Consider the following 288,358-nt stretch of genomic DNA (forward strand, 5'->3'; position numbering starts at 1 on the left):
GAAGTGTAGGTTACTGAATGCATTAATAGTACATGAATGTTATTGGATATAGATGGATGGATAGAGAGAGAGAGAGGAGGAGAGAGGAGCTCAGTGCATCATGGAGGTAGGAGTCCCCCGGCAGTCTATGCCTATAGCAGCATAAACTAGGAGCTTGCTAACTATAAGCTCTATCAAAAAGGAAAGTTTTAAGCCTACTCTTAAAAGTAGAGCAGAATCAAGCACAGTAGAGCAACTGTGCTTGATTTTGCTCATTTCTGACTCAGTCCGCCCCCCTGGCCCCTTTTAGCAAGGTTTGGGAAAATCCCCATTTTTGACTTTTTCGACACTACCGGCCCTGTCGTTTTTTTTCAATTTTTGCCCACTTTGGAAAATCCTTCAAAATTTTCACACAACGCCCCAACTGTGCTTGATTTTGCTCCTTTCTCACTCAGCCCGCCCCCCTGGCCCCTTTTAGCAAGGTTTGGGAAAATCCGCATTTTTGACTTTTTCGACACTACCGGCCCTGTCTTTTTTTTCAAATTTTGCCCGGTTTGGAAAATCCTTCACAATTTTCCCAAAACGCCCCAACTGTGCTTGATTTTGCTCGTTTTTCACTCAGCCCGCCCCCTGGCCCCTTTTAGCAAGGTTTGGGAAAATCCCCATTTTTGACTTTTTCGACACTGCCGGCCCTGTCTTTTTTTTCAAATTTTGCCCGGTTTGGAAAATCCTTCACAATTTTCATAAAATGCCCCTACTGTGCTTGATTTTGCTCGTTTTTCACTCAGCCCGCCCCCTGGCCCCTTTTAGCAAGGTTTGGGAAAATCCCCATTTTTGACTTTTTCGACACTACCGGTCCTGTCTTTTTTTTCAAATTTTGCCCGGTTTGGAAAATCCTTCACAATTTTCATAAAATGCCCCTACTGTGCTTGATTTTGCTCGTTTTTCACTCAGCCCGCCCCCTGGCCCCTTTTAGCAAGGTTTGGGAAAATCCCCATTTTTGACTTTTTCGACACTACCGGCCCTGTCTTTTTTTTCAAATTTTGCCCGGTTTGGAAAATCCTTCACAATTTTCACGAAACGCCCCAACTGTGCTTGATTTTGCTCGTTTTTCACTCAGCCCGCCCCCTGGCCCCTTTTAGCAAGGTTTGGGAAAATCCGCATTTTTGACTTTTTCGACACTACCGGACCTGTCGTTTTTTTCAAATTTTGCCCGGTTTGGAAAATCCTTCACAATTTTCTCAAAACGCCCCAACTGTGCTTGATTTTGCTCATTTCTGACTCAGTCCGCCCCCCTGGCCCCTTTTAGCAAGGTTTGGGAAAATCCGCATTTTTGACTTTTTCGACACTACCGGCCCTGTCGTTTTTTTCAATTTTTGCCCACTTTGGAAAATCCTTCAAAATTTTCACACAACGCCCCAACTGTGCTTGATTTTGCTCCTTTTTCACTCAGCCCGCCCCCCTGGCCCCTTTTAGCAAGGATTTGGGAAAATCCCCATTTTTGACTTTTTCGACACTACCGGCCCTGTCGTTTTTTTTCAAATTTTGCCCGGTTTGGAAAATCCTTCACAATTTTCCCAAAACGCCCCAACTGTGCTTGATTTTGCTCCTTTCTGATTCAGTCCGCCCCCCTGGCCCCTTTTAACAAGGTTTGGGAAAATCCCCATTTTTGGCTTTTTCGACACTACCGGCCCTGTCTTTTTTTTCAATTTTTGCCCGGTTTTGAAAATCCTTCACAATTTTCACAAAACGCCCCAACTATGCTTGATTTTGCTCATTTCTGACTCAGTCCGCCCCCCTGGCCCCTTTTAGCAAGGTTTGGGAAAATCCGCATTTTTGACTTTTTCGACACTACCGGCCCTGTCGTTTTTTTCAATTTTTGCTCACGTTGGAAAATCCTTCACAATTTTCCCAAAACGCCCCAACTGTGCTTGATTTTGCTCCTTTCTGACTCAGTCCGCCCCCCTGGCCCCTTTTAGCAAGGTTTGGGAAAATCCCCATTTTTGACTTTTTCGACACTACCGGACGTGTCGTTTTTTTCAAATTTTGCCCGGTTTGGAAAATCCTTCACAATTTTCTCAAAACGCCCCAACTGTGCTTGATTTTGCTCATTTCTGACTCAGTCCCCCCCCCTGGCCCCTTTTAGCAAGGTTTGGGAAAATCCGCATTTTTGACTTTTTCGACACTACCGGCCCTGTCGTTTTTTTCAATTTTTGCCCACTTTGGAAAATCCTTCACAATTTTCCCAAAACGCCCCAACTGTGCTTGATTTTGCTCCTTTCTCACTCAGCCCGCCCCCCTGGCCCCTTTTAGCAAGGATTTGGGAAAATCCCCATTTTTGACTTTTTCGACACTACCGGCCCTGTCGTTTTTTTTCAAATTTTGCCCGGTTTGGAAAATCCTTCACAATTTTCCCAAAACGCCCCAACTGTGCTTGATTTTGCTCCTTTCTGATTCAGTCCGCCCCCCTGGCCCCTTTTAACAAGGTTTGGGAAAATCCCCATTTTTGGCTTTTTCGACACTACCGGCCCTGTCTTTTTTTTCAATTTTTGCCCGGTTTTGAAAATCCTTCACAATTTTCACAAAACGCCCCAACTATGCTTGATTTTGCTCATTTCTAACTCAGCCCGCCCCCCTGGCCCCTTTTAGCAAGGTTTGGGAAAATCCGCATTTTTGACTTTTTCGACACTACCGGCCCTGTCGTTTTCTTTCAAATTTTGCCCGGTTTGGAAAATCCTTCACAATTTTCCCAAAACGCCCCAACTGTGCTTGATTTTGCTCCTTTCTGATTCAGTCCGCCCCCCTGGCCCCTTTTAACAAGGTTTGGGAAAATCCCCATTTTTGGCTTTTTCGACACTACCGGCCCTGTCTTTTTTTTCAATTTTTGCCCGGTTTTGAAAATCCTTCACAATTTTCACAAAACGCCCCTACTGTGCTTGATTTTGCTCGTTTTTCACTCAGCCCGCCCCCTGGCCCCTTTTAGCAAGGTTTGGGAAAATCCCCATTTTTGATTTTTTCGACACTACCGGCCCTGTCGTATTTTTCAAATTTTGCCCAGTTTGGAAAATCCTTCACAATTTTCACGAAACGCCCCAACTGTGCTTGATTTTGCTCGTTTTTCACTCAGCCCGCCCCCTGGCCCCTTTTAGCAAGGTTTGGGAAAATCCGCATTTTTGACTTTTTCGACACTACCGGACCTGTCGTTTTTTTCAAATTTTGCCCGGTTTGGAAAATCCTTCACAATTTTCTCAAAACGCCCCAACTGTGCTTGATTTTGCTCATTTCTGACTCAGTCCGCCCCCCTGGCCCCTTTTAGCAAGGTTTGGGAAAATCCGCATTTTTGACTTTTTCGACACTACCGGCCCTGTCGTTTTTTTCAATTTTTGCCCACTTTGGAAAATCCTTCAAAATTTTCACACAACGCCCCAACTGTGCTTGATTTTGCTCCTTTCTGACTCAGTCCGCCCCCCTGGCCCCTTTTAGCAATGTTTGGGAAAAATCCCCATTTTTGACTTTTTCGACACTACCGGCCCTGTGGTTTTTTTCAATTTTTGCCCGGTTTGGAAAATCCTTCACATTTTTCACATAACGCCCCAACTGTGCTTGATTTTGCTCCTTTCTGACTCAGTCCGCCCCCCTGGCCCCTTTTAGCAAGGTTTGGGAAAATCCTGTATTTTTTTTCAAATTTTGCCCGGTTTGGAAAATCCTTCACAATTTTCACACAACGCCCCAACTGTGCTTGATTTTGCTCATTTCTCACTCAGCCCGCCCCCCTGGCCCCTTTTAGCAAGGATTTGGGAAAATCCCCATTTTTGACTTTTTCGACACTACCGGCCCTGTCGTTTTTTTCAAATTTTGTCCGGTTGGGAAAATCCTTCACAATGTTCCCAAAACGCCCCAACTGTGCTTGATTTTGCTCCTTTCTGACTCAGTCCGCCCCCCTGGCCCCTTTTAGCAAGGTTTGGGAAAATCCCCATTTTTGACTTTTTCGACACTACCGGCCGTGTCGTTTTTTTCAAATTTTGCCCGGTTTGGAAAATACTTCACAATTTTCACACAACGCCCCAACTGTGCTTGATTTTGCTCCTTTCTGACTCAGCCCGCTCCTTTCTGACTCAGCCCGCCCCCCTGGCCCCTTTTAGCAAGGTTTGGGAAAAATCCCCATTTTTGACTTTTAAACACTACCGGCCCTGTCGTTTTTTTCAATTTTTGCCCGGTTTGGAAAATCCTTCACAATTTTCTCAAAACGCCCCAACTGTGCTTGATTTTGCTCATTTCTGACTCAGTCCGCCCCCCTGGCCCCTTTTAGCAAGGTTTGGGAAAATCCCCATTTTTGACTTTTTCGACACTACCGGCCCTGTCGTTTTTTTCAATTTTTGCCCACTTTGGAAAATCCTTCACAATTTTCCCAAAACGCCCCAACTGTGCTTGATTTTGCTCCTTTCTCACTCAGTCCGCCCCCCTGGCCCCTTTTAGCAAGGATTTGGGAAAATCCCCATTTTTGACTTTTTCGACACTACCGGCCCTGTCGTTTTTTTTCAAATTTTGCCCGGTTTGGAAAATCCTTCACAATTTTCCCAAAACGCCCCAACTGTGCTTGATTTTGCTCCTTTCTGATTCAGTCCGCCCCCCTGGCCCCTTTTAACAAGGTTTGGGAAAATCCCCATTTTTGGCTTTTTCGACACTACCGGCCCTGTCTTTTTTTTCAATTTTTGCCCGGTTTTGAAAATCCTTCACAATTTTCACAAAACGCCCCAACTATGCTTGATTTTGCTCATTTCTGACTCAGTCCGCCCCCCTGGCCCCTTTTAGCAAGGTTTGGGAAAATCCGCATTTTTGACTTTTTCGACACTTCCGGCCCTGTCGTTTTTTTCAATTTTTGCCCACTTTGGAAAATCCTTCAAGATTTCCACACAACGCCCCAACTGTGCTTGATTTTGCTCCTTTCTGACTCAGTCCGCCCCCCTGGCCCCTTTTAGCAAGGTTTGGGAAAATCCCCATTTTTGACTTTTTCGACACTACCGGCCCTTTCGTTTTCTTTCAAATTTTGCCCGGTTTGGAAAATCCTTCACAATTTTCCCAAAACGCCCCAACTGTGCTTGATTTTGCTCCTTTCTGATTCAGTCCGCCCCCCTGGCCCCTTTTAACAAGGTTTGGGAAAATCCCCATTTTTGGCTTTTTCGACACTACCGGCCTTGTCTTTTTTTTCAATTTTTGCCCGGTTTTGAAAATCCTTCACAATTTTCACAAAACGCCCCAACTATGCTTGATTTTGCTCATTTCTGACTCAGTCCGCCCCCCTGGCCCCTTTTAGCAAGGTTTGGGAAAATCCGCATTTTTGACTTTTTCGACACTACCGAACCTGTCGTTTTTTTCAATTTTTGCTCACGTTGGAAAATCCTTCACAATTTTCCCAAAACGCCCCAACTGTGCTTGATTTTGCTCCTTTCTGACTAAGTCCGCCCCCCTGGCCCCTTTTAGCAAGGTTTGGGAAAATCCCCATTTTTGACTTTTTCGACACTACCGGACCTGTCGTTTTTTTCAAATTTTGCCCGGTTTGGAAAATCCTTCACAATTTTCTCAAAACGCCCCAACTGTGCTTGATTTTGCTCATTTCTGACTCAGTCCCCCCCCCTGGCCCCTTTTAGCAAGGTTTGGGAAAATCCGCATTTTTGACTTTTTCGACACTACCGGCCCTGTCGCTTTTTTCAATTTTTTCCCACTTTGGAAAATCCTTCAAAATTTTCACACAACGCCCCAACTGTGCTTGATTTTGCTCCTTTCTCACTCAGCCCGCCCCCCTGGCCCCTTTTAGCAAGAATTTGGGAAAATCCGCATTTTTGACTTTTTCGACACTACCGGCCCTGTCGTTTTTTTCAAATTTTGCCCGGTTTGGAAAATCCTTCACAATTTTCCCAAAACGCCCCAACTGTGCTTGATTTTGCTCCTTTCTGACTCAGTCCCCCCCCCTGGCCCCTTTTAGCAAGGTTTGGGAAAATCCGCATTTTTGACTTTTTCGACACTACCGAACCTGTCGTTTTTTTCAATTTTTGCTCACGTTGGAAAATCCTTCACAATTTTCCCAAAACGCCCCAACTGTGCTTGATTTTGCTCGTTTTTCACTCAGCCCGCCCCCTGGCCCCTTTTAGCAAGGTTTGGGAAAATCCGCATTTTTGACTTTTTCGACACTACCGGACCTGTCGTTTTTTTCAAATTTTGCCCGGTTTGGAAAATCCTTCACAATTTTCTCAAAACGCCCCAACTGTGCTTGATTTTGCTCATTTCTGACTCAGTCCGCCCCCCTGGCCCCTTTTAGCAAGGTTTGGGAAAATCCGCATTTTTGACTTTTTCGACACTACCGGCCCTGTCGTTTTTTTCAATTTTTGCCCACTTTGGAAAATCCTTCAAAATTTTCACACAACGCCCCAACTGTGCTTGATTTTGCTCCTTTCTGACTCAGTCCGCCCCCCTGGCCCCTTTTAGCAAGGTTTGGGAAAATCCCCATTTTTGACTTTTTCGACACTACCGGCCCTGTCGTTTTTTTCAAATTTTGCCCACTTTGGAAAATCCTTCACAATTTTCCCAAAACGCCCCAACTGTGCTTGATTTTGCTCCTTTCTGATTCAGTCCGCCCCCCTGGCCCCTTTTAACAAGGTTTGGGAAAATCCCCATTTTTGGCTTTTTCGACACTACCGGCCCTGTCTTTTTTTTCAATTTTTGCCCGGTTTTGAAAATCCTTCACAATTTTCACAAAACGCCCCAACTATGCTTGATTTTGCTCATTTCTGACTCAGCCCTCCCCCTGGCCCCTTTTAGCAAGGTTTGGGAAAATCCGCATTTTTGACTTTTTCGACACTACCGGACCTGTCGTTTTTTTCAAATTTTGCCCGGTTTGGAAAATCCTTCACAATTTTCTCAAAACGCCCCAACTGTGCTTGATTTTGCTCATTTCTGACTCAGTCCGCCCCCCTGGCCCCTTTTAGCAAGGTTTGGGAAAATCCCCATTTTTGACTTTTTCGACACTACCGGCCCTGTCGTTTTTTTCAATTTTTGCCCACTTTGGAGATCCTTCACAATTTTCCCAAAACGCCCCAACTGTGCTTGATTTTGCTCCTTTCTCACTCAGTCCGCCCCCCTGGCCCCTTTTAGCAAGGATTTGGGAAAATCCCCATTTTTGACTTTTTCGACACTACCGGCCCTGTCGTTTTTTTTCAAATTTTGCCCGGTTTGGAAAATCCTTCACAATTTTCCCAAAACGCCCCAACTGTGCTTGATTTTGCTCCTTTCTGATTCAGTCCGCCCCCCTGGCCCCTTTTAACAAGGTTTGGGAAAATCCCCATTTTTGGCTTTTTCGACACTACCGGCCCTGTCTTTTTTTTCAATTTTTGCCCGGTTTTGAAAATCCTTCACAATTTTCACAAAACGCCCCAACTATGCTTGATTTTGCTCATTTCTGACTCAGTCCGCCCCCCTGGCCCCTTTTAGCAAGGTTTGGGAAAATCCGCATTTTTGACTTTTTCGACACTTCCGGCCCTGTCGTTTTTTTCAATTTTTGCCCACTTTGGAAAATCCTTCAAGATTTCCACACAACGCCCCAACTGTGCTTGATTTTGCTCCTTTCTGACTCAGTCCGCCCCCCTGGCCCCTTTTAGCAAGGTTTGGGAAAATCCCCATTTTTGACTTTTTCGACACTACCGGCCCTTTCGTTTTCTTTCAAATTTTGCCCGGTTTGGAAAATCCTTCACAATTTTCCCAAAACGCCCCAACTGTGCTTGATTTTGCTCCTTTCTGATTCAGTCCGCCCCCCTGGCCCCTTTTAACAAGGTTTGGGAAAATCCCCATTTTTGGCTTTTTCGACACTACCGGCCTTGTCTTTTTTTTCAATTTTTGCCCGGTTTTGAAAATCCTTCACAATTTTCACAAAACGCCCCAACTATGCTTGATTTTGCTCATTTCTGACTCAGTCCGCCCCCCTGGCCCCTTTTAGCAAGGTTTGGGAAAATCCGCATTTTTGACTTTTTCGACACTACCGAACCTGTCGTTTTTTTCAATTTTTGCTCACGTTGGAAAATCCTTCACAATTTTCCCAAAACGCCCCAACTGTGCTTGATTTTGCTCCTTTCTGACTAAGTCCGCCCCCCTGGCCCCTTTTAGCAAGGTTTGGGAAAATCCCCATTTTTGACTTTTTCGACACTACCGGACCTGTCGTTTTTTTCAAATTTTGCCCGGTTTGGAAAATCCTTCACAATTTTCTCAAAACGCCCCAACTGTGCTTGATTTTGCTCATTTCTGACTCAGTCCCCCCCCCTGGCCCCTTTTAGCAAGGTTTGGGAAAATCCGCATTTTTGACTTTTTCGACACTACCGGCCCTGTCGCTTTTTTCAATTTTTTCCCACTTTGGAAAATCCTTCAAAATTTTCACACAACGCCCCAACTGTGCTTGATTTTGCTCCTTTCTCACTCAGCCCGCCCCCCTGGCCCCTTTTAGCAAGAATTTGGGAAAATCCGCATTTTTGACTTTTTCGACACTACCGGCCCTGTCGTTTTTTTCAAATTTTGCCCGGTTTGGAAAATCCTTCACAATTTTCCCAAAACGCCCCAACTGTGCTTGATTTTGCTCCTTTCTGACTCAGTCCCCCCCCCTGGCCCCTTTTAGCAAGGTTTGGGAAAATCCGCATTTTTGACTTTTTCGACACTACCGGCCCTGTCGCTTTTTTCAATTTTTTCCCACTTTGGAAAATCCTTCAAAATTTTCACACAACGCCCCAACTGTGCTTGATTTTGCTCCTTTCTCACTCAGCCCGCCCCCCTGGCCCCTTTTAGCAAGAATTTGGGAAAATCCGCATTTTTGACTTTTTCGACACTACCGGCCCTGTCGTTTTTTTCAAATTTTGCCCGGTTTGGAAAATCCTTCACAATTTTCCCAAAACGCCCCTACTGTGCTTGATTTTGCTCGTTTTTCACTCAGCCCGCCCCCTGGCCCCTTTTAGCAAGGTTTGGGAAAATCCGCATTTTTGACTTTTTCGACACTACCGGCCCTGTCGTTTTTTTCAATTTTTGCCCACTTTGGAAAATCCTTCACAATTTTCACACAACGCCCCAACTGTGCTTGATTTTGCTCCTTTCTCACTCAGCCCGCCCCCCTGGCCCCTTTTAGCAAGGATTTGGGAAAATTCCCATTTTTGACTTTTTCGACACTACCGGCCCTGTCGTTTTCTTTCAAATTTTGCCCGGTTTGGAAAATCCTTCACAATTTTCCCAAAACGCCCCAACTGTGCTTGATTTTGCTCCTTTCTGATTCAGTCCGCCCCCCTGGCCCCTTTTAACAAGGTTTGGGAAAATCCCCATTTTTGGCTTTTTCGACACTACCGGCCCTGTCTTTTTTTTCAATTTTTGCCCGGTTTGGAAAATCCTTCACAATTTTCACATAGCGCCCCAACTGTGCTTGATTTTGCTCGTTTTTCACTCATCCCGCCCCCTGGCCCCTTTTAGCAAGGTTTGGGAAAATCCCCATTTTTGACTTTTTCGACACTACCGGGCCTGTCGTTTTATTCAATTTTTGCCCGGTTTGGAAAATCCTTCACAATTTTCACACAACGCCCCAACTGTGCCTGATTTTGGTCCTTTTTCACTCAGCCCGCCTGTCTGGCCCCTCTTAGCAAGGTTTGGGAAAATCCCCATTTTTGACTTTTTCGACACTATCGGCCCTGTCGTTTTTTTCAGTTTTTGCCCGGTTTGGAAAATCCTTCACAATTTTCACATAACGCCCCAACTGTGCTTGATTTTGCTCCTTTCTCACTCAGCCCGCCCCCCTGGCCCCTTTTAGCAAGGTTTGGGAAAAATCCCCATTTTTGACTTTTTCGACACTACCGGCCCTGTCGTTTTTTTCAATTTTTGCCCGCTTTGGAAAATCCTTCACAATTTTCACAAAACGCCCCAACTGTGCTTGATTTTGCTCCTTCTTCAGTCAGCCCGCCCCCCTGGCCCCATTTAGCAAGGTTTGGGAAAATCCCCATTTTTGACTTTTTCGCCAACACTGGCCCTGTCGTTTTTTTCAATTTTTGCCCGGTTTGGAAAATCCTTCACAATTTTCACAAAACGCCCCAACTGTGCCTGATTTTGGTCCTTTTTCACTCAGCCCGCCTGTCTGGCCCCTTTTAGCAAGGTTTGGGAAAATCCTCATTTTTGACTTTTTCGACACTATCGGCCCTGTCGTTTTTTTCAGTTTTTGCCCGGTTTGGAAAATCCTTCACAATTTTCACAAAACTCCCCAAGTGTGCTTGATTTTGCTCCTTTTTCACTCAGCCTTCCTGTTTGGCCCCTTTTAGCAAGGTTTGGGAAAATCCCCCTTTTTGACTTTTTCGACACTACCGGCCCTGTCGTTTTTTTCAATTTTTGCCCACTTTGGAAAATCCTTCATAATTTTCACAAAACGCCCCAACTATACTTAAATTTACTCGTTTTTCACTCAGCCCGCCCCCCTGGCCCCTTTTACCAAGTTTTGGGAAAATCCCATTTTTGACTTTTACGACACTACCGGCCCTGTCGTTTTTTCAATTTTTGCCTGGTTTGGAAAATCTCACAAAACGCCCCAACTGTGCTTGATTTTGCTCCTTTCTATCTCAGCCCGCCCCCCTGGCCCCTTTTAGCAAGGATTTGGGAAAATCCCCATTTTTGACTTTTTCGACACTACCGGCCCTGTCGTTTTTTTCAATTTTTGCCCACTTTGGAAAATCCTTCACAATTTTCACACAACGCCCCAACTGTGCTTGATTTTGCTCCTTTCTGACTCAGCCCGCTCCTTTCTCACTCAGCCCGCCCCCCTGGCCCCTTTTAGCAAGGTTTGGGAAAAATCCCCATTTTTGACTTTTACGACACTACCGGCCCTGTCGTTTTTTTCAATTTTTGCCCGGTTTGGAAAATCCTTCACAATTTTCACATAACGCCACAGTTGTGCTTGATTTTGGTCCTCTCTCACTCAGCCCGCCCCCCTGGCCCCTTTTAGCAAGGTTTGGGAAAAATCCCCATTTTTGACTTTTTCGACACTACCGGCCCTGTCGTTTTTTTCAATTTTTGCCCGGTTTGGAAAATCCTTCACAATTTTCACATAACGCCACAGTTGTGCTTGATTTTGCTCCTTTCTCACTCAGCCCGCCCCCCTGGCCCCTTTTAGCAAGGTTTGGGAAAAATCCCCATTTTTGACTTTTTCGACACCACCGGCCCTGTCGTTTTTTTCAATTTTTGCCCACTTTGGAAAATCCTTCACAATCTTCACACAACGCCCCAACTGTGCTTGATTTTGCTCCTTTCTATCTCAGCCCGCCCCCCTGACCCCTTTTAGCAAGGATTTGGGAAAATCCCCATTTTTGACTTTTTCGACACTACCGGCCCTGTCGTTTTTTTCAAATTTTGCCCGGTTTGGAAAATCCTTTACAATTTTCACAAAACGCCCCAACTGTGCTTGATTTTGCTCCTTTATCACTCAGCCCGACTCTCTTGCTTTTTTTAGCAAGGTTTTGGAAAATCCGCATTTTTGACTTTTTCGACACTACCGTCTGTCTACCGTCTTTCTACCGTCTGTCTACCGTCTGTCTACCATCTGTCTACCGTCTGTCTACCGACTGTCGTTTTCTTAAATTTTTGCCCATTTTGGATAATCCTTCACAATTTTCACAAAACGCCCCAACTGTGCTTGATTTTGCTCCTTTTTCAGTTTGCCTGCCCCCCTTGCCCCTTTTAGCGAGCTTTGGGAAAATCCCTATTTTTGACTTTTTCAACACTACCGGCCCTGTCGTTTTTTTTCAATTTTTGCCCACTTTAGAAAATCCTTCACAATTTTCCCAAAACGCCCCAACTGTGCTTGATTTTGCTCCTTTCTGACTCAGTCCGCCCCCCTGGCCCCTTTTAGCAAGGTTTGGGAAAATCCCCATTTTTGACTTTTTCGACACTACCGGGCCTGTCGTTTTATTCAATTTTTGCCCGGTTTGGAAAATCCTTCACAATTTTCACACAACGCCCCAACTGTGCCTGATTTTGGTCCTTTTTCACTCAGCCCGCCTGTCTGGCCCCTCTTAGCAAGGTTTGGGAAAATCCCCATTTTTGACTTTTTCGACACTATCGGCCCTGTCGTTTTTTTCAGTTTTTGCCCGGTTTGGAAAATCCTTCACAATTTTCACATAACGCCCCAACTGTGCTTGATTTTGCTCCTTCTTCAGTCAGCCCGCCCCCCTGGCCCCATTTAGCAAGGTTTGGGAAAATCCCCATTTTTGACTTTTTCGCCAACACTGGCCCTGTCGTTTTTTTAAATTTTTGTCCACTTTGGAAATTCCTTCACAATTTTCACACAAAGCCCCAACTGTGCTTGATTTTGCTCCTTTCTCACTCAGCCCGCCCCCCTGGCCCCTTTTACCAAGTTTTGGGAAAATCCCATTTTTGACTTTTTCGACACTACCGGCCCTGTCTTTTTTTCAATTTTTGCCCACTTTGGAAAATCCTTCACAATTTTCACACAACGCCCCAACTGTGCTTGATTTTGCTCATTTCTCACTCAGCCCGCCCCCTGGCCCCTTTTAGCAAGGTTTGGGATAAATCCCCATTTTTGACTTTTTCCACACTCCCGGCCGTGTCGTTTTTTTCAATTTTTGCCCGGTCTGGAAAAACCTTCACAATTTTCAAATAGCGCCCCAACTGTGCTTGATTTTGCTCGTTTTTCACTCATCCCGCCCCCTGGCCCCTTTTAGCAAAGATTTGGGAAAATCCCCATTTTTGACTTTTTCGACACTACCGGGCCTGTTGTTTTTTTCAGTTTTTGCCCGGTTTGGAAAATCCTTCACAATTTTCACATAACGCCCCAACTGTGCCTGATTTTGGTCCTTTTTCACTCAGCCCGCCTGTCTGGCCCCTCTTAGCAAGGTTTGGGAAAATCCCCATTTTTGACTTTTTCGACACTACCGGCCCTGTCGTTTTTTTCAATTTTTGCCCGCTTTGGAAAATCCTTCACAATTTTCACAAAACGCCCCAACTGTGCTTGATTTTGCTCCTTCTTCAGTCAGCCCGCCCCCCTGGCCCCATTTAGCAAGGTTTGGGAAAATCCCCATTTTTGACTTTTTCGCCAACACTGGCCCTGTCGTTTTTTTCAATTTTTGTCCACTTTGGAAAATCGTTCACAATTTTCACACAAAGCCCCAACTGTGCTTGATTTTGCTCCTTTCTCACTCAGCCCGCCCCCTGGCCCCTTTTACCAAGTTTTGGGAAAATCCCATTTTTGACTTTTTCGACACTACCGGCCCTGTCTTTTTTTCAATTTTTGCCCACTTTGGAAAATCCTTCACAATTTTCACAAAACACCCCAACTGTGCTTGATTTTGCTCCTTTTTCACTCAGCCCGCCTGTCTGGCCCCTTTTAGCAAGGTTTCGGAAAATCCCCATTTTTGACTTTTTCGACAACACTGGCCCTGTCGTTTTTTTCAATTTTTGCCCACTTTGGATAATCCTTCACAATTTTCACAAAACGCCCCAACTGTGCTTGATTTTGCTCCTTCTTCAGTCAGCCCGCCCCCCTGGCCCCATTTAGCAAGGTTTGGGAAAATCCCCATTTTTGACCTTTTCGACACTACCGGGCCTGTCGTTTTATTCAATTTTTGCCCAGTTTGGAAAATCCTTCACAATTTTCACACAACGCCCCAACTGTGCTTGATTTTGCTCCTTTTTCACTCAGCCCGCCCCTCTGGCCCCTTTTAGCAAGGTTTGGAAAAAATCCCCATTTTTGACTTTTTCGACACTACCGGCACTGTCGTTTTTTAAATTTTTGTCCACTTTGGAAAATCCTTCACAATTTTCACACAACGCCCCAACTGTGCTTGATTTTGCTCCTTTCTCACTCAGCCCGCCCCCCTGGCCCCTTTTAGCAAGGTTTGGATAAATCCCCATTTTTGACTTTTTCGACAACACTGGCCCTGTCGTTTTTTTCAATTTTTGCCCGGTTTGGAAAATCCTTCACAATTTTCACAAAACGCCCCAACTGTGCCTGATTTTGGTCCTTTTTCACTAAGCCCGCCTGTCTGGCCCCTTTTAGCAAGGTTTGGGAAAATCCTCATTTTTGACTTTTTCGACACTATCGGCCCTGTCGTTTTTTTCAGTTTTTGCCCGGTTTGGAAAATCCTTCACAATTTTCACAAAACTCCCCAAGTTTGCTTGATTTTGCTCCTTTTTCACTCAGCCTGCCTGTCTGGCCCCTTTTAGCAAGGTTTGGGAAAATCCCCCTTTTTGACTTTTTCGACACTACCGGCACTGTTGTTTTTTAAAAATGTTTACCCACTTTGCAAAATCCTTCACAATTTTCACAAAACGCCCCAACTGTGTTTGATTTTGCTCATTTCTCACTCAACCCGCCCCCCTGGCCCCTTTTACCAAGTTTTGGGAAAATCCCCATTTTTGACTTTTTCGACACTACCGGCCCTGTCGTTTTTTTCAAATTTTGCCCGGTTTGGAAAATCCTTTACAATTTTCACAAAACGCCCCAACTGTGCTTGATTTTGCTCCTTTATCACTCAGCCCGCCTCTCTTGCTTTTTTTAGCAAGGTTTTGGAAAATCCCCATTTTTGACTTTTTCGACACTACCGTCTGTCTACCGTCTTTCTACCGTCTGTCTACCGTCTGTCTACCATCTGTCTACCGTCTGTCTACCGACTGTCGTTTTCTTAAATTTTTGCCCATTTTGGATAATCCTTCACAATTTTCACAAAACGCCCCAACTGTGCTTGATTTTGCTCCTTTTTCAGTCTGCCTGCCCCCCTTGCCCCTTTTAGCGAGCTTTGGGAAAATCCCTATTTTTGACTTTTTCAACACTACCGGCCCTGTCGTTTTTTTTCAATTTTTGCCCACTTTAGAAAATCCTTCACAATTTTCCCAAAACGCCCCAACTGTGCTTGATTTTGCTCCTTTCTGACTCAGTCCGCCCCCCTGGCCCCTTTTAGCAAGGTTTGGGAAAATCCCCATTTTTGACTTTTTCGACACTACCGGGCCTGTCGTTTTATTCAATTTTTGCCCGGTTTGGAAAATCCTTCACAATTTTCACACAACGCCCCAACTGTGCCTGATTTTGGTCCTTTTTCACTCAGCCCGCCTGTCTGGCCCCTCTTAGCAAGGTTTGGGAAAATCCCCATTTTTGACTTTTTCGACACTATCGGCCCTGTCGTTTTTTTCAGTTTTTGCCCGGTTTGGAAAATCCTTCACAATTTTCACATAACGCCCCAACTGTGCTTGATTTTGCTCCTTCTTCAGTCAGCCCGCCCCCCTGGCCCCATTTAGCAAGGTTTGGGAAAATCCCCATTTTTGACTTTTTCGCCAACACTGGCCCTGTCGTTTTTTTAAATTTTTGTCCACTTTGGAAATTCCTTCACAATTTTCACACAAAGCCCCAACTGTGCTTGATTTTGCTCCTTTCTCACTCAGCCCGCCCCCCTGGCCCCTTTTACCAAGTTTTGGGAAAATCCCATTTTTGACTTTTTCGACACTACCGGCCCTGTCTTTTTTTCAATTTTTGCCCACTTTGGAAAATCCTTCACAATTTTCACACAACGCCCCAACTGTGCTTGATTTTGCTCATTTCTCACTCAGCCCGCCCCCTGGCCCCTTTTAGCAAGGTTTGGGATAAATCCCCATTTTTGACTTTTTCCACACTCCCGGCCGTGTCGTTTTTTTCAATTTTTGCCCGGTCTGGAAAAACCTTCACAATTTTCAAATAGCGCCCCAACTGTGCTTGATTTTGCTCGTTTTTCACTCATCCCGCCCCCTGGCCCCTTTTAGCAAAGATTTGGGAAAATCCCCATTTTTGACTTTTTCGACACTACCGGGCCTGTTGTTTTTTTCAGTTTTTGCCCGGTTTGGAAAATCCTTCACAATTTTCACATAACGCCCCAACTGTGCCTGATTTTGGTCCTTTTTCACTCAGCCCGCCTGTCTGGCCCCTCTTAGCAAGGTTTGGGAAAATCCCCATTTTTGACTTTTTCGACACTACCGGCCCTGTCGTTTTTTTCAATTTTTGCCCGCTTTGGAAAATCCTTCACAATTTTCACAAAACGCCCCAACTGTGCTTGATTTTGCTCCTTCTTCAGTCAGCCCGCCCCCCTGGCCCCATTTAGCAAGGTTTGGGAAAATCCCCATTTTTGACTTTTTCGCCAACACTGGCCCTGTCGTTTTTTTCAATTTTTGTCCACTTTGGAAAATCGTTCACAATTTTCACACAAAGCCCCAACTGTGCTTGATTTTGCTCCTTTCTCACTCAGCCCGCCCCCTGGCCCCTTTTACCAAGTTTTGGGAAAATCCCATTTTTGACTTTTTCGACACTACCGGCCCTGTCTTTTTTTCAATTTTTGCCCACTTTGGAAAATCCTTCACAATTTTCACAAAACACCCCAACTGTGCTTGATTTTGCTCCTTTTTCACTCAGCCCGCCTGTCTGGCCCCTTTTAGCAAGGTTTCGGAAAATCCCCATTTTTGACTTTTTCGACAACACTGGCCCTGTCGTTTTTTTCAATTTTTGCCCACTTTGGATAATCCTTCACAATTTTCACAAAACGCCCCAACTGTGCTTGATTTTGCTCCTTCTTCAGTCAGCCCGCCCCCCTGGCCCCATTTAGCAAGGTTTGGGAAAATCCCCATTTTTGACCTTTTCGACACTACCGGGCCTGTCGTTTTATTCAATTTTTGCCCAGTTTGGAAAATCCTTCACAATTTTCACACAACGCCCCAACTGTGCTTGATTTTGCTCCTTTTTCACTCAGCCCGCCCCTCTGGCCCCTTTTAGCAAGGTTTGGAAAAAATCCCCATTTTTGACTTTTTCGACACTACCGGCACTGTCGTTTTTTAAATTTTTGTCCACTTTGGAAAATCCTTCACAATTTTCACACAACGCCCCAACTGTGCTTGATTTTGCTCCTTTCTCACTCAGCCCGCCCCCCTGGCCCCTTTTAGCAAGGTTTGGATAAATCCCCATTTTTGACTTTTTCGACAACACTGGCCCTGTCGTTTTTTTCAATTTTTGCCCGGTTTGGAAAATCCTTCACAATTTTCACAAAACGCCCCAACTGTGCCTGATTTTGGTCCTTTTTCACTAAGCCCGCCTGTCTGGCCCCTTTTAGCAAGGTTTGGGAAAATCCTCATTTTTGACTTTTTCGACACTATCGGCCCTGTCGTTTTTTTCAGTTTTTGCCCGGTTTGGAAAATCCTTCACAATTTTCACAAAACTCCCCAAGTTTGCTTGATTTTGCTCCTTTTTCACTCAGCCTGCCTGTCTGGCCCCTTTTAGCAAGGTTTGGGAAAATCCCCCTTTTTGACTTTTTCGACACTACCGGCACTGTTGTTTTTTAAAAATGTTTACCCACTTTGCAAAATCCTTCACAATTTTCACAAAACGCCCCAACTGTGTTTGATTTTGCTCATTTCTCACTCAACCCGCCCCCCTGGCCCCTTTTACCAAGTTTTGGGAAAATCCCCATTTTTGACTTTTTCGACACTACCGGCCCTGTCGTTTTTTTCAAATTTTGCCCGGTTTGGAAAATCCTTTACAATTTTCACAAAACGCCCCAACTGTGCTTGATTTTGCTCCTTTATCACTCAGCCCGCCTCTCTTGCTTTTTTTAGCAAGGTTTTGGAAAATCCCCATTTTTGACTTTTTCGACACTACCGTCTGTCTACCGTCTTTCTACCGTCTGTCTACCGTCTGTCTACCATCTGTCTACCGTCTGTCTACCGACTGTCGTTTTCTTAAATTTTTGCCCATTTTGGATAATCCTTCACAATTTTCACAAAACGCCCCAACTGTGCTTGATTTTGCTCCTTTTTCAGTCTGCCTGCCCCCCTTGCCCCTTTTAGCGAGCTTTGGGAAAATCCCTATTTTTGACTTTTTCAACACTACCGGCCCTGTCGTTTTTTTTCAATTTTTGCCCACTTTAGAAAATCCTTCACAATTTTCCCAAAACGCCCCAACTGTGCTTGATTTTGCTCCTTTCTGACTCAGTCCGCCCCCCTGGCCCCTTTTAGCAAGGTTTGGGAAAATCCCCATTTTTGACTTTTTCGACACTACCGGGCCTGTCGTTTTATTCAATTTTTGCCCGGTTTGGAAAATCCTTCACAATTTTCACACAACGCCCCAACTGTGCCTGATTTTGGTCCTTTTTCACTCAGCCCGCCTGTCTCTTTCAAATATTTTTATTAGAGCACATTGTAGCATTGTTATATTATCCACATCATACACACAAGTATAATGTATATCCATATAGAAATATGTGCAATTAGGACATACTGTCCTCTTTTTGTTTTTAGAACACATAACAATGGTAAATGAAGAACAGATACACATGTATTACAGAATACAGAAAAATAAACAAACAAAAACAAAACCTAAATAAATCCCTCCCTCCCTCCCACCCTACCCAGCCTTACCCTTCCGTCTAAATACTACTTTATTATAGTTAGGGGGAAACATTAATTTCCACTACCAGGTGTGAGATAGTGAATGAGAGGTGACCAAATGTTTTCAAAGTGTGGAAGTTTATCCATAAGAGTATATTTTATTCTCTCAAAATGGAGAGTGTTAGTAAGATCACTAAGCCACATCTTTGTGGTGGGTGTTTCTTTCTTTTTCCAATGCATGAGAAGTAGCTTCTTTGCGATGATGAGACTATAGGAGAGGAAACATTGTTGGTAGTTATTTAACCTTTTAGAATCGTCTGAAATTCCCAAAATAATAGTATGTGGATTAGGCTCCAACTGTATGTTAAGTATTTTAGAGACTAAACTGAAGATATTAAACCAAAAGATCTTAACCTTGGGACACAGGGCGAAGCTGTGAAGCAACGTGTCTTCTGCAACAAGGCATCTGTCACAAATAGGGGACGTCTCAGGATATATTCTATGTAACCTCTCCTTAGAATAGTGAAGACGATGTAGAATCTTAAAGTGAATTAGGCAGTGCCTGGCATTATTAGAACAACGATGAGTATGTTCCAAACTCTTTTCCCATAGAGGGTCCGGGATCTCAGTGCCCATTTCTTCCTCCCATTTTGTTTTTATTAAAGTGGAGTTCACTGGATTGATAGACTGCAAAGTGTCATATATATAAGATATCGATTTTTCTGGGCAAGACATGGGCCGGAGGCATCTATCAAGAGAAGAGCCTGAGAAAGTCTCAAAATTATGCAAATATTTTCTTACATAGTCCCTAATTTGCAAGTATCTAAAGAAACTACTACTCGGTATATTATATTTACTCTGTAGTTGTGTAAAGGATGCAAAAATGCCTCTAATGTACAGCTCACCTATTGTATGGATGCCTCTGTTCTTCCAGAGATTAAAAGTATTATCCAGAGTGGATGGAGGAAACGTAGGGTTCCCAGTGATAGGTAAAGCATAAGATATGGGTTTCAACTTAAAGTGGGATTTGATTTGTTTCCAAATACGTACTGTACTGTGGACCATCACATTGCTATTGTACAGAGACTTCTCAATAGTGTAAGGTGCCAGAAGGATGGCCCCTATAGAGTTAGGTTGGCATGTCTCTTGTTCTAATTCAAGCCAGTTGGGTGGGGTAGCTGTGTTATCCAGCCAGTATGCCATAATCTTGATTTGTGAGGCCCAATAATATGATAAAAAATTCGGGAGTGCCAAGCCACCTTCTATTTTAGCTTTACAAAGGTGTTTCTTGCCAATTCTATGGGTTTTGTATTCCCATAAGAAAGGGAGCACAATCGAGTATATTTTTGTAAAGAAAGATTTGGGGAGAAACACTGGAATGTTCTGATATATAGTAATTGGGGCAAGAAAATCATTTTGATAGCATTCACTCTGCCAAGTAATGAAATTGGCAAGGTCTTCCAGAACTGTATATTTGACTGTAATTTAGACAACAGTGGTGGGAAATTCTCCTTAAATAAATGAGAGTGGCACTTTGTGATCTGAATTCCTAAATACGTGAATTTTTCTGAAGATACACTAAAAGGGAGGTTCTGTAACCAGGCAATATTCTGTACGTGCACGGGCATTAGCTCGCTTTTATTCCAATTTATCCTGTAACCAGAGAAGGTCCCAAATGAATTTATTTTATCGAGTATCCGTGAAATCGTGACTTGGGGCTGAGAGATAAATAATAAAACATCATCGGCATATAATGAAATTTTGTTTATAGATTTTTGTGTATTATAACCATGAATTAAAGGGTCTGAGCGGATACTCTCGGCAAGGGGTTCGATTGCTAAAGCAAAAATTAAGGGGGAAAGGGGGCACCCTTGTCTCGTTCCTCGATGCAGTCTAAAACGGGGGGACAATATTTGATTAGTCAGTATCTGTGCACAGGGGTTGTTATAAAGAAGCTTTACCATTGAAATAAATTTTTCTCCAAAATTAAATCTCTTTAAAATTTCAAATAGATAAGGCCACTCGACTTGGTCGAATGCCTTCTCAGCATCGAGTGATAGGATGGCTAGCTCTTCTTTTGGTCTATCAGTAGCATACATGATATTAAATAAACGTCTAAGATTGAAAAAAGAATTTCTACCTGGTATAAAACCAGTTTGGTCAGGATGTACTAATTTATCTAGAAAGGGGCTCAATCTATTAGCCAAAATTTTTGAAAATAATTTCCCATCTAGGTTTAACAGAGAAATAGGGCGAAAAGAGCCAACCTCTTCAGGGTCCTTACCCTTTTTATGTATCACTGTAATAACCGCTTCTGTTAAAGTAGGAGGTAGGACACCAACCGTGTGGGCTTGAGTGAACACCCTATGTAGATATGGGCAGAGGGTGTCATTAAAATTTTTATACAGCTCACCTGGAAGGCCATCAGGGCCTGGAGCTTTATTGCTTTTAAGTGAAGTGATAGCCTTTCTAACTTCTTCAACAGAAATTTCAGAGTTCAGCTGAGCTGCCTCATTTTCATCTAGTTGGGAAAGATTGCACCTATTTAAGAAATCTTGCATAGCTGTATAGTCTGTATCGTTTTTGGAAGTGTACAGATTTTTATAAAATTGGAGAAATCGATCATTAATGTCCTTGGGTTTAATCAGAATCTCACCCTTATCAGATTTAATCTTATGTATTGTGCGATCATTTTCCTGTTTTCTGAGTTGCCGGGCTAAGAGTCTATGTGGCTTGTCATTAAACTCAAAATATTTTTGTTTTGTATATAAAAATGCCTTGCTAATCTTTGCCGAGAGTATCTTGTTATATTCATATTTTAAGGCTGATATCTTTTTATGCAAGTCACTGGAAGGAGTTTTGGCATTTTCTTTATCCAGAAGGTTAATTTGGTTGTCTAATTCAAGTAGTCTAGCTTTGTTCATTTTCCTTCTAGATGCTTCAAATGAAATGATAGAGCCTCTAATAAATGCTTTGAATGCCTCCCATAGAACACAAGGGGTGGTCTCTGAATTATCATTAGTATCAAAATAGAGGGATATCTGAGCTTTTAAATAATCACAGAACTCTTTTTCGGTTAGTAAAAGAGGGTTTAGCCTCCAGTTCGTCTGTGGCTTCACCATATTTTGAATATTCAGAGTACACGTAAGGGGACTGTGATCTGAGATCAAAATATTGTGGTATTTCGTATCTACAGCATATGGCGTTAGTTTTGCATCTATGAGAAAATAATCTATCCTGCTGTAAGAGTTATGTGTTGCAGAGTAGAATGAATAATCTCTACCAGTCGGATTGGCTATTCTCCAAATGTCAGACAGATTAGTATTGTTGATAAATGTATTAAGAAAGACACTTGAATTACTCTTATCTGCTCTGCGAGTGGAAGACCTGTCCAAATACGGATCTAACACGCAATTGAAGTCCCCTGCAATAATCAAATTAGTTTGGGACAAATCTGGTATAAGAGACATCGCCCTCTGAAAGAATGATGGATTGTCTATATTCGGAGCGTATATGTTCATTAAGGTGAGAGGAGTAGAATATATTTCCCCAGTTACAATCAGAAACCGACCTTCCTTATCAGATATTGTATCCTTGTGAATGAAGGGAACACCTTTCCCTATCATAATTGCTGTACCTCTTGCTTTAACATTAAATGATGAGTGGTATACATTATTGATCCATTTACACCTTAATCTGACGTGAGAGTCTTTTTTCAAGTGGGTTTCCTGTAAGAATATCAGATCTGGTGCTAATGATTTAAGATGAGCAAAGATTTTACCTCTTTTTATTGGATTGTTAAGTCCACGCACATTCCAGCTAGCTAAGGTTAGACCCTTCCTTCCTTCTCTTGTATTCAGATCATCTTGTATTGGCATATCAGAAAAAAAGTAGAGTAAATAACAGTTCCAATTAGTTCATCTTTAAATTGTGATTTTATAGTAGTAAGACGGCTAAATCCCATCCCTCCCTTCCCCTTCCTATAAGCTCTTCTAAACCCCCTGGAACAAACTGAGTAAACAAAGAACAAGAACATTTCTAGCCAATACTAAACAAGCGTATGGCACGAAAGTACTTCGGGAAGTATTCAAAAAATGATAATAATGAGAGAAAAAAAAAAAGAATAAAGTCTAACCAAAAACTATTACTTCCCTGAGCTGTTACTGTTAACCTTTGTTAACTTTAGTAACTACTGCTTCTCAAAAAACGATAGCTCGTCAGATTCATTTGAATAAAACAAAAACATTTACACTGTCAGGTATAAAACGATTCTAGTGTAGCCTAACGTACAGTCTCACCATATTTTGATGGATTGAAGCAGTATGTATAACTGCTGGAGCGATCACTCGTTCAGATTCCACACATATTGCCAGCCAGTAGTGTGTGTTACCTTTTGGTGAATAGACAAGCGAGAGGAGAGCGAGAGGGAGAGAGAGAGAGGGGGAGAGAGAGAGGGGGAGAAAGAGAGAGACTCACGCAACTGTCACAGACAGTCCATTTCCTCACGTTGCTCTCCATGGTGCTGTATGCAGCTCGCTATCCACCCAGCTGGGCCACTTGTTGTGTCTATTCCTCTGTTATTGTCTAATGTGGCTGACCAAAGTGTTTCTCGGCGTAATCTTGAGCTTCCCTCGGGTCGGTAAACGACATTTTCACTCCTCCGTGCGTCACCATCAGCCTGGCAGGATAAATCAGTCCGTACCTGACGTCCGATCTTCCTCGTAGCAATTCTCTGACTTTAGTGAACGCAGCTCTCTGTTTGACCACAGAAGGAGGGAAGTCTGGAAATATGTGTATTTTCCGCCCCTGGTATTCCAGCTTATTCTTTTCCATGGCCCTACGTAGTATTTCCTCACGGACGTGGTAGTAGTGAAGTCTTAAGATGAAGGGTCGCGGGGGGTCCTCTGGTTTCGGTTTCTGGCGGTTTATCCTGTGTGCCCGATCTATCAGTGGTTGCTCCGGCAGAGACAGCGCTTCGGTTAGGAGTTGTGAGATGAACTCTCTGGGCCGTGGTCCCTCTTTTCCTTCCGGTATTCCTATAATCCTGATATTGTTCCGTCTGGAGCGCGCCTCGAGGTCCTCACATTTTTCATCCAGGTGTTTAACTTTAGTTGTCAGATGATCCACTGTAGTTTGCAGTGTGGAGAGGATGTCAGAGTGGGTTGAAGCGCTTTCTTCTAGCTCTTTTAGAGCGGTCTCGTGCACTGCTGATATGCCTCTCAGCTCAGAAATAGATTTCTGGACGTTTTCATTAAGTGATGAGATCTCGCCCCTGATGGTAGCAGAAACTTCTGTGATGCGGTTTTCTATGGTGGCACAAACCTCTGATCTGATCCGGTTCACATCTGCGCTTAAAGCAGCGATGGCCGCAAGCACCGTCTTGTTAGAGGGTTCATCCATAGTACTGTCGTCGGTTTCCGGGGCCTCCGAGTAAGGTGTGCTCGGGGCTTCTGGGCCTGTCTCAGGTGACTCGCTCTTCTTGGCCTTCGTTCTAACCATTATGAAAAACGAGCAGAATATTTTGTTCCGGTGATTACCTAAACGTTTATATACTTCACGAAGTGGGTAACATTCAGTAGATTTGCGTTTTTGCTCAGTTTTGAACGGATTTTTGACGAGCTACCTGGAGGTGCGTCTTAGTCTTCCATTGCTCGCTCCTCCGGGTCCCTCAGCCCGCCTGTCTGGCCCCTCTTAGCAAGGTTTGGGAAAATCCCCATTTTTGACTTTTTCGACACTATCGGCCCTGTCGTTTTTTTCAGGTTTTGCCCGGTTTGGAAAATCCTTCACAATTTTCACATAACGCCCCAACTGTGCTTGATTTTGCTCCTTTCTCACTCAGCCCGCCCCCCTGGCCCCTTTTAGCAAGGTTTGGGAAAAATCCCCATTTTTGACTTTTTCGACACTACCGGCCCTGTCGTTTTTTTCAATTTTTGCCCGCTTTGGAAAATCCTTCACAATTTTCACAAAACGCCCCAACTGTGCTTGATTTTGCTCCTTCTTCAGTCAGCCCGCCCCCCTGGCCCCATTTAGCAAGGTTTGGGAAAATCCCCATTTTTGACTTTTTCGCCAACACTGGCCCTGTCGTTTTTTTAAATTTTTGTCCACTTTGGAAAATCCTTCATAATTTTCACACAAAGCCCCAACTGTGCTTGATTTTGCTCCTTTCTCACTCAGCCCGCCCCCCTGGCCCCTTTTACCAAGTTTTGGGAAAATCCCATTTTTGACTTTTTCGACACTACCGGGCCTGTCTTTTTTTCAATTTTTGCCCACTTTGGAAAATCCTTCACAATTTTCACAAAACACCCCAACTGTGCTTGATTTTGCTCCTTTTTCACTCAGCCCGCCCCCTGGCCCCATTTAGCAAGGTTTGGGAAAATCCCCATTTTTGACTTTTTCGACACTACCGGGCCTGTCGTTTTATTCAATTTTTGCCCAGTTTGGAAAATCCTTCACAATTTTCACACAACGCCCCAACTGTGCTTGATTTTGCTCCTTTTTCACTCAGCCCGCCCCTCTGGCCCCTTTTAGCAAGGTTTGGAAAAAATCCCCATTTTTGACTTTTTCGACACTACCGGCACTGTCGTTTTTTAAATTTTTGTCCACTTTGGAAAATCCTTCACAATTTTCACACAACGCCCCAACTGTGCTTGATTTTGCTCCTTTCTCACTCAGCCCGCCCCCCTGGCCCCTTTTAGCAAGGTTTGGGAAAAATCCCCATTTTTGACTTTTTCGACACTACCGGCCCTGTCTTTTTTTTAAATTTTTGCCCACTTTGGAAAATCCTTCACAATTTTCACACAACGCCCCAACTGTGCTTGATTTTGCTCCTTTTTCACTCAGCCCGCCCCTCTGGCCCCTTTTAGAAAGGTTTGGAAAAAATCCCCATTTTTGACTTTTTCGACACTACCGGCACTGTCGTTTTTAAAATTTTTGTCCACTTTGGAAAATCCTTCACAATTTTCACACAACGCCCCAACTTTGCTTGATTTTGCTCCTTTCTCACTCAGCCCGCCCCCTTGGCCCCTTTTAGCAAGGTTTGGATAAATCCCCATTTTTGACTTTTTCGACAACACTGGCCCTGTCGTTTTTTTCAATTTTTGCCCGGTTTGGAAAAACCTTCACAATTTTCACAAAACGCCCCAACTGTGCCTGATTTTGGTCCTTTTTCACTCAGCCCGCCTGTCTGGCCCCTTTTACCAAGGTTTGGGAAAATCCCATTTTTGACTTTTTCGACACTACCGGCACTGTCGTTTTTTAAATTTTTGTCCACTTTGGAAAATCCTTCACAATTTTCACACAACGCCCCAACTGTGCTTGATTTTGCTCCTTTCTCACTCAGCCCGCCCCCCTGGCCCCTTTTAGCAAGGTTTGGGAAAAATCCCCATTTTTGACTTTTTCGACACTACCGGCCCTGTCTTTTTTTCAATTTTTGCCCACTTTGGAAAATCCTTCACAATTTTCACAAAACACCCCAACTGTGCTTGATTTTGCTCCTTTTTCACTCAGCCCGCCCCCTGGCCCCATTTAGCAAGGTTTGGGAAAATCCCCATTTTTGACTTTTTCGACACTACCGGGCCTGTCGTTTTATTCAATTTTTGCCCAGTTTGGAAAATCCTTCACAATTTTCACACAACGCCCCAACTGTGCTTGATTTTGCTCCTTTTTCACTCAGCCCGCCCCTCTGGCCCCTTTTAGCAAGGTTTGGAAAAAATCCCCATTTTTGACTTTTTCGACACTACCGGCACTGTCGTTTTTTAAATTTTTGTCCACTTTGGAAAATCCTTCACAATTTTCACACAACGCCCCAACTGTGCTTGATTTTGCTCCTTTCTCACTCAGCCCGCCCCCCTGGCCCCTTTTAGCAAGGTTTGGGAAAAATCCCCATTTTTGACTTTTTCGACACTACCGGCCCTGTCTTTTTTTTAAATTTTTGCCCACTTTGGAAAATCCTTCACAATTTTCACACAACGCCCCAACTGTGCTTGATTTTGCTCCTTTTTCACTCAGCCCGCCCCTCTGGCCCCTTTTAGAAAGGTTTGGAAAAAATCCCCATTTTTGACTTTTTCGACACTACCGGCACTGTCGTTTTTAAAATTTTTGTCCACTTTGGAAAATCCTTCACAATTTTCACACAACGCCCCAACTTTGCTTGATTTTGCTCCTTTCTCACTCAGCCCGCCCCCTTGGCCCCTTTTAGCAAGGTTTGGATAAATCCCCATTTTTGACTTTTTCGACAACACTGGCCCTGTCGTTTTTTTCAATTTTTGCCCGGTTTGGAAAAACCTTCACAATTTTCACAAAACGCCCCAACTGTGCCTGATTTTGGTCCTTTTTCACTCAGCCCGCCTGTCTGGCCCCTTTTACCAAGGTTTGGGAAAATCCTCATTTTTGACTTTTTCGACAACACTGGCCCTGTCGTTTTTTTCAATTTTTGCCCACTTTGGATAATCCTTCACAATTTTCACAAAACGCCCCAACTGTGCTTGATTTTGGTCCTTTTTCACTCAGCCCGCCTGTCTGGCCCCTTTTACCAAGGTTTGGGAAAATCCCCCTTTTTGACTTTTTCGACACTACCGGCACTGTTGTTTTTTAAAAATTTGTACCCACTTTGCAAAATCCTTCACAATTTTCACAAAACGCCCCAACTGTGTTTGATTTTGCTCATTTCTCACTCAACCCGCCCCCCTGGCCCCTTTTACCAAGTTTTGGGAAAATCCCCATTTTTGACTTTTTCGACACTACCGGCCCTGTCGTTTTTTTCAATTTTTGCCCGGTTTGGAAAATCCTTCATAATTTTCACAAAACGCCCCAACTATGCTTAAATTTGCTCGTTTTTCACTCAGCCCGCCCCCCTGGCCCCTTTTACCAAGTTTCGGGAAAATCCCATTTTTGACTTTTACGACACTACCGGCCCTGTCGTTTTTTCAATTTTTGCCTGGTTTGGAAAATCTCACAAAACGCCCCAACTGTGCTTGATTTTGCTCCTTTCTATCTCAGCCCGCCCCCCTGGCCCCTTTTAGCAAGGATTTGGGAAAATCCCCATTTTTGACTTTTTCGACACTACCGGCCCTGTCGTTTTTTTCAAATTTTGCCCGGTTTGGAAAATCCTTCACAATTTTCCCAAAACGCCCCAACTGTGCTTGATTTTGCTCCTTTTTGACTCAGTCCGCCCCCCTGGCCCCTTTTAACAAGGTTTGGGAAAATCCCCATTTTTGACTTTTTCGACACTACCGGCCCTGTCGTTTTTTTCAATTTTTGCCCGGTTTGGAAAATCCTTCACAATTTTCACATAACGCCATAGTTGTGCTTGATTTTGGTCCTCTCTCACTCAGCCCGCCCCCCTGGCCCCTTTTAGCAAGGTTTGGGAAAAATCCCCATTTTTGACTTTTTCGACACTACCGGCCCTGTCGTTTTTTTCAATTTTTGCCCGGTTTGGAAAATCCTTCACAATTTTCACATAACGTCACAGTCGTGCTTGATTTTGCTCCTTTCTCACTCAGCCCGCCCCCCTGGCCCCTTTTAGCAAGGTTTGGGAAAAATCCCCATTTTTGACTTTTTCGACACCACCGGCCCTGTCGTTTTTTTCAATTTTTGCCCACTTTGGAAAATCCTTCACAATCTTCACACAACGCCCCAACTGTGCTTGATTTTGCTCCTTTCTATCTCAGCCCGCCCCCCTGGCCCCTTTTAGCAAGGATTTGGGAAAATCCCCATTTTTGACTTTTTCGACACTACCGGCCCTGTCGTTTTTTTCAAATTTTGCCCGGTTTGGAAAATCCTTTACAATTTTCACAAAACGCCCCAACTGTGCTTGATTTTGCTCCTTTATCACTCAGCCCGCCTCTCTGGCTTTTTTTAGCAAGGTTTTGGAAAATCCCCATTTTTGACTTTTTCGACACTACCGTCTGTCTACCGTCTGTCTACCGTCTGTCTACCGTCTGTCTACCATCTGTCTACCGTCTGTCTACCGACTGTCGTTTTCTTAAATTTTTGCCCATTTTGGATAATCCTTCACAATTTTCACAAAACGCCCCGACTGTGCTTGATTTTGCTCCTTCTTCAGTCAGCCCGCCCCCCTGGCCCCATTTATCAAGGTTTGGGAAAATCCCCATTTTGACTTTTTCGACACTACCGGGCCTGTCGTTTTTTAAATTTTTGTCCACTTTGGAAAATCCTTCACAATTTTAACACAACGCCCCAACTGTGCTTGATTTTGCTCCTTTTTCAGTCTGCCTGCCCCCCTTGCCCCTTTTAGCGAGCTTTGGGAAAATCCCTATTTTTGACTTTTTCAACACTACCGGCCCTGTCGTTTTTTTTCAATTTTTGCCCACTTTAGAAAATCCTTCACAATTTTCCCAAAACGCCCCAACTGTGCTTGATTTTGCTCCTTTCTGACTCAGTCCGCCCCCCTGGCCCCTTTTAGCAAGGTTTGGGAAAATCCCCATTTTTGACTTTTTCGACACTACCGGGCCTGTCGTTTTATTCAATTTTTGCCCGGTTTGGAAAATCCTTCACAATTTTCACACAACGCCCCAACTGTGCCTGATTTTGGTCCTTTTTCACTCAGTCCGCCTGTCTGGCCCCTCTTAGCAAGGTTTGGGAAAATCCCCATTTTTGAATTTTTCGACACTATCGGCCCTGTCGTTTTTTTCAGTTTTTGCCCGGTTTGGAAAATCCTTCACAATTTTCACATAACGCCCCAACTGTGCTTGATTTTGCTCCTTCTTCAGTCAGCCCGCCCCCCTGGCCCCATTTAGCAAGGTTTGGGAAAATCCCCATTTTTGACTTTTTCGCCAACACTGGCCCTGTCGTTTTTTTCAATTTTTGTCCACTTTGGAAAATCGTTCACAATTTTCACACAAAGCCCCAACTGTGCTTGATTTTGCTCCTTTCTCACTCAGCCCGCCCCCCTGGCCCCTTTTACCAAGTTTTGGGAAAATCCCATTTTTGACTTTTTCGACACTACCGGCCCTGTCTTTTTTTCAATTTTTGCCCACTTTGGAAAATCCTTCACAATTTTCACAAAACACCCCAACTGTGCTTGATTTTGCTCCTTTTTCACTCAGCCCGCCCCCCTGGCCCCTTTTAGCAAGGTTTCGGAAAATCCCCATTTTTGACTTTTTCGACAACACTGGCCCTGTCGTTTTTTTCAATTTTTGCCCACTTTGGATAATCCTTCACAATTTTCACAAAACGCCCCAACTGTGCTTGATTTTGCTCCTTCTTCAGTCAGCCCGCCCCCCTGGCCCCATTTAGCAAGGTTTGGGAAAATCCCCATTTTTGACTTTTTCGACACTACCGGGCCTGTCGTTTTATTCAATTTTTGCCCGGTTTGGAAAATCCTTCACAATTTTCACACAACGCCCCAACTGTGCTTGATTTTGCTCCTTTTTCACTCAGCCCGCCCCTCTGGCCCCTTTTAGCAAGGTTTGGAAAAAATCCCCATTTTTGACTTTTTCGACACTACCGGCACTGTCGTTTTTTCAATTTTTGTCCACTTTGGAAAATCCTTCACAATTTTCACACAACGCCCCAACTGTGCTTGATTTTGCTCCTTTCTCACTCAGCCCGCCTCTCTGGCTTTTTTTAGCAAGGTTTTGGAAAATCCCCATTTTTGACTTTTTCGACACTACCGTCTGTCTACCGTCTGTCTACCGTCTGTCTACCGTCTGTCTACCATCTGTCTACCGTCTGTCTACCGACTGTCGTTTTCTTAAATTTTTGCCCATTTTGGATAATCCTTCACAATTTTCACAAAACGCCCCAACTGTGCTTGATTTTGCTCCTTCTTCAGTCAGCCCGCCCCCCTGGCCCCATTTATCAAGGTTTGGGAAAATCCCCATTTTGACTTTTTCGACACTACCGGGCCTGTCGTTTTTTAAATTTTTGTCCACTTTGGAAAATCCTTCACAATTTTAACACAACGCCCCAACTGTGCTTGATTTTGCTCCTTTTTCAGTCTGCCTGCCCCCCTTGCCCCTTTTAGCGAGCTTTGGGAAAATCCCTATTTTTGACTTTTTCAACACTACCGGCCCTGTCGTTTTTTTTCAATTTTTGCCCACTTTAGAAAATCCTTCACAATTTTCCCAAAACGCCCCAACTGTGCTTGATTTTGCTCCTTTCTGACTCAGTCCGCCCCCCTGGCCCCTTTTAGCAAGGTTTGGGAAAATCCCCATTTTTGACTTTTTCGACACTACCGGGCCTGTCGTTTTATTCAATTTTTGCCCGGTTTGGAAAATCCTTCACAATTTTCACACAACGCCCCAACTGTGCCTGATTTTGGTCCTTTTTCACTCAGTCCGCCTGTCTGGCCCCTCTTAGCAAGGTTTGGGAAAATCCCCATTTTTGACTTTTTCGACACTATCGGCCCTGTCGTTTTTTTCAGTTTTTGCCCGGTTTGGAAAATCCTTCACAATTTTCACATAACGCCCCAACTGTGCTTGATTTTGCTCCTTTCTCACTCAGCCCGCCCCCCTGGCCCCTTTTAGCAAGGTTTGGGAAAAATCCCCATTTTTGACTTTTTCGACACTACCGGCCCTGTCGTTTTTTTCAATTTTTGCCCGCTTTGGAAAATCCTTCACAATTTTCACAAAACGCCCCAACTGTGCTTGATTTTGCTCCTTCTTCAGTCAGCCCGCCCCCCTGGCCCCATTTAGCAAGGTTTGGGAAAATCCCCATTTTTGACTTTTTCGCCAACACTGGCCCTGTCGTTTTTTTCAATTTTTGTCCACTTTGGAAAATCGTTCACAATTTTCACACAAAGCCCCAACTGTGCTTGATTTTGCTCCTTTCTCACTCAGCCCGCCCCCCTGGCCCCTTTTACCAAGTTTTGGGAAAATCCCATTTTTGACTTTTTCGAGACTACCGGCCCTGTCTTTTTTTCAATTTTTGCCCACTTTGGAAAATCCTTCACAATTTTCACAAAACACCCCAACTGTGCTTGATTTTGCTCCTTTTTCACTCAGCCCGCCCCCCTGGCCCCTTTTAGCAAGGTTTCGGAAAATCCCCATTTTTGACTTTTTCGACAACACTGGCCCTGTCGTTTTTTTCAATTTTTGCCCACTTTGGATAATCCTTCACAATTTTCACAAAACGCCCCAACTGTGCTTGATTTTGCTCCTTCTTCAGTCAGCCCGCCCCCCTGGCCCCATTTAGCAAGGTTTGGGAAAATCCCCATTTTTGACTTTTTCGACACTACCGGGCCTGTCGTTTTATTCAATTTTTGCCCGGTTTGGAAAATCCTTCACAATTTTCACACAACGCCCCAACTGTGCTTGATTTTGCTCCTTTCTCACTCAGCCCGCCCCCCTGGCCCCTTTTAGCAAGGTTTGGGAGAAATCCCCATTTTTGACTTTTTCGACACTACCGGCCCTGTCGTTTTTTTCAATTTTTGCCCGCTTTGGAAAATCCTTCACAATTTTCACACAACGCCCCAACTGTGCCTGATTTTGCTCCTTTATCACGCAGCCCGCCTCTCTGGTCCCTTTTAGCAAAGTTTGGGAAAAATCCCCATTTTTGACTTTTTCGCCAACACTGGCCCTGTCGTTTTTTTCAATTTTTGCCCGGTTTGGAAAATCCTTCACAATTTTCCCAAAACGCCCCAACTGTGCTTGATTTTGCTCCTTTTTCACTCAGCCTGCCTGTCTGGCCCCTTTGAGCAAGTTTTGGGAAAATCCCATTTTTGACTTTTTCGACACTACCGGCCCTGTCGTTTTTTTCAATTTTTGCCCACTTTGGAAAATCCTTCATAATTTTCACAAAACGCCCCAACTGTGCTTGATTTTGTTCCTTTCTCACTCAACCCGCCCCCCTTGCCCCTTTTACCAAGTTTTGGGAAAATCCCCATTTTTGACTTTTTCGACACTACCGGCCGTCGTTTTTTTCAATTTTTGCCCACTTTGGAAAATCCTTCACAATTTTCACAAAACGCCCCAACTATGCTTAAATTTGCTTGTTTTTCACTCAGCCCGCCCCCCTGGCCCCTTTTTCCAAGTTTTGGGAAAATCCCATTTTTGACTTTTACGACACTACCGGCCCTGTCGTTTTTTCAATTTTTGCCTGGTTTGGAAAATCCCACACAACGCCCCAACTGTGCTTGATTTTGCTCCTTTTTCACTCAGCCTGCCTGTCTGGCCCCTTTTAGCAAGGATTGGGAAAATCCCCATTTTTGACTTTTTCGACACTACCGGCCCTGTCGTTTTTTCAATTTTTTCAATTTTTGCCCACTTTGGAAAATCCTTCATAATTTTCACAAAACGCCCCAACTGTGCTTGATTTTGCTCCTTTCTCACTCAGCCCGCCCCCCTGGCCCCTTTTACCAAGTTTTGGGAAAATCCCATTTTTGACTTTTTCGATACTACCGGCCCTGTCGTTTTTTTCAATTTTTGCCCACTTTGGAAAATCCTTCACAATTTTCCACGTTTTCACTGCTACCTTACTCCCAGGCAGATACTCACATAGTGCACATACATACATGTGCGATGCTGACGCACAGTTGTCCTTGATGCTCAGACGCCAAGTTAAGGTGGGTCACACAATGAAACATACTGAAAATCAAAGCTTGGCATTTAACTTACATGTTTGTATTTTGTTCACCTGTTGCTCATAGGTTTTTTGTTTTTGTTTCAAATTCTCCAAACAGACACACATCTATACTGGCACACCACCACTTTCACTCACACAGACATGCACAGGCCGTCAAACTCAATAGAATACAATATATTGCGTTTCAAATGAATAGTACATTTACTGTATGTTACAGTACGCTATTTAGTGTTGGAGGTGTTTGTCACATGTGTATGTGTATGTGTGTATGTCTATATATTTGTGCTACACATGTATGCACAACTTCAGAGACAGTACAAATTATATTGTGCTGCGTTCACAAGTCAGAGAATTTGTATCGTCTTGCAAGTCTGCATTAACTCTGCCTTGTCTGTTCCCCTTTCTTCCTCACACATACACATGCACATACTTTCACATTTACATTTAAACATTGCCTGTTTGCCCAACATGAGTTTGTAAATCTGATTAATAAGCAACTTAGTGGAGTTGAGGCAGCAAGAAATATCTGAAATGACAAATGACTGGCCATCTTGATGTACTTCTTAAATCATGTATTTATTTTAACACAAGATTTATTATTTCCATTGGTTTAGTTGAAACATAAATGCACAGCAGGTTACATGACATGATTGGGAAATTAGTCAACAACTCTGTTTGTACATGTGCATGCGCTGGTGTGTGCATATGTGTGTGTGTATAAGTGATTTCTTTCAGCTGCTCCAAGTAAGTCTGAATCCTGAAGGCAAGCTGGCGAACTGGGCTTGGAAAACAATGTAGACTCGATGGGAGGAGGCTGTGAATGGTGCAATGTTGGTTTCCTGAACAAACAACACAGAAAAGACAGAGAAAAGAGTCATATCAAAACATATGGGAGGATGGACTGGCAATCTTATGAATAGCTGATTTCACAAAAACTTGTGTTTTCCTTTCTGTTCCCTTGTGTCCCCTCAGTGAAATTCTGCTTATTTTTCCTGACTTTTACTGGCTCATAGGAGCTCCAGCACAATGTGGTGTGATTGAAGCAGCCAGTAATATTCTTTAGGTGGGACACTATTTCTTTAGACACCTGTTTACATAAATACTGTAGTAAATGAGTTAGAAGTTACAGTCCAACATAACTATATAACAATATAATACAAGATTTTCCCTAAGTCAAACTGCATTTTTTAAATAGTTTTTTGATAGCACAACATTTTTCCAACTACAGCCATTAAACCTATTTACATTTTGCACTGTATTCTTGATTAATTAAAATAATGTTAATGGAAGAAAACACCATTTCAATGTCTAAATGGTATTGAAACTGCCTTCGTATCTACTGGGAAAAATGCAGCATGTAATCCAGTTTTACAGTTTTTAATTTGATCTCTTTGATATCAGCCTCACTTTACTGTTAACTTTCCTATAGCCACTGTAATGGGAATTCTTATTATTCATCTTCACTCTTCAGTGAAATGGAGACATGTTGTGTTCAACAGTTAAACTTGTGAAATTAATAATATTTGCATATTTATAGATTTAGGATTTTTTAATCAGGGAGAATAAGTATTTCAGTATTTTCACAAGGTATTTTGACTTTCTTACAGACTATTTTTGTATGTCTTAAAATATCTCTGGAAGGGACCTTTATCTACTATCTCCTCACATTCAGTCTTCTTCAGGGAGGATAAATGCATACTTGCAGTTCCAAAAATGTCTTTTCTTTATCAAACAATCCTAGTTTAGCAGCAGAAAACATTTTCTTTTCGATTCCATTTCTTTTCAGACACGTGCAACATGTAGCAAAACAGCCTGACACTTCATGCAAATTGAGTGAGCTCATTTAAATCTTCAATTGTGAAAAGTGAATCAAAAAAAGGGAGTGACACAAAATGATGTACGCCTACCACTATCAGTGAATATCCCTCTAAGTCTGCACCATTACAGTTAAAGACAGTTAAAGTAATTATTCTTTTTGGGTTACATACCATTCCACAGTAAGGTCCAACAGGCAGTGAGGAGGTGTCTGTGCCATCATACAGCTTCAAGAAGTTATTGTGACAATCTCCAGGGTCATCCACACTGATTTGGGTAAAGGTGACAGTCACCACACGCCCTCTGGGTGCCATGATGCCCCATTCACAGTGGGTATTATTGGGATAGGTGCCTGGGTAGTTGGGACTTGCAAATGAGCCATGGTCTCCATACAGAGTGCCACCACAACCTAGTAGACGCAAACATATTAAGATGCTTAATCTAAAAAAAAAAGAAGAAGGAAACCATCATCCCTGTTTTGGGTTTTTAGTATTTGTATAGTATTTTACTAACCATGGAAAAAACAGAATCATCTACCACCAAAAGATACATAAAGCACAACCTAGAATATTTAACTGTACACCTGTTCTCTATAACATAGAGCTTCTACAGATCTCCATTCTTGTGGGCATACAATATTCTGTTACGCTTCTAGGCCTGGTCAAGAACGTCAATGACTGTTTGACTAAAAATAAAGATCACAGCTACCACTTATACATCTGCAGGACAAGCTCCATGATCTGGAAAATAACAAGTCATTTGTTAAAGTCTTATTTGGAAACAGTAACAGGTAGTGTATTCATGTATGACACCTTCAAATGTATAGTCACAATGGTTAAGGTGGAATTGTCATTTTATCGAATTTGGAAAAGGCCAGATTTAAATGTGTTTTTACTGTGGGTTCAAACTTTACTTTATACAGTGTAGTTCTTTCTCTTTGCCACAAGAGGGAGTATTCACCAAGGTGAGCGATTGTAGTTGAGCTGCAAGACTTCTGCTCCTCTGACAATGAACATAACTTATATAAATGATCTGTGTCTGCTTTTCCTGTATAAAATTAGTAATGTGTGTTACCTTTTGACAACTTATTCCTAAGAACTCTAAGATCTCTTCTGATGTCATATGGGCAAATGATGCAGTAAATGATCATCACATGTAAATTTCTCATATGTTTTATATTAAAGGGTGAATTGTGCATGTTTTTCATGTGAAGATAATTGTGAAGAAGAAACATTTGATTTAAATGAAAGAGAAATCCCCATCCTATCATAACCTCTGCTGTCATTTTGACCATCTATTTATCTAATAATCTCTCTCTTGTTAATTCTTGACTTTATGGAATTGCAAATTAAATTGTGGTTACTGTAAGTGTAAAAAAACAACAACAAAAACAAACTTAAACCAAACCTAAATCAAAACCTGAAACCACAAACTAAAATCCAAAACCATAAGCAGGAAAAACTGTTCCATAATGTAAAACTATGGTGAAATGGAGTCACAAATATCACTGACAGAGATGTTTTCAGGACTTTCATTCTGAAAAGGCTTTTAGAATTGATAATACTATTTTTTTGTTAAAGTACAATGCGTGGACTTCCTGTGTCCAGTAGGTGGTGCTACGGATATGACAAAGTATTGATGCATAGATGTGTTCAGTGTGGGACCCTCTACATGCGTGATCAATTTGGTGTAGATGGGACAATGTCTGTAGGAGTTTAAAGGACTTTCTGTTTTATGGCAAAGCATCGAAATTGTCAGGTATAAGTAATTAGAAAGATTTTCATAACTTTATCTCGAAGGTCTCAAGATGTTTCTGAGTGAATTTGAAGTAGGTCGGATTTAATCTCTAGGAGGAGCTTGTTAAAGTACAAGGTGTTGAAATGGCAACTGTGAATCAAAATGGCCGACTTCCTGTTGGACTTAACGTATGGGTCCTAGAGACTTTTTTGTGTGTCTTGACATGTTATATATGTGTACCAAATTTAGTTTGTCTACCTCAATCTGGGGCGAGGGGCTTCATTTTTTTCATTGGCCTTGGGGGTGCTGTAGAGCCACTTTGCAACAGCGATTTTCACGAACCATGAAATATCAACATTTTCGCCGGGTGTGGTATGTGTGCAAAGTATCGTGAGTTTTGGGATATGTTTAGGCTGCCAAAAATCCGTTTGTTTTCGGAGAAGAATAAAAAAAATAAACACTACAGATCCAATAGGGCCTTCGCACTAAGGGCCTGATTTACTAAAGGTTTGCGTGTGTAGAAACGTGTGCAAACTTGACATCACGCGCAAAAAATGTGCACGCTAATCTACTAACGCAGCGCACTGAGGTTTGTGTCTTTCAACTGTGCAAGATAGTACACACTGTCCATTTCGTACATTTACCATAATGAATGTGTAATATGAGGTGTTTTAACCCCAGTGTGCAAAATACAGGGAGGAGAAAATGCAAATATGTTATTTAGCACGCGCATTGTGATTTACCAAACCTGAAGGTATTATTTCTGACGCTTTTCTATAAATAACACCCTTGAAGGTCAGGTATTAACCGGATGCGCACTGGGCACAGATGACTTTTGTCACTGTAGAGAGGAGGAGACGGAGGCACAATGACAGAATACACACAGGACGGAGTTTTTTGAACTGTGTTAATATTTTTGGAGTGGAATATTTGTTTTTCAATATCTCTGGTAATGTTTGTTTTTGTTATAACTCATTATATTAGTTAACCTCTTCCACTAGAACCTGATCACATTTCATTTTGTTCTTGCAGCTTTCTGCTCGTCCAAACTCTCCATAAAGACACAAAACCCTCATTTAAATACTGCTGTCTCCACCCTGTTGCACCTGTTTTCATTTACACGATTATTCTTAGTAGATCACCTGCAAAACGCACGCAAACGGCACGCGCAATCTATTGCACCGTGCACGCAATTTAGTACCCACTATTTCACTATCTTAGTAAATCAGGCCCTAAGTGCTCGGGCCCTATTAAAAAAAGTATATGATACATACATTTTCTTTTCTTATATCAAATAAAGATGGCATTTTAAAATAAAGTGCATTACAGAAAACTTTTGATTGTGCTTCTTACATAAAGTGCTTTGTTTTAGAAAAATAAAAAAGAATTCCTTCTTACTTTTAAAGTTAACTTAAATTTAAACCATAAACTTAATTTCACACCTAACAATTTTATGACAAAATGTCTCTCCTCTTTCTTTGTGTGTATCTCACTGACAGTCGAGTCTTCAACCACATAGTTTTGAAACTGCAAAAGTATCACACTATGGTGGAACCTGAGGTTTGAGATTCAGTGTGGGCCTACATTACTGTTCAATCTGAAGTGAAAATATCATTAACACAGTGACTTTAAACACAATGTTTTAGATGTATTAATTAAGCAACTCACACATATAAACAGTTCAGTACTGACCGTGAGGGGAAGATGTCCATGTGGCCTCAAAGCCATCACGGGCATGGGAGAAGTCACTCTTGAAGTGTAAGTAGAGGAGGTTGGATTGGGGGAATATGGGGCTGGGTAGAGTGCTGCCGCAGAATCGACCAATCAGTGGTGAATCTGCGGTACTACCATTACGAATCTGAAAGACAAAATAGAGGGGTTGTGATTTACAGAATCACTGACACATTAAAGAGAGATCACAGGGAGACCACAGACAGGTTGGAGCAGACTGTAGGCAACACACATATCAAATGTAATGGGTTCCAGAGTTCCAATGAGGAGAAATCTACAACATAAAAATATATTTTATACAATAAACAACTTCCAACTTTGTGACTGGGGCTGGGCCTGGGTTGGGGGGGGTGGGAGGTGTGGGCACGCCCGTACCTACAGTATGTTGACCAGCTTTTTTTCTTTAAAAAAATAAAACTGAGTTGAGAGGCATATTTCTGCTGGCATGTGAATTTTTTGTAGGCTATTATATTTAGTTTAATATACACCACATGTTGATTTATTTAACGCTGAGTTAAATCAGTATAATGAGTATCAGTAGTTGCTAAAGCTACTATTTTTAGCTGTAGTACAAACTACATTTCTCCAGGGGTAGTTTGTTCAAACTACTGCCAGGCTGAACTACATGTAGTTTTACAAGCTACGCTTGCAAAGTAGCTTCCCCAACACTGAGGAGAGGAGAGGAAGAGGAGAGGAAGAGCAGAGGAGAGGAAGAGCAAAGGAAAAGGAGAGATCCGGGCGCGGGGGGGCCCATCTAAGATTATCTCGTCCTGGGCCCAGGCAAGAGTGTCAGCTGGCCTGGGTGTGGGGGTAGATAACATCAAAATCACAATTATTTTGACCTGCTCCGTAGCCATCTTGCCTTCATTTAATGTAGTGTAGTGTAGTGTAGTGTGTATTGACAAACACACAACAATTTCCCCTATGTCAGGAGAGTATAAAATTAATAAAGAACTTTGGTGATGAATGTAGAAAATGAAAATGTGTCTCTGTAAGTGGGCTTGATTTGTTACCTCAAGGTAGTCAAATTCACAGTTGCTGTGACTCTCCACATCAAAGTTGTTAAAGAAGAAAGCAATGTAGCTGTTCTGTGGTGCCTTCAGGATAATGGTGCAGTCCATGTTGTGGGGGTACACGTCAGGCCAACCCGGACTCTTCAGGTAGCCATATTCCTGTTCATAGGTTCGACTGCAACCTGGAAACCACCACCACAGTCAAAGCATTAATCTGAAATGATATACCCCCTTTCCCTTCATGTCCTTTAAAAAAAGAAAATGATTATTTTGTCATTTTCTCCCAAGCATAAATAAAATTAAAACATTTTCTGTTATAAACTACTGATTTTCTCCATTGATGACTTTCTAGCAAAATAATCTCAAGTGTCTTTAGAGAGAGCTTTGTACACAATTGCAAAAAAAAAAGAAAAAAAAGAAAGTCAAAGGAATAATCATATTGTCTATGGGAATGTACAGACTTTGCCTTGGTATTGATGATGGTGGTGGAGAGCACTGTTTAACATGTTGTTTCAAACGAGGTGTTCAATTGGGCTGAGATTTAGTGACTGCAAAGGCCATAGCGTATGATTCACATAATTTTCATACTCATCAAACCATCCAGTGACCCCTCATGCCCTACAGATGGGGGCATTGTCATCCTGGAGGACACCACTGCCATCAGGATAAAAATGTTTCATCATAGGATGAAGGTGGTCACTCACAACAACTTTGTATAGATTTGTAGTGACCATTCCCTCTAAAAGGGACAAGTGGACCCAAAACCGCCCAGAGGAGGACTGGGACAATAGTTCAGGCCGGGAATTAGACTCCATTCCAGGCCATTCTTTTCATGCAGATATCAGATATATTATGATAAAAAATATTTTTATTAACAAACTAAATTATTTTTTACAACATATTGCCAATAAAAGTTATTGCAAGAATCCTATATCAGACAAATAGAACAACACTTGTCTAATTTGATATTACAAATCCAGTGGCCCAGTTTTTCCCACACAATTTTGAGAGACTATGGTAGTTGGACCTCAGTCCAACTCTGTAGGGGGTAGTGTTGCTTTCATCAACGAAAATTATGACTAAATATCGTCGTCAACGAACCTTTATCACGTGACGAAAACGAGACGAGACGCAACGTAAATGCTGGTCATGTGACGATAACTATAATTAAATATATAATGCAATATTGTTGACGAATAAAAACGAGACTAGATGTGGTTTACAAAATAAAAACTGCTAAAATGTCTCTTCATTTTCGTTGACTAAAACGAGACGAGACGAAATGTTATAACGTTATTTCGTCTCGTTTAGTCGTGTTGTTACTATTATTTTGCAGTATTTCTGTTTCCTGTGTCTCACTTCGACGTCACTTCCTCAATCCCCACTATTATTTAGAAGATGCAGCTGCGGTAGGTTAGCGTTAACGACAGACAACTGACACAGAGAACGGGACCGATGGCCAGCCAGCCGGGGTTATTCTTGAGTCTATAAGGTAACAATAATATAATAAGACAACCTTGTTTGAATTGTGAAATGGGTTTGGCTAAAAGAAAATGTTGGTTTCGTCTACACTACTAGGTACTTATACTATATTGACTGGGTTAAATAGAATTGCATTACTACAATTTTCATTGACTAAAACTAGACTAAAATGTCATCAGTTTTCGTCAACTAAAACTAGACTAAAATAGTCACAGATAATTTGGACTAAAATAAGACTAAAATGCTCAGACTTTTAGTCGACTGAAACTTAACTAGGCTAAAAAGAGTATGAACGTGACTAAAACTAATAAAAACTAAAATGACAGTTTGACACAAAGACTAGACTAAGACTAAAATTAGGCCGCCAAAAACAACACTAGTAGGGGGTAAGAAAATTTTGTACATTTTTAAGTCAAATGCATCATTCTAGTGCACTCTGAGAGCAACATTAAGAGGTTATGTCTACAAAAAAAAAGTGTGCTTTAGTAATTTAACTGCTGGTTGCATAGATATGAATGATGATGACGTCAACAGAGTAAAGGAAATAAATGTTACCAGTTAATAAATGTTCCAAACAAACCATCAAAAAAAAAAAGTCCATATTTTAACTCTGAAACAAAGAAAGCAGAAGTGATTATCTAAGTTCAACTAGTTAATTATTGAGGAACATATAAAACAGTCGCCCACTTGTTGAAAATAAGGTGGAAGATTACTCATCTTAACTAGGGATGCACAGATCCGGCTTTTTCAGTCCCAATACCGATACCTGGGCTTTGCGTATTGGCTGATACCCAATGCTGATCTGATACCATTGTTGAATTAATAAACTGTATACCTAGCCATGTGGAAAAGACTGAAGGCAGGAGGCTTGACTTAAACATTATTTCCTAACTTTGTTAAACAAAATGTAACAAATTAACACATAGATATAAATGTACTGAATTGTTATTTTTTATTAAAATAATACATTTGTATTATTAAAATAACAAATCCTTCTTTCCTCCTTTTCAGATATTGCAAATAAGTAGCCTCTGATAGATCTTATTTCACTTACAGTAACATAAAGGATCGAGTTGGTCACCTCCAGTTTTCACTTGATTCACTGTCTGTGTGTGAGCAGCACACACTGAGGACGCAGCTCCACCAGAGGTGAAACATACGGCTCTTTAATACAGAGATAATCATCGCTATAAAGAAGATTGCTAATTAAGCCTTTGCTTTTTCATACTGAACCAACCAAAACAGCATAGTGCTGCTGCTGTGTGCTTTTAAACAGCCCACTGGTGTTTCAGATTCAGAGGCTTGAGGCAAAGCTGCAGGGTTGAGTGGAGGTGTGTGGGGAAGTTTATTTGTGCTGTTGAACGTAACCACTGTGAAACAACCAGAAAATAACGTTTTATTGATCTGATTCACCGGCTTTTTTACTGTCGGCGCTCCCTCACTTCATTCACTCTCTAACTCACTAGACCACAGTTAACACAACAGCGTCCTGCAGCCGCTCCCTCTGTTGCCACTTACTGGCGGAGCAACTCTGTCCCCCCCTTCAGTGTCCAGACCTTTTATACAGAACAGCAAGGTGGAATAAAGTAGCAGCATTATTGACATGAACACACTCTCCTGAGAGCAGAGGAGAGCAGTGCGATGACAACAAACTGCAGCAGAGGCTAACGTTAGCTTCTGCTGCAGCTCCGCCCCCTCAGTCTCAGTGGGGGCGGAGCTGAGCCCTCCCTGTGCAGCAGAGACAGACAGATAGCGTTGGAGAGCTATCAAAACTTCACTGCTGCTGACGTCTGATGTAGCATGCGGCGCAAACATAGAATTGAAGTGAATAGATCGGCCCCATGGATCAGCCCCATTATCCGATACTGGATCTATTAAAGTCTATATCCGGCGGATATCCGATATTAATTTCAGATCGGTGCATCCCTTATCTTAACATTTCACTTTTTTCCACGTCTCTGTAGACTGGTGACCATTCATCTTTGTAATGAGGGGTTTATGCACTGCAATCCCCATAATAATGTCCATCTCTATGTAATTGCCAATGGACTGTTCTTGCTAATAAAGTCTGATCACGTCCTGCATTTACATTCTCAGTCACCTGAGGAAGAGTTGCTCTTCTGTTTTTCCTTACATATCACAGAGCATCATGGTCATCAAATGTGTGTTGTCGACCATTTCTGACTCTATTTACTGATGTCTCTCCCATAGATCCATAGAAATATTACAGATCTCACAACCTACAAAATTAAAACCTGAACTAGGCACAGATAAAAGCCCTTTCTGTCAGTGAATCTTTGCTGACTGGACGTGTGGGGTAAATATTCCCTGTACTGGCAGTCAGACCTTTGTGTCACTGTTTCTATAGATGACTGCAAAATTCAAAAGTATATATAAAACTAAACTTACATACATGTAATGGGTGTGCACTTACATTTTGATTCTTAAATTCTTTAATTTATAATAGGTATGTAACGACAATTAATTGCATCTATTTAAAGAGTATATTTTGGCTCAGTTTCTCATCTTGCCACTGGTTTTACTACAGGTACCTACCAGCTATCTGATAGGTGAAACTCAGGCCATTTCCTGTGATGAAGGTGTCAGTTTTGAAATAAACAAGGATGGTTCTGCTGTAGCTGTAGAATTCTGGTGGATGACCATCTGATGCACAGAACTTATGTGATTGTCCATAGTCTCCCTGAAAACACCAGAAATCATTCAGATCAATCATTCAGAAAGGATATTACAATATTATAATTGTGACAGGGTTTTATTAGAACTATAATTAACACCTATAATTACAACCTCTACTCTACTGTGATCAGGGTACTTTCACATTCAACATTTTCAAATTAACTATGTTCAGTTTGTGTAAGCTGGGGAAAAGGTGTCAATCAGACACAGGTGCAGACTAAAGAACCTGGTTGAGACCCACTTTTCTAGGTAGTCTTGGACTCACTTCTAAGCAGACATTTGTATGGTTTGTTTATAGAGTAAAAGCAAAACAGGGTCTAGCAAATTTTATAAGATTTTGCGTTTGTTTACAGTACTGTGCAAAAATTTTAGGCACTTAAGATGTTTAGATTCCAGTCCATAACCATCAGGGAGGTATATGCTTGGTTTATTCTGCAGCATGACAACAACCCCAAACAGAGAGCCAGAGAACTATCTTTAGATTTTCCATCCAACCAATGCAAAACTGATAATCAAACCAATGCAAAACTGATAGTAGTAGATAACTGATAGATTTAGATCTAGAAATCACAGAGCTTTAGATGCTAATGCTATTAGATACTTAAGGAATTGGCTTATTCTGTTCATTATGCTATAATCCTGATTTGGTCTCTCAACGAACAATCACTGCAAGATAATAATCACAATTGCATACAATTACTATTAAAGATGACTCACATGACAAGTTGGTGACAATCAATTCTAAGGTGCTGCGTTTATCTTCTCCCAACACTGTATACATTTTTTTTCCTAAAATTTGTATATCTACATAATACACACACAAATTCCAAATGGCAAAATATCAAATGTGGTAGAATTTGCACATTTATTTTAGCTCAAACTTCATTGTCTACAGAAGAGAACAATGATTTCAGTTCAAATGTTTCAGAAGTTATTGGCCTAATCACAAAACTGCCCTTGTGTCATACTTCCCACAATATTTATTGCTTATGATACTACACTTTCTGGTCAAGTCCATGTCTAAACTCACCACTGGCCAGTCCTTTAACTCCAGGTAGTTTGTAGCGCAGCTCTGGCTTGGCTGTAGGACAAAGGTCTGGACTGACACTTTGATGGTCTCCTGAGCAGAAGCATCCAGGATCCAGCGGCAGGTGGTGTAAGGAGGATAAGCGTTGGGAAAGGATGGTGAGGTCAGTGTCTGGATGGTCGTTGTGGCATTCAGAGTCCCACCACAAACCACTAATAGAAGGCATACACAAGAGATTTAGAAAATGCACAAAATAAAAAGTAGTATATTGATGAGCTTGTAATTAAAATGTCTCAAATAAAAAACACTAGACAGACAGGATTCTGTCTGTCTTGTGAACTGTTATGTTAAAAGCACAGCAAAAACAGGGTGAAAAATGGAACATCATACTTGATTCCACAACATATGGCAATAACTGCTTCCAAAGATTACTCATCCACAGAGGTCTGCTCACTGGTGCAAGAATATTTTGCACTTATGAAAGACAAAGGCTTAACAGATATATCTAAGAAGTGATTGTCCTCTTTTCCCTTTTCTTTGTCCTATATAGTATATGAATCTTAAAATATTGCATTTTCCACATCTCACAATTCTAGAGCCATTACTGTGAAACTAATACGTTTTGAAATGTGGAAAAAACATAGCTATTACATATTTTAATGTAAGACTGGGTTGTTATTTATCAAGTAGAGCACAGATCAGAAGAGATTAGGAAGTGCTTACATGGCACAACTCTGTATGTGGCATTGAATCCTCGTCTCTGTACTGAGCCATCAGTGACAAAGTGAACAGTCAGGAAGTTTCCACTTGATAGAAAATAAGCAGGAATGGAATTTCCACAGAATGTCCCAACCAGAGGGAAGTTAATGTTGTCACCATCATACACCTGACAGAGATACATATACAACACATTAAAAAAAGCAAATTTGATTTTGTCCTCATATTATTGTCAAAGTTGTATTGTCCACTTTTAGGACATTTTAGATACGTCTTTTAAGACATTATTACACTTTATACACAAATTGTAGTGGTGCACCAACATGTGCAGCAAACATGGTAGCCAATTCACAGATAATATGGTCAGAACTCAATTAAATGATGTTAAAATTGAAAAAATAAGTAATAGTTCCCATTAAAATTTCAGAAGGTTTCTTACTTTGATAAAGTCATACTGGCAGGTAGAGGAGCTCTCAAGCTCAAAGGAGCTAAAGGTCAGGTTGATAGCCTTGTTGACTGGCATCTCAATGGTCCATACACAGTCCATCCTGGGCTCATAGCGCCCATCCAGGTTTGGATCTGGGGAACTAAACATGCCCATGGGCATGGACAAATAGCCACCGCACCCCTGTGCCGGACCTGAAGGCCAATTCAGAAACAACTACTTAAATCTTATATTATCATGTTATATCATAGGAAACTGCAGACTAGCTTCTTGAATTAAGAATTCAATAATGTCATGTGAGATTCTCAAAATGTGTAAGTACATGGTACCACAAATACGCTGACAGAAGCAAAATGCCTGTTGTATGAAGACACATTTTTGTTCCCGGAAACATTTATAAATAAAGTTAACATAATATTCTCAATTGAGACTGATCATTGACATTTCCAAAACAAGTCAACAAGTCTCAAGTCAAGACAATTCTATTGGCAATGGCAGCAAAGGAAAATTCTCTTTTAATGGGAAGAAAAAGAAACACTTTAAGTGTAAAATACCCAATACATCAAAAGGCTTTGGACTTCGGTTAGTTATATATGCTTCCTTTAGGAAACATTATTCGGAAACATTGTTTTGCAGACGACACTCAATTATATCTATCAATAAAGCCTAATGCAATCAACCAGTTAACTAAACTACAAACATGTATTAAGGACATAAAGGCCTGGATGACCTGTAACTTCCTGCTATTAAACTCAGAAAAAACTGAAGTTATTGTGCTTGGCCCTAAACACCTCAGAGACACATTATCCAATGATATAACTACTCTGGATGGCATTACTTTGGCCTCCAGTACTACTGTAAGGAACCTAGGAGTTATGTTTGACCAGGATCTGTCCTTTAATTCCCATATAAAACACATTTCAAGGTCTGCCTATTTTCATCTGCGTACTATTTCAAAAATCAGACACATCCTGTCTCAAAATGATGCTGAAAAACTAATCCATGCATTTGTTACTTCTAGGCTGGATTATTGCAATTCATTATTATCTGGCTGTCCTAACAAGTCTCTAAAGACTCTCCAACTGGTCCAGAATGCAGCTGCACGCGTTCTGACAAAAACTAGAAAGAGAGATCATATTACTCCTATTTTAGCTTCACTACATTGGCTTCCCGTAAAATCAAGAATAGAATTTAAAATCCTTCTCCTCACTTTTAAAGCTCTTAATGGTCAGGCTCCATCATATCTTAAAGAGCTTATAATACCTTATGTACCTACTAGAACACTGCGCTACCAGAACGCAGGCCTACTTGTGGTACCTAGTATCTCTAAAAGTAGAATGGGAGGCAGAGCCTTCAGTTATCAGGCTCCTCTCCTATGGAACCATCTCCCAGATTCGGTCCGGAGGGCAGACACCCTCTCTACGTTTAAGAGTAGGCTTAAAACTTTCCTTTTTGATAAAGCTTATAGTTAGCCAGCTCCTAGTTTATGCTGCTATAGGCTTAGACTGCCGGGGGACTCCTACCTCCATGATGCACTGAGCTCCTCTCTCCTCCTCTCTCTCTCTCTATCCATCCATCTATATCCAATAACATTCATGTACTATTAATGCATTCAATAACCTAAACTTCTTCCCCGGAGTTGTCTGTGCTTTCTCGTCTCACAGGTAATCTGGGCCTGTAGACGTCTGGATGACAGGTTCCAGTCCCGGACCTTCTAGCTTCAGTGTTGATTTTTTTATGTGCTTCTCTCTCTCTCCTCTTTACCCCAACCGGTCGAGGCAGATGTTCTCCCACTTTGAGCCTGGTTCTGAGGTTTCTTCCTGTTAAAAAGGAGTTTTTTCTTGCCATTGTCGCTAAGTGCTTGCTCATGTGGGAATGTTGGGTCTCTTTAAAATTAAAACCTGAAGAGTTCGGTTTAGAACCTGCTCTATGTGTAAAGTGCCTTGAGATGACTTTGTTGTGATTTGGCGCTATACAAATAAAGATTGATTGATTGATTAGTTTGAATTCACATGCATATATATACATGCTCATTGTATTCTTGATTATCAGATCAGAAATATGGCTACATACACTAGTGTTAGCTGATTAATAATATATAGGTGTTGGTTGTGTCTCATGCATGTACACTTGGCATTTCAAGTGTCTCACATAAAATCCAGATTGAGCAAACCTTGTCGTCTGTCACATAGTTATAGAAATTACTTACCCTTGCACTAATTTTTTTTGTAGCAATTGTTTTAAAATCTTGGAGCACCACCGCATACTCAGCATACACTTCTGTACAAATTTGCTTCATTTGGTTACCATGGAATAAGAGATACAGCAATTAAGTAGCATGGTGGTTTTGCAAATGGCCACAATGTGGGGCTATTGGTGCCTTGCTTCAATATGTCCTGCACATTCTGTCGTAGAAATTGTGTATCAAGTTTAATTTTCATAGACAACAGAATTGTAGGTCTATCATGTTAAAATATTATAGTAGCACCCCCAGTGGGTAAAGTTGTATAAAATGTGACGAAAATGTATGTACAACATTCCCAAATGTGGTTGCAAATTCAATGCAGTCTTGAAGAGTTATGGCCCGCTAAGCGCATCAGGCCATGCCTACAGAAAAAAGTTTTGTTTGGGGTCCTCTAAGTATGGGATGTACCAAGTTTGGTGAAGATTAGATGAGAAATATCTACCAACAGAAACCAAAAATTAGTTTACTAAAAAATTGTAAATGGTAGAAATAGGTGTGACCTCTATTAATCTAACCAGCATCATCCAAGAAACACACTGGAAACAATATTGCTTTCATAGGACTTACGATTAATGTAAGGGCCTCAATAATTCTGTTTAATTTCCTGTAGTATATACCAAAATTTACATGATGAATATTTCTAAATACATTCGTACACAACCACACTACCATAACCCCCCCCCCCCCAAAATAAAAAGTGATTAAGTGCCCACAACAATTTTTTTCCTTCCTCCCTAGTCAGTCTGGCTATGTACCTGTTTTAGTTTTTTCATGCAATCACTGTACGTGTACTTGCACTGTTTGCAAGTAACAAACAGCTGAGCTTTTGATAATAAATAATGCAAGCACTTTTTCTGCTAAATGGAAAAAGCCACTCCATCCTCACAAACACTGTAACATTGACCTACCGAGTGTCTCGCTGTAAGTAGCCCTCCAGCCGATCCCATTCACAGTGGCATCTGTCCTAAAGACAATGAAGAGCTGGTTCGAAGAGGATCGAAGATTGGGGGGGAGCACTGCACCACAGAATATTCCCAGCAAAGGTGCTAAAGTGTCCTGCCCATCATACACAGCCACATAGTCATAGCGACAGGAAGAAGATGCCTCCAGGTGGAAGGTGTTAAACCTTTGGAAAGAGAAGAACACAAAGGGCTGACACCAAACTAAACTAAACTGCATAAAGGTCTCATAGTTGCAAATTACTGGAAGTACCCAAGTACATCCACCAGATTGTTTTTTTATTGCCCTCCTCCTCCCTCAGATGATCCCCACAGCTGTACCCCATTTTAATCAGCCCCTGTATAAAGGCTCCAGCTTCTCCTATCTCTGTGCCAGTGGGCTATCTGACATTGCAGTGGTTGTTGACTTGCGAGTGATTCTGCAGTATTGTATCAGCTTTTTTTCTTTTAAGTGTAGTCTGTCCTTAGGTGTTTATTGAGCCTGAGTTTTTTGGTTTATTATTGTACTGATTTATTAAATAAATCCTTGGTTTTGCCTTTGTACTTCAGCTGTCTCTTGGTTCTGTTATTGGTAGTACCAGTTGTTACTTCCCTCCTCCCTTAGATGTTTTAGGGTTGTAATAAAAAGTGATACATACAGTAATTAAGACCCAGCTATATCACCTTGACCACTAGGAAAAATATTGATTAACTCAAAGGAAGTACTGTGATCCAAAACGTTCAAATCCCTTTACTCAGTAATTGAAGAGGTATTTTTCCAATACACATTTAATCCCCACAGTCTATTCCTGTAATCTGCAGTCTATTCCAGTCTACCATAGTCTTACTTGAGATCCACCACTCTTTCTGCTTGCACCATGATGTGATAGGTACAATTCATGTTGTGGTGGTAGTTGGTCATGGAGAGTGCCGGACTGCTCACTGTACCCGCTGAACTGTTGAAGAACCCACCACATGCTGTAAATACACAAACACACACAGACACATGCACACAGAGTATTATTACATGTACAATATAGCTATATAAGTATTTGGGCGTATAGGCTTTGGTGGTATCACTGTATTAAGGTATGCCACAATATTAATAAATACAAAAGGTATAATTTTGATTACCATCAAGATGCACTCAGTCTCCACTGCTGGACTCAGTGATAATGCTCAAATTGCAGACAGTAATAAAAAATTACCTGCCAAAATTCCAAATTCCTCGTCTAAAAGCCAGAGGCCTGTATCATGAAACAAGATTAACTAATCTCTCTGTGTGCACTGACTTCACTGAGCCCAAAACTGGCCATCTTGGATAACAGGTATCATGAAGCTGGTTACTTACTAGCTCTGTAAACTCTGGGTTTTTCCCTGGGTTGTGAAAGGAGGTTGTTAATTACAAGCGACATCATCAGAACCATGAACACTTAATATGATATGAAACAATGACACCAAATACCTGCATAGTTCTGTTTCAGTGAAAGCAAAAAGGCATATTAAATTAAGTGAAATGTAAATAATAAAATAATAAATAATAGAACTATAAAACATAATATGTACTGAACTTGAAGATCAGCATGGATCTATATTGAAGATTTCCTTGGTTCGTTCTCGACCATTTGACCTATTTTCCTCTTGCCACCACGTCCAGAGATGTTGGCTATCCATCTGTGACAACATCAGCCTGTCACTTAAATTGGCCATGTTCTAAAATATGCATAACTTCAAGCCTTAAAACTATTTAAACGGGTGATTGTATATAAACATAGCACAAAAAGTAAGGAAATTAGTGTTTGGTAGATTTCTTTGTTGTAACAATGCTTCTTGGCAATAAACCTTATACCGTTGGAAAGCCTGCTTATTTCCATTTTAAATGGTGCCACATTTGTAAGGAACATACATTTGCGGGAAGAGCAGCAGAGCTGATCCAACAAGTGTTCAATGGGGTTGAGGTCAGGACTGCTGGCAGGCAATTCCATCCTCTCCACTCCCAAATTCTAGAGGTAGTCTCTGATAAACCCTGCTATGTGGGGGCGAGCGTTGTCATCTTGGAGGATAGAGTTGGGTCCCAGACTGTGGAGATATGGGATTGCCACTAGTTGAAGAATCTAATCTCGATATCTCTCTGCATTGAGATTGTCTCCAATGATGACAAGCCTTGTTTTTCCAGTGAGGGAGATGCCACCCCACACCACCACACTGCCTCCACCAATGAAAGGCAGAAAAGATTTGCCACATTTTTTCATGGACGCAACCCACATACTCAGCTCTGCTGCTTATCCCACAAATGCATGTTCCTTACAAATGTGGCACCATTTGAAACGGAAATAAACAGGGTTTCCAACGCTATAAGATTTATTGCCAAGAAGCATTGTTACAACAAAGAAATAATCTAATAATGTTTAAATTCAACTCTGTTTGAATTTGAATTGGACTATGAATAACTTTCTGCTGCATTAAATTTGACTATTTGACTATTAATTTGTTTTTGTTTACTACAACTGATCTGTTTTTTGATGGTTTCATTTTGCTCATTGAGATGTAGAAATTGTTCCTCCTTCTCTTTACTTACGTATGGCTCTGTATTCTGCCATGAAGCCACTGTCTGTGATCACAGAGTCAGAGTAGAAGTTGAGTAACATGGGGCCAAAGGTGGAGAATGGACCTGGAATGCTGGTGCCACACAGAGTGGCAATAGGAGGGCCACTATTAGCCAGGTTGTAGATCTTCAGCCCATCATACAGACAGGTGGAGTGTGCTAGAAAACAAAAACACAGGTTAGAGCCACATACTTGTCAAATAACCCAGTGTCAGTAATGAAACAACAAAGGGCCTGATTTACTAAGATCCCAAATAAAGCGTACTAAATTGTGTACACAGTGTTCGTTAAGTTTGCGTGTGTTTTGCGGGTGATCTACAAAGAATACTGCGTGAATGAAAACAGGTGCAACAGGCTGGAGACAGCAGTATTTAAATGAGGATTTTGGTTGTCTTAACAGAGAGTTTGGACGAGCAGAAAGCCTGCAAGTCCAAAATGAAAGAGGTTAACAAATATATTGAGTTATTATAACAAAAACAAAAATTACCAGAAAAACATATGGGAGAGTATTTGTGACAAAGTCAATGCTGTTAGTAAAACCAAAAATATTCCACTCCAAAAATATTAACACAGGTGGAAAAAGTCTGTCCTGTGTGTATTCTGTCATTGTGTCTCTGTCTCCTCGTCTCCATAGTGACAAAAGTCATGAGTGCACAGTGTGCAGCAGGTTAATACCTGTCCTTCAAAGGTATTATTTATAGACGCAGTTACCATCAGCAAAAATACCTTTGAGTTTCTCCTCCCTGTAGTTTGCATACTGGTGTTAAAATGCCCCATATTACATATTAATTATGGTAGACGTACTAAATGGACAGCGCATACTATCTTGCAAATTTGAGACACCCGTTAGTAGATCAGCTTGCATATTTTTTGCGGGTCATGTCAAGTTTGCACACGTTTTTACACACGCAAAGTAAATTGGGCCCAAAGTGTACAAAACCAACTTTTGGATTAATGTCCAAAAGTTCGATAGTGATTATCTTATATTTGTCCATATCTTGCTAATGCTGTAACACTTGCCTTCTATGTGGAAGATCTGAAAGGTGAGGACAACCAAAGTCTGTTCTCCAACATCTATGGTGTAGTTACAGTTGGAGTTGTCAGGGTAGTTGGCTGGGTAGTTTGGAGAAACCACACGGCCGCTGGGAGATGTGAAGTTTGCGCCGCACCCTGATAGGCAGATGACATCAAATTTTTCATATAATTTGTTGGGACAAGCAACTTCATACATCACACCATCACTGAGGTGCCCATCGTCAAGTTAAGACTGAGGCTGGGATTGAAAGATATTTGTTACTGTGATGAAAAAAAAAATGCTCAAGAAAAAAGTACACTTTTTTCACTCACAAAGGATCGTGGTAACATGTCTCCTGCGACAGAAGAGTAATTCTGACCATTAGAGAATACATAAATTAACTACTTCACCATACCACTGCATCTCAGATTCAAACACTGCTACACTCAGTCAGTATGGTCCATTTTTTGCCTGATACTTACTGCTACTGAAGGATGCTGAGAAACCTCTGCCAGGGGCTTCCCTGGCCTGGAAGCGTGTTGTAATGATATTGTACGGAGCAATGATGGGGGCTGGAGCCACTGTGCCACAGCCCGTCGACAGCAGAGCCACAGTATTTTCTGTCTGACCTGACCACACCTGCAGGAAAATACACACTGATTATGAAATTAGTGTAAAATGAAAAACATTTTTAACTAATGTTTATAACTTGCACTGTATGGCCAATTTCTACAATATGTGAGTGGTTTTAGAGGTTTTAGAGGATGCTGAATTCAATTCTGGCACTTTCAGATTTCAAAGAGCTAATTTTATTATAATATTTTGAATTATTCAGGCACATTTTGATTACTTTCAGGCATAATTTTAGGTTACTTTTATGGTAAACACAATAATCTTACATTTCAGAATCTTGAGTGCTCTTGTGAGAGTTGATGCATTGCTTTCAGGGTGTAGTGAATCCCCTCCTGACACTTTTGAAGATTCAAAATAGCTTTTTGGATAACGATGACTCTTTATCCGACCCATACTCACTTAAAAAAGAAGTTTGAAAGATATATGCTGTACACATCATAGGAATTTGCATTCTGCCTGTTACAAACTCCATGCACTCACACGCACACACACACCCCTTTACGCACACCCTTTTTTCTCTCATATGTACACCCATACACACATACTCCGGCCGGGATTCAAACCGGGGTCGGCTGTGTACGTGGCATGCGCTCTAACCTTCGCGCCCACACATACACGTTTGCCTGCCGATTTGTATAGCCTTAATCCTACATAACTGTTGCTATTGTGTGTTATTAGCATAGTGGTAGGACAGTTTATGGCTCAACATTGATTGACTTGTTAATTGATTCTTGTTAATAAATTGTCATAGATTTAAAGAGTGTCCTGTGATTATTGTGTATTTGTTATTGTGATAAGTGGCTGATCAAAATAGTCAGAGCTTGGATTTCACTCCTTCAATTTTCCAAAGTCTATTCTTTATCGAGGCTGGTTTGACTGTTTGGTCGTTGTTTCCGGTCTCCGGTGGTGCCCCAAATTAATAATTAGAAAATTGATAATTCTTCAATTCCAATTAATAATTAATAGCGTTCTTTGTTTTATGATTTACTGTTAAATAATTAAAAATGTTAGTCTTCCAAAAGATATGGAGAGGTGAAATGAAAGAGGATATTCATTAAAAGCAGATTGGGAAATGGCATATTTTAAGACAGCAATTATGGAAGATTTTGTTTGAAAGGCTATCACTCTTCAAGCCAAACACTGTGTTCTAGGAATATACCCTGAATACTTTTATGTAAATCTGCAACAATTATGGAAGAAGATGAAATAACTGTCCATTGGAATGTAGAAAAAGGAACTGGCAGCCAAGGGGAAACTGTAATGTAAAAAGTAAGGACAAGACCTATATCCACTTATGAAGCCCTGATATGAAGTTTTGGAAACTCATAATTTTAAACAATGTTTAATTATCTTTAGACTGTGCACTGCCTTAATTGTCAATTGTCATTTATTTTTGTTTATGTATTTATTTTAAATTTGCACAGGTGGCTGGGGTGTACGGTACATGTACACATATTTGCATTTGTATCATATTGTTGTTCAAGTTAAATGTGGTCAAACTAAAATATATTAAAAATTTAAAATGGAAAAAATGTTGGCCTGAGTGCAGCAGCAGTCACAGTAACAGTTTCTCATTAAACCCGCTGGGTGTGATCATCATAAAGTTAATGCAGTCTCCATTTCTTCTTTCTACCAGAGCATGAACTAACACATTATTTAAATACACTGCACATCAGCTAGAGCTACGTACTGATACCTTGACATAGCTGTTCTGACAGGTCCCGGTGCTGTCTGGAATCTCAAAATCACTGTTGACATTCATCTCCAGGTGGTTTCCCTCATGGGCAATGATCTGCCAGGAACATTCCACATTGGCTGGGAAATTCTGAGGATAGTTTGGAGACTTGATTGTTCCTGTGTCAGCATGGATCACCCCTCCACAGCCTGTGCAAAAATAGACATTTATTGCACATACACTATATACATTTATATTTTTGTTTATAACTGCATTGTGTATATATATATAAAATGATCACACAAATAATATGAATACTTTCTCATGTTACAAATGCGTGACTGGAGCCCTCCACTTTACCTTCACTTTTTGGCATTGGCAGGGATTCACATCTACAAAGTATTCTGTCAGAAAGAAAGTAATGTATACAGCACAGGAAACCTTTTTAAAAAGAAGGAGACTATCATCCCTCCCCACGCAAGTGATTGTTAATGATAGACAGCTTCTTAAGGATTTCTCCCTCTGCAAAGACACTAGCTCCATGCCAACCACCAAGCCTGCTCTCCTAACCTGAGGTCCTTGATGTCACTGATAATCCAGGACTTGTTGTTCAGAAGGCAGTTGGAACAAGAACAATACTGTCTATTTAAAAGTCCATGTAGTTAATTTTCCTTTGTACATGAGGCTTGTAATGGGAGTGTTGGTAGACCGGGTCATTGTCAGATTTCCCAGCATGGACAGGGCTTGGACACTGTATGCATCCTTCACATTAGGAGGAGTTTTAAGAAACTACTTTCTCACATCTATAACATACTGTGTGCTACAAATAAGCAGATTACCATACCAACAAAAAAATGGATAACCAACCTTAATCTTAATCCTAATCAATTATCCTAACAAAAGATAAATGTAATTAAAACTGCAAGCAGCGATGATCGGGCCCTAGCGCACCACGCATGTCGGGCTGTGGTGCTGTTGGAGGGCACGCACACCTAGATATAGTCACACACATGCTTTTATTGGATGTTGCATGAATTGGTGAAATAACACTTCCTGTGTTCACTATGTGGAGCTAGAAAACAGCCACAAAGTAACACACACAGACACTAATCATAAGGGAATGCAGAGGAAAATCACAGCAGTCATGATGATGTGATAAAGGTGTTTAGTTTAAAATAAGAAGAAGCAGGTTATTTATGCATGGATTTAGCTGTTTCAAAGTGTGTTTTGAGATGTAAACCATGTTTCTAATGATCTAGCTATTATGAAAGTTGCCCAAATGTTGTGGAAAAATTGTAACAATTGGCCATAGTGTAACTTGTAATAATGTATATGTATATGTCTATGTTATGTTTAGAGTTTTGTTTAAGGATGTTGTATGTAAATAAATGTGACAGACATAAATGTGCGTGATTGAGAAAAAGTAAGGATGTAATTAAATGTGGGTCTACACACTAACATTTTTAGTATGTAGATGATGATGGCCTTAGTGTGGTGGCTTTGTAAGTTGTTAGTTGGAGTGTGGTCTAAAAACATACTAATAATACAGCCAATAAACATGAACTAGAAACAGAAAACTGAGGCATCTTTTCCCCATCAGGTATCCTGAATCAATACAAGATTTCTTCACTAGATGGCACACTAAGACTACAAATGAGTGGACAGCTTCTTGCTTCATGGCGAATCATGAGAGTTTGGCATGGCCACGGTAAGGGCATTTGATGCAGACTTTAGGTTTGCATAACTTATCATCACAAAGGTCTTAAGATGACACTGAGTGAATTCGGTGACGGATGAGTCAGAAATGTAGGAGGAGTTCATTCAAATATAAGGCCTGGAAATGGCCAAATAAACTTGACCAGTTTTTACAAGATGGCAGAATGTAGCATCACCAAGGTCTTATGTCTTAGATGTGTCAATTTCAGGTGTACCTAATTAAGATTATGGGAGTAATTAGTCAAGGAATGACGCATTTCACTTCCTGTCACCATTAAGTGGCGCTATGACTGTCACTTAATATGACCCTGTACATGTCTTTAGACCGGGACTCTGAACAAGAATATTACATTTGGTCGAAATGCACCAGATCATCACGGCAAACACCTTTTGACACAAAGTCACCAACTTTATAATATACAAATCTCCAAGGTCTTGAGGCTTTTCTGAGTAAGTTAGACATGGATCTGATTAACCTGCTACCCACAGGGTGTCAAAGTGTAAAACATGTAACTTCCTGTTGCCAGTAGGTGTGATATGACTCAGATCCAGTATTGACACATGGATCTGTTCAGGGCTGGACTCTTATCAAGCACAAGAAGTTTGGGCTTCCTAGGATCATGTATGTTGGATTAATGGCCATTTCATTTTTCATGGCGAAGGATCAAAATTCACCGCCTGGCCACGCCCCCCTGGGAATGACGAAAAGTCACCATTTTAATAACTCTTCATCTCCAAGGTCTGTAGATGATACTGACTGAATTTGAAGTCGCTGAGGTCAAATATGAAGGAGGAGTTTGTTAAAGTATGCAAGCTGGAAATGGCCAAAATCGCAACTTTGAACCAAAATGGCCGACTTCCTGTTGGATTTAGGGTATAGGTCCTATACGTTTTTGGTGCGTCTGGTAATGATATATGGGTCAATGATGTATAAGGATTTGCAACAACTCAATTTTAGAATAATAAAAACCAGCATATCTAATGCAGTAGTTCAAACATTCAGAATGTTGTGTACCTGAAGCTCCATATTATACATTTGAAATTAAGTGATTTTAGTGGTTTTTCAAGATTAATTGGCACTGGCCTTAAAAAAAGTAATGTGGTGCGACCATGATTCATCTTGAAATAAATTAATTTACTTAACACGCTTCACATCTTTTTTTACAAGTTTTCGGTAATATAAAGTGTTTGGAAACAAAGTATTTGCATTCTTTTTTTTTTTTGTAAATGATGATCTTTTATTTATATAAGATATTTCAAGATGAATCATGGTCGCACCACATGACTTTTTTTTAAGGCCAGTGCCAATTAATCTTGAAAAACCCACTAAAATCACTTTCAAATTGTAATATGAATTGTCAGGTACACAACATTCTGAATGTTTGAACTACTGCATTAGATATGCTTGTTTTTATTATTCTAAAATTGAGGTGTTGAAAATCCTTATATGTCATTGACCCATATATGCGTACTGAATTTCATACTTCTACGTCGTTCTGGTGCGATTTTAAGTGTGCCTAGGTGGTGCTGTCGAGCCATTTTGCCCCACCTTTTTGCAAGACCATGCATCATCAAAAAAAAAAAAAAAAGGGTGTCCACAGTTGCACCTCTGGAGCACCAGCAAAGGTCATCTTCACCTTGTACACCCCTCTCCCACACACACCCTTCACTCACTCACTCACTCGTACACACTATAGACTATAGCTTTATAGATATATGCAATTTATCATGGTGATGATGACGATGAATAAGTTTGGTTTATTTATTTATTTGTTATTGTTTTTGGTGTGCGTTTTTGTTGTTCTTGTTCCCATCTTTCAAACCTTTCAGCTTTTTTGTTTTTTATTTCATTATTTTCATTACATTGTTGGTTTGAACCTTTTCACTTGCTTTGTATCCAGCTTTTTTCTGCACAGTTAAAAAAAAAATACTAGAAGCTCTTCCCAATTTGTGTGAGAGAGAGACAGAGAGTTCATGACAGAAGTGTATCAAATGTCAATCTGACTAGTGTGAACTCACCCGAGGAATCGGCAAACCAGGAGGCCACAAAGCCTCCTCTGGAAACACTATGGTCAGCCAGGAACACTACAGAGAGCTTGTTGGATCCTGACTGGATGGTTTCTGGAGAGATGGTCCCACAGTACTGACCAATAACAGGTGCGCCAGGGGATCCTCCATTGAAGATGGTGACAGAATCCCAGCCACATGTTGAGTGGGGCTCCAGGTTGAAGTAGCTGAAGGTTAGCTGCAAATACAAAAGGGGACCAGAAGGAAAGTTTAATAACATATGTTGCTACTACGCAGTATCCTGGGACAAAATCTGCAATATCTCAACATCTGAAATAAACCAGGACACTAAATCTTAAAACTTCCACTAGAACTCCACTTCCACTGTACTCCGTACAGCCACGAGGATTACACAAACAACTTCACAGGTTACAACAAACATCAATACCACAGACATATACCCGCCACCAGACATATATCCATTTCCCACAGTTACAATCTCTTCATTCTTTTGTTTAGTTCTGTTATGGCATATGGGATGAAGCTTTTACTGAATTTTATTTTCTTCTAAGCCAGCAACCTGTATCGTTGGCCAGATGGAAGGAGTGTGTAATATGAGTTAGGGGGATGACTGGGATCAAGTGCTATGGAGTGTGCTCTGCGTGAAGTGGCTATGCTATTGAGGTCTGAGAGGTTGGGGGTGCACGCACACACACACACACACACACACATATACTTATATGTATATTTCTTAATTGTGCCTATTCTATTCGTTTGCTGTGCTTTACGACTTTCATTAAGTCTCTAAATCTGCAAGTCGAAACATTTAGATTCAGCCAAAGTTCTTGGTCACATAAAGGTTTAGATTGTTTAATTCCATTACTATATGTATGTAATATAAGCTAATTGAGGTACTGTAGGTGTATTGAGGTAAGGGCATCTAACTAAGACTATGAAAATGGAGGTAACAGTATCATGATTTATTACTTTATTTTCAAAAAACAATGATAGGGACTTCTGAGTCACTGTCTTGATGGACTGTTTTGCCTCACTTGAAAGATGCTTTGGATAAAAACGTCTTCCACATGATTAAATGTGAATGTACACATGATAAATAGAAATATGAGAAATTATGATTTAAACATCACAGCCAGTACATAACCATGAATTCTTTTCAGTTTGAGTTCAGTGTACCAAGCCACAACTCACGGTAATAGTGTGACCAACTGGAGCCTCTAGGAGCCAAGCACAGCGACTAGGGCTGGGGTAAATGTTGGGGTAGTTAGGACTGGATAACACCCCTCCCTCACCTGTCTGCCAGCCTCCGCACTCTAAAACAAAAGAAACATTTATATAAGACAATGGTAACATTATAAGAGATAATGATACAATCTCATTATCTCATATAAGATCATATCATATGAGTGTGCTCTGTGGTACATGAAGTTAATGAAGCGTTCAGTGTTTGACTTACCAGAGAACAAGTAATTGGCCTTAAAGCCTAGGTCTCCCTGGAAAGTATTAGTCTGGAAATGGACCCAGAGTTCTGGAGTAAAGACCACAATGGGAATTCGAGGGGTATTTTGCCCACAAAACCTGGCCAATTGCTCCCCATTTGAGTCACCTGAATAAGAACATAGAAAGTTTAACAAAAATAGATCAATCTGACCAAGTACCCCCTCTGTGATGGCTCCACAGAAATATACACACCCCCTTGATGTTGATCAGTATTGTCACTTTCGTGAGAAGAAAATCAAATCTCATGATTGACTATCATTTCTCATTTTGACAGCTGGGCAAGTGAGGAGGTCACAATGTGCTGTGGTTAGTTTGATTAATTAATTAATTAAAATCACATTGCGGAAAATGGACAGCGCCAGCTCTAACCAAAAGCCCAGTGGGGAAGCCAAAAGAAAGAAAAAAAGGAAGAGAAAGAAGTGTCTGCGAGAAAAAAAAAGTCCTGTGAAAAAAGTCATATTTGCAGTAAAGAGGCTTTCACGGCTCTCCTTGCTTGGAGTTTGAGTTTGTGAAGGAGCACCTGATTGCTGACTTTGCAAAGGAAAAGGCAAGAAAGAAGAACCTCTAATGGTAAGAACCATTATTCTGTGTGTGCATTTAGTTGTGTTATCTGTTGTGATTGACAAGATAATGTTACCTGGTCATCCACTTTTGCTTAACGTGTTGCAATAGGCTATAGCACATGTGTGGAAGTTCGTCAAGTGCATTGCATGTTGGTTTTTGTAGTGTGTGAAGTTTCCTCACTCACTAAGTGACTCTTATTTTGAAACCACTATTCAGCTGTGCTGTGTATATCTCAGGATATCATTGTTGTATACTCAACTGTCACATTTATCAGTAATAAATGTTGTGCTTTCTGCTTGGGTGGTTTCCGTGGACACCATCACCAACACCATTGTCTTGAGCCATACTCTGCCTTGAGATGATTTAATCAATTGTATCCTTGTCTTGTGATTTATGAGTGAAGCAGTATTTCAGCACTTGGTTTATTGAACTGTACAGGCAGACCTGCTCCCAGCTCAGCTGAACTACTTATTCAGCTTTTGACCAACAGGTGTGTGATTTGACATGTCAGCTTGACTGGAAGCTCAAAATAATGAATGTGGATTTTAAAGGCCAGGGTGGGTAACATCGGGTGAACGTGATTTGTGCGGGGAGACGGTGTGGGGGGTCCATGAGTGTCAGTGCCCAGGGGCCCCTGGGGGCACTAATCCAGCCTTGGCCATACATCAGGGCTCATAGGTCAACACATGCTTTATCATGGTTCTAAAGCAGTGGTTCCCAAACTTTCTTAGACCAACCACAGCACCCCTTTTTGTCATAGCACCTCAAGCCACCCATCCCCCAATATAACTTGCATAGCCAATATATACACAGAAGAAGCTTGTCCGTTTTGTAGTTGTAGTTGGTCAGCTCAGATTCAGCTGAGAGCTGAGATGTTTCAGCATTTCTTTGAGCTGTTTTTTGTGTCAAATCTTTCCATTGCTTGTCTGATGCTCACTTTTTTGCTGACTGTTTAGCTCCTGCAAAACTCTGATCCGGAAAGTGTGTTGTGTTATTATGATAACCAGCAACACCCACTTTGGGAACCACAGTTCTAAAGGCTATTTATTGTGGCTACCCCTGCATCATCAACTAGATGTTGCACGCCAAATTAAGTAATGGGAATTGTTTGTTAATTTTGTTCTCAGTGTAAATGTTATGTTCTACTTTACCCATTTCAACCCTAAAGGTCAGAGTGTCACCAAGACTTTATTCTCTGGGCATTATCAATATTCACAGCAATTTAAAATAAATTCATTATCTTGTGTAGTACACTATGAGGTAAGTACTAGTAATGTTTTTAAATCTTGAACTTGTGTAAATCTCTAGAATGTTTGACTCAGGCATGACTCAGTTTGGGCCTCCCATCTAAACTTTTAAGTCTCCAGTCTTGAACAATTTTTTTCAATACATTATAGATGCATGGGTGACTCTGGCCCGAGAACTGAAATAAAATAAAAAACCTAAAAGCTTCAGTCACGTTCTTAGTTCTAGCTCTAAGTTAGTAATTAGCTGAATTTTTTTCTATTGCATGTTGTCGTATTTTGCTTTTCCACCTCAGATGAACTTCATTTTTTAAGTTTTCTGTTTTGTTTGTTGTTTTTTATGCAGGTTGGAAATGTAAATGAAAATGCAACCACTGTTTAACATCATAAAATTGTTATCTACTTGTTATTTTTCAGGACATTTTCAATTTGTACTTTTAAATTGAAAGTGAATATTGAATTTAATTATATTTTAATTTTAATGATACACTTCAGTTCAGTGAGTCATAGTCATAGCACCACCTACTGACAACATTAGTCAGTCCATTTGTCTTATGTGACTTACATAATCTGATTTACATGAAATTTACATAATGTGATCTACACATGGTATACAGAAATGTTATTATTATTAATATTATTATTTACATAGATTAATTAAATTTGGCAAGCAGATTAAAGATTTCTAGACTCACAAAAAAACCTCTTGGATCCATACCCTAAGACCAACAGGAAGTCAGCCACCTTGAATATACTGACATTTTTGCATCGTTTTTGCCATTTGCAGGCACTGTACTACTAATTAACTGCAGTCACTCCAAACTTGCCCAGTCAAAAAAATCTTTTTTTTTTTTTTACACATCATTTTTTTTTAGGTTGTGTTCAGTTATCAAGGAAATTTGTTGTTGTGTTGTGTCATGTTGTGTTGTTGTGTATAAATCAGCATTGCAGTGATGTACAGGCAACTGCTAATAAACACAGATGATGTTGACGCTTTAGTATTCACACAATTTCTAATAATATCAAACTGTTACTAATATTATTATTCATATGAGAAAATGATGAAAGAGGATAATACTTGCCTTTTTGATAATGTAAAAAGAACATCCTTCCAAAATAACTATAATAACTACCCCATTACATGAAAAACATCACACAAAAATGTTTTTTTGACAACAAAAGATTGCATAAACCACCATTTATTGATTCCATCTGATTCTGTACCTCTTCTAAGTAATTTTTCTCAAGAGTATTGTTACCATATTTGATAGATTGGGCTTCTGTTGGTGCCATTTTGCCATTATCTTCTGCTTATTATCTCTCAGAGCTTTAGCTCACTGGTTCTGAGAGGTGTTGCATCTATTTAACCCATTTTTTTTATGCCTTTACTTCTAAGCAATATTTTTTTACTGAAAATCTATGACTAGAAATACAAGTTTTATTTTTTGTTAGGTGGCCTTAACACTGGTTGTCCTATGCAGCTGTCTTGAGTGACGCTACCAGAAGTCACCCAGCGTTCCATTATTCTGACAACCAAGACCCGAAATGAATGTGCTGTACCTTCTCAGCATCCTAGACCAATTTTCTCTGTGTGGGACTCACCTAAGCGAAACTGGAGGTAGTCTGATTCACAAGTCTGGTGGTTTTCCAGGTGCAGGTCTTCTATCAGAACCACAATGGATGAATTGATGTGCTGTGGGTTTTGGATCAGCCACTCACAGTTAAGGTTGTTGCTGTAGTTGGACACCAGGTACCCAGGAGAAGTGAAATTCCCACCCATTGGGTTGTTCAGGACACCACCACATTCTGACAAAGGCAACATAAAAATATAACTTAGGCACAGATAAACTCACAAAAAATTATGCAGACACCACCTTGTTTATGACAGAGAAAGGAGTTAAAAAACCCCATTAAAAACACATTATAAAACAGCAGAATTAAACCATTGTCTGGGCTGCGATGAAAAAAATAGAGGTGGGGGGGGGCAAAAAGCTATTAAATAGGTGGTCATTAACCGTTTGCCAAATTACATTGGGTATATCTCAAGTCTCCTAATTGATGTTTCCTTGCTCTTCGCCTGAACTGGAAGTTGTTCTGAAATGCCATTTTGACTACCGTCCCAAGTCTCTTATTTCGGCTCTGAGGAGGGAGGAGCGCGTTGGGATCTAAGAGCGAGGATACATGAAGGCATCCTCCACGAAAACCGTTTACCAGCCGACACAGCCCCTTATTTATTGATGGCCACTGCAGCTGATCGGAATGATCTAATACATAACTGCAGTTTAACAACTAAATTGAGACAGATTACAGAATAAACTCAAGTGAATGACTCCCAAATTCTGTTTTCTGATTCACCATCTAGTTAAAAATCTGTGAATTGTACGAACCATAAACAACTTTTTTTATTACAAAGATTATGGATGGATATTATATGTGACATTTACATTTTACATCATTTGTCATAGTCTACATGTGAGGCTGAAAATTGTGAGTGTTGGGTGTGTGTGGTTATACTGCAGCAGCCTGGTGTCATCAGCTGATTTAATTAACAGTGAGGCTGTGCGTAATGGCACTGTGCTCTGTGCAGCATCTCAGAGGCTGCAGACTTATCAACATAGCAGTCCTACAGTATAAACAGCTGTAGATAACAGACTCTGTAAGAATCACCCACATTCATTAAAAGATTAATACAGATGTTTTAACCACAGATGTTAAGATGCTTTTCTTGTTGATGAAATCACTATGTGGCAACGAAGCGGCTTTCCTCCAGAAGCAGACGTGGTTCTGTGACCCATTTTTTTCACAAAAACACCAACAACTTGCTTTGTGCTGCATATTGTCACGTCTCCTCCTGTCAGATGCATGCAGCTGCATGCCACAAAACCACACAAGTTTTCTTTAAAATAGTTTTGTTCAGTCATGGAGTAACACGTAAACTCAGCTGTATTTTAATTGATGAGAGCATGTAAACATGATCAAAGTCATCTCAAGAAAAATTGTTTTGTTTTAATCATGTTAACCCCTTATACAGTTGTCAGGACTGTCCACAGCAGTAATCTCCAAGGTGCTGACCCCCCCCCCCCACCTCAAAATAGCAATGCACCAACAATGTGCCTGACCACACCTCATTTTGAGACCAACAAGCACATGGGCGCACAAATGAATGCAAGCACATTTGCTATTTAGACAATGTGGATGCTGGACAGGAAAATGACAACTGCATCGGTCTTAAACTAGCAAGATAGATGCGTATCTGCACCGGGTGTAAGATAGGGCCCATTGTATTATGTTTCTTACATTGAGCAGATTAAAGGCATTGATGATAATTTGTAGCAGTCCGAAGTGAAAAAAACATTTATAAATTATAAATAATAATAAATGTAGCCTTCCATTTTATTTTGTTCTTAACAAATATAAATTATTTTTCATTTTGCACTTTCATTGCAATTAACCATTTGTTAAAAACTTAACATTGAGAAAACTTTGAATGTTGATGAAAGTATATTAATGTTTTGAGATTTGTCAAAAAGAAAAACATTCTTGTGATATGAAACTCTGCTACCCCGCCAAACAACTTTTCTTTACAATTGGGAATTGTCTAACTTCACCTGTATGTGGCTGAACACTGGCTGCACATATTGTACAAGTATTTAGTCATTGTAGTGAAATGTAATGATTGCCTCCAGGCAACACAATAGTACAGTAAAACCTGTCCAGGGTGTACCCTGCTTCTCACCTATTGACAGCTGGGATTGGCTCCACCCTCAATCATAACGTTCTAAAGAGGATAAGCACTTTGGAAAATGAATGATTGAATGAATGTTCATTGCGAGTCTCATGAAAGTTATGAAATACATAGCAGGTAGAGATTATCTGGCTGACAAGGACTTATTTTGACGTGCATGAAAACTCACAAAAAATTGCACACACATCGGCCCCGGCGAAAAAATTTATATTTTATGGTTCGCCAAAATGGCCGCCGTAAAATGGCTCAATAGCGCCCCCCTAACGAATATAAACCATTCGATTCTTCGCCATAAAGCAGGAAGTCCTTATAACTCCTACAGACATCGTCTGATCTACACTAAATTGGTCGCGCATGTAGAGGGTCCCGCCCTGAACACATCTATGCATCAATATTGTGTCAGCTCCATAGCGCCACTTACTGGATATAATAGCGCCTCCCTAGAAAAAAAATAAAAAATTGAGCCCTTCGACTCAGATTGACAACATTCGGTACACGTACATTATGTATCATGTAAAGAAGCACAAAAGTCTCTTGGAACTATACCATAATTCCAACAGGAATTCTGCCATTTTGAATCGTATTTGCGATTTTGGCGTTTTCCACGCATCATATTTGAACTCCTCCTCCTAGAGATTTAATCTGACCAACTTCAAATTCACTCAGAAACATCTTCAGACATTGGAAATGAAAAGTTATCAAAATCGTTTTAATTACTGGTTTACAGTAATACAGTATGTATCATTTAAAGACGCACAAAAACGTCTCTTGGACCCATACCCTCAGTCCAACAGGAAGTCGGCCATTTTGAATCAAATTTGCCATTTCTGCGCTGTTTGATACCATTTTGTACTTTGATGAATTCCTCCAACAGATTTAATCAGACCGACTTCATATTCACTATGTGTCATCTCAAGACCTTGAAGATGCGTTGCGTCAAATTTTGCTGCTTCAGGGCGGGGCGGGGGAGCGAGGGCCCGGTAATCGCTGCTTGCAGCTTTAATTAGGGCCCGAGCGGCGACTGCAAGTCGCCTGGCGAAAGCCCTATTGAAATTCGTTCATGCCCCAACGTGCAAGTGACCCCAAAGTGCAAGTGACCCCAAAGTAATCAAGTAATCAAGTAATCATGTGGTATGGAAGACCCCCGGGGAAAAATGCTATATTGAAATTGTAATGTTTATGATTATTATTATTCTTCCGACATTTCGTGCCCCAATTTCGCCCCTTTCCCAAATGCGAAAATGCTTATACTTTTGCACGGACGTCCGGCCTCATCCGAAATTCGATATTTTTGGGTGGTCGCACATGGTCGACGCAGAATGGCGGAATAGCGCCCCCTACAAAGTCCAAAAATGCCCATAGGGAATTTTGCTAACTTTGTCCTATGCTCACAAAATTCGGTACACATATGTATTATACCGGATAAGGTTATATTTTTGTTTTCTATTTTTAAAGCTGCACATGACAGCTCCAGGACTGTCAGACATTTTCTGGCTTAAATTTTGGTTTGGTTTAGTTTTTCTGTTTTGGAAACGTTATTTTTCCAGGTTATATGTTTCCGGCAGGGCACATAGTTTTAACAATTGGTAACTCAGCGTGGTGTAGACATTATGATCGGATATATTGTGTAACAGTGTTACAGACATGGATAAGGAGGGACTTGAAAAAGTCTGACTAAGAAATGTATTAAGTATATGCTGTATCTTGGAACATAACTTCCACTTGGAAGTGGAAATCCAGCCAAGAGGCATAAGGTGTTGTCATATTTGAAAACTAATAAGGCAGAGATAGCTTTCATACAGGAAACCCACATAAATGAGGGTGAGGCAGCCACATTTAAAACGGGTTGGGTGGGGCATGTGTTCCATAGCTCACTTTCAAGCTCACGCAATGGTGTACTGATTTTGGTTAATAGGAATATACATTTTGTGTTGCTTAAAGAAGTAAAAGATACAGAGGGGGCAGATGATATGCATCTAAGCAGTAAGGCCTACAAGTGATATTATGCAACATTTATGCACCTCACAAAGAAGACCCACACTTCTTTCATGAGGTAAACAAAGTAATAGGGGAGATGGATGGGCAAATAATACTGGCGGGAGACTTTAACCAGGTGATTTATCCTATTCTGGATAATAATACGCTCAAGGGCCCATTGATGGCAAAAGACAGAGAAGCAATTCATATGATAAAAGATATGGCTTTTGTAGATATATGGGGGCCCACCAACCCTTCTGAAAGAGAATATACATCCTTCTCTCATTGTCACAAATCACACTCTAGAATTGACTTCTTTCTAATTGCTAGCCCTTTAATAAATAATGTAGTCAGCTGCAATATAAAGATTATCGCCATCACGGATCATGAAGCAGTGGAATTATGTGTAAATATAGAATTAGATACTTGCAAGAGGACTAGATGGAGAATGAATACATCATTACTAAAAGATAAAGGCTTTAGTACACAGTTAGGAGAGGATTTCAAATCTCTTTTGAACTGAATATTGGCAGCCCATTTAAGGGGGAAATTGATTGCAAATTCTGCTCAGAAGAAGGAGAGCCTAATCAAGGTTACAGAATTGGAATGTGAAATTAAATTAAAGGAAAAGAAATTAGCCAAGCATTATTCCAAGTCACAATATCAGCAACTATGTAAACTTAAAGCGATGGACACCAGGAGTTGATAAAAATAACACTTACCTGATGGCTTTTACTCTGCTGCTACTGCTAAAGCTGTAAACATCGTCGAAATATTGCGCGATCACTGAAATCCCGCGTGGTCGCGCGAGATCCCGCACAGAGCACATCTATCTATATATATATATAGATACAACTGTATGGCATGTTGTCCTATCCTTCTACTCACGTTGATGTCTTCTGCTGTACTCTGCTTCTTGCTCCTTCTTTACTACTACTACTGGTCTCTTCCGGCAATAGATGTGCTCTGTGCGGGATCTCGCGCAACCACACGGGATTTCAGTGATCACACGAGATTTCGACAATGTTTACAGCTTTAGCAGTAGCAGCAAAGTAAAAGCCATTAAGTAAGTGTTATTTTAATAAACTCCTGGTGTACTTACAAACTTTCCAATGCACCGATTTATGAGTAAAGACCATATTTGTACTACTGTAAAAGTTTGATAACAATCCAGGCATTATTAGTGGAGTAATTTACGAGATACACTTTTGGGTCCATTAGCGCCTGTACTAAGCAATTCGGCTGATGGCTCTAACTCCACTAATTTGCGACCAAATGAAAAAAAACCCACTGAGGAGGTGTTTAAAAAGACGTAATGGTGCATATGATGCTAGGTCAAAATTACGCAATTGTGTAATTACGAAAATGTATAACAAAAAAATGGAATATGCTCTATACAGATTAAAGACCAATTTTTATGAAGGGGGGAAAAAACTGGGAAGATTTTTGGCTAGACAGATAAATGAAAAAGATTCCTCAAACATAATCTCTGCAATCAAACAAGGTAATAAATAAATAATAAAACCTCAACAAATTATATAAACAAGACATTTCAACAGTATTATGAGAATGTATACATCAACAGTATCTGGTACAGGAAACCAAAAAGAGCAAGAATCATTCTTCTCTGATATTGATATGCCAATATGAGGGTGAAATAAGGAAAGCTGTCTCATTAATGAACACTGAGAAATCACTGGGTTATGACGGATTCCCTGTGGAACATAATAAAGAGTATATAGACATTCTGGCCCCAGTATTGAGGAAGGTATATCAGAAGATTTTTTTGAAAAGGTCATGTGCCACCAACATTAAATGAAGCTTTAATATCTTTAATTCCTAAGAACGACAGAGATGCAACAGAACCATCTAATTTTAGACCCATTAGACTGCTTAACCTGGACTGTAAAATACTAACAAAAGTGTTGGCTCTGTGTTTACAAACAAATCCTACCCAATATTAAACATGCTAACCAAGTGGGCTTTATGAAGAATAGATCTGCTTCAGACAATATGAGAAGATTGTTAGACCTTATGTTGCCCAGTCCAAAAATGTTGTGTTTCAAAATTAAATACTGTAAATTTACTGCAAAGAGTAACTGATCCTAAAGACTTCTCAATAGTGACTTATGTAACTGAACAACAATGGACCAGATAAGATGGTGATGGTGAAAAAACAAATAAATGAAATGAGAAACATTCATGATGGGAATTTGCAGGATATCTGTATCCTGATTGTAAACCATCACAGATAACAACACTCAACACCAACACAGTTAACTTTTTTGTTGGTAGTTATGAAAATGTAGGTAGGACTTCGGATTTTGGTCTAGGGGAGCATCTAACCTGCAGGGTCGTTCGAGGAGTAAGAAGCCATGAAGCCACCATTGGACACTGAAGCATCAGTGCGGAACACAACGGTCATGGTGTTGCCGGAAGAGTGCACCTGAGTGCCTGCTGGTACTGTACCACAGTATCGCTGCAGGAGAGGTGCATCGACTGCCAAACCGTTCAGTACCTAGAGGACCCAGAGTTTTTGCATGGAGACACAAAGGCATACAGTGTGTAGCAAGGCAGCAACATTCCTGGGATCTGTTAAAGTTTTGCTTTAAATCCAGGTATAATAATCTAAATATAATAATGCTATGTTCAGAGTGTGGGCTTACATGGAGCCTTACAAGACTGTAAAGAAACATAAGATGTCGTGACAAGTTAAACAGTGATCACAAACAATTATAATAGAGTAAGAAACTATGAAATACCCAGTATGGTAAAGATATCACGGAAATTTATCCTCATATTTTTGTCAGTTATTTCATCTCATATTTTTAAAAACAGTCTTTGGTATACCTTACAATATTTTGGTAAATGGTAGATGATACAAATATTTTCAAGGTATGGTAATGCGGTACAAAAATACTGTTAGAGAAGGACTCACATCGACAAAGTCAAATGCACAGGAAGTACCAGATCCTTCCAGCCGTAGATCATTGATGGTGAGAGTAACCCGGCGACCTGGTGATACCACAAGCTCCCAGCGGCACACCCTGCTGTGCGGATACAAGTTGGGGTAATTGGGAGAGGAGATGGTTCCTGAGGGAGCATTCAGTTCTCCTCCACATGCTGAAGAAGAAGGAAAGGAAAAGAAAAACATACATATGTATATTAAAAAAAGAAAAAAAAAAAAATATATATATATATAAATATATATATATTTAAATAAACAAGTATCGTTCAAATCATATTGATATTTCATACATGCTGTTGTTATGGTACAATTATAGAATATAGATTTGATCAACAGCCAGCAGCTTACATTGACTGATGGTTAGAATGCAGTCATTTTGAACTTTAAACAAATGTTACTTGCTCCTTTGTCTGACATTAGAAACAGAAAAACATGCTGAAAGCACAGCACAGCCAGGGCCAATCTGAAGAAAGGTGATGGTCAGCCAAACATGAGCACAAACTCCAGATTGAGGATCACTTTTGGTACAGCACTGGCCCACAGCACATGTGGCAAGGCATACAAACCATCACAGATTACAAAGGAGTTATATTTGATCAGGATCTGTCTTTCAATTCCCACATAAAACAAATTTCAAGGACTGCCTTTTTGGACCACATATCAATGGAAATTACATCGCCTGTCACCCCAGATATCACTCATGACCCTAGCTCCTCTTGGATATAATTTTCCAAATTCATGGACAGGCAAGCATATATGTCTATATGGCCCAAAAGCCCAAACACCAAAATAATAATTATGCTATAACACTATCCCCCCTATTATTCTGTCCGCCCCCCTCCCCCCACAATGCGAGCACGCACGCACACACACAACTTTTTTTTCTTTTTCTTTTTATTCTTTCTCTCTCTATCTCCCTCTCTCAATCCTATTTTTGTCGCCTCCCTCTTTGTTAAAGGTTGTCCCTGTCTAGGTCCTCATATGTACTATATTATCCATATGTTATGTGTCTTCAGTCACTATTTAGGGTAACGGAAATAATGTTGTATGAATTCTTGCATGGGTGTCCTGGTGCCAAGTGCACATATGGACACCCTTATGCTTGAACATGGTGTTCGTTATGGACAATCTGTGACGAGCACAGAAGTCCAATAACAGAACACCGCTCGGGTTCAGATTGGGGGGGGCGTTCCTCCCAATCACACCCTTCCAGGTCTCACTGTCGCTGCAGACGTGAGCGTTGAAGTCCCCCAGCAGAATGATGGAATCCCCAGAGGAAGAACTTTCCAGCACCCCCTCCAAGGAGTCCAGAAAGGGTGGATACTCTGAACTGATGTTTGGGCCATAGGCACAAACAACAGTCAGGATCCGTCCCCCCACCCGAAGGCGGAGGGAGGCTACCCTTTCATCCACTGGGGTATATTCCAACATACAGGCGCCAAGCCGAGGGGCAATAAGTATTGCCACCCCTGCCCGGCGCCTTTCACCAATGGCAACTCCAGAGTGGACGAGAGTCCAACCCCTCTCGAGAAGACTGGTTCCAGAGCCCTTGCTATGCGTCAAGGTGAGGCCGACTATATCTAGCCGGAACTTCTCAACCTCGCGCACCAGCTGAAAAACTAGTCCACGCATTTAGTCTGTTTTGGGCCTGTAGACGTCCGGATGACAGATTCCAGTCCCGGACCTACTAGCTTCAATGTTTATTTTCTATGTGCTTCTCTCTCTCTCTACCCCAACCGGTCGAGGCAGATGGCCGTCCACTTTGAGCCTGGTTCTGCCTGTTAAAAGGAAGTTTTTTCTCTCCACTGTCACCAAGTGCTGCTCATGTGGGAATGTTGGGTCTCTTTAAAATTAAAACTTGAAGAGTACGGTTTAGAACCTGCTCTATGTGTAAAGTGTCTTGAGATAACTTTGTTGTGATTTGGCGCTATACAAATAAAGATTGATTGATTGAGTGTAAAAAATAAATAAAAAAACCTGAAAAATCATTTCCAGGCAGATCATATTCATATTGCTGGAAATGCAGCAATTATGAAATATGACACCTACACTAAATATGACTCTATAATGCATACATAGTAGTCAATCTGGACTGCCTATGGGCATTCTAGGTCAAAATACTCAGACCTCCTGTTTTATAATTTTAATAAAATATCAATGTTAAAATAAAAATAAACATATATTTAGGAAAAGTCAGGGTGCTACAGGTAGATGGGTTTTATTTCAACAAAGTTATGACATAGCAAAATGTAAAAGGGACAGATGAGAAAGAAGGAGCTGCAAGCTGCAGACAGATGTTTTATTTTGCTGTGGTTAAAACCAAGTGACGGTAGCTAAATAATTTCTCAGCTTTTTTGTTCAAGTGATGTGTTGTTCTTGAAGGGGTGTGTCAGAGAAGCTTTGTGATTGTGTTCTTTTTTTGTTTGCTCTGTTAAACGTCTTGCATGGTTCCTATGTTGTTTTTATTGTGCCAATATGAAATGTTACTGACGGTATTACTGCCTGTGGCAGTAATGATTTTGCAGTAACCCTGACATTGATTGCACTGTAGCGCACTTATATGTACAGTGGACCAAGTACAAGTACATGTGACTTGGTAAGTCGTAGTGCACCGGAAAATAGGGGCCCCCTGACAGCCACTGTATTATTATAATTCAGACACTCACAAAAGTAAAAAGTAAAAAAGAAGTTTTACTGTCAATGATACACAATACCTTTTTTGATAACAAAGCAAAATAAAAAAGACAAGTTTTCCTCTTTTGTTAACAACCTGCACAGAATATAAATATTGTAAATATTAGGGCTGTCAGTGTTAATCGCGATGTGATTAAGGGCCAAGCATAACGCGTTCATTTTTTTCGCTCCTCACAAATTCAGTCACTGTCACAGATTGCTGTAATAATGGACCTCTGTAAACTATGCACTGTGCAAGTGAAAATTGAAAAATTGTGTCTATGGACCATATTTTTTTTCTCTCTGACTTATCTTATTTTCTTCCGCTATGTGCCATCTCACCTACCATTCTCCTCCTGGGTGATTTTAATGTCAACTTCCCCACCCACAGCCACAGTCACAACCTCGATTTGTCTATCTCAGCATCAGCTCTTTCAGTCTCTATTGCCAATAAAATGCCTGCCTCGCCTCCCCTGCTGTATGATAATCCATCTGATCTTGCCAACTATTGACTAACTCCATCCACACACATCTGTAACAAAGTCATTTTTGACAACCTCTTCTTTGAATGCCATGTCAATCAAACCATAAAAACTGCCCTTTTCACCTAAAAATATTGTACATTTGTCCCAGTCTCTGCCCATCACTGTTCTTCTCTGCTGCTGAAACTTTAATCCATACCTTCATCATATTCAGAATTGACTACTGCAACAGCCAAATCAAACACATCTGAGACTGCACCAATGTGTCCATGGTCAAACCACTAAACTCACTATTTCAGAACTACTTTTAATGTATGCGTAATGATATGTGTATATTAAATTTAATGTAATGAGATCTAATCGTGAATTTGGCTGTGTTAAAAGTATAGGTGATCAAAGAGCAAGAGGGGCCTTGACAGAGATTTAAAAGATAAGACTCATGACTTTCTGTATTTTCCTTTTTTCTTTCCTAATAATCTTTTGAAAATGATCTTACCTTCAGTGCTGGCTTCAAATGACAGACTGAATCCAGCTGCATTTCCACTGGTGTCACTGACAAACCTTACATAAGCAAAACTGTCAGACGTGTCCATGGAGGCTGCAAGGTTATTGCCACAGTGTCTACCCAGTAGGCGTCCTAAACACACAGTACAAGAGAAGAAATGTACATGATGATTGAATGAATTCATTTTTATTTAAGTGTCCTGCCATATTGTGGCCCATTTCTCATTGGATTACTACCCCATTTACACCTGGCATAAGAATATGATCTCAATCTGGATACGCTATCTGGATAACAAAAAAACACTCAAAAAGGCACTCAGAACAGATCAGATCTCAGCAGCTGTACAGTTAGGTCCATAAATATTTGGACACTGACACAAGTTTGGTTATTTTTGTTATTTTACCTGTTTACCAAAACATATTCAACTCAAGCTATATAATTAATATGGGTTTAAAGTGCAGACTCTCAGTTTTAATTTGAGGGTTTTCACATCCAAATTGGAGAAAGCTCTTTAATATGTAGCACCCCCTTTTTGAGGGGACCATAAATAATTGGACAACTGAAGGCCTGTATGTCCACAGAAGACAGCAGAGGTGGATGATTGCAGGATCCTTTCCATGGTTAAGAAAAACCCCTTCACAACATCCAGGTTTTCAATATCAAATAATATATAATATAGTACAATGAAATTACACAGAAACAGGCAGTATTTTGGAAACTTTGCAAAGCACACATAAAATGCAGGACTAGGGTAATCGTGTTAATTTTACACTCTGGATGTGATTTTTAAGATGATGGAACAGTTATCTTTTTTCTAACCTGAGGCATTGTACTCTCTGATCTCCACATAGTCAGCTGAGCATCCTGGAGTGGCCTGCAGGCTGAAGTTCCTGTAGCTGAGGGTGAGGTAGTGCCCTGTGGGCCCCTCCAAGTACCACTCACAGGTGGAGCTGTCAGGATAGCTTGATGCTGGAAATCCAGGGCTGTAGATCACACCGCTCTGTCCTATGTAGGTACCTCCACATGTAGCTGTGTAGAGTAAAGAGTAAAGCTTTAATGTCCCTAGGTGGCAGTTTGGTCAACAGACAGCAGTCTTTCATAATAAATACACAAAGAATACAACAATGCAAATAACACTTAACATCATTAAACAGAGTACCCTGACGCTTTCATTACCATCACAGGGGATTTTAACCACGCATCACTCTCCTCCCCACTCCCCACCTTCCATCAATTTGTTAAGTGCACAACCAGGGGAAACAAAACTTTAGACCTGTTATATGCATATATATCTATCTATCTATCATTATTATTATTGTCACTTGTCAACAAAACCATCGGAGAAAACAGCACAAGAAAAGAAGCCAGAACCAGACCAAAAAGGTGGCCGCTGATGGAATAAAATACCTTTGTGCATCTGATTTTCATAAGGAGTTGGAAGTACTTGAGAAATGCGAGCATCTGTATTGTCATCAGTTTTCAATTTCTTTAAGAGAAGAAAATGACTATGGCCTAACCAGTTTGTTCTGTGTTTCACATCATCCAATCACAAAGCTGACAATCACATTTCAAGTGACATAAAAAAGAAAAAAAAACAATGCCTGAAATTGACTTTGAGTTACTAAAAGTGTGTGTGTGTCAGTGCACTTTTAAAGAAGATGCTTTTTCCACATTGTAAAACCAAGCCCTGGATTTTCAAAGTGTATTGCCTACCTATGGAGTACTTTGCTTTGAATCCTTTGTGTGTGACGCTGATGTCAGTACGGAATCTGAGCATCATGAAGGACCCTGTTGAATGCTGGGTAGATGGTCGGGTGTTGCCACAGAGCCGGGAAATTAGGTCAGCGTTAGATGTTGCACCATCACGCAGCTCCAAATAGTCGTACACACAACTATGAATTACAGATAAGAATATAGTAACATTATTTCCAAAATTATCACCAAAATTGTTTTAATAAAAACAGAGGTTGTGAAGGTCATTATCCCCAAGGATTTGCTAGATGATGTCAGAATGTGAACATTTTTAGGGGGTCACGGTACATATTGATCATTTTACGGACTTGCCTATTTTAGGATCTCCAACCTTTCATGACCCCATCAACCAGAAGGTTGTTAAGCTGTCACAGTAATTTAAATATAGCTTATTTGTAAGAACATGTAAGTTCAGCTTAAAACAAAATTAATCTTTTAGTTGCTTCAAATTAATTGCATTGCATCTATCAAGAATCATCACAGGGAACTTTTGAAAAGGAATGCAGAGCTCAAGAATGACTAAAAATGTACATTCTAATACAGGAGATTTTCCAAATACTGTGTACTGTATACTGTGTACTGTATACTGTATTTTTCTGTGTGGAGTTTGCATGTTATCCCCGTGCCTGCGTGGGTTCTCTCCGGGTACTCCGGCTTCCTCTAACATGCAGGTTAGGTTAATTGGTGAGTTTAAATTGCCTGTAGGTGTGAATGTGTGCGTGAATGAATGTCCATCTACTCTATGTTAGCCCTGCGATGGACTGGTGACCTGTCCAGGGTGTACCCTGCCTCTCGCCCAGCTGGGACGGCTGGGATTGGCTCAAGCCCCCCCGCAACCCTCTAGAGAGGATAAGCGGTTTGGAAAATGAATGAATGAATGAATAATACTATATACTAAAAACACTAAATCTCAGCAACAATAAGTAGAAACAAATCTAAAAATAATTAAAGAATAATGTACCTGGCTGTGGGCTCAATGTAGAATTCATCCTCAAAGTCAATTTGGACAGCTTCGCCATTAGGCACATTGATGACCCAGATACAGTCAATGTTCTGGGGGTAGTTCTGAGGGAAGTTTGGTGAAGTGATGTACCCTGGAGGGTCATTGTCATTCAGCTCAATGAAGCCTCCACATGCTGCCAAAACAAAGAAATAGCATATTTATACTGGACAACTGCACAACATTGACCAATTTGACTCATTGCATCAAGTCAAAAATCTTCATAGTGTATCCCAGGCTATCAGAGTAGTCATTATGAAAAGTCACTACACTATTCCAGTCGTTATTATGGCGCATTAGTGCTCCTGAATGGTGTAGATCATCAAGGAAGTGAGAATGCTGGTAATTATGTTTTTCCTTTATTTAACCATGATGGTTTCACTTTATTCTGTTGAATTACTGTGTATTTGGAAAATATTAAAATAGTGGTTGGCTGACTTAAATGTAGGCAGGAAATGAATGGCGCTATATACAGTCACCAAGTACTTTCTTAGTAACATCTGTGCAAGGTAACAATTCTATTTTGTTTATTTTTGAGGTTGGCTTCTCTCTTGTTGATGGGTTTTCTTGCTTCGCTACTAAACAAGGTGGCCTTGTTTGGAAGCCATGCCTTCCTGTTTTTTAACTATAAACGTAACTTGTGTTTATGTGTAGTTTATATGTCATGAACAAACAGTGTGTTGCTAGCAGTGGTATTGAAGTGAATATATTCAATATGACCGTCAATATGACCATCCTATAAAAGAATATCACCTTTCTGCATAATGCAATATTTGATTTGCTGTATCCAAATAAGGTAATCTAGGTAATTTATTGGATGAATAACAGAATGGTATTTCATGGAATTAATGCAAAACTCCATCCAAAAATCAAATAATTTAAAATATAAATTTCTTCCTTTTGGTTATGCCCCAAGGAAAAACAGGATGGAAATATGGCATATCTAAACAGACAGATTCCCTTGGGTTAAATTCTCTAGTTTAACCAACTTAAAGCTAGTCATGTTGACAGGTTCAGCAAATTCGTTATATTATCATGAAGCTTAGCGAAAGTTCAGTCAGAAGACTCTAAAACATACAGGCATAACTGGTAACTAATGCCTCCTTCAAGCATGCTCATCTATTACCTAGATTTCTATGTCTAGGGCGTTATCTCAATTGTTGCCAGTCACCTGTCAATCTCAGCAACCAATAGCAAAACACCACACTTCAGCCTTAGCCTATCATCCTGTAGCGGTCCGTTTAAATGTGCCTCTCTCCCTTTGCTTCAGTCCTGTCATACAGCTGTTCCTGCGCCCCACCACCTCCCCATCTCTGCCATTCTCTACAGGATCTGCAGTCTATTCCCATCTGCCATCTTCTCTTCAGTCTCATCAGCAATCACCATCACCAGTGTCTGGACTTCATGGGAGATCTAGATATATATGCAGCCGTTCAGAGATGATTCTCATGGAGTTCAAGCGCCAAAGACTTTGTCATTACTAAGATTTTGTTCATTACATATTTACAATAAATATCTTTCTATTAACTTGTCTCTCCTGATTGAAATATTGTTTCATGCTTACATCAACAGCATGCCTCTGCCCTGTATCAGCCTTGTCAGCTCTGCCTTGCTCCCACTATTTCGGTAGTAGGTATATCGGTTCCCTGTCTGTTCTCTTGTCTCCCCATGAGTACCTTATCTCCCCATTAGGTCAGTTAGTACAATGTCAATTCAGTTCAGTCAATGTCAAGTCATCTGCTCAGTTTTCCTGTTCCTTTGCCAGTTTTTTTTTTTTTCAATAAATAGTTCTGCTTTTGATCCGGTCTTAATGCTGTCCCCTGCGTTTGGGTCCACCTGCTCTGTTCTCTTTATGAAAAGCGGAAGCCTCTGTGGTTTAAGTCACATGCTTCATGCACTTCATGATTTATTCTTCAAGTCTGCTTCCATTGCACTTTGCTGCAATTTTATTTCATCGGCAGACATTTTCACCTAGGCCAAGCATTAATAAGTACTTTTACTAATATATAAAGTCATATAACAGCCAGACTGGAGTTTTCCAAAACTTACATGACAAAGCCAAAATCCTTCTGGGTGAACATAATGTGGACAGATGAGACCAATATAGAGCTAGAGAGAATGAAATGAGGCCTTCAAAGAAAAGAACGTGGTCAAACATGGTGGACGTTCAAAGATGTTTTGGGGTTGTTTTGCTGCTTCTGGCACCGGATGCCTTGACTGTGTGAATGGCATCATGAAATCTGATGACTACTAAAGAATTTTGGGGCGCAATGTAGTGCCCAGTGGGTCTTCCAGCAGGACAATGACCCAAAACACAAATAAAAAAGACATCGTTAAAGACAAAGCGCTGGAGAGATCTGAAATGGACAACAATGAGTCCAGATCTGAATCCCAGAGAACATCTAAGTAGAGATCTGAAATTCCAGTACAGAGGTGTAAGAAACTTGTTCATCGTTACAGGAAACGATTGATGTCAGTTATTTTTTCCACAGGGTGTGCTACCCAATTATAAGCTGAGGGTGCCAATAATTTTGTCAAGTCCATTTTTTGAGTTCTTTGTGGAATTTAATCAGGTTTGACTTTTTTTCTCTGTTTTTTTGTGTTGTTCCAATGTAATGTAAATACCAAAGCATTTGTAATTTCAATAATTTTCTGGGAGACGTGGTGCATTATCTGACAGAAGTGCCAATATTTTTGGCCATAACTTTTGAATTGTGTTTCAACTCACGTTTTCTTATGAACATTTGAAAATGCCAATAAAAACAGGTTGATAACAATGCACCCCTTTGACAGAAACAATGAAAAAATAGTAGTTTTTGTACCCTGACTGTGGGCTTCAAAGGTCATCTTAAAGCCACTGGCCTCATTAGTGGTATCAGACACAAAGTGAATAAAGAGGTTGTTGTCAGTGGTCTGGAGGAGGGACGGGGCACTTGAACCACAGAGACGTCCCCCTAGTAGTGGAGATGAAACATCTGGACCATTCCTGACCTGTGGAAACCGCAGAGGGGGAAAAACAACTATGAGTAATGAAATGAACAATTCCCCAACTGATTATCAATTGCTGATATCAAACCAAAACACATAAAGAGGTAACACCTTCAAGAAAGTTAATTTGCTGTAACTCAGTACCTTTATGTAGTAGAAAATGTTACAAAACTTTAGTACTGAAACGCAATTAGCTCTTTGGTCAAGAACATTTTCATGGTTGTTGAGCTATAGACCTCCAGTTGTACAGTGCAGTGCAGTGCAGTCACTTTTCATTATACTGTAAGTGATCTGTACACAGATGACAAAGATAATTTGAAGCTTAGGTGCTCACCATTTGCTTGCAATGCTAGTTTACGGCAATTGGCTCACCTAATTCAATATGTTTAGAAATGAGATTGAGAGCATAGTATGTCATGTAGAGTTCAAAACTTACATTTATTAGTTATTATGAGTACTGTTGTGTAAAAAAAATAATTTTGGTTTACTAGATATCTGTATATCTGTATGTATTAAGATACGTTATTAATAATAATAACTGTTGACTGATAAAGAGTGTTTTTCTTAACTTCCACTAGATTCCTAAGGACAACATGTTGAGGATAATAGTTGTAAGCTATAGAAATATATTTGTGTTTCTAATTTAGACTATGTTTACTTCTATACTTATTTCTGTGTCATCTTGATGAATGGTTTGTTATAACATTTTAGTTTCAGAATATTGCAGTAGATTATGAAGTCAAGCAGTCATCCAGATTAATTTGTGGTCTGTAGTCATCCACATTCATTTGTGGTCTTAGTGCGCCATCTAGTGGAGACAATGTGTATTGATTCAGGATACCAGATCAGCAAAAAGGTGCCTCAGGTTACTGTGGAACTTCTGGCACATCCAATCGTTGATTTGTTCAATGCACTTACTCAGTGTTTGTATTGGGTTGTTAAGAGTCTGTGGCTTTTATTTTCTGTAGCAAGATGCCATAAGGCTCAGTGTGACTGTCTGCTCTGCCTATGATAGTATGCTGTGTTATCGCTTTATTCAATATTTGATTTGAAGTGATGTACAGAGCAGGTATGTATGCTGTAGTGGACCAAAAATGTTTTATAATGCAATTTAATTGAACCTTCAACTCACATAATATGCAGATTTTGCAATACATATGTTGTTTACCTCCAGGTAGTCTCCTGAGCTGCATCCAGTTCCATAGCCTTGAATCTGGAAAGGGCTCTGGAAGGTGACAGAAACCCTGAAACCAGGTGTAACCATCACATGCCACTGACAGTCCTGAGCAGGTGGATAGTTCTGAGGGTAGTGAGGGCTGCTCAGCACACCCCTGTCTACATGCAAGAGGCCACCACAACCTGAAAAAAAAATTCAATATTTCTTATAATTATTATGTTTATTATTGTTGTAGAAAGTAATCTAGGTGAACATAACAGAACATGTGGAGAAAGAAAGTGATATCATGTCACAGCAACAAAATCATATAATTATGGGTGCAATTATGGGTAGAAATACAGCCTGCACATACATTAAAATTGGAAAAGAGATTTAAAATAAAAAATAAAATAAAAATAATAAAATGATATATTTTGATGTATATTTCATTGGTTTTATTTATTTTTATGTTTTTTCATTTAAGGAGAGATAATTAAAGCGAATGTAAGTTTCTGTTACGGATTCTATGTTCAGTTTTATAAATCAGATCCTAGGAGAGGTTGAATTTTTGAAACGCGTTTTGTGTGATTATTTTATTTACCAATTTTAATTTATTAAGAGGAAAACTAGACTTTAGACTTTATTGTCCCCAAAGAGAAATTCCTTTCCACAGCACTGTACACACAAGACACAGCAATCCACTATAGCAGCAATATAGCAATAACAACATAAAGTGACAGACAGCAGTGCACACTCAGGCCTGTTCAGCGAGATCTGCTGTTTAAGATGGCTATGACTGAGGCAATTAGGCTTTTCTCAAAACAAGCCCTTCTGCAGTGCAATGCTCTGTACCAGCAACCAAAGGGCATTAGAGTAAGGTGGATGATTGAGTGGTGTGATGTCCTGTGCTATTGAGGCTGCAATGCAAGATTGAGTGTGGGGAGAACAATTATACTGGTGCTCGGTATGCGTGTGAGTTTGGCCCAATTAATAACAAATAATATGTTAAAGAAGCAGGTGGAACACTACAATAAATGGCGCTTTTCCACTATACAGTTCTAGCACTACTCGGCTCGACTCGACTCGGTTTGGTACCAGGAACAACCTTTTCCATTACTATAGTACTTACTCAACATGGGAACCTCGGCAGAACAGGTACTAAAAAAGTACCTGATACCACAAAGTATTCCTAATGGAAACACAAAAACACCCGAGTAGAGTTGAGTAGTGCTAGAACTGTATAGTGGAAAAGCCCTAGAACAGGCTAAATAATGCTCTGGCGCAAGAGTAGGAAGAGTTGTGGGCCAACATATAGGGCCCCATCTTGCGGTCGGCGCACAGCGGATGGCGGGCATGGCGCATGTGTCTTTGTTAGTTTCCCCTGGCGCAGTTGTCTTTTTCTCACCCTGCGCCCACGTTGTCTAAATAGCAAATGCACTTGCACCAGTCTGTGCGCGTATGGACGTTTTGGTCTCAAAATGAGGTGTGGTCAGTCTGTGTCTGTTTGAGTGCTACTGCGAGATGGAGATGACATGGATCAGGTTTACATACTTTCAACAATTAAAACCCTGCTGAGTTTACTTGTTACTACATGACTGAACAAGACCATTTTTAAAGAGAACCAAAGTTGTAATTAAATGATAAATAAATGAAAACAAAGCACCACGACGTCTGTGTGGTGCAGCTGCATGCACGCTGACCTGATGGGAGGAGACGTGAATATATGCAGCACAAAGTGAGTTGTTGGTGTTCTTGTGGAGAATGGGTCTCAGAACCAGGTCTGCTTCTGGAGGAAAGACGCTCCGCTGCCACTTAGTGATTTTATCAACAAGAAAATCATCTGAACATCTGAGGTTTAAACCTCTGTATTAATCTGTTAATGAATGTGGGTGATTCTTACAGAGTCTCTTATCCACAGCTGGTTATACTAAAGGACTGATATGTTGATAAGTCTGCAGCCTCTGAGATGCTTCACAGAGCGCAGTGCCATTACACACAGCCTTACTGTTTATTAAATCAGCTGCTGCACACCTCTACACTCATCAGACTGGTTGGTTTTAACTACATATTCTTCCTTTATATGAATTAAATGTGAGGTTAGCAGCTCATCAGCCAACTTTCTTTTCAGCAAAAGTAACTCATGTTTTATTATTGAAACGCATGTTTTATTATTGAAAGTGTCCACTATTTCAACTGTTTGGTTATTGATGATAATAGGATGCTGAGATAAGTTGGAACCAATTATTGTGACAATTTTGTGCTTGTTTGCTATTTTGCATCAGAAAGGGGAAAAAGCTAGTTTATCTGTGCCCAAAGTTAAAAAATGTGCCTGACGTGCCATACTAGCCAACTGGTTAAGATGCATACCACATAACTGCAAAAACTGCAGTTCAATTCATGCAGCACAACTTTGTTGGAAATAATTCCTTATTTCCTCTCTCCTCATTTATTGTCATGTCTCCATGGTAGCTATCTAATAAAATTCATAAAATACCCCAGAAATATTAAAGAAAAATGCGTGCACATATGCACAAAAACCAAGTATAAAAAAAAATAATTGTGTTTTTATGAAAGGGTAAGTGCTAGAACTATTTCTTGGGCAATGTCATTGAGTCCCTGTTGGTGGCCCTGTCATGACAAGCCTCCAGGATTGCACTCAATGAAGCAATGTATTTTTTACTTATGAATCCCTCTTATCTGACCTGAGATGAACAATAGCATGTAGTGTGATTGCATGTCACTGCTGTAGACTATTGAGAGCATTTGCTTGCTTTAACTGAGGCAGAATTTATTTAAACTACTAGTGCCCAAATAAAGGGTACTAATTTGTGTGTGTATCCAACAGATTAGATGAAACAGTTTAGTTAGCGTGTGTTTTGCTGGTGATCTACTAAGAATAACAGCGCAAATGGCAGTGAGGTGACAATGAGGTGCAGACAGCAGTATTTAAATTAGGGTTTTGTGTCTTAATGGAGAGTTTGGACGAGCAGAAAGCCTGCAAGTGCAAAATGAAATCTGATCTCATGGAATTATAGGTTCTTGTGGAAGAAGTTAACACAAATATTGAGATATAGCAAAAAAAATATTACCAGAAAAAACACTATATAGAGAGTATTTGTGACAAAGTCAATGCTGTTAGTAAAACCAAAAATATTCCACTCCAAAAATATTAAAACGGGTGGAAGAAACCTGTTCTCTGTGTATTCTGTCATTGTGCCTCTTTCTCCTCCTATCCAAAGTAACAGCTGGTTAATACCTGCCCTTCAAAGGTATTATTTATAGACGCATTTACCGTCAATTAAATTACCTTACAATCCGTGTGCTAAATAACATATGTACATTTATTACTCGCTGTATTTTGCACACTGGGGTAAAAATGCCCCGTATTACATATTCATTATGGTAGACCTACTAAATGGACAAGCGCATACTATCTTTTACATTTCACATTTAAAAGACCCACGCCTCAGTGCACTGCGTTAGTAGATCAGCTTGCACATTTTTTTGCAAGTGATTTCAAGTTTGCACACGCTTTTACACACGCAAACTTTTAGGAAATAAGGGTAACAAATAAATAATGTTTATTAATTTGCCTCTGGAGTAGGAGGCATTAAAGCCTCGGCCACTGATGCTGCTATCTGAAGAGAAGTGGATGAACATGGAGTCTCCTGTTGAGTGGAGGGAACCTGGAGGATTCCTGCCACACACATTGGCCAACACAGGGGATAGACTGGATGCACCTGGAAACACACACAGACAGAGTTATAAAATAACAGAGGGGAGTTATGAAATGCCTAGAAGAACAAACTGATCTACTTACACCTCAAATTTAGGGTTCGGCCTCATAAATTGGAAATCTAATCACACAACAGGACATACTGCAGCTAGCTTGATTCAGCTGATATGAGATGCAGTGTACAAAGACCCTCATGCTCTGTCCCTCCCTCCCTAGTGCTTGTCTTACTCATATATTGATAAATGAATCAGATCTCTACTTGTCCATTTCAATAATATTAATAATTTCTTCAACATAAGGTAATCATATATGATTATAAAAATGATGAATTAAATTGCATTTTAGTATTACACTTTCATAAGCTTGGGGGACTTGTAAGCCACAAGAAATTGGTCTAAATTGATGCAGTAGACTGCTCCTGACATTTAGTCCCTATGGGTCAAGCTTCAAAACACTGAATCCTATAATTCCTGTAAGGCTCTTGCCTAAACTCGATTAAACTCAAACACCACAGGCCACATTTAGTAAAATATTTACGTAACTATATTGTCATCAATTTTTATGCATAGAATCTCATTTATCAACTACTTGAGATTGACAAAGTTTGCATATTTAGAGCCACTCATTATCATTTGCGGTTTAAGTAATCATAATCATATAGCAACAAGTGAGGTATAGAAATAGTTAAAATGTTACAGAAAACAAGGTATTGTAAGATACAATAACACCAATAACAATGCAGCAACACACATAAAATGACACAATACAGTACATAAATAAGTCTGCTGCCCTGATGCATGCAGAAATACTTCCCTCTTGCTTGCATTAGGGATGTCATTTCTCTATGTCAATGAGCCTGTGCATGCACAAGTAGATGGACATAGATCTGGTGATTTTGAATTAACAGCTGCCTACAGTGCAGAATGTGTGGTTATTATTTAATCACTGTTGAAATTCTATGGAGTTTTAAGGCTTACCATCTTTGATGACGAGACTGTCAAAGTAGCAGTCGGGAAAATCCTCAATGTCCACAGACAACAGGTTAAGCTCTACAGTTGAGTCTGGAGAACGTATCAACCAGGTGCACTCCTGCTCAGCAGGGTAGTTTTCAGGCCAGCCAGGAGAGTAGAGGAAACCAGGAGTCTCCTCTGTCATTAGCATTCCACCACATGCACCTGACACACACACAATAACAGGTTAATTCAGTATACAAGCGATACTTAAAAGGTTAGCTGTAGGAACAAAGTCCATCCATCCAAAAGATAATTCATAAGGACATGTGGCATATTGACTGAATTAATTGTGCTTTTGGTAGATGCCAAAGCCTGCACTCAAGTGTGCAGTAGCATTTAGTATGCATGTTGCGTGGTGTATGTATACAGTCTCAAAGGGACTAACTAGTCTTACCTGGTGTGATGGTGGGGGGTGGTCCAGAGTCCCGAACTGCAGTCCATTCCACGAGGAAGCCTCGTCCTCCCACAACTGAATCTGACTGAAACTGAAGGGTGAGGGTGCTGCCAGAGCTTCTTAGGGGAGAGGGCAGGGCCAGACCACAGATTGTTGCAATGGGGTAATAATGAACACTGGGACCATCAAATATCTAGAGAGGAACAAGGGTTGAAAGCCATCACAGTGATATATTTTTAGAAAATACTGACAAAGACATATGATAGTATACATTACATGACACCACCCCATCCCTGTCAACACTGACTGTTGACAGTCATACCACCAAATCTCGACAAGAGATCACAAGAAATTAAAAGAATTTTAATCTTCAGGATTTTTTAAAGCTACCCTTACCTTTGTTACATTTTTACAAATATTCTGTTTAGGTTAAAATGCTATTAATAAGGTAAAGGCACTCTAAAATGTTAGAGAGATCCACCAGGCATAGAAACTCATCATTATTCCATTCTCATAATATTCTGTGAAAACTCTGACCAATCATATCATTCGGTCCGAATGATATGATTAGCCGAGCGACCTCCCTGTTTTCCCCTTCCGCATTACGTAATCACGCAAACACCCCCACCCGGAAGAGAGTCTGTTGTGTATCCACGGCATTATAATACATCCATGATCCACGGAGATAGTCGTAAACAGACAGTAGAGACTGACAATGACCGACAAAAGCGGGCCACGGCTTCCACCTCCAGCCGCTCCCACGGGGAAAAAGAAAACTATACATATATATATATATATAGTGCGCGTTCGCGGAGGGCAAGGGAGTGCGGGGGTGGAACATAGGAGGGAGGAGGGGTTGTTGCACTTCAAGTTTTTTCAAAGTGCTGTGTGAAAGGTAAGAGTAGCTTCAAATGATTTGTCCATCTCTGACATAAACAACACCTGGCTTCTTCTGACTGCCTTAATGAACGGGCTAACCTGGGCTACAGCCCCAGGCCCTCCACCATTGGGGGTCCTCTAAAAATTGAGAATAATTATGTAGGCTAATGAACACTCGACGCTGCACTACAGTGACATCTGTTGGTAAAAGTGATGGGGATGGTGCGACACCGAGAGGCCCCCCTCCCCTCCTCTCATATCTTTCTTGTTGATACAATGTAACAAAATCACACCATATATATCCATCACGCAGCTTCGTGTGAAAGAAATCACATTTCGCTATATGGTGTGATTTTGTTACAGAAATGGGTTGCCACAGGAGTCTATCCTTGGTCCACTGCTGTTTACATTATACATAAATAACATAAATTTTCCCTAAGACCTAATGTCCAACTCATCTTTAGTATTCCTTTGATGCTTCACTTCTTGACTACAGAAAAGACCAAGTTCATAGTGTTCTCCACCTCCCCTGGTGACTCTGACAATCCAGCCATTACAACTTCAAATGGAATCCATTTGACTCTTGTTGAGTCATACAAATACTTGGAAATTTGGCTGGACAGCAGACTATTATTCAAGATTCATATTCAACATTTGACTCAGAAATTAAAAAACGAAGCAGGCTTTTTGTATAGAATTAAAGATTTTCTGGTTGGTGCAGTTTGGTCTGTAAATACTGGAACATCACAGCAACTCCTGTCCTGAAATACTTGAACCCATCTGGTTTTCTTTTTCTTTCTTTGTACAACAAACAGCAGTAACAGGTCATCAATATCAATCTAACAGCTGGAACATGCAGCACATGCTTGGCGCCACTGTTTACAGAACATTAGTGTTCATAAGTGTGGATGCTCACATTGTTATTGATATTAGGGACCGAGCCGAAAGGCAAGAGCCTATTGTTATATTATTGTTATAATCATCATTCTTGATGTGGAGGTCCCCATGATGTATTGACCAGGCGGCCTGTGTACACAAGGGCAAGCCCACTATTATCATCCCTCAACAATAGTTGTACTGATGAGCATATGATACAGTATGATATGAAAGTCAAAGTAAAAAAAAAAAGATTTAATTCACAGGTGACTAGCAGACTCCCAAAACAATCAGATGAGCCAATTCATCCATTCAAAGTCTGTGATTATGTGCTAATCAAATCTTTGGACAGTGTGTTTATGTATCTAAGGTGGAAAGGACAGTTCCAGGTGTTGATGACAACCAGACTCGGAGATTTTACACCACACATGGAAGGACACTCACTGCAGTGTATCAAGGCTGAACTGGACGAATGAAGGACAGAGAGATCAAGAAAATTGGATGATAATGTGGTAAGAGAACCTGACAGGGCTCAACCAGAAAAGACCAAATCAATTGTCCTCCTACCTCCAATTGTTACAAAGCGAACCACAGAATGCATTATTTTTTGACTGTCCTGTGAACAGATGCATGATAGCAGTTTTTTGCCAATCCAAGTTATTACGCTAATGGTAAGTGGTGGTGGAATATTCTTGAAAATGAAAATTTTGAATAAAAAATTTGGCATATCCAAAAATGTCCTGTACTCAAAAAACAAGGTTTGGAGGGATTCCGCCCACTATTAAACATTTTGGGAGCTGGACAAGGTCTGCTCTGTGCCTAACCCCCAACCACCCCAGTTAATCATTACACACTTGCAGTCTCATACATACATATAATCACGTGATTTTTGCCATGGTGAAACGAGGAGTCGAAAAGTCGGCACTGTGTTAAATAGTCTGATTCAAATATAATATCATTGACATATACAACCTTTACAATGTGATCTAATATAATTGAAAACATAACAATAATATAATAAAATAAACTTAAAGATAATTAAAATCTCTTTGACTCAATCTCAACAAAAAAATGGCTATTGCACCTTTCGTAAATCTAAAATGTATTGCAGGGCTCTTAAATTGTTCAGATATTAGTGTTTTTACATTGAGTGAATCATCAGGAAAGATAGGAGACATTACAGTACAGTATATGATATAAAGTCTTCTGGTATTGCAGCATTGCACTTCCAGAAAAGATAGAATAGGAGTTGGCCTGAGCGGTGGAATTAGAGAATACACTAGCTGGATTATCATCAAGGCTGGTTTGTTACAATGCAAAACAGAGATGTATAGGTGTCTGGCTGTACTTGGAAAAGTAAAAAAAATTAAAACAGAAAATAAAAATACAAAATAACATCAAACTGAGATGATTACGACTGCAACAGAGGTGAAAAGATGGAAGCAAAAGGCATTTTGTCTTTTTGTGTCACATTGTAGGCGAGGAGAATTGAGGGATGAGACAGATGGGTGTCTGAGAAGACCTCACCCTGGTCATCGACGGCTGTCCCACCTCCCCATCTCCCAAAGTGCGGAACCTGGGCGTCATCCTGGACCCCACACTCTCATTCAGTTTCCACATCCAGAGCATCTCCAAATCTGCCTTCTTTCACCTCCGTAACATTTCAAGACTCCGGCCGTCACTCGCCGACTCAGTCACCGAAACCCTCATTCATGCATTTGTCACCTCCCGTCTGGACTACTGCAATGGTGTCCTGTCTGGGCTGCCCAACAAAGCCCTAGACAGATTGCAGTATGTCCAGAACTCAGCTGCCAGGGTGTTAACCCACACCAAGCCCTGGCAGCACATCACCCCCATCCTCAAGAAACTCCACTGGCTGCCAATCAAACAACGCATCAGCTACAAAATCCTCCTCCTCACCTACAAATCACTTCACTCACTGGCACCCAAGTACATCACTGACCTCCTCCACCCGTACACCCAGTCACGGTCCCTGCGCTCCACCAGCAAGGACTTACTCTGCACTCCCCGCACCAGACTCAAGACCTTTGGTGACAGGGCTTTCTGTGCAATTGCCCCTACCCTTTGGAACACCCTGCCCCCTCCTATCCGTTCCGCTACTTCTCTGTCACAGTTCCAAAAGCACCTCAAAACACACCTCTTCTCTCTTGCCTACCCATTTTTAAGTGCAGAAATCTTTATTTATAACTAAGTTAATTATTAATTATTTTCTTCTGTAGTTATTTTTATATCTTTTTATTTCCAAATAGTTCAAGAAAATGCAATGTTCTGCACAGTTACAAAATCAGACACTGATGACACAATGTTTTACGTCTTTTTTTCAACCAAATATGCTTTGCGCTGGTTAGGGGGTACTTGGCTGAGAAAATATTTCACAGGGGTACATCGCTTAAAAGAGGTTGAGAACCACTGCTGTAACTGACATAGTATGTGTGTTATTTCTGCGTCTAACCCTCCCTGCCCCCTGGTGTAATCCCCTGGGTGAAAATGCAGCAGCCCTGTCCATGAGAGTAGAGAGGAACCAGGGACTTCAGAGTTGGGGAATTGATCAACAAGAAACTGTGTCTAGCAATTTGTTTAATAAACAATTGCTGAAGGAAGTTGGTTAAACAGTTCCCATCGCCTACATGGTGAATTTCAGGTCTTACAATAACTCAATAAAACCACTGATCAATTTAGAAGTTATCAATCAGAAGAAGAAAAAAAAAGAACTGCTGAGTTTAAAAAGATGAAAATGAAAATAATAATAATAAATAAATGTTTATGTTTTGATGAACAATTAATGATCTGATGCATCTGGATCCATTTAAAAAAAACACATTAACGAAAATGATTCAGTGGTGCAAATAGTGCAAACATTTTGATTGTAACTATAATAGATTAAATCATGGAGAAAAAGAGATTTCACAGCACACATAATCTTACTTTGAGCTGGTCGTAATAGCAGTCATACAGGTCCTCTATGTCCATGTCCAAGAAGCTGATCTGGATGTAGCTGTCTCCCTCCACATTAATGGTCCAGTGATAGTCAGCATTATTGGGGTATGTTCTGGGATACAGTGGGGATGCTATCTGTCCAAACTCCCCCATCACATCATTACCATACACTGAGAAAACAGTGGGGAAGTCAAAAGTTAGATTTCCAATTAACTCTCTAAGATTGTTCTTTTTTAATTATTTAATTTAAGTACATACAGTTAGACCATAAATATTTGGATGCTGACGCAAGTTTTGTTAGGGTTATATGGGTTTAAAGTGCAGACTCTCAGCTTTAATTAGAGGGTATTGACATCCAAATTGGAGAAAGGGTTTTGGAATTACACCTCTTTAATATGTAGCACCCTCTTTTTGAGGGGACCATAAATAATTGGACAACTGATTTAAAGGCTGTTTCATGGTCAGGTGTGGAAAATTCCTTTGCTATTTCATCATCAATTAAACAGATCAAATGTCTGGAGTTGATTCCAGGTGTGGTCTTTGCATTTGGAATGTGTTCCTGTGAACATGCAATCTAAGGGGCTCTCAATGCAAGTTAAACAGGCCATCCTTAGGCTGCAAAAACAACAAACATTCAGAGAGATCTCAAGAACATTAGGAGTGTCCAAATCAACATTCTGCTACATTCTGAGGGGAAAGAAATGAACTCGGCAACACAAAAAGGCCTGTATGTCCATGGAAGACAGCAGTGATGGATGATTGCAGGATCCTTTCCATGGATAAGAAAAAAACCCTTCACAACATCCAGCCAAGTGAGGAGCACTCTCCAGGAGGTAGACATATTATTATCCAAGTCTACAATAAAGAGAAGACCTAACGAGAGCATATACAGAGGGTAAAAAATTAAGGCGCAAACCATTAACCTCGACCTAGGAAGGCCAGATTAGACTTGCCAAAAAAAGCATCTAAAAAAACAGCACAGTTTAGAAAAAGCATTCTTTGTACAGATGTAACTCTGATCAACCTGAACCAGAATGATTGGAAGAAAAAAGTGTGGACAAGGCTTGGAACGGCTCATGATCCAAAGCATATCACATCATCTGTAAAACATGGTGTAGGCAATGTCATGGTTGGCAATGGGCATGCATGGCTTCTATTGGCAAAAAGGTCAATAGTGTTTATTGATGATGTGACAGAGGACAGAATCAGCTGGATAAATTCAGAGGTGTATGGGGATATACTGTCTGCTCAGATTAGGCAAGGGCCATAGGACCACGCTTCACAGTACAGATGGACAATGACCCAAAACATACTGTGAAGGCAACCCAGGAGTTTCTTAAAGCAAAGAAGTGGAATATTCTGCAATGGACGAGTCAATCACCTGATCTAAACCCCATCAAGCATGCATTTCACTTGCTGAAGACAAAAATTAAGGCAGAGAGACCCACAAATAAACAACAACTGAAGACAGCTGCAGTAAAGGCCTGGTAAAGCATCACAGAGAAGGAAACCAAGCGTTTGGTTATATTTATGAGTTCCAGCAGCACCTCAGGCAGCCATTGCCTGCAAAGGATTCTCAACCAGGTTTTTAAAATTAACATTTTATTTATGACTATTTAGTTTGTCCAATTACTTTTGAGCCACTGAAGTAAGTGGAATACATATAAAAATGCTTGCAATTCCTAACATTTTTAAACTATATTTTTGTCCAACCCCTTGAATTAAAGCTGAAAATATGCACTTCAATCACATCTTGATTATGTCATTTAAATCCATTGTGGTGGTGTACTGAGCCAAAATTACAGAAACTGTGTCACTGTCCAAATAATTATGGACCTAACTGTAACTCAGCAAATTGATAAACTGGTGTACATAACTTCACATCTTGAAGATGTAATTTACTAATCAATCAGAAGAGCCTGAAATGGTGGTATGGTGTGTATGTGAGTACGAATCTTCATACTTTCTAGCTGTAAAAGACAATATGTAATACCCTGTTATCCATCATGCACAGTGACCTACATGCAGCAAGTGTCTGAGCAGCAGACATCTCACTTTCACATTCTCCTTCACATAACATTGGCATTTTACCGCCTATGCCCATACCCTCAAAACTGATCTGTTAATCTGTGTAGGTAAACTGCTGCTCTCCCCAGCTCTAGGACTTGTACTGAGTTGGAATATTTTCACAATATCTCAGTAATTTTAATGATTATTGATTATGATAACTGTCATGTCAGTTTGTTGACATTAACCCAAGTGTGCAGTGTTCCCAGTAAGATAGAGGTGGCTTTGGTTCAAGGTAGCAAGACATGTTTTCAGAGTGTGGAAGGCAACACCCCACACTCCTTAAAGCTGCAGTCTGTAACTATTTGTGTGTTATATTTGCTAAAATTGTCATTATGATCTCATAGTAGAATAAGATACAGATAAGCTGTGACAAAAGTCAATGTCTCTGGGTCCACCCAGTGGTCGTAAAATGATTTGCAAGAATCCACCGCTCACGAATCAAAACAACCAATCAGAGCCCGGAGGAGGGTCAAAAACGCTGTACACACGCTGCTGGCAGCCCCCCTGACTAACTTTCAGTTAAACTGAATGAAGTTTATGATATAGCACCACTACACTTTGTGAATCAGACATTCATTATGGACTTTTACGTATGATTAGTGATAATGAGAATGCAGAAAAATAGAAATGCGTGGCAAAAATTGTATATTGTCTGTATTTTAGAGACCCTCAAACATTTCACAAAATCATGTTTTCAGGGGAGCTCATGTCTTATTAAGGGGAGCCTAGCTACCCCTGTAGTTCACATCCTGAATAATAGACTGTGACATTACCCTGTTTGTAGAAGTATTACTTTAGTAGTAAAGTAGTATTTTGACAAAGCAACATGTCCAACTTTTCCACAATGCAAAGGGACTATTTGTTCATTACTTTTATTCATTTAATTGAAATGTAGGTGATCAAGGTTAAGTTTGGCTCCTTGTCGAATGACTCCTCTAGGCATCCAATTTAATGTCAAACCATTTATTTTCTATTTCTGTGATGGTGCGTGCAACAGTTGAGACAGTGTTCACTGCACCGGTCATTTTCCCCCGTTGTTTAGCTTTCTCTGGACCGTTAATTCCACCACTTACACTACTAAATAATATGTTTTTCAGTTGATCTATTTCTGACCTCAATCTCAGAGTTTGTGAAGTTCCTCTTCTTAGTCTTTAGTGCCATTTTCATTAATGGAACTTCTTAACAACTTGCCGGACATCTGATCTTGTATGGTATTTTGAGGAAATCAATTATGCTGTTTTACTATTCTGGGAATGCACGTTGATTTAGGACAGGTGGGATTCCTCATGTTTATGCAGGTCATTTATGACTGTTTCGTGATACGAGTGTTTGTTGAATCTGATGTGGCAGACTCAGGTCCACCTCATGACAAAAGAAAGACATTTAAAATAAGAATATGAAAATCTTCTTGTTTCAGGCCCAATGAGTGTTGGTATGAGTCATCAAGGTATCACTTATTGTTGTTATATACCAATTATTGTCAATTAGCAAGAATAAAATAGAACAAGAGTATCAAATGTAACTACAATTCCGTATGACTGCCAAATTCTGACAAGATGATTTTTTAGGAGAACACTGTTGAATGTCTTGCTCCATCACCAGGTCATTTTCTGGCATTCATCCTGAATTGATGGATCCATAGTTACATCTCTACCTGTCATTTTGGTGTGTGCTGTGGGTAACCTATGTACACATGAATGGCTGAAGAAAGAAGGAAAGTATACTTGAAAAGAAAAGAAGCTAGAAGAGACAAGAGAAAACCATGTATACACTTTAGACTGCAACACAAATTGAGTAAGTTTAGAAACTCACAATGTGAAAAGGTTGCTCTGAATCCTGCTCCACTAATGGATGCATCTGAGACAAACTTAACCCACAGGATGTGACCAATCACAGAGGTATAGTTAGAGGGAAGGGAGCTTCCACAGAGGCGACCAACCAGAGGCCCAGTGGAATTGCCTTCCCTGATCTCTAGGTAGTCATTGTTACAGCCAGAGTCTCCCTGTAAGTGAAAGATACTGAACAAAACACAAGTCTGTTAATGATATTCGATACTAAAGTATCCTCCGAAAATTATAACTCTTAAGTGCACAATCTTTTCATACAAGCTTGTTGGCAAGTTGAAAAAAAATAACAAATGAAGTCTTCAAAGTAGCTAGTTGTAGCCCTGGCTTTTGACCTAGAGGGGGCATTTCTACAAATGTTTACCTCAAGTTTTAACTTTGACCATGTTAAACATAGAGATCCAACATCACAACATATGAACAAGAGAATCAGAAGCATAATAAGTCCCCTTAAAACAGTAATCATATATTTTAGAAGTTGACATTTTGGGTAAAGAATGACAAAACGTAGTGAAATACTACAACTGTTTCATTATTTCTTCATATAATCGATGCCTTACAGAAGTTGACACTTTATATAACATATACTGTAATATAACCTGGGCAAAAAGTGTACAATATACAATATGCTATATACAGTATATGTTTATGAAACAGTGCCCTACAGAAAAATAAAGCCTGCATTCTCAAGTGGAATGAAAAAAGTGACTATTCCAAACTGCTTCCCCCTCCCCACCCCCAAAGTAACATTACAGAAGATGATTGTAGAACACGGTCAAAAATTCCATAAAACCATGTAACTTAATTTGGAGTTTGAAATATCTCATCCCATAGAATATAAAACGAGAGGAACATTTTAAATGAGAATGTTTAAAACTGACTAACGTAAATGAGAGCTGGAGACGGTTCCCTGGTGAGCTGATGATGGTCCACACACACTCCACATTAGGTGGATAAGCATCTGGATAGTTAGGACTATTAAATGCACCACTCTCCATCACCAGATTGCCCCCACAACCTGCGAAGAAGAGGTGAGTATGATGAATCTGCCTGGAGGTTTTGTCAGTGCCAGTGTGTATGCATGAAAGGAGAATGAGTTTGAATTTTCTGTGATCAATTCTAAATTTGTCCAGCTGGAACTGTGAGTGTTGTGTGCTTGTACGTCTTACTGGAGGTGGATGCTGAGTACGTGGCTCTGAAGCCTCTTCTAGAGACAGAGAGGTCGGAGATGAAGTTGACCACCAAGGAGTTACTGAAGGATGTCACCGGGTGAGGAATCTCAGAGCCACAGTAGCGCCCTAACAAAATTTTACATCTTTATTTATATATATAATTAATTAATTTATCAATTTAAGGCTACATATGATTTCACTAATTGAACATTCATATGCTTTCTGGTAACTGTTGACTTGTTACAGTCAACCTAATTTAGCAGAGTAATATGTCCACATATGGTATCACTGTCAATTTACATGATTATGGGTAGTACATACAGTGCTCGCTGAAACTTTGTGAACCCTAGAATTTGCTATATTTCTGCATAAGTATGAAATGACATGATCAGATTTCCTCCAAGTCCTAAAACTAGAAAAAGAGATATCAGTCAAACAAATGACTCAAAAACCTTACACATTTTTGTTTATTTATTGAGGAAAATGATCCAACTTTACATATTTGTGTGTGTCAAAAGTATGTGAATCTCTAGGATTACCAATTAATTTGAAGGGTAAATAAAAGTCAGATCTTTCAATCAATGGGATGACAATTGAGTGTAAGTCTGAGAGGCATTGTATATTTACAGAGCGAAATCTGTGTCTTCACTATCAAAGTCTAAGTTTCAGAACACAGGTTTGTGGAAGTGTATCATAGCCTGTAACACAACAGATTTCAGAACACCTTAGAGGAAGAGATGTTGATGCTCAGCAGGCTCCAAACGGTTACAAAATCATTGGACTCCGCCAATCGACAATGGGGCAGATTGTGTGGAAATGAAAGACATCGAACACCAGTGTTACCCTCCCCAGGAGTGGTTGAACAACAGAGAACAACAACCCTAACCCTAACCCTAACCCTAACCCTAGGATCCCAGCATTATGTATAGAAAACTAAAAGCCTTCTTGCAGTTGCTATAGTCTACATTCATGAGTCCACCATCAGGAGAACATTGAACATCAATGATGTGTATGGCAGAGTTGCAAAGAGAAAGCCACAACTCTCTAAAAAGAACATTGCTGCTGTCTACATTTTTGCTCAAGACCACATGGATAAGCCAGAAGATGATTGGAAAAATATTCTATGGATGGATAAGACCAAGTTCAAACTTTTCGGCTTTGAGTTGTACCAACACATTCTACAGGAACATATCAAACTATCTGTGAACTGATGCTCAACAGAAAGTGGGTCATAAAAAAAGACAACAACAAACATACAAGTTGTTCTACCAAAGAATTGTTAGAGCAGAAGAAAGTTAATGTTTTTGAATGGCTGTCAAAGCCCACACCTTAATCCTATAGAAATATTGTGGAAGGACCTGAAGCAGGCAGTTCATGCCAAGAAGCCCACCAACATCGCCAAGCTGGGACTGTTGTAAGGAGGGACAGGATAAAAATCCTCCAAAATATTGTGGAGGCTCATTAACAGTTACCACAAATGTTATGTTGAACTTTTTGCTGTGAAATGGAGTCACACCAATTATTGAAAGCAAGGGTTCACATACTTTTGTCTCACAGAAATAGGAAAGATATAAGAAGATGTAATAATTTTCCTCATATACATGTTATAATGTTTTTGTCTGGTTGGTTTAATTGGGTTCCCTGTGTCTAGTTTTAGGACTTGTGTAAAAAATCTAATTATGTCACACACACACACACACACACACACACACACACACACACACACACACACACACACACACACACACACACACACACACACACACACACACTATAACTACCTATAGAAGGCGCCTGGTAGTTGTCTCCATCCAGGATTTCCACGGCATCATGAGAACAGTCGGAGTAAATCATCTCTAACTCAAAGTCAGTGAATGACAGGGTCACATGGTTAACTGGCCACAAAAAGACAAGTCTTAAGTTTAAAAGTACAAAAACATTTTGTGTATTACCAAAAACATACCAGAAAGCTTTCCCAGTCTGTGGGTGTTAAAATTGACCTGGCAACTCACATGGCTCCTGTGCTTTGATGATCCAACTACAGTTTTGACTGGAGGGATATGGTGCTGGGTACCGTGGTGATGCAATGGCTCCGCCATTATTGTCTGTTATGATTGTTGCTCCACAAGCTGTAGAAAACAAATACCAAAAACCAAAGAAAAATACTAAAATATTTAAACTGTATATAATAACATCTAAGAAGGAATCCTACCATAGCTGATAGCTGTAGCATGATGAGAACATCAGTAAAAAGTCTAAGCAAAACTTTGGAAAGAAGAGAGAAAAGGCAACTCAAATTTGAGCCATTTTGCATTAATTTGATTTTTAAAGAGTAGGGAGGTGAAAGGAAATGAGGAATGACATGCAACAAAACACCCCAGCTGAGATCAAACAGGGATGTTACAGCACAGCAGCATAGCACAGGGTCAGCATCTTTGACTTGTAACACCAGGACATGCAGGTTCTGTTGCAAGATCTACCTCCATTGGGACTTGGAACATGGCTTGTACTTAAGGGGAAGGTACAATCAGACTTTATATAGAGGGTATGGATAAGATAAAATGAATGCACATCTTGTATCACACAATGAATGCAAAGTTGGTGTCCCCAATCTCTGAAATGACATTATCGTTTTAAAAATGTTATGTAAATTGATTGATACACCCGATGACTCACAAGAATAGTGAGGTAAATGCAGTGACAAAATTCAGTTGCAGCATGCAGTGATATTACTATTTGAATGTTTATATATATATACACACATAAATAATGATATAATACTTACATAAATTCATATATAATTATGAAAAATGTTTAATGTAATGAATAAATAAATATGTAATTTATCACAATAAATAAATCAAAAATGATATATATACATCTGTATAGATTTTTATAATTCATGATCCATTTGTATATGTATTTATACTGATTAAAGCAGAGGTTAAAGGACACCCACACTCAGCAAAGTGAGCACTGAAGCCACGGTGGCTGCGACTGGAGTCAGACCGAAAGCGAACATAGATGGTGTTCTGGGTGGATGTAATGGAGGGGGGAAGACTGGTACCACACACACGTGCAAGCAATGGAGAATATATGGTTGGACCATCATGGATCTACAGAGGGACAGACATGCTGTTTTAGTTAAACAATGCCACTATAGCTATAGGAATCGTGGAGTCTCATGATTGCAGTTATCCAGTTAATGCAAGTAATAGTAGTCACTACCATTGTAATGATAGACAGCTTTCATCAGTTCTATTGTACAGGTCAAATCAACAAAAGGATTGTGCAGCTTTTACAGCAGCGGTGCAAATGAGACAAAAAATAGCATTTAATTCATAAAGCACCAGAAAAGGGTGAAATGAAAATAAGCCTTGCTGTAAAAAACGCCTAATTCACAAAGACTAGCGCAAATTTCCACACACAGTTAAAATAGAGTTGGTGTTAACCCCGCTCACACTTGCTCCTCACTCACTATTTCAAACATGTGAGGTTTGAATGGTAATGATATTGTTATTTAATAATTATCAAGGGTGAAATTTCCAGTCAGACATCTTGGGAGGGGGGGGGGTTAAAAATTAAAATGTCCTGAGAATGCTGATGGAACTCAGGATTCATCTATAAGGGCTGCTTTATATAAATAAACAATCCAGGTATAATCAGGTATAAAACTGAATCATAGTGTAACATTTACCACTAAACTACCATCAAATTAGCATCAGGTCCTGACCAATCTAGTGTTAATGAAGTTTCAGCTGCTGTGCCATATGCATAAATGTGCACAGCCTCTTTCTCAGTTTGGAGATGCACTTATCATTTCAAATGTTGTATGATGCAGACAGCTGTGGCACACTTCTAGCTGTGGACAACAAACAGAACATCAGTACTGATGTTTCTGCAACATCCCAGGTACATTTAGTGACATTATTGTACAAACTACATTATTGTAAGTTTCGGACATTAATCTAACACCAGGTTTCCAACCTGTGTGAATCACATTAATAGCTATGTTTTGATGTTTGACATTTCAGTAGATTATGTTATAGATAATACTAGAAGTAAAAGAAGCAAAATAAGTTTGTGATTGTGCAGAGCTCTGTGTGTGCACCTCTGTTAATTAAATAAATATGATGCATTTGCGGTTTGTTGTAGTGTGGAGATAGTGTGAAACACTAGAAACCGCTCCTGTTACAGATGCAAAACAAGGGCAAATTGCACTAGGCAATTTTATGGGAGCGGTGTGCAGGCATATCAATGGTGTATATCAATTGCGCAAAACCTTTTGTGGATAAGACCTTAAAATGGAGCAGATGGTGGGCTGCCCAATTTCACAGTGCTATTCACAATTGCAATCCATTCTTTGTGAATTTGGGCCTGTGTTGGTAAATTCCCCAGCATTTAAGTTTTATCAGCAACTAAAGCCAACCCATATATTTATAAAACAACAAAAATACAATACCTTAGAGGCTGGAAGCTCTAATAGGTCAGTAACAAAGTTATAGTGCTTTTGAATGATGTTTTTGTACTACAGATTAAATGTTAAAGTAAGGCACTCACAGCCACATAGTCCCATGAACAGTCGCTATGATGTTCAATGTCCAGGTCAGAGAAGTTGAAAAAGACACGATGGCTGGGGTCTACACTGATGACCCAGGAACAGTCCACATTGTTTGGATAGCTGTTGGGATACAAAGGAGAATGGATCTCCCCTGATGGAGCAGCAACTGGGCCTCCACAGCCTGTAAGAGGGACAATTAATTAAAGGTTATAGAGAGTGTCACTCCAATGGTGCTGATGGCAAAATTGCATCTTATCTCTGATATATTGTATGTATGGTGCATGGTTAATGGACTTTATATAACACCTTTCAAGTCTGCCAACCACTCAAAGTATCAGCATTCAACCATTTAGACACACATTCATACACAAAGTGCCAACCTGCTCATCAGTAGTGATATAGCACTTTTTTCATATGCCTATCCTTATCGGCAGAGTTGTGAATTGTTGTTGGAACTTGAGTGTTGACACTCTTATGGTGCTTTTTTTCCTATCTATATTCAAGAGCGTGGTCTTTTAGTTTGAAGCATGATTTATTAATTTCCTGCTCAAGATTTTGTAATGAGTGAAGTGATTTTAATCTATGTTACACAATTGAAGTCAAAGTCAGTCAATGATGTTGAAAAGATGTAGAAAAATCCTTATTACCATCCATTACAAGCTCTAACAGCACATGTTTTCACACAAGTCTTCAGTTGAAAAGACTTGCCTCCAGTACTACTGTAAGGAACCTATGTAGGAGTTATATTTGACCAGGATCTGTCCTTTAATTCCCACATAAAACACATTTCAAGGTCTGCCTATTTTCATCTGCGTAACATTTCAAAAATCAGACATATTCTGTCTCAAAATGATGCTGAAAAACTAATCCATGCATTTGTTACTTCTAGGCTGGATTATTGTAATTCATTATTATCAGGCTGTCCTAACAAGTCTCTAAAGACTCTCCAACTGGTCCAGAATGCAGCTGCACGCGTTCTGACAAAAATTAGAAAGAGAGATCATATTACTCCTATTTTAGCTTCACTGCATTGGCTTCCCGTAAAATCAAGAATAGAATTTAAAATCCTTCTCCTCACTTTTAAAGCTCTTACTGGTCAGGCTCCATCATATCTTAAAGAGCTCATAGTACCTTATGTACCTACTAGAACACTGTGCTCCCAGCATGCAGGCCTACTTGTGGTACCTAGTATCTCTAAAAGTAGAATGGGAGGCAGAGCCTTCAGTTATCAGGCTCCTCTCCTGTGGAACCATCTCCCAGATTCGGTCCGGAGGGCAGACACCCTCTCTACGTTTAAGAGTAGGCTTAAAACTTTCCTTTTTGATAAAGCTTATAGTTAGCCAGCTCCTAGTTTATGCTGCTATAGGCTTAGACTGCCGGGGGACTCCTACCTCCATGATGCACTGAGCTCCTCTCTCCTCCTCTCTCTCTCTATCCATCTATCTATATCCAATAACATTCATGTACTATTAATGCATTCAATAACCTAAACTTCTTCCCCGGAGTTGTCTGTGCTTTCTCGTCTCACAGGTAATCTGGGCCTGTAGACGTCCGGATGACAGATTCCAGTCCCGGACCTTCTAGCTTCAATGTTTATTTTCAATGTGCTTCTCTCTCTCTCTTATTCTTCCTCTCTCTCCTCTCTACCCCAACCAGTCGAGGCAGATGTTCTCCCACTTTGAGCCTGGTTCTGTCTGAGGTGTCTTCACGTTTAAAGGGAGTTTTTTCTTGCCATTGTTGCTAAGTGCTGCTCATGTGGGAATGTTGGGTCTCTTTAAAATTAAAACCTGAAGAGTTCGGTTTAGAACCTGCTCTATGTGTAAAGTGCCTTGAGATAACTTTGTTGTGATTTGGCGCTATACAAATAAAGATTGATTGATTGATTGATTGAAAAGGCACATGCCAGATGAAAAAGCTACTCTACTGGAAGACGCCTTGAAATTTGAAAGTGAAGCAGCTGTAGCTCTAGCTGAAGCTGCAGCAGACAAACAACACAAAGAATTTTAATCACTGAAAGACAGCAAACTGAATCTCAATCTCCACAAAACAAAATGTCGGCGTGTGAAAGTAAGCATTTTTGTCTCCCAAATTAGGCATTTCTACTTTGCATGATGCCATCTTTCCCTCCAAAGAACACCTGGCTCACGCTGACATTCCACCATGAAATGTCCAACTTGTTTTTGTCATTAACTTGTTGCTTATCTTTCCCCAAATTAAGAGGAAAGCTACATTCACAACTCCCACCCAAATCAGTAATACAGTGTGTTCTTCCATAGTATAGTGGGACAGAGGTAAAGCATATGGGCACGTACTCAATGATGTTCACCCACCTCCTAGGTTTTCAGTCCAGCTTGCATTGAAACCTCGACCGCTGACATAGGCATCTGACTTGAAGCGAACTGTGAGCAGGTTACCAGTGCTGGAGACATGCATTGGGCTAGTTGTGGTGCTACAGAGCTTGGCCAGCTGAGGGGCTGACAGGTCTGGGCCTCCAAACACCTGAGGGGAAGTCAAAAGTACTGATTGAGAGACCAACAGCAATATGTTTATTTCTGGTTCATTGTGTTAACATTTTAATACATCTTATAATGACAGTTGCACTGTTAAGAGCTCTGGTCATTCCAGAGCAACACTGAAAACAGACAGTAATGCCATTGACATCTTTCTTTTGCCATTCGTTCTGATTTGGATAGAAGTCTTGCTGATGAACTGATTCACTTCATAGACAGCTCCTCCAGGATGTCATTTTTTGTGATTGTTATGATCAAAAAGGTTTGATTGTGTAGCAGCTTTTGTCAAAAATTGTCCTTTTTTTTGCTGTAAAATGTTTGATGACATGTCACATTGATTGTTTTAATGAGACTGATGCAGGGGAATGCAACAATTGGTTGCCTAATTCTCATAAGACGACCAAATTTCCCATAAACCCCATCACTACCTGTTTTGGTATTTGTAAATGAGAACTTATTTTTGTTGATAAAGCAAGTTTGGTTTGGAAAGGCTTAATTGTGTTGTATGTAGTGCATTATTTAAGATTAAACTATTAAACTAAACAGTAAAACCATACAAAGTAGTTAAAGTTACCTCGACCAAAACCAGCTACCACAGTAAGCTGCAAGGAAACTGTGAGAGACTGTGCTTCTCTTCTCCTGACAGCTTCAACTAAATTTGTATTAATAATTGTATCACTGATTAAACTGACCTTCACCAAACTATGTGATTTTCATCTTTCTAAAAAACAAAAGGAACAGAGTACATCTGTTCAGGTTCTATCAGCTAGAGCAATGTTGCAAAAAACATTTGCATCAACACAATCAATTTGATTTTTTTTTATTTGGGGATTGTTTTCTGCTCAAAACAGAAAGCCTCATATCTTACCTCCAGCACATCATAGTTACAATCTTGGTGAAACTCCACATCAAACTCATGTATAGTGAGAGTGATGCTGCTACCAGCTGACGTCGTAATATACCAGATGCACTCCTTGTTTTCTGGATACCTGTTTGGGTAGTCTGGACTGTTGAAGGAGCCACTGGGACCAGAATGCTCCCCACCACAACCTGCAGGGACAGACTTCAAGTAAGATGGGACCAAAGAGTCTTACAATTTGAATAAAGAAAGTGTTCATCACCTAAACCTGACAATATTTCTAATATAGTGATGATCCGAGCTCTAGAACTATGACAGTTGACATTGCAATAGATTTTAACACAAATTTTACAGCATGCATGAAGTTAAGAGTACTGAATATCACTTTATGTAGTCCTGCTGATTTAAAAAAAACTTAAAAACAAAACACATTTCCCTCTTACCATACTGGTACCACATCATCTGGAAGCCAGACAAGGACACAGATGAGTCAGTGCGGAACACCACGGTAAGGGCTGAGGTTGTGGTGCTGTTGGCTGGTGGTGGCGTGTATCCACAGAATGTGCCGATCAGAGGAGCTTGTTCATTAGGTCCATTATAGAGCTTGGACAAAAACATTTAAAGTGATATGAGTGGATGTTATAATACATAGTTTTGTATATCAAAACTGACAGTGACAAAAAAATCTGAAGAATAGTTGTTTTTATTTTTATCAAATTAAAATAGACTATAAAAGCAGTTTATTTCAATTAAAACACAACCATACATTTAATAGATATCTAGACCTCTGAGCGATGTGTCAAACAAATCGTGTTGGACTAACAGTTATAAAACACTCTGGAATAACATTCTCATACAGGTTTGTAGGTTATGTGGATACAACATTTTCCAAAAATCAAAACCAGGCTCCCACAGTGATAGTTGTAAGTGTCTCCATTGATATACAGTGGAGGAAATAATTATTTGATCCCCTGCTGATTTTGTCAGTTTTCCCCCTTACAAAGACATGAACAGTCCATCATTTTTATGGTAGGTTTATTTTAACAGAGAGAGACAGAATATCAACAAGGAAGCAAGGTGCAAGCAAGGTGAATGGTGTCTGTCTGTGTACCTTGATGGAGTCATACTGACAACTGCTGGAAGTGGCCTCCACCTGGAAGGCAGTAAAGGTGTAGTTGATGGTGTTTCCACTGCTGGCCTGGATAGTCCAGCTGCACTCTGAGTTGATGGGGTAGCTGTTAGGAAAATTTAGTGACTCCACCATTCCTCTGTGCTGGCCTGAAATGAGCACCCCTTGACATTCTGAAAACAAACAACAAGTTTATATCTCAGATGAATTCTGGGAGTTCAGTCAATATCTGGTAGTCATGATTGTAATTCAGGGGACCATGGCTTATACTAATATCCTGTATTTTTAAATACAACACATCATCTTAGACATGTATCTATTAAGATTTATATGTTTAAATCAATTGATAAAACAGCTTATTTTTGAAAATTGCACAAACATTAAGGTTTATGTTATTATGATGAAGTAAATCTGCAGAAATGAATAGTTATATGTTGTTATATATATATATATATATATATATATATATATATAACAAGTTATATTTACTTTGTTAAATGTTAATAAACATGACTAAATTGCAGTTCTTATTTTGAATCTATTGTATTTCATTCAAAATATGCATGATGTACCAACATTACCATTATCATTGTCTGTAGTCAAACAATGTCACACATGTTGAAATGAAGCAAATGAAGAAAGAACATGAAAGCTGTGTGTTACTGCATGTTAATCAAAAAGATTTTTTCAGCTTCATTTTTTTTCTTTTTGTACTACTACATTTACTTTGATGATTACTTATACGTACTGGAAGTGTATGTTGCAAAGAAGCCTCCAGTGCTAACGCTGCTGTCAGTGCGTAGCTTGATGTAAAGCTGATTACTGGAAGAGCTGATGTTGCTGGGTGGCTGGCTGCCACATAACTTAGCCAGCTCTGTGGCACTGCTGCTGTTACCATCATACACCTGAACAATGGACAGACACACCCACACAAATGCAAACACACACACAAAAAAAAGGTCAAATAATGGAAACAAAACACATTAAAGCTGCAGTCTGTAACTATTTTTTTGTTATATTTGCTAAAATTGTCATTATGATCAGATATAGATAAACTGTGACAAAATTCACTCTCTCTGGGTCCACCCAATGGTCGTGAAATGATTTGCAAGAATCCACCGCTCACGAATCAAAACAACCAATCAGAGCCCGGAGGAGGGTCAAAAACGCTGTACACACGCTGCTGGCAGCCCCCCTCCCCGGCACAGCGCGTGCTCCCTCTGCAGCACTCCTCCCCCGTGCATCGTCTGCTTTGCTCTCACTCGGTTGCTCTACTGTGGGGACGAGCTTTCACGTGCGTGCAGCGTGCACGGGGAGGGGGTTCCTCTGTGGGGAGGGGCTTTCAAGGCAGGGCTGCAGCGCAGCAGAAAGGAAGAAGGAGGGACCTGGAGCCTGAACTCGTTCAAAGTCCACTTTTTTCTCTTAACTACAGACTGCAGCTTTAAATGATATCAATCTCTGGTCTATTGCAATAGTAAATTGTAAAGAGAAAAACGTCACTATTGTTTGTTTGGAGTTCATGAATCACTATAACTCAGCTCTTGATTTAGATTCTGGGTAATGTATTGTATATATTTTTAAACATATTCTTAAATGCTGACTTACATGCATAGATGTGTAATGTGTAAAATGACAATTTTACTGTTATTCCCAACATGCAGTTGTTTAACCTTATTCTTTTATCCATCACACTTTTTATACACATGTACTTATGTATAAAAACTCTACAGAGATGTGTGTTTCTACCACTGTGTTTGAAACAAACTATATTATGGACAGTATATTATACATTACCTACTTTTCCATGTGTATCTGTGGAGTTTCAAAAGGTATCCCAGCACTCTCTCAATACCGATGTTTTTTTAAACTTTTTAAACAAGTGATCAGCCCATAAATGATCAACCACTGTATAATGCACTCAAATTCTATGGAGGTACAGTACTCACGGACAGGTAATCATAAGAGCAGGCAGAGCTGGACTCCAAGTGGAAATCAGAGAAAGAGAGGAGAAGCTGGCTGCCCTGGTTGGTCCTGATGTTCCAGTAGCACTCAGCATTAGGGTGGTAGGGCAGTGGGTAGTTAGGCGAGGAAAATGCTCCAGATGCAGTTGTCATAAGCCCTCCACAGCCTTAGGAAAAGAAATGAAATCATATGGACAGGCACATGTGTTTGTGTGTGTGTGAGTATGACCAAAACATGTGCAGAAGTGCACTCACCAGTCTGTGTACCATCCCAGAAGGCAGTGAATCCTTGACGTGGCACACTTGCATCAGAGTGGAATCTGACCCAAAGACGGTTACTGTGGGATACAAGGACTGGAGGCCTCTGATTGGCACAGAACTTACCAATCAAGGGAGATGTCTCATAGCCACCATCCCTGCAGAAGATGGAGGGAATTCAAAATGTCAGTGATCATGTATGACCACAGACATATGTCCATGTTCCTGGTCCATCTTTTTTTGGCTTGTCATATTGAAGTTAAAAATTCACTGGTTTAAAATTCCTAAAATTACATCCCATCAAGAGCAAAAGATTCGAGCAATCAACTGTCTGAAGACTGAGATCTGTTGATTAAATGAGTCAAGCCTGGGGTCCGTTCCATAAAGTAAGCTCGGAAAAGTGTTGCTTATTGTTGAAGACCTGACTTGAATGAGCCTAACAAATGAGATCAGGCTAAAGCGGTTCCATAAAGGCCGATCTAGGTTCACGCAATCAAACTAATTCAAGACAGGCTCAAGTATTCAGACTAATTTCGTGTGCACGCCATTCATGAGCAAATCCACCACAGAAGAGCAACACAGCAGCAGCAGTCTCCAGCAGACACTTCTGCTGAAGACGTATGAAGAATTTAAACATATGATCACAAAAAACAATAAATAAAATTGAAAGCAGGAAATAACTGATCGATTGAATGGGTCTGATCTGTCTCTGAAGGTGTGTTCTCATTGCAGTGCCCTGCGTACTATGGCAGCTCTGTCATGTACAAGCTCCTCAATGAAGGGACACACCTTGACCAGGCCAGCTGACAGTCTTGCCTGGGCCCAGGACGAGATAATCTTAGATGGGCCCCCCCGCGCCCGGATCTCTCCTTTTCCTCTGCTCTTCCTCTCCTCTGCACTTCCTCTCCTCTCCTCAATGTTGGGGGAGCTACTTTGCAAGCGTAGCTTGTAAAACTACATGAAGTTCAGCCTGACAGTAGTTTGAACAAACTACCCCTGGAGAAATGTAGTTTGTACTACAGCTAAAAATAGTAGCTTTAGCAACTACTGATACTCATTATACTGATTTAACTCAGCGTTAAATAAATCAACATGTGGTGTATATTAAACTAAATATAATAGCCAACAAAAAATTCACATGCCAGCAGAAATATGCCTCTCAACTCAGTTTTATTTTTTTAAAGAAAAAAAGCTGGTCAACATACTGTAGGTTCACCATAGACATGTTGGGTAATCTATAGACATGTTGGGTAATATAAAGAGAAAATGAAAATCCTACCACAATACCCACATGTACAGTAAATCAGAAATGTAAATCAGTCAACAAAAAATGTAATAAAAAACCCAAAGAGGTAGATATATTCTAGATCGGTGTGTCTTGAACAACAATGTTGGCATGTCATGACATGATTCATGCCTTTTTTCAAAGAGAGTTCTGGAACACAATAATGGTAAAATAAAAAATATATTATATAGGTATAGGTAATAAAAAATATTTCATGTGCAGGTGGTCGAGTGGTTAGAGCACATGCCATATGCTGCTAAATAAAGGCGTCTATGCCAACAACATTTTTAAAAAAATGATAATAATAAATGTCATGTTATTGACCATAATTGTAGTTACAGCAAATTGTAGTTAAGCTATGTAGTTCAACTACATGTAGTTTAAGTCTCCCCAACACTGCCTCTCCTCTGCTCTTCCTACTCCTACTCTATCAGACTCGGTCATTTTAGTTGGCCATAATGCAGGATCGCTGAAATTAAATATCTGATCTGTCTCTGATCCATCCTGCTCTGACTCTGACGGGGCAGCGGGCCCCTCCCGCTCCACTGTGACTCTCTCTCTCTTCTCTCTCACCGGTAGCCTGACTCTGTCCCTCCGTTGCGGGGCAGCTCTCCCGCATCACTCTCTCTGTCACCTGACTGCAGCTGGATCTCTCTCCTCTCTGACGGAGCTACCAAACTCAACTGTTTCTGTCAAAGATAACGTGTTGTGTCAGGCTTTTATACAAGCTAATGGACGTTAACATTAGAGCTGACCTGTTAGGTTACGTTACAAGGCTGCCGGTAAACGTTGGCTGCGCTGTTTTTTACCTTGCTCTACGTTGACTTTACTAGTTCCAGCTTCACTGTCACCACCTTTTTTTAAATATTTGTTTAGAAAATCTCTAAGGCCTCTATTTTCTTCTTCTCTTCTTTTCTTTTCTTTACTTTTCTGAACACCGGACTTGGGCTGACTGGACATTTTTAGCGTACTGAACTTAAACTCAAATGACAACATCAAATTTTGATCAGTGGCCAAACCATTTTTGTGTGTGTGTGTGTGTGTGTGGGGGGGGGGGGGGGGGGTTCTTGACCACTATTTCAAGGGCAATTAGGAAGAAAACAAATAAAAAGCTTTTATGTAACTCAAATATTACACATTTTTTCCACAAATAGGCCTATTTTGAAAAATTATTCCATAATTAATGAGGGCCCAGTTCTTCTTCTTCCCCCCCCCCCCAGGACAACAGACCCGTTGGTCCCCCCCTATCGACGGGCGTGACCTTGACTAACAGAGAAACAGTGCATGGGTTCTGGTCGTTATATATACTGGACCTTTATCAATTAAAAGAAAAATAGAAACGCCTAGACATGCATCCACTAAACACTTTTTAGACATTATTTTTAATGTACTAATCAGTAACCAATACCTTTAAAACAGCGCTTCCTATCAGGAAAACAGCAGTTAAAGACATATGGATCTCTAGTCCAAATATTTTTGCATCCATACACACGTTAAGTTGACTATGTACTTGACTCTATATATATATATATATATATATATATATATATATATATATATATATATATATATATATATATATATATGATTATTAAGTCGATTATGTAACAGGGCCCTGGTGACTAGACAGGGCAGGGCTGACAAGACTGATATAGGCTGGGGAAAAACACTGAGGGCAGGGCTGGGCTAACAAACATGATGCGAGGAACACAGAAGGGAAACAGCTGAAAATCTGAAACCCAAGTAAACATTAGGGATGGGCATTGATAAGATTTTATTGATACCGATGCCTTTAACAATTCTGCTTATCGGTCCAATTCTTCATTGATTCCCTTATCAATTCCTGATCAATTCTTTGTGTGGAACAATTGGCTTACACAAGTTTTCAGTGACATGACAACTCTCATCTCCATTGTTTATCAATGACCTCGCATGCTAATGAATATATGAAACATAAGAATAAGCAGAGTGCTTCGCTGTCATCAATGTTAATATTATATATCCAGCAGTGAGAGCAACCTCTCTGCTGTACCGTTAGCTCTAGGAAAGTCATCAGCTGTACAACACGCTGGGGTGTGACTGACAGTTATTTTCTTCACCTCAGAGGTAATGCTGCAGTGCGTGTGTTGGTCAGCTGGTCACATTTGTTACTGCTCCGTCGCTAGCTTTAGCATCTGAGTGACAGACGAAAACTAGAAAGAGAGATCATATTACTCCCAGTTTAGCTTCACTGCATTGGCTTCTTGTAAAATCTAGAATAGAATTTAAAATCCTTCTCCTCACTTTTAAAGCTCTTAATGATCAGGCTCCATCATATCTTAAAGAGCTCCCAGCATGCAGGCCTACTTGTGGTTCCTAGTATCTCTAAAAGTAGAATGGGAGGCAGAGCCTTCAGTTATCAGGCTCCTCTCCTGTGGAACCATCTTCCAGATTCAGTCCGGAGGGCAGACACCCTCTCTACTTTTAAGAGTAGGCTTAAAACTTTCCTTTTAGATAAAGTGCCTTGAGATGACTTTTGTTGTGATTTAGCCCTATATAAATAAAGATTGATTGATTGATTGATACCATTCCTGCTGCCTGCCGAGGCTGCAGATATTTAATGTACGGAAGAAGAAGCTTTTCATACAGTATTAAAGTGTGGACAACAGATACCCCTAAGATGTAAAATGTAAGTGGTAAATATTGACAATGAAGTTCCAGAGAATGTACCAATACCATTTTTATAACCTACTATAACTAGACTAGTTAAAACTGTTTCATATGTTTTAGTTCCCGAAAATATTATGTTGATATTAGACAGGACTTAAAAAGATAATGTTATTATTATTATTAGTAGTAGTAGTAGTATTATATTATAAAATAAATTATTATTATTATAATGGTTTATTATTACTTCTGGAAACTCCCATTATGGCATTTATAAACAATAGTACTTATTTTTCGTAGGCCATCATTTCAGACTGAATATTTTAAGTCTGTACTAACCTGATTTCCACAAAGTCAAAGTTGCAAGAAGGAGAGGAACCCTCCAGTTCAAAATTGGTGAAGTTGAGCATAATCTGCATGTTGACTTGCACAATGATCTTGTAGATACAGTCTCTGTTGGTGGGGTAGTAGTCAGGGTAGTTGGGTGAACTGAAGGATCCAGTGGGTGAGGTGAAGGTTTCACCACAGTCTGAGACATCGATTCATAGATAGATTTAAAAAATAGGTACAAAATAATTACAATTCAATGATGAATAAGACATATATATAAATACATATATACAAATTAATGGAACAACAACAATACTTCTGTTTTTTATGTTGTAGAGATGATGAGAGGGTAAAATTTGACCAGATCTTTGGAATCTGTACTAAATACTTTAGATTAAAAAAAAACAACCCCTGTATATAAATGTATGTTTGTGTGTGTGAGAGTGCATGTGTGTGTGTGAACAGTGAACAGGTGAGTGAATGTAACTAGTTCCTAACTGATATCATAACTAACAGCAGATTGTTCTGGATTGTTTGAATAATAACAAACAAACATTTACATAAAATAGAACATTTAGAAAAAAATTAAAAAGTGAGATTAATTTGCGATTAATCAAAAGTTACCTCATGAAATTCATGCGATTAAATATTTTAAATCGATTGACAGCCCTAATTTCTATACATATTTATTTTTGCACAGCTCTTAGTCCACTGAAAACTCTGTCATTATTTTTGTTCCACATTATAGAGCACACAGTGGGACTTTCCTGAGCACACAGTGGGACTCTTGCAAGCAAATACAAAAATTATTAGTCTGAACAGACAAAATTTGTCCTGTGAGTGCTCAACTCTGCCTACACGTTCACTCAATCTCTGCTCTTTGCAATGGCAGTAACTCGCATGCTCGCTCACAGCATCTCTGCTCCCTTTACTTAACTCTGAAAGCTCGCTCAAATTGACAGTGTACAAATAAATGTACCACAAAACCAACCAATCACAGACTGGGTGAAGCAATTCTGATTTGTATCCAATCAGGCTGCTTTAAGTGGTGCGGAGGACATTGGGTAAATCTTAAGGCTCTTAATTGATGTTTCTTCGATCCTCGCCTGAACCACAAGTTGTTCCGAAATGCCATTTCGATGGGCATCCCATGTCTCTTATTCCAGCTCTGAAGAGAGAGGAGGGATCTCTGAGGAGCTATGAGTGGCGATACACAAGAGCAGCCTCCACAGAAGTCTTTCACCTGCGGACACCCCCCCTTTATTTATTGATTGGCAGCTGCATCTGTTTGGACTGATCTGATAAATCACAGCATCTCTGCAGTTTGACACTGAAGTGGAAGACAGATTACAGAATAAACTCAAGTGTGACATTCCCAAAGCCTATATTTTGTTTTCTGATTCACCTTCTAGTTAAAAATCTGTTAATTGTCTGTCAACTTTCTAAACAACCTTCTTCATTTATTAGCAAGATGTTTCTATTCATGATATATTATTTCCCCCATTAACTGATATTATGGATGCATATTATATGTTATAATTGCTAAAATTAACACAAGGGAGAGTCTGTGTCACCAATAAACACATTTTAAACACATTTATATTCTATACAATCTGTCGTCTTTTTCATATATAATGCATTCAGTCAGAATATCAATAAATACAGATGATCCAGCTGTGATGAGCTGCCACCGCCATCAGAAACAGACATTGCTTCAGGTGATGCCTCGGAGGAAACGAAGTCTCATGTCTATAAAATCATGTTTCCTCGCTTCCTCTCTCCTCAAGTGGTTTCCTTGGGTACATCTCATGTCTCTCAAATCGCATCCACTTTTCCCCCACTTATTGGTTTTTACTGCTGTATGAAAGCTTTGCTGAGGCAAAGAAAAGTTTACCTAAGGAAACAACAACGTTTATCTTATCTAATGTACCTGTGGTAGCATTCATGGAGACATAGCTGGCAGAGAATCCCTCGCTGGCTAAACTTGAGTCTGATACAAAAAGCACGGTCATCAGGCTGTCAGTACTGGTGATGGATGGAGGCAATGAACGCCCGCAGTACCTGTACAAAGCATCCAAATCTTTTTACAACAAATAAAAAGCAATTATCTACATTATGCTGATTTTCAAAAGCCTTTATGAACTGTCAATTGGATGGAAGCACTACATGTTGTCATAGTATTATATACCTGCCAATGAGGGTTCCAGTCTCCACAGTGCCATTGTCGTATATCTCTAGGTAATCAAAGTTGCAGCTGGCATGGCTCTCCAGGTTGAAGGAGTCAAACGACAGCCGAATTAGGTTTCCTGGGGCAACGCTGATGTACCAAGTGCAGTTGGCACCATGTGGGTAGTTTGTGGGGTGGCCAGGGCTTGTGATAGCACCTGAAGGACTAGTAAGGGTGTCACCACAGCCTAGTGCAGATGCAAAATCAATCAATCAATCAATCAATCTTTATTTGTATAGCGTCAAATCACAACAAAGTCATCTCAAGGCACTTTACACATAGAGCAGGTTCTAAACCGTACTCTTCAGGTTTTAATTTTAAAGAGACCCAACATTCCCACATGAGCAAGCACTTAGCGACAATGGCAAGAAAACAGGAAAACTTTTAACAGGAAGAAACCTCAGAACCAGGCTCAAAGTGGGCGGCCATTTGCCTCGACCGGTTGGGGTAGAGAGGAGAGAGAGCAATAATAGGAGAGGATAATTGGTCAATTTAGAGACTGGTAGATTTTGAAATGTTGAAAAAGCAGCTGTAAAACACACTCATTTTAAAAAAGAACACTGGATAAATGGCTAGTGCTTGTGTCATGTTATGCACATCATGTACTTTTCTAAAACCAAACATGAACAGGTGATTCTTGTTCAAGTTTTTTTTAAATGCCGTAGGAGGTTTGTGCTTGTTATCTGCACCAATGTTCATGCAGTTCTTACAACAGTACAGTAATATGTAAAATCTTTGGTGACATACAAGTGAAGTATGCTAAATATTGATAGTGCTCTCACCCTCCAAGGCAGAGCCATAGGCTGCTTCAAAGCCATGATTGCTGATAGAGGAGTCGGTCCTGAAGCGAATGTACAGTGACCTCTGGGTAGACTGGACCCTGGGGGGAATCTCAACACCACAAAATGTCCCCAGCAGAGGAGAGCTAGACGTTGAGCCATCCCTGACCTGAAAGACAGAGGACACAACCCCATTACAACTGATTTCACTATCCCCTTTTCTAGGCATCCTACAAACCACACATTTATTTACGTGTATTTTTTATTATTGTTTCATTTTGTCGCATTTATCATGTGTCACCACTGGTACATACACATACAACGTACAATATGATGGACCGAAAGAAGAACAGGTCATGGGTAATACTACTATTAATAAGTAATACTACTACTACCACTACTACTACTTCTACTACCACTACTACTACTTCTACTACTACTACTACTACTCATAATACTTCCTGTAATTTATACTCCATCTCAAAGTGGTACACCGTTAAAAACATGCAACATAAAGAAAATAAAAGTCAAGATGAAAGAGTAAAAAAAGTAAAAAATAGTAATACCACAGTAGAAGTATATATATATACATAAATACATTTAAGTAAAATATTAACAATGACGTACCTCAACAAAGTCGAAACGACAGGAGCCTCCTTCAATATCAAAGGACAGGAAGTTGAGTGTGACCACATAGCCCTCGGGCTGGTTAATTACCCACTCACAGACCTTGTTGTGGGGATAGGCATTGGGGTGAAAGGGAGAGTGAAACTGCCCAGTCCCAGACAAAGTACCTCCACAAGCTGGGGAGAGGGAGAATTAATGGCTATTGGAATGAATATAGATGACAATGTATGAATTAAAATATTTGCCTGAATCTGTGACAATTCCTTTGACTGCACTGCCATTTATGGCGCTTTTCCACTACACAGTTCCAGCATGACTCGCCTCGACTCGCCTTGGTTCTTTTTGCGTTTCCACTAGGGAAAGTACCTGGTACCTTGTATTTCTTTAGTACCTGCTCTGGTGAGGTTCCAAGCGAGCCAAGCCAGTACTAAAATGTGACGTCGACACACTGCTGGCCGCTGATTAGTCAGAAGAGTTGTCGCTGGAAGAGTCATGAGCCATCCGGCATTTTTAAATACCGGCAGCAGCGTTACAACCATAGTTACAGCCATACAGCTCAATTTTCTTGCTTTGTGTGTGATAAGCCACATACAGCAGCAAGTACACCACTGCCTCAATGTCCTCCATTGTTTATGTGTTTTTGTTCGCGTATAAAACAAAGTCACGGCAGTTTCGCAGAGCCATGCTTTGACGACCCCGCCCACGTTGAGTAGGTACTTTTTTGTAATGGAAAAGGTCTGTTCTGGAACCGTACCGAGTCCAGGCGAGCCGAGTCGTGCTGGAACTGTGTAGTGGAAAAGCGCCATTACTGTGTGAGAGAGTATAATTACTGCATAAGAGAGGATGATTTGCTGCGTGAGAGACTGAGTTATACTGCATGAGAGAAGAAAAGTTACTGTGTGAGAGAGAGACCGAGTTACTGTATGAGGGACTGAGTTGTACTGAGCAGGAGAGGAGCCATTTACTGTGTGAGAGAGGAGTTCTTCAAAAGGACTGGCCATCAAAATAAGAGTTCCCTACTTCCCTTTTTGCACCTCACATATCACTGGGGAAAAAAGGAAATACAGTATCGAATTGAGTGCCACATGGGGGTCCCATGTCCTCCACAGACTCACTACCAGTGGGAGGGGCCAAAGGGGTCGGGTGGAACGTCACCTCTCTGGTTGGGAGGAGCCTGAGCTGGTGCACAAGGTTGAGAAGTTCCGGCTAGATATAGTCGGCCTCACCTCGACGCATAGCAAAGGCTCTGGAACCAGTCTTCTCGAGAAGAGTTGGACTCTCTTCCACTCTGGAGTTGCCACTGGTGAGAGGCGCCAGGCAGGGGTGGCAATACTTATTGCCCCCCGGCTTGGTGCATGTTGGAGTTCACCCAGGTAGACGAGAGGGTAGCCTCCCTCCGCCTTCGGGTGGGGGGACGGATCCTGACTGTTGTTTGTGCCTATGGTCCAAACAGCAGTTCAGAGTATCCACACTTTTTGGACTCCTTGGAGGGGGTGCTGGAAAGTACTCCCTCTGGGGATTACCTCGTTGTGCTGGGGGACTTCAACGCTCACGTTGGCAGCGACAGTGAGGGGTGTGATTGGGAGGAACGGCCCCCCCGATCTGAACCCAAGTGGTGTTCTGTTATTGGACTTCTGTGCTCGTCACAGATTGTCCATAACGAACACCATGTTCAAGCATAAGGGTGTCCATATGTGCACTTGGCACCAGGACACCCTAGGCCGCAGTTTGATGATTGACTTTGTAGTCGTGTCGTCGGACTTGCGGCGGCATGTCTTCGACACTCGGGTGAAGAGAGGGGCGGAGCTGATCACCACCTGGTGGTGAGTGGGCTACGATGGTGGGGGAGGATGCCGGTCAGACCCAAACGTATTGTGAGGGTCTGCTGGGAACGTCTGGCAGAGTCTCTGTCAGATAGAGTTTCAACTCCCACCTCCGGGAGAGCTTTAACCGTGTACCGGGGGAGGCGGGGGACATTGAGTCCGAGTTCCGTGCCTCCATTGTTAAGGAAATATCGATTCATCAATGCATTGCAATATATTTTTTCCCAATTCAATATCGATTCATTAAATCCTCTGAATTGATTCAAGCCCCTGGCCAGTGGGGGCGCAGTGAGCAACACCTCTGTGTGATTCGCGTTGTACGGACGGAGGCAGCACTCGACCAAACAACAACAACAACATGGCAACCGTAAACTTGTTGACAGAGTCAATGAATGAATGGGGATTAACCGAGAAAGTTCAGATGTTTTATGCTCATACATGTTATGAGTTATACCATGGCTGTTCATATGGGCATGAAAATAAATAATTATTTTAAAATTACCAACAGGTACTCTAATTAATTTTTGTGTTTTTCTACTTATTACTGAATCGATATCGAAGCATTTAAATCAATATCGAATTGAATCGATATCGAATCGAATTGGGACCTAAAGAATCGAATCGAATCGTGAGATTCTTAACAATACCCAGCCCTACTGGATTGGCAGACTGGGATGGTGGTCCCTCTTTTTAAGAAGGGGAACCGGAGGGTGTGTTCCAACTACAGGGGGATCACACTCCTCAGGCTCCCTGGTAAGGTCTATTCAGGGGTGCTGGAGAAGAGGGTCCGTCGGATAGTCGAACCTCGTATTCAGGAGGAGCAGTGCGGTTTTCGTCCAGGCCATGGAACTGTGGACCAGCTCTACACCCTCTGCAGGATCCTTAAGGGTGCATGGGAGTTTGCCCAACCAGTCCACATGTGTTTTGTGGACTTGGAGAAGGCATTCGACCGTGTCCCTCGGGGAGTCCTGTGGGTGGAGTACGGGTATCGGACCCCCTGTTATGGGCCGTCCATTCCCTGTATGACTGGTGTCAGAGCTTGTTCCGCATTGCCGGTAATAAGTCAGACTTGTTTCCGGTGAGGGTTGGACTCCGCCAGGGCTGCCCTTTGTCACCGATCCTGTTCATAATTTTTATGGACAGGATTTCTAGGTGCAGCCAGGGCGTTGAGGGGGTCCGGTTTGGTGACCTCAGGATAAGGGTCACTGCTTTTTGCGGATGATGTGCGCCATATGTCTCTCGGCTGGCCTGGGAACGCCTCGGGATCCCCTGGGAGGAGCTGGACGAAGTGGGGAGAGGGAAGTCTGGGCTTCCCTGCTTAGGATGCTGCACCCGCGACCCGACCCCGGATAAGCGGAAGAAGACGGTACGGTACGATATTTCAATTTAACATTTTTTATTTTAAAACAAAAATCTAATAATCGTTTTTTGGGTGGAATAAATTAAATTACTCTTCTTTTTCTTTTTACTCTGGTAGATTTTATTGCACTTGCAGCAACATAAGGAGAGTAGTTGTTACCTCCAGTTTTCATCTGGTTCACTGTCTGTGTGTGAGCAGCACACACTGAGGGCTCAGCTCCACCAGAGGTGAAACATACGGCTCTTTAATACAGAGATAATCATCATAGACATAAAGAAGATCTCTCATTAAGACTTTGCTTTCTTACATTGAACCAACCAAAACCAGCAAAACGTTGCTGTTTTGTACATTTAAACAGCATGCAGGTGTTTGAGGTGGAGCTGCAGGGTTGAGTAGAGGTGTGTGGGGAAGCTAACAGCTAACACAACAGCGTACTACAGCCGCTACCTCTGTAGTCGCTTTGTGGCGGAGCTACTTTGTCCCCCATTCAGTGTCCAGACCTTTTATATAGAACAGTGAGGAGGAATAAAGTAGCAGCATTCCTATATAGAAAAGACTCTCAGAGGAGAGCAGCATGATGACAGCAAATAGCAGCAGAGGCTAATGTTAGCTGCTCCTCTCCTCTGTCTCTGGGGTGGAGCTGAGTCCTCCGTACAGCAAACACAGACACACAGCGGTGGAGAGCTGTGACAACTTCACTCTAACGTCTTCGTCATCGACTAACGTCATTTAGATGCAGTAATGGTCTGCTGGCTTCCAACATCATTGTAACAATTTATTAATAGTTTGAAATTGACTTGCGGGCTGCCAATGTCTGCTCTGTGTGTTTGTTGTGATAATAATGTAGAGTATCACATTATATATTACTATTATACCTTTGTAATTGTCATCAGATCTGCATTGATCTCATATATGGCCTTTCGGCAGTCCAATTGACGGAAATCCGTCACAGCAACGGAGAACTTTAATCCATGTACATGAGCTGACAACTTTCATTGCATCATACAGCAGAAAAGATGCATAGGCAGCCAAAGTTGTGAAAAACAAGGAATGTGTTTCCTTAAGTCAAAGTAGAATATTGCTTCTTATGTCTCCAGTGTTAGACTCATAACCTTGTGACTTCAGTAATGATATTCAACAGTAAGTTAATATTCAAGATTAAGGTGAGTTTGGAGGATTTAAGGAATCTGAAGGCACTATTGGATAGTAAGTGGAACTTTTCATTATTGTTGCTCTACGAGAAATGTGATGGCATCCAACAGAATAGGCATAATTTCACTAATACAAGAAATACATTATAGAAGCATATCACAGAATAAACCATACATAAACAGGATCATATCACGTAAGTAAATATTTGGAATCTCACCAACAGCATAGACTGCCCTGAAACCGGCCCGGCTGACTGAACTGTCAGACCTGAAGCGAATCCATAGGACATTGGAGGATGAGATTATGGGAGCAGGTAGGGAGTTCCCACAGTATCTCCCTATCAAAGGATCAGTCTCCATCCTTCCATCACGGACCTGGAATAAAGGGAGGCAGAGTAAGGAGAAGTGGTTAAGAGGAGGACAGAAAGAAGAAACAGGCAGAGAGATTGGGGAAGAATGAGGAGGAATAATGTTTAGATCATTATATATTTAGAGATAGTGGAAGATTAGTGAGGTGAAGATGAATAGATGGATGGATGAGCCACACACTCCTACTATGGGGGGGGGTATAAAAAATCGTATTTCCAGAAATAAATCAGGACAGACATTTTGAGTTATAAACAAGTTCTACTAATCCTACCTCTACATAGTCGAAAGTGCAGCTGCTGTGACTTTCCAGGTTCATGTTAGTGAAGTTGAGGGCCACCTTCTCACCCACTGGCAACGTGATCAAATAGATACACTGGCGGTTGTGAGCATAGTCATTGGGCCAGTTCGGCGAGATGATGACGCCCTCACTGTCAGTGAAAGTGCCACCACAACCGGGATCACCTAAGACACAATACAGACCAGGATAAGGGCTTCCATTACCTGTCCACACAATTACAAAAAGCAGGGCAGCTATTCATTGCTGTTATGGGTGTCATTCACAAAAGCAAAGTGCTGCAAGTACTGTTAAAGTATTTACCTTTGTAAATGCTTTGTATAGTATCTTTAATCTCATATTTGTGTGTAATAGTTTTTTACAGCAAGCAGTTTTCTCTTAACATTCATTTAACTAAAGACTGTCAATCACATATCAAAGGTATCATTCACATGAGGGCGGAAGGGGTGTGAACGCGATTTGGTTGGGCCTGGACTTTAATGTTGGGCCTGAACATCAGCACATGGTCCCTTTGGTCCCCTGTTTGTTTTCTAAGGCCTGTATGTAAAAAGTAAGGCCTGAGTTTTCCCCACATGCTCAAACATAGAAACCCAGGTAACCCCTGAGATTTTCATCCCTCATTGGCTGAGGTTTCTTCGCTCTCTACTCTTTTTTTGCCACCCTTGCTCTTCACCAGTCTACAAGTAGGCGGGGCACGAGTGTCCTTCCGAAGCGCCAATGGCCGACAGATGACAACGCAAGTGTGTTATCTTTTTCCTTTCCCCCTCTCTTTTAGAAGCTTCACCCAGCTCGCGGGCCGAGAGGGAAAATTTCCCTTTGCCCCTGAACGCATCATTCGGATCCGCAAGACTGTAAACACAGACCGCCTCCAAATTGCAGGCAGAAGGGACAGAAAGTTACAAACCAAGTAACAAGATCTCTCCATGTGGTGGACCGCTGGTTAACTAAACCCCGGCCAGCCACCTTTCGTCGACAAGGCTGATCTTTCCACCAGAGGGCCGAAATCAGCATCGCTTCAGCCGAGGATCAGAACAGCATCGAAATGTCCCACGGACTTAAACGCCACACACAGCTCGCACCGTCAAATCTACACTGGTAGATCAACAAAAATTAAGAGTTTATTCGTCTGGGAAGAGCTAAATTGTGTGTTGTAATGCTAGTTAGCATTTAATCTCATGGCTGCATAAGCTTGTGTTTTGTGACCACCACCATGGCACGTTTGATGACTCCGACGAATCTAAAAGCTGCAGTCTGTTAATGCATGTTAATCAAAAAGATTTTTTCAGCTTCATTTTTTTTTTGTACTACTACATTTACTTTGATGATGACTTATACTGGAGAACATGGTATTTTCAAGTAACAGTACTTTTACTTAGCTGAGATTTTGGCTAGTTGGCTCACATTAGTTAAAATGTAATAAAAATTGTATTTTTTAAAATATTCTTAATCCAATTGCCTTCCCAGGGCTCTAAAGTCAATATTGCAATATATGGACAGCTATTTAAAAAACGTGGACCTGTAGATGAGTCACGTGGTACACCCGCCCAGGATGGCTGCTTAAGTCGGAGCGGAGCTCGTTGTTCCCCCAAACCCTCATAAAAAATAAGTTAACGTCGATAGATTTGTTTTATTTTGGTGTAGGTCGAGCTAGTACATTGGGATGAGTCAGAAAAGCCAATATTTCACGCGTAACCAGCCTGCTACCTCGCGAGGGAAAGTTGCTCACAACTCCAAGGCTAACTCGTTATCTACAATGGCGGAATCACCTGTTGCATCGAGTCCAACTAAAGACAACGTTGCCGCTGAGTTGACTACCATAAGATCTATTCTTGAGCAGCTAGCTCATGACATGACTGCTGTGAAAGGTGGTATCGAGTCTCTTAATGAAACTGTTAACAATCTTGGCGCTAGGGTTGAAGAAGCGGAGACAAGAATCTCCCATTTGGAAGATGAAGAGGCTAAAGCTAGCTCAGTGAGAAATGACATAGTGAAGCAGAACCAACGGCTGCAAGAGAAACTGACGGCTCTGGAGGGATTCTCCCAACGCCAGAATATCAGAATCTCTGGTGTCAAAGAAGGAACCGAGGGCGCTGATTTGGAGGGATGTTTGAAAACTCTGCTGTGCGAGGCGTATATTGAAGTGGATGCTTGGTACGAAGTGGACAGAATTCATCGAGTGGGCCCTGCACAAACATCTGCTGTGGCCGCGAGACCGAGACACATCATCGTCCGCTTTCTGCGGGACAAAGCCAAGACGACTGTTCTAGCTGCTGCTAGGAAAAAGAAGCAGATCATCTGGCAAGACATGAGGGTCCGTTTTTTCCAGGATTACGCGCAGGAGGTACAAGAGAAACGGAGGAAATTTGACGAGGTACGACGCTTGCTACAACAACGCGATATTGTCTACTCTCTTCGTTATCCCGCCATCATGACCTTCTCTTTGGATAATCAACGTCATCAGTTATCAACTCCAGCAGCGGCTAAGCGGTTTCTCGGCGGCCTGGCATCGACAAACTACCCGGCAGATGAGGATGGAGGTCGGGTGCTTTCCAAAATAGATGACAGCGGTTAATTCATCTACTATATATAGTTAAATCTAACGGTATGTTATTGCTTAGACATCCACTTTATCTCCCGGACGTTATGCTATTCCCAGCCTTTTCACAAACTGTGTAGAGCTAAACTATGCTCACTTCTTATTTTCATTTGTGTTAGAAAATACAGAGTTGGTCTTAAATAAGGCTGGGGACGAATGTCTATGGCAGGAAGATTTAGGATTTTCCTGCAGTGTGATTTTGTTGAGAGTGCATTTGTGCGATCCGGGACACTTAACCTAATTTTACGGCGTTTTTTTGTTGTTGAGATACTAATACAGGGGGAGGGGGAGGAACGTGTGAGGAGGGAGGCCTTTAATGGGAACATTGAGTGCTACGGACCAGCCTTATTCATGTTACTCTGGGCTCGGTTTTGCCCAATTGTTACTGTTCATGTTGTTTTTTTTTTGTTTTTTTTTTAAGATGTTGTGCCTAGTGTTTTGTGAATCTATAATGACCTCTGGGTATATGATAATGTGGAATAGACAAACTGTAGTCCTCTGGGCTAGTTGTCAAGGTACATTAATGTGGTTTTCATGGCTTTATGTAAAATAGTGTCATGGAATATAGCGGGTTGCCATAATGTAGTTAAAAGGAAAACAATCCTGACATATTTAAAACAGAAGAAGACAGACATTGCTTTTATTCAAGAGACACATCTTGATGAAGAAGAATCTTTAAAGCTGAAGAGAGACTGGGTGGGGCAAGTGTTTTATAGTACATTTTCCAGTAGGAAAAGAGGGGTGATCATATTGATTAGGAGGAATTTGGATCTCCGGGTATTTAAACATTATGCTGATCAAGAGGGTAGATGGGTGATTTTGGATGCATGCCTAGAGGGGCAGAAAATTACTTTGGTCAATATCTATGCCCCCAACTCTCCTCAACCTGAATTCTTTCATGAAGTTTGTAACCAAGTGCGAAATATTGGGAATTCAAATATTGTGATTGGGGGGGATTTCAACCAGGTCAGGGATGTGTTTTTGGATAAATCTTCCCAACCCAGGCGAACTAATGACCCTGTATATGTTGCTGTGGATGTTATGTCAGAGGAATTGGGCCTAGTGGATATATGGAGACTGCTCCATCCTCAACAAAGAGACTATACATTCTTCTCCCATCCACATACTACTTATTCTAGGATAGATTATTTCCTTGTCTCTCGCTCTTTGGTGAGTGAAACTATTGGGTCCTCCATTGGTAACATAGTTGTAACTGATCATGCCCCCATAGAGTTTGTCTTATCTTGCAGAGAAGGAGTGAAACCTTCCCTTAGGTGGCGTCTAAACAACTCATTATTACAGAATAAGGGTTATTGTGAATATATCAGAATAATGATGAATGACTTTTGGGTTTGCAATGAAGGTTCTATAGATGATGTTGGAATGACCTGGGATGCTTTTAAGGCTTACTTAAGGGGTCGTCTTATTCAGTACAGCTCATCAATTAAAAAAGGTCAGAGAGATAGATTGTTGAAATTAGAACAGGACATTAAGGTACTTGAAAGACAACACACACTGCATCCTGAAAGGGAAATATGGAACAAATTAATTAAGCTTAAATTTGAGCTGAACAGCATTTTGCAGAAGAAAGTTGAATATGCAATGTTCTGTCTGAATCAGAAATATTTTGAAAAGGGTGAGAGAACTGGCAAAATGCTTGCACATAGGGTTAGGCAGATACAATCTAGTAATTTGATTCCCACTATATTTGATAATAATAATAAGCTGACCACCAATAAAAAGGAAATTAATGATGTTTTTACTAAATTCTATCAAGAGCTATACAGTGCTGTGAAAAAGTATTTGCCCCCTACCAAATTTCTTCTGTTTTTGCTTTTTTGTCACACTTACATGTTTCAGATCATCAAAGAAACTTTAATTTAAGAAAAAAGACAATGAGAGTGAACATAAAATGCAGCTTTTAAATGATCATTCCACTTATTTAAAGTAAATAATTATTCAAAACCTATATCACCAATGTGAAAAAGTAATTGCCCCCTTAACTTAATAACTGGTTGTGCCACCCTTTGCTGCAACAACTGCAATCAAGCGTTTGCGATAACTAGCAATGAGTCTTTCACATCGCTGTGGAGGAACTTTGGCCCATTCTTCTTTGCAGAACTGCTTTAATTCAGCCACATTGGAGGGTTTTCGAGCATGAACAGCCCGTTTAAGGTCATGCCACAGCATCTCAATTGGATTCAGGTCCGGACTTTGACTAGGCCACTCCAAAACCTTAATTTTGTTTTTTTTGAGCCAATCAGAGGTGGACTTGCTGGTGTGCTTCGGATCATTGTCCTGCTGCATAACCCAAGTGCGCTTGAGCTTCAAGTCACGAACTGATGGCCGGACATTCTCCTTCAAAATGTTTTGATAGAGAGCAGAATTCATGGTTCCGTCAATCACAGCAAGTCGTTCAGGCCCTGAAGCAGCAAAGCAGCCCCAGACCATCACACTACCACCACCATGTTTGACTGTTGGTATGATGTTCTTTGTATAAAATGCTGTGTTAGTTTTGCGCCAGATGTAACGGGACACACACCTTCCAAAAAGTTCCACTTTTGTCTCATCAGTCCACAGAATATTTTCCCAGAAGTCTTGGGGATCATCCAGGTGTTTTTTGGAAAATGTGAGACGAGCCTTTGTGTTCTTTTTGGTCAGCAGTGGTTTTCGCCTTGGAACTCTACCATGGATGCCATTTTTGCCCAGTCTCTTTCTTATGGTAGAATCATAAACACTGACCGTAACTGAGGCAAGTGAGGCCTGCAGTTCTTTAGATGTTGTTCTGGGTTCTTTTGTGACCTCCTGGATGAGTCGTCGATGCGCTCTTGGAGTAATTTTGGTAGGCCGGCCACTCCTGGGAAGGTTCGCCACTGTTCCATGTTTTCTCCATTTGTGGATAATGGCTCTCACAGTGGTTCACTGGAGTCCCAAAGCCTTAGAAATGGCTTTGTAACCCTTTCCAGACTGATAAATGTCAATTACTTTGTTTCTCATCTGTTCTTGGATTTCTTTAGATCGCGGCATGATGTGTGGCTTTTTGAAATCTTTTAGCCTACTTCATGTTGTCAGACAGGTTCTATTTAAGTGATTTCTTGATTGTACAGGTCTGGCAGTAATCAGGGCTGGGTGTGGCTAGTGAAATTGAACTCAGCTTTCCAAAAAATTGGGTTAATCACAGTTAATTCATGATTTGACAAGGGGGGGGGGGGGCAATTACTTTTTCACATAGGGCTAGGTTGATTTGGATAGTTTTTTCCCTTAATAAATGAAATCATCATTTAAAAACTGCATTTTGTTTTTACTTGGGTTGTCTTTGTCTGATATTAGAATTTGTTTGATGATCTGGAACATTTAAGTGTGCCAAATGTGCAAAAAAATAGGTAATCCGTAAGGGGGCAAATACTTTTTCACAGCACTGTATACCTCTAATGGGCCTGCCGAGGAACAGCGGATGTCAGATTTCTTTTCATCTATTAAAACTCCTAGTCTGACTGACGTTCAAAGAAATTTACTGGAGGGAGAGATCACGTTAGATGAAGTTAGGCAAGCAATTAAGAATCTTAGGTTAGGTAAGGCTCCTGGCAATGATGGGTTTCCATCAGATTTCTATAAGTCTTTTGTGGACGAGGTGGCCCCACGACTATTAGCAGTCTACCAAGATGCTTTACAGAAAGGTAGGTTGCCACCTAGTATGAGGTCAGCAGTGATTACGTTACTACATAAAAAAGGGAAAGACCCACAATATTGTGGAAATTATCGTCCAATTTCATTAATTAATGTAGATGAAAAAATTATTTCTAAGATACTTGCTGCTAGACTTGAGAAGGTGCTTCCCAGTTTGGTGCATAGGGACCAGGTTGGATTTGTTAAAAATAGATGCTCAGCTGACAACTTACGCAGGATATTGCATATTTTTTGAAAGAGCAGAAATAACTTACACCCTGTTGTTGCCTTCTCCCTAGATGCGGAGAAGGCTTTTGACAAAGTTGAGTATGCCTTCCTGGTTTATACATTGAAGAGGTTTGGCTTTGGTCCGTCCTTTATGCAGTGGTTGCAGTTAGTGTACACAGATCCAATGGCTACAGTTCTTACCAATGGGATAATGTCACCATCTTTTAATCTTATATTTAGTCGTGGCACTAGACAAGGTTCACCTTTATCACCTCTCATTTTTGCCCTATTTCTGGAACCTCTTGCAATTGCATTGCGTGAATGTAAATGCATCAAAGGAGTACATATGGGCCAGGAAGAATACAAACTTTTTTTGTATGCGGATGACATTCTTTTGATCTCAAGTAATCCAGATGTGGCAGTACCGGTCATCTCTTCAATTATTGATTCATTTTCTGCTATTTCTGGTTACACAATTAATTGGTCTAAATCGGAGGCCATGCCTCTTTCTAAAATATGTCCCCCAGCCATTAGAGAGTCATGGCAATTTAAGTGGATGCCTGAGGGTTTGACGTATTTAAGGATTAAACTGACAACTGGATTGGATAAAATAATGCAAGTAAATATTTCTCCAGTGATTCAAAATATTCGGTCTCTTCTGCAGAACTGGGTAAAAATGAATCTGTCCTTGTTAGGCAGAATTAATCTGGTTAAAATGATTATTTCTCCGAAGATCCAGTATATTCTGTATATGCTACCTCTAACATTTCCACATAACTTGTTTAAGCTTCATAATTCAGTTGTAGAGGGATATGTGTGGGCCGGCAAGAAGCCAGCTTTTAATCGGTCCAAAGTATATGCCGCCAAAGACAGTGGTGGTCTAGCATTGTCTAAGGTGGACTGGTATCATTATGCATTTTCTCTCTCCCAGTTACATAAGATAAATAATTCTCCTGGGCAGAGGCCATCATCGGTTAAAATCGAAGAGGAGCTTGTGGCTCCTACATCTTTAGAGGCCTTTCTCACTCAGATGGGAAGACCGGTACCCTTTAAAGATCCTGTTTTGGCTTTTGTACAGGAGACTTGGTTGAAATCTCACCAATTCATTAATACCAACCCTTATCTTCCCTCTAAAGCCTCCATTTGGTGGAATAAAAAGCTATTAATAGGTAAGAAACCGTTTTTGTGGGATACATGGGTCAGCTCTGGAATTAATCAGCTTGGGGATCTATTTGGTCAAAATGGTATGAAGTCATTCATTGAAATCAAGCAAGAATTTAATCTTAATCAAAGGGAGTTTTGGAAATTTTTGCAAATTAGACACTGTATCAAAGCTAGTTTGCACACTACCCTGGCCCCCCCTTCTATTATCCAGGAAATATTCCTAGTACCTGGCAATATTAGAAGTAGAGCGTCTAATTTTTATGGGATTATCAGAGAGGTGCGATCCCCCCATTTGGAGGGGCTGAGACTGTGCTGGGTGAAAGATTTGGGCATTCAGATTCCAGATGATGGCTGGAAGAAGCTGGTTGCTTCCTGGTATGCCTGTTCACGAGAAACACAGTCGCAGCTGATCCAATATAAACTACTCCACAGAAGTTATTGGACCCCGAGTAAACTTGCCAAACTGAAACTAGTGGACAGGGACACCTGTTGGAAATGTCAGAAAGAAGCCGGAACTTTAGTCCATATGCTATATGACTGTGGGAAAAATGATCACCTGTGGGATGGGATTATTACTCTTTTAAATGGTCTGTTTCAGATCTCTCTAAATCTCCAGCTTTATGTATTTTAGGTCTGGTACCAGATAACATTAATCTAACTAAGAGACATAGGCTATGGATAAGACTGGCAACCATAACAGGATGTAGGATAATTCTGAGGCATTGGAAGTCATCTGATTTTTGTTGTTTTAAGGAATGGATTGAACTAATGACTAAAATGGCTTTATATGAGCGGGTAACTTTCAGTGTCAAGGGGAGAGAGGATCTCTTCAATCAGGTCTGGGGTCCCCTTTTGAATTATTTAGAGGATATGTCTGCTTAGATAAATAACTGACACTGGTAGTATATTGTCTGTATATAGTCTGACTGGTATACTCAGAGATCTATGGTAATTTAAGTTTGAAGGCACTTTGTTCTTTTTTGTTTGTTTGTTTGTTTGTCTTTATTTTGTGTGTGTGTTGTTGTTGTTGTTTCTATGCCTTATTAAAAAAAAAAAAAGAGACAGCGAGCTGACTGTATGTTTGTAATTTTTACCTGATGTCTATGCTCTGTATGTTCTTCTGTCTGCCAAAAATATTAATAAAAAATAAAAAACGTGAACCTGTAAAACTGCGGTGTTGAATGCGATATGGTCAAACATTTGGGTGCACCTAACTTTTGTGCTGGTGCACCTAAGAAAAAAAGTTAGGCGCACCAGTGCAACCAGTAAAAAAAGTTAGTTTAGAGCCCTGCTTCAGCAACATAAATGTTTGTGTTCTAAGGCTAGCACAATAGCGTACAACAATATTGCATTTTGGACTTCAGATTTCAGACTGGACAAAGTGCATGTGTAAGTGTGTTTTCATACTGGAAGTGTATGTTACAAAGAAGCCTCCAGTGCTAACGCTGCTGTCAGTGCGTAGCTTGATGTAAAGCTGATTTCACTGTCTCTGGGTCCACACAGTGGTCATAAAATGATTTGCAAGAATCCACCGCTCACGAACCAAAACAACCAATCAGAGCACGGACGAGTGTCATATAGTTCGTTCATTAGTTCATTCAGTCGTGTTTCCGGTACAACGTTGTTTGACTCCAGCTAAATCAGATAATTTATTGTCTTCATTTTTTGTTCACTTGCAGCAAGGGCTACTAAATAAAGAAATAAAGATCCAATATGCTGACAAACATGTTTAAAAGCTTGGAAGAAATATTGTAACGGACTGGGCCACATTACTGTTATGTGTTATTTAAAAAGAGAGATTAAGCCCAGATACTTAAGTCAGTCTGTTCATATCTCACCTGTCCGTCTCATTTAGTCAGTCACTCCATTCATTAATCTCAGTCAGTCTCGTTCAGTCAGTCACTTGCTTTCAAGATGCATTCACAGACACTCAGGAAGCTAGCACTTAGCACTTGGCTAAACATTCGCTAGCACTCGGAACAGAACAGTATCTTTCCTGAGTGTCTGTGAACGCATCTTGAGAGCTCTGGCCTACCTAGCTCCATTATGTAAAAAAACAAACAAACTACAACTAGAACATTTTACCATATTACTCTAATCCCAATCTCACTTCACTGGCTCCAAAATCTGTCCAGAACTGACTCGAAGGTGCTTCTCTTAGTTTATAAATCATTAGATATCTTTCTGACCTCATCAACCCTTACCTTCCCCCTCGTAGCAATTTGAATATTCTTAATAAGCACTCGTTATAAGGGGGCACTACTTCCTATTCTTAGGAAGAAATTAATTAGGATAATAACTATTACAAAATCAGTCTTAACTTAGAAGTTGTGATTGTGTGGTTCAATAGGTCCTTTCATATCACTTCAGAGGAATACCCTTTGGATTTCAGAAGAAGAGGAGGGGGTTATTTTCTACATGAATGTATGCAGAGCTCAGTCCATAGTGTCGAAGGTTAGTTTAGTCTGCCATAAGTCCTGTGTCCGATGAAGATATGGTAATTCCAGGATCTGTCCTATGTTTCTTTTTATGTATGTCCTGTCCATTCTGACTCCTTCGTGGAATGTTAATGGTTTTCTTGTTTATTCATAAAAAGAGGCTATGTCAGTCCCCTGACATAGCTAAATACTTATTCAGCTCTAGAATAGCTAGACTGACTCGCAAAAATCTGCATTCATGACATGATAGCATGACACATGATTTGCTACTTGCAAATGGTCTTCTGTGTATTGGATCCTCATTAATTTTTAAAAATGTATTATGTTTTTTAAATTTTTTGTTTTATTTTGTTTTCTTTCCCTCATTGGTCCCTCCTGGATTTTTTAAGAAAAAGCTTTTAATAAAATAAACTTTTAATTTCACATACCTAACCAATGGACTAACATCACAATATTTTACTGTATTCTATTACTGAAAAGTGGTAGGCAAAGGCTGCTCCTTCTCCCCATCTTTATTCGCCATCTTCGTGATTGATTGATTGATTGATCTTTATTTTCAGCAGCTATCTGTATGTCTATATGAGCTGTGGCAATAATTTTGAAAAATAAAAGCTCGCAGCAACATATTGAAAACAAAAAGAACTATTAACTAGTTCATTTTTGGAACTGTGAACTTAATTCAAAATGTTGAATTATGAACTATGAACAGAACTAGTTCATTTAAAAATGTGTGAACTGAACTTTGAACTAGTTCATGTAGAAAGTGAACTTTCCCAACACTGGTTCTTGCTGTCCTAAACACTTCATTCTATGCATTGTCTCTGAGTACTGCCTGTTAGCACCTATGTCCTATCAGACTCCATCTTAGCTTTGTGGCAATTACATTGTTCCCTCCTGATTAGATCCCTGCTTGTGTTGTATCAACTCTCAGATGTACGTCCCCTTGTCAATAGACCTCCATTATCTATACCATGGCTGCCATTCTTTCCATCGTGCAAAGATAATTACAGTCTCATGAACTTTTCAACCACAAACATGAGACTGAGGGCATTCAAACGACCATCTATTTATTTGTTGAATTTAAATGCGCCATATTGGGATAGGTATAGTTATTGGGATATAAAATCACTACGGGTGTGACGATACACTCAGCTCAAGAGACGAGACGAGACATGATATTGGGTTCACGGGATCGAGACGAGACAAGATTTTAACACTATTTTTAAGAAAACTTCAATGATGAAATATATGACATACTATCGGCGCGTTTTAATCGCACGAGAGCTCATCACACCCCTAAAAATTACCTTTATCCACATATGAGATTTTGGTCTTATTGCCTAGCCCTATTCTTGAGTGGTCAAAAATGGTTTTATTTGGTTTATTTCAGATTTATGACTAGACAAACTTGACACTGTGTAGCAGGACATGCTGTGTAAGTTATGGCTCAGAACACCATTTGGCGAACAGCACATCTGAACTGGGTGCAATAAACTTGATCAGGAACGGATAGAAGCAGACAGGCCCTAAACAACAGAACTGTTAACATCCACCGAATAAAAGGAAGGACAGGAGGCAGATGAAATTGAAACAAACCAGACCCACCGGCACTAAATGAGTCCTCCGAGAATAACTTCTTTCATACAACATACCAAAGATATATAAAAGGCATGTATTAACCTTACAACCCCACAGACACAGATAAATCTTCCTCTTCCTCTGGACCCCAAATGGCAGAAGATCCAAGTAACTGCCATAAATTCCGACACATCGACACACCCCCTACTCCCTTTCCCCTCAGTCTTGACCCCTCGGTCATTCCAGGGTGTAAGGGCTGATATGGTAGTATTTAACTGGTAATATTATAAAGTGTGTACCATGGTGAATAGTTATCTTATCCCAGTCTTACCACTCTCAAGCCTCAGGAGATGAAAAAAACTCATTATCAGGTCTACAATACGTTTATGACACGTAAACAGATAAACTGATATTGAATACATTGTTTTATATACAGTAAGCAAATACATTGCATGAAGGCACACATTTCGTGGACTTAATTTAAAGAGATGTTACATTGATGTTATTTTTACAATGTTTAGTGATAATTATCCAACTACAGTAGTAGAATAGCGATTCTTTTTGGTTTAATCATATTAATCACTTACATGATGCGATTTACTGAATGAAGCTGACGCAATATCAATGCCCAAATAATGCATTCTGTGTTCTGTGTCTCTGTATTACAGTATACAATTTATAGTCATGATTAAATTCCCCGAATGAAACCATGATGATGAATGTAACATTGCAGTAAAACTAGCAATTAAATCAATAATTTAGAAATTAGATCCTCACTAGAGAGAGAAAAGAAAAAAGGTAAACCTGATTGGCTGGGACACGTCACCACGTCCAGTCTACAGACCTCGCCCCAGGAAACAAAAAAAGCAGGTACACTACGGCTCCATGTTGCTGCTGCTACTTTTTTCTGAAGACCTCTTCTTTTTAGCTTTTCCTTTTATGTTTGGTCTTTTTTCCTTATTTTTAAAGCTACTCTTACCTTTCTTGCATTTTACACAGCACTTTGAAAAAACTTGAACTGCAACAACCCCTCCTCCCTCCTATGTTCCACCCCCGCACTCCCTTCCCCTCCACGAACCCGCACTACTGTACATATATATATAATTTTCTTTTTCCCCGTGGGAGCGGCTGGAGGTGGAAGCCCTGGCCCGCTTTTGTCGGTCATTGTCAGTCTCTACTGTCTGTTTACGGCTATCTCCGTGGATCATGGATGTATTATAATGCCGTGGATCCACAACAGACTCTCTTCCGGGTGGGGTTGTTTGCGTGATTACGTAATGCGGAAGGGGAAAACAGGGAGGTCGCTCGGCTAATCATATCATTCGGACCGAATGATATGATTGGTCAGAGTTTTCACAGAATATTATGAGAATGGAATAATGATGAGTTTCTATGCCTGGTGGATCTCTCTAACATTTTAGAGTGCCTTTACCTTATTAATAGCATTTTAACCTAAACATAAAAAATGTGTAAAAATGTAACAAAGGTAAGGGTAGCTTTAATATTTTGTGTGCCACTCTTTGCTCTTACTGCTCCATGAACACACAGAAGTCAATCAGAAGAGCCTGAAGTCCTGCAAATAAGTTTATTTTTGATATCTTATTCAGCCTATTTTTGACTTTAGTCGAAATTTTTGACGTGTGGCCAAAGCAGCTTTTTCGAAAGATTATCCGGCAGTGAGTAAAGTAACTAGACCATATCCTCACTCGTCATCAACCTGGAGAGCCACTGTTAGTCAATAAATGTCTTAAAATTTTACCCAGTTGTTGTCGGTGTATTCTTTTTGAAGTGGTACGAAGATCCATTGAGCCGAGAACCACTGCTTCTAAACTGAGACTTATTCAGTGATAATTATTATCATAGTTATTAATCTCTTCCTAATGTAGTAAGTAGTTCCCCTTTTCTAAAGAGGGCTTATTAAAAACATCTTAATTGCTACAACTGTGCTGAGAGGTATTTCAAATTAATCTTCAGGTTCCCAGCTTTCAGATGTATACCACTCCTAAATGGCATATATTGTTTTTCTGCAATCTCCGCCCAAAGATCCCCCGTCCCCGACTAAAAGAGACAAAAATGGGTATATGGTGGGTCTCTAGGGGTGATATTGTGTATGCAGTGTCTTACTTGATGATGTTGTATATGTAATGTGGAAGCCTCGGTCCGAGATACTGAAGTCAGAGTGGAAGTGGATCCACGCAGCTGGACCAGTGGTCTGAAGGGGGGGAGGTGATGCAGTACTGCAGTACTTCCCAAGAACTGTGTCTTCAGGTAGAAGGCCATCACGGATCTACAACATTTGGAAAATAAACAGAAGAACAGGAAGCTTACTGAAACTTGCTTTGATGAGTAGTAAAGTACTTTAGTACTTTAAGTACTTTAGTACTTTAAGTACTTTAGTACTTTAAGTACTTTAGTACTTTACTTTAATACTTTAGTACTTTAAAGTGTATATCCTGGATTAGTGATTTCTGAACTTTTTTAGACCATGGCACCCCTTCAAAGTACATTTTGTACCATGGCATACTAAACCATCTAATGCCTACAAGCATTTACTGCATGTAAACAGGTACTTATAGGTTTTATATTTAATTATATTATGTTGTAGATTAGGTCTTATTATATCAATGTTAAGCTAAATAATATAGAATCATCCTCAATCACTAAATAAAGGCCAACATGTCCTGCACAGATTTACACTTTTTTTTAACTTGACATAAACAAAGAATAAGATCAAAGAAGCTAATATATTAAATATGTACTTCTTTTCTTCTCAATTCAAATATGCTTATATTTAAAGGTACAAAGGTTGTAGTCATTTGAATGGGACATGTGAACTGGCTGTTAATGTGGGGTGAAAACAAACTGCACGTGGTTTTTTACAGTGCTGAAAGACAAAATGAGGAAAACGCTATTAGACAATGAGGGTTATTGTTCTTCTACAAGCGTCCACTAAGCTGTTAGTCAGTAGTGTTCAGTCTCATTTGATTTTTGTTGATCAGCTCAGATTTATTCATCTCTTTGAACACTGAGTTGTTTCAGTATTTCTTTATACTCTGGTTACCATGTTAGATCTTTCCATCAATGCTTTCACGCTCAATTTTTTCTGACTGAAATGGGAATCTTGGGTACTTCTGCTATAAAAAGTAATTTAAAATATACACCCTGCTTGTATTAAATTATTATTATTATTATTATTCTTATTATTCTTATTAGTGTATTAAATTAATCTAGCTGTATAACTTGAATTATGTCTTTAGAACCAATGTGTCTATTTAATTCTGAATAATTTCTTTTTTCAATTAGCTAACTGTATGGCAGCATTTGTCACCTCTAGAAAATCATAGTTGCAGTCAGGGTGATGCTCCAGGCTGAGAGTCCCAAAGGCAAAGGTAATGAGCAAGCTGGGCTCCACTGTCACTCTCCAATAGCAGTCCCGGCTAGGTGGGTAGTTTCCAGGGTATCCAGGTGAGTTGATGTTGCCATAGGGTGTACTTAGTTCCCCTCCACACACTAAGATGAGAAAGAAATTTCAGAGGACTTGAACTGATAACACACTGTCATTTAGATAGTGTGTGTGTGTGTGTGTGTGTGTGTGTGGGGGGGGGGGGGGGGGGGGGGGGGGGGGGGTGTGTGTGTGTTGTACAATGGCATACTTACAGTACATAGAGCTTTTACAATTCATGTTCAATTCATAGTTTTGTATCTCGACCTCCAGTGACTCCAATGACAGTGTCGGTGTCGGACAATGACGGTGTGGTCTACAGGAGCATGTTAGTGTAATGCTTTTTAGACTAGAATGCTCGTGCAATGTCCCAGTGCCCTTGCAAGCCCATATCAACGTCCAAGAGTAGGTTACTTGCGTGCTTGTGTGCCTTCCAGTTCATAAGGATTATTCTTTTTGCAGAGAGGAAGCCCAGGTTCATTAGATAATGTACAGAGTTACATTTTATAAGCTCTGGTCTTTGTCGAAATGTTTCGAATATGAATACAGCAGCTCAAATTTGCTGCCCAGAACAGAGAATAACTCTTTCTGATTGTTAATTTGAATTCTCTTTTATGGAAACACTGATGATCCAGTAATCACCATGATTTATAGGTGGTGATTTTACTCGTCATCACAATAGTCCATACAATATACAGCTGCAGTTACATACTACAATTGTACCATATATGATATTATAAAGTAGAATTCAAAATGTGATATAGTTTTTTTACATCTTATATTTTTATTGTATCTTTAAAGTTTTAATTAGATTTGATTGTTATAAAAATAACATCCTAGGAATGAATATGTCAATGGACTGCACTTATGTGGTGCTTTTCTAGTTTTCTGACTACTCAAAGTGCTTTTACACTACAAGTCACATTCACCCACTGATGGCAGGGGCTGCCACACTGGGTGCCAACCTACTCATCAGCGGGAAACTAACATTAATACATTGCTTGCACAGCCATCAGGAGCAATTTGGGGTTAAGTATCTTGCCCAAGGACACTTCGACATGCACACTGGTGGGGGACAATGATCTCTCCCTAACCAAACCTAAATAGATTAAATGCCCTTACCTGGATCCTGAGACTGCCAAACAACTGTGAAACCACCGCTGCTGATGGAGTGGTCAGAGCGAAACCAGAAATACAGAGAATTGTGGGAGCTGTAGAGTTCCTGTGGGTTATTTTGGCCACAGTATTTTCCAATCATGTAGGCAGAGGCACTGTCCCCATCATGAATCTGAAGGAAGTCAAAGTTGCAGTTGGTGCTGCTCTCCAGTTGAAAGAAAGGGAAAGTAATGTGCAGGATCTAAAGAAGAGAAAACATAGAATTTATCATCATTCTGTTCCATTTGAAATATATTGATATCGCCGATCGGTATCGACGTACATGTTTTCCGATATGCGCCGATATGAAATTTTTTTTAAAGAAATTATAATGCAGAAATTGATGATTGGGGTGATTTAGACATGGTGTCATTGCGTAATTTGTCCAGCAGAGCGCGCTTTGACTTCATACTTCACAATACTGTCCTTTAGCATGAGGGGCGGAGTTAGCATCAGAGCTCACGGTAGTTCAAAGTCCAACGGTGTCTACACAGTACGTTACCAACAAGTTTGTGGAATACCCATAGACTGTATATAAGAAATACCTACTGAGAAGTTAATAAACAATGACCCCGTTATTTCCCCTTTTCAGTATAATTAATATCACATTAAGCCAGTCCATGACTACTTGTCACTGATGCTTTTCACATGTTGGCTATGTAGCAGCTATAGTTTGTCAGTACAGTCAGTAATGTTAGCATCGGTTAGCATCAGATCAGCTTTCTGCAGCTCAGCAGACTGGTGGTGGACTGAATCTGTTCACTGTTGATTTCACGCAACGTCGTGACGAGCCTAATAAATGAGATCAGGCTAAAGCGGTTCCATAAAGGCCAAACTAATTCAAGACAGGCTCAAGTATTCAGACTAACTGCGTGTGCAGAAAGCCCATGACGTCGAACACAGATCAAACGGATTCACAATGACAAAATCCACCACAAAAGAGCCACAGAGCAGCAGCAGGCTGCAGCACACACTTCTGCTAGAGACATGAAGAATTTAAACATATGATCACAAAAAACAATACATAAAATCCAAGAGAAAGGCTGGCAGGAAATTTCTGATCAATTGAATGGGTCTGATCTGTCTCTGAAGGTGTGCTGTCGTTGCAGTGCCCTGCGTACTATGGCAGCTCTGTCATGTACAAGCTCCTCAATGAAGGGACACACCTTGACTAACAGAGAAACAGTGCATGGGTTGTGGTCATATGGACCTTAATCAATTAACAGAAGCATCAGCTAAACACGTCTTTTTAGACATCATTTTAAATGTACTAATCAGTAACCAATACCTTTAAAACAGCGCTTCCTACCAGGAAAATAGCAGTTAAAGACATATGGATTTAAACATTACATCTTGTGTCCAAATATGTTTGCATACATACACACATGTTAAGTTGACTGTGTACTCAAATTTTATGTATGTATGAATGTATATGATTATTAAGTCGACTATATGGAACAGGGCCCAGGCTTATTTCATTAGTCTGGCTCATTTTTCAGCAGATTCGGTTCCACAAAGCAAGCTCAGTTACCATGGCAACTTATGATGGCAAACCAACCCCTTTTCCTTGCTGCTGTTGCTAAGTACTGGCCTTGGGGGAATGTTGGATTTCCTTAAATTAAATTAAATTAAAGAATACAGTCCAGACATGAAAAGTGCCTTGAGATAACCTCTATTGGTCAAGATGCTTAGCCCCAGATTGCTTCCGATGGCTGTGCCAAAGGGTTATGAATGTGTGAGTGACTGTTAGATTCCTCCTGTTGAGCAGGTTGGCAGCCTGCCATCAGTGCTATGAATGTTTGTGAATGGGTGTATGTGACATGTAGTGTAAAAGAGCTTTCAGTGGTCAAAAGACCAGAAAAGAGCTAGCCTATATAAGCCTATCAAAATAGTGGGATTTTCCCTGTTACCTGTGGACTCTTTCACTTAAGAGAGACTAAAACGTACCTTGTTTGGATCAGTGCGGATGACCCAGGCACAGCTGACCTGGTGATCATATTCATCATGACCTGGGGTATTGGGATAACTGAAGGATCCTGCAGGACCAGTCAGGTAACCTCCACACTCTGGAACACATGTACACGGGTCAATGACGTGACGCCTAAATTTTCAGTCTAACTGCATTTTTTTCAGTTAGAAAAAGGTTTACATTTTTTCTGTTATTTAAAGTGACAAAATATCATGTGGTGCGACCAATAATACCAATAACTGTATTAAATTCAGAGTAAAATATCACTTTTAATATTAATCACTGATACAGTATGCTTAACTAATTGTATTTTTTAAATTTTTTCAATCATTTTTAAGCAATTTACAGGAAAAATAAGTCTTACATACATTTCAGAAGGCAACTGTGACATAATAGAACATAAATATGAGATTATTATTTACAAAAACTTAAAGGACATGCAAATAATTTGTTTCGAAAATTAATTTATTTTAAGATAGATCATGGTCGTACCACATGACTTTTTTAAGGTCAGTTCTAATTCATCGAGATGGAAAAACACATAAAACACCTAATTTACTATTTTCATATGTATTTATGTGTACTCAACATTCTTAATGTTTGAATTACTGCAATAGATATTCCCATATTTTTTTATTTTTAAATAAATCCTTATACGTCATTGACCCACACACATCATTGACCTCTGATACGTCAGTGAACTGGAAAAAATGTGTTTGTGAACACATGAAGTCCCTTTCCTACTTTTCCTATCTTTATTTAGTTACAATGTTTCAGTCAGTGGACAGCATTTTCCTATATCAAGATTACTTCTTTTACTTCGTCACAGCATCTTAGAAATCAAAGTTAAACTAACCTAAACTAGTACTGTAACGTAGTACTGGATTCCTCAACATGGGCCGAGGAAAACCTAATAGCATGTCTGTTGTGTAGGCAGTTAACATGTGGAACACACATGCTAGTATTAAAGGAGGTGCATATTGCCTGTAGCATGGGAGCCAGACTTTATTCTTTTAAAATAGAGATTTAAACTACAAAATAATACATAATTCCTTCAGAATTTACGACTGTCATGTCAGCGCACAAACTTCTCAGTGGCTTCTAAGCCCAAAATTGACCCAGAGGGGGAAAAAAATCCAATTATATAATCATAAGATTTATAAGTAGTCTTGTTTTGATCTGTTATGTTTGATTGTGAAAGGCGCTATATAAATTTAACTTATCATTATTATTATTATTATTATTATTATTATTATTATTATTATTATAAGAATAGATCATATAATGTTATCAATAGAATATACTCTCTGTTTGATTATGATAAAATATTTAACAATACAATAATGGCCTCAAAGTCAGTTATGAAGCCTATGTCTCAACTTCTTCCTCCCTGTGTCATTTCCTTCTACTCTCTTCATCTTTTTCTTGTAGTTTCACTAGCCCTTCTCAGCCCAACCGTCCTTACTCCTGCATATCTTCTTGTAACAATACCTTGCTGTGAAGTCTGGCAGAGTGGGCCAGTCCACTGTGCAGTGCAAGTGCATGTGAATCCATTAATGCCATCAGTACATGTTCCTCCATTCTGACAGGGGTTGCTCAAGCATTCATCGATATTCTGGTCACAGTTCACTCCTTCCCAGCCAGAGTTGCAATTACAGCTGTAGCCAGGAGCTGTGGTGGTTGCCTGTAATAGCAGTGGTGCACTAATCATTTAATCTGCATTTCAGACATGCAATTGTTGTTTTCTTTTCTTGATAATATCATTAACATAAAAATAAAGCAGGATTTATGAAGCATTCAAAGACTGAGTCAGACTACAACCACACTAATGGAAATATGTAATATGGCAGACATTAACGTCTGTATTTAATGTTTGTTAAGTCTACTGACTGTACATACTGTAAATATAATTACAGGTGGATGTCAATATGTGTGCTGTGTGACTGATGTATCCTGTGGACATAAAATAAGCCACAGTCAATTCCTTAAACAGCTGGGGACTGTAGTTTTAGCAAATGTTATTCAGGTAGGAAGAAATAGTGCCAAATAGAGAATAGACTCTAGAAATAGAGTCAAAATAAACTACAGTGCGTTTGATGCAACTCATTTTATGTCCAAGTTTTTTGGACAACAGCAAGGTCTACGGCACATAAGAATAAGGTATATCAGGCTTAGGATTCATACACAATACTCATTAGTAGATCAGTTCATTTATAGAAAAAAATTATAGAATGTTATCAGGAAAACCCTTTAAATTGTGATTGTAGATCAAGTTTGAGGCAACATTTAGTTATCTTTGTCATTATTGCCAATCAGCATCCCTGCATGTCTAGGCCAGCATACATACACACAGGCTCATAAACTTACCACACACTGTCCATTGACACAGGGGTTGCTGGTCTGACAGATGGTGCTGGTTTGGGAGCAACCAGTTGGGCCATAACCATTGCCTATGTAGCCTGGAGGGCAGGTACATACAGGAAGGCTGGAGCCTGGCGGGTTTGGTTTTAGTAAGAAAACACAGGATCATATCTCATATTACACATCTCATCCATGTATTGCACTTGTAAAAAAAAAACAACAAAGTTTTGGATATGCTATGCTGTATATTACATGTGGATAAATAACAATGAAGACTTATCTGTACACAAAGGAAAGAACACAAAAGAACAGAAGTGTTTGTTATTTTGGAGATTTGTAAGAAGTTTATCAGCCCTTTTATTGAGAGTTACTGTACAACAATTACTTGATCAGAGAGGGGTCTGATTAAAAAAAAAAAGAAGAAGACCCAGATCTGAGTGCCATTGTTGCATCCTGACTGATGCAAACGAACTGAAAGAAGGGGTCAAACGAACTACGGTTCGATAGAAACACACTAAATGCTGTTGGTGTGAAAACGCCCTAAGAAACACTCCTATGCACAGATTTGTTCTTTAATCATGCGTAGAGAGATTAACGACAACTTGACGCATTCACCAATTTTATCGTATTTAGGATGCCAACCACCTTGGGTACTAACCAGGGTTATTATAGTTTTGAAACTTTTTATTAGTTTTTATTTTTATTTGGTTTTTCAGATTTTTTTATATTTTTATTTAGTTTTATTCTTTGAGGTATTATGAGGAATGGTTTAATTTGCTGAAGCTGAAAAGATTGAAATAATGCCTGACACTGAGGTGGGCAACCGCTGTTTGCTGTGTTTGTGAAGGTCTTGATGTGTTGCAGCTGTCTGACTGTGAGCTCACGTTAGTGGTCTCCTCGTCCCTAAACTCTTAGAACTGTTTGTGTGCTTCTGAGGGCTTTGTAGGTGGACTTTCAAAATAGTGGGATTTTCCCTGTTACCTGTGGGATATGTTCCCATCACTCTTCATCACAACACTTTTACTTTGATCTACTACAGGGATGTAGTCTAAATATTCCCACTTCTTTCTTTCCGCTAGGCTGCCACCTTCTGGAACCAGCCCTTTAACTCAAAAAGTCAAATTTAAGGATATGCCCGACTGTAATCCGGAGGCCCCTCAATGTGGGTGGCGACAAAAGTTTATAACCATGGTAACTAAAATACATAGTTGGCATCGGCAATGACTTGTTATAAGGATCCCCGACTATTAAGACTTGTAGGCTTTATTAGATTAATGTTGTCATCAACTTTATAAATGTGATATAAAAACACTCTTGGTATCTTCATTTCATAAAGTTGAAAAAAATCTTCATTCGCAGGTCGCCAGTGTTGTCGCAATGAATTCTGGATAGTTAAAGTCAAACAATTGCATTGGTCCTCAGTCCTAATCTGTTTACACTACAGAGAGATAAACATGTCTTCTGTTCAGACTTTTGAGTTGGAACCTGAGCGCATGGTTAGTGAGGAGAACAACACAGAAGACATTACTGTAATTTTAAATCAAAGTGATGGAGGAGTGAAGAGGAGGAGAGGCTTTAGTTCAGGCTTTATAAGTGCTACTCCTACTGCTACAGTAATAATGTTATGTTGTAATAACTAATGTGTGGTAGCAAAAACAAGTGGTGTCCACTAATTAAATGCAGTCTGTCTGCACTGTAAAGATAAGTGAAAACAGATATTCACAAAGTTTGTGATCAGTGATAGTTTGTTTCTTCATTTAAAATAGATTTCGGGTTTAAAATTCAAGTAAGCGGATTTATTTTAGGGGTTAAGTGAAGACAGGTCCTTTTTGACCCTTAAAACAAGGGAAATATACAGAATGTTAAGACTGAACAAGTGAACAAGTGAAGCTGACTTGCCTTGACACACACATTGTTTCATGTTCATGTTAGAAAGCTGATTTTGGTGCCAAAAATTATCTTGTTTATTTTATTAATGAACTGGGTTAATTAATACAATAACAAGCAATAACGTGGCTTAATAACAATGTACATTATATACATGTATTATTAATACATTTGTATTGTCATTTACTCAATCACACAAGTACAGTGTGCTGTGAAATACTATCGCTGGCACTCCTTAAGTAGATTAGAAAATTGTCGCTAGCTACTGGAAAAACAATGATTTTCTAACTCTTCCGCACATCACCTTAAACCGGAAGTTTTATTTTGAAAGAGTATCATGTTGAGTCTACTTGACTGCAGATCGATTTGGGTGGCGTCAAATATTGATGTGGGTGGAGTCAAACGTTTGACGCCACCCACATTGAGGTCTCCGTCTGCAATCACGTTTTATTGCTTTGGAGAACTGCAGGTTAATTGTATGTGACTGGTACAACAGGACTGCACTACTCGTAAATGCTGTTCTTACCTAAGAGAAAATCCTAAATACAAGACAACTGGTGAATCTGTCCAGTTCTCGTTAATCTCTCATATGTACAGTGCCTTGCAAAAGTATTCATACCCCTTGAACTTTTCCACATTTTGTCACGTTACAACCACAAACCTAAATGTATTTTATTGGGATTTTATGTGATAGACCAACACAAAGTAGCGCATAATTGTGAAGTGGAAGGACAATGATACGTGGTGGTCAAGATTTTCTACAAATAAAAATCTGAAAAGTGTGACGTGCATATGTATTCAGCCCCTGAGTCAATACTTTGTCGAGCCACCTTTCGCTGCAGTTACAGCTGCAAGTCTTTTGGGGTATGTCTTTACCAGCTTTGCACATCTACAGTCTGCAATTTTTGCCCATTCTTCTTTGCAAAATAGCTCAAGTTCAGTCAGATTGGATGGAGAGTGTCTGTCAATCTTCAAGTCTTGCCACAGATTCTCAATAGGATTTAGGTCTGGACTTTGACTGGGCCATTCTAACACATGAATATGCTTTGATCTGAACCATTCTATTGTAGCTCTGGCGGTATGTTTAGGGTCGTTGTCCTGCTGGAAGGTGAACCTCTGTCCCAGTCTCAAGTCTTTTGCAGCCTCTAACAGGTTTTCCTCCAGGATTGGCCTGTATTTAGCTCCATCCATCTTCCCACCAACTTTGACCAGCTTCCCTGTCCCTGCTGAAGAAAAGCATCCCCACAGCATGATGCTGCCACCACCATGTTTCATGGTTGGGATGGTGTGTTCAGGTTGATGTGCAGTGTTAGGTTTCCGCCACACATAGCGTTTTGCATGTAGGCCAAAAAGTTCAATTTTGGTCTCATCTGACCAGAGCACCTTCTTCCACATGTTTGCCGTGTCCCCTACATGGCTTGTGGCAAACTGCAAACGGGACTTCTCCCACCTGAGCTGTGGATCTCTGCAGCTCCTCCAGAGTTACCATGGGCCTCTTGGCTGCTTCTCTGACTAATGCTCTCCTTGTCCAGCCTGTCAGTTTAGGTGGACGGCCATGTCTTGGTAGGTTTGTGGTTGTGCCATACGCTTTCCATTTTCGGATAATGGATTGAACAGTGCTCCGTGAGATGTTCAAAGCTTGGGAAATGTTTTTATAACCTAACCCTGCTTTAAACTTCTCCACAACTTTATCCCTGACCTGTCTGATGTGTTCCTTAGTCTTCATGATGCTGTTTGTTCACTAATGTTCTCTAACAAACCCCTTAGGCCTTCACAGAACAGCTGTATTAATACTGAGATTATAGTACACACAGGTGGACTCTATTTACTAATTAGGTGACTTCTGGAGGCAGTTGGTTGTACTGGATTTTATTTAGGGGTATCAGAGTAAAGGGGGCTGAATACATATGCACACCACACTTTTTAGATTTTTATTTGTAGAAAATCTTGACCACCACGTATCATTGTCCTTCCACTTCACAATTATGCGCTACTTTGTGTTGGTCTATCACATAAAATCCCAATAAAATGGGAGAGGTTTATGAATATGGACACAGCCAGGTTATGATGACAAATTCCTGTCACTGCTGCACTCAGTTCTTTTCATGGGGACTGTAGATTTTCCTGTGCTAATTAAATTGACATTTAACAGAGGGAAACCAGATGTGAAGTCATGACTTTAGCTCTCTATTATCCATCCTATTACCTGAAAAAAAGAGCCAAGTTTAAAGATGTGAGGCCATATTTCATCTCCTGACAAGAGAGTATTTTTACGTACCCAAAAAACTGGTGGGAGTTGTTACTTGTATACATAATTTTGGTTACTATAAGACCTGACGTGACCCATAATCACATGTAGGCTCAGAGCAAGCTGCTGCTGGACAGTTGCAGTTGATAACATTGCACACAAACAGGGGTACGTTAAGCACAGGTACATGACGACATGAGCATTTGAGAATATAAACATTAGTAAAAGTCGGTAAACTGTGATGCAGACTTAGAATTATATCACATGCTGACTTTATACATCACATTTTGACCTACTGTAGTTCTGCTTTCTGTTATGATGCAGAATAAAGTGAAGATGGGAGCTGCTATGTAAGTGTTAAATCGTTCTGTTGAGTGACAACGTTCAATACAGTAAGAAACATTAATACAATTGTGTATATATTTGTTATTACCTGGGCTGGAGGAGCAAGTAGCTAATGGGTAACAACCTCCATTGTTGGATGTGCAGATATTGGTCTGGGTACATGTTCTCCCATCTCCCTCATAACCTGCAGAAATAAGAGTTGTCGGTGGAGTCAGTCTGGGATTACATGAAGACACTGTGGTCGTGCTTTCTAGCCTTTTTTTAAACATATGTGTTACTGCTTCTGCTGAGGAAAACACAAAATATTATGCTGCCACTGTTGCTTAAAATGGTTTACACTGAGAAAACGGACAGGATGTTTTTACTGTGGCAAAGTTAGAGGATATGAAATGTGTTTATAGTGCAAGTTAGTGGAACTGCAGTTTTTTTCATTCTTCTTCTTTTCATTTCTTGATTAGGATGGGGCCACTGTAATTTTCATCTTTTGATGGATAAATGAATTGAACCTTATGAACCTTTGACTTCATGACCTTGTTGATGTTCATGACCTCCATGACTACTATTACTCATATCAACAATACCTCTAGCACTCAGGAGAAATGAAATCAAACAGGAGTTATGAATTCAACTATGTTTCTATGAATTCTGGGTGACAGCCAGACTTTTGTCATTGTCATTCGTAGTCTTGACAAGATGATTCTGTGGGAGATGACTCCTAGGTGTCAGGCTTCCTTATCAGGTCACATAGGTGACAAAGGTGACCAGCAACTTTCAAGGTATATGGTTTTGAGCTTTTTCACATATGTGTGATGGATATCCAGATATTACATGCCATCTGTGATGGTAATCCAGAGTTCATAGAACAGTTACTCATACATTCATAACTCATTCTTTTAACTCCATACCTGGAGGGCAGGTTCCACAGTGGAAAGAGCCCATGGTGTTCAGGCACTGCACAACTGGGGTAGTGGAGCAGCCGCCATTATTGGTCAAACATTCATCCACATCCTGACAACTGTAGCCATTGCCTTGCCAACCTGGGAAATAGTAGACATAGAACACATTTTCATTCATTCAGGGTATACAATAAGATAAATTCACATGGAAATATATACACAAACTGTGACAACTACAGTATTGTTTTTCTCAGTTTTGTGCATGCAAACACAAGTTACCACATATTTGCCACTTGCAATCCTTGCACAGTAAGAGATACCATCATCTGGACACGGTCCAGAGCAAGACCAATATTTATCTCGTCCATTCCACACTTATTTAAAATAATGCCTAGTATGAGTTGTGATATTGAAAGTTACCAGCTGGACAAGCTCCACAGTAGAAAGAACCCTGGGTATTGTAGCAAGGAACCACAGGATTGGTAGAACAAGGTTTGTTGGGTTGGTTGCACTCATTAACATCAGCCACACAGGCTGGGCTCCCAGCTGGCGCCTCCCAGCCACTCTCACAAATACACTGGTATTTAGGCTGGGAAAATGTAGATACAATGTGAAATGATTTTTTATCACATACATTAGATTGCTCTGAACAGATAGTAAAATCTACCTTCAGTGTTAATTCAATCTAATAGCATGGTTTGTCACAACCTCTCTGTAATACTGTGGATTCTGCTATATATTTTGAATGTGTTATACTAGTTACCTCTCCTTGTATAATCCTGTCTGCATCAATACATGTGCCGTGTACACACAGGTCCTGTCCTCCATTTCTGCAGTCATCATAACGCACAGTGCAGAGAGTCCCAGACCATTCTGGAGAACAGTTACACCTGCATACAAAGAGGAAGGTCATTAAGAGCATGTATATTTAAGCATTCGTTTTGTTTAGTTGATCTTCAGTGTTTCCCACAGACCAGGTAGCAATGTGTGCTGCAGGGTCGTATGGAGACCTTTTGAGGGGCAGGGGCTCTGACCAGGGGGAGGCGGCGTTGCCGTTGTAGCAGTGGTGCTGTGTGTCGGTAACTTAGCAAAACTAGGGCGGTCCCCGGAAGAAAAATTTGAAAAATAATATGGTTGCAACTAACGATTATTTTTTATAATCGATTAATCAGTCGATTATTTTTTCGATTAATCGATGAATCAGATAAAAACATATTTTTTTAATTTAAATTTTTTCCACCCCTTCATTCAAAAACAAAACATTATTTCAAATTGACATTGCAAAAAAGGGCTCAAACAACATGTTGCTGCTTGGACATCCCTGAGTTGTTATAGTAATATTAAATTAGAAATTATAATTTAAACAAAACAACTAAATGTTAATGTCTGATAGCTTTAACAAAATAACATACACATGTATGCTACACAGTTAATTGTGTCTTCTACGGTGCTAATGCGCACTTCTGCCTCATCCATGCGCACCGAGAAGTCCTGCACCTCTCTCTTAACATCTTCGATCCGGTGTCCACCTCGTCCACACGTGGGACGGGGCTAGCATTACACTCTGAGTTAGCTAGGCTGATAGCATCTGAGACGTCGTCTTCTTCACTCTGAGAAAAGTGTGCTATAGCTTTGTTCTTCCTCGGCATATTGTCGCGGGTATGCAATATTAAGTCACCACGAATGAAAGTTATCACTGTTTATGCAGTTAAAGGAAAGTTTACAGGATTTTACTGGAATATCGGCAGAAGCTGACAAAAAGACATGTGCTCAGTTATGCGCTATAACCACGCCCCTCTAAGCATTCCTTAGTTATATAGTTATTAGCAATGCACTTGGCATTTTGGATTTTGGGTGAAGTTGGATCAAGGGGCTTTTGAAAACAGGTGAAACACATAATCTGGTACTCATATTTTCATTGTGGACATTTTTCTTTACATTTCCCTTGAACTCTTTTTCTTTGTTCAGCTCCTACTTGAAATGTCTCTTTAATTATAGAATTGGTATAGCTAGGAACTATAAAGCAACTTGTATACACTGAAGTTCTTTGGTAAAATGCTGAAACAAAATAAAATTCTGTAGCATATAACAACTAACTTATTTTGCCAGTATAAAAATAATGTGAACTGTACAAAGCTAAACAGAATATGAAAATGTAATTTGTATCACTAAAGCAGTATCCAAGTACTCGGAAAATTAAAACATTAAATTTACAATTTTAAAACAGTACAGCATTGGGAAGCATAAAATTACCGTACTGAAATTCTTAAAATCAATAATCTAAATATTGTATGTAATCTATACATACATCACTCTGCACAGTGAAGCACATTGTTATTTGGAGGGCAACTTAAACACCTACGTGAATGATCCAGGGGTGTTGACACAGGTTGCTCCATTCTGACAACCCTGAAATGTCCCTGAATACACCTGACATTCATTCACATCTGTTGCACAATTAGGACCCTGAAACAAAAAATATAATAATACAATACAGTAACACACACACACACACACACACAAATTGAGATTTGTCTGTATGTAATATGGTTTTGTGGCAATATGCCACTAAAGCTTAATGTCAACCAGATTAGTAAAGTTGGTCCTTAAGGTTGGTCCATTGATTGTATACCTACAGATATGGAGGTCATGGAAGCTCCCTAGAAGTGGCCTATAATAAGTATGCTCTTTATGATTGATTGCTTTTTTTTATAAGTATTCTTAAATAAATATTTTCGAGTACCTGCAAATATTTCTCATTGTATATAAAAAAAGGTATTGAAAAACAGTGTGATCATCCAGATGCAGCTGGCTGGGATTCCATCTAGGATCCACACGGGTGGAAATTAGAACATGCATACAGTTGGTTTCATCTTAACATTTAAAAAAAATGCTTTTTAGTTGGTATCGTGCCTACATTAGTCTATTAGATAGGAATTTAATCAAACACATCAACTTGAAGCCAATTGTATTCAAGCACAGGAGTAGTAGTCTGGGGCTTACTTCAATTTAGCTTCCGTGACATCTACTGTGTAGGCTTTACTTGACAGGTATTTGAGTTTTTAAGTCATACTCGTATCTGTAAAGTAAAAATATGGAACTCACAGCCCAGTTGTTTGGACACACACAGTGATAGGAGTTCAGTAGGTTCAAACATGTTCCTCCATTCTGACAGGGATTACTGCTGCAAGACACCTTCTGAACTGTCTGGAATAGAAAAGAGGAAAGGAAAGTTAATGAGAGAAATGTCCTGTGCATGAAACCATCTCATGCCATTGCAAAATTTTTTGAAATATCTTACCAATTCCAGTTCAGTTACTTTATTCTCAAGTGTTGACACCTGAAAACATGGAAAACATATTTTATGGCATTGGCTATGTGTAGTGCATTCACAATATTAAGAAAATTACATTTAAACAAATGAAGAGTGAAGAGTTAACACACAAGTTTGTTTTGTCCACCTGGAGCTAGCTTTTAATATCCTACCCTGGTATCCAGCTGATTCAGTTTGTTGCTGACTTCAGGGGGAACTGCACCTCCGTGAGACTTAATGTCATTAATGTCATCTTTGTTGGTTTTGATCTGAAATCACACAGTTTATGTCTAATTGTTAAAGACAAATAACATGCAGCAGTGGAGAGGAAGACGAATAAGCATGTTCTAATTGACCACAGGAAGGAAGAATAGTAAATAGGCCTGAGCAGACAGTCATACTGAGCCTGATAGCAGCCTGCTACATTAATCAGTCGTCATTCGTACAGCACTTCTCATACATAGTAATGTAACACAAAATGCTTTACATGGTGCAAAACAAAACAAGAAATAAATCATGACTCAATAAAAAAAGGAACTGAGGAAACGCTATCATAACTCATGAATCTACAATGAGGTAACACCAAAGGCAGGACAAAAATATAAACATTTGAGAATACCCAAATAAAATCAAATATAATAAATAAATAATAAAATAAAGTCATTATAAAATAAAGTGAGTAAAACAAAAAATTTGGGGTGGGGAATTTAAAGGAAAATAAAATAATAAAATAACTATGAGTAAATGTGATGAAATAAAACCAGACATAAAAGGTGTGTTATGAGGAGGAAAACTATCAGTAAATAAAAATAGAACAATAATATAAAATAATATCGAATTAATGAAGTAAACTGTCTGGACATACATTTGAGCTAGGAGCAAATCACCAAGAAGCTGCACAGGTCAGTTAATTTGATCATGTTCTCACTCAGATAACCGCTCATCATCGCGTGGCGCTTCTCGTTTTGTTGCGCGACGAATTCGCGTTCATCGCGTTTGGTCTGAACGCCCCGTAACAGCTGAGATGACCGGCTGGCTTTTCACATGTCTGAAAACGTCGCAGCAGATTTACAAACAGATGTAATTTTGATAAACTGACCACATATTGGGAATTTACATAGTTACTTTCTCGCCTGAAAAAATATAAAATCTTAATAAAATTACTTATTAACAGTCCCACTGTGACGTTAAAGTTCATCCGGAAGTAGGCGTGGTTTAATTTAAACTGGGCTGGGGGAAACATCAATAAGCACACTCCCACCTACTGGATACATGTAAAACAGGCACTCCTTTTGAATGCAAATCTTTTTGGCACACTCATCCGCGAGAATCATGCCAAAAATCACGTGAGAAGGATGACGCAATTGAGCTCGCAAATGGGAACAGTGTTGCCAACCTGGCGACTTTCTCGCTAAATCTGGCGACTTTCCAAACCGTCTTAGCGACTTTTTTTCTCAAAAGCGACTAGCGACAAATCTAGCGACTTTTTCTGGTGTTATTGGAGACTTTTCTGGTGTTTTGGAGACTCTGAAGTGAAAGGACGTATAGCACTGCAGTTACTGTCCTCAACGAGCTGCGGGTGCTGCCGTGAGACCCTCCCCCGTCCCAAAGCACTCACAGGCAGTAAGGTTCACAGTAGCCAGCTGCAGTCAGAGCAGAGAGGAGACCCACACCACTCCGCATCCAGACTGCAAATGAATTGCGCAATTCCACCCTGCCTTTTGATTAAATGTAATATTCTGACATTTAACAATACAGAACAAAATTGATTTAAATTTAAAAAAACAAACCAATACTCAACATAAGAATATAAATTTGTAGTTCTAAACATATTTAGGTTTTTTTGATGTTATTCCTCTCTCCTACAGCGTCCATTATAATTACACGCAAATCGAAAATTATGCAAATTAGGTGATGACGTCATTTAGCGACTTCTAGCGACTTTTAGGACAGCCAATAGCTACTTTCCTTACTGAGGAGTTGGCAACACTTAATGGGAAGGTTCAAATGCAAATCATTGAGTGCAAGTTTGCAGATCAGAAGTTACAAGTACAAACTCGGAGATGCGCTTTCACAAGTTGTGAATTACACTTGCAAATGTTTTTTTGCAGTTTTGTGGATCAGAAGTTGCAAGTGCAAACTCTGAGATGCGTTTTCACGAGAATTACACATTTTACAAGTGCAAACTGTGGTCTGCTCTCCTTTGGATTTATGGCACTATAATTCCTTCATAAGTGAAGTGCCACTACAGACAAAACACACATTTTTGGAGCAAACGTACTCACTCAAATCCAAACAGAGGGCACAGAAAACTGGAACAATTTGAGAGCCCAATATAATCCACATTATTTTATTTTTAAATACAGCACTTATTTTACTTGAAATGAGAAAAATAGTAAAATGTATTTACTATTAGATTACTTAGCCTATTATTTATATCATCTGTGTATAATAGAGTTTTATTTGATTTCATTTTGGTGTATAAACACATTCACACCTCACACCAAACAAATGGCCCGTTGTGAACAGACATGTTTTCAATGGACATTGCAATAGTATAGATTAAAATGGAACAGGTTGTCGGGGGGGCTGAAGCAATGTCCAAGCATGAACATGTTTAAACAGCGGTATAAGCACATGGTTTACACTAGGTACAGGGAGGAAGGAGGGTGGGACGAGCACTAGGGTTTGCACATATTATTCTCTTTATTTATTTTTTTATCTGTTTAATTTATTTTATTTTATTTCTTTTGAGTCTGTATCAGACAAATATGTTTGATTATTTAGATATGGTAATAAGTAAATATAAATAACAATTAGGATTAAAATACATACATAAATAAGATATAAACACACAGGAAATAAATAAATAATAAATAGTTGAATTATAAATTGGAGAAGGGGTAGGATTCAATAAGCGAATGCTTCTTCCTACTCCTTTTCAAACATGTTTAATCAATGTTGTTTTCCTTGTTTTGTGCGTTTGACTGTTGTTTTCTGTTATGTAAGATACATATATTTATATCTTTTCTTTGTTTTTGTTTTTCTACATGTTTGACATGTTCTACATGCCTTCATTCATTCATTCATTCATTCAAAATTCATGAACTGCCATGATAATAAAGACACAGACAGGATTATATTGAAGTAAGTTGAAAGCTACTTTGTGCATCTGTTTCAGACATTGAGGGGTATGACAAAGCATTGGTATTTGACAAACTGGGAATGACATTGGGTTGAATGATGAGACAGAAAGGCACATCTGGCCCTTGCTGAACAGAGCGTTCGCGCTTGACTAGGCCCTTGTTTACCACAGTGACTTGCGCTGCCCACAACTGTCACAAAAATGCCATAGTAGATTGCTCATATTAAAAACAAAGAAAGCATTTTCAAAGAAAATAAATACAATATCATCTGAAATCAATGAGCAAATAAATAAAATGTATAGTCACACTAATGCAATCATATATTAGCAGATTTCACATATTACATTGTGTGGTTGTAGCTGGGGCTCTGTACTCCATTTGATTCTTGTTTATGTATTCTTAAAAGGTTAGTAGAAGGTGATGTTTTCTTTACATTATGTATGATTATTGTTTTGATACACAGGGCAAAGCGTAAGAACTAAAATGTGCCTTGTATAATATATACAAATAAGCAACATAAAGCAGCATAATTAAGTATTAATTTTGTCAACAAAAATATGACAAAATATTTTTTGTATTAATTTATCATGTAAAGAATATTTTTCAGGGTAGTCTGATTGAAAGAAACAAGCATCTGTACATCAAAAGTCAGTCCAGAAAGCTGGCTTACTATGGAAGCACTTTTTTACGCCATTGTGAGGGGGAAAAAAATCTCAAAATGATGACTTACTATCTCAAAATAATTACTTACTTTCAGGTCTTACTTGGAGGAGCGGAGTTATTTTGTGACCATTGGAAGTTATGAATCTGATCGAGTGTCTATGACATGTGGAGTTCCTCAGGGGTCAGTTCTTGGAGCCCTTCTGTTCAGTCTATATATGCTGCTTTTGGGTCAAATTCTGCAGAACTCTAATGTAGACTATCACAGTTATGCAGATGACACACAGATATATCTAGCACTGTCCCCAGATGACTACAGTCCAATACAGTCATTGTGTCACTATTTTGAGCAAGTAACAGATTGGATGAACCAAAATTTCCTTCAATTAAATCAGGACAAAACTGAAGTCATTTTTTTTGGCAATAAAGAGAAGAGGATTGCTGTCAGTAAACATCTCGAGTCACTCTCTCTAAAAACTACGGAACAAGTCTGAAACCTTGGCGTGCTGATAGACTCAGATCTGACCTTCAGCAGTCATATCAAATAAATCACCAAAACAGCCTTCTATCAGCTTAAGAACATATCCAGAGTGAAGGGTTTTATGTCTCAAACAGACCAGGAGAAGTTGATTCATGCTTTCATCTCCAGTAGACTTGACTACTGTAACGGTCTTCTGACTGGACTCCCACAAAAAAGCATTAAACAGCTGCAGCTCATTCAGAACGCTGCAGCTCGAGTTTTAACCAGAACAAAGAGATCAGAGCACATTACTCCAGTTCTAAAGTCTTTACACTGGCTCCCAGTCAGCTATAGAATAGATTTTAAAGTTCTTCTACAATACGGAGTATTGCGTGTATATACTTGTACAAATGACAAATTGTAGTAAAATAATGTAATTTAAAGGTGTTGTAGGTTACATGATATTATCCATATGGATAGCATGCTGAATAAGACCGACCAGTCTGATTCTGCCAGATGCCTACTTGTCAAAAAATAAGTCCAAAAGTGCCTTTATTGTTATTATATTGTGAACAATACAAAGAAATTAAAAGTGCTGCTCTGTTAGGTGCCACGAATAGCGGATTCACATCACAACTAAATCTCAAATCATACTTACACAAATAAATAAATAAAATCAATCAATAAGAACAAGAATGTTGCAAATGGAGAACAAGAGTCAAATATTTGTATTGCACGGAAGGAGCATTAGTGGTGTGTGTGTTAAATGAGTCCGTTCAGGGTGCGTATTGTTGTTGGAAAAAAGCTGTGATTGAATCTGGTAGTCCGGGTTTTGAGTGATCTGTAGCACCTCCCAGAGGGCAGAAGGTGGAACAGATGGTGACCAGGATGCGTACAGTCTGTGATGATGGCTGAGGCTCTGCTGAGATCGCGGCTACTGGACATCTAACCTTAGCTGTTACATATGATTTAGCTCACGTCTGGCTGAATTCCATTTATGAATTCCAGTAATTGCAAGTTTACAACTCTTGTAGGCCAATAGCATGGTGGTAAGACCAGACATGGGACCAGATAGCAAAACTAGGGCGTCCTGGAAGGAACAAATAGTACGAATTGCCAAATCTGCTGTTAGACAGACAGCGCAACAGTGACACCTTGTGACTTAATTAGGCAACTGTCTTACACTAGCACCTACTGATAAAGACAGAGCTTAACAGGACATAAAAGGGACCTGATCAATACTACTGTGTGGTCCCAAATGTGTATTCATTGTCATTTTAAGACAAATATGATTTATTTAACTCATAAGATATATTTGTTTCACTTGCGTCATATAAAGCCTACTGATACAATAGGCTTTATAGGGCGCCTGTGCATTGAAAATATAATTTAATGTATGTTAAAGCAGGAAAGTCAGTTTATCGGTCAGCACTAAACCATGAATGAATATGAGTGATTCTTACAGTATCTGCTGCCCACAGCTGCTTTATACTCTATGAAAAGCTTCTCCTTCAGTTCATGAAATCCCTGCAGCAACTGAAGGGAGCAGCTAAACGCCTGAGAAGTGCCAGTTCACTATGTTTACCTGCATTAAATCTCCTGAAAGCGACACCAGGCTGCTATAACAATAGCACCTCTACAGTGTACACACATAAGACTGGTCGACTATAACTCGATATTCTGTTATATTCATTATTATAATATATATATATATATATAACTACCTGACGCAGATTCACACTCCATTAGATTTTGGGTGCACATTTTTGGTTTTGCACTGTATGTTCATGTCATGATGCTCTATACCATCCTGACATTTTATTAAATTTATACTCTAAGTAAAGAAACGTGACAATGTAAAACATTGGCGTATAGGAAGCATTTGAAATATGGGTGGAACATCTAATGGGAGGGGGGGTTCTGGGGGTCCTCCCCCATAACATTTTTAACAGAGTAGAAGATGCCATTTCCTGTATTCTGGTGACTTTTAACATGTGTTTTGACACTTTGATCTGACTATACTGTGAGAAAAATGATGGGTACATTTTGTAATTACATCCAGAGGATGCGTTTGGCCCCAGATCACATATTAGAAGTTATTAAAAAGCTACGTATTGAAATTGATGAATCTATATGTCACAGCTGTGACTGTTTTTTTGGGTGGTCCATGCCTTTACAAATAAATGACAATGAATTTGAGGGTCCAGTGTTGATTTACAGTTTGCAAATGAGCATAGTATAAGATGGTTCACCTGGGAACAGTATGATATTAAGTTATCACATTTTCAAATAAATGATTCTCTCCTGACTTTACTGGTCATACAGGACACATTGATTGAATGTTTCCCATTCAATATTCCCATTGACAAATTATTCTAAACTGTCAAATCCCTTTCATCACTCACCACAGCAAAGGATCTCTGCACTGTCCCTGCATCCTGCACCTGTATCTGACTCACTCTCATGCACCTAGATGTCAGGAGAGGATGAGGAGTGATCATTATTTACTGAGCAGTATCTATTCTTTAATGTTTATAATCAGAACAAATTATACTGAATATAAATACTGAATGTAAATACAACTGACTGTAAAATATCAGTCTGTGAAACTGGAAATTTACCCAAACATCAAACCAAGAGACTGTCAGCCAAAAACAGACCAGTCCTCTCTACAGTAATGAAAACTAACCACTCTCCTAATCTTTTCACTTGTTTTAATAACACAGCATTAACACTTCTTAACAGTTAGCTAACTGAACAGTCTGTGTAGAGACAGGAACATAAAGGCGACAAAATACTAATATTTAGTTTCAGTAAGTTAAAATTGTCCTGAACATCTAGTGACAGTGTTTGACCACCTTAAGCTTCCCGGTGTCTGTCATCAACCGAGAGTCAGCAGTGTGTGTGTGTGTGTTAATAAAAAATAAAAAAAAGAGTTCCTTACTATTTTTGACAGCCTGCGAAATAGCAGCATGGCATGAGCGCAGTCATTTGCGTGACTCTCACTCTTATTGTGTGAGAGTTGACAGCTCTGGATGATCTGTAACACTATAAGGACTACAAATAAAAAGATATACCCCTCCCTCTATTTGCAAATCTACAGCAATGACATTCTGGAACTGTCTGCAAAGCTTATTGCTAGAGAAACCTATATAAAAGTTAACCTTATACCTAAACAATTGTACAATTATCCATCAGGCATGTCTTCCTAACCCATACATGGTCCCAGCTACATAACATGCATCTATGATAACTTTGTCATGCTTGTAAATTTTGTGAAGTTTGACCTGGCAGTGCCACTTGAAAGGTTCAATGGGTTCAGCAGTTTATACTGCTTTACACTATGATATAGACAAAAGAAATGCATATGACTTCAGGGCTTTAAAAAATATGATTGAAAGATTATGTGTTTGACTGTAAAGCTGTAAAGTTGTAATCCTAGACTTTGGTCCCGCCCAAACTGCTGTGTCTGCTTCCTAACATGTTAATCATTTATAGTGTCATATGAGGAGCAGTAAGCTTTCAGCTATATAAAAGCTGATAAGAAGATATAATTGGGCAATTGCATAGTAGTGAATATTTTCTGCCTGGTTTAGATAAGCTAATTAGTTAGATAGATAGATAGATAGATAGATAGATAGATAGATAGATAGATAGATAGATAGATAGATAGATAGATAGATAGATAGATAGATAGATAGATAGATAGATAGATAGATAGATAGATAGATATACTATTGATCCCAAGCTGGGAAATTACAGTGTAGCAGCAGCATTACACGGACACATAGTGGCGATACATATACTACGATACTAAATACGGTAACTGTACATACTAAGATAGCAAAATATAAATATAAAGAATAGGCTATACATAGTGAAATAGCAAAATAGCAATAGTAAATGAAATAAAATGTAAAATGTAAAATGTAAAATGTAATGTGTAAGTTAGCAGAATTCCTTTATCACCTTATATGATTAATATGACAGGATGTTGGTGAAGTACAGGGAGAACAACCAGAAGTTCTTCATTTAAACAAATCAAGCCAGACCTCATAAATCAGCACATGAACTTATTTTCCATTGTTTTTATTTATTTTAATGTGTCATTATTCTCAAAACGGTTGGTTGGGAAACATCGGACTTTAACAGTATATGCTCCCTGGTGTTGTAACCATGAAGTCAGAAAGGAAGTAGAAGTCGTAACAAAAATGGTATCTGCATTTGATCTCACATGGTATAAATTGTCCATTTTCTTGCTTTCCATAAAATAGTATTATGATTATACGTTTATTTATTCATTATTCAATTTCCTCTTCATTAAGATCTGTGTTTGACGAATGATTTTGAAGTTTTGTATTTAATATTAATAATATAATAATAAATCAAATTTGCTCATTTTTTTTAGTCATGGAAGAAGTCTGAGCTTACCTGACTCAAAAGTTGGGTGAGGTCTTCATTACCCACTTTAATCCGGCCTGAAGCAGGTGTCTGGAAGCGGATCTCTTTATTTTCCCCTGTTGTGAAGATAAGGTGGCCATTGTCTGACAGCATACGAGGCCTACAAAGTCAATTCACCAAAATGTCATCAACATAATTTGTGCTGATAGTTTGTACAGAGCAACTGTATATCATAGGAATAGGGCATGCTTTTGAATGCATAATTGAGATGAAATCAAAAGTTCTACTATGATAATTATAAAAAAAATAATTTCCCCTTATTTTCCTTAATGTCTATGATCATTAGGGGCCCTGTTTAGAGGGACAGTAGCTACCTACTCTCGGGACAAGAACGCAATATTTTCATCTTTAAAGAAAATAACTTTATATGAACAGTCTTGTTTTCTTCATTTTCATAATTCGTTACACATCATTTATTTGTAACTAGCACACACATGCAAGTAAATCAAAAGCTAATATTCCACAGCATAAAAATGTATATTAATAAACATGGGAGATGAATTTGAAACAATTTTTTGGCTTTAAACAGACCTTGTCCTCTCCAAAACTGAAAACCCTTAATGTGTAAAACACATTGGAAATCTAGAGAAAGACCTGACTCAAATATCAGTATTACAATTTAACATACACAAGCCCCGTGTAAACCAAAGTGCTTTTTTTGGGCTCCCATATAACAGAATGACATACAATATGAGCGATCATTTTACATTCATCAGTGTTAAAGACACTGATGAATCCCATCTTACTGGTCATTGCTAATGTTCCTCTTGTTTCGTCTTTGTGCTGGCTCTCCTTGCAGTCCCACCAGAAGGAAAAAGACTATGAAAAACAGCCTCAAGAGCTGCAGTGTCCCAGCCATAGGGAAGAGATGTGTTGCTTAGACACTCTAAACAATTTTGCTGGGATTTAATGTGCTGCCACACTCTTATGCTCACAGCCAAGACTTTGACCTGATGGTACACCATAAAGTACATCTCAATTTCTTAAAACTGGTTAACTTTATTATCTGAGTGACAGTGTCCCTCACATGATTGTAGGTGATGAGTAACTTTGTGTGGCTATGTGAGTGCTTTGTAGAGGTCAGTGGTGGGTTAACATTGTGCAGATGACTATAAGCTAAAAATGTACCTCATTGACGATTCAAATAGAACCTTGCTGTAAGTGACCCATAAAAGGGATCATAAGAATATGATGGAAAAATGTATTATACTTGTATCATCAACCATATACAATAATAAATGTAAAACAAACATTAAAACTACTTTTAGAGTAACTTAGTCAAACAACTTATTCAAAACATTTTTTGGAATAAATCATTTTTATCATTTTTATTTGTTGTTTCTTTTTATTCCTTTGAAAACTTTTTTACCAACAATGAAAATCTAACAAACTTAATAAATAGTGCAGTTTTATAAAAATGATTCTGGCTAAATTGTGGGAATAACATTCTGATGGTGGTTTACAATTTGAAGACTTTCATGAAGTGCTTCAAATATTCACTGAAAATCCATTCAGTTTATTAGAATGATACAGTGTCATCAAAATAATAGACCAGGAAAAATGTTGATGAGTGACACTATGACAACCATATGAATTATTTCAAATTTTAGGAGTTAACTCACTAACAATATAAATTAATACATTACAGTAATATCTAAAACTGTACAATAAAAGATCATGATTATTCTTTTCGCTATTTAATCTTTTGTCAATATTACTACATTATTTTATGTCCTATTTAAAGGTCTTATTTAATCATTTATTTACTGTTAAAAATCCCTCAATTTTTCTGACTTTGGCCACCTCTAGCATTAGTATCAGCAGGCTCAGTATGAGGCTTTTGTTATGTGAGGAAGCTTAGACAGAGTGTCATGGAAGGAGATAGGAAGCAGGCTCAAAAGGTGATTTATTCAAACTCAGGTAACCAAATAAAGTTTCTCCAAAAATGAAATTAAAATAACTTACAAATCAAGGATTCACCTTCTGTAAATCAGGCTAGCAGTAGCATGAGACTCCAATGTTCACACAAAACATCATCCTCACAGGTAAGAGTTATCTTAATTCAAGAGCATATTACATGGATTTAGCAGTATTTATTGATTTCATGCTCAGATATTGTGATATTCTCTCTCAATACTACTAATAATAATAATAATATTTATTTACTGTTGGAATAAAATATCATTTAATAAATATTATTATTAAAATACACGTGTTTAGTGGATGCATGTTTAGACGTTTCTCTTTTTCTGTTAATTGATTAAGGTCCAGTCTATATAACGACCTAAACCCATGCACTGTTTCTCAGTTTGTGTGCGCGTGTGTGTGTGTGTGTGTGTGGGGGGTCCAAACTAATAATTTAAAAAAGATAGTTCAGTATTACTTTTGACAGCGTGAGAAATAGCAGCGTGGTGTGAGTGCGTGTGAAAACGGTCATTTGAATGACTCATTCTGATTGCGTGAGAGTTGACAGCTCTGAACTTTAAGATTTAAAAGTATATTTCTATAGTGTCCCAATGTTGTCAGGAAGTCAATATTTAAAGTGTCTTGAAGGTTGTTCCATGAGTCTAAAGCACAAAATCTAAAAATAGTTTTTCCAATCAATCAATCAATCAAATCAATCAATCTTTATTTGTATAGCACCAAATCACAGCAAAGTGGGGAAAGGATAGGAGAGAGAAGCACAGTGAAAATCCAGACGGGACGTGGGTCCAGGGCATGAATCTGTCATCCAGTTATCTACAATCCCAGGTTACCTGTGAGACGAGAAAGCACAGAGAACTCCAGGGAAGAAGTTTAAGTTAGTGAATGTATTAATAGTATATGAATGTAAATGGATATAGATGGATAAAGAGAGGGAGGAGGACAAAGGAGAGAGGAGCTCAGTGCATCATGGGAGTCCCCCGGCAGTCTAAGCCTATAGCAGGATAAACTAGGAGCTAACTACAGTATAAGCTTTATCAAAAAGGAAAGTTTTAAGCCTACTCTTAAAAGTAGAGAGGGTGTCTGCCCTCCGGACCGAATATCAGAGATGGTTCAACAGGAGAGGAGCCTGATAACTGAAGGCTCTGCCTCACATTCTACTTTTAGAGATACTAGGTACCACAAGTAGGCCAGCATGCTGGGAGTAAAGTGTTGTAGTAGGTACATAAGGTACTATGAGCTCTTTAAGGTATGATGGGACCTGACCATTAAGAGTTTTGAAAGTGAAGAGAAGGATTTTAAATTGCATTCTGGATTTTACAGGAAGCCATGCAGCGAAGCTAAAATCTCTCTTTTTATTTTTTGTCAGAACGCGTGCAGCTTCAGTCTGGACCAGTTGGAGAGTCTTTAGAGACTTGTTAGGGCAGCCTGATAATAATGAATTACAATAATCCAGCCTAGAAGTAACAAATGGGTGGACTAGTTTTTCAGCATCATTTTGAGACAGAATGTCTGATTTTTGCAATATGATGCAGATGAAAAAAGGCAGTCCTGAAAATTTAAAGGAATTGAAGGACAAATCCTGATCAAATATAACTACTAAATTCCATACAGTGGTCCTGGAGGCCAAAGTAATGCCATCCAGAGTAGTTGTATTATTAAATAATGTGTTTCTAAGGTGTTTGGGGCCTAGCACAATAATAGTTTTTTTAATAGCAGAAAGTTGCAGGTCATCCAGGCCTTTACGTCCTTAATGCATGTTTGTAGTTTAGTTAACTGGTTGCTTTCATCTGGCTTTACTGATAGATATAATTGAGTATCGTCTGCATAACAATGAACATTTATTGAGTGTTTCAGAATAACACTACCTAAAGGAAGCATATATAAGGTGAATAATATCGGTCCAAACACTGAACCCTGAGGAACACTGTCTAACTTTTGTTTGCATGGAGGATTTATCATTAACATTTACAAACTGAAATCTATCAGATAAATACCATTTAAACCAGTTTAATGCAGTTCCTTTGATGCCAATTAAATGTTCAAGTCTCTGTAACAGGATTTGATGATCAATAGTATCGAAGGCAGCACTAAGATCTAACAGGACGAGGACAGAGAGAAGTCCATTGTCTGATGAAGTTAAAAGGTCATTTGTAACTTTTACCAGTGCTGTCTCTGTGCGATGAGCTCTAAATCCAGACTGAAAATTCTCAAATAAATTATTACTATGTAGAAAGTCACATAGCTGATTGGCAACTACTCTGAAAAGCATGTGTGTATCTGTCTATGGGGTGAAGCTGTGGAATAAGTTAACTGATGAGATCAAAAAAAGTAAAAATGTGGTGCAATTTAAAAATAAGTTTAAAAAAATTCATTTTGGAACGATACAGTCTTGACGGTGGGGAATGATTTTTGGGATTAATGTTAAATATTTATTTTGCTTGATATTTGTATGATACAAATATCAAAAAAATAAAAATATAATTTGTATTTCTTTTTCTTTTTTCTCATTAGCCAAGGTGATGCACTGCCTACCCTGCCTCACCTGACTGCACACCACTGGGGTGAGCAAAGAACAGATTTTACATTTTCCAAAGCTTGCTGACAGAAAGCCTTTCCTTTGAGCAAATCTGTCAAAGGAGCTACAACCGTCGAGAAGTTTACACAAAAGCTGCGGTAATAACCAACAAGACCCAGGAACCGCTGCAATTCCTTCTTAGTTGTTGGCACCGGAAATTTCTCAATTGCAGTCACTTTGGCCTGTACTGGACACACGGTCCCTGCCCGTACCTTACTGAGGTACGTGACGGTGGCCCTAGCAAACTCACATTTTGCTAAGTTTACTATCAGTCGTGCGTCGCTCAGACGGTTGAATAGCCCTCTGACCCGATCCAAGTGCTCTTCCCACGTATTGCTGTAAATCACCACGTCATCCAGGTAAAAAGCACAACTCTCCAGCCCAGACACAATCATGTTCATCAGCCGCTGGAAAGTCGCCAGCGCATTACGCAAACCAAAACTAATAACTGTGTACGAAAAAAGACCAGAAGGAGTAATAAAAGACAAAATTTCCCTGGCTCTTTTGGACAGTGGTACCTGCCAGTAACCCTTCAGTAAATCAAAATGTACTGACATACTTAGCTGAACCAACCTGACCCACACAGTCCTCAACCCGCGGCAAGGAATAAGACCCCATTTACCTTGTGATAGTCGGTACAAAATCTAGGGCTCTTATCAGACTTATCTACCAGCAAGCAAGGGGACGCCCAGCTAGAGGACGAGGGTTCTGCAATACTGTTCTTGAGCATATAGTTTATCTCTGCATCCATCACCTTCCTTTTTTCCTCCGACACTCGGTAGAAACACTGGCGAATCGGCTGCGCCTTGCCTACCTCGATGTCGTGCTCTAACAAGTGCGTACGGCCTGGCATATCATTAAACACAGATATTTATTAATGAGGGCGGACAGCTCAGCCCGTCTCGCCTCTGAGAGATGCCCAAGCAGAGACTCCAGATTTCAATTGGCCACGCAAGCTCTCATCAGGTGGTGTAACCCCATCATCCTCCTGTACAAGAGAGGAGAAAACAGCAGAACCTACCCACCGCTGCAGCCACTGAAACCAGCTTAACCGGCTCCTTCTGCCCATCATCAGAGGCCATCTGTGACACACGAGAATAGTACGATTTCAAAAGGTTAACATGACAGAGCTGAGTGAACTTCCTACGCCCTGGCGTTGACAGCAGATAATTTAGATCTGAAACCTGGCGTAGAACAGTAAATGGTCCACTAAACTTGGCCTGAAAAGGAGAAGTAACAATTGGTAGCAAAGCAAGAACTTGATCACCTGGACTAAACTGACACTGCTAAGTTTTCCGGACGCTTCATCTTCTCCAGAGCCATTTCCCCCGCCGCATACAGCCGATAGATAACATAATCTATCAGATTACTTGGAGGTTCAGATTGCACTACAGCATCCTGCAGCAGAGTGAGCGGTCCACGCACTGTATGCCCAAAAACGAGCTCATTAGGGCTAAAGCCGGTGCTTTCCTGCACAACCTCCCTGGCAGCTAACAGCTAACAGCTAACAACCACGGCAGCCCTTCTTCCCAATCCTGGTTTAACTCCACACAATAACCACGCAACAGTGACTGAAGGGTTTGATGAAACCTCTCAAGAGCCCCTTGACTCTGAGCGTGATATGCAGAAGCCTGGTTGTGCTTAGCCCGTAGCTGTTTCAAAACCTGAGCAAACTAGCGAGATAAAAATTTGAGCCCTGATCACTCTGGATCACCCTTGGAACCCCAAAAATAGAAACAAACTGTAAGCGCTTTTACCGCCGACTTAGCAGTAATGGTACGCAGCAGATATGCAGCCGGATACCTGGTGCTCTGACACATTACTGTAAGCAAATAGTTGCTACCAGACTTGGAACGAGGCAACGGACCCACAGTCAATAATCAGGTGCTCAAAAGGCTGCACGATTGCTGGAATAGGACACAGAGGAGCAGGCTTAAGGCACTGATTCGGCTTCCCAGTCAAATGACTTTTGATGTACCTGGACACATCCCTTTTAACACAAGGCCAAAAAAAATACTGCAGAATAAGTCTTACGGACCCCCAGTTCTCCCCATGTGGCACCCATTTCCTCACCAACAGGTTTTCCTGCAGCACGTAACCATTCGCAGCACTCTTCCCATCATCAACAGAAAGAACTGCGTCAAACAGCTGACTCAGAGAGGGATCAGCTCTCTGCTCCACCACCATGTCACTACAAGAAACAGACAAAAGAGAATCAGGAATAGTAACAGAATGCCCCACTCTCCTTGGCTGCATTCTGCTCAGGTGCAGGCTCAGGCTCCACCTCCGCACGGCGCATGGCCCGTGTCACCGCACATGCTGTGAACACGTCAGGGAAACACTGAGCACTCTAATCCAGTTTCACTGTAACAGAAGGTGAAGACGTTACCCTGGGTAGTGGCGGACCATCGGCCCACACACGACTACCGGCCAGATCATTCCCCAGAATGATGTCCACGCCCTCAATCGGCAGTGCCGGACGCACCCCCATGGCAACCTCACCTTGGACCAACCCACAAGTTAGCACCAGTTTATGCAGTGGAACAGGCGAAACGTTAAACCCATCCCCTCGCATCAGAACATAATCCCCCGTATCAGTCTCTTGAGGGAAAGGCAACACAGAGCTCACAATATACGAATCAAAGGCCCCAGTATATCTCAGGATGTTTACCGGTACGGTGACGTCACTCCCCACTAGAGACACAACCGTCAGACACAAAAGCTGAGAAATCTGACTCCTCCAACCTGCATCTTGCTTCAGCTCCGACCTGCTGACCAGGAGAAATGACAGAATTGACGGATTTAACAGAAACAGCACAAGCAGCAGACTTCCCCTGCGCCTCACTATTTCCTCTCTTGGGACAGTTAGCTTTCCAATGCCCCCTGCCCCTGCAGTAGTTGCATATTTTGGTCGCGTCAACCTGCATCTGGCCGCGTACAGCTCGTTCTGGCCCACATAGGCGAGGACTAGCTCTCTCCTCCTACCTACCGGCTGCACGGAACCTGCCATCATCACAAGGCCGATACTCACGGTCACCCCTGTGCGTCAGTACATATCTCTTTGGTGTTTCCTGGCAGGGTGCTTCTTATTTTGCTGTTCGCCTGACTTTTGGGTGTAAAAGCAGCCCAAAACAACAAAAAAAATTAAAACAAAAAAAACTAAGTAAAAATAAAACAAATTATGAATAATAATAATAATAATAATAATAATAAATAAATAATTATAATGAATAAATAAAAAAATAAAATAAAATGAAAAATAAATAAATACATTAAAATAAAATAAAATAAATAAACATTTTTTAAAAAGTTGACTCCCTGTCCAAGGCTCTGTGCTGGATCCTGGTTAACAATTGCAAACTCCCGTATGTCATTCATTTACTTGACGACCTCCTCACTGTCGCACATCCGTTCTCTCCCCCTGCCCACTACCTCACTACCCTGACTTCAGCATTCTGCGACCTCGGGGTCCCACTCTCTCCAGAGAAAACACAGGGTCCAGCACTTCACTTGTATTCCTCGGCATAACCTTGGACACAGTTTTACTTCAAGCATCCCTACCCACAGACAAACTCAATAGGATTTCACTCCTCGTTTCCAACTTCCTCCTGGCTCCCCAGTGCAGAAAACGGCAGCTGCTTTCCCTGCCGGGTCACCTTAACTACGCCATCCGTATCATTCCCCAAGGCGGGGCCTTCCTCTCGCATCTCCTTTCCGTATCCGCCTCCATCCCATCCCTCCACGACCATATCACCTAGGATGAAGGTTGTAAAATGGAATTACAACTGTGGCATCAATTCCTGTCCTCTTGGAACGGGATTTCTTTCTTTTATAAGGACTATGTCTCTAGGCCCGGAGACATATACTTATACACGGATGCAGCCCCGTCCATCCGCTTCGGCGGCAGATCAACTCCTGACGCAGGTCCCACCGTTTTCAGCCACCATCTTCCCATAAATCCTCGACTGGAACACCTAAGACTTACATGACAGGACGCCATCCTCAAAAGCCTCGCACCCCGAACCCTGTCATCCTACCTGACAGGGTGGAATTGCTTTAAACCTTTCACGCAGCACAGCGCCTCCCGTTTCCACCACTCAACGTCCTTACCATTTCCAGTTTCATTTCATACGCCCACTCCATTCTAAAGATAAAAACAACCACTATCAAAATATATATCAGCGGAATCAACTTTATTCTTAAACTGTCCTCCGGAGCTCCATGTACCAGCTTTTCCCTCTCTCACATCCGTACGTTAATTAAAGGACTCCGTAAAGCCGGATCTCATCCCACAGCCAAACGTTCACCTCTCACCTCAGACCTTCGCACACGCTGAATCAGAACCCTCCGCACCGGCTACCTATCCCCGCATGTAGACAAGGTTTTAGAGTCCATGTTCCTATTAGCATTCTTCGGTTTTCTCCGCTGTTCAGAATTCACCACTTCCTCTTCTCACTACGACCCATTGCAACACGCCACCATATCCGACATATCAATCCACTCTCCCGACACACTCATCTTCCACCTCAGAAAAAGCCAAATAATAAATCCGGCCAGCCTCAACCTGTGTTCCTTTTCCGTTCTCATTCATTCCTGAGCCCATACGAAACCATCCATGCCTACATCCAATTAAGACAAACCAGCTGAGCCTCCACACTCGATCCACTATTCATTACCGAAACAGGTACAGTAACCACACAGCACAACCAACATCAGAAACGCCCATCTGCTCTTGTCCTCTGGTACCCCTTTTCCACCGAGCTGGAGCCAGAGCTTGTTGGGAGCTAGAGCCTGACTAAGCACCTGCTCTTTGCTTTTCCACCGCCAAAGCTCCAGCCCCGAGCCTCAGAACGGGAGCCAGAGCGAGCACCAAGTCTTTGCTGGTCTAAAGCAAGACCCGATTACATCAGCGGACTGGGGGCGTGGTTATGTGAGCAGGACTCAAGAATGAGATAAAGTCATATTTAGGCAGAAATAACCTTTCAGTAACTGTATTTGGCCTCCAATCAATTTTTGGCAGGTGAAAATGCCTTATTTTGTGTTATAATGGTCCTTTAAAAGAGTTCCAAACTGTCCTGTGAGCTGTAGTGTTTATATTATGAAGCTTATGAATGAGATCAAGTCATATTTAGGCAGAAGTCAGCTTTCAGTAACTGTATTTGGCCTTTAATCAATTTTTGGCAGGTGAAAACTGTTCGTTATTTTATAGGCGTATGTAACCCTCCCATAAATCATGTCTTTTATAGTCTTGTCTCCAAATAGTAGGCATAAACAATAATATTAGATATAAAACACATCCCAACCAGGGAATCAAATACTACGTAGGGCCCAGATCAGATAAAAAACAACGCAGAGTCACGAGGATCATTGCAAAAGTGATAATTTCTTTACTGAACACACACCCATAAATCACATTCATTATAGTCTAATTTATAATTGCAGACGTACAGTTGTATGTAAATGCATATTATGACCGTTTTAGCGCTACCACTCAACGGACTGCTGTGCGTGCTCCCGCGGCCAGAAATCAGATTCTGGCAGACGATCACTTTTTGGCGCGACACCGTTCCTGTATTTCTATGTAGGCTTGCAAACACATGAACAGCACTTGCATCGCGGCCGCAATTTCCTCCATCTTCGTCGTCTTCTCCTCCTTCTTTGTTGTCTTTTGTTTTCTTCTTCTCCTTCTTTGTTTTCTTCTTCTTCTTCTTCTTCTTCTTCGTTTCCGGCGGGCTAGATGCCTTGCGGCATGTTGCTGCCTCTCACTGGTGAATCATGGAAGTGCTTCAAAGGTGCACGCTGGCTACGTTATACAGTGACGTAATCGCGTGGCTCCTTGCCGGTGGAAAAACAACAGGTTCGTAAGAGTTGCTCGGGTTAACACCAACTGAGCACTCGCTGTAGCACCAGCTCCCAGCAAGCTCTAGCTCCAGCTCAGTGGAAAAGGGGTATGGAAGTCTTTAGGGGGTCTGCACCACGGACCAGACGCCGAGACAGCTCCCCAACCCAGAGTCTCATCCTGCCTCGGTTCCCTTCCCACACGCTCCAACGTTCACCCACACTACATCCTAAACCTCTCTTCTTTTCTCCTCCCCCTCTCCTACATTCCATCCCTTCCCCCATCCCCACGACCCTCACTTCTCCCTCCCTACTCTACGACCCCTCGACCCTAACCCTACAAACCCACGACCCTAACCCCTACATCCAATCGACCCTCACCCCTCATCCCACCTGTTCGACCTTTCGACCTTCATCCCTTTCAACCCTCATCCCCTCATCCCTACCCATCTACCCTCAACCCCTCATCCCTACCCTTCGACCCTCACCCCTCTTCCCTACCCCTCAACCCTCACTCCCATCCCTCCTTCCCTATCCCTCAACCCTTTTTCTTTTTCACACAATAAATACTTAAACTCATGTCTCTGTTGGCGTGGTCTTTGTTAGTGAATAGCCATGATTTTACCACAGCACAGTTACCTGCACAACACCCGTGTCACTGCTGATATGACAGAAACCAGGCTACAACTCCTACCCACAGCCCAGTGAGCTCACACAGCCCCGACGCACAGCCAAAACATCACCCCACACCCGTCCCGCTAACTGCCTAACCAGAGTCTAATTAAGCTCCCCCCTAGTCTTCAAGGGCTACTTGTGGCGGGTATTTACGCACTTTAGCCCGCAACCCCGGTATGCACCCATAAAATGGCCACTCACCTGCAGCTTCGGATGTGCCCCCGAGACAACTGCTCCAACCACGTTCACACCACACTACTAACCCCCCAAACGAATTCCAAAGGGAACCCGCTCTTAAGCCTGATTTATGCCTCTGCGTTGTGACGCAAAGAACAGTGAGACATTTGTTAAAGTTTCTAGACCCCTGTGGTGTTGGGCAAAGACGGAGAAATTGCCTGATGCTACGCATATACGTTAACCCTGGGCCTAATTTTCTGTGGCATGTTGACTAATACGACAAACTAAAGCCATTTGGTATATGTATAAATGGAGCAATTGATGTTTTTTTATAGGTCTCTTAGGAAGCAGTGGAGACTTGTAAATAAGAATGCCAACAGTGAGGACCTTATCCTTGCGATGAAACAGTATTCAGCTTGTGTTGCCTTATAATGGCAGAAAACTTCTTAGAGAAAAAAGAATGTCTAAATGGGTTTAACAGAATATTTTGCCTACCCTGTGCATCTGCTGACTTAAAACTATCAAAATGGGGCCAGGTCCCTGAGGTCAACAATTAGTCTCATATGGCAGTAAAATTCATGCAGTGCTGTGTCCTGCTCAACATGAGAAGAGGGCCTTGCCTCCCCAAACTCTGAGACTGTTGTGGATCCACCTAGAAGAAATGAAACATAAAGACTACAGCCCTTTTTTGCCTCCTGTTATTTTTCTAAGAAATGGTTGTCCAAGTGCTTGATGCTAGCCTTTAATTTGCCATATTACCATTTGGGAAGCCACCCACCCCCCTAGCCCTTAGTGTGTACTTTGAGGTATATGGTGATGTCATGGTGATCCCAAAGTGATTTGGGATCAGAAATGAGTGATTCTGGAATGTCTAACAAATCACTTTTTTTGTCAAGTTGTAGGGATGTAATAGCCCTGGACTGAGAGGCTGATAACAACAGATCATTTAAAGATCCCGTCCAGAGATGTTTTAAAATGTATACAAAATACTCTACTTTGAATAATAATGTGTGTCTGATGTGTTTTTTCCACAAAAAAGTATAATTATCTTATTAAAATCCTTAAAATTACATATATTCCTTCTCCCTCATTGACCTCATTGAAAATTCCAGAATCTATGAATATTTAATTATATTTCATTTCAGAGGTTTTCCTGCTGGACACAAGATGTCTCCTTGTTCACTGTAAAGTTCATTCTCAGTGTATGTGCGCTGGAGGCTTCAAGTTTCCACATCACACTTGTGTAAGTTGAATATTGGACCAGGATTGGCTTCCAAACTATTTGTGATGTTACAAATCATGCTAGTTGGCCCGCTCCTTAAAATGGGATTTTCAATGAGCACAGAGAAACTTTCCACCTTCAGCAGTTGAATGTGAAAACAACCTTCCAGTGTCAAACTCATTTTTGAGTGGAGGGAGACTTTTAATTTACGACTTAATAATGAGTTCACTAAAGAGGGATGAATATGATATAGGAATAAGAAGTGGTTTGCCAAGGTATTTCAAAATGTGCAAAAGTGTGTTGGTGCAGTTATGTTTATCAATACCATGTAATTTGTGCTTCAGGAGAAGGGGCACCCAACACTCTGAACTTGAGGGCTCTTCCTTGTATTCCTTTAACAACAGAGTTCCTATCCCGTTATTTTTGTGTTCACAATATAAAACAGACATTTTTTCACTGCTGATACCAAAGACATTTGTCAACTCTTGTGTTTGCAATATAGATTGGTTTTAAGTTATATTGTTTTAATTTGGGATGACAATATTCAGTGAAAGTACTAACAGACTCACTACTGACAGATTTTGTGACCTGATGATATTTTAAAAAATTCAGAATTTAAGAATAAATAAACCATTTTTGAGACCAAGTAACTTCTTTGTCATTATTCTCATTTAAAGAGAACAAAAGAGAGGTATTGATTCTTGATATGGTTTCATGCCTCATGCCCCACCCCCTATGAATACCAGTGGTGGAAAGTAACAGTACATTTACTCAAGTAGCCTACTGTACTTAAGTACAATTTTGAGGTACTTGTACTTTACTTGAGTATTTCCAATTGATGCTACTTTATACTTCCACTCCACTTCATTTCAGAGGGAAATATTGTAATTTCTACTCCACTACATTTATTTGACAGCTTTAGTTACTTTTCAGATGCAGATTTGACACAATGGATAATATAACAAGCTTTTAAAATACAACACATTGGGCCAGATGCAAGAATATGTTCGTATTTTTCTTCTTAAATCTGTCGTACTTTTCTCGTGAGGTGGAATTTACGAGTGTGTCACGTCGGATTCATCAAACACTCGTATCACCAGGAAACAGTCGTAAATGACCTTCGTAAACATGATGAATCCCACCTGTTCTAAATGAACGCGCGTTCAAGCTCAAGGATGAGATCAAGACATATTTAGGCAGAAATAACCGAACAGTAACTGTATGTGGCCTCCAATCAATTTTTGGCAGGTGAAAATGCACATTTTGTGTTGTAATGGTCCTTTAAAAGAGTTCCAAACTGTCCTGTGAGCTCTAGAGCAGTGGTTTTCAACCTATGGGCCGCGGCCCTCTGGTGGGCCGCGGAGGTATGGCAGGTGGGCCGCGAAATCCTTTTCTAAAAATCTAAAATATCATAGTTGTGTGGGACTGTGTGCCCAAAAATTAAAAAAAAGTTATTTCCTGAATTTTATGTATTGTTGAGTATGTCTTAAGAAGTATCTTTCAAAGCAAAGGGGGATGGTTGTGATTGGCTGCTGACTACAATCAGCTGCGGTTCGGACCGGTCGTTGTCATAGTGATGATAAAGCAAAGCTAGTTACCTAGCTAGCTTAAAAAAAAGCAGCAAAATGGATCGCTGGTTAGCAACAGGGCAACTTGAAAGAAGCGAGAGTAGTATTACAGATACAGAATCTACAAGTGATCATCCTGTTGCCAAACAAAAAAGAAAGGTCCGGCGAAAGTACAGCCATGAGTATCTGGGGTTGGGGTTTCATTGGACTGGCTCCGAGGCTGAACCACTACCGCTGTGTCTGGTGTGCTTGGAGACACTGTCAAATGAGGCTCTGAAGCCGTGTAAACTACGCCGTCATCTGGAAACAAAACATGGAAAGTATGTCACCAAGCCTCTTCAGTTCTTTGAGAACAAGCTGAAGGAATATCAGAGCAAGAAAAAAGTAATGGAAGGTCGGGCTATGGGCAATGACAACGCAATTGCAGTGGAAACATCGTACCTGCTGTCCGAGCTAATCGCTAAGACCGGAAAACCACACACTGATGGCGAAACTTTTCTTCTTCCAGGTACTAAAATTATAGTGGAGAAGATGTTGGGAGAGAAGGCATTACAGCCTATTAAACTCATTTCACTGTCGGACAATACTGTCAAACGCAGAATTGATGACATGGCAGACAATGTGCTAGATCAGCTGATACAGGACGTGAAAGCAAGCCGTTTCTATGCCATCCAACTGGACGAATCGACTGACATTGCCAACGTAGCGAACCTGCTTGCCTACATCCGATACGAAAAAAATGCGGAGATAAAGGAAGATTTTTTGTTTTGTAGACAATTTTTGACGTCCTTAACACTTTCATCCTTTCAAATGGCATTGAGTGGTCCAAATGTGTTGGGCTGAGCACTGATGGAGCGCGTGCGATGCTGGGCCAGCACAGCGGAGTAGTCAGTCGAGTGAAAGCGGTGGCCCCTCTCGCCAGCTCTGTCCACTGCAGCATACACCGCGAAGCCCTGGCTGCAAAGAAAATGCCACTGGAGCTAAAGACTGTTTTAGACCAAGCAGTGAAAGCCGTGAACTTCATCAAGAGCCGTCCACTGCAATCACATTTATTTGGCGTGCTCTGTGGAGAGATGGGCAGCGATCACAAGCAGCTGTTGTTACACACTGAAGTGCGGTGGCTGTCCAGGGGCAAGGTGCTGACGCGCCTGTTCGAGCTTCGAGATGAAGTGCGCCTGTTCTTCCTCAACTCAAAGTTTGAACTTGCACACTGCTTCAATGATTTTGAGTGGCTGGCTAAATTGGCTTATCTCGCCGACATTTTCAGCCACTTGAATAGTTTGAATCTAGCTCTTCAGGGGTCAGCTGTCAGCGTGTTCAATGTCCAGCACAAAGTGGAGGCAACCATAAGAAAACTCGCGCAGTGGAAGAAGCGAGTCGACCAGGGGAATTACGACTCCTTTGAAAACATGTCAGATTTTCTGACAAAGGAGGAGACACGGCTTCCCAACACCGTGACGAATGCAGTGAAAGAGCACCTGGAGGGTTTGAAAACACAGCTGCGCGAATACTTCCCTGCCCTCGACGCGCAGTGCAGTTGGATCTAAAATCCGTTCGAAGTTCAGGACGAGGCCCTTGCTGTCCTGAGCGCAAAAGAGCAAGACGGACTGTTGGATCTCTCCTGCGACACCGCATTGAAGCTGGTGTTCTTGCACAAGCATCTGATAAACTTTTGGCTGCATGTTGCCTCTGAGTACCCAGACCTGGCCGACAAAGCTGTGCGATACCTGATGCCCTTTCCAACGACGTACCTGTGTGGAGCGGGTTCTCTCCATTAGTGGCCGTGAAAACCAAGTACAGAAACAAACTGAATGTTGAGCCAGATCTTCGACTTCGACTTTCATCCATTGAGCCAGACATTAAGTATCTTGTTGGCACCATGCAACACCAGCCTTCACATTAGGTGCAATGTTTTGCTTTGCAATCATTTTCTCGGCAGATTATTGTTTATTAATACATAAATCGGTTGGCATAGTAGGCCTAATACAAAGTAGTGATTTGCTAAATATTTCTGAATATTGAGTTCCCTGCATAGGCCTACTTCATATTAAGTTCAGTCCTTCTAGCCTACCTGAATGTTGACTTTTTCCACATTACAATAACATGCAATGTTAAGATTTCCCAATAACTTGAGATTAATACAAAAGTGATTTGTAGGACTAATATTGTTGAATACACAAGTGATCTTCCTACTCCATATGTTCAGTCCTAAGCCTAAATGTTGAAAATGTTTATTTTATATTTTTCAATTCAAAGTGATTAAAAACATTTTTTAGTTTTAATTACCCTGTGAAGAAGTTGAGAATACAAAGGTGATTTATAGGCCTAGGCTACTGTAGGCCTACACAAGTGAACTTCCTGCATAATTCATATTAAGCTCAATCTTAGGTCTAAATGTTGAATTTTCACATTAAAAATATACTTAATGCCATGTTATGATTTCCCTGTGAATATGCTGAGAATACAATTGAGAATATATTGTTAAATACACAAATGAGCTTCCTGTATACTCCATATTAAGTTAAGTCCTAGGCCTAAATGTTCATTTTGTTTCACATCAAAATCATCTAATAAAAATGCTTTGTTATGATTTTTTGGCCTTTTTCATAATTCAAATCAGTCCCAAAGGTTACATTTTCCACATTAAAATGGCAGTGGTCTCAAAATGCATTAATTTGCTTCGGTATCATTTATTGGGTCAAAGGTGGGCCGTGGACATTTAGGAGATTTCCAAGTGGGCCCTGAGCTGGAAAAGGTTGGGAACCCCTGCTCTAGAGTTTATATTATGAAGCTCAAGAATGAGATCAAGTCATATTTAGGCAGAAATAACTGCATTTGGCCTCCAATCAATTTTTGGCAGGTGAAAACTGTTTGTTATTTTAATAGTAGGCATAAACAATAATATTAGATATACAAAACACATCCAAACATGGGAAGCAAATACTACGTAGGGCACAGATCAGATAAAAAACAATGCAGAGTCACGAGGATCATTGCAAAAGTAGTTTCTTTATTGAAAACACACCCATAAATCAAACATACTGTAGAGACATGTCTATCACGTAATTGCCATGCCTCATTTCGCTACAAACTACACTTCTTTTGGGCACAGTTGTGATAATGTGTTATAATTGTTTGTATATGCATATTATGACCGTTTAATCAAAAGAAAATTAGACGTTTTATAGCGCTACCGCTCAACGGGCTGCTTTGCGCGCTCCCGCGGCCACAAATCAGATTCTGGCAGACGATCACTTTTTGGCACGACACCTGTCTGCTGTCAGCACAGACCTGCTCACACCCGGGATGACAACGCAGGGCAAGCCGGCAGAAGAAGTTGGAGATGAGGGTACCCGTGTGGAGGTGTTATGTGTTCATTAAGTGATTATCATATCTTGCTTATAGTATATGATGTCAACCCCCCCCCCCCGGAAAAAAATGGAGTTCCCCCAAAAGACATGATATCGTTGGCACACTGCCATTAGACAATTAGACAGTAACAGTCGTGTTTTATTGCTTTGGAGGACTGCAAGTTGGTCGTGCGTGAGAGGTACGACAGGTCTGCACCACTCGTACATTTTGTTCGTACCTAAGAGAAAATCCAAAATACGAGGAAATTGGTGAATGCGGCAAATCCTCGTAAATCACTCGTACACATGGTTTAAGAACGAATCTGTGCGTACGAGTGGTTCTTGCATCTGGCCCATTCAATGGAGTTCTACAAATGACCTGTGGAGGGCAGTAACGATTTTGCTGCAAATTTCACCAGAAGCATTTTTTTTTTTACAATGGAGCCTCTGCGGGTGCTCGAGCTTTACAGTGGGATAGGAGGGATGCATTTTGCTTTAAAAGGTAAGACACTGACATTTGCTTATTTATTTGACTGTAAATTAAGTTTAAACCAACTGGAGATAGATTATCTCTGATTTATATAACGTTATTCTTTTATGGGAGTACATTACCGAGCAGTCAGCCATTGCACATGAGTTTCTACCCGCAGTGTGACTGACTAGTGTGGTACTGGCCGCTAAACTTGCAGTAACAGAGGTTACAAGTTAATGTAACAGAAGTGTTTAAAACCCAAACGATAAAATGGTTGTTTTTGCTTGGAAATAGGCCATGTATTTGGTTGTATGAGTTATCCTGAAAGCCGCATGATCAGCTGTTCCCTCTCTGTGTTCGCTATTAGCAGCTCTCAACGTTCACAAACAAAGGTAACCAGTTGATTTGTAACACTATAACCCTGAATGTAGCCTAGATCCGTGTGCAGTTAGCCATAATGCCTATTCCAGAGGGAATTCCATCATAGCGGCTAAAGAAAGCTGAGCTCGATTATAAAAGCTCGGCTAACCAGGCTTGAATAGGTGACAGTATGCGTCTACATGGAATACATAAGCAGCCCAGAAAAGTCGATTGTTGTAAAGAAGATACTTTCGGAGGATGCAGTTTCAGGACCGCATTTCTAGGACCATACGTTTTCGCGACATCGCCACCTAACGAATTGGATGACCGGCGGCTGCAGTTTCAAGACCGCATTTCTAGGACCCTAGTTATAAAGTTTATTCCACCCAAAATTCCCACACTTCACTGAAATAGTAAACGGAGAACACAATCACTACTGGGTTAACAGAAATATTGGTAACACTTAAAAAGGGCTACATTAAATAACATTACCACTTAAGATATTAACTAAGATTAATAAGTAGTTGATAAAGATTTGATGGTATTGTGTAAAAAATAAAAATAAATTCTCTATTTTTACCTTTGATGATCGACTGGCCAAGTTACAGAATCAATTATTTTGTGGGAATTGGATTTTTGAGTGTATTGAGAGGTAATAATAATAATAATAATAATACATTTATTTATGTGCTTTTAACAATACTCAAAGATGTTTCACAGAATCAAACAAAATGAAAAACAAAACCATACAGAATAAATTAAAACACAATAAAAGCAATACAAAGAAGAAGAAACAAAATAAATAAACAAAACAAATAAAAGAAAACATCAAAACAATCAATCACTGAACAACTGATATTATATCAGTTGTATTAAATACATAGATACAAGATAAAGATACAGTTAAAGCTTGCGTAGGTCGGGCCGTGGCGAAGCGGAAAGGTTTCCGTTAGGGGCATTTAGACGCATTCAGACCCCGCATTTATCAGACACTGCAATAAGTAGATATACATTACACTCACACATACACACACAGACACACAGACGCACAAACTCACACACACACACTCTCTCCCTCTGTCTGTCTGTGTAGACATTTAAACTGAGCAACTGAAATGAACTGCCAACACTTTGATGAGTCAAACAGGAGCTGTTCTCCTACTCTACTCTGCCCGGGGAAGAACAGCATGACCATAAATGAAAGCAAATTGCAGCAAAGACTCTTATACTGACCTGAATTTAAACAAATGCACGTACATTTTGTAAATAACATAAATAAAGACAGTCTTTACTGTGCTGCTGTCATTTGTAGTTGCTGTTTTGCTGTTTCTCTCCTCTTGTCTTTCTCAGCCCGGGCTCAAGGGTTGGAGATTTGATGACAACATTTAAAATGTTCTCAGCCATGCAGCTACACTAATTTCCTAACTTACAGCGTGGTGAGCAATGCGCATGCGCAGTAAAGCCCACAACTGATCAACAACTAATCTACAAAGCCATCAAAGCGATGCGTTACGTCAGTGATGGCTTGTGGATCAGTTGTTATAGGTGACGCTCAAGGCCCATATGTATCAAATAAGACCTAAGCCATGCCAGTGGTAGTATGTTCACCCCAAAAGAGCCTTTAATTTGGTGATCAGCAGCTAGTGATTGAAAGTATCAAAGAATGTCTGTAGGTAAAACAGAATAATCATGTTTTCCTTTATCAAGTGCCTTTTGTATTAAGTAGGATAGGTAAAAGAGACAGGAATCTGTAGCCTATACTTCTCTGAAACCTGATTGGAAATTGTAAAAGAGCTTGTGCTTGTCCCACTTGAGCCACATTTTAAAGGGTTTTTGATGTGACACTGAGGATCAGTTTGTAGCTGCCTGCATCAGATCTGCTGCCCTTTTTGTATAGTGGAGTGAGTTTGGCATGTTTTTTAATGTCATTGGAGAATCTACCTTGTTCAGGGAAAATGTTCTGATATTTGTTTTACGGAGGCATCACACGAGAACTGGGATATTATCCAGCTGTATAGCTTTGGTGATAGTGAGCTCAGCTAGCATTTTCTTGATTTTCCCATCTGTCACATTTGCACAGTTGAATGAATCTGCTATCACTCGTAGATCAGAGTAATATTTGTCAATGTAAGCATCCCCATATAACCCTGAGCTACTAGCCACTTAATAAAAGAATGAGTTGCATTTGTTGGCCACCTTGATTATCAAACATAATATTTCTATCTATATACAGACCTATGTTACTGGGTCTGTATGTACTGGGTATTAACAGACTAACTCATTACATTATTTTAATAATTTCAAATTTTCTTTAACATGGTCCGTGATGTAATTCTCTTTTAGCTCTCTTGATCTTTCTCAGTAGCTAATTTCTGAGTATCTTATATTTCTTGTAGTCAGCTTCCTCCTTTAATTTACTGAATAAATGCATCGCCCTATTTCTAAAGTGAATCCCCCTATCCAGGGACTAGATTCTAGACATTGCTTTATTCTTCCTTGTACAGAAAATAGTGTAATCATCACAGACACTAAATTGTATTTTAGTGTCTGTTATTTGTAAATAAATTCATGAAAGTGTCAACGGCAGGTCTTGGATAAATTCATTTAAAATTAACCAATCAGAATGCATTAATTTGTTTCCAAACCACTGTAATTGTAGAGTACAGTTTCTAAACTGTCATAAAAATGATTCTGATTGGACGGCCAGTAACACACCTCTAGCAACAGTCCATTTGATTTGGGAGATGGATATCCAACATTATTATTTCATTTTTATCTGCTATATCTAGGAACAAAATCAATTACTGATGTGATAAAAAAAACATAAATGCCCTCTCCATTTCTGCTGTGATCTTTTGAACTCTATTTTTTTTTTTTTTTGTAAATCTTTTTTATTAGATTTTCCATGACATACATCAAAAGGTAACACACACACAATGTATCGAAGTGACCTTGTAGAGGGGTAGTAGGAAGTTTGCTTTACACTGTATGTTGAAAAAGACAACAAATTTAACCGAAGCCAGAATGGCTTTCACAAACGAACCCTAGTTACCCATCATCCCTTCCCACCCACTATTAGAAAAAAAAAAAGGAAATCAAACATACAGAGAGAAAAAAAAAAGGAAAAATAGAATAATCAATTAAAATAAAATTAACTAAGGAACTGGAAGGGGGGGGGGGGCATCTAATCATTTTCTGGGTGAATAGTAGTTTTAGCTAAATAATCTATGAAGGGCTGCCAGGTTTTGTTAAAAACAGTAACAGAACCCGAAAGCGAAAACCTAATCTTCTCAAGTTTGATGTGGGTTAAGACCTCCTTAAGCCAGCTATTGTATGAAGGGGGAAGGACATGTTTCCATTTAAACAAGATAAGGCGTCTGGCCAATAGAGTCGAAAAGGCCAGTACACTGCGCTTTGTCCTAGGTAAATCGGGTGTTTCAAGTGGGGGGGACCCAAACAGTGCTGCGCAAGGATCAGGACTAAGATCCATATCAAGCACCGTGGCAAGAGTATCAAAAATTTGGCGGCAAAAGCCAGTGAGAGTCGGACAGGACCAAAACATGTGCGTGTGATTAGCAGGTGACTGCTTACACCTATTGCAACTGTCGCTGGTGCCCGGGTAAATCTTCGCCAGTCGAGCGTTCGTGTACTGCACTCTAAAAAGAACCTTGCATTGTACTAAGCTGTGTCTAGCACATATGGAGGACGAGTGAACTAACTTAAGAATATGTTCCCACCCGCCGTCTGAAACTGGTACTCCCATCTCCTCCTCCCAAGTCTGTTTCAGGTGAGTCATTTGGTTGGGGTTAAGGGAGTCAATGGAGGTATAAATCACAGAGCTGGAGCGTCTCTGGGCAGGGTCGAGGGAGAGCAAAGAGTCAATCGGAGACCCGGGTGGGTGATTAGGAAAGTGAGGATAGGTGGTTTGGACAAAGTGCCTGGCTTGAAGAAAACGGAAAAAGTGAGAGTGAGGTAATTCGAGCCTGGCTACAAGCTCTGTAAAACCAGTAAAAATGTTATCTTTGTAAAGGTCCTTGACATGTAGCAGGCCCTTGTTACGCCAGACATTAAAAGTAGGGTCTGACAGTGAGGGTGGAAATAGATGGTTTTTAACAATCGGGGCCAAAGTTGAGGGTCCATTCAAGCCATAAAATTTACGGAACTGCAACCAAATTTTTAATGAGTTGACAACAACAGGATTCTGTGAGACATTGTGAATCTTAAGAGGGAGTCGCGCAGTAAGGAGGGACTGTAAAGAAAACCTTGAGGACCGCAGTTCTACCTGAGCCCATGAGGGACCTGCATCAGCTCCGGTGTCAAGCCAGTGACAGAGCTTGTTAATGTTGCATGCCCAATAATATTGGATAAAGTTGGGTAGTGCGAGACCGCCCAACTTTTTGGGGAGTTGTAGAACGGCCTTTTTAATGCGGGGAGGCTTATCCAACCATAGAAATGAGGATATTGTCTGGTCCAGCTGACGAAAAAAGGATCTACTCATAAAAATTGGAATATGTTGGAACAAATAGAGAAATTTAGGGAGAATTACCATCTTTACCAAGTTAACTCATGGCATCTTCCTGGACAGGTGGTTGATAGGGAGAAGTTCACTCTTATTAAAATTTAATTTATAACCGGAGTATCTACCGAATTGGATTAGAATGTCTGTAATAACAGGGATGGACGAGGCAGGGTTCGACACAAATAATAACAAATCGTCCGCGTACAGGGACAGCTTGTGGGTTACATCGTTCCTGGTGATGCCCTCAACTCTCCCTTCATCTCGAAGCCAAATGGCCAACGGCTCAATAGCTAGAGCAAACAGGAGGGGGGAGAGGGGACATCCCTGTCTAGTGCCCCGGCGAATGACAAAGGAGGGTGACCTTATACCATTCGTGAGGATATGGGCAGTTGGGGAGTCATAAAGTAATCTAATCCATGCAATGAAGTCAGAGCTGAAACCAAATTTTGACAGGTACAGGTACTCCCACTCGACCCTGTCAAACGCCTTCTCTGCGTCTAAAGAAATTACCACCTCAGGTATGACAGGGTTGGGGGAGCCAATAATGTTGAGAAGTCGTCTGGTGTTAAATGAGGAGTTTCTTCCGGCCCAGGAACCCAGTCTGATCCATGGCAATCAGGGCAGGCAAGGCTTGCTGCAGACGTGAGGCTAGGACCTTTGCGAGAATCTTTTGGTCCACATTTAAAAGCGAGATGGGCCTATAATTGCTGCATTCAAGGGGATCTTTGTCTTTTTTTAATAAAAGAGAGATGTTCAAAATAACGTTGCCTTGTTTTTAACAATTTTGATTCCACCTTAGATGTTGACGAAAGGTCAAACTCGGCCTGAAGTTTAAGACGTTGGTCATAGAGAAGGGGAGTGGGGGCGGCGGCATATTCCGTGTCAATTTTCAATAGTTGATCCGAGAGCCAGACCATCCTCTCACTGTCCACCTTCTTCTGTCGAGAGGCAAACGAGATAGCCTGTCCCCTCAGATAAGCTTTACACGTCTCCCACAGAGTTCCTCTCGCAATGTCTGGGGTGTCATTTATCTGAAAGTTGGCTATTTCTTCCTGAAAGAAGTTTTTAAAATGTAGATCATTCAGCAAAAAGTGGGAAAGTTTCCATTGCGTATGTGGAGGGCTATTGTTTGGGAAAGTTATGACAACTGACGTAGGAGCATGATCTGAGATCACTATACTGTGATACTCGCTAGTGGAAACCCAATGCAGCAGCATATTATCAACAAAGAAAAAATCAATTCTCGAGTATGTACGATGAACGTGGGAGAAAAATGAAAAAGCTCTGATGGATGGATTGAGGGATCTCCAAGGATCACTTAGGCCGAGCTGGTCTGTAAAAGATTTCAACGTTGTAGCAGAGTTAGACAAGACGAGGGGTCTAGAGGAGGACCTGTCTAGAACCGGATCCTGAATAAGGTTGAAATCGCCACCTATGATGGGGTAATGACTGTCTATATCAGGAAGGGAAGAGAAAAGATGGGTAATAAATTTGTCATCATCCCATACAGGGGCGTAGGTACTCACTAAAATAACTGGGATATCAAACAGTCTTCCTGATACGGCCACAAAACGCCCATTGGGGTCTTCAATAGATCTCGTGGGTTCAAATGTTACATTTTTATTGATAATAATGGCCGCTCCTCTTGCCCTCGCAGAAAACTTAGAATGAAATACATGACTCATCCAAGGTCTTTTAAGGCGTGAAATCTCAGATGTCTTAAGGTGAGTTTCCTGAAGGAAGTAAATATCCCCTCTAAGTTGTCTCAAATGTGAAATCACCTTGTCCCTCTTAATTGCTCCATTGACTCCCCTAACGTCCCATGACACAAACCTGCAGCCCTGGTTTTGAGGAGTAAGTGTGTTTTACATTACTCACCATTGTTTGAGTGGAGATGTATAGTGACAATGCCTTGTGGGGAAGAGGGAGGGGGGAGTGCAAAAAAAACAAACAAAAAACAAAAAAAACAAAAACCAACAACAACAACAACAAAAAAACAAAAAAAACAAAAAAAACCCCAACAACAACAACTCATTAACATATAAAACCCCTATATAGCTTCCAGTTTGTATATACTTACTGATCCCCATAGCTTCATCCCTCCCGCAGGATGAAATATAACCCTTATAGTATACAGACAATCAAACAGTAACAGCAAAAATGTTAAGCGTCTCAAGTTGTCAGGCTTAATACAAAACTACTCAAACGTGAGCATAAATATTGCAGCACAACAGTCATTGTGCATCGTCCCGAAGCCCGTACCAGCAGTGGTGTTAGCGGTAGCCACTAGTAGTTCAGCCCTTACACCGGTTGCATAATCTGGGCAGTAATACGCCCTCACGGGGCAGGCATGGAGCTTGCGAAGGCAGTAGCGTCTTCGACTGAGGAGAAACGTTTCTTAATACCATCTTTCTTGGTGATTTGAAGCTTTGCCGGGTACAGCAGAGCTGGTCGGAGGCCCAAGTTGTAGAGTTTAGCCATGACATCACGGTAGGCCGCCCGTTGCTCTAACACGTCTGGGCAGTAATCCTCGTAGATGCGGACCGGCGAGTCACGGTACTTCAGGTCATTCCTCCGTTTGCAGGCTTCACGGACTACCAGCTCTTTGGTTTGGTGCCGATGGAAGCATACAATCACAGGCCGGGGCCTGTCTCCCTGTCGCGGTTTAGCAGCTAGGCTGCGATGGGCCCGGTCTAGCTCTGGTGGGGTTTGTAGCACTTGGTCCCCGAATATCTCCATCAGCACCTCGGAAAAAAAGGTTGTGGGTCGTGGACCTTCTATCGACTCCGGAAGGCCGACAATCCTGACGTTGTTACGTCGGCTTCGTCCCTCCAAATCGATGTTCTTGACTTTGAGCTTGGCACAGGCCTCTGACAAAGTGGAGCATGATACCTCGAGAGCCTGGATACGTTCATCAGTCAAATTGGCATTGGTCTCCAAACTCGCAATTCGTTCCCCAAAGTCAGTCACTGTGGCCTGTACTGTGTCTAGTTTGGCTTCAAGAGAGGCAAACGCCGACCTGAGCTCAGCAGACAATGCCGCCGATATGGATTGGCGGTGCTCCTCCAGTAAACCAGCCAGAGCAGGCATGCTAATCTGGTTAGCCTCGATGGACGAGTCGTCCCGTTTGGTGTCTTTTTCCTTCGCCAGCCTGGTGCCGGAGGCCATTAAGCATATAGAAGATATTACTCACTATTACTAAAGCGTCGGGTCAAAGTTGGGTTGTAAAAAGTTGTGTTTTTTTCAGGTCAGTGCGGGAGAGAGCGATACGTGTGTCTACTCCATTCCTCTCTCCACCGGAAGTCCTTTTGAACACTATTGAACAATTCAGTATATTCACCTCTGATTCATTAATGGTGGGACTGAGCCATGTTTCTGAGCGGCAAAGGATTCCCTCTTGGGAGCTGCATATACCATCAGATGAATTTCCTTGATCTCCAAAAGCAGGCTTCTGATGTTAAAGTGTATGAAATGCAGTCAAAACCTGAGTCCAGTTTCCCAGAATCCTATATGGATCACACTCCATCTCTGTTTTTCTGTATGCTTACATGTAAACAGGTGACATACTCAAGACAATGACAGTTACACTTGTTATGTTTGTGTAAGTGCAATGACAGCTTTGCAAGTAAAAAACCAATACTAGTTTAATCTGTGCAAAAGGTTGATGGGGGGATACTTATTCATTGATTTTACAGAAAATATTGTGATGTATGTCATTATTGGGATATGAAATGACCTAATGAATCACAAAGCCTAATTTCAATTACTAAACCCCCCTTTGTTAAGTGCAATGTCCAGTTTCTAAAAAGTTTGCAAAGAAGACTGAGTCTACAAACTAAATACAGAAGCCATGTTTGCTGTATTTTCTTCCCATTTGTAATGACCATTTTGTAGTTTTCCTTTGTGAGTCAGAATTTTTCTCAGAATTCGGGATAAAAACTATCTTCGATCTGTTCAGGTCCTCTTGCTACTATTCCACATCGATCACACTGTGCCTAGGACACCTTTTGTAGTGGTGATAACACTGCTACTTTCTGAGGGTGGATGTTGATAGAACTGATATGACTGGTAGAAAAACAAAAAAACCAATAAAAGGGTGTGTATTGTCATTAAGAACATTTAGAGTGAATGGCATATGTTATCAATTTAAGTGAATTTGATTGAACTTGCAGTTATCAATATCAGCACATAGAAAGAGTGATTGATCTGCCTCTGGTTGTGTATCTTCCTGCTGAAGGGCATGAGGTGGGGTCTTGCTGCAAGTTTACTGATATGTCCAAAAAAAAAACCAACAACAAAAAACCCACCCTCAAAAAACAGGGTTTATATTGTCAAAGAATCTTTGGAGGGCATGGCATAAGTTATCAACTGAAGTGCAATACTGAATTTACCAATTTCATTATCAGAGTTCGAAGAGGGCACTATCCTTCTATTTTGCTACTGTCAGAAACTTAAATAAAGATCTTTAGGAGAGATAAGAACTTGATATAGCCTCATATATCATACTTATTATAGTAGTATGTTGATAAAGTCAATGCAAAATGCTTTTACACTATACAATTTAGAACTCCTCAGGTTCAACTTTTAAATGTTTTCCTTGGACATAGCTTCCATAGCTTAGTTCAGACACAACTTTAATCAGTTACAGAAAAAGCTATTATCTAAATCACACCCTCAATGTGTCTTCAATAATGGCAATTACTGCTACACTGTGTGGAGACTGGAGTTGTCTGTCAGTAAAGATGTGACTATGCAAATGAAGAAGATAATGAGGCAGAAAAAAACAAACTGCTGGACCCAACCAGTGGACCCGGTCCCTGGAGAGCTGAGTGGACCCCTGCTGACTGCGTGTAACCCTGAAAACTGACAGAACACAAAAAAATGCTTTTCATACAGTTCATGTACAAACAAAACAGCACTGTGAAATAGACCACTCATTGTATAGACAGAGAAACTGAGTGGAGACAATGGACTGAGCCCACAGTGGAGAATTTTATCCCTCAAACGGAGAGGGACCGTAGAGCTGACAGCAGAGGGACAGCAGAGCAGATTGTATTTATCAGCTCTACTGTCCCCCTGTATTACAGAGGGACATTATAATACAGGGAGGCAGTAATGCTGATAATACAGGGCTTATAATACAGGGGGGCAGTAATGCTGATAATACAGGGGGGCAATAATGCTGATAATACAGGGGGGTAGTAATGCTGATAATACAGGGGCACAGTAATGCTGATAATACAGGGGGGTAGTAATGCTCATAATACAGGGGGGCAGTAGCACTGATAATACAGGGGGGCAGTAATGCTCATAATACAGGGGGGCAGTAATGCTGATAATACAGGGGGGCAGTAATGCTGATAATACAGGGGGGCAGTAGCACTGATAATACTGACACCATTACTGTGTACATACTAAAGCAATTGCTGAATGTCTTTCAAATAGACAGAGTGTGTGGGCATGGCTATGCATTACAGCTAATATTCATGTGTTCCTAATAAATAAAAATCATTTTGATATACGGCTGTATTGATTTGTCTAAAGTTTGAAGTCAAACTGCTATTCATTGATCAAGAGAAGGCGTTTGACAGAGTTGATCACAGAAATGTTTCCTTTAAGAGGTTTTGATTTTGGTAAATAATAATTAGGTAAGTTTAAATAGTTAGATTTAGGATCCTCTGCTTTGTTAAAGGTCCCTGTTCAGTGAGGTTTTAGAAAAGGGTATCCCTTAAAATGTAGGCATGCAGTGAAACACAGGTTAAATTGAGCTCAGTGAATCATCTGTAGTTTATAATGCGGTCTTTCTTCCTACAGAGAGTGGTATACCTGCCCAAGTAGTGGCTGCCGTTGACATAAACACCACTGCCAACCAGATTTACAGACACAATTTCCCTGGCACTCCCCTCTGGAACAAAACCATTGAGGTGAGTGATAGTGGATATTTTAAGTATGAGTATGTTTTCATCTGAACATAATCATTCAAACCTCTGTTTACCTGTGATACACTTTTGAAGCTCTTGTATTTATTTTTAGGGCTTAACACTAGATGACTTCAATAAATTATCTTTTGACATGATTTTGATGAGCCCTCCTTGCCAGCCTTTCACCAGGTAGGTCTTGTGTGGGTCTGTATGCATTGTGATCCAATGTTGTGGAACCTCAGTTAGAAAAACTGTGTGTTACCTTACCTTAGAGAACAGGACTGGGTTTGTGTATTGTCTTTATGGAGTTGGTGACTACTAACTACTATAGTCTACAACATGTGATTTACTAGACTCTCTTGCAGTATTAAAAGTTAAAGTGGCTAAAATCAACATATCAAGTTAAAATGAGTCAAATTTAATTTGAATAGTAAACAAATGAATACTTATCAAATGCTGAAATATCTATTCAAATATGTATTTTATTATTTGTATGTGTTTTGGCCAACGTCAGTGAATCTCACCCTTCTTGCCCTGACCTACCTGCATGTGAAAACGAATGTGCTTTGAACACAGAGCTCCCACTCAGTCATTTGGATTTGCAGTGCATCCTGACCCAAATAATACATCACATAGCGATGTATACAAGCTCATACTGATGGGCATTTATTTATATTTCAGTTGAATGCAGTTAAATAAAGGAATATAATTAATTCTGTACCAAAGCTTAATTATTATTTAGCAAGAAAGCAATCACCTGTTTATTGCTAATGTTGGAGTACCCTCTAGTGGACAGAACATGTAACAGCCACATGCTGATAAAGGGATTGGCAATGTGTAAGCCTGTATATACAGTGTATAGATACATAGTAAATGTTGTATATTATTATATATGTTATATTACTGGCTACATTAATGTCCATATTTAGTTTTTGGCACAGAGCCCACACAGTCTAATAAAACTTAACAGCTCCTGAACCACAGGCTGTGATAAGTGATGGTCATATGAGCAATTTCTACATAATATTTAGATATAATTGACTTGAGGAAGCAGGTAGTTGTGTGAAATCGACCAACTACAAATATCAAAACATTATCTGGATTATTTTAGGTCTACCAAGATTAAAATTCCTTGCTTCTGTGATAAAACCCAGAACTTTGTTGTTGATAATGTCATGCCTTGTGTGTATGTGCTCAGTACTCTCGAGTTGGAGACACATGAATCCATCATGTTGCTGTAGCCATTTCATAAAATCAGAGTAATTCTATATGCAAACAGTTGTGGACAACAAATCTGCAAAACTTTTACAGTTTATTTTGTCATCAAGGACCCTGCAAGCGGAAACTTGAGAGATAGCAACCCTGTGTACTACCTCTTTCTCCTACTTGGTTTTAATGTGCTTATTCTAAGTCTCTTTGGACAAGACAGTATGCTAAATGAATGTAATACTGTCGATTTTTCCAATTATCTCTTTATTTTTCCTATGTGCAGGTTAGGACTCCAGGGTGACATTGCTGACCCCAGAACCAAGAGCTTCCTCTACATTCTTGATCTTCTGCCAAGGTCTTTAATCTCCAGCTTTTTATTGCCCCTCAGGTCAGCCTGAGCAATACAATATTTAGGGACCGAGCCGAAAGGCAAGAGGCGAGGACTCCAGAAGGGAGTCCTGCCCTTGCCTGGAGGCAAGGACCCTTTTGTTTTTGTATCGTTTTTTTTTTCTTCTACCGCCTCTTTGCGCCTTATTTTGACCCCCTAAACCTGCTCCAAAACTCACCAAATTCGGAACGCACATCAGGTCTGGCGAAAAATTCGATAAAATGGAAAAACAAACAACGTCGAACTCTCTAGCGCCACCTAGAAACACTAAAACGGCCACTACGCCTGATAGGAATGGCGTAGAAAGATCAAACCAAAACTCAATTGTTTATCTTATCAAGACCTACAAATCACGCGCTGACACCACTGACCTAAATCCAACAGGAAGTGCACAATTTGCCTTTAAATGTATGATTGTGGAGGATTTTTTAGGCTTTTTCAAAATATATATATTATTCCTGCATACTTTCAGCTTTAGACTTCATTCAGACGTCAAAATGTAGCCACAAGTCTCATCTATAGATGTGTGTAATTTGGTCTGGCTATGATTTATACTTTTTGATCTGCGGCCCCACATGTGCACCCTGTTCCTCTCCCATTCAATTCCGAATCTCCATTCTGTCTGTGCATGCTGTTGTCATGCTCTGCAGTCGTTAACTACCATGGCAACGACTGTGTGTGTGTATGCAGCTGGCTGAGTTCATTTGTGGTCTTAGTGTGCCACCCAGTGGAGAAAACTTGTCATGATACCTGATAAGGAAGTTTTCTGATTCTTGTTCAAGTTTATTGACTGTATTAATATGTTTTTAGATATCTGTGCAGTCTGTCAACTATTTCACTGACATTGCTGTCAAAGTCTAAATCAAACACGAATTACATGAGCATGAACTACAAACATATCTACAGGTTTCACTGGAAATAAGTTCCTCTCCTGTTTGACTCATCAAAGTGGCAGTTCATTTCAGTTGCTCAGTCTAAATGTCTACACAGACAGAGAGAGAGATTGTGTGTGTAACGTGTATCTACTTATTGCAGTGTCCAATAAATGTCCGGGTCCGAATGCGTCTGAATGCACCTGACGGAAACCTTTCCGCTTCGCCGCGGCCCGACTTGCGCAAGGGGGCGAGGTCCCACCCGACGCTGCTCGCAGCTTTAATTTTATATCAAAATTGCAATTTTCTTTTCACAAGAAATGCTATAAGAGTTGTATCTTAAATAGTAATAATATTTTAACTAGCTTGAAAAACCTTTTGTTAACATTTGTAGATGAACATCTGACAAATTCAGTAGTTTTATGCTTTCTGGCCAGTATCTGTGCTTTTTAGCCTCAGCCAAAGATGTTTCCTGGGAAAGAAACACCACTCTGAATCATTTGATGTTTGCAAAGATAGTAAGTGGACGTCTTGCTTGTCTAAAAGACCAACATAGTGATGAATCTGTGTTTACATGAGCGATCTATGAACAGTCGTCTTTCTTTTAATTGGCGATAATCTAAGCCGGAAGATCCACCTACTGGCATCTGAGCTTTCATTCTTCATTCAGCAAATATACCTGTCTGAGGCACAATATTTGAGATGTCACAAAACCAAGTGAAGTCACGTGACCCCCCTCTCTTTAGAGTTCGGACTGCTGGAGTTTGATGCAGTTGGCTTCTACGTCCTCCATCTGATGTCCAGAGTCTCCTGGTCGATGATCTTGACTCTATCCCAGTTAGTCTCGTGGCCGGCCTTAGACTAATGCTACTTGACCATAGCTGTTGCTTTCTTCTGGTGTTCTCTTAGTCTCTTCCCCAGGGCTGTTTATCTCTCTCCTTTTTAGTGGTCACCACAGCTGCGTCACTCAGCGTCATACAGCACTTCTGTCCTTTCCTCAGTAAATGTCCTGTCCTTCAGATAAACCAGCAGAGACATTACGTTTTTGTAAGATTTGTGGTAACTGCTAACTCCCTGTGCAGTGTTCAGATTCCTGACACATATGGTAGGCTAATAAGGAGATTGATAACTGGGTTGATACTACTGCTATTATGCTATTACTTGGGGCATGTAAAAATTCATATCGTGCTATGGGTGAGACATTGCTTGAGACCACAGAGTGGTGACTACAGGCCGAGGAAGGTGGCTGCATTAAGCCAAAGTAACATATATTGGCAATCCGATGAAAAACATCATTCTAATTATCGTTAAAAGTGCTGAAATTCAGATCCATGAATGGGCCAGGCTTATAATCTGTCGACCCCTAGAGGGCATACTTGCGTCATGTGACTAAAATATAACTAGAACAATTCAGCATGTTTACTTGCCAAAAGACACACGCTCATAGATTAAAGCAGTGAAAAGAATGTATATTTGTATATGAAGGTCACAGTAAGTACTTACTGTGTATAAGTATGTGTTGTCGTCCCTGAAGGCACAGAGATAAAGTGAAGGAGATACATTTATGTGACTACATATAAGGTAAAGAGTAAAAAAGAAACCAAAAGGAGAACTTGCCATACAAAGGTTTAGGGATTGTTGACAGAACATCTTTATATAGAATTTATATAATACATGTCTCCCAAGGGAACATAACAGCAGTGCAGGAAATGCAGACTAAATCTATGTGAGGTGTATCAAATGGAACTGCATGTGTGACTTGGTGTGGAGCTGTCCATGCTCTTATGAAGTTATGATTCCTCTTTCTGGTTTTGTCTGTTGTTTTCCACTGCTGAGCTGCCATTCATCGTTGACCTTAAAAGTCAGAATGTTGTCTGAAATGAGATATACATAACCAGGAGCCACATGTTGGTTATGGGCAAATGTCTGAAAGGGTTAATTGGAAAGTATGAATACCTGTAGCTGCAGGTGTCTCCAATGATCTCTTCAGTCTCATTTGCTGTCAACTGTCCTCACAGCGCTCAGCTGAAAAGTAAATATTTCAAATGCGTTTTTTATGCAGTTGAGTAAATTATAATCCATGAGTGGAGAATCCATTCTCATAATTTATTTCTATGTTAATCATTTATTAATTATCATTTGCTCTTTAAAAATATACTTTGTCATTGTAAATTTTAGCCATCTTTTAGTGTACATGTCTTATGATGATCAAATGCCTTCACAGAGACTGTGGTCCTTTGTCAAATGGATCTCACATTATGTCTGTTGACACTATAGCCTTTGCTTATTTGAAGAGATACTTTGGGGGACAAATTGGCCTATGCCTTATTCACAGCCACCTCCAGTTTCTGTTTTGTTTAGCTGTTGGTGATCTCTAGGGACCGTATCATAATATGTTTTGCACTGAGCACTTATGGAACACACAGCTTTTGTAAATGAGATTGTTCTCTCTGTTGTCACCCAAGTTGTAAGCATTATTTCTGTCGATAAACCCTCTCGTCATTTCTTCTGTATGTCACTTGCATATGGCGATGTGTGGCCAGGCTGTGCAGGCTGCCCCGCTTCATCCTGCTGGAGAATGTGAAAGGCTTTGAGAGCTCTTCTGCCAGGTAACAATGTAGGCAGCAAAAGTGCATTAGAAGCCCTGAAAGGTCAACATGTTGTTAGACAGCAAAATGAACGGAGAGCAGTCAGTATAGGTGTAAAACACACAGTAGGTTAAGCTGTTTTCTGCAGTTCTGATAGACCTTGCAAATCACAGCAAAATAGCTGCCACAATTATTATGGCAAAACTTTGCAAAACATGCTTACATGGCTCAAAAGATCTTAGTTTTACTTACTCATCAGTGTTCATGTTATAGAAGATGGATATCCTGTTTTAAAATCGTACAAATCATTATCTGTCATTATTGTCTTATCAACTAAAGATAATTACAATGTTGGTAGATTACAATGTTGGTAGACTACAGCTGAAGTATTTGTTATTCACAAAATTCTAGAGTTTGCTGTTTCAAGATTTTTCATAAATGCATTTGCATGTTTTTTGCATTGTTAAATGAATCTAGCTACAACATTCACTGACATGCTTTGATCTATTTTGGGCAGTGCATGAGACACACACTTTCTTTTAAGTGCTTTGCCAAAGAAATAGACACTTTCTGACTCGCATGCTTCCTTTAAACATATTCTTCTTTATTACATATTAGATGGAGTAAAAAGTATGTTTTGAGCCCCAATGTGCTCTTCGTCAAGAACAGAGGCAAACATAAAGAAGCAGGCACCTCACAAAGAACCAATTGGGGTTCGAAACATGGTACTTTTGCATCCCATTTAATATGGAATAAAGAACAACAGGGAACATTCCTCGGTGTTGCTGGATCTATTTTGAGAATGATGTGGTTAGCGTAGCTTTAAAAAAAAAAAGAAATATTTGCTTTCAATGGTTTGATTGTCTAGCAATAATACAGGGTCAATGTATTGTGTTGATGAGCATTGCACTTACTGGGGACATTATTAGGTACACCTGGACAATCTAATGCAGTCCAATGCAACAGCTCTACCATGAATTCTACTTTTGTGAAGCTTATACATTTTCAAAATTGTCAGACATAATTCTATTTGCTTGGTTGCTCTAAGTTGGTGTTGTTGTTCTACTGGAATGTATTATACTGAAAGGTGTTTTGAATATGTTTACCTCATTTACACACGTAACATAGCTAATTATAATGTACTTGCAAACCGTGGAATTTTTAAACCTTATTTGTAAGTCATCTGTTTCCTTTAAGAGCTTATCTAATTTCACTCTTGTAAACCATGTAGTGGTGTTGTACACAGGTGAAGACATTTTATTTTGAAAGTGAATCTGTCTTTATATCACACTTCCAATCTGTAGGGGACGATTGGTGACAACACTGATGAAATGTGGATACACTTTGCAGGAGATCATGGTGTCACCCACAAGTGTAAGAAAGATGCACTATATGTATACTTGTGTATTGTATACATCTGTACTGTGGAATGACTTACACATAATATCACTGTGCTGTTCATATATACAGGTTGGGATCCCAAATTCAAGACTGCGTTATTTCCTGATGGCTAAGATTTCAACAGAAAACGTTTGCACCCAGATAAGTTCAAAGGTGAGTCATGCTCACATATATCCTTGTATCATGAAATGTATCAAAGAAACATTTTAGAGTCAACTTCCAGTGTCAGGCAAAGCTGAAGGTCAGAGCTGGTCAAGTTGCCTATTTTCACATCCTTAACTCTATTGGTGCAGAATATAGGAAAAAAGTCTGCAACATCTGTAATCTTTTAGTAAAGAAAACATGTCTGCACTTGGTTAAGAAATGGTTCAATTTATTCCAAAGTGTCATGCAACACAGAAGCACTCAAAACAAGCAGTTTGGTGAATGAACACATTTCAAATATATTTATATATTTATGTTTACCACATCAATGCATACAGAGAAGGACCCCTGATGATCACAACTGCTGCCTGACAAGGTTAGAAGCTCTTAACAATTACTCATTAACTGATGCTCAGTGTACATGTCAAATGTTATGACCATAGAAAAACACTGATAATTCATAAGAATCCATTAAAATTAATATTTACTAAAAAAATATCAAAATGGTGTGTCAAACTGAAATGTCAAACTGCTTACACCATTTGAGTCAGTCCGATTAAAAGCCTTTCTATTAGACAATAATTTAGTTAATTTTCAGTAGTTTATGATGCTGATTAAATATGTATCATACCAGACTTTCTTTTGAACATGTACTGTAGCTTTAAAATACCTAAAAATCCAATCATTCATTTAAATGAGAAATGCTACTCAAACATAACATCTGTGAAATAAAATTATCTACATTTCTGCTATTTCATTACTTATATAAAACAAAGCTAAAACAATCAAACTAAAAAATAAAATGGATTTTCCCCATTAGATGCCATCTTTGTAGCTCTCGTCACGATGCATTATATCAAAACACCCCTAAGCCTTACTTTTATGACTAAGCAGGGTCCAGTTAACTCACTTCTAGCATAATTGTAAGCATTTCACACAGACTTAGATGGACAAATATTAAAATGACGTGCAAAACAGCTGATAATAACAAACGACTAACATTAGCATAACAGCGGTTTAGCTACAACAGCTAGCAACTTTACCTGCAAACAAAATAGCATTGTAAGCATTGGCTATGTTCTGAAGTTAACAGCTAACTACGTTACTAGCAGGTCAACAAATTTAAACGGTGGTTGGAGACGTTTGGTGGATAAGGTCAACAACAAAAAAGTTTGACTGACTTCATGACGACTGCAGCAGTTCAGTCTCCGTCTCAAACACGGTGTGTTTACTTTGAAAATCCCGGTGATTATCTCTCTCAGTTGTGGGAGAGTGGCGGAAATATCACTGTATAACAGTTATGAATAATTTAAATTATTTAGAGTATTTGTTGTTAGGTTGTATTTATTTCAATGCAGATAAATTATACTTCATGCACAGACCTCTTCCTCTGTTTCATGGCGGGTGGCAACAAATGACCACTATGTTACATGCTCAAAAACGTAGGTGCTGATTGGACGAAGAGGTGTCCTGTGTATCTGCGCTCGATTGCTCTGCCTCAACTACCCGGATGTTTGTCACAGAAAATTGAAATTGAATTTTGATAACTGAATCTGAATTTGAGTTGTGAGAACTGAACGTTCAGTTCCAAACTAATAAATTCAATTTCAAAGTATACTGTAACCGAGCATATGGACGTCTATACTTATACAGTCTATAAAATAAAAACACGGAGGCTCTGCTGCTGAACAGGAAGTGTGCTTGTTCATTACTTCACCTCACTTCTCCTCCTCGTCAATTACAGCACACCAAAACATACACACTACCGCTGCACCCCTCCAAAATAAAACTCCAACATATACACTGTAAATACTAAACTGGAAGAAACATAAAATGACTCTAAGCTGTCTGCCCAGAAATACTCAATACGTAAAAATAGGTTACAATACAATTCAGATTCAGTTTTTCAATGCAATGATTCAAATTGAACAATACAAATTCAAATTATGTGATTCATATACAGTTTTTTAATGCAATAATTCAAGTTAAGCAATTCAAATTCAATTAAAGCCGCAAGCGGCGATGGCGGGCCCTCGCTCACCCATGCCACCGCGGGCCTGAGGCATGGCGGGGCTGTGGCGTGAAGCAGAAAGTGAGAAAAAACCTGGAAGGAGGCCAAAAATGCAATATTTCGTTCTTCCAGTAGGGGGCAGTCACAGGTAGTTACACATTTGGTCTGGTGTGGTCTGGTGTGTTCAGGGCGGCCACTCATCAGTCATGTGAAGTTTGGAGTGAATTGGACAAAGCATGAAGGAGTTATGAGAGGTTGATGGTTCATCCACCAGGGGGCAGTAGAGTGTAACAAAACACAAGCGGTTGCGTTCAGGGTGGGACAGTGATTACACATGTGAAGTTTTGTGGAAATCGCACAATGATGATGTAAAATATGGCACTTCCTGTTTCCACTAGGGGGCGACACGGGTGAGATCGCCTATGAGCGAATGGAGACGTTGAGGTCGGCACCCTGGACCTGTGTACCAATTTTCATGATGATACGAGTTCAATAAAGCCATCAAAAAGCCAAACGTATTTTCATGGCGAGGAATTGATGGTCGCCGCGTCGCCACACGGACGCCATTACTCGTAGCTTCACAGTCTTCATAATGTAGCTTCACCAACTGGTTCTGAATGAAGTTGATGGGGCAAAGTATGTAATTTTAATGAATCTTAGTTAACTTCCTGTTACCACCGGGGGGCGCTATGAGTTACGTGGGAAGTTAATATATCGGGACGTTCAGGGCGGAGCCATCATCATGTCCAGCAAGTTTGAAGCTGATTGGATGAAGTATGTGGGCGTGAGAGCCACTCGTATGTACATGGCGAGCACGCCAAAGTTAGTTGAGCCCTGGCAGACACGCCCTTTGACCTACGGATGCGCAGAGCACAACTTAAGCTCAGCTAGGTCTGGAGATGTTGCGTACCTAATTTGAACTTGATCGGGCGAACGCTGTGGGAGGAGTTCATTTTAGGCGGGAAAAATCAAAACCAAAATGGCCGACTTCCTGTTGGGTTGAGGTCATGAGGTCAAGAGGCTTTTTTGCATATGTGGGTATAATACATATGTGTACCGAATTTTGTGAGCATAGGACAAAGTTAGCAAAATTCCCTATGGGCATTTTTGGACTTTGTAGGGGGCGCTATTCCGCCATTCTGCGTCGACCATGTGCAACCACCCAAAAATATCGAATTTCGGATGAGGCCGGACGTCCGTGCAAAAGTATAAGCATTTTCGCATTTGGGAAAGGGGCGAAATTGGGGCACGAAATGTCGGAAGAATAATAATAATAATAATAATAATAATAAACATTACAATTTCAATAGGGCTTTCGCCAGGCGACTTGCAGTCGCCGCTCGGGCCCTAATAATAAAGGATTCAAATTCAGTTTCTGGTGGCACATATTTCAGCCCATAGCTATCCCTGTTACTCTGGATAATTAACAGTTTATGCTGTATTTTCCACTAAATATATTGTTCCTATGTAATGTTTTTTGTGGTTTATTGTTTTTTGGTTTTTTTTAATTGGGGGAAATTAAGTCTCCGCAATACTAGTGATGTTTCTTCAATCTTGCAAAGGGCTAATTGCAAGGTAGAATATGGTCTTAATCAAACATTAAGGTGTACGTCTCCCTCAAAGATTTCCAAGGCACACTGTAGGGTTTGTCTTAAAATAAAGTGCCTTTATTTCACATGGCAAAGTTTTAAAATGACCGTGTTGTAAGCCATAAGTCACAAGATTGAAGAAACACAATGCACCTGAAGTATCCAAAAAGCACCAGCAGCACTTTTACTATATTAGTAATGTTTGTTTGTAAGGATTTTTACAAAAGTATGTGATCTTAGAATTGTGAAGCCTTCCGACATCCCGCTGAGAGTGATTCTACTGAGCAGCCCGCAGTCCTGAGTCTTCCCCATCCAGATGCCTGCCAGTCGGAAAAAGAAATGCAAGGATGTCATGTCCTTTTTAAACTAGAGACAACAATGGATGCCCAGAGAAAGATGAATCAGAACAGGGACCTGTCTGTCAGGCAGATCCAAGACTTCCTGGAACCTCAGATGGAAGTACACATGGAACACTATCTCCTTCCACCTAAAACATTGTTGCGTTATGCTCTGATCTTGGACATTGTTCGACCCACATGCAGGAGGTCTGTCTGTTTTACCAAAGGGTGGGTACACTATCAGTCTTATAACTGTCATTATTATTGCAGTAATAGTTTCTTCAGTGCTAGATCATTGGCTTTCAAAACAAACTATATATCTGTCTGTCTGTCTGTGTCTCTCTCTCTCTCTCTGTCTCTGTGTGTGTGTGTGTGTGTGTGTGTGTGTGTGTGTGTGTGTGTGTGTGTTGTGGTGGTTCAATCAATCTTCATTTATATAGCACCAAATCACAACAAAAGTAACTAAGGCACTTTACATATAGAGTAGGTCTACACCGTACTCTTTAAATGTATTTCTTTATTCCTGTGGTTGTTAAAACACAGGAGTATTTGGCTGATGATCTAATATATGTTTCTTATTGACAACAAATCTCAAATGAAAACCAACAATTTATTGATCTACTTAAATGTATGTGTGTATCCCAAGTGTAAACAGTGGTAAGATGGTAACCCTCAGGAGTGATGCTCCTAGTATGGACCACTACGCATGCATGGAAACATGATTCCATTTACAGTACTTTGCTAGCTTATTTTGTTTTGACCTTTTGACTTCATAGTTAAGTTCTTTGAGCAATCTACACCGATCAGCCAAAACAGTAAAACCAATGACAGGCAAAGTGAATAAAATTGATTATTTTGTTAAAATGGCACCTGTCAAGGGGTGGGATATACTGTATTAGGCAGCGAGTCTGATCTTGAAGTTGATGTGTTGGAAGCAGGAAAAATGGACAAGTGTAAGAATCTGAAAGACTTTAACAAGGGCCAAATTGTGATGGCTAGATGACTGGGTCAGAGCATCTTCAAAATGGCAGGTTTTGTTGGGTCTTCTCAGTATTTAGTGGTCAGTACCTACCAAAAGTGTTTCAAGGATGGACAACTGGTGAACCTGTGACAGGGTTATTATGGGCGTCCAAGGCTCATTGATGCATGTGGGGAGGAAAGGCAAGCCCATTTGGTCTGATCCCTCAGAAGAACTACTGTAGCACAAACTGCTGAAAAAGTTCATGCTGGTTATGACAGACGGGTGGCAGAACACAAGTTTCATCACAATTTGCTGTGTATGGGGCTGTGTAGCAGCAGACCATTCAGAGTGCCCATGCCTGCCCCTGTCCACTGCCAGATGCGCCTACAATGGGCACGTGCGCATCAGAACTGAACCATGGAGAAATGGAAGAAGGTGGCTTGGTCTGATAATAGGTCATGTGGTCACTGTTTACCTGGGGAAGTGATGGCACCAGGATGCACTGTGGGAAGAAAACAAGCCAGTGGATGCAGTGTGATGCTCTGAGCAATGTTCCGCTGGGAAACCTTAGGTCCTGGCATTCATGTGGATATTACTTTGGCATGAACCACCTACCTGAACATTGTTGCAGACCAAGCCTACCCTGTCATGGCAACAGTATTCCTTGATGGCAATGGCCACTTTTAAAGATAATTTACCCTCCCACACTGCAAAAATTGTTCAGGACCTGTTCTGTTGGACCTGTGGGAAAGAAAAGTCTGATCCATGAAGACCCCACCTTGGAACTTGTATGTCAGACACCAGAGGAGACACTTTGAGAGGTCTTTTGCTTTTGGAATCCATGCATTGGTGGGTCAGAGCCATTTTGGTGGCACAAAGGGGGCCTACACAATATTTGTAGTAGTTTTAGCTTTATTGTCATTATATTGAGGGTCGGACCGGTTCACCTCAGCGTCCTCAGGAAGAAAAGATGCAGTTGTGCCTTTCCAATGTCGGCAGATGTATGTGAGGCCCAGGAGAGGTCCTTAGTGATGTTTACCCCCAGAAATGTAAAACTGGAGACACTCTCCACTGCTTCACTGTTCTCCTCTTCTTCCTGAAATCCACTACAATCTCCTTTGTCTTCCTGTTGTTCAGGTACAGATCATTAGTGGAACACCAGACTGTCAGGTTTTGCACCTCATCCCTGTATGCTGACTCAGGAAGGGCTCAGGACACCCCCTGTGGAACACCAGTGTTCAGGATGATAGTGTAGGATGTTTGTTTTCCCAGCCTGACAATCTGGGGTATGGTTGGTCAGGAAGTCCAGGTGGTTGTGTTCAGGCCCAGTCCATGAAGTTAGACACTAGGGTGTTGGGGGTGATGGCGTTAAAAGCTGAACTAAAGTCCAAGAAGAGCATCCTGTTGATCTGTTTCCCAGTAGGCAAACTGGTGCTAGTCTAACGTTGCAGGGATGGAATGTTTAATCTGGGCCAGAATTAATTTCTCAAAGCATTTAAGCAGGTGGTTTTAATGTTGCCTGTGTATAATGTACTACAAAGTCAAACAATGTTGATATTTAGCACAACAAGCTAGCTCTATAAACAGAACCATTTTTCTGTGGATGTGTAGTGGTGTCTGCTGTACCAGGAACATCACTCCTGAGGATTACTTATCTTATTGTTGTTTTGATTCTGTTGAGCTGCTTCTAAACAAACCATTGCCATTACCCTGAGGTATGAAGGAATATGTCACCCAATGCAGCGATGTGGCTCACTGACATCTTTTTAATAGTTTTTGACAAACAATGGAGGTCTACAGCACAGACGAACATCAGGCTTCACACACACACAAACACACACACAGTACTTGTTAGTAGATTGTTGGATTGGATCCAAACATTAGATATGTTGACAATAAGTAAGATACTGAGATACTGAAAATCACCAGCCAAATACATCAATAATAATGTAATATTTAATGCTAATTGGATTAAAAATAACCCCTCAATGACTCAGTCAAGGGATAACTGTGGGGAAAATGTTTGACATCCAGTTAAACTATCATGCTATCATGTTTATCATTCTATTAGCATATTAACAAACAGCTGCATTCAAAAACAGCAGCAATACTTTGTTTTAGGTAAAAATGTAAAGCTATAGGAACTGATTTTTGTGAATATACTTCTAAGACTACTAAACAGAAATGACTTATAGTCCCTTTTTTAATTATTTTTTTTTTTATTATTTTTTTTTTTTACCTCTAACATATAATTGTGGCTAATTTTCAAAATGTTTATATGTGAATCAGATTCAAAAGAGTAGCCAAAAATTCTAATCTGATTTTAATCTGAACAGTCCAGAATGTGTGAAGTGTAAACGGTTACAACGTTTTTTTGATGAACTCGTTTATAGTGTATCACAATCTATATGTCTGTATGTCTAGTTGGTTGATCACTGTTAACACATGATGCATTTATTTGATTGTGCTTACATGTTCTATTCATAGTTATGGGAGGTATGTGGAGGGAACTGGCTCAGTACTGCAGTGCTGCATGGAAACAGAGGTATGTTTTGGAACTAGTACAAACTATAGATGGTAACAACAAGACTAGACAGCCATGGGCAAACTGGCACATGCCCCTTAATTCTCATAATATGGATTTGTCCAGAATTTATATCAGTAAAAAAAAAAAAGCAGACTTACAGTTTTCTGAGGTCCCAGCTCTGAAGCAGAATCATTCAACTTTAATAGATTGTTTGAATGCAGTGGTTGTCCTGATACCAACATATAGTATGATAACCCTTGGACAACTGCCTCAGCAGTTCAATATTTGTGATATCATCAGAGAGCCCTTCTGCCCGTGTCTAGCTGTGCAACACCTATACACTATAATGTCAGTACAGTTTTGCAATGTTGTTATCCAGCTTGGTGCACTAAGAATAGACTTTATGACTATAGAAGGCTATTTATTCAAACACTTTTTTCCTACTCTTAAGTTAACCTCCAGTAATCATCACCCCACTACAACCCTTGGTGTGCATTACTTTTTCCATTACATGTCCCCCATTCATTTAAAACAAAAGAATTATGAAATACACTGCTTTAAATAACACACACTAAATCGGCTCTACCAATTTTCATTTGTGCCAGAGCAATTAGATTTTTTATGTTAGTGTGTTGAAGACTTTTGCTTTATGTCCTCTGCAGTTGGAGAGTGTGTTCAGGGGACTGGACCAGTACTCTGAAGAGGAGAAACTCCAGCAGCTGTTGAAACTGAAGCTGCGTTACTTTACTCCAAGAGAAGTTGCCAACCTCATGGGCTTTCCTCAAAACTTCTGTAAGTCAAAAAGCTGTCATTATATAATGTCTGTCAACTGGGCCATTTTCAGGTGAACAAGGTGGTTGCCTGGGGTCACCAAAGATGAGGAAGAAATTATTATTATTTTGTAATATACTCTTTGGCGCCCCTCCAGCTTGGGGGTGGAAACGATTACTGACACAGTTAAGTTGCTGCAGTGGAAAAGTAAAATAGGCTTTCTATTTCCTGCAAGGAGTCCGGACACCTGCTGACAGCTGTTTTATGTTGATTTTATGGTCTACCTGTATATAAAGCATATGATAATCTAAAGATGTCATCTAAAATAATATATCTTTCTAACTAACTTTTTCTCTCACAGAATTGGTTCTCACAGTGTGCTGTCTGAGTATGTCAGTAATCAAATGGTATAGTGAAAAGCTGACTGTCACAGAGAGGGGAGCACAGCTCTTTTAAGTTCAAATAAGTAGCTTGTTGTGTACCTTTCTACAGTAAGAGAAAGGCCTCATTTCTGTTTTAACAACATTTCGCTTATGAGATATTGATGTGTTGATATCTCTTAAGTGTTGTGTTGTTTCATTTGCTGTGTGTTTTCTAAATGCCAAACACGTGTTGTCAAATTGATGATGTTTTCTAATTTACTTTAGTTTTGTCTGTTTGCGTGTGTTTTCTTCATTTGGACTGTGTTTGCACTTGTTATCCACTGTAGGTCTGTAGTTTGTTATTTTACATTTATGAAAATTCAGAAACACAATTAATTAGTTTTTTGTCCATCCTTTAATTCGAGCATTGGTCAACAGTGGGTGGCTCCACCCCCCAAAGGCTAGTACAGCTTAGGTCAAAGTTAAAGTTAGTCAACACACTACATACTCAATACAATGACATTAGACATTAGATAATGATTTCAGATTCTTCTTCTTTTTTTTTTCAAAATTCAAGTCTTTGGCCACATTCAGACCGACTAAATCTCGGGGTGATAACCTCGACCATCTTATTCCGATTCAGGCTCATCCTTTGCATGTCATCCTTTGGCAAGATGCAGCAATTAGCCATGCAAGCACTCATTTGTGGTGGATTATGTTGTATTTCTGCTCTTTACCTTGTGATAGTCCCGATGAAAGATAACATTGTTTCTGTCATGATAACTTTCCAGTTGAAAAATTCTGTTTCTATTATAAACTGCGGCGCTGTGTTTTGGTGTCTGATAACTCTATAAACTCATATATTGGCTATTCTAACTGGACTTCCTGAATTGTACTTCATTGTCTTACTAGTACATGAAGCAATATGTATGCAGAAATGTTTTAAGGCTGAAGGCCCATTAAGTGCCATATTTAACTTGTTTGTAGTATTGGATGTTTACTTATATTTTAATGTCTTTTTTGTAGCCTTCCCAGAGCAGATCCATACAAAGCAGCGGTACAGAGTTCTAGGAAACAGCCTGAATGTTGTGGTGGTGGCCAAACTCCTGCAGCAGCTAGTCTCCTAGCTCTCAGGAAAACTCTGGAGGAAGAGACCCCTCAGTCCTTGTGGATGATAATACATGATGCTCTCTGTCCAATGGCTGTGATTGACAATTCTTGTTGGGGATGTCAACTGGTCAAAATATACTTTATAATGACATCCCTACTGAACGGTGTAAATGACATGTTTCCTACGTGTATCTTCCAACAGTACATATCTATTTTGACTGAATGTGAATATATTTGTTTTTTATGATGAAATAAAAACCTAAATAACCTGTAAGGTACATTGTCTCGTTTTGTTTTTTACTAATTCTTTCAGATATTTTTTGATTCAGCAGTACTTAAAAATGTACAAATATCTATTAGTAGTATTTTATTCATGAAGGCTCCTGATGAAATATACAGGTGTCACCAATACTGTAAGGGTTTGTTTTTTCCTTTTATAATTGGAACTCTTGCATCTTGCACTTCTATATATTTATCCATTGTAGTGTCCAATGTTAGAATGTTGCATTACTGTTCAATCATGATAATTGCATTTGGTAAAGGCTATACTGAAGACTGTTTGGTTAGCATCTGCTGAGTTAATGTGATTTAATATGATCTTACTGATTGAATTCACTACACTGTAACCCATAGATGTAAAGTGTGAAACATGTAACCAAATATACTTATTTTTACATTAGTCTTAAAACAAACCATAATGGTATATTTTAAGGTTGAAACATCAATATCACAAAGATTGAAACATAAAGGGTGTATTTTGAAGAAGGGACTTTGTTTTAAAAGGAAAATAACTGAGGCAAAGGTTTGACAATAGTGGTGTTGGCAGAAAGTTTGAGAGGGCCAGGGAGAGGCTGTGTAGCAGAGAGCTTGTAAGTGGGGAGGCATCACTGAGGAGCCCTGACTGAGTGTCAGGACTGTCGAAGGGTGAGCTTCAAGGCCAGTGGTTGAGATAAGCCCGTGATGCGAGGCACAGTACAACAGTGAGACCAGGCACAAGACGAATGAGGCCTGTGTTCTTCTTACACAAATGTGTAAGAATTGTGTCACATGTATAAGTAGTGTCAAATCTATAAGGAGAGAATCAGGTATTTTTCCACAAGAACCTCAGACCTCAGCAGGTTTTTTACAGACCTCAGCAGTTTTTTAGGTATAAAAAGGGGACACCTATATTGTATGTTAGATCATTTTATCATAGACCTTGTCTGTGTGTGATCTCAGGTTTAGCTGCTGGCAATAAAACTCTACTGCACTCAACTGAGAAGCCTCCTGGTCATTTTTTGAACAACTGATAAGAGTCTGACTAACCAATTTTACCCCACACCATCCATTCATTCATTCTGCATATTGGGTTTGCCTTTATTTCTCTCCATATGCCTCTTTCATCTTTACATTAGAGAAAAAGGTGAAATCACAGAGGCATTTACTAGTATTTTCTTTTCTTCATGTTCAATGATCTGTGCAAACCATATTTCTTCCAGACAGTTGTTCAGTGTTTTCTGATCATGATGAACTTGCTGATGACTGTTAAACAGAGCTGCCATTATTGGCATATGATACGGTTAACAAATGCATGAGTTACTGTATGTACAAAAAAACAGTAGAATTAAGTCTATTTTCATTTGACTACTTGACAGCCACTCTTGACAGCAGAAAAAGAAAGGACTGCCAAGGATGTTTTGTCTCATCTCAGCTCACCATAGCTGCAGCCATTATCCTGTTATGAACATTCATGAGGCTGCATGGCTACAGAAGGCTAATAGAAAGCCACCACAAACTTCAAATAAGGAGACCACCTACTTCTGAATGGAATGTTCATAAATGCATGAAATAATAAAATAAAAAAAGTAATGTGATAAATGTGCCCAGTGTAACAAAGTAACTGATGCCTTTTAGTAGAAAGTATGCTGCATTATATTTAGCCTACTGTAGTATACCCAAGTCTGTTCTCCAGTAACTCTTCTTAATTTAATATATCTTGCTCAATTCAGAGTTACTCATGAACTACTTCCTCACTTTTCTCTTTTGTGTGTTCCTTGCCACTACTCACAATTCTGCAGGTTAAATCAGAAAAGTGACTGCTAAGAGACACACAAGCCCTGTTCTTATATTTAGTCAAGAGGTGAATAGTTTGAAATGTGTTGTATGGGACTCCCCCATTTATTGATGTGTACATCGTATGGTCGATTTATGGCTTCATTGTTATAACGTGTAGCCTAAATTGTCCTCTGAGTGGTTGCATTTTTGCTCTTAAATAGAATAGATTAGAAAGTCTTTATTGTCATTGTACAAAGCACAACGAAATTGAGATGCCGTCTTTAAAGTGCAGAAACAAAAATAAATAAATAATTACCATTATTTAATGCAGTTTAGTGCATTTATGGCTTTAGCGTAAAAGCTGTTGTGCAACAGTGTTTAAAATTGAAAGAGGATCCAGAGAACTTCTCCACTTAGGTACTTAAGCACACAGTTTGGTGAACATATTATGGAAACTCAGGATGATATTGACAAAGATCACTTAAGCCTGATATATTTTATTATAAGCAGCTTTCATAATTCAAGTCAACAGCACAAACATACAAAAGTCCAAACTGTGCAACTGCAAAGTGACATATTAAGAAAAGAGCAGTGAGAAACAGTGCTGCAGGGTTCCTCCAACTATCTGCAGGAGGACTGTGCAGTCACACTCAATGCACTCCACCTTCACTTCAGCCCTCTATGCTCTCATTTTGAAGGGTATAGGTTCAAACCGGAAGTACATGTTAGAATATGCAGTTTTTGTTTTTTTAAATAAAGCTTTATCAAGATTTTCAAGATTTCCAAAAAAAGCAACAGTGCCACCCAGTGACAATACAACACCAGCGCAAGACGTTATGAAATGTAGAACATTTTGAAATAGCTAGCTGAATAAAGAAAAACAGGCGAAAGCGCAAATCTTGGAGGTATATGCCTACTCAACTTCCGTTCACACATACATGAAATACAGTCTTCAGCTACCTACAACATGATCCTGTGTGTGTCAGTGTTGTTGAGAGCTGAACTCAGGTGTGATGAGGGATCATCAGCTCTTTCTCGTTTTTACTACTCAGCCTTTGGCAGTTTAGAAACTTGACACGGAAGTGTGGCTAAATACTTCAGAACAGGAAGTATCCTATTATGGTGTGGAGTCGCTCACTTAAACTTCCGGTAGGGTGTGAGCTTGGATCTAGGATCAGGGCTTCACAAACGGATCTATTTTCTTTTTCTATTCCTCTTTTGTAAAAGGTAAGCCTGGTCAGCACTGACCTCCCACGTCCTCTACAGATGACAGAATGACCGTTTTCTAAAGCAATTAACCAGGGGTCTGTTTGTTTCAGCCTTTTCAGAAAAATGTCCAAGTCTTTGAAGAAGATCGTGGAGGAGAGTAGGGATAAGAACCTGGCAGAGGTGGAGATGTGTGACAGAGGCATCACGAACATGTTGGACGTCCCGGGACTGTGTAAGTCTTCTTTTCTTACGTCTAGAAACAATGAGTCATTCCAGTACATTTAACCACAACAACAGCGACATCCGAGGAGCATTATTGTCAGAAGTTCGAGAACGCAGATACATATGTTTTAACTTCGTTAATTTATATGAAACAAACAGTTTTCATCCAGAATGTTAGAGAACACAGACCTCTGTTGGTCAGTGTTAATGACGTCACAGCGATGCGTCCAAACATAGAAGAAATACCACTCCAGTTTCTAATCTGTGTTCCCTAGCTAAATACATGTAGTGTGACGTCATGCAACAACTGAACACCGAGATGCTGTAAACACAAACAACAAGTCACATTGCAAACCGTTTTGGAATAAATATTAGTAGATGTCATTTCCTTTATTCTGGTGTCTTTTAACATGCGTTTTGACTCTTTGATCTGTACTGTGAGAAAAATGATGTCTACATTTTATAAGTACATCCAGAGGAAGAGTTTGGCCCAAGATCACATATTAGAAGAGCTAAAAGTATAGAAATGTATGAATTCATTTAATCACTGGAGTAATATACAGGTGAGATAGTCATTCGCAAATTCAGATTTTTTTTGGGTGGTGTGCACATGTGCTATAAGTGAGAAGCTTTCGATATCAGTGGAAAAAAATGGAGCGGAGTTTCATTGATTTTGTTTTTTTCTCAATAAACAAGCGGAACAGATTTAATAATGAAGCTCTGACAGCCCTATGAAAACAGTGCTGAGTGGATAGACTGATGTATTGTTTAAATACATGGTAAAAGTGTGTGTGTGGGGGGGGTCCAAACTAATCATTTAAAAAAGTTGGTGGGACTTGTCCCACCCTCGTATAATGGCAGCTACACCCATGTTGTAGCATATGAACTGTCTAATTAGACATATGCCAGCTGTAATAACAGTCAAATATATGTATGTATAGAATATTTGGTTTGGGAGATATGTTTACCTGCCCATGTGTGGTTGCTTTAGGATGCATTGGTCTCCTACCAAGGAGTGGGACTGTGGGAGGGGTCTGATCATTCTCCATCATGAGTTCACTAACCATCAACTGATATTGTTGCAAAACAAATAAAAATGTCTGTGCTGGCAGTGGGGATGAATATCGTTAGGATTGTATTGATAGTACTGCTCTTCTCAATACTTCTTATTGTTTCGGTTTATTAATCAATACTCTTATTAGTTATTTTTCATTATTTCAGAATTACTTTTAAAAAAACACATTATTTAAAATAAAAAAAGAGTAAATTAAAATGAGTTTGGAAGTGATTTCTATTTTAAATATAACTAAATATTGTTTTTAGAGCAGCAACAGTCACAGCAAAGTAACTATATAAATTCAGTATGTTACTGTAAATAAATGTAAAATGTTATGGAAATAGTCTAAATGTTATCCCTGACATCAAGATATTTAGCCTGTCAAAGATAACCCAATGATTACACAATCCTTTACAATATGGTCCAAAATAAGGCAACCGTTTGGACGGCCAAAAAGTTCTTTTGTTCTTTTGTCCCCCAACTACTTTTTTCCTGCCTCAATAATTGATGCTTCATTTGAGTTGTAAAAATGTAATGGAATTGGAACTATGAAAGCTCTTTACATTGATGGAATGTTCTCCTTAGTTTCGTATTAAATTGAGTCTATTACAAACTCAATTCCTCAGATTTCTCCAAATCCGCAGTTATTTTAGATCCAACACATCTGCCTTTCCTACACTGCCCGTCAATACATTTATACAATCTTCTCTTTCGACCCCTCAGCTAAAGCAGCAGTGTCCTTTTTATATGACTATTTATGTAGCAGAACACTTACCTAGTTATTTTAAAATCTGCTTTGTAGAATGATTTGGGATTGGACACAATAGACGACCAGTGGGAAGATGCTTTGGAGAATGTACACAACATCAGTATGCATTAGACAAGTACTACATCATCTTCATTATTCCAATATCTTAATGTACAGTAGACTATTTGTGACTGATGTATGCAGCTCCCTGCTACTCCGGAACACATGTTCTAACTCTGTCCTAAATGATCTAACTACTGGAAATCTATTTTCCCAACTCTTTCAGATGTTTATAGGCAGGTGATAGAACCTGATTCTTTGATTGCCATAATTTAATTGCCTCAAAGGAGAGGATAGTCCTCTCAGAGTAACTAATTACACAATTGCAGCCTTCTATAGTCTAATTCTCCTAAAATGGAAAAACACATAGCCTCCCAGTTCTATTTTATGATTAAGAGATGACCTACAGCAGTGAAAACTAGAGAAACTCAGGTTTATACTTTGTGGTTCCGCTGAAAAATTAGAGAAAATAGTGGTGTCCCATCCATTTTGAATTCTTAAGCAACTTTTTTTGTATAACGCAAAAACGTTATTTGCATTGAAGTTATCTGTAATACTGAAAACCAATAGACACAATTAATTAAAGAAGAGCTGCCAGGTGCTGGTAGAGAGAGGAGGGGCTAGTATGTGAGAGGAAGTGCCATCTCAGCCAGTAGCTCATTTTACAAGAATTTGCCAAATTAAAGATACACGACAAACTAACTCATTCAGAACCAGGTTTGGAAAGGACTGCCTCATCATTTCCCCTATGTTCACTGTGAACATGTTGGGTTGTTTAGTTAATGCCTGCCTATATTTAAGACAGCCATCTATCTATATATCTATCTATCTATCCATCTATCCATCTATCCATCCATCCATCCATCCATCCATCCATCTATCCATCTATCCATCTATCCATCCATCCATCCATCTATCCATACATCTATACATCCATCCATCCATCTATCCATCTATCCATCTATCCATCTATCCATCCATCCATCCATCTATCCATACATCTATACATCCATCCATCCATCTATCCATCTATCCATCCATCTATCTATCTATCTATCTATCTATCTATCTATCTATCTATCTATCTATCTATCTATCTATCTATCTATCTATCTATCTATCTATCTATCTATCTATCTATCTATCTATCTATCTATCTATCTATCTATCTATCTATCTATCTACATTTACATGTGTGTGTATATATACACACACATACACATACAGTGCTGTGAAAAAGTATTTGCCCCCTTACGGATTACCTATTTTTTTGCACATTTGGCACACTTAAATGTTCCAGATCATCAAACAAATTCTAATATCAGACAAAGACAACCCAAGTAAAAACAAAATGCAGTTTTTAAATGATGATTTCATTTATTAAGGGAAAAAACTATCCAAATCAACCTAGCCCTATGTGAAAAAGTAATTGCCCCCCCTTGTCAAATCATGAATTAACTGTGATTAACCACATTTTTTGGAAAGCTGAGTTCAATTTCACTAGCCACACCCAGCCCTGATTACTGCCAGACCTGTACAATCAAGAAATCACTTAAATAGAACCTGTCTGACAACATGAAGTAGGCTAAAAGATCTCAAAAAGCCACACATCATGCCGCGATCTAAAGAAATCCAAGAACAGATGAGAAACAAAGTAATTGACATTTATCAGTCTGGAAAGGGTTACAAAGCCATTTCTAAGGCTTTGGGACTCCAGTGAACCACTGTGAGAGCCATTATCCACAAATGGAGAAAACATGGAACAGTGGTGAACCTTCCCAGGAGTGGCCGGCCTACCAAAATTACTCCAAGAGCGCATCGACGACTCATCCAGGAGGTCACAAAAGAACCCAGAACAACATCTAAAGAACTGCAGGCCTCACTTGCCTCAGTTACGGTCAGTGTTTATGATTCTACCATAAGAAAGAGACTGGGCAAAAATGGCATCCATGGTAGAGTTCCAAGGCGAAAACCACTGCTGACCAAAAAGAACACAAAGGCTCGTCTCACATTTTCCAAAAAACACCTGGATGATCCCCAAGACTTCTGGGAAAATATTCTGTGGACTGATGAGACAAAAGTGGAACGTTTTGGAAGGTGTGTGTCCCGTTACATCTGGCGCAAAACTAACACAGCATTTTATACAAAGAACATCATCCCAACAGTCAAACATGGTGGTGGTAGTGTGATGGTCCGGGGCTGCTTTGCTGCTTCAGGGCCTGAACGACTTGCTGTGATTGACGGAACCATGAATTCTGCTCTCTATCAAAACATTTTGAAGGAGAATGTCCGGCCATCAGTTCGTGACTTGAAGCTCAAGCGCACTTGGGTTATACAGCAGGACAATGATCCGAAGCACACCAGCAAAGTCCACCTCTGAATGGCTCAAAAAAAACAAAATTAAGGTTTTGGAGTGGCCTAGTGAAAGTCCAGACCTGAATCCAATCAAGATGTTGTGGCATGACCTTAAACGGGCTGTTCATGCTCGAAAACCCTCCAATGTGGCTGAATTAAAGCAGTTCTGCAAAGAAGAATGGGCCAAAGTTCCTCCACAGCGATGTGAAAGACTCATTGCTAGTTATCGCAAACGCTTGATTGCAGTTGTTGCAGCAAAGGGTGGCACAACCAGTTATTAAGTTAAGGGGGTAATTACTTTTTCACATTGGTGATATAGGTTTTGAATAATTCTTTACTTTAAATAAATGGAATGATCATTTAAAAGCTGCATTTTATGTTCACTCTCATTGTCTTTTTCTTAAATTAAAGTTTCTTTGATGATCTGAAACATGTAAGTGTGACAAAAAAGCAAAAACAGAAGAAATTTGGTAGGGGGCAAATACTTTTTCACAGCACTGTATATATGTATTGTGTATACATACATACATACATACATACATACATATATATATACACACACACACACACACACACACACACACACACACACACACACACAATACTTGCTACTATTGCTATTTGCTATTATTGTAATGACTATTGTAATGATTTGAATCACTATTAGACACATTTAACAATAGCTTTTTTTTAATGAGCGAGTTAGTTTCTGTGCTGTGTTGACTTGCTGTTCCATGTCTTTTCAGTCACCCTTTCCAACATCACTCAGCTGGTCCTCAGCCACAACAAGCTCACAGGTAAGCTTTGCCTTTGTCCTCTGCGCTCTCACAGCTGCCAGCTAAAACTGTCAGCAATGAAATGAGATTTTTTTTTTTCAGTGACTGCTTTTATTCTGTAAATTGATGTCTAATAAACCCCTCCTCATTCAAACCCTGACACTTATCTGAATTGAATGTAACAACGGTAAAATGGTGTTCAGAATATTAGGAAGAAAAGCAAAGAAGAATTATTAGAAATATTCAAATTGTCTCATTTTCACAACATTTTTGCTCCTGTGATGGCAGTGTGAAGTAGTTTTAAAATAATTAAACACACCATTAAAATGTATACATATCCAGTCTATAACATTCCATAATATACCTGTGTAATTATAGCCTCACAGAGTTAATGATCAGTTCTGATTATTACATTAGTTCTGACATCATACAATTGGCCCAGACAATAACTTTGCTTATTTAATTTGTGATTCAAATATGCTGAATGTTGAGTTGTACTTTGAAAAAATGCTTCATGTCAACTGAGCATTTTGTAACCAAAATAGTCTAAGGTCAAAGGTATGATTACTATCCTTCATCTCTGGGTCTTCTTCCATGAAAGGAGCTGACTCATCACATGAACTTAATGCAGAGCTTTATTCATGTGATAGTAGGCAGTCATAGATAGGTGGTCATCCTACTTGATGACCTTTGACCTCCTCGCAGTGGGTGCTGTAAGTAGTTTTGGTCTTGTTTTCACAAACAGCTGATGTCTGTTTGTGCTATTCATTCAGTCTCTTATCCAGAGTCCTTACAATTGAATTGATGTAGTGTTAACAGTCTGTGGTTGTCGTCTGGTTTGAGTCCCACCAGGATCTAGTCGTCCTCATTGGTTTCACAGCAGGTCATCTGCAGAACATGCTCATATATATACAACTTCTCATTATCGCATGACTGGTGCCTTACTTTTATGTGAAGACACCTGTGCCAGCTCCATTGAGATAGTCAGAGTGTTTAATACTGCCAGAGTCTGTCACAGTCACAGTTTACTCATGTTGCCTCTCTCAAACCCTGACCTAACCCTGTATCAAAAAGTATGTTTGTATTGAGTGGACATCTTCAGTAACAGCTGGAGTGTAGTGATGTAATTTAGTTTTGCACCAGAAGAGGTCACCAGAGACACATCAAGAAACTCACACTAACATGTTATGAAGCAACATTTAACAACTGGATAACCTATATGCACTTCTATTTGTGTATTAATCATATACCATTTTAATACCGAAAGAGAATGTGTAGAATAAATAATGTTTCATTAGAAAACATTTTAAAGAGCCTCTCCAGAAATGTTTAAAAATGAATATAAAAAAAACAGCCTGGCTTTGAGTATTAATTTATGTCCGATAGTTAAAATATCTAAAACTTTGAACAACTGTTCTCCCTCATTGAAACTTTAACTTTAAGTTTCAGACTGGATGGTGATTGTCACATGAGGTGCTCATAGATGATCACAGAGAATTTTTAGCCTTTTAGAAAACTGAATGAAAAAACAGTCTTCTCAGCACATCGTTCTGCCTGGTGAAAAGAACAAGAAGCAAAACACATTTTTGAGTCTTGGGAGTATTTTAACTTATTTTTTCTCCCTTGCTTCTCCTTTCATTTGAGAAAGCAGAACTAGAGAAGTGGTTAAACCCAGAGTTTTCCTGCTTGCCTCCTTTCTCTCCACTGTGGCATCAGAGCTGAAGTATTTTTTCCTTATTGCAAACAATAAACATCTGCTAATTAAATAACATCATTTCACTTGTCAGTTTCATTTATTGTCAGTGGTCAGGGACATTTTCTTGTTAGTACAGTGTAACAGTAATATTCTATTCATTATCCTGGGGTCAGTACTTATTAGAAACTTGTATATAGAACTTTGTGCTCAGAAAAAATGGTGTGTTATGTGTATTGTGTTGAATAGAAATGACAGAGAAGGGTCATTGAATTACTGAAGACAACAAATGTTTTTGGCTCTCTGTCCATCAGTGTCATGTCTGGATGAATGAAAACATTTTATCTTTTGTAAATTAAGTGCAAAAAACCTTTAAAGGCCATCATGAGACCATGTGAAATGTTTTTTTTTTCCATCAAGTAAAATACGTATTAGAGATGCAGTTTTCCATCTGTACTTGCTAAAATGGTAACATGCTCCCCTTCTGGGGTGATGTCACAGTGTGTGTGTGTGTGTGTAAGAGAGACTTTGACTGTGAGTGTGTGTGTGCTGTTTTCTAATCTTCTGCTGGAGATGGATAGATTACATACATCTCACTCTGCTGGGTTATTTATAGCTCAGATCAAACAGAATAAATGGGGATAACATAATTGCCGTAGTTACCCACCTGCAGGCCCTCTCAAAGAACACTCAGTTCCTTGTAAAGTCAAACTCAGCTGTCCCACTCTGCCAGCAGCCTGTGAACGCAGCAGGAAATATCACTTTGTACTTTAGTGAAGTCTCTTACTCCACTCACTTTTATCCAATATAATTTGGTGATACTACAAATGCAGCTGCATTGTGTCAGATAGAATGGCGGTGATGTTTCTGCTGCTTGAAGGCAGTCAAGAGTTATAGTGTGGAAAGTCTTCCATTCAAAGGACTGCCCCCACTGCCAGGTGCTAACATGTCTGCACTGTGGTCATCACACTTTTTGTAGGTGATCATTTCCCATCACACTTAGACACCAAATGTCCCCTGTCATGTCTGTGCAGGACTGCATTGGTTTTCCTCCTCAGACACACCGATATACAAACCAATCATCAAGGAGCTCCTGTAGCACACTACAGGATCAAGGAGACCATATTGAAATCAATATCATATATTGTATGGAAGACCTTATAAATAGGGTAGATTTGTCCATCTGGACAGGAGATTGTGAAGGTGTGTTAATTGAGCTCTGGCCAATGGTCCACAGAGAGGTCTGCTAAATGAAATAGATTTCTAACATCTGTGAACCAGTAGGACCTTTAAATCTAGACGCTCCAGAGAGACCATCTTTATGGACTCTTTCTATTCGCTGTTTTGTTGTATACTAACCCCTGGTACCCTGTGTCCCTATTCCAACCCATATACTGATACTAATATCAGGACTGTTGGTATCTTTACAGCTTCACAGTTTGGATTTCTTAAGTTCATTTGCAACTCTGGTTTGGGGCCAGACATTGTATTTTGAAATGATAAACATAATTTGATGTCCTGAATTGATGAGCACAACAAATAATACTTATAATAATGTTAGGTATGCTCACAATGATAAATGTCATTGGATGAAGTGAGGACAATAACTTTAAATCAAAAACGGTTGGACTTTTTTATTCGCTGTTGATTGAAGAATTGCACCAATAAGACATTTCAGTGCTCGTATCAATAACTGACAATAAAAACAAATAATATATTATTAAAAATTCAAAAATATGAAGATGACTATTAATATATGCTTTTTATTTGACAAGTTTATTTTTATACATCAATGTTTACAGTAGAGAAAACATGTATTTATTGTTATGCTTTTTGTTACAATTGTCAAAAAATAAACTAATTAAATAGATTAATTCATATCATACCTGTTCTCCTTATGGACGTGACCCTTACAATCACTTTTCCTACTTTTGAACTGAGTAATGGTTACTAAGATCTCTCAGACACCACTGTTTAGAAGGGCTGCAGGTCTTTAGTGGTAAAGTGGCATCATTCACGCCTTGCTCTATACTCTGCTGCTCAGAGACTCACTGATGGAGGTACTGTTGGTAGAGAGAAGGAGCTGCTGATCTCAGCCTAAAGTCTTCAATAATTCAACTACTTGATATATTTAGTGAATTAGACTCAATCGTTACATATAATTTTACATTTGTTTTGAGCTCATTCAGTTTTCTATTAGCATAAGGAGCTCCGTATGGCTGTTGAATATATTGGCAGTGAATCATTTGGGAGCATATATGATATAGGGCATTTTTCCTGTCTTTATTTAAGTGTGGTTTTTCAATGTGAGAGCATGATTTATTGATTTCATGTTTAGATTTGAACCCTGCCCTCACACTGCTTCTGCTCAAACTGTCTCCTTGCACTCTGACTGCTTCTGGGCACCTGTGAATTGTCTGTTCTTGATTTCTGCTCTGCTCTCGGATTGTTTGTTTAACAATACTTTTAAAGTTTCCCAACTAATGGAATGCCAGGTTCAGTGTTGACCAATGAAATGATCTTTGCCTCGTTTAGGGCGTGTTCACTTCTTTATTTATTTATTTATTAATTTACTCTTTAACCAGGCTCATCCAATCCCACCCTCCAGGGCTTTATTAAATGTACTTCCTTTGCTTTCTTTACGACTTTTTGAATACATGACAGTTTATAAATATATATGTGTGTGTGTGTGTGTGTGCATATATATATATATATATATATATATATAAAAATACCAGTTTCTGTAGTTTTTTCTCTTACTATAGTAGCTTTAAAGCTCAGCCTCCTGTTGGTCTGCTAGAAGAGAAAACAATGTCACCTCCATGACTCAGGAGTGGAGTCTAACGGATCGCCAAAGTCAAGGACCTCAAGTAACTTTTTTTAAAATTTAATGGTGCTATTACTTTCTTCAAATTGAATTGGCTAAGTCAAATGTGCGGCACAAGAATATATCCATTGATAATATTTTCCTGGCTTTCTTTTGTATTTTCATGTGACCACTGTTGAAGATATACACTTTGAGCAGGAGCAGAGCAAATCTAAGTGCAAGCAGGAGTTGTTTGAGTGTGAGGGCATGAATTGAAGGAACAATGTACAAAATCTGAATGTGAAATCAACTAATCGGACTTCCGGTTGCACCTCCGACATGGCAGCAGCGTAAAGAGTGTGCTCCCCGACTTTAAATTTGGGACGCCCTGGATAAGTACCAGTAGGTAGATATAGTACGTGACAAATATCGAACAGAAAGGGCAAAGAGAATGACGAGAGGAAAATTGGGCAAAAAGTCTCAAAAACCTGAGTTAATCGTCGACGGAGACGTCGAACAGCATATGTTAGCATCAGAGCTAGCGGGAGAGGACCACGAGCTAACAGCGGCTGCACGGTCGAGGGAGACGAGCCCGAGCAGTGGAAAAGAAGTGGAACAGTCCAGTTAAGAAATGGCAAATTTGGAGACAATACTGCGAGAACTACGTGATTTCCGTCGTGAAAACACGGACACTCTCAAGGAAATTAAGGAAGAGCTCAGGGAAACAAATAACAGGATCGACAACGCTGAGACGCGGATAGCGGAAGACGAGGAGCGTCTGCAGCACATTGAGGACACCACGTTTGAACTGCTAGAGCTACAGAAACGGTTCGAAAACAGGCTGGTGGATCAGGAGGGACGGTCGAGGAGGGAAAACATCAGGATTCATGGGGTGAAGGAGGGAGCGGAGGACAACGCCAGCTCTATGATTGATTTCACTGAAACGCTTCTACGGGAAAAGCTGGCGCTGCCACTGTCTCTTCACCTTCGGATTGAGAGAGCTCACCGGGCTCTAGCGTCACGTCCCCCCCTGGATTCCCCGCCGAGATCCATAGTGGTGAGATTCATGAGCTTCAGAAACAAAGAAGAGATCATAAAGATCACACAGAAAGGAGGTTTTGAGTACGAGGGGAGAAAGGTGTTTCTCGACCATGATTATGATCCGGACGTACTGAAAAAATGCAAAGAATATACAGAGGCAAAAAAAGTTTTGAGAGAGAAGAAAATACACTTCCAAACACCATTTCCAGTGAAGCTAAGGGTGTTCTATGAGGGAGAGATCCGCATTTACAACATGGCTGAAGAGGCGACTACGGACATGGCGAGGAGAGGGCTTCAGGTGACAGTGGTGAAACCTATGGAGAGCGGCCTGGAGAGGATCAAGCGCCTCACCTGGCAGGTCAGCCGAGCAGAGAAGAGCCAAACACCCAGGGAGATAGATCCAGGATTTAAACAGAAACTGAAAGCCTTTAGGAGGAACTAAGGCAAGATGTGATGATCAAGTGATCTCAAACGGAGGACTGAGCAGCTTTTTTCACACTTGGACTGTAGATTTAGAAGCATTAACGTGAGAAACGGGCCCCCTCTTCTTGTTTTGATTTACTTAGCTTGGGTTATTCTGACAGACTATATCTACCTCTCTCTATATATTATTATTATTAAAAAAAAAAAAAAAAAAGTCAGGGCTACTTTTGAGTTGCATTTATTTACTTTTATTTGTAACTTGCTGGTCACAGTATGGACAAAGCTGACTGCAGCACAGAGGGCCCCCTTCTCTTTGAAGGAAGAGGTCATCCCTCAGAGCAGACTTTCCACCAGAACTCATTTAGGGTCAAAATGCAGACCACACATGGAAGTGGTTGTTGGCATCACCAGTTTTTTGGTGGATGTTTTTGGTTTTGGTTTTGTTCCGTTCAAGGCAGTTTACCATTGTAGTAGCATAAGGGGTATGTATGGAGTGAAAGAAGGGAAATAGTGAATATGACAACCCAGAAGAAATTACTCAAAATAGCTTCATATAATATGAATGGGATACTTAACCCAATTAAAAGGTCCAAGATACTAGGTAAAATGAGAAGGGAAGGGGTCCGAGTTGCTCTATAGCAAGAGACACACCTGTCAGAGAAAGAACATGAAAAACTAAAAAGAAATGGGTTTAACCAAGTATTTTTTTCATCTTGTAGCACAGGTCATAGAAGAGGAGTGGCCTTTATGGTATCAGGAAAAATTACTTTCGAAAAACTTTCAGAAATATCAGATAAACAAGAAGATATGTACTGATTAATAGGAGACTAGAGGGTGAATTGGTCACCATTCTAAATGAGTATGCCCCCCCAGGCTCAGACTGGGTATTTTACAGGCAACTGTTGGATAAGGTGGTATCAGAGGGGGAGGGTATTATGATTTGGGGAGGGGACCTAAATATCAGACTAAACCCAAAGCTTGACTGCTCAGCCAGTGGTACACAGAAACCAGGGATTAATAAGAAGTTTGTAAATTTAATGACAGAATTGGGTGTTATTGATTAAATCCTAAGGGGAAAGACTATACATTTTTCTCAGCACCACATCAGATATACTCCAGGATAGATTATTTTTTCATGTTCAGCAAGGACAGTTATAGGATTGAAAAGTGTGGAATCGGAATCAGAGACAGATCAGACCATAGTCCAGTATATATGACTCTGGCTATGTCAACAGAAACAAAATCAACACTTTGGAGGCTAAATATAAGTGTATTAAAAGGACAAATGAAGGAAGAGTTTATCAAAGAAATTCAGATGTATGTAAGGGAGAATGATAATGGTGAGGTGTCTCCCCCAGTACTGTGGGACGCGTGTAAAGCTGTGATTAGAGGAAAAGTAATTGCTAAATCAACGTATTTGAAAAGGCAAAAACAGGAAAAACTCAATAAATTAGAATCAGAACTTAAAAAACTGGAAAAAGAACATTCAAAAAATGTGAACGAGAGAATAAACCAAGATATCAAATTAAAAACAGAGATAAATGACATCTCGTCTACAAAGCAGGAAGTAAATCTACAAAACTGCTGACCTACAGATTAAAAAAGCAAAAGGGCAAATAATAACATTTATAAAATTAGGGATTCAGATAAAAATTTACCAAAATATAAGACCGAAGAGATATATAAATGTTTTGAATTATATTATAAAAATCTATATTCCCAACCAAAAATAAATAATAAACATCACATAGTCACATGGCCTTAAATTTACAAAAGCTGACAGAGGCCCAGAACTCAGCTCTGACAAAGGAAATCGCAGCAGAAGAAATAAAATCAGCTATTTCAAAGCTGAAGACAAACAAGGCCCCGGGTACTGATGGATACGCCTCAGAGTTTTATAAAGTGCTCAGAGAACCATTGATCCCCTTGATAAAGAATGCGTTTAATTGGGTGCTAAAAGAGGGAGAAATCCCAAACTCTTGGAGGGAAGCTTACATTTCGGTTATCCTGAAGGAAGGGAAGGACAAAATGGAGTGCTCTAATTATAGACCAGTTAGTGTTCTTAACCAGGACTACAGACTATTCACTGCTATTTTAGCTAGATGCTTAGAATTAATTTTACCAGACATAATTCATCAGGACCAGACAGGCTTTATTAAACAGAGACAGACACAAGACAACATCCAACGTACATTACATATTATACAAAACATTATTAAAAAACGAATAGAAGCAATAATATTAGGATTAGATGCAGAAAAAGCATTTGACTCTGTCAGGTGGGATTTCTTATATTTGGTGCTGGAGCGATTTGGTTTTCATGAAACATTTGTCAAGACTATAAAATCTCTATATAATAAACCGACAGCCAGGATCAGAATTAATGGGAATCTTTCAAACTCTTTTGTGTTAGAACATGGGTGTCGCCAATGCTGTTCAACTAGTCCACTCCTATTTGCTATCTATTTGGAACCCCTGAGACAATGGATAAAACAAAATGAAAATATAAAAGGTATCAACATTAAAGGAGATGAACAGAAAATAGCATTATTTGCGGATGATGTATTATTATACTTAACACATCCCACTAGGTCTCTTTTCATTTAATTATGTCCCAGATAGAAAAATGAGAGAGAGTTTTAGGTTTAATTGGGACTCAAAATGTATGAAGTACTTGGGAGTGAACCTGCCACAAGATGTGCCTCAATTGAAATCTCTAAATTATGACGCATTAATATCAAGAATCGAATCTGATATGGAAAGGTGGAATTTAATCCCCCTCACAAGTTTGATCTCAAGAATGGAAGTTGTTAAAATGAATGTAATTCCAAGGTTACTATATGTATTCCAAACCCTACCAGTAGAAGTAACAGACAAAGATTTTATAGAATGGGACAAATTTATCTCAAGATAAATTTGGCGGTGGACAAGACCCCGAATAAGATTTAAAACTCTTCAACTGCCTAGAGATAAAGGGGGACTAGCCCTTCCATGTTTTAAAAGCTAATATCAGGCTGAACAGTTAAAAACCTTGTGGAATTTATGTAATCCTGCCTACAGTGCAAGATGGAAGGACATCGAATGTCTCATATCAAATAAACATGTTCCAATAAAGCAATAATAAATGATAAAAAACTGAGGGAACATCTTCAAGAGGAGTTAAATCCTTGGCTGGGGTTATCCTTAAATATATGGTTTGAGATTATATCAAAGAACAAACTGATTGAGCAGAGCAAGGTACTGCAATAGATCACACATGATTCAGACTTCACACCAAACACAATAGATAGTAGATTCAGTAGATGGGAAGTGGGACCAAAAATATTTTGGGAGCTTTTTAAAAAGAAGGCCATCAAAAGCTTTCAGGATCTAAAAAATCAATACGGATTGTACAATCAGGACTTATACAGATATTTACAGATGCAGCATTATATGGAGCAAAATATAAAAAAGTTCAATTTGGGTGAACTTGAGTCTGGTATTATTAAATTATTCATTTCAGCTTATGATTCAGACCAGGACAAGAAGTTAATCACAAAATTATATAAAGAAATCGAAAGATTAAAGGGCAATAATACATATATAAAAGAAAAGAGGGTGTTATCAAATGAAGAATGGGAGAATGTAAATGAAGGGCAGTGGAAAACAACATGCTCCCTCTCATGGAGAGAGTATGGCTGGAAGAACATAGTCAGATACTTTATTACACCAGCACAACAGAAATCTAGAGATACACAATGCTGGAGACTCTGTGGTGAGAATAAAGCCAATCATTTTCATATCTTTCAGGGATGCCCCTGTATTCTACCTTATTGGCGGGAGTTACAGAAGAGTATGGAAAAAATTCTGAAAGTGAAAATTCCACTTACATTTGAAGTTTTATATTTGGGAAAAGAGAACCAGGAGATTACAAGGTCAGGAGAAAAATACATATTTCGAATAATGCTGGTGGCAGCTTAAAAAGCCATCACCAGAAAATGGCTTAAAACTGATGCACCAAAAATGGAGGATTGGGTAGAGGTAATGCTCAATATTCATAGAATGGAGAAGCTGACTTTCTCAACTAGACTAAAAACAGAGACTTTTAAAAATTACTGGGAAAACTGGGTTCATTTAGTGTCTCCATTGAGAGTATGGTAGATTACTGATCCCCTTGGTTCAGGCTACAAATGTGTTCATTGTTCATATGTTTATTATGTTTACCCTCCAACAGGAGAAAAGGGACGATGTAAGAGAGATGTGAAAATAAGGACAGGAGTGAAAAGGTGTTTCTTTTTTTCTTCAAATTTACTCTATGGTAACTTTCTTTGAGAGTGTATGTTTATATATGGCTCTGCTCCCTGGTGGAGAAGTTGTTGTATACTGTTTGAAAATTCTATATGAAATGTTAAATATTATTATGTGGAATCAATAAAAAACGTTAATTAAAAAAAATTTAAAAAATAAACTAATCATGTATCCATAATGAAACACTGCACTCTTGAATAAAGATAGGACAAACAATGAGCGGGATAAATACATTGCTCCTCCCTTAGTGCTGGATTTTGTTGCACTTCTGACAGGAAGCAGTCACTGTCCACTCCACTAAAGTGAAATCTAAATTTTGGTTTATTCTCTAGACTGTGGCCTCTCTGCTATTTGCTCTCTCTTTCTATGTGTGTGTGTGTGCATGTGGAGCCCTAGTGCATCCAGGCACTGAAAGGAGGACTGAGAGGTAGGCTTTGAGTGGCAACCTAAGTTTGCAGCCGAGTCGAAGTTATTAGACATAATTATCGGCTAAAATATCATTATTGGAACAATAATAGAATTTAATTTCCTTTATATATTAGCCACAGATACTGTATATAGTGCATTACTACTTCTTTGTGGACTTCAGTATTTACTGTAGTTAGCATGGCCTATAGACGAGATATCCACTAGACACCCTGAGGAAATCAGTGTTTGTATATTTGAACATTTATAATAATTTTATGATATGTTATTTTAAATGTTTATTATCTTAATTCAACTTCACTCACCTGTTCTGTGTTATCAACAAACCAAAGTGAGGTTGTTTTTAAAACCTGTAATTTATTGTCAGTATGTTAATTTATTATAGATAACAGTCAATCAAAACGGCTGGATTTGCCTGGGTTGGCTCATCAATTATTTAACTTTAATTTCAGGATGTAGATTATTGTTTGGTATTTTCCACATCTTATAAGTTATGAATAAATGGATGTCAGCAAGTTAATGATAGGACCATGAGTGCCTCTGCTTGTAATCTGTTCTCAGTATCAGGTGTTTAGTGCAGCGTTTGCAGTGACTGTTTTTTATGCGAGGGGAACACTGGATGTCAGTATGACTAAACAGTCAAAGACGTCGTATTTGTGTGTTTATAAAAAGTATTCCCCTCCTTGGATGTTTTCTCCTTTTATTGCTTTTACAAATGGAATCATGGTCTTATTGTAAATTATATGTTTTAATTAATTGACATTTCTTTGTAGAAAACTGTTTTCACTTTGACATGAAAGAGTTTTTTTTTTGTAAATTCTTGTCAAAAAAGCCAAATTACATTGACCATGATTCCATTTATAAAAGCAATTAAAAGGGGAAATCATCTAAGGAGGTGAATACTTTTTATAGACACTATAAGTTTATGCTCTGCTTATTCAACAGTTGTTTGATAAATTGCTCGTACCATCTCCCGTACTGCTGGATGTTTTTGCACTTGAGGCAATGAGCAGTTGTAACCCAGTTGTTTACTGTGAATTCACCAGAGAAGTCACTGCTGCATTCACACTTGTGCTCAGTCATACACTACATTGACTTTGTACTAGGAAGCTGGCAGGGAAAAGTCTGCTGAGGTAGTTTCAGCTCTATTGGATCCTTACTCAAGTCCCTCTTTTTCTTCAAACTGATGGAGAATGTACCAACCGTTTTTTTGCAGATAGATGTGTGATCAGCATGAGGGTCATTTGCACTTTTTTTCTAATAAAGAAGAATAAGCTTTATTAATCAGACTGAACCTAAATCACAGTGTACATTTTAATTCATAACTGTTTATACTTTTAAATCGTATTATTTTATTGAAAAGAGTAATTACTCTACAAAACTATATATAATAAAATAAAATATAACTTATATTTTGGACCAATATCATAATGTGGTCTTGTGGGAAGTATGTTGTTGGAAGACACACACCGCACAGCTTCCATGGTGGATGAAATCAATAGTCTGACTCAAATAAGGTTCTAAAGTACATCCACAACATATTTCACTAGTAAAACTGGAAATGTAGAATTTTGTGTTGAATCTTGCAGCATTTGGATTACTGCAGCTGGGTATCTCTTACCATAGATCAACAGCTAGTTTTAGAAATGTTTTTGAATATCCATGGCAAGGAAAAAATGTCAGTTTGCATCAGTAAAAAAAAAAGAAAAAGGTTTTGTATCAGTACAGATACCCTCCATTTAATTTAATGCTTTGCTGATTTGAATAAAGGTACGAGAGGAACTGTGTCTGTATGAGCTGTGGTTACATACAGAGTAAAGCCACTAAAGACCAGCAAAATCATTGTTTGTTTAATTTATTCTTTCAGGTGGCTGAATGTCACCTAAGCACATTCAGATTTTATTAGTGTACCCTTAATAGTTTATTTAATTTACGTTTGTAGTGTGTGTCGTAAAGTCAGGTTACTGAGTAGGAGTGGATACAACTGTCAATAATGCTAACGTAGCCTAACCTCTTAGATTAAAGATTAAAGTTATTTTTTTCAGATTTAGACTATTTAGACTGTAACAGCACATTAGTTAAGGTTGTAAGGGTTATAACTGTTGATAGTTATTGTTGTTTTGTGGGTTATTGTTTGTTGAGCTAAACTAGCTAGCATATGCTAACTGTTGCTCAGAATGTGTGATTTGGTAGTGATAGTAGTTTGTAAATTTATAGGAAATAAAACATTTTTGTAATCTTTGGGTTCATCTATTGTTTTCTACAAAATATACTGGTCATAAGAATGGCAAATGGACTGTACTTAAATAGTGCTGTGCTAGTATGTTTGGCTACTCAAAGTGCTTTTACATTACATGTCACATTGACACATACACACACTGATGACATGAGCTACCACACAGGAGGCCAACCTGCTCATCAGGAGGAGACTAACCATTTATATACATTCATAGACCGTTGGCACAGCAATCAGGAGCAATTTGGGGTTGAGTATCTTGCCCAATCTTCCGATTGGTGGACAACTGAGCAACACCTGCTAATTGTAGATTAATTCATGATTTAATACCATTTTAGAATTAACTATTTTATACTTTATTTTATTGGCCTACTGTATGTTTATTATAATTCTGAAAGTTACCGTAAAAACCGGTGTATAAGTCACACCGGTGTATAACACGCAGTTTATTTTTGGGGGGTGTCATGCTGGTAAAAACACTTAAAGACTGGTTTATTTGAATGCACCAGTATTTATTAATTATATAATATCAGAGCTGTCACTGTTTGCGATTAGGCTACTGCACCTCAATCAATCAATCAATCAATCAATCTTTATTTGTATAGCGCCAAATCACAACAAAGTTATCTCAAGGCACTTTACACATAGAGCAGGTTCTAAACCGAACTCTTCAAGTTTTAATTTATAAAGAGACCCAACATTCCCACATGAGCAAGCATTTAGCGACAATGGCAAGAAAAAACTCCCTTTTAACAGGAAGAAACCTCAGGCAGAACCAGGCTCAAAGTGGGCGGCCATCTGCCTCGACCGGTTGGGGTAGAGGGGAGAGAGAGGAAGAATAGGAGAGAGAGAGAATCACATAGAAAATAAACATTGAAGCTAGAAGGTCCGGGACTGGAATCTGTCATCCGGACGTCTACAGGCCCAGATTGCCTGTGAGATGAGAAAGCACAGACAACTCCGGGGAAGAAGTGTAGGTTACTGAATGCATTAATAGTACATGAATGTTATTGGATATAGATGGATGGATAGAGAGAGAGAGAGAGGAGGAGAGAGGAGCTCAGTGCATCATGGAGGTAGGAGTCCCCCGGCAGTCTAAGCCTATAGCAGCATAAACTAGGAGCTAGCTAACTATAAGCTCTATCAAAAAGGAAAGTTTTAAGCCTACTCTTAAAAGTAGAGAGGGTGTCTGCCCTCCGGACCGAATCTGGGAGATGGTTCCACAGGAGAGGAGCCTGATAACTGAAGGCTCTGCCTCCCATTCTACTTTTAGAGATACTAGGTACCACAAGTAGGCCTGCGTTCTGGGAGCGCAGTGTTCTGGTAGGTACATAAGGTACTATGAGCTCTTTAAGATATGATGGAGCCTGACCATTAAGAGCTTTAAAGTGAGGAGAAGGATTTTAAATTCTATTCTAGATTTTACAGGAAGCCAATGCAGTGAAGCTAAAATAGGAGTAATGTGATCTCTCTTTCTAGTTTTTGTCAGAACGCGTGCAGCTGCATTCTGGACCAGTTGGAGAGTCTTTAGAGACTTGTTAGGGCAGCCTGATAATAATGAATTACAATAATCCAGCCTGTAATTCAACCTCCATCCATCCATCCATCCATCCATCCATCCATCTTCTTGCCGCTTTATCCGGGCTCGGGTCGCGGGGGCAGCAGCCTAAGCAGGGAAACGCTTTTGCACATTGCGCTTCAACATCAGTTTGCTCTGTAAATACTGAAACATCACAGAAACTAGTGTGTGAAATACTTCTGATCAACACACATTCATTTTTCCACACAACATACAGCATTAACAGGTCATCAATAGTGTATTTTCACTAGCTGCTGACACAGCTGGAGTGTGCAGCTCATGCTTGACACTGCTGTTTATAGGACGTTATAGTTCATAAGTGTGGACGCTCACGTTATCTTTACAGTTATAGTTATTGTTCTGAGTGTGGACAGCCTTTTAAATACCTATACTCATATCCAGATCCAACCTCTTTCTGTATTTTACTGGTGTATAAGACCCACCCCACTTTTAAATGAAAAATATTGCATTAAATTAAATTACGGTAATTGACTTTAAATGTCATTATTTTGAGATTCTGTGATTTTTATTGATGTTATATATTGTACATTGTTCTAAACCAGATGAATTGGCAGTTACACACAAAGTAAAGCTACTGAAAAGCCGCAAAATCATTGACAGGAGTTTGGTCGTGTTGTACAAGTTTGTGTGTTGATGAAAAAGTGTGAGGCAGACAAGCGTGTATGCATGTATGTGCTGGAGCTGTTTCAAGTCATGCTACCACATGCACATGGGATGTGGTAATTTAATGACCCCTCTCATCTTCCATACACACGCAAACAGAAGCACACAGGTCCAACTGATACAGTATCAGTATGCCCGGACCTCACCTCTCCACTACTCATCCTCGTGGCAGCATTCAGGTCAGGGCCTGGCTGGTGTACTCTTGTCTTCCTCCCTCTGCTTCCATCTCACCCTTCTTCCATTGATCAGCCTGATAATCCTATAAACTTCCTGCTCTTTGTTATCAGTCCATTGATCTGTGTCCGCCTCTCTGGCTGCAGACGATGAGGGAATAAATGTGTGGATGGAGGTGAAGACACAAACTGTGATATGTGTACTGCTCACACATCAACAAGGAGATGGGCCAACAACAGCAAGGCTGACACAGCAACTAGTGGAGTTATTAGTCTGATATGTGTGTCATTTTTCTGTGTTTTTCAGCGGTGCCTGCTAACATCTCTGAGCTGAAGAACCTGGAGGTTCTAAACATCTTCAACAACCAGATTGAGGAGCTGCCAACTCAAATTAGCAGTCTTCAGAAGCTCAAACACCTCAACCTTGGGTATGTCCTACTCTACAAAAATGTTTTACACATATGCTCTACCCTTCCATTCTCATTCTTTGTAGATTTGTGCAGGAGCAGTACAGCAGATTGTTAAGATGCCTTTTTTATTGTATTTGCTGCCCTGAGGCAAGGCCTGTCTACTATCTGATCATTCTCTTGTTCCCTCCAAGAACACAAACCACACACACACAAACACACACACACACACACACACACACACACACACACACACACACACACACACACACACACACACACACACACACACACACTAGATTCTACTTTAGTCAGTAGATTCCTTATCTCCATCTCTGCAGTCCCCCTCCACAGTGAAACACAAATCGCCCCCTTAGGCTGTCCCAGACTTTGAGTCTTTCTACTTGATTTGTTTCATTAGGCTATATGACAAAACAGCAACCAGGTCTAAGAGCTTGATGAAAGGATGGTTGAACTATAGGTTTTATCATGACTAGGTCTGAAACGATTACTCGAATTATTCTAATAATTTGATTACAAAAAATGATCGAGGCAAATTTTTCGCTTAATTTGTACGGTAGCCTAATGATGCAAAAAATAAAATCAGTCACACTAAAAGTAAGTAAGTTCATGTATTTGTTTCAGAAGGTACTGACGATAAATGCACTAAATGGGTTTAGTTTTGATTTTTAAAAAATCGAATATTCAAACTTGGTTTAAGTTATACATCTTAAATATTTCTTGTTTCAAAGTCATTTGACTTTACTGCATTATTATTTTCATGTATTTGTTTCAGAAGGTACAAAAGTTAAATGTAATAAATGGGTTTAGTTTTGATTAAAACCCACTTAATTGTTCATTTTCAGAGACATGTCTTTTTTGTCCTTTTTCTCATTTTTACTATTGCTATTTAATAAGGAAAATTAATCTATTCGATTACTTGATTAATCGATTAAATAATCGTTACAATAATCGATTACAAAAATAATTGATAGCTGCAGTCCTGGTCATGACACAGTTTGATTTCAAGATTTGGTTAAACCAGTGATATTTGAACCTCAGCTAAAATAACCTTCATTTGCCTCTGCTGTTTTGAACATAAGTAGTGCTCAAACATAAATAACAATCAATATACTAATTTGAAGTGTTCATTTTTTGTTTGGGGGTGTTACAAAGCATACGAACATATCCGCTTTCAAAAATATAGCTGGAAGTGGCAATTCCAGGTTCAAGCCAACACAGACCATTAGAAGTTGACAGCTTCACAGCGTCATTAAAAATATCCATCCAAGTTTGGAGATGTTTAAACAAACTGTTTGGAACTGGTGGCACCCCTTATAAGGCGTTTCAAAACAGTGTTTCACATATGGTTCAACATTGTAAATAATTTTTTTGTCATGATTAGACAAACAACTTGAACAATCGTGAATTGTTTTATAATGTGATTTGTTATGCCATGGACATTTTTTGCATTTGTAGCTCCTCCTAGTGGTTCATTTGAATAATAATTTTGGGGTATGTTTCAAGTACTTATGTGGGTAATATCCTAAACGTTTTGTGATGATCTGCCCAATGGTTGTTGACTTGGGTCTATTTATGTGCTGAGCCATGCCCTTTTGAAGTTCATTGGTCAATATCTTAAAAATGAAAAAAAAAATATGAACAAGCTTTATGCACCTCTTGATATGCTTGGTCCAATAATGATCCACAGAAACGTTGGTAGCAAAAAGACCTACAGTTTAGTAGGAAATGTCAAAAAGGTCTTATAACTACATAGGCACAAATGGGCATGGTTTATATGGACAGATTAATCTGGACCCACAGAATTGTGTTTGTTAGACTTGTGGCTCAAAAGTTATATGGCAAAATGTAAAGTTTGTTGTTACAGCGCCACCATCTGGACAATTCATTTTATTTCTTTGGCAGCACTTGCACACAATTTCCAGTCAATGGGCAAAATCTGATATTTCCAAGTTTTAGCATTTTGGACTTGAACCCCTAATGATTTGGAAGTGTGTTAATGTATTTGTGTAACACATTTGCGAGGGGAAGTTCAGTTGCTCACCTGCTGGCTAGAAATTCCTTTTGTGTCTGTTTGGATATGAGTGCAGGCTCACACAGCCTGGGTGGCACTGACAGGAGGATTAGGAGGGGAGCCGTGGTGTGTATTGATCCACAGACAAACATAATCTGGACAGTGTAAGCCTCATACTGCTATTCAGCCTGTGCATTCACTTTTCATTGTCTGTTTATTTTTCTGTTGGCTCTGTGTGTGTGTGTGTGTGTGTGTGTGTGTGTGTGTGTGTGTGTGTGTGTGTGTGTGTGTGTGTGTGTGTGTGTGTGTGTGTGTGTGTGTGTGTGTGTGTGTGTGTGTGTGTGTGTGTGTGTGTGTGTGTGTGTGTGTGTGTGTGTGTTATGGACATTCTTCTGTGTATTTGAATCTAGTAAGTGCTTAATCTCATTTGTCAAACACACATGATAGATTTGAAATAGAATAGTTGTCCCTATGACCTGTCAGTTGGTTACGCACACACCCACACACACACACAAACACACACACACACACACACACACACACACACACACACCATGGGTATACATGTGCGTAAATTCAGATGGCAATACTTCATCACTAAATCTTCCCAGCTTGCTTATCTGTCTGCCTATGCCTTTGAGATGTTCTCTAGGCTACTTATTTGATGACTGACGTGATGGTCAGTCCACAAGGACAAGCAGCAAACAAACGAATGAACTGAATTTGGGGACATAAGCATTTCTACAATATCTGGCCCCTGTAGCAATAGCTAACATGCCAAAGCCAAAGCATGTTAATGCAGGTCATCATGGCACCGGGTCTCCCAGCATGCAAAGATACTTATTGTGAATCGCCTTTTAGTCATATCTGTATTTACTGAGGTTTGCTCTACCCTGGTATTGTTCATGTTGTACCTGTCACTGTCACAACAGCAGAGAGATCCTTTTCAAAGATAAATCAAGTTAAAAACTACTTGCGCCATGGCAGAGGAGAACGAATATACCAGATGTTTTTTCAGTTATCGACACTGCTCAAAAAATTACACTTAATCAGTATAACACCAAGTCAGTTTAACTTCAGGGACATCAATCTGTCCATTAAGGAAGCAAAAGTGATTTTTAATCAGTTCAGCTGCTTTGGTCCTAATGAAAGTGACAACAGGTGCAATGGAGAGGCAAAAGCAAGACAACCCCCAAGAAGGGAATGGTTTTACATGGTAGTCACAGACAATTGCTGTTTCCTTATCCTTCCTGACTGATTCTTCCCTAGTTTGATGTTCAGCCAGTGTCCTTGTCACTACTGGTAGCTTGAGGTGGTAGCTGCAGCCCAATCAGATTACACAGGTAGTCCAGCTTGTTAATGTTCTATTGATCTACCTGCCCAGGGACTATGGGCGGATAGTAGCAACTTGCTAAAACCTGGTGCAATGCATCTCTCCTCGTTTTATACAAGGTTAATGTTTTATTGTGCACTGTCCCTGTTTAAATAAAATAAAAATTACATTACATTTACATACAGGATGGCACATCCATACATGCAGTCGCAAGAAGGTTGGAAAATATACCATGTATTTTATGTGTTATGTTTGCTCAACAGGTGAATATGTGTTTGAGGACAGTGAATTACAAATTACAATTACTACATGTATGTGAATGTTGAATACTTAAGTTCAAGTTCAAGCACTTTTTTTTGGAGGGAAGGGATGTCAACTGTTAAAATCTTTATCTTTAATAAATAAAATTCAGCCAGTGTCTACTACAACTTATCTATCTGATCAAGTATTCGTCAAAGATAAATCCTTGCACCATTACTCTTGTAGTAGGCCCCTCAAAATAGAGATGGAAATATGTTCACATTTAGATTCACTATCTGTAAAATATATTGAGTGATTCAGGAACCTTTGAATCATTCTTAAAATTGCTTTGTTTAAAGCCTATTGTACTCCACTGTATACTGCCCACTTGTGGTGCAGTTACAGTAAGGCTAAATTTAACAAACTTCGGGTGGTATATAATGATGCACTGCGAATCTTGTTGAAGCTCCCTAGATGGACGAGTGCCAGTCAGTTGTTTGTACACAGCAATGTTCCCACCTTGGACGCTCTTCTTAAGCTGCCTTCAGACCAAAAGCGTCTGATGCTAAAAAATCGCTTGAATCGCTTCTATCGCGCCGCTTGATCATAAATGTCCATTTTTGGATCATCGCTTCATTCACTTCATTCGCGTTTGTCGCTCGAAAAAAAAGGGAAAACGTTTGCCCGCTCATTTCTCTAGTTTATCACTTATTACCAAGTAGTTTTCAAGTGTGCCACAAAATTATAGGAATACAATGTTTTGTCATTTTGCCGTGGATTACGTTAGCTGGTAACGTTTTCTAAGTACGTTTCCATTCAACATCATTTAGTTTTCCTACAATAAACTCGGCCACGCGCGGTAAGATTAATTTAACAACCTTCTTGTCTTTATTATGTTTCTGTGAATATTCTGAGATGAGAAGAGATTTACAAGAGCAGTAATATTGGTGACAGGAAGGCTGATGAGGTTACATTTAACAAGTGATTTGAGATCGTTAACAACAAATGATGTGTGTGTTTTCACTGGACGTGCTCATTTTAATGAATAGATTCATTTATAATTCCTGTATCCTGTTTTGTGCATCATAACCGCCTTTTGATCAGCTGTCATTGTTGAGAGGAATAAAGAAAAAAACTGGACGACAGGGGTAATCCCGAGTGACATCATGCGTTGCCATAAGGAAAGCCCTCCGGCCCGCTGCCCCCTCCCACTCACACACCTTTTTTTTTACATTTTGCTTTGAGACTGGGTTGCTTAGGCAGACCCTGATATTTTAGTATTATCTGAATCTTGGGTAAAGAAGACTATCAATGAGTCGAAATGTATCAATCAGTCAATCAATCAATCAATCAATCAATCAATCAATCAATCAATCAATCAATCAGTCGGGCCTTAGAAGGGCAGCCATCTGCCTTGACAGGTTGAGGTTGATGGAGAGAGTTTGAAAGAGAGAGAGAGTGAGAGGGAGGGAGGAAAAAGGGAAAGAGGAGAGGGAGAGCGAGGCACAGTAACAACAATATATCATATCTGTGAAGGGTTTTAATTTGTATACGATAGACAGATTTAGAAGAGGAGGAGGAGTGGTGATCAAAATCTTAGTTTTCAGTCACAGTACGACATGCAGCTACCATTCCAAAATGCTTTGACGTTTTAGCTTTAAAAACAACATAGGGTCTAATCATTTAAATACTGTAGAGGGTGTCCAAATCCAAAAGATAACACAAAATCAACCCTAACAAATTAAATGCTCTCCAACAGAGACCTGGATGTCAGTGATCGCTTACAGCTTGTGTAAGAAACACAACTGCAAAGAGCACCATCACATGTAGCTACTAAAAGAAATGTTAAAGCTTTTAATGAAGAACCCTTTTTATAGTGATATTCACAGCAACTCCTATTATCTCAGACGTCAAACTAGCTCTTGACCACTTCAGAAAATCCTTCCTCTCCATTGCCGGTAAACATGCACTGTTGAAAAATTAAGAATAAAAAACAGGCTAAGCCCTGGTTCTTTCCTGACTTACCTGCTCTTTTTAAGAATAGGAATGAAGACTGGTCACTGGCCAGACATAGGGGGGATCAGTCTGGATTCTTGCCTTTTAGTGAGGGCATGCCATAGGTATCCATCAATCTGTACACAGACAATACTGTTTTATACTTTATCGCTGATTCTGTTCAATTAGCCATTGAGAAACTGCAATTTACTTTCATGCAATGTAACATTCCTTCTTTAGTCTCAGACTGAGTTAATGCAGATGAAACAAGATTCGTTTTTTTCAAGATCCATGAACTCACACCACAGTAATCTGCGTATTTCTACTATCAACAGCTCAGTTATCAAAAGGAATAATAAAACCTTGGCATTTTGCTCAACTTCAAATTCACATTCATTCATCATATCAAGAAACTTGTTGACAAATTCAAACAAAAATTACTTTTGCATTACACCTAAGTAACGCCAGCGATGTTGTGTAAAAATATTATATAAACAAATAAAATACGAGTTTTGACCATCATAACACCACATTGTACAAATGATAACTGCCTTGAAATAATATATAGATAACCTGTTTCTAGATGGCGTTTCCATCCTGACATAACACCGGTCCAGATAGCTCACCAAAGTATTCCTGTCTAATGCCCCCCCCCCCGCCGTCCGTTCACTATTATCATTACTTTGCTGAGTTTGTTTCTGAAAGATGGAGATTAACAAGCAACGCACAAACTTTGGCTGCTTGGTTGTGGTCTGCATACACTGCGGGTCCATGATTGTTTCTCTATCAGCTTTGTGTTAGCATGACAGGTCTGGCAGGCAGTTGTACCGCAAGCATGCATGAAACGCACCTTTTGATTTTTTTTTTGCCCAATTTTTACATAATATTTGAAGAACTAATGTAACGCAAGTAACGTAATACTTGTTTGTTTAGTAACTGTAATGTGATTACTGACTATAGACACTGTAACATGCTAAGTTACTGCGTTACAGGTTAATGTAATGTGATAACAGTAACGCGTTACACCCAGCACTCAATAGGATACATAAAAACTCACAAAAACAAACATACGTAACTTGATATCTGATATCTGTCTTGGATTTGGGTGTAGCACCGCTGCTATGCAGTGCTTTGGGGAAACAAAACACCAAGAGTCACATGGAGCCATATAGTAGCTTATACACAGTATTCAATTTTTAAAAAATCCAAGAGCAGTCTCAGATATTGTGTGTGTGTGTGTGTGTGTGTGTGTGTGTGTGTGTGTGTGTGTGTGTGTGTGTGTGTGTGTGTGTGTGTGTGTGTGTGTGTGTGTGTGTGTGTGTGTGTGTGTGTGTGTGTGTGTGTGTGTGTGTGTGTGTGTGTGATGTTTTTGATTATTTGTGTGTGCATCTTGCAGTGGTACCTACCTTTACTGACTCACACCTCTGGAATCATACACTGATTCCACTATCCCTTACAAACTTCCTAATATACTATCATGTTGTTATGGCGACCACAGTACAAACTAGTTTATTTAAATGAATGATCAGTTGAGACAAACATACCCAATGATCTGTTGGGTTTCACTATTAGGATATCATTTCAATTAATTGGTCACCAAACTGAAAGGAATTTGATTTAAGAAAATGTAACTCTCTAATTTATGTTTTTTCATGTGTGTGATTATGTGCACAGCATGAACCGTCTGAGCACCTTGCCCAGAGGATTTGGTTCATTGCCAGCTCTCGAAGTATTGGACCTCACCTACAACAATCTCAACCACAGCTCCCTTCCTGGAAACTTCTTTTACCTCAGTAAGTGCATTCACTTTCTCACACACACACACACACACACACACACACACACACACACACACACACACACACACACACACACACACACACACACACACACACACACACACACACACACACACACACAAAAGCACCCCAGAAACCACATACTTGCAGTAGTGCAACCATTGATGCCAACTTGGTAAATATGTTACTAGATTTAGCAACTTTTCAGACTACACCGGCAACTTTCTTTTAGCATGCATTTTCCATCCAAATGACACAAAATAATTTTCTCTGTCATACAATCAGTCACAATATGAAGTAATTTGAGATGACTGATACAGGAAGCGGCAAAATGTTGCCCCACCATACCTCACCTGGCTGAGGAGAGTGTGTGCAACCACCACCAGCCTGCTGTGTGTAATAAGTAAATGACTAAGTATAGTTATTGCTAAGAAGCTTTTTCTCGTTGTTCCCTTCAGTTGGATGATTAAGCTTCACTGTACAGAGTTTGACACGAGAAGGTTGTTTTCACATTCATCTGCAGAAAGTGGAAAATTTCTCTGAGCTCATAGAAAATCTGGTTTTAAGAGATGGCCTCACACGCATAATCTGTGCCATCACAAGAAGTTTGGAGCCAATCCTGGTCTAATATTCAATTTACCCAAGTTTGATGATGCTGTATACAAGCTGCTGGCAGCCCCCTTCCCCCGCACAGCGCGTGCTCTCACTCAGTCAAATAGGTTTCCTCTCTTACTGTGGGGAAGAGCCTTCACGTGCATGAAGCGTGCACGGCAGGTTCCTCTGTAGGGAGGGGCTTTCAAGGCACGACTGCAGCGCAGCAGAGAAGAAGAAAGAGGGACCTGGAAGCTCTAGTCGTTCAAAGTTTCTGGCTAAGTCTCTTAACTACAGACTGCAGCTTTAACAGTGGTACATAGTCCGAGTTCATCTCTTGACACGCTATGGCCGGATCTTGACAAGTTTATGTTTCTGTTGTTTTTGTTAGCTTTGGGAAATACCTGAATGTGTTCGTGTTCGTGTTTGACGTTACTTGTCATTTTTTGCCAGGCTGTTACTGTTTGGAGCACGTCTTTCTTATTTTGCTCCTGTGGTTTGAACCAAGTTATTGAGGTCATTTACAATTTGTCCTCCAAATGTGCCTTAAATGAAGCATACATGCAAACACAGGTGTACTTCCCCCACAATAGCATATACACACCACCTGTTTTTTGTGATTATGTGAGTTTATTTTTTGTTGGTTTTTGTTGCCATGGTTTTGTAGCAGGAAAAGCAGAGAGAGAAAGGTTTAATAAACTATTGAACTGAACCTTTTTATTCATCAGTAGATAGCAATGACTTGGAATGAAGTTGGTTTGATGTTTAAAAAAAAAATAGCTTTGATGTAGCTACTTTTTACATGTTTTTGCAGCTTAGCTTGCTACATTTCTGGTGGGTAGCTTCAATGTAGTGAAGCTTCATTTAATGTACAGTAATTGGTCACTACATTTTCCAAGTAGCTTGCCCAACACTGGCTACCACACAGGGTGCCAACCTGCTCATCAGGAGGAAACTAACCATTCATACACATTAACATACTGCTGGCACAGCAACGGGAGTGTCTTGCCCAAGGCCACATCGACATTCCCAGACTGGAGGTGCTGGGTATCGAACCGCCAATCTTCCAATTGGTGGACGACTGCTATACCTCCTGAGCCACAGCCGTGCAAATATGTCAGTGTTAATGTGATGGCTCCTCAGTCCATGACTGATCTGAACACACGCATATCAGTTTTTCTACACTGTTACCAAGACACTTATTATACGCCTCGCCTTTTGCCTAAAACAAATCAGCTGCATGTAAAACCACAGCATAATGGTACTATGAGGGGAGATTTCTTCTTCTCTCGATGAGCAGACTTAATGAACTTAATTAACAGTGTGATGTTCGGCACATTTGCCTGGGTCTCCAACACAATTGACCACATAACTCTGGCATCTTGTAAGGGTGTACAGGGTGCAAAGAGCAGTATTGCCTCAGCGAACTGCGGTACTCTGATGTTATTTCCTTGACAGTGCCGGTTTGGTAGCTTGGCGATTCACTGTGCACCACAGTGGGAGGAGGGGCACAGTAAAGTGTGTAGCAATGCGAATCCAGTGCACTGCTGGATTACATGGGGTTACATAAAGGGTTACATGGTAAGAATTATTTTCCATCAAGTCCTTTCTTTGGAGTTCCTTAGACGTGTATCATGACAGGGAGCAAAAAAGAGAAAGAGGTGGGGTGAGATGCTGATGCCCCTCAACTACCTGCTGAGTTAAGATATTTTCAAGCTTGCTGCTAGCTAACTTTAGCTACCAAGCTATTTTAGCTTATCTCCTCAGCCTCTTTTACAGCCTCTACTCATGTCCAGTAAAAATCCTGTCATGTGCAACCCCACCATGATTATCTGTCCATCATAAATCAACTACAGTATGCGCCTTATTGACAGGATTTTTACATACCTGTAATTAGACAGTTGTGAGATGTGGACATTGGACAAGGTTTTAAAAAGATTTTAAGTCCTGTAGTGTAAACTTGGCTTAACTCAACCAGCATGCTCTCAGCCACCTTGTTGAGTGCCCTCCACTCCACCAAGATGTTTCCTGTTTTAAACTCTATCTTAATTATGATGTTTTGGAAAAACTCCTCTGCCCACTAGTCAGAGGGGGACAAATAAGCACCAAAGTCAGTGGAAACAGAGGTGACAATAAGGGTGGTGGAAGCAGGAAGAAGAGGAACTAGGCCTCGGCTACATTAGTCATGTACAGTGTAATATTGATTTCACATTAAAAGATGAATAGGACTTTATAGTAGAAGCAGCTTTTTGACCACATATTATTTAAGTCATCTCCTTTGTGTAAAATACTCACACACACAGAATGGGTTGACACCATTTTTTCACTGTTGTTACCAAAGCTGTCTCAATGTCACTGTTATCTTGCTAGACAAGAATAAGTAAATCTTTGTTAAACTGCTCTGTGCGGATTGATTCTGTCCAGTATGTGAGGAAATCTTATTAATAAGGTTTGACTGGTGTTATTGTAGTGTTATATAGAACCTTCTCAGATGCACACATTTGGATTAACAGAGATGCTTATTTTTCAGCCACTCTTCGTGCTCTCTATCTCAGTGACAATGACTTCGAGGCCCTGCCTGCTGATATCGGGAAGCTGACCAAACTGCAAATAGTAAGTAAATGTCAATGCAATGGACACAATGAGCCAAGTCAGTTGGAAATCCAATTAGTTACATTTGCTACCAAGCTCAACAAATCAATAGCATAGCATGAAGACTGACATTCACAGTACTAACAGATTAGTCCCTGCTTCAACATTATAGACTCTTTAGTCTTTTTTGGCACTTATACAGCCAACTCATCTTCACATTATGATACTTAAACTCAGCAACACACTCCACTCCACTCCACAACAAAATGTCTATGAATAAAAATGAATTGAGGTCCGGGATATATTGTTACATCGCAGTGTCCAAGGACGTGTACGTACAGTGGGGTCCAATAGTCAGAGACCACTTTCGTGTTCAAATGAATGGGAAAGTTCTACTTACCATAAGCTTGACAGTTTCTGACTTACTGGGCCAACAAAATTATAGTAACGGTTTAAATAAAATACAGTTACCTACAGTACCTCATCTTAGCAAGAAAGTTTGCTCATTATATCTGGAATATATTGATGGGTGACAAATTAAAGGAAAAACCAAAATAAATCAGTGGAGAAATATTACAAATGCAGATGCTTCCACACAGGTGCACTGCATGGTACAGTTAAGCAATTAACATCCAATGATGCTCAATGGCAGTTGATTCTAAAGATGGCAAGAGGAAAAAATATGTGACTGTGAAAGAGGGTTCATTGTTGGGGTACGGATGGTAGGAGCTTCAGTTACAAAGACTGCTCAATTGGCTCATGTTTCAGTAGGAACAATAACTAAAGTGACATCTGCATTTAGATCTATGGGAAAGACATCAGTAAAAACAGTCGGAAATTGTGGTGGACAGTTGATGACTGTGTGCTTGTGTATTAGTGTGATATGTAGACGTCCGGATGACAGATTCCAGTCCCGGACCTACTAGCTTCAATGTTGATTATCAATGTGCTTCTCTCTCTCTCCTATTCTGCCTCTCTCTCCTCTCTACCCCAACCGGTCGAGGCAGATGTTCTCCCACTTTGAGCCTGGTTCTGGTTCTGAGGTTTCTTCCTGTTAAAAGGGAGTTTTTTCTTGCCATTGTCACTAAGTGCTGCTCATGTGGGAATGTTGGGTCTCTTTAAAATTAAAACCTGAAGAGTTTGGTTTAGAACCTGCTCTATGTTATATGTTATATGATATATATATATATATATATATATATATATATATATATATATATATATATATATATATATATATATATATATATATATATATATAAAAGGAAAAACAAACAAATTTCCAATTGTTGGTGCTTGATCTTTTGAATAAGTGACAGCCGTACTACTCATACACGGGTACCTGGTTGGAGTACTTTTTTTTCTGCAAAGGTTTAAGTGTATGTTGATGTTTGCCAAGAGGGATTCCACCAGGGGTTATGGATCCAATGAAAAGATATCACATTGAGCCCCACTACCACAGGCCACACCAACCCTGTGCAAATGCTGTAACCACAACTCCAGAACCTAAAGATCAGATTCAGATTCTCTTATTTGTCATTTTTATGCTCCACATAAAAACAACATTTTGTTTCACACATCCACCAATAAGTAGTTTCGTGCAAATTTTAAACTTTAAAAAAATATAAGCTAATAAATAAGAGCACCAATAAATAAACTAAGATAATGCTAAAATAGAATAAAATAAATGGTTTTAATAAAATATTAAAATATTTTTAGAGGAAAAGTCTCTTATGTACAGTTCACATTCTCTGGTTAAGCAGTTTGATTGCTGTAGGAAAGAAGCTGTTTAATAGCAGAGTAGTCCTTGACAGGCGCGGCGCCAGGATTTCAATTTTGGATGGGCCAGAGTAATTTAGGATGGGCCACTATTTAATAGGAAAAAGAATACTTACTAACATACATAGAGTTGGAAATTATCCCTGACTGACTTGTTTGTGTCTATATTGCCTTGTTCTCTAGACGAGCTTTGACAGCGCGGTGTGCCGCTCTCTCTCCCGTTAAAAGTTAATCTCGCTCACCCAGCGGACCTCTCTCTTTCTCTCACTCCCACTGTCTCTCTCCTGTTCCTGTGTTAAACCAAATCAAAAATGCGTAGACCACTTATTTTTAACTCGCATACATATTTATTTTTAATAAATTAGCCCAATGAAATATCTCGACATTTTTGTTAACATTAGGCCTAAAACACCAGAACATAAAAACAACAGACAAACGGCTGCAAGAAAGGAAGAAGTGCTTACAATATTTCATTACGGTTGTAAACAAGTAGGCTTATCATCAGTGTTTCTCAGGCTTTTTTTTAACTCACAGATATACTTCTTTTAATAAAGTGGCCTAATAAAATATCTCTATATTTTGCCATCGTTAACATTAGAAACAACAGAAACAAAAGGCTGCAATGAATGCAAAAAACAACAACACAAGTCCTTACAATATTCCATTAATGTTGTAAACAAGTAGGCTTACTTCTCGCCTCACATCTTTCTCTGTCCCTCTCTATAGGAGCAGTGTACGGGGTTTGCTTTTGAATATATCAATAATTTCATTATAGTCCAAAGTGACTGTAAGATCCCTTTCAAATGTTAACAGACAGAGTGAGTTCAGGCGAGTGGTGAGCATCGAGCTCCTATTGGCAGTTTTTATTCTCTTGACACTGGAGAAGACATGTTCAACTGTACATGACGTCATAGGTAGCGTGATCAGTGCTTTTAAGAAGCCATGAATATGAGGGAAGACTTCCTCACTACATATGTCCATCACATCTAAAAGAGTTTTAAAAGTTTCTCCTCTTGCTCTCTTCCTTGTGGCGTGCTGGAGAAACACTGAAACCTCTGACTCTGTCACGCTTACATTGAACAACTTCCCTGCATCATTGAGATTTTTTGTCATGTCTGACAAGCTGCCCTCACAAGAAGTTGCCAATAGAGTTCCTGCTGTTTTCATGAGTCCGTATGAGTCGTCATGGAACCTGGCGCTGAGTTCATTCAGCTGGCAGTCTATTATTTGGTTTAATATCGCTCGCAAGTCATTGTCGCTCCTCACTCTTGTAGATTTTCCCAGTGACACAGTAACTGTACTTTCCCGAAATCTTATCTCTAAATATTATCTCCCATGATTTTATTCGTCATTGCCAGCATCTTCAAGAATTCACTGTTACAGTGGTCGCTGCCGCGGATGTCTGTCAGTGACTGTTTAAGGTTTTCAATCAAATCCACCGTGTCTGTAACTGATACATTGATGGACTGAAGGCCTTTGGTTGCAAAGTCTGATTTGCTGAATAGTTCTTTAAAGAGTACAAGGAGAAATATGAATTTCTTGGTTCGCATCTGTTGTACTATTGTAATAATGACTGCGCATCAATTTGACTCTGTCCTCCATCTTCTGCATATTCCGATAGTACTTCAATAATTACGTCATAAAGGGTGAACACTTTAGTCACTGCTGTTGATCTCGAACTCCACCTTGTGTCACATCCTCACTCCAATTCCAGTGGTCTCCGATCAGGGTGCATCTCTTTTTGTGCGTCGAGGAAGCGCACGTGCCGTTGACTGCCACACATGAAAGTGTGCAGAGAGTTCAGGATATCAAAAAAAGTTGATGCATCAGCTGATGTCCGTGCGACAGATGCCAGCACTAGATTCAGTCTATGAGAGTGACAGTGCACATAGATTGCATTTTGAAAGGTGCTCCTGAGGATGGCTTGAACACCCCCCTTATGTCCAGCCATAACAGACGCGCCATCAAATCCGAATCCCACACAGAGATTTGGGTCCAACTCCAAAGGTGCCACAACTTCCATTATTTTTTTGGTAATGGCTTCAGCTGTCATTTCTTCTGTATCCACAAGGCCGATTGCTCATTCCCTCACAGATCCCATGTACACATATCTTAAACAGACAGCCACGAGCTCTTTTTTAGATATGTCCTTACATTCATTGGCTAGTATTGCATTGAAAATTCCTTCTGATCCATGCAGTTCCTTTTTCATGCATCGCAACAGCAGAGTGGATGCAGCATTTAGCAAGTCATTTTGAATGTCATGGCTGAGCATTTTTGCATTGTTCGGAATAGCATCCAGTCGCCTTTGTATATCTGGATTGTGTCTGCAAACGAGTTTAAACAACTCAAGGAAGTTACCGGCATTTTTCACCTCATCTTTATGTTTACGGAATCCGCGTTGAGGTATCTCTTGCTTTGCACATGTAAGCACAATGTCAAGTATTACTTTTATGTGCTCCCGATTTCTTTCTTTTACCTCACTTTGTCGGCCATCTGTGTTGATGAGCTGATGGACGATTGTGCCATGATCAGACTTGTTACATTCTCTGTAATTATTATATTTCTCCACAACTATCTGGTGAGCTCTGCTGCTCTCATGTTTATAACAAGCTGTGTTCATATGCTTCCAATCCTTATATCCATTTGTCCTCCCCGCCTCTCTCTCCAAAATGCCGACACATTTTACAAAAGACGGTATCCTTGACAACATTGTATTCTAAAAATGTGTACTTCTCGTACCAGTGTGATGAGAAACTCCTGTCCTTGTGCCCAAAAACTGTGATGGGGTACTTCTTCAGTTTCGGCTGTGCAGCCGGTTCATCTATTGCGGACAGGTCCACTGGAGCCAATGAACCAGCTGAGCTTGACTGGCTGGCTGCTCCTTCTTGCCCCCCAACAGGACCCTCTTCCCTCGCTGAGCCTGAGCCCACATTAGCTTGCCTAGCTGGTGCAGGTGCTGACAAATGTGATGTCGCCAAATGTGATGTCGCCGGTCCGGCCGCATCTGGTGACTCCGTTCTAAGTCTCTTGACATAGTTAGAGAGCAATGTCTGTCGAGCCATACTGTACTTATCTGTACGCTAACAACGGATGAGCCGCCTCAACCATTTCCATTTACGCGTCTTCTGCCTGTAGGCTTGGCTAAAATGCCAAACGTAAACTGTACAGAGAGGACGTAAAAAGGCTTGCTGTGATTGATCCAGCGCCAGTAATGACAGACGACAAGAAGAGATACAAGAATCACACAACAGCCGTTTATTGTAAACAGGAAGTAGAGGCACGGTAACTGTGACAACCACAAACAATACTGGCGCAGATTTCACACATGTTAGTAACCTAATAAATATTATCTTTCTTTTTTATTTATATATAGGGTTATATATAGGGTTATATAGGTATGTCAGTGAAATGACTGGACTATGTTTTCCCATATACTCTTTTAGCCTCTCTAATTCCTCTTTTTAGGTTGTTCCTTGCTATGCTTCAGTGTCGTACGATCTGAATGTGGCTAACCTCCCCAGTTAGCCAAGGTTTATTGGTGAGACACAGCTTTACAGATTTTAGAACAGTCACATCATCAATACATTTATTTACAAATCCCAACACAGTCTCTGTATATTCCTCTGGGTATATACAGTCCTCAGATGTTGCTGTACATTGTTTGTGTAAATAGCCAGGCCTCCTCCTCAGAGCTTACCCGATGTTGACGTCACTCACAATGGCCGGTTTGCTTGGGCCCTTAGCCTGGCGTTGACGCCTTCTCGCATCCCCCGCTTACGTGTCCTGCCGCAGCGTAGACAGTGGTACTTCCTCGCTCTAGGCGATTCCAGGGTCACCTCTGTGCAGCCTGTGCATCACATGCACTAACATGAACGCGCGGCCGGCCCGGCTTCCAAAACAAAGGCTCCAGAACAACACACACAGAGGGCGTGTAACGTAACTCTCTACTCCAGATGTCAATACACCATTATCTGTTAACATAGCAAAAATAAAATTCCTGAAAGCTAATAAAGCTGTATTTCGCATATAGCCCCTTTAAATAACTCTACTTTTGCAGACTTGCACATCTGCTTTAGTCCAATATACTCACTGTACAATATTTACTGATAGTGAGCTGCGAAAATATAACATTATGCACATCATATATGCCATCAACCTTTCAGGGACTGCAGATGAAAATTCGGCACAATTTTCACATAATAAACCCAAATGCTCATGTTTATTAAAATGCATTGTCCCTTCTTAAAATAAAATAATACCATTTTTAAATGAAATAAACAAACATGCATGCAACATTGTAATGTGCGAAAGGCAATTAACATAAATGAGTATCATCGTCTGTAAAATTATATAACAAACAAAAGAAGCAGATTTTTAGAATAAATGTACATACCACCTAGAGAATAAGTTGATGTAAAAGTGGAAATGGATGTTAAATGAAAAGGCCTGATGGTGGCACTGGAGTAAAAATCGAGTGTTCACCATATCAATCATGTTTGTTCCACTTGGGTTTCTTGAATGTGCACAACATATTTTTTGTTTACTTTGAGATGCATAACTTTGAGACACTATTGTCAAATACGGATAAATGATGGACCACCTGCAATTATGTCAAATAATATGTCATTCATCACAAAGCTGCTCAGCTCCTCTCAGTTTGTAGTAGGGCTGGTTCATTGGTGTTGTGATGGGGAGACAAGGCTGCTGACCGTGATGCTGCATCTGTTGGGCTTGGCACCAGGCAGGGCACAGAAAACTGATTCAGTATGAGTAGCTTGCTAAAAGTTTGATTGCATACATTAAATATTAGCTAGAATAGGAGCAACATGTAAATATTCAGAATTTACTGTGAAGATATGACGCAACTAATGTTAGGGGAGCAAAAGTAGCCGCTTTCACTATGGACTAAGCTAACAGGTTAATAGATATTTAATCTCTCTCTCTCTCTCTCTCTCTCTCTCTCTCTCTCTCTCTCTCTCTCTCTCTCTCTCTTGCATGCTGTCGACCATTGTTGCCACCGACTGTCCTTTAGGAAGCAGAGACATGTTGCCCCACTGGCACTCCTCACTCACAATTCTCTGCCAGCAAGTATCATTAACGCCTGGTTGGGGGCAAGACCTATACAACTGAACAACCGCTAGAAGTTGTCAGAAATCTTAAATCTTTAATAGAAACGTTAATCTTTTCACAACAGTATTAGTGACATCAAGGTAAGCTATTAGGAGACTTGACCCCAAGGTTGAGAAACAAAACCGTTTTAGTTGCACCGAACATTTAACGAAGAAAGTGGATTGCCAGTGAGCAGAGTACATGAATGAAAAATCGACCAGATAATAAATTGTATATGTTTGGTGCTCTACATGATGATGTAGATGCAGCAGAGTGGGGCAGGTTGGTGGATTGGTGGCCGGCCCTAGGATTTTGGTGGCCCTAAACAAGATTTTATATATGGCCCCAAAACACTTCCAGCACAAGCACCAAATCACACACACGGCTCATAACTGGATGAAGGTGAACACATACACACAAACTAGAGATAGGCAAATCAAGAAACAGCAAATCTCTTAAAACATCTATTAACAATATATTAAAATATGAGCAGTTAAGAAAAAAAAAAAAGTATCCAAAATGATAAATATTAATGTCAACATATTTATATGATAAAAGCAACACTCCTGCACATCACAAGGTCTATAAGTAAAGACAAATGAACCGCAGTAAAACCAAAACTATTTTTGATCAAATGAAAAGCAAGGAACAATCAATATCAGAGTGCAAAATATTCAAAAATATTAAAATTTGAGAGGCTAAGAAAGAAAGCAACTTGTACAAAACAAGGTTTATAAGTAAAGACAATAACAAATGAACATGTACACCAATACTTCACACACAATACGTCTACGTAACCATGGCAACACCCTGCACCCAGAGCCCTATAGACCTCTGGTTGCAACTGTTGTGGCTATAAAACGGTGGATAAATAGATTTGAGCATCATGCAACTTGTTTCACTGCCAGGGCTTCATTCATCCGTCATATCGTGATATTTGGACAGTCTAGAAGAGCCACACAATTACATTACTTTATCCCAGTTTAAGTTAGCAGACGATCAGATAGATCATGGTCATGTACTTGAGGAACAGCTAAAATTGTCTAAAAACACCTGGAACATTTTAGTCCAGACTAAATTTGCTGAAAGTTTTTGTCAAACAAATTCATGATGCAGTTGTTTCTATTTGATGTAAATGTAAAGTGTAAGTGTGCGTTAAATTTGTGTATCCCTCTGTTTTTTCTCCTGTCCAGTTGAGTCTGAGGGATAATGATCTGACCTCGTTGCCTAAGGAGATTGGGGAGTTGGCTCAACTCAAAGAGCTTCACATCCAGGGCAACAGACTGACTGTCCTGCCCCCTGAGCTTGGTACTACACACACACACACACACACACACACACACACACACACACACACACACACACACACACACACACACACACACACACACACACAAACACGTCTGTATAGATATCTTAATGAGGACCTAACCTTACTCTAACCTTAACCAACCCAACTAAAAGCCTAACCCTAACTGAACCTGAGCCCCAATTCTTGGTGGCAGCACGGTGGCTCAGTGATAAGCACTGTGGCCTCACAGCAAGAAGGTCTTGGGTTCGATAACCTGCTGGGGAAGGGCCTCTAAGTGTGGAGTTTGCATGTTCTCCCTGTACTTCAGCAAAGCTTGCTGAATTCCTGTCTTGATAGGTAACAGAAAAAGGAATGATGAATACGCTAAATTATAGGAAGCACTCATCTGGTCCTTCATGTTTATCAAATTTAGCGTCCATTTTTTGTTAGCCACAGCCTGTACTACAACTGGGGGGATAATGCTTTTAACACATTGAATTTAGCTTTTTAAATACCAGGTCTTTGGCATGAAAAACATTTAATCAATGATTTTATTGTCAAACACAACCTTGATTTTATGTTTTTAACAAGGTTTGATAACTGTGCAGTTATTCTTATCAAGTCAACCCCTTCTAATTGCATGGCCTCAGATCTACTACAAATTGTCAACATGTCCCTTTTCTCAGGTGTTTTTCTACAGGCCATGAAAACAAATATTTTTTTATCTTTTATTCTTATTTTGACTGCACCACAGCACTGAGACTGCTCTTGTTAAGGTCTTCAATTACATACATTTAAACTTATTAACATTATTAATGGATCTCAGTTCCCCAAGGCTCCATTCTAGGGCCTCTTCTGTTCAACATCTACATGCTCCCAGTAGCTCAGATTATTGAAAACAACTAAATATATTAACATAATTATGCAGAGGACACACACATTTACATATTTACATCATCAAAGGACTATGGCCCAATACCAGTACTGACTAAGTGCATTTAACAAATCAAAGCTCCACTCCAGTTCTCAGATCTTTACACTGACGTCCTATCTGTCAAAGAATAGACTTTAAAATACTATTGTTGATTTACTAAGAACTGAACGTTTTAGGGTAAAAATACATTATTTTTGTAGTATTAGAGCCACTGAAAAAAAAAAAATATAGAATTCTGAGAAATAAAATCAGAATTGTGAGATTAAAGTCAGAATTGGTGGTCCCTCTTTTTTTGTGTTTTGTGGACTTGGAGAAGGCATTCGACCGTGTCCCTCGGGGAGTCCTGTGGGGGGTTCTCCGGGAGTATGGGGTATCGGACCCCCTGATATGGGCTGTCCGTTCCCTGTACGACTGGTGTCAGAGCCTGGTCCACATTGCCGGCAGTAAGTCGGACTCGTTTCCAGTGGGGGTTGGACTCCGCCAGGGCTGCCCTTTGTCACTGATTCTGTTCATAATTTTTATGGACAGGATTTCTAGGTGCAGCCAGGGCGTTGAGGGGGTCCGGTTTGGTGACCTCAGGATTGGGTCACTGCTTTTTGCAGATGATGTGGTCCTGTTGGCTTCATCGGACCGTGACCTCCAACTCTCGCTGGATCGGTTCGCTGCCGAGTGTGAAGCGGCCGGGATGAGAATCAGCAACTCCAAATCCGAGTCCATGGTACTCAGCCGGAAAAGGGTGGAGTGCACTCTCCAGGTCGGGGATGAGATCCTGCCCCAAGTGGAGGAGTTTAAGTACCTCGGGATGGAGCGGGAGATCGACAGGCGGATGCCTCCCGGACGCCTCCCGGGTGAGGTGTTCAGGGCACGTCCCACCGGTAGGAGACCCCGGGGAAGACCCAGGACACGCTGGAGAGACTATGTCTCTCGGCTGGCCTGGGAACACCTCGGGATCCCCCGGGAAGAGCTGGACGAAGTGGCTGGGGAGAGGGAAGTCTGGGTTTCCCTGCTTAGGCTGCTGCCCCCGCGACCCGACCCCGGATAAGCAGAAAGAAGATGGATGGATGGAAGTCAGAATTCTGACTTTTTTCTCAGAATTCAAATTTTTTTTTCAGTGGCCCTAATACTCTTTCGTAATTTGCAACTGCTTGTTATTAAACCAAATATTAGGTTTACTATCTCACACTGCACTGTTACTTTTTATTGTCCTATTTTATCTGTCTTATTCTATTTTAGCTTAAGTTACCTTGTAGGTTCCTCACCATGAGCCATGACAAACACATTACACACTGACATTTGATACATTGTTCTTGAAAAAATATTGATTATAACTGCTTTAAAATTGTAATCATTAAGTAGAGTTTATGAAATAAATGTGCAATATCCAGCACTATTACAGATATTAACAGATGATGAGTGTAATCAGTTCAATCATTGTGTGTGTGTGCATGCAGGTAATCTGGATCTGACTGGTCCTAAGCAGGTGTTTAAAGCAGAGAACAATCCCTGGGTCACACCAATTGCAGACCAGTTCCAACTGGGTGTCTCCCATGTTTTCGAATATGTTCGCTCAGAGACCTACAAGTAGTAAGTTCTAACACTTATACACATATACGCACAGTGATATTTTTCCTGCAGTGTTTTGCATACAATACAAACACTCAACATGGGTTCTTAATGGTGCAATGCAAGTCATGACTTGATATGTGCTTGGTGACTCTCAATTGCATGTCGTTTCAGGTGTAAGGATTTGTAATGTTTGATATGATTCCAAATGTAGATACAGTGTGCATATATGTCTAAGCAGTCTTCTCAGGGAAAAAGAAAGTATTGGAGGTTCCGCTATGAGGCAAAAAGGCTGATATTAATTCTTTGTGCCGGGCAGAAAGAGATGCTGTAAATCCCCTGTGTAAATGCTTCACACTGCTGCTCTGAGGCATGCTCTGGAACTGATCCGTGCACTGTGTGAACGTGTGAATGTGAGACAAAGACACCATGTCTCAAATTCCATATTATGTTTGCATACTTGTTTGAGCATTATTAGTGAGTGAAACTCCATTCTATGTGCACGCTGCTGTTGAATCAATAGCATTTGATCACACAGAGTTACTAAAATAAGCATATAGCAGCACAAAGTAATGTTGACAGTGTACTGGGTGCACCTAGTGAAAATGTCATTTCACAATACCACGTTGCATCATCAACACCAGCATTAAAAAAAAAGTCCTCATAAACACAGATGCTAGCAGATAATACACTGCCTGGCCAAAAAAAAAGTCGGCACCAAAAAAAAGGTCACACACTCTAATATTTCGTTGGACCACCTTTAGCTTTGATTACGGCATGCATTCGCTGTGGCATTGTTTCGATAAGCTTCTGCAATGTCACAAGATTTATTTCTATCCAGTGTTGCATACATTTTTCACCAAGATCTTGTATTGATGATGGTAGAGTCGGACCACTGCGCAAAGCCTTCTCCAGCACATCCCAAAGATTCTCAATGGGGTTAAGTTCTGGACTCTGTGGTGGCCAATCCATCTTTGAAAATTATGTCTCATGTTCCCTGAACCACTCTTTCACTATTTGAGTCAGATGAATCCTGGCATTGTCATCTTGGAATATGCCCGTGCATTCCCATATTAAACATAGCCCCGAATTCTACTGTTGTTTTTCTATGATTTGATTTCACCAAACTTAAACGTTTGGTGTGTATGGTATGTTTAATAGTGAAAGTAAGAGCATTTCCACAAGCACAATGCGAAGGGAATTCAAGGGATGGGGACTGAACAGCTGTGTAGCCTTAAGAAAAATCAGAAAAAAGGCTTCAATTTGCTAGGGAGCATAAAGATTGGACTCTGTAGCAATGGAAGAAGGTCATGTGGTCTGATGAGTCCAGATTTACCCTGTTACAGAGTGATGGGCGCATCAGGGTAAGAAGAGAGGCATATGAAGTGATGCACCCATCATGACTAGTGCCTACTGTACAAGCCTGTGGGGGCAGTGCTATGATCTGGGGTTGCTGCAGTTGGTCAGGTCTAGGTTCAGCAACATTATGAGCCCAAAGAATGAGGTCAGCTGACTACCTGAATATACTGAATGACCATGTTATTCCATCAATAGATTTTTTCTTCCCTGATGGCACAAGCATATTTCAAGATGACAATGCCAGGATTTCATGGGCTCAAATAGTGAAAGAGTGTTTCAGGGAGCATGAGACATCATTTTCACACATGGATTGGCCACCACAGAGTCCAGACCATTGAGAATCTTTGGGATGTGCTGGAGAAGGCTTTGCGCAGTGGTCCGACTCTCCCATCATCAATACAAGATCTTGGTGAAAAATGCATGCAACACTGGACAGAAATAAATCTTGTGACATTGCAGAAGCTTATTGAAACAATGCCACAGCGAATGCATGCCGTAATCAAAGCTAAAGGTGGTCCAACGAAATATAAGAGTGTGTGACCTTTTTTTTTGGTGGTGACTTTTTTTTTGGCCAGGCAGTGTAGGTATATGTACAGTATGTAGTATTTACAACTTCAGTTTTATGTTTGTGAAATCAAACTACTTTTTCTACATTATGTAGAAGGGACTTGTGAAAAGTGTTGGGCTAAAGGAGAGGAATTCAAGAGGAAAGCATAAAGATGATTTTGATAATGTGTACTATTTGACATTTATGTCTACTAGAGACTAGTACTAGAGAAAAAGGTCAGTGGGGCACCAAAATCACTGTGTTCAGTACTTGTCTGCAGATATCATTCTCCAGACTGAAGTGTTTGACCGATGAGCCAGCACATATTGCTATCCGTATGTCCCAGGTGGTACTGGGAAAAAAACACTAACCTTTCCCTACTGTTGTTCTCATCATCCACAAGTTGCCTTAGAACAACTTAATTTTTTCAACTCCATTACATTTAGGTTGTATTTCTACCGTACCAGACAGGAACTTACACCAACAAAAGACTATACATTATATTTAGTAACAAGCTGATCAAATTGTCAGTCACCTGTGTCTGTCAGGCTGGGTGATGGAGGGCTCAGCTACTCTGCCATGGACTGCCATTCTAACTTGATCAATCACTGTCACCCTTACTGGGAATTCTCATCAGAAGTGAGAAGGGAAACATTCAGAATTTAGTCTGTTAAATCCACACTGACTCTGACCTGTGTTCAGCGTCTCTGTCCACAGAACCGAGAATCTGTCAGCATCAGCTCTTGACAAGCTGAGAGGACAGCGACCAACTAAACAGTTTTCACCAGGCTGACTGACAGCAGAAATCTACTGAACCAAAATAGTTTTCATGTATGCTCCAGGGGAAGAAATCGACAGTATTATTTACTGATTCACAGATTTTTATTTCCCTACCCATCGTAGTGAGCAAGGGGAATCTGCCTGTAGTGAAACTGCAAAACTCACAGACACACAGGGAAGCTTGATCAATCAATTTCAATACTGTTAATGAACTCAGGACATATAAACAACTCAATCAGTCAAGGCAGATGGCCCGCCCACTTAGAGCACGGTTCTGGTTGAGGTTTCTTCCTGTTAAAGGGGAGGTTTTCCTTGCTGCTGTCACCAAGTGCTGCTCATGGGAGAATGTTAAGTCTCTTCATTTTAGATTAAAGAGTAGACCTGCTCTAAAGCTGTAAAGAAATAGATTCAAGATTCAAGACAACTTTATTAATCCCTTGGAGGGCAATTCATTTGACAGCTCGCACCACAACATACTCGTACACATGAATAACAAGATAGAAAACACAGAAGTAAGAAGAAGAGTTGGCAGCTGTGTGCAAAAGTGCAAAAATAAATGTGCAAAGTCAGCAGGTCCTATAGTCCAATGAATAGTTCATTGAGAGGTAGCCTATACAAGTGTCAAATGATAAAATAAAATAAAAAAATGCACCACAGTATACAGCTGCACACCGCAATAACAAACCGATACAACTGGACCTCATAAAGATTTGTTCAGCAGTCGTACAGCAGAGGGGATAAAGGACTTGGAAAGTCGGTTACCCTTACAAGCGGGTTGGCATAGCGACGCCCTGAAAGCACTAATGAAAATTCACTTCTTAAGATATGCCCGGAAGAACTCAAAATGTTGTGTGACTTCCTCATGACCTGTAGTTCCCATAAGGAACTTTGGTCTCTCTGCTTAAGTCCAATGATCTTGGAGCAGGTTCTCACGATACTGTTGAGACTGTTTCTGTCCTTGAGTGACAGATTATTGAACTAACAGATAAAAGAGTAAGTTAAAAGGCTTTCAATAAATGACAGAGAATCACTGGACTGACAGAAAAGGAGTTCAACATCCGAAGGAGATGAATCCTCTGCTGTCCACGTTTGACCAACACTTCAGTATTTGCATCCCATTTAAGCTGGTTGTCAAAAACAGTGCCAAGATATTTGTAGGAACTGACAGTTTCAATCTTCTCTCCATCTATGACACTTTCAGTGAAGGCCTTCTTGTTGCGTCTAAAATCAATCAGCATTTCTTTATTTTTGGATGCATTTAACTCTAAAAAGTTGTCTTTGCACCAGTCTACAAATGCAGGGAGAACTGCACCATGGTTCTGTTGGTTACCCTGTAGGAGGGACAGCAACACAGTGTCATCCGAAAACTTAACCAGGAAGCTACTGTCACAAGTTGATCTACAGCTGTCAGTATATAAAATATAGAGGAGAGGTGATAATACACACCCTTGTGGTGAGCCTGTGTTAGTGACAACAATATCAGACAAATGACCATTCACAATGACCCTCTGCTGTCAATAGAACCAAGTTGATGTGAAAGTTTAAAATCAGAGATCAGTCTCACTTAAAAGGCAAGGTTGCATGTGGTTAAAAGCAGAGGAGAAATCTGCAAACAACAGTCTAGCATGGGCATTAGGTGTCTCCAAATGTTTGTACAAGGTGTTAAGAATGAAAATCTTAGCATCCTCGACAACCTTTCCGGCCTGGTAGGCAAATTGCAGAAGGTCAAGTTTACCCTCGATAGCAGTGAGAATCTCATTTTTAATAATTTTCTCCAGGATTTTCATTAACAATGAAGTGAGGGCAATTGGCCTAAAGTCATTAAGCTGACTAGGCTTACTATTATTTGGCAATGGCACAATATGAGACATTTTCCAAATATTTGGATATTGATAAGAGTCAACTATCATTTGAAAAATATGTTTGAAAACACCATCAAGCTGTACGGCGCAGTGATGCAATATACGGCCACATATGCCGTCAGGACCCGGAGCTTTTCTCATATCAGTGCCTTTCAGTAATTTAGCCACCTCGTCTTCTGAAATAATGATCTCATTGACAGGAGAAAGTGAGTGTTTGAGTTGACTTATCTTTTCTGAAAAATCATGCTGTTCAAAACGAGAATAAAAAGAGTTTAAAATATTGGGCAGATCCTGATCCTTAACCCCTTCCAGATTGACATGTTTCCCAGTACTAATATAATAAATAATACACTACTAGCATAAGAAAATGCTGGGGGCCAGCAATGCCGTGTGTCGGTGTGGATTGATAAATTGGATAAAATGGATGTCAAAAATGCTTCTAAAAACACTGATAGGCTGTTAGTCAGGGCTCATAAATGCAACAGAAGCTTTATTTATTTGTCATGCTTATCAATACAAACAAACACTGCGCACTACTCAAAACCTTTCTCTGTCCTTTGATGGGTTTTTTCCAAAGACCTTAAATGATATCAAACAAATTAGACTCCTTACGTACTAGATGATGCAGAAAAACAAAGCAAGAATAAACTGAAGTTGGTTAGGTTAAATCTCGCCTGGAAATTTGAAAATCTGTGCAGAACAGAACAGAAGGTAGTGTGAGAGAACATTAGCTATGCTGGCTAAACTACAACACAACTTTAGAATTACCATGAGGCTCATTGTTATCCTCTTTAGGGTAGTCTGTCAGCTGAACACATTGACCACACTGGTATCAGTCCTCCATTAATCCCAGTAACAAAGCGATGAAACCAACCCCCAAGTGTAGAGTTAATGTGGTGTTACAGATGTTAGTAAATGTAATATAATGAAAATACTGCAAAAATACATTGCAATGTTTATGGGGTGTTAAGTTACTGTTGAAGTGCTGAACCATAAGGGGCAGCCTTGCCTCAGTACTTGGGCATACTTACCTCCACGCGTGAGCTATTTTCAGCTTGTTCTCCCTCTTGTGATGACCATCGCATCACACTCGAGATACCCCCTCAGCCTGCGAGAGACTGTATGAACACTGTGATGAACACTGAGTGAGAAAGATGAGAGTGCATGTGATTAAGTGCAAATAGAAGACACACGCACACACGCACGCACACAGACAGCAGTCTGGCTGTAGACAGGTGTTAGTTTCATTCCAAAGAGATCCTCTCTGTGTCTTCACAGCTTCATTCACACCTGACTAAATGTCCTTCACCTTCCAACTCCTGTCAACACCCAAACACACACACATCTGTCTTCAGCTCCTGCTTCTATCTAATTTAGTGGATGAATCTTGACTGGAAAGTGAAAGTAGTAATCACACTGTGCTTTCCTATTTTAGTTGGCCGAGAAATTGACAGAGCTGATTTGTAACACCTTTGTGTTGGTGTGAGGTACATTAATTGTCAGAGTAAAATCAAAAGGTAATCTGTAGATGAACATTCATTAAAATGGGAATGGGTGGAGAAGTTGCATACTCCACTGCATGATGACCCTGAATGTCTTCTCCACTCTGTTCTGACCTGCAGCATTCAAAGCTCCTCTCGTAGTGAAGCCATCTGTCTTGCTTACAGGGATGTACATCAGTGTATTTGTATCTTACTGTAGCATTTATATTTTGCATGACTGCTGTTTACAGAAGCATTTAATGTTTGAGCTTTACTGTATGTTGAGGCATGGTGATGGTGGTTGGGACATACAACTACTTACCAGATTATCTTGATGTTTATTATCATTGTTTATGATCCTCATATGTTGATGGATGGACTGATATCCATGGGATATCACAAAATAACGTTCCAATAAAGGTGTATGAAGTTCTTGGCCAAATTCACCTTTCAGAGTCAGTGAGGGAAAATGTGACTATTCATCTTTTATGAACATTGAATATTTCACCATTTCAAATCTGAGCTATCCCTTTAATATACCCATAATATAATGAATGGACCTATGAAAAATAAAATGCCAGTTAAGTGTAACACCGTCTATGCTTGTTTTGATCTCCTCAACAAAGAGTCAGCTGACATGTCTGCCTCACATCCAGAGGACTGGCAAAATTGTAAAACGCTGTTTTCAAACAGCATGCATCCACACCAGCTGTTTCAGCTGGTTTCTGTGAATCCCACCTTCCACAATAAAACGCTAAAACAAGAATTCTCCTCCTACTGGGCAGCAGTAGCTGGTCAGCTACACAAAACTAGCAGAGAAAAAACCTTATGCTTTTTTCCGTTACCATGGATTCTTCCCAACATTAGTCTATTGTAGCAGATTCCAACGTTTTGAGCTGAGAAAGGTGGTAGACAGCTATGTTTTACTCTAAACAAACCGTCAAGATATTGAACCCCAAATTGCTCTTGATGGCTGCGCCAGCACCCTGCATGGTAGCTTGCAACTGTTTTTGTGTGTGTGTGAATGGATGAATGTGGCTTGTAGTCTAAATGCAACAGTAGTGTAAAACAGACGGACAGAGGGCCACAATGGAGAGAAAGAGATGCCTTTATGAATTTAGCTGCCTTAGTTCTCTTCTCTTGCTTTGTGTGTGGCAGAAGCCACAGACCGAGCAGCAAGTACACTATCGCCTCCATGTCTTCCGTTGTTTATGTGTTTGTGTCACATATAAAACGAAGTCACAGCAGTTTCACGCAGCCGTGCTATGACGACCCCGCCCACGTTGAGGAGGAACTATAGTAATGGAAAAGGTCGTTCCTGGTACCAAACCGAGTCGAGTCGAGCCGAGTAGTGCTAGAACTGTATAGTGGAAAAGCGCCATAAGTGATCTGTTATACATCTACCTTGAAAGTGTTGAGATTAACTCTGATAGTATTCATTTGTGGCTTCAAAAGTTAGCCAGCAATGAGAAATCTGCTGTAGCAGCTGTCTGTATGAATTTTCATGGTGTCCCTTGTATTTGGCATTCATACACAGGATCACCATTTTAGCACCATTTTTTGAACTCCAATCTGAGTGCTGCTCTATAATAAACATGGACAAACATATTGACTTTTAAAGCTAATTTCTTAGTGTACTGAAATTATCTGAAGCAGATGGCCACCTATACATAGGAAATCAATTTTAGAAAATTTGTAGGCTTTCTAAAATGGTCGCAGTCTTTCTGCAGTTTACATCATCCTCACAGTAAGATGCTAAAATATTATATATTTTGTCTCTCTTTCTTTTCATTTCATGTCATTTCAGCTTGACTAGGTCTGAATACTTCTGCTGGATGCAGTGTGCAGTCCCTCTCAGTTGCTGTCTAATTATATTCACGCATTAATGCCTAACAGAAACGGCTGCACCAGGGTCCTACAGTGAGAGGATCTCACAGTTAGAGGGCTGATATTGCAGTCTCTCTCTCACTTGCCATACTCCCTCCTTCTCCAATCCAGTTTCAAATCAAAACATATCAGCTATTAACGTATTAGTTTCACAATAACAGCTCAAAAATTGTGAGATAGTTATGTGTTTTTTTTTTGGCCTATTCTTTTCTATTGGCCTGCATCCACGTAACGCTCAAGTTCCTGTCTGTGAAAACAAATGACATGGCTGACATTTTTTAACTTCTCAGTGGAAAATGCAGTTGTTAAGATAGTTTCAGCAATAAAACGCATTTTGATAACAATTCTAGCAAAGAATGTGCATTATGTATTTATAATTTTGTTGAGTAAATATATATGATTTTTAGGTTTTTAGTTATATTGCAAAGTTTCAGGTCTAGCCAGAAAATTGTTTCAATACAACAATACCATTTTTACATTTACATTTTTTTCAAAAACACAAAAGTGTTCTTTATAACTCACCAATACGATAAGTTAAAGTTGCATTGTGGGACTTTCAGACATAAATGAACATCTATTACATTCAAGTTCTCACAATGCTGATTAAGAATATCACAACCAGAAAAATCTCTCTCTATATTATCGCTGTAAATTACAGTGTAGTGTTTCCCACAGAATGACAGATATTTTAATACCCACTCCGAACACAATGTTGTTTGCAATAGCAGAGTATCACTGGTTGTTGTTCTATTCGCTGACTCCACAGGATGTGCAGGAAAAGTAATGTATGACTTACAGTAACTTTGGTGAAAACATACATACATACAAACACAACAACAATAACAACCAGGTTCAGACAAAAAAAAGAATAAAGCTACCAGATGTACATATACAGGGTGCTAACTAAGGCTCTCAACAGGTCCCAACAGGTCATCAAGTGAGTGACCAGGCCAGGCTTTCTCCCTGCCCTGATCACATCCAAATAGGTGAGACATGGATCCCAGGTGGCCAAGAACCTTCCCACCGAATCAATCCTTGTAAACATGAGCTATTCCATCTGTATGACTGAGGTCACATCAGCTGGCCATTTCTGAAAGGCGGGGGAAGAAGTGGATTTCCAGTCCATCAGGATGAGTCGTTTGGCAACAGTCACTCAAAGACCGTCACGCCGCTGCAGGCAGGCCCGCTGTAGTCTGCAGGCAACCGAAGATGGCAAGCTCAGCCTCCGGTTGAAAAGTTCTTTTGTAGGCCTTAGAAAACCAGTCAAATATCTTACCCCAGAATTCAGTCAATAAAGGGCAGAACCAGCGCCCGTATTTTCAGGGCGAGGGGTTCTAGCGCAACAGCGAAAAGGGCAGGCGAAAGAGGGCAACCCTGCTGAACTGAGCGGTGTAAGGGAAATGGGGTCAACCTATCCCCATCAGTTAAGATGGAACACATTGGACTAGCGTATATCAATTTCACCCAGGATATGAATGAGTCACCAAAACCGAATCTGTTTAATGACTCTAACATATACAGCCACTCGACCTGATCAAAAGCCTTATGTGCATCAAGAGATACAATTGCTGCTCCACTGGCTTCTGCTTGGTTGGCATGCATAACATTGAGGAGACGTCTAACGTTGGAAAAGGAATATCTGCCATGAATGAAACCCGTGTGATCGGGATGAATAATAGATGACAAATGTTAATTCAATCGTCCAGCTAGCATATTGATTATTAATTTCCTGTTGAAGTTTTGAATTGCAATAGGCCTATAGCTAGCCAGATCTGTCCCTTCTCTGCCTTTCTTCAAAATGAGGGAGATGTTAGCTTCATAAAGTGTTTTGGCCAGGGTGCTCTGAATCAACCATCATCCTAAGTAAAAGCGGCGGCGTGAGGATGTTGCAGAATTTCTTATAAAACTCACAGCCAAAGCTATCAGGTCTGGCCACTTTACCTGTCGGGAATGATTTAATAGCAGAGATTATTTCTTCCAGTCTTCCAGCACTAGCATACGTGTGTCAAAGTCGTAAACGTACTGCTCTTGACTAGACACAGGCTTGTAATTTGGCCTGCAAGGCTGCGAGCGACTGAAACTTAGCTTCGAAGGCGTCAAAACGTTCGTTAATGCAGTGCAGGACTGACTCTGAGACCTCTTGCACAGTGCCTTACACATCTCACATGTCTTCTCCAGAGGCATCTCCTACTTCGTGGGATAATCTCTGGCGAGGTCACAGTTAGCAGCAGCATTAGCTCCAGCTCCTGTAGCTTGACCATCGGAGGTTCTAGCTCTGATGGTGGTGTTAGTTTTCGGTGGCATGTCAGATAATTGGTCCAATAGAACTCTTAGGGAGTTATATACAAACACTTGCGGTCTGTGAGTAAAAGAAGTGTGGTATAATGATGAATATATTCCGTCGCAGAGAGGAGCACTAACTATACACGTCTACATCCACTAGCGCCCCCGAAAACCTTCTTGTTTAACAGTGAATTAAACTCACAAGATTTTTATTTGCTGGAGCTAACATTAATCTGCTTTTCCTCAGTAACGTGTGATAGAAATGTCCAAGAGAGAATGATAATGTTCCATGTAAATTAACCTTTCCTACACATTTTGTATCACATATATGATGGCTAGAGACGTGCTGTCTACAAGAGATCTTCATTACTCATTTTTGCCTACATTATTTGATCAGTGGCTGCTAATGCCTGCTTGGCCTTTCCTTTACTTAAGACTAGATTAGGTTCAACTCTATTGTCACCTTCAAGCAGGTTGCCCTGTTGTAATGAAGATGCAAATCCTGCCACGCTGACTGACATACAAATCAAATTCATGTTAAAATATCAGATTTACAACCAAATTAATTTAAAATATCATCATACAGTATTCTGTGTTGATGATTCATTGAGGCTTTCCAGGTTAAATAGTGGACCACTATGTGCCTTGCAATATGTTGACCAGCTGACTTGTCAAACTCTAAGGGTCTGATTTACTAAAGGTTTGCGTGTGTAAAAACGTGTGCAGACTTGACATCACCCGCAAAAAATGTGCAAGCTGATCTACTTATGCAGCGCACTGAGGTTTGTGTCTTTTAAATGTGCAAAATAATACAGGCTGTCCATTTAGTACGTTTACCATAATGAATATGTAATATGAGACGTTTCAACCCCAGTGTGCAAAATACAGAGAGGAGAAAATGTAAATATGTTATTTAGCACGCGCATTGTGATTTACCAAACCTGAAGGTATTTTTGCTGACTGTTACTGCGTCTATAAATAATACTGCGCACAGGTGATGTCACTGTGGAGAGGAGAGACGGAGACACAATGACAGAATACGTACAGGACGGATTTTTTCCACCTGTGTTAATATTTTTAGTTTCACTAACAACATTGACACCCGCAAAACACATGCAAACTAAATGTGCAATGTATTGCACTGTGCACGTAATTTAGAACCCTTTATTTGGGATCTTAGTAAATCAGGCCCTAAATGTATCTTTTTTTCCAAAACTTTGTTTATGAAGTTTTACATGAAAATACAAGTGCATCACCAGTGCATTACAAAAAACAAAAATCCAAAACAGGTATAAATATATATGTACATATACAATAAGATTCCCTATTATCAGAATACTGTACTGTACAAAAAAACAGCATACTACCTCAGAAAATAAAAAAAACACATCAGTCAACAAACAGCAGTGTCCCTACTTGACAATAAATTGGTTTAACAGCAGTTAAACTGCACCTAGCCCAGTATTAGTACCACTGTAAACTGTATAAAAATGTATCAGTCCAGGATAAATGGTAAACATATGTGACTGATAAATTGAAAAAATGGACCCCATAATTTCTGGAATTTACCAGCAGAACCACTCAGTGAAAGTCAAAGTTTTTCTAATTTGAGAAAATAGAGAACGTCTCGAGTCCAGTGAATATGAGAAGGTGATGCCTGTGACTTCCATTTAATTACTATTAGTATCCTGGCCAAAAAAGTGGTAAAAGCCAGGAGGTGTTTTTAACTGCAGAGAGTAGGTAACATAGGACAGACTCCAAACAATGCACCAAAAGCATCAGGCTCAACTATTTCCCCACTTAAAATGTAAAATGCACATATCTCTTGAGAAATGTTATCGAAAAGGCATTTTAATGCGAAACTATCTTAACATACTGCATCTTCCACTGACACTAAATGGAATATCAGCCATTTAGTTTGTCTTTGCAGACAGAAACTTGACAGTGGACACAGGCCAATAGAAAAGAATAAGCCAACAAAACAAAGGCATCTGAGTCAGTAAGCAGTCCTTTAACAAATAAAATAAAATAAAATAAAATCAGAAAATAAAATATTATTGCAGCAGCTGGATATCATTAACTAGCTAACAGAGGAAGATCAGGGGTTTTTAGTACCCCCTATCTGACTATCTACCTACCTATCTAGTAAGCTTTTATCTTAAAGTGCCAAAAACATAATTTCAAGTCAGACAATTATTCACAAACTGGAACAGTAACAGCCAGTGGAACTACATCTCACAAATCAATGAATACATGAGAAAGTAAAATAATCAGATCCTTCATTAAAATGAATCAACTTTTACATTCGTTTTTCAAGTAACTCAAACAAACAAACATGTATTCTAAAACTCACTCATCATCAGACATTTAAGTCATCAGACATCAGACATTCTGAATTGGTGTGAGAAACATTACTCTCTCCTCAGTTTCTGGGTCCAGGGTGTCCATGTCATGTGCGTTGCTGCTGACGTCAGCACTTTAGCACTGCAGTGACTGCTTGTTGTTGCTTCAGGTATTGCTCAAGCATGTTGTTCCATTGTGTGACCACATCCATGATGAGTTTATATACTGGTTTCAATGTGCTTCTCTCTCCTATCCTTCCTCCCTCTCCTCTCTACTCCAACCGGTCGAGGCAGATGTTCTCCTACTGTGAGCCTGGTTCTGGTTCTGAGGTTTCTTGTTAAAAGAGTTTTTTCTTACCATTGTCACCAAGTGCTGCTCATGTGGGAATGTTGGGTCTCTTTAAATTAAACTTAAATAGTACGGTTTAGACCTGCTCTATGTGTAAAGTGCCTTGAGATGACTTTGTTGTGATTTGGCGCTATATAAATAAAGATTGATTGATTGACTGGCAGGTTTAACTCCTCAGCCAGTCCCAACATGGAGTGCTACTTGGGCAAAAGGGCTTCTTCCCCAGTGGTGTTACCAGCCCATGGAAGCGTTTGTCCATCCTTTAATTGAACAAGCATATGACCATGCAGCTCCTCAATTCTCTGGGAGCCAAAAATAGGTATCACACAACACAGGGAAAGAACAAACTTGAACTAAGCTAAACTTGTTCAACATTTTCCAACTAAAATGTGTCTGGGAAACATTTAAAATCAACAAAATTGTTTAAAACCATTAATTAAATTTGAAGAAGAGCTTCAGTCAAAAATGTTTTACCGTTGTCAGTATGGAGGCAGACACAGAAATGATTAGATGTTGCATAGTGGGAAAACATGACTGGATGACAGATGCAACATGCCCAGAAAAAGTTAGTCATCAATCACAACGTCCAGATTTTTAGCAGACTTTGTTTGAGACTGTGAGGAGGACTTGAGGTGGTGCAGAACAGTAGGACTGGCTAAGATCACCAAGAGTTCATTATTAAAACAGATTTGAGTTGAAAGTCATCTATTTACAAATATCATTGAAGCAGGCTGAGATCAATGCTGAGACAGTCAGTCAGATAAATTGGAAGGACAGACAGAGCTGGGTACTGTCAGAATAGCAGTGGTAAAAAAAAAAACATTTAAGCAGGTAGTCACACCAAAACAGGTGTATTGAGAAGAGAAGGGCATGGAGCACAGATCCTTGAGATACTCCAGTGGAAAGAGAGTGGCGCTTGGACTCTTTTCCTTGCCATGCCACTTTGAATAATCGGCCTGTAAGGTAGGACTCAAACCTGAGTAACGGTTCCAGAGAGGCCCACTTGAGATCATGTCAAAAACTGCCAACAAGTCCAGCAAGATGAGAAATGATGACTGGACGTCACTTCTCACTGACCTCAGTTTCTATAACTGACACCAGCACAGTTTCAGTGGATTAGCCACTATTATTTTTTTTAACAACAGGGTAACTTGGGCCTGTTTAAACATGGTGGGGATTGTACCTGAACCCAGAGAAGCGGTTATCATGTGTGTGATCTTAGACGTGATTGTGGGTGAGATAGCTTGAAAAGGTCCAGGCAGGATTAGGATTGTTGAGATTAGAGAGTGTTTGGTAATGGAAGTCTTTACCAAGTGGCATGGCAGAAGAACATCTTGGAACTACTGCCACAACTTCCCTGACCTCAAAATGTTTCACTCATTCAGCTGACTTGCATTTGTGTTTCTCTAAACTGAATAACTTAGTAAAACACTATAATGCAAACAATCCATTCACTATTAATGAATAATTAATAGACCATATTTAGTCACTGTCAATTACATGATCAGGCAGCTGAAATAGTGATCAGCAAATCACTCAAGACATATTTCAAACATCAGCAGATAATGATTTATGGTCCATTGATTGTTATATCTATAACTGCTTGTTTGCCTGGTTGGAAATGCATGATGTCCACCTCTAGACTGCTGTATTCTGCTGCCTCAGCTCTGTGTGTAAGGCTGCATTCAGACTGAAAACAGCCCTGTGTTACAACAGGACAGTGGGCTTCATGGTGGGGATGGGTTGTTTTAAGGTACCAGTAAGACAATGAAATATGATCCAGGGGGTCAAGTTGGAGTTAAAGGCTTTATCTGAAACCAAAATACTGCAGAATGGTTTATGATACTCATAGACATGACTTTTATATTTGTCTCAGTGGCACTATGGAACGTCATAGTGCTGTTAAAGGTTTTTATAGTGTAAGTCACTGGTACACAATGTATGCCAGTTGAAGACATTGTAATATAGGTCAGTTTGGGGTCTCAGATCATCTAAAACAGGTACTGCAATTGATGTGTGTGTAATTTCACACCCTCTCCCTTTATAATAGTACATATACAATGCATTCAACAATTTGAAAAGCAGCTCAGAGGTCAAATGAGCAGAACAATGCATTGTACTTATTCATGTGTCTGTGTATGTAGCTGACAAGGGCAGAAGATATTTTTGTTGGTTCTGTTTATGGATAAAATACTACACACACGCACATTCCTGAGATTACTGTTGGGTCATCACAAAGTGTACTTAACTAATGATGAGGGCAGACCGATTTGCCACCATTGGCTAAAAGCCACAGTTGTTTTTAATGAATCTTAATTAGGATCTTTTCTACTCCTTTCCTCTCTGTTCCCCTGCTTTTTCCTCTCCCTTCCTTAATTTCGTTGCTCCTCCTCCTTCCCACTAATGTTTCTTCGCCTCCAAAGGAACCTACTAAATTGCTTGACAGCTCCAGTGAAGATGAGATGGCTGTGAGAGGGAGGCCCCCATCAGATCAATGGCCTTTGGCCTCCCTGAACATTTCTCTCTCTCTCTCTCTCTCTCTCTCTCTCTCTCTCTCTCTCTCTCTCTCTCTCTCTCTCTCTCTCTCTCTCTCTCTCTCTCTCTCTCTCTCTCTCACACACTCACTCACTCACACACACACACACACACACACACACACACACACACACACACACACACACACACACACACACACACACACACACACACACACGGGTAAAATAAAAGCAAATGCAAACTTTCAATCTCTTAACACACACACACACACACACACACACACACACACACACACACACACACACACACACACACACACACAGAGAGAACTTTACTGTGATTAATTAAGCCGTGAGGAATAGCAGAGCTCCATAAAGACATCATCAGGAATCTGAATCCATTCGCTTCTCATCCTCTGCATTTAATTGGCCATAACAGTTCTTCACTGGAGCTGCTCATGAACACCTACATACACACATGCACAGTGCACACACTTGAAGAAAGAAAGGGGAAATCTTTATGTTGATCCGTAGCTCGAAAGGTTAATGCTCTGTAAAGCTTGTATGAACCATTTTTGTCATTGGTGTTTGTGTGGTTGTGGCTGGTTGGATATCCCATGCTCTCCTGGGTGCAGGACAGTAAAGAGAGTAGGTGAATGTTAACTGTTTCTCTTGCACATAGATAGATTTTCTTTACCATCAAGAACTAGCGATTGCTGATTCCAGATCGCAGACTGTGTACAGAGTATGGAGAGTGATACACGGATAATTGTGCAGTAGTACAGCAAAGCAAATGAAAGTAGCAATAAGTTGTGACTGAGGGCAATCTGGATGTTAAAGAAAAATTGTCCAATCGGTCCAACTGTAAATGCTATCATTTTGAGCATGTTGTATGGAATACTATGCATGAATGCATAAATAAAATAAAAATGAAAAATGCTTATTTTAATTAATCGAGAGCTGTTTTATGTGAATTTGGTAACTGCATGGATATTACAATAAAAGTTGTCAGGAACTTATCATAATGAGCTCATACTGTAATGTAGCAGGGTGAGCATTCAACTGCAGAATTATAAAACTACCATATAAATTAAATGCATTTACACAAAATACAAAAGGATCACACACACACACAGACAGGTTTACTTAAGTCACTTTTGGAGTACTTGTGTATACTTGCATTAATTTCCTTGACCATAATCATAACCACTACTTACTGAAACCTTACTAATCCTTACCCTGACCTTAATCACTGACCCCAAAATCAGCATTTTACCAATTGGTGACATGGCTTTTGTCCCTAATTGCACAAGCTGTCCTCAATCAATTGGTCTTGTCCCATTGTGCAGTATATAATGTGTATATTGTTTGTAGCACAAGTAGAGAAAATAAATGATTTAAAATCACATATGAATACTGACACCTTGATTTTGTCAGTATTCATATGTGATTGGCAAACCATTACCCATTTTGATGCTTATTGGCTTTCAGTGCTTCGATGGCTCTTACATGCTTTTAAGTAAAAGGAAAGTATATAATGTATCAATTTAAATCACATTGTTTTTAAATGTGTCTAAAGTTCTTTATCTTATGCACTGTGCAAAGCAGTAAGATAAAAACATATCAAATAATTGTTAAGAAACGTCCAATGTAAATGCAAACTGCAGGTACAAAAAACTACAATGTTAATGTGAATTTTTAGCAGGTAGTAAGGTTCAATTTGTAATACTGACGGAAAGTGAGTTCATTTTATTTAACTGTATTTGTAATTTATGATTTTTTTGATGCCTTTGCATATTCAGTTTCCACCTTTTTATTATTATATTTAATTGTAATATGGTCTATCTCTTTACTTGACCACAGGTAATTTTGTTTTATCATTTTAGGAATAGTGAACACTATGCACTTGGGGAACAATAGTGTATTGTGTATATGTCTGTCTTGTGTCATGTACATATGGCGATTACATCACTACACTATATGTTTATTTTTCTATATGCAGAGTCTGTATTCTGTATGCAACACTTTGAGCCCAATACAAATTTCCCTAGGAGACAATGAAGTAAATCTTATAATCTTATAATGCTAACAATTTCTGATTGTGGCTAAACAGCCAGTATAGCTGAGCCTGATGGCATTGTCATTAGAGGATGACAACTTTTCGTGAATACCACGGGGTCACGGAATTCCCACGGGAATCCCACAGGACTGAAGTTTATTTCACTGTTGATCATGTGATTGAGACGGCACAGGAAAAAAATCAATGTGAGCGGGCAGGAGCGGGAATCATAGTACATTCTTTATGTATATTGCAATTGCAAATGTATTTATACTGGAGTTATAATTCAATTTGCAGTTCTATTATCTGTATTATCTGTCTCCCCTGTCAGCTGTTGCTGGTTGCTGGTTAGTTGCATGCTGTCACGTGACGTGACCTACATACCCGTTATTATGGGCTAATTAAACGCACTGGATATCGTCAGGGGGAAAGTACGGGAACGGAACAAATCCAGGAGTCATTTTTCAGGGAGTGGGGCAGAACTAAATTTTTTTTAATCTGTCACAGGATTTGGACGGGACAGGAGCGTTTTTGTGGGAGCGGGATGAAAAGAGAGGGTGAAAATCCATTCCTGTGTCACCCTGTAAGGCTATGTTCACACTGCAGGCCTTAATGCTCAATTCCGATATATTGCTTGAATCCGATTTTTTGTTTGGCTGTTCAAATTACACTTTTAAATGTGGCCTGTCTGCGGACTGCGATGTGAACAGCTCACGCTCCTGAAGTGACCCGCATGCTCAGTTGATCATTAATGACGTCACGCACAGAACAGTGTTTAAGGAAGCGAACATGGCAACAGCAACAGCCGGTGAAGTTACTGGTAGTCTCATTTATGGTCTAATGTTAAAAACATTTGAGCGAACAAATCGGATTCAGGTCACTTTTAACTCCAGTGTGAACGTAGCCTAATTGTCATTAGTTTTAAAGGGATTTGACCAGAAACCAAAATTTGACCTGATCATGGCATGAGAATATAAAAGTACACTTTCATTTACCATAAAATATGCAAACTCTACCATCATAGCTGCATTATTCTCCCTCATCACATTGATTTATATCTTCCTTTTTGACACACTGACTGATCTACCCCCTCTACTCCATCTTCCTCCTCATCCTTCATCCATCGATGCTGGGAAACCCAAATAATGCTAAAACTGGGGCAGCTGTGGCTCAGGAGTTAGAGCGGTCGTCCTCCAATTGGAAGATTGGCGGTTCGATTCCCGGCTCCTCCAGTCTACATGTCGATGTGTCCTTGGGCAAGACACTTAACCCCTAATTGCTCCCGTTACTGTGTATGAATGCAAGTGAATGGTTAGATTCCTCCTGATGAGCAGGTTGGCACCCTGCGTGGTAGCTCCTGCCATCAGTGTATGAATGTGTGTGAATGGGGTGAATGAGTTGTAGTGTAAAGCGCTTTGAGTGGTCGAAAAGACTAGAAAGGCGCTATATAAGTACAGTCCATTTACCAGCTTGTTATGACAGCACCAAGTGTGCTGCACTGGCCACTTATTGACTGAATGAATAATCTTTCTTTTCTTTAAGGAATACACACAATCAGTCACCACAGTCCTGATCTCCTCCTGCAGCTCTATTTGTTGTTCATTATGCTTCCACTTCACATTCAAACAGCTATAATGGCATGACATATGATGCAATGTAATAGCAGTGTCATGTAATTTATTGAAGAAGATATAAATAGATAGATAGATAGATAGATAGATAGATAGATAGATAGATATGAATTATTCATCCCCATAGGGGAAATTTGTGTATCCAATAGCTTATACATGAACACAAATACATGAAAAAGAACAAACAATTTATACAAAAAGCCTAAAAGTAAAAAAAAAAAAAAAATGTATACAAAAAACAAACTAACAAAAAACCTAAAAGCTATAAAACTAAGCCAAAATAAACAAGAAAAGTAGGTTAAGAGGAGGAAAGACTGTTCAGAATGATTGCAGTGCCCCTATCTTATGATGTTATCATTGTAAAGTCTCATGGCTTTACAGTGAACCGCTCTGTCTTACAGCTCTGTCTTACAGCGCAGTGAGATGAGCCTCCCGCTGCCAGAATTGTTCTCTTGCGGCTCTGCGGCTCTGCCCCTTGCGGTGCACCGCATCCATGTTACTGGACCAGTCCAGCTACTAATCCAGGTTTACACTTAGATACTTATAGCTTTGCACTGTGTTAATGACCTGTCCCTGGATGATGACAGGCTGAAGGGGGGGCTTAGTTCTACGGAAGTCCACCGCCATCTCCTTTGTTTTGAAGGTGTTCAGCAGGAGGCAGTGTCTGTCAATGGCTGTGTCATCAGAGTATTTCTGGAGGTGAAATGTGCTGTATTTGAAGTCGGCAGTGTACAAAGTGAACAGGAATGGAGCAAGGACTGTTCCCTGAGGAGCCCCAGTGCTGCTCATCACCATCCTGGAGACACTTTACCCCAGGCTGTGATCGTCTAGTCAGATAGTCAGTAATCCAGGTGGTGATGTAAGGATCCACCCCCATCACCTCAAGCTTGTCTCTCAATAAAAAGGGTTGGATGGTGTTAAATGCACTTGAAAAGTCAAAGAAAAAAATCCTTACATAACCTTTTACCACATCCAAATGAGCATAGGCCTTGTGGAGCATATAGAGGATAGTATCCTCCACCCCCACATGAGCCTGGTATGCAGACTGCAGAGGATCAAGTGCATGTTCAACATGAGGTCTCAGGAGACGGAAAAGCAGCCTCTCCAGGGTCTTCATGATGTGTGATGTGAGGGCCTCCTGTCTGTAGTCATTCATCTCAGCCAGGCGCCCTACTTTGGGAACCGGCACAAGACATGATGTTTTCCATAGGACCGGGACCCTCCCCACCTGTAGACTCAGATTAAAGATCCTCTGGAGGGACTCTGCTACTTGATCTGCACAGTCCCGCAGCAGCCTTGGACACACACCATCTGGGCCTGCTGCCTTTCCTGGATGCAGCCTCTATAACTCCACCCTCACATCATTTACAGACCAGGGAGAGGAGAAGGAGATGCAACTGAGGGGTCAGGTGTGGAGACATGTGGAGAAGGGGAAGATGCAGCTGAGGCCGTGGGACACAAAACACATGCCTGATAGTATTCCGGAGCTGTGCCGGAACACCGGCGTACCGAAAAAAGGGGGTTTGCCCAGATCTAACATTTCTCTGGATCCAAGAGAAGCACAGCTTTCACTCTCAACCACACTAACAATAGGCCAATAGCCAATCAGAAGTAGGGCGCATGCCATGTACGCAGCAGACCCCGGTTCGAGTCCCGGCCGGCGGACCTTTGCTGCATGTCAAACCCCCCTCTCTCCCATGATTTCCTGTCTGTATACTGACAATAAAGGTGTCTATGCCGGGAAAGAAACTAATGATCCCCATTCTAGTGACGCACCGCAACTCACAGGATGGACCGCAGGTTTATAAAACCAGGGGAAGACACCAAAGATGTTATTATTAATGGAACTGAATGGTCGTTTTCTGAAGTAAACTATATTTGTTAGTTTTCTATTTTTTGGATATTTGTAGATTTCCTGTCATTTACCTAAAGTCCGTGTAAAGTAAAAATAAATATGTGTTCTGAGTTTGGCATACCACAGAAAAGTGTGTTGTTAACCACCCTGCCAAATTTGAATGATTAAAAAAATCGCCAAATATATGAAATTAGGCTTCAAAGTTGTGTAAAAGTCTGCCTATTTCTCTTCTCCAAAACATTGCTGGAGTGGCCGCCGAGTTCGCTGAAACCCCGCCCCCTACCAAGTGTAACCTGTCAATCAAAGTCACCACCTCTACCAGAAACATGGACGCTATGTCTGAGAGCTTTCTGCTGCTAACTCAGCTGCTAGATCGGCGGCTAGCTCGGTGGCTAACTTGGCGGTTAGCTCGGTTTGCTAACTGGCTAACTGTAGACTATAGTAGTAGTGTGCGCTGAATGCAGGGGCGGGTTTATGCTCCGGTGTGTAACCTTAATATTGGTTAAGTGCCGCGTTACGTAACGTGGTGGTGCTTTTCAGACCAACCCATTAAATCCAGACACAGAAATGTTGAAACACAGTTTGTGAAGCCTAGCTCCACAATTCAAATCTAAATGGTTGAAATGCTTTTTACACCTTTTTTAGAAATACATTTATGACCTATTTAATGTGTTTAGAAGAAAATGTCTGAATTCACTTTACACGGTCTTTAACTTTTAGTTGTTTTGAAGAAACAACTTTAGGATTGCAGTATTATCTACAGTTCACTGTTGCACTGTAACTGTTTCAAAACTGTATTAAAAATAAATGGTGCATATTTTGCACTTATGTTTAAAAAAGTTAATCAGTGTTCTTGTTCATGCCCTAAATTAATGGTTATGCTACTAATCAAATATTTTTTCTACTTTGGAGTACTATTGCCACCTACTGACCTTTCTTTGTATTGCTGTAGTATAATCTGTAGCTAAGTATGCTAAGAACAATGAGACAATATGGCAGATAAGTGGCCAGTTAAAAGGGTTATTTTCAAATAATGTTATATATGTTATGTGTTAAAATGGTGCCGCATACACCCCCCCCACCCCTCCCAACCTCCATGGCATGGAAAAAAGTTCAGGCTCAGGATTTTTTTCCACTATGAGCCCTGAAAACAGATAAGGTAGGTCCAGCTGATGCAGGACCGGCCTTGGACACAAAACGTCCTATTATAGAACAGGTTGAACTCATCGGCCCTGTCCACATCACCACTTACTGCCTGGCAGTTCTTCTGTTTATAGTTTGTTATGGTCCTCATGTTACAGACCTCCTTGGTATTGTTTTTCTGTAGCATGCTCTCCACCCTCCTACTAAACTCCTTCTTTACCTGCTTCAGACTACCCTTCAACTCATGCTGACAAGTTTCTTCTTGTCTACCGTCCGAAAAGCCTCCATCTTCTGATTAAGGAGTAACTTGATGTTACTAGTTACTCATGGTTTGTTGTTGGGAAAGCACTGAACAGTCCTTACTGGAATGACAATATCCCTACAGAAGAATATAGTCTGTAGTAATGACAACCATACAATATCAGTAACCATGCTGTTATTCCCATGTGACTGTAACAGAACATCCCAGTCCATACATTCAAAACAGTCCATTAGAGACTCGCTGGCCTCTGTTCTCCACTTCCTGAATGAACGGGTGCTCACAGGCTGCCTATACACGTGGTTTATAAGAAGGTTGAAGGTAGACACAAATTCTGATCAGATCTACCAAGTAGTGGTAAACTTGTAGCTCTGTAAGCCTCCTTAATGTTTGCATACAGCAGGTCCAGTGTCTTCATTTCTCTTGTTGGACAGTCCACATATTGTAGAAGCCAGTCAGATGGGAGGTGAGGGTGATGTGATTAAAAACCCCAGATATAAAAATGAATGCATCAGGGTATCTGGTCTCTAGAGTCCTCACAGTCTCATGGATGACGTCATACGCCACTGCAGACTCCGCCCTCGATTGAATGTAAACAACAATGGTCACTACTGCCACCCACTGATGCAGAGTGTGTCTTTAGAATCTTTCACCTCCAAACTTTAGTTGTTATGGGTGGGGGAGGGGTGGTTTACTGCAACATCACCTGCCCTGGTCAGTGATTATAATCCAGTCCACAGCATGTATGTGGGTCCTTTTTCACCTCTGCCCAAGTAAAAATTACAGCTGCAAGGACGGACTGTTTTTCAGCAGACTCTGAACCTTCTGTAAATTCTGTCCTTGTTTTTTTTTTTTTTTTTTTTTACAGTATCTCTTTACTTTTGTTTCAGTTCAGTTTATTGTCAGTCAAACATGTTAAAAACATGAAAGAAAGAAATTTGCGAGATTAACCACACACACCTTTACACACCTGAGACTGGTTGGTTATAACTCCATATTCTGCTTTTTATGAATGACACATCAGCTCATCAGCATCTTTTCCAACTTTCTTTTCTGCAAAAGTAACAAATGTTTTATTCTTGAAACGTGTAGCAGTGCAAACACTAACACAAACACAAAACAAACATTAATTATTAAACTATGTAACTGTATAAGGTGAGATAGGCTACATTATAGTAATATGTGAAAATGCATAGCTCCTATCAAGAATATTACATCATCCAAACGCTGATGTCCCCCCACTTCAAAACTCATTCGGGTTAGCGCTTTGTATCATGTCTTTGTCTTTGTCTTTGTATCCACGTGTATACATTCCCTCAAACAATGTAAGGAAACACAATACAATGATTAATACATACAAAAAAACAAAAAAAGCTATTAAGGGTTCACTACTGATAAAATCTGTAGGTGCTTTTGTGGCATTCACCCACCTAAAAGAATACAAAAAAACAAACAGTGATTTTGATGTTAAATATTTGATAGTTTAGATAACACAGGTAGGCTGGTGCTTTCTAGATGTCAGAAATGACCTGAACTTTTATATATCTCACATACATCTATCCCATAATGTAACATAATGGTTTTACACGTTTTATGTTATTTGTGTATTATTTTCAATGTTGATGTTAATGTTTTGTAAAGTAATCTATTTTTGACTGGTGTTTCTGCATGGACCAGTATAGTGGAACCTGCACAATTATTAAAACCCACAAGTTTGCTTGTCATAACTGTTCTTTTTGGTTTGATCTGGAATTTTTCATGAGCATATTTCTATGTCTTCCTTTTCACTAGTAACACATTTTAAATGTTGGCTGGTTGTCTTGAAGAGTGTGTCATTCCATGAGCAATGACAGGATACATGTTGAAGGTTTCAGACACAGAAGTGGTTTGTTGAAGTACCCTAGGGATTCTTTTTCTTCTTCAGTTGGTGGGTTGAGTGTCAGTCCTGACAGTCACAGAGTTTTTAAAAAAAAACTGTCCGTCTCAGAAGACCCAGCTGCTTCCAGACACTCTGCTGCTCAGGGCCCTGCCACTGTCCCTGTACCTCCTTTGGGGCTCAACAGCCCAGCTGGGGGCAGGGGGTTGAGGGTTGTGAGGTGTGACAAACTGCCAATAGGCAGACATTTCCAAGTAGGAGGATTCTGGGAAATAAACAAAAAACATGGGTGACCGTGATATACAGTAACACTGACAAAAGAGTCAAAGCAGTTGTGGTGAGCATCTCCATGCATGCAAGCTAAGAGAAGACAACCACCTTGTTATAATGGACAATAGTTACTTCCCTGGAGAGAGACCAGCTCCTCTGCTGGCTATACCTCGACTTTCCTCTCTCTTCTGTCTGTCTGCATGGGCCTGCTGTGGTTGGGATAGTCTGCAGAGATTAAGGGATCTGACAATATTCTATTCCCATCTGACATTGTTGACATGAGAAGAAAGCAGAGAGATGAGAGAAGAATACAAGACACTTAAATCATCAATAAACAGTTTTCCCCCACTGGAAAACTGTGTGGGGAAAAATTCCCCCACTGTGATTTTTTTATATATATATATATATGTGTGTGTGTGTGTGTGTGTGTGTGTGTGTGTGTGTGTGTGTGTGTGTGTGTGTGTGTGTGTGTGCGTGTGTGCGTGTGTGTGTGCAGAATAAACTGTGTAGAAAAGCGTGGCCATAGTGTGACATCACATATATGTTCCTCAAGTAACGTTTTGCAGTTTGACACCATTTTTGTGGTTCAGAACTTAAACAATCCTAATACTGGTAGAAAGCTTGCTCAAAGTTATCGCTCTATATAAAGCAAGGAATCTGTCTGTATGTATGTTTGTCCATCACAAATCCCTTGAAGGTTGCAGACTGAGTCCTGCATGTAAGGGAGAGACCAGAAAAAAGGCTTGACACGAGTCAGAGAAAAGTGCTCTAAGAAGAGACAAGTAGACAGCGATGCAGAGCTTTTAATCAAGAATGGACACTCTGACCCTGTGTCTAGTAAGAAAGTGTAGCATTAGCACCATGTTTAGCAGATCATCAGCCAGTGACTACATACTGTAGGAGGCATTCAGGTAGCGTGTATTGTTTTTCCATCCCAGTTTAGATTAAACCACGCCAACTTCCATTTGACGAAACCCTCAACGTAAACAACCATCCCAAAATGCATTGCATCTCTTCAGACTGCACAGTAGTGGAAATAATTTATGTTTAAAGCTGTAATTTTCACTGTGGGACTGTTAATGTCGATTTCGAATAGAATAGAATAGAACTTTATTGTCCACCATGGTGGAAAATTGTCTTTGGCTCACCAATAACAGACATACAGTAGACAGAAATAACACAAGATCCATAGAATCCATTAACTCCATAAAATCATTCTTAAAATATATAAATACATAAAATATGTAAAGTATAAAATATGAGTGCATATCAGTCCTCACCTGGAAATGTTTAACGTAGGAATTGCACTTGGGATTAAAAACTTAACTAGTTGCCAAATAAATTCTGTAGTGCTTCAACGGGGCTCAAAGGAAAGTAACTATGTAGATCCCCAATATGTGGGTCAGTTTATCCAATAACACCTGTTTGTAAATCTGCTGAGACGTATTCTGACATGTGAAAAGCCAGGTGACCACCTGGTCATCTCAGTTGTTAGCAGCACCTACTCCTGAGATGATTGGCCAGTCAACATGTCATCACCCCTTGAGAGCATGATCCGATGAGCTGATCTGTGCAGCTCTTTGGTGATCAATCGCTGGCTCTAATGTCTCCGCAGCGTTTTGATATATGGTATGATTCCTTTTGGAAAATAATATTGGTCTCAAGGATGAAATCTAACAATGTATTAGCCACATTAGTTTTTCTGAATGTAAAGTGAAGCACATTTACACTTTTTTTTTTTTACAAATCATCCTCCTGTACTCAGAGGTTTGTACTCCGGGGTCAAACATACCAAATCCTTAAAGTCCGTGTAAAGTAAAAATAAATATGTGTTCTGAGTTTGACATACCAGAGAAAAGTGTGTTGTTAACCACCCTGCCAAATTTGAATGATTAAAAAAATCGCCAAATATATGAAATTAGGCTTCAAAGTTGTGTAAAAGTCTGCCTATTTCTCTTCTCCCAAATGCTGTGGGAGTGCCCGCCGAGTTCGCTGAAGCCCCGCCCCCTACCAAGTGTCACCTGTCAATCAAAGTCACCACCTCTACCAGAAACATGGACGCTAGGTCTGAGAGCTTTCTGCTGCTAACTCAGCTGCTAGCTCAGCTTCTAGCTCGGCAGCTAACTCAGTGGCTAACCCGGCGGTTAGCTCGCCGGCTAGCACGGCGGCTAACTCTGCGGTTAGCTCGGTGGCTAACTCGGCGTCTAGCTTGATGGCTAGCTCGCCGGCTAACTAAGCTAACTGGCTAACTGTAGACTGTAGTAGTGTGCGCTGAATGTATTTATACCTACAGCAGCAGGGGCGGGTTTATGCTCTGGTGTGTAACTGTGCCATTGGTGCTTTTCAGACCAACCCATTAAATCCAGACACAGAAATCTTGAAACACAGTTTGTGAATCCTAGCTCCACAATTCAAATCTAAATGGTTGAAATGCTTTTTACACCTTTTTTAGAAATACATTTATGACCTATTTAATGTGTTTAGAAGAAAATGTCTGAATTCACTTTACACGGTCTTTAACACAACCAGCACATTGTAATGTGAATAAATCAACTCAAAGCTCCACTAACACGTTTTAAGCAAAAAATAATCTTGACAGAGATGCAGTTAATTACATCTAGCCATTCTGTAATAATATAGCTATGTTAAAAATCCAAACTGTTATGTAGCTTAATAAAATAAAATGAAATGTAATAATAACTTATCTGTTCATTTTAGTTTGGGGGGTCTAATCAGCAGCAACACAGATCTATCAGGACGCTGTGCTCTCACAAACACTGCATTGATAGTCACATAAACACACACGCGCATGCGCAGTCACTTTCTACAGCGCACTCTTGCTCGCTCCAGATTCTGGGAGATTGTGTTTGCGGGCGTCAAGGAGCCGCTATCAATATGCGGGAGACTCCGGAATGTCCGGGAGAGTTGGGTTGTCTGTTTTTATCCTCCCCCTACTTCAGTAGCTTATGAAAGGAGGGGGCAGGTTGTGTTATGAAGCCTAGCCTACACCGACGGCGGTGCGCCGCTGTTGAATGTACATAGGGGAAACACTGATATGTCATTATGTATAATTGAGTTAGTTTCTTTCATTGTGTTTGGTGTATATACTCATTCATACATCACATCAACTGTATACATTTTTATCTGCATATTAGTAGCAGCTTGAGGCCAATTGATCAGCCCGTTCTGAACAGGCACGCTTTGAACGGGCACTGCACTAGTGTTTACTAAGTCTTAATATCCCCTTTATGGAACACAATTTCCTTGAAGATGTCATTCATTCAGCAACGCTTGCTTGATGGTGAGTGGGCCTCTGTGTGTTCTATATCTTGGTGGTATTATGAGCATTTGGAACATAATGACTTAATTGTAACTTAGTAGTTTAAATGGCACAGAAGCTACAGTTCAACCCAGTCTCACAGCAGTTTGTGAAATAGTCATGCAATTTAATCTATAATTGTGTACATGGAAATAAGTTTTCCAATTATTTTATGATTCAGCATGACTTTCAAACTAATATATTTGAATTGGAAGCATATTTCGTGCCTGCACCATGTTTGAGTGTTTCCACCCGCAAGTGTCTTGTTTCAAACTGCAAGCTGGGACCTTTTTTTGTAGTGGTGTTCATGTTGCCATGACAATAAAGGTTGCCTAACTTTAAGGAAATAACGTTAGTAACCTTATCATTTTCCTAACCCTAACCAAGCAGGTTTTGTGACTAAAACTAACCAGACTTTAACAGCAGCATTGTCACATGATAAAACATAATTATTTTTTAACAGTGATTTGTAATGGTTTCCCAACAATGTAGTGCAGTCATGAAAGATTCTTCTAATTAAAAATACATTTGTTTGAAAGTCGTCTTGAGTGTCACGAAAAAAACCTTGTATATGTAGATTACATTTCAAATTTGACTATTTCATGAATTATTTCTCGGTGTACAGTTGCTTCATTCCACTAAGGAGAAAGATACAAAGTTTTAAAGCAGCCTTCCAAGTCTACAGTGGTTGAGTTTTGGAGTGATGCTACTTGGGAGACACAGATTTTAAAGAAGAATGATCTTGTTAAATTAGCTCTTAAAACAACTGTCTATGCATTTCACATAATACAACTTCAAAGCTTCATCATCAGTCTCTCCCTTTCTGGTAAACACCAACTGTATGTCTTTCAAACTCTATACCCCAACCCCAAGCTGAGCTACCCAAACCCTAGTCCTGACGGCATCTCTATGACATGATCAGTTATTTTCCCACATGTCAAATCAATCTCAGACAAGGAATTGCGATTTGATCAAATCCAGTTAATGACATAACTCCTAGTGTCTGAATTGAATAGTGACAAAGAATGGATCAACCTGTCTTCCATCAAAACTTTAACAAAACCTTTCATTACTGTAGAATATCAGACTGGCCAAATTAAGCAACATATGACTTAATCTAGTGATCTATACAAACTATCTACTGGCCAATTATTGTATGATCAAATTGATGCATCATTGACATTCAAGTCACTGAAAGAAACATTCCTCTTTTTTGAGGGTGTTTTACATCCAGGCTAAAGACAAACTACAGTAAAAGGAGGAAAAATGCATAATTATCTCTGAAACAGACTGAAGGAAGGAGCACTGAGACCGAGCTGAAAGAAATGTATTTTCCACTCCAATGAGCTCTCGTGCTTCTTTGCGAGCAAGAGAAACCCATGGGAGAGAGTAAAGTGACGGACAGTGAGGATGAGGTGTGTGTGTGTGTGTGTGTGTGTGTGTGTGTGTGTGTGTGTGTGTGTGTGTGTGTGTGTATGTGTGTATGTGTGTGTGTGTGTGTGTGTGTGTGTGTGTGTGTGTATGTGTGTATGTGTGTATGTGTGTGTGTGTGTGTGTGTGTGTGTGTGTGTGGTGATGATGATGATGGGGGGTAATCAGTAGTAATCAACACTGATAAATGACTGTTTACTAAATGTCTGATCATTCCTAAGTCCACAACTGTGCGTGTCCACTGTTCATGACAGTATGTGCACTGTGTGAATAGTAGATGACTGTGTATTTGCTTGAATTCAAATATAGACCCCTACTGTGCTGGTGAGGATCACAGTGATTGTGTGCCAGTAATACTGGTCACCAATCTCAGATATTTAACCACCCGTAGCTGTTTGCTTAAATCTGTGGCTTGGCAATGGGTGCTGATGTAAACATTGGAGTAAACCAATGACCATCTCTACATCTATCTCAGCATCGGAGGAAAACACCAGGGTAAACATGGAAGGATAGAATACCTGCTCGGGTCCCAGTCACATCTTAGATGGTGGCCTTTTCTCCCTGCTGCAGTCGAGAGGAGGTGCCAGGTGCACAGGGCTAGTGCTGAGGGGCTATGTAGTAACCTTTTCCTTTCAGGCTACAGGGATCCTGGATGAGGTCTCTCCATTTATTCTATCACAGAGCTAGTTCGTCAAAAAGTGTGTCAAGCACAAAGCAATTTTTCAACAGCGGTAAGACTTTGGCTGTGTTTCATGGAGTGATTTTTTGACTACTGTTGCTAATCACCGCTGTATTGCCTGTACACATGTGTCTGCCCAGACCAAACAACGCCAATGGAAAACACTTGGGCCACTGTGCACTCCTAGTGACTGGGCTCTACACAAATGCTGGCTCATGGCCAGTTGACGCTCCCACAGTGACTTTCCTTCCAAATTTACTGGGATATTTTGCAATCTGTTCCACTGTCCTGTGGTACAGACTTCTCCCTTAACAGACTAAAGTTTGTAAACACTAATAGTAATAATACATTTCATTTGAAGGCACCTCTCTGGGCACTCGAAGACACCGTACAATTAATAAACAAAACAGTAGATAAGAAACAAAACAATAAGAAACAAAACAGATAAAAGACAGTGTAGAACAGACAAAACAGAGTAAAGTGAGGTAGTGGTTCAGGTTAAGTAGGGTATGCAGTTCTAAATGACTTTTTAGCCTCGATTTGAATAGAGGGAGAGAGTCCAGATTCCTGATGTCCGGGGGAAGTGAGTTCCAGATTCGGGGGGCAGAGCGGCTGAATGCCCTGCTCCCCATGGTGAGGAGGTGGGCGGGGGGGAACAGAGAGATGGATGGAGGAGGCAGATCTGAGGGAACGGGAAGGGCTGGTGATGTGGAGGAGACAGATAAGGAGGGGAAAGGTTGTGGATGGTCTTGAATGTAAACAGGAGGATTTTGAAGTCTATTCGGAACTTGACCGGAAGCCAGTGGAGTTGCTGCAGAACAGGGGTGATGTGGTGGATGGAGGGGTGATGTGGTGGATGGAGGGGTGATGTGGTGGATGTAGGGGTGATGTGGTGGATGTAGGGGTTTCTGGTGACGATCCGAGCTGCAGAGTTCTGAACCATTTGGAGTTTTTGGAGGTATTTGTGAGGTAGACCAAAGAGAAGGGAGTTGCAGGGGGTGACAAAGCTGTATACAAGAATAGCATGAAGATACCTTCAAGTAAAGTGTTACCCCTTTTATACAATGTAACACCGCATCCTGACATACAGCGACGCGAGCGAAAAAAGTGATTAGAATGCATGAGTTTTCAATCAGCCTTTCCTGACATGCCACGAGCGACATCGCCCTTTCCAGCGATGACGCTCACCCGTCAAAAAATCGCCCGCTCTGTCTCTATCCGGACGAAATTTTGTGGCGGTGTCCCGCCCCTAAACACTTCTTATTGGTTGAAATGTACACGCTGCTTTTGTTTATGCCCCTCGATAATTTGATTGGTTTGGAATATACTCAGGATAAAATCGTCACGCTGCATATCAGGACAGTTTAGCGCAAGATTTTGTCACAGGTTGGCTAGCTCGCTGTATGTCAGGATGCGGTGTAATGCTTCTATTCACATGATGGGTATAGAATGAAGTACTCAGTTGGTATCAGTATCATTTTAATGGTACTTGGATTGGTACTGGTATCGCAATTTTTTAAACGATACCCAGCTCTAATGATAGTCCACAGCATCAGAGTCGAAGCAGCAGAGCAGCAGAGTGAGATGTCTGTCCTCCTTCCTGCTCTCTGCTGTAAACACACATGGCTGTTAGCCAGCAGCTGCTTTCTTATCTAGCTGGGTCTCTGAGTGAGTTACTTTTTGCAGCCTATTTTATGTTGTTTTTCTTGTGTATGTGGGGTAACTGGAGATTTTGTTGCTTGTAATATTTCTTTCACTGTGCTTGGTTGATTTTGATCAGCTTCCTGATCATTAGTAAGCATGACAGCAGCTGGAGGTTTCAGTTTAGAGTTTCGAGCTGGCTCCAGCAGGTAGATGTAGTGTGGACTAGAAGAGTCTGGCTATTGGGGAGATGGTCAGGTATGGCAGTGTTAAATCTGCCTCCTGGATTAACAAAGTTTACAAAGTAATCAGTGTTGATGGGAGCGGTGTGGTTATTCAAGACACCTTCATTCTGGTGTTCTTGCTGGTCAAACTCATAACAAAAAGTAATAATTTCCAATGTTCCACCATTATTTAGAAATTAAGTACTGGTGGAAGAGTTGTCTAGGTCTTGTGTAAAACTGATCCCTCTGGGATGTAAATAGCTCCATTTAATACATATCATGTCTGTTTGCAGACAGGTCCTCGTGATTCTTAATAGAATCCTCAAATGAGGATGAACACCTCACTTTCAAATGAAAAGTGGATGACTTTGACTGCATTATGCATGTAAAGGCAAAAAATTTGAAAAACTTTGGACTGTGCTTTTATTATTATTTTAGAAAAAAATTGGAGAAACTAAATTGCAACAGTGGTGGGATTTTAGAAAGAGCCAAGTCTGGAACTTGGTCAGGTTAAAAACTTTTCTTTTCAATGAACATTTCTCTTCATCCTCCTCTGCATAGTTTTGTTTTGATCTACTTTGTTTGATTTTTTTTTTCCCTCTGTAAAGCGTCCTTGCGTTTGTGAAAGTGCTATATAAATTAAACGTATTATTATTATTACTATTATTATTATTATAAGAGCTCTGGAGCTGCAGTCTTTTGCATACCTAGATGAGCTGCTGGGTACCTCTGCTAGGCAGTGCTACTAACTCATTCTCAGAGGAAGTTGCTACAGGCAGGTCTTTTTGTTGCTAAAAGTTTCTAAATGATGTGATGTCATTGTGTGGTGACATCATTACATAATGGCATAAGATTGCATCATTATGTATCATACATAATGACATTACTCAATCTGACTGGTCATCTCAGAGAAAATTATGATTTGAAATGTGTTAGTTTAGATATGTTTACTATCATATATTTTTATTTGTACTGATATAAAAATGTTAAATCTATAAACATTTGTTATGCTGGAAAGTAAGTCAGTCTTTTCACAGTAAGCACAAAGGTGTGTCATTTATTCTCTACTTCACATCTGAACTGACAAGACAGACGCATCTATATCACATAACAGTAACATGCATCACCTCTGTATTACCACATAAAAAAAATACTGTATTTGGAACAATATTGTGTGTCTGACTTGGTTTTTCCTCAAAAAAGTATCATTATCATATAAAATGTTTTGAAAAAAGGTGTTTGTGAAAATTCAAAATTCTCTCTCTCTATCTCCCATTCAACCTGTTATTGGTCATCACTGTTGTTCAACTGAACTCCCCCTACTGATACTGGCCTATACCGACACACGTAATTATAATTGTAATGCACATACTGAAGTGTCTCCTCTCTCTCCTCAGTCTCTACGGCAGACACATGCAGGCCAACCCAGAACCTCCAAAGAAGAGCAATGATAAGAGTAAGAAGATCAGCCGCAAACCACTGGCTGCGAAGAACAAATGAAGAGAAGACAGAGAATGGAGATGAATGCTTGCTCAACCAGCTTAACTCACTGCATGTGCCTTTTTTTCTTATCTCATTTTTTATTATAAAAAAGCAATTTGTATTACATGGAGATTTATTTTATGTTTCTACATACTGTACCTTGTGTTAAATGTCATTTGGAGTCATCCAGTCTGAGATAGATGTTTTTTTTCTGTTCTTCTAAAGTGTCTTGGTTTTGGAGACACTTACTTAGATCAATTGGACATAAAGGTGCCTACAAGATCAGAGTTCAAATTTGTTACATTATAATATCATTTTTTAACATTTCAGATTGTTTTCATTGAAAAGACATTTGCATTATGGTGGTGGCCCTGGAAGGCAAACAGATGTACTGTATCTTGGAATTTTGAGGACATCAGTATTAAGAAATTGCGTAAGGCAACACTATTAAAAAGGTATTGATACGAAAGGCAAACACCAGATAGAGGTGAAGAGCTCACATATGTTCAAGAGACAACTTATGGAAGGGTGAAGGAGTACTGCTTTTTACTTCTCTTTTGTAGTCTACTTTGCCATTTAATAATACAGCCTCTGAGAATATTCAGCTGCGTAATGACGAACCGCTGTGTAACACACAGACACACAAACACACACGCCCTTACTCCCTCTCCTCTCTTTCACTCTCACTTATTTGCTGTGCATACAAACATTAAAGACAGCTGTAGCATAATTTAGAAAATAGCTGTAAGTGACATGATCTGGTCACACACTAGTTAGAATAGTATTAGGTTGTTTCTAGCAACTGCAACAAAGCTGGGACAAACCCTAGCCGTGACCGGTGGATACTGCATTGTCATAGGACAGTAGTGTTTTATGATAATGCAGGGAGTTTTTCCTTGCCACTGTCGCCAAGTGCTGCTCATGGGGGAATGTTGGGTCTAAGTGCAGTGTAGAACTGCTCTATGTGAAAAGTGCTCTGAGATAACTTTGTCATGATTTGGCTCTATATAAATAAAAAATACTGACACCTATAGTGACACCTGCCATTAACTGTGTTCATTCCATTGATCTCTGAGAGCAGACTCACTTCAATCATTCTTGTCTTCTGATGTTTGACTAACTGTACCTTTAATTCCACATTTTATTCATTAAGTTATTTTTACAAGCCTTACAGTGTCCACCTCATTTCAGCCTTTTGCCAAAATGAATAGGGCCACTGCCCCTAAATGGAGCAGTGTTTTGCTTTTATCATGGGCCACAATGTATTGACAGTTTGTTGTGTTCTTCTGTTGAATTGTTAAGGTAAACATGTGGTACAGCACAAACCATAAGGATTGTACATATGACTGTGCTATAATCATGTTTGCATATATCTTACTGTTAGTATTCTCTATTATCATTTTGAACTGTAGATTTTTTGTTCCTTTTCTTTTTTCCCCTATGTTTTGCCAGCTGGGTGTAGCACCAACACTATGGATGTCTGGAAACAGGGGTTTCTGGGCATCAGTTCTAATGCAGAATGTTTCATAAAGGCTCAAAATTGCATTTTGAAAAACATGTCTGCAGCTAGTAACTGCCAAAGGCAGACTGTGGTCTGGACTAATGCACGTGTGTTACAACACCAATTTTATCTTAATGTACAGCAGCTTTGAGATGTTACTTAAGTGTTCATCCAAACCAACTCTGTCCTCTGTTATGACATATATTCCAGTGTCCTGACAAGCAGTCAGACACATTTTACCAGGCTGTTAGAAATTCAACAGACAGAATAGTCTTAGCTTCTGTGGGCTCCAGGTAGAGTATATTGGAAGAAAATCTACCTATAAATGCCCAAAGTGAATTTAGAAGCCCACAACGACACTCTTATTGTAGTCCTTGTGATGAAAAAATAATTAATGCAGTGTAGCAGTCAGTAAGTGATACAGATTTTATAGTTTTACCTTACTACTGATATCACTCTGAGAAGTTAACAGTTGGTTGATATAGCTGCACTGAGCATCTTTTAACTTAAAGCCTAGTTGCATTAAACAATTCAAGGATACATTTTCTCTGGTTATTGCCCACATTACAGACCCATTACCTGTTTGTATGATTTGAATCAGGGACATGCACAGACATGTCATACGCCAGTGATATTGTAATAATGATGTAAACATGCTTTCAGAAAATACAATTTGTTACAATTATAGCTGGCAAGAATTTTCCAGGTAAACATTACTATGAAGCTATGTGTAGTTATATAAGTTCATATTATATATATGCCAGCAATGCAACTATATGCAAAACGATGCAATTTTAATGCCATTGATTGGCGTCTTCATTATTATATTACATTATAACTGCTACTAATCACATGAGACCATAACTTAGACACAATGAAATAAAATACTTTACTAAAGATGTGTGTGTGTGTGTGTGTGTGTGTGTGTGTGTGTGTGTGTGTGTGTGTGTGTGTGTGTGTGTGTGTGTGTGTGTGTGTGTGTGTGTGTGTGTGTGTGTGTGTTGTTTGTTTGTTGTGTTTGTTTCATAATTTTTGTGAAGGAGTTAACTAGCACTCACAGTGGTATGACAAGCAGCCGACCATTGGCACCAGTCTTTAACTTCATATGAGCAACTGTTTGGTCACCATGGGGCGTTGAAAAGAATGTATGCAGTGCATGAATCAGCCTGTATGTTAAACACAGCAAGAAGAGAAATTCTGAAACATCAGACTTAACATTTAACCCACAGACAATAAATTAAACACTGTTATTGTCCTATAATAATGCAATGTGTCATTGCTGTTGTACAAAAACCTTATATCAACATCCCAGGAAATATGAAAAACATTTTCACTGTTGACCATATGCTATAAGATTAAGAATCTACAATGGGCTATAAATGGGATATGGAATACTGTTAGCCCATGAAGAACAGCAAAAGTCTAACCCATTTTACACAAAGCACGAGTAATCACAAAGCTGGAATTACAAGGTTTTCATGTAACAATAACGTGTGAAACCCAAATTTAACAAAAGCTTACACTGTTGTGACTTACACAGTCACCATCAACAGTGTATCATGCAACTGCAAAATAGCCATAGAAAAGAATTACTTTATGCCCAAGAGCAGACCAACAGGCACATGCATGGCTAACTAGCATTAGCTGAACATCATGGATAAAGTTAATATTCCTGCACATAAATGTCTCATTACATGCTACTAGTGCTTACAATCAAAATGCATGCTACTGACTGTTGCAAAAACAATTTTAAAGTATTATTAAACATTGTTGGGCATGGACTTTACTGTGGAATTGAACTCAGTACACAGTTCCTTTGTTGCTCCCCCAGGCCAGGGGAAAATGACCCAAAAGCTCAAATTTAACCTTTTCAAGCCCCCTACCCATGTCTGGGGGAGGATCACCCTGAAACTCCAAACCCAGGTAACACCTTGGATTCTCAAGGAACTAATATTCACCCATACATTCATACACCGATAGCACAGCTTAAGCAATTTCCAATATGCTGCAACAATGAGATTTAAATGTCTCCTGGTAAAAGGGTAACTATTCAATTATCTCATGCAGAAACTGTACACCTGCATTCAGTAGTTTTTAAGGTTTACCATGGCTATAAAGCTAATTAATATCTTATTTTCAATATAGTCTTTAGAAAAGTAAAAATGACATTAGCCTAAATAAAAAGAACGAAAAATAGTTTATGGCTGAAGCATATAGAGTACAGCTTCAGATCAAATGTCAAACTAATAACTGCAAAATACACCCTATGTTAACTTCAATGTTAATTCTTCAATTTAAAGTACAGCACTTGTTTTTAATAGTAGGAACCACTATCACACTCAAGTTATTTGCTGTGGACAAGAAGTTAGAAGCAGGGTTTCTGTGTACGACGTATGGGTTTCAGAGATTTGCCTCCTAATGAAGCAAACACCTTCTGAATAAATTCAAATGTGAAGGCAGGGCTACTTCTTCCTCCTCTGCAAAATATGGCTTTCTTAAATGGCGATTTATCTCCATTGGAGGGGTGTTATCACCACCTAGTATCATCTAAGACTCTCTGAGTAAGATCATTTGAATAATAGTATTTTTCTGAGAACTACAGCCACCTTTATTTTCACAACAGTTAACCACTAATAGTAAACTCTACATTTTGGTTAAAATCTAGTAAACTTGACATGTTATTTCTGGTAAGGTACACTATTTGCTTGTACAGAGTAGAAACATTGGTTGCAGCATTGGTCATGTGAACCCACCTACAGCTTTAAAGTGTTTCTCTTTGCTGAGGCACGTACAGTATGCAGAGAGGAACCCTATCTATGCAGTTGTACTATTAATCCACCAGGTGGCTTTAAAACTATGTACATGCAAAACAGGAATATCTATTATGCAGAAATTGAAAATAGAGGTTATTTCTAACTCTGTTACGCTCTTTGCTTTGGGAAGTCATGGGAGTTTACCTGCAGAAACCCCAAAGAGCAACATATCACAAAGTTAGATAAAGCTTATCTCACCTGCCCACTTACATTTATTTTCTGGATTCCTACTGCAGTTCATCACATTAAAAACTGAATGTTAGGTTGGCAAAAATTCTCCCATACATTCACACATACAGTAGTATAGAGTGTATTCATCAGAAGTGTGACATCAGCAGGCAGCAACACAGTTTGGATACCCAGTCACCACACGTTATTGTCTTGACATCATTTTACTTGGTGTGATAAGCAGCAGTTATAACAATTGCTGTATTATTAATAATTACAACAATTTTATCATGTTTAATTATTTGGGCCAGAAGGACACTTTAGCCAAAGAGGGCATAGGAGCAGGGGCACAAGCCACTGTAACCACTGTGTGATGATGAGGTTTGAACAGCTGTTTATTTGTCCTGCAACTGCTTGAGCTTCTTATCCTAACCTACAATGAGGAGGTTAACATAAATCTATGTTTTTAGATGTATCTTTAATTAAGATGGTGTTCAGAGCACCACACAGATCAATATGTTTTACATTGCTTTTTAAGCTTTTTGGAAAAGGGGTGTGAGACTTATTAAATTTAATCTGCAGAGAAAGAGAGGATTATTCTGTAAAGTTGTGCAGATGCAGAGGGAGGGTTTTTTGAAAGTTTCCAGAATTTTCAATACGGTAGCCTTAATTTAAGACCTCCATCAATCTCAGGGAGAATCTAAAGCTATTGCCTCTCAGCTTTGTCAAGAGTCTGTTAGAAAGGCAAAATTTAGCCTACAAAATGAACACAGCCATGGAATGCATCATTATGTGAAAGGAATATTGTTCAGCCATGAGAAACTAAAGACAAGTCAGTGACCTTTTCAAACTATCACCAACTATCACCTCCATCCTAAAGCCCATTCTAACAATATTCACTGCTCCACTCCTGTGGTGGTTTTCTCCATTGTCCCTTTTGGTGGATGTTGTTCTTTTTTTTTCTCACTTCATCTCAATTCATCTCACACCTTCCAAGGACACAATGAGTCCCAGGCTAACCAAAGTCCATTGATTTTCACAAGGTGATTTATAGAAGGTGTGTGTGTTAGGGCAGGCTTGATTGTCTAAGGGGGGCTGCACTGTGCCACTTTAATGAGGGTGGTGACACAGGGCAGAGAAGCAAGCATCCCGCCCACCACAGGATAAGCTGTTATACACAGTATACATATGTACTGCAAAATGTCTTTTCTTTTCTTATAATGTCCATAAAATTAATGGCAAATATTTTATTCTGAATTTTTCATATTGGGAGGAGAATTGGCAGTGATTGACTCTGCTGTAACCTATCCAGGGAAAAGAGGATTTTCCTGGTCTAGAGTGAGTTAACTCAATACACGATAGCCAGACAACTTTGTATATTGTGCAATGTTTCAGGTCAGCCAGTCACAAATGTTAAAGTTTACTTACTATATCAGTGGATTAGTTAATTATATCAATTTGTGTTCCTGGTGTACTTTCTTACGGACTTTGCATTAATGTGTAGCAGAACTGCATGGAACCTGAGAGATGGTGTTGGGACTAATTCCATTTGAGGAGAACTTTACCCCAAACTCGTCTGAAGCCTTACTCTGTACTGTATATGTATTACAATATATCATTACATGCTCACAAGATAGCTTAGCAACGAGTGATGTCAGCAATATGACATATGGATTTGGATATTAAGGTATATGTGCCCTGAATATATTTTTTAGGGGCAGTTGTTGCTCAGGAGGTAGAGTGGGTTGTCCACATTCAATCACTGGCTTACTCACACTGCATGTGGAGTCCCGGTGGAAAGTGGACTGCATTTATCACATCCTCCTGTGATCGTTCCATTTTTAACTTCTTACAAACCAGAAACTTAATCACTGTCCTTTAAGTAAGGGCAGACGACATCACTAATATGGCCTCTTAAACAGAGCAAGCTAAGAAAGAAGATGCCAGGAAAGTTGATCCACCCACCAGAGCTGATTATGCTTAGCGTTTTTTGATTCCTCTCTGTGTACACTTCAACTAAGCACATTTTCCTCTCATTTTCCCAAAGTCTTTTGAGTTTGGGAAAACGTTCTCCTCTGACTAGCCTGCTGGAGGAGCACCGCAACTCTAGATTGTGCTCCATCTTAATAGAAGCCT

The 288,358-nt window shown here is 40.0% G+C and overlaps 4 protein-coding genes across 4 annotated transcripts; 3 read left to right on the top strand and 1 right to left on the bottom strand.

The window, feature by feature from the left end:
- Positions 1-33,668: 33,668 nt before the first annotated feature.
- On the bottom strand, positions 33,669-158,991 carry cubn (cubilin (intrinsic factor-cobalamin receptor)). The gene is made up of 67 exons (XM_062441464.1): positions 158,879-158,991; positions 158,103-158,232; positions 149,579-149,674; positions 149,394-149,432; positions 149,198-149,299; positions 148,455-148,558; positions 146,856-146,982; positions 146,513-146,681; positions 146,102-146,233; positions 145,285-145,380; positions 140,723-140,847; positions 139,847-140,039; positions 138,334-138,452; positions 136,354-136,588; positions 135,118-135,299; positions 133,914-134,076; positions 120,096-120,286; positions 119,674-119,830; positions 115,122-115,297; positions 114,498-114,663; positions 113,677-113,902; positions 113,419-113,549; positions 111,498-111,687; positions 107,225-107,385; positions 106,955-107,136; positions 105,757-105,913; positions 104,991-105,181; positions 104,323-104,482; positions 103,889-104,070; positions 102,841-103,009; positions 100,510-100,691; positions 98,909-99,065; positions 97,962-98,078; positions 97,731-97,844; positions 95,947-96,075; positions 95,663-95,795; positions 94,746-94,951; positions 90,852-91,033; positions 86,151-86,343; positions 85,721-85,918; positions 84,601-84,747; positions 81,020-81,210; positions 79,686-79,854; positions 76,825-76,999; positions 75,825-76,003; positions 74,931-75,140; positions 74,103-74,243; positions 70,422-70,606; positions 69,830-70,001; positions 63,364-63,567; positions 59,910-60,059; positions 59,645-59,766; positions 58,448-58,673; positions 54,734-54,921; positions 52,887-53,043; positions 52,410-52,559; positions 51,363-51,548; positions 49,633-49,762; positions 48,755-48,972; positions 45,596-45,795; positions 45,163-45,325; positions 44,443-44,651; positions 43,272-43,416; positions 39,234-39,415; positions 38,182-38,347; positions 34,926-35,161; positions 33,669-33,776 (listed from the first exon to the last, which is right to left on the bottom strand). The coding sequence occupies exons 1-67, from the start codon at positions 158,989-158,991 to the stop codon at positions 33,669-33,671; spliced, it is 10,884 nt and encodes a 3,627-aa protein (XP_062297448.1).
- Positions 158,992-172,170: 13,179 nt separating this feature from the next.
- Positions 172,171-173,660, top strand: LOC134002588 (zinc finger BED domain-containing protein 5-like). The gene is made up of 2 exons (XM_062441939.1): positions 172,171-172,815; positions 172,935-173,660. The coding sequence occupies exons 1-2, from the start codon at positions 172,171-172,173 to the stop codon at positions 173,658-173,660; spliced, it is 1,371 nt and encodes a 456-aa protein (XP_062297923.1).
- Positions 173,661-175,901: 2,241 nt separating this feature from the next.
- trdmt1 (tRNA aspartic acid methyltransferase 1) lies at positions 175,902-203,274 on the top strand. The gene is made up of 11 exons (XM_062441383.1): positions 175,902-175,965; positions 186,629-186,738; positions 186,848-186,924; positions 188,228-188,299; positions 191,748-191,813; positions 193,097-193,166; positions 193,263-193,346; positions 197,178-197,503; positions 200,724-200,781; positions 201,426-201,555; positions 202,923-203,274. Exons 1-11 carry the CDS (start codon positions 175,902-175,904, stop codon positions 203,021-203,023), a joined length of 1,158 nt encoding a protein of 385 aa, XP_062297367.1. The 3' UTR covers positions 203,024-203,274.
- A 2,904-nt stretch (positions 203,275-206,178) lies between these two features.
- rsu1 (Ras suppressor protein 1) lies at positions 206,179-284,121 on the top strand. The gene is made up of 9 exons (XM_062441470.1): positions 206,179-206,267; positions 206,360-206,481; positions 211,438-211,488; positions 227,123-227,243; positions 234,500-234,618; positions 237,746-237,828; positions 245,892-246,006; positions 248,375-248,507; positions 281,656-284,121. Exons 2-9 carry the CDS (start codon positions 206,373-206,375, stop codon positions 281,756-281,758), a joined length of 834 nt encoding a protein of 277 aa, XP_062297454.1. The 5' UTR covers positions 206,179-206,267; positions 206,360-206,372; the 3' UTR covers positions 281,759-284,121.
- Positions 284,122-288,358: the final 4,237 nt, after the last annotated feature.

Source organism: Scomber scombrus, chromosome 20 (genome assembly GCF_963691925.1).
Source record: "Scomber scombrus chromosome 20, fScoSco1.1, whole genome shotgun sequence".
In the NCBI taxonomy this organism is placed as follows: Eukaryota; Metazoa; Chordata; class Actinopteri; order Scombriformes; family Scombridae; genus Scomber; species Scomber scombrus.

Coding starts and splice junctions, on each gene's coding strand:
- cubn (XM_062441464.1), bottom strand. CDS start 158,991: ATGGCTGGGACACTGCAGCTCTTGAGGCTGTTTTTCATAGTCTTTTTC. Junction 145,381..146,101: donor CTGTGGAACCTGCCCTCCAG/GTATGGAGTTAA, acceptor TTATTTCTGCAG/GTTATGAGGGAGATGGGAGA. Junction 135,300..136,353: donor TTGGCAGTCTCAGGATCCAG/GTAAGGGCATTT, acceptor TTCTCATCTTAG/TGTGTGGAGGGGAACTAAGT.
- LOC134002588 (XM_062441939.1), top strand. CDS start 172,171: ATGGATCGCTGGTTAGCAACAGGGCAACTTGAAAGAAGCGAGAGTAGT. Junction 172,816..172,934: donor AATCGACTGACATTGCCAAC/GTAGCGAACCTG, acceptor AATGGCATTGAG/TGGTCCAAATGTGTTGGGCT.
- trdmt1 (XM_062441383.1), top strand. CDS start 175,902: ATGGAGCCTCTGCGGGTGCTCGAGCTTTACAGTGGGATAGGAGGGATG. Junction 188,300..191,747: donor ATTCTTGATCTTCTGCCAAG/GTCTTTAATCTC, acceptor ATGTGTGGCCAG/GCTGTGCAGGCTGCCCCGCT. Junction 197,504..200,723: donor TCTGTCTGTTTTACCAAAGG/GTGGGTACACTA, acceptor TTCTATTCATAG/TTATGGGAGGTATGTGGAGG.
- rsu1 (XM_062441470.1), top strand. CDS start 206,373: ATGTCCAAGTCTTTGAAGAAGATCGTGGAGGAGAGTAGGGATAAGAAC. Junction 211,489..227,122: donor CAGCCACAACAAGCTCACAG/GTAAGCTTTGCC, acceptor TGTGTTTTTCAG/CGGTGCCTGCTAACATCTCT. Junction 234,619..237,745: donor TGGAAACTTCTTTTACCTCA/GTAAGTGCATTC, acceptor CTTATTTTTCAG/CCACTCTTCGTGCTCTCTAT.